Raw genomic sequence first — 250,656 nt, forward strand, 5'->3', positions numbered from 1 at the left:
GTCATTGACCACAGTCAGACCATCAATCAGTACACGCAGCTCGACGCGCACCCCCTCCCCCGCATATCTGACATGGTCAATCAGATTGCACAGTATCGAGTCTTTTCCATAGTAGACTAGAAGTCCGCCTACCACCAGCTCCCCATCCGCCCGGAGGACTGCCAATACACTGCGTTCGAAGCAGATGGCCGCCTCTATCACTTCCTCAGGGTTCCCTTCGGCCTCACCAAATGGGTCTCGGTCTTCCAGTGAGAGATGGACCGAATGGTTGACCGGTACGGACTACGAGCCACTTTCCCGTACCTAGATAACATCACCATCTGCGGCCACAATCAGCAGGACTGAGGCAATCGCGGAGTAGGGTCAAGGCCCCCGACAGACTTAATTTGTAATGTTTCCACGACCCCCGCCGGACTGTTTTTGAACAGGGGGTGAATGTGGTGAACACCACTAGAGGTATATTATATGTATTACGGCACTGCCTGTATATTACAGGTACAATGGCAAATCCCTGCCTGCTGGCTCCGCCCAGCAGGCGGCGTATAAAAGTGTGTGCTCTCCTGCGCTGCAGCCATTCTGGTTCCAGCTACAGGAGGCACAACATCTTGTTCCACCATTCACGTCTCATGGTAATTGACGGTACATCAGTTCTCAAGACCGGAACAAAGTCAAACGACTGGGAAAAAGTCAACCCAAGGCAGAGGTGGACTGCTATTGTTGCGATGGGGACCATCCCAGGAACCTTTCATGTTCGGGAGTTTGTGTGTTTCCGATGCAACCAAAGGGGACACATTCAAGCACATTGGCCCACTAGGCAAAGCTTGCCAATGCAAAAATAAATAACAGCAGCAGCAATCCACAATGCCACTGAACACAGTGGAAAAGAGCTCTGAAGAAAGCATGCAGTGCATCAGTTGACTGCAGTCCAATTGAATAAGATGGCCCCGATTGAAATAGTCTTAAGGGTAAACGGAAAACCCCTTAAAATGGAAGTTGACACCAGAGCTTCAGTGACCATGGTGGGAGAGCAGACTTTCCAACATCTTTGTGTGAGAACTCAACCGTTAAGCTTGGAGAGTACCGTAGCCAAGCTTTCCACGTACACCAGGAAAACTTTGAAGATCCTTGGAACCACCAAAACACCAGTGGCGTACAAAGGGTCGGAGGCCAATCTGTCCTTAGTTGTCATGATGGGAAGAGATTGGTTCCAGAAGATTAGGCTCAGTTGGCTGGAAATTAGCAAAATATTCAATGATATCCTCCAAGATGTCTTAAAGAGATGTGAAGATATGTTTCACAAGGAACTAGGTTGGATTGAAGGCATCAAAGCCCCAAATCTATGTCAATCCGGATTCAGTGCCCATGTTCTTCAGTGCCATACACACTGCATCAGAAGCTTGAAGCAGAGCTAAAGAGAGCTAGGCTGAATCAAACCAGTTCAATTTGCTGAGTGGGTGGCACCACTAGTTCCCGTTCTCAAACCAGATCATTCAATAAGAATTTGTGGGACTATAAACTAACTATAAATCTGGCTGCCCAAGTTGATAGGTACTTGATTCCCTGGATTGAGGACCTCTATGCTAAGCTGTTTGGGGGCATTACCTATTCGAAATTGGACCTTAGTCACGTCTACTTTGCAACTAGAATTGGAAGGAGAATCTTAGAAGTTTGCCACAATAAATACCCACAAAGGACTCTTTCAGTAGACAAGACTAACGTTTGGCATCACTTCAGCCTGCACTATTTTCTAGTGTACCCTGGAAAGTCTCCTTCAGGAAATTCCCACAGTGATGGGCTACCATGATGATGTGATAGTCACCAGCACTACCCCAGAAGAACACATGTTTAGCCTGAAGGAAGTATTAAAGAGGTCTCTGGACTCTGAGGTCTGTCTCAAACACAAAAAATGTACTTTGTATGCCTCCAAAGTGAAGTGCCTAGGATATTGCGTTGATGCTACAGGGTTGCATGCCCTGGAAGTAAAAATCAAGGCTATATGCGAAGTCCCTGCACACAAAGATATCAGAGAACTCAAATCCTTCCTCGGTATAGTAAATTATTATGGAAGGTTCATTTCGAATTAGCCACAACATTGCCACCATTACACAGCTACTAAAGAAGCATCAACGATGGCAATGGAGGGAGCCCCCAAGAGGAAGCGTTCTGAATTATCAAGCAAATATTACAGTCTTCAAACCTCTTGGTGCATTTTAACCCTGGAAAGCTAATCGTGCTCACATGTGATGAGTTCTCTTATGGTATTGGGGTAATTTTATCCAACAAAATAGGAGATAGTTCTGTGCTCCCTATCACCTTTGCTTCAAGGTCACTTTCAGAATTAAAGTGGAGCTATGCCCAGATTGAGAAGGAGGGATTAGCAGTTACATACAGTATGAAGAAATTCCACCAATATGTATATGGATGGCAGTTTGACAGAGTGACCGACAATAAGACGTTTAGTGGAAGACAAGCCCATACTGCCCATAGCCTTGGTGAGGTTGCAATTTTGGGCCTTGCTGTCGGTAGCACATGTGGTTAGCACTGTGGCTTCACAGCTCCAGCGTCCCTGGTTCGATTCCACGCTGGGTCACTGTCTGTGCGGAGTCTGCACGCTCTCCCTGTGTCTGCTTGGGTTTCCTCCGGGTGCTCCGGTTTCCTCCCACAGTCCAAAGATGTGCAGGTTAGGTGGATTTGCCATGCTTAGTGTCCAAAAAGGTTAGGAGGGGTTATTGGATTATGGGAATAGAGTGGAAGTGCGGGCTTAAGTGGGTCGGTACAGACTCGAAGGGGGCCAAATGGCCTCCTTCTGCACTATATGTTCTATGTATCTATGTATCTATGTAATTATGCTTTCCAGCACTGGCCCGACACGTAAGTTGCCAATGTGGATGCAGTAAATTGCCTGCCCCTGCCAAACAGCATGTTGCCACTACCAGTACCCCAGGAGATCATACTGGCTTTGAAATTCTTAGGCAATCTGTCAGTGTCCGTTGGACACATCAGTGATTGGACTAAGAGAGGCCACCATATTATCAAAGGTGACAGGAATCATACAGACTGGGTGACGCATTGAGAACTCTGAGTAACTAAGGCCCTACTTCATCCATCAGGACGAGTTGACCTGTGAGGGTGACGTGATTCTGTGCGGATCATGAGTAGTTATTCCAACTCCAGCCAAGGGACCCCCTTCTACAAGAGTGTGGCAAACAAAATGAAGATGCTGGCACACAGCTATGTTTGGTGGCCAGGCATAGATAAAGCCATTGAAGAATGGGTGCAATAGTGCCACTGTTGCCAAATGCAGCATTTCTTGCCGCCGTCCACCACTCTTCCCTATTGGGTATGGCAGAGCCCGTGGTCCAGGGTCCACGTTGACTACGAGGGTTCTTTTATGGGCAAGATGTTTTTAGTCCTCATGCATGCCCACTCTAAGTGGCTATCAATACAAGAGATGGGAATCACTACCTTGGCAGCCATGGGGGGTGCCTTGCGCCAAGTGTTTGCCATTCATGGGCTTCCTGAATTTATTGTGTCTGACATTGGCATTCCTTTTACTGCCAATGATTTCCAGATTTTTTACAAGCAAATGGCAAATGACACACAAGTACAGCCCCATACCCCCCCCCCCCCCCCCCCCCCCCCCCCCCCCCCCCCCCCCCCCCCAAGCGTCTAATGGATTAGCTGAGAGGGTCATTCCGACCTTTAAGGATGCAATGAGAAAGCAATCCCTTAAACCACTTCACCAGCGGTTGACTGATTTTTTGTTGTTGTACCACTCAACCCCCCACTCCACCACAGGGCTCACACCCGCTGAGCTGCTCATGGGCCGTTGGTTGAGAACTCTGTTGGAACTTGTGTTTCAAAATTAGGCAGGGAGACTGGAGGCACGTCACACCTCCCAAAAGAGTCAGCGATCAGAATAGAGGGGTGACAAGTCGTTCCGGGTAGGAGACCCAGTTTTTAGTCATCAGTTTCACTTCAATTCCACCTTGGTTAGCGGGACAGATTGTGGTCCAGTCAGGGCCGCTGTCATATATGGTCAGTGCCCTAGAAGTACAGTGCAGAAGGAGGCCATTCGGCCAATCGAGTCTGCACTGGTTCTTGGAAAGAGCACCCTACCCAAGCCCATACCTCCACCCTATCCCCATAACCCAGTAACCCCACCCAATACTAAGGGCAATTTTGGACACTAAGGGCAATTTATCATGGCCAATCCACCTAACCTGCACATCTTTGGACTGTGGGAGGAAACGGGAGCACCCGGAGGAAACCCACGCACACACGGGGAGAACGTGCAGATTCCACACAGACAGTGACCCAAGCCGGGAATTGAACCTGGGACCCTGGAGCTGTGAAGCAATTGTGCTATCCACAATGCTACCGTGCTGCCCAAATCGAAGACCACTTGACACATCGACGACTTGAGGAACTGGGGGTGGCGTCCTCCAGTTTGGAGTCAACATGTCCCACCAGTATCGTGAACACTCCTGTAAATCTATCTGGCCAAGGGGAGCCAGAGCTCCTGAATGTACTCAACCAGCTGCAACCATCGAGGCTGTTGAGGCCAATTTGCCTATCGCTGAGGTGGTGTTTCCTGAGGTGACACCAACTGTTGACAGTTGAATTACCCAGATGCTTTCTGAGTCTGTGGCAGGGATGTGGAGGTCCGGGAGGTCTGGGAGGTCCCAGAGGTCTCAGCACAAATTGACTTTTAGATGGACTCTCTTTCCCTTGCTGTCTCTTATAACATTTGTAACTTATGTATATAGTTGATGCGACCATCAATTCACACGAGACAGAGAGTTGAAGTGAACAGTGACTTTAATCAACTAGAACTGTGCCTGCCTGCGACTGTTCTGCACTGAGAGCCGTCTACAGGGCAGCTGCTCTTTATAACTCCCCTCAAGGGGGCGGGGCCAGAGGCGGAGCCCACAAGGGCACCAACATGATACAATCAGTGTAGTACAGTACAATGGTCCATAGGTGGAGCCCACATGGGCAACAGCGTGGTACAATGTAGCAGAGTGGTGAATGGTTACTATAATACGTTCACCACAATAGTTTTTGGGGGCAGTTGTAATAAGGAGGGATCAATGCGGTGGCGTGGCCCCTTTAAATGAGCTGGCTGCACAGATCATGTGACCAGCTCATGGCAAATCCGGTGGGAGCGCCTGAACTCCAGCCGTTAAGGGCTTGCGTGGGGCCCTGCGAGCAGGACCCAAAGCCAAAGTGTTAAGCCTGTTACATTGTGTTCTGTGCCTGTTACCTAACTGACTTTGCCTTTCACCAATAAATCCCTTTGTTATGCCTCCAGTGTATGGCCTGAGCCACGACTCAGGCATTACTATATATATTCAATAATTTATTATAAATTGTGCAGAATCATTGAATTTACAGTGCAGAAGGAGGCCATTCCACCCATCGAGTCTGCACCGGCTCTTGGAAAGAACACTAAGCCCACACCTCCACCTATCCCCGTAACCCAGCCTTACCTTTTATTTGGACACTAAAGACAATTTAGTATGTCCAATCTACCTAACCTGCACATCTTTGGACTGTGGGAGGAACTGTAGGGGCTTTTCACAATAACTTAATTGAAGCCTACTTGTGACAGTAAGCAATTATTATTAGTATTATTATTGAAACCGGAGCACCCAGAGGAAACCCACGCAGACATGGGGAGAACATGCAGTGAGCTATGCCAGGAATCGAACCTGGGACCCTAGAGCTGTGAAGCAACAGTGCTAACCATTGTGCTACCATGCCGCCCATGTGGTTGCCTATTCTTCCTTTACTCTCGGTTCCCGTGCCAGAGGATTGGTGGATAGCTAATGTTATTCCTATATTTAAAAAGTGTGACAGAACATATCCAGGGAATCATAGAGCACCTTAACATTGGTGGCAGGAAAAATAATGGAATCCCAACCAAAGGAGAGAATAGAAGAACATCTAGAAACTATAAATCTCATAAATGAATTTTGTCTTGCATGGATTCCAAAACGGAAAATCATGCTTGGCTGACATGAAATAATTTTTTGAGGAGATAATTTATGGAGCAGATGTTAGTATGACAGTGAATGTGTTTAATCTGGATTTTGAAAGGCCTTTGATAAGGTGCCTCTTCATAGACTAAGGAAGAAAAGGTAAAAGAAAAGAGGTGAGGTCCTAAAAGCAGTATATAGGGAGTTAGGAAGTAAGTTGAAAAGCAGGATCCCAGAGGTTTACAACCAGTGTAAATTGCTAGTCATAGTAAAAATAGCAGGATGTATCAGTGAATACATGGCTGAAGAGATGGTGTGAATGGGAGGGTTTCAGATTTATGGGACACTAGGACCAGTTCTGGGGAAGGTGGGACCTGTACAAACTGAATGGGTTACAGCTGGGCAGAACCAGGACTGATGTTGTAGGGGAAGTATTTGCTAGAGTGGTTGAGGAGGGTTTAAACTAAAATGGCTGGGAAATGGGAACCTATAGTAAAGGAAGAATTGGTAACCACCAGTCAGTATACATAATGAATTATAACAGTTTATTGACACAGAGGGTGGGATTCTCCGTTGCCTGATGCTAATATCGTAATCGGCGATTGGGGCGGAGAATCCACTCCGATGCTCAAACCAGGGCCAGCGCCGTCAGCCATGCTCCGCCCCCTCTGGAATGGCATTGTCACGTCACAGGCCGCATGCCGTTGTAACAGCGTTAGTGCATCATTGGCAGGCCCTCCCGCGATGCTCCGCCCCAATGGGCCGAGTTCCCAACCGTGTGGAACACATGTGGCCTCAGCTGTGGCGGCTACAGACTGTGTCCAACGGCGCCACACTCAGCCAGGATCCGTGCCGCTGGCTGGGAGGGGGTGGCTTCCGCGAGGGCTGGAGGGACTGGTGGGGGGTGGCCCGTGGGGTCGCGGATGGTGGGTTGGATCCACGCACAGCCGACGTCATGTTGTATAAAGAAGATGTTAACACTGCAGGCTACTATCACGTGATCAGTCTTTTAATGTGCCCCTATTCCACTATAAGGCTGCTAGTAAGGAAACACAAGAACTACCATGAATACACGTTTCCCACCCCCTTATGTCACAGACATAAGAAACAATGGAACACCAACAATAAATTTGCAACGTGAACAATCAATCAACAAGTCAGCATGTCAGACACTTCGAAGGTGGTTGTTCTCTGTGTGGATGTCAGCGAACCTCAGCGTTCGCCTCTCTGTGCTTGCTGCAACCTCTGGTGTATTTGGATTGGTTTGGACGTCATCCATGATCAGCTTAACAGGATGTTGACCTGGTATATGGTTCTCAGCTGATGTATTGTTTTCTCCAATTGGTTCGATCAGTGTCAAGTTCTTGGGAAGGTCCAAGTCGTCAATTGGCACAGCCTGATTTGAACTGTCAGTTCTGTCTCTGGCAGACTGGTTCTGGTCATCAAAAGTTGATCCACATGTAACCTCCATAGTATATTGTCTCGTGTTTGTGCGGTGTCGGGGACTGGTCCTGTTTGTGCTAAAATAGTGGCAGCTGTACACTTTTGACTTGTGGTATAATTGCTTGCCAGACAGAACCTCTTCACACTGGTGCAAAACACAACGTTTCGCCTTGTTCTCCTCCCATATGACCTAATCCTGCAGCTTTTTCTCGACAATTTATTTTGCCTTTGGTTGTTTCAGCAGATCGAATGTTGTACTTAGTTGACCTTTAACCGTTAGCAATGCTGGAGAAACTTTGATTGTTGTTGCTCAGTCGTCTTGTACATGAGCAGGAATTGGCTCAAATGTTTCAACAATGAACCTTGTTCTCTAGTTAGCTCCAACAAATGTTCCATCATCTACACAAAACGATCTGCCAGCCCATTTGTAGTCTGGTGATGAGGAACAGATCAGATGTGTTGAATTCCATTCTCCTTCAAGCAGTGTATGAGCTCTTGCAAAACAATCTGCAGCCCATTATCGCTCACGGGTTGTTCAGAGTAAGCAAATCTGCTGAAGATTTCACCCAAACTCACACTTGTTTTTTTCCACTGACGTTTATTTCATGATGGCAACAGGCCATCTCGAATGAGCATCGACTAAGGTGAGAAACGTACGCTCTTCAAACGGCCCAGCATGAATGAAATGGAAATGAAATGAAATGAAAATTGCTTATTGTCACGAGTAGGCTTCAATGAAGTTACTGTGAAAAGCCCCTAGTCGCCACATTCCGGCGCCTGTCCGGGGAGGCTGGTACAGGAATTGAACCGTGCTGCTGGCCTGCTTTAAAGCCAGTGATTTAGCTGAGTGAGCTAAACCAGCCCCTGATTATAGAAACATAGAAAATAGGAGGATGAGGCCCTTTGGCCTTTCGAGACTCCTCTACCATTCAGTGTGATCATGGCTCATCGTCCAACTCAATAGGCTAATTCCCCCCTTCGCCCCAAGTGCTATATTTAACTGCTTCTTGAAAACATACAATGATTTGGCCTCAGCTACTTTCTGAGCTACAGGCTCACAGGCTCACCACTCTCTGGGTGAAGACATTTCTCCTAATCTCTATCCTAAATGGGCTACCCCATATTCTCAGACAGTGACTCATCATTGGGTACATTCTTCTTGCATCTACCCTATCTAGACCTGCTAGAATTTTATAGGTTTCTATGAGATCCCCTCATTCTTCTGAACTCCAGTGAATATAATCCTAACCAACTCAATCTCTCCTCCTACATTCGTCTTGCCATCCCAAGCATCAGTCTGGTGAACCTTCGCTGAACTCCCTCTAGAGCAAGAACATCCTTCCTCTGAGAAGGAGACCAAAACTGCACACAATATTCCAGGTGTGGTCTCACCAAGGCCCTGTATAATTTCAGCAAGACATCCCTGCTCCTGTACTTGAATCCTCTCACTATAAAGGCCAACATAGAAGGCCAAATGGCCTTCTTTACTGCCTGCTGTACCTGCATGTTTACCTTCAGAGACTAGTGTATGAGGACACCCAGGTCCCGTTGCACGTTCCCCTCTCCTAATTTATGGCCATTCATATAATAGTTTGCCTTCTCGTTTTTGCTGCCAAAGTGGATAACTTCACATTTATCTAAATTATTCTGCATCTGCCATTAATTTGCCTACTCACTCCCTTTGTCCAAATCACACTGAAGGATCTCTGCATCCTCCTCACAGCTCACCCTCACACCTAACTTGGTGTCATCTGCAAATTTGGAGATATTACATTTTGTTCCCACATCTAAATACTTAATATATACTGTGACTAGCTGGGGTCCCAGCATTGATCCTTCTGCTACCCCACTCGTCACTGCCTGCCAATTTGAATAAGACCCGTTAATTCCTATTCTGTTTCCAGTCTGCTAACCAGTTTTCTATCCATCTCAATACACTACCCCTAATCCCATGCACTTTAATTTTACATACGAGACTTTGTGAAAATCCTTCCGAAACTCCACAGAAACCAACTCCACTGGCTCCCCCCTTTAACTCTACTAGTTACGTCCTCAAAGAGTTCCAGTAGATTTGTCAAACATGATTTCTCCTTCATGAATCCATGCTGACTCTGTCTGATCCTGCCACTGTTTTCTAAGTGCTCTGCTAGAAAATCTTTGAGAATGGATTCTAGAATTTTCCCCTTGTGTACATTGATAACCCTATCAGTGCTGTTTCCTGCTCTGCCCAGAAATGGAAAATGTCATCAACTTTGCTTCCAACATTCACTTCCCTCACCTTCACATGGTCTATCTCTGACTCTTCGCTTCCTTTCCCCGACCTCACTTGCTCCATTCAAAAAGGATAGGGTATCAACTAATATTCACTATCAGCCCCCTGACTTCCACAGCAACCTCTCTGCACTTCCTTACACCCCACTTCCTATAAGAACTCAATTACATTGTCCCGATTTCTCCATCTCCTTCCCATCCATTCTGATGAGGCATTTTTCTATACTAACGTTTCCAATATGTCTTCCTTTTTCCCGAACTGTGGATTTCGCCCTCTCACACCTCCACTGCCCCACCACTCCAGAACCATCAGTTCAACCTCCACGGACTTCTACTCTCACCCATTCCCCTCCATCCCGGAACTATGACAGAGTTTTCCTAGTCCTCACCTTCCAACCCACCAACCTCCATTTTCAATGGATCATCCTCCACTATTCCTGTCATTTCTGCCACCACCAGTGTGGTGACACCATAAAAAACATTTTCTCCTCTCTCCCATTTTTCGGTATTCTGCAGGGAATGTTCTCTCTCCGACACCCTGCTCCATTCCTTGGTCATTCCCAAAACCCCCTCTCGTAACACAATGCTTTCTATGCAAGCACAGGAGATGCAACACCTGCTCTTTTAACCCCTCCCTTCTCTTGTCCAAGGCTCCAAACAGTTTTCCATATGAAAAAATGATTTACTTGCACTTCTTTCAGTTTTTATCGTATTTGTTGCTCACAATGAAGTCTCTTCTACGTTTGAGAGATTAGACACAGTCTGGGTGATATAGTGGTCCACATCCATTGAGTCTGCAAGCATGACTTTGAGTTTCTGGGCACCTGTCATTTTAATTCTCTATTCCGCTCCCCCCTGACTATTCTGTCCTCAGCCTCTGACACTGTTCCAATGAAGTTCAATATAAGCTCACGAAACAGAACATCGGGCACAATTCTCCCAATGGGAGACTAGGGGCAAAATTCTCCGCTCCCGCAGAAAATCGGGAAGGCCGTCGTGAACTCGGCCGAGTTTCACGACGACCTCGGAGGCCGCCCCCTCACCTTATTCACCCTCACCCGGGGGGCTAGGAGCGGCGCTCCGTAACTCTCGGCCGCCGGGCGGCGCGCCGAGAGTGACGCGACGGTGGTGCCTATGTGACGTCAGCCGTGCATGCGCAGGTTGGTCGGTTCCAACCCGCGCATGCGCGGCTGACGTCACGACAGCTGACGGCTCAAACCCGCGCATGCGCGGTTGCCGTCTTCCCCTCCGCTGTGGTGGGCACCGATCGCGGGCCAGTCCCCTCCCGAGCACGGCCGTGGTGCTCACTCCCCTCTCCGCCCCCCACAAGCTTCAATCCAGCTTTTGGCGCCATGTTCACGACGGCAGCGACCAGGTGTGGTTGCCGCCATCGTGAACCGGTCGTGAACGCCAGGCCGCTAGGCCCATCCGGGCCAGAGAATCACCGGTCGCCGTAATAAACGGCGAGCAGCGAGATTCTTCCGAGCGGGGGGTGGGAGAATCGCAGGGGGTGCCAGGGGGGGCGTGTCGTGAGTCGCCCGGCCCTCCCGCGATTCTCCCACCCGGCGTGGGGACCGGACAATTTCGCCCAAAGTGCCGACGCCGGGGTGAAAATCGGAGTGTTTCACTCCAGCATCGGAGGCTGCTCCTCGCCCCCTATTCTCCCACCCCCAGGGGTCTAGGAGCGACGCGCGTCAATTACGCGCACCGGGCCTTGACGCCCGCGTCAAAGTGGCGCCGCGTAAATGTCGCGGCCGGCGGCGCTTAAATCACGTCACCCGCACATGCGCGGTTGCCGTCCTCCCCGCAGGTGCCCCGCATGACATGTCGGAATGATCTTGCGGGGCAGCGGAGGGAAAAGAGTGCGTCTTTTAGAGACGCCGGCTCGACGATCGGTGGGCACTGATCGCAGCCAGACCCCTCCTGAGCACCCCCCTGGTGTTCGATCCTCCCCCCTCCCCCCCCCACAGGCCCCACACGCAGTGTTCGTGCACTGTTCACGCCGGCAGCAACCAGGTGTGGTTGGCGCCGGCGTGAACCGGTCGGATTGGGCAGGCTGCTCAGCCCACCCGGACCGGAGAATCGCCGCTCGACCGTTAGAAACGGTCAGAATAAGTCGTACCCGGGCCCGGTTCGCGCCGTCGTGAAACGCAACAGCGTTTACGATGGCGCGAACACTTGGGCTCCATTTGGGAGAATCACCCCCCAGATCTCTAGCAACCGCTTGGTTTTATTCCTTTATTTCTTAATCTTTACTTAGGGATGGTTAATGAATTAATATCCCTGTTCTTTCAGGTCTAGCTTCTCATATCCATTGCAGAATGAGTACTACTGTAATATGTGGACATATATTTTAAAGGCCTTGGGCAGGATTCTCTGTTAGCCGATGCCGAAACCGGGAAATGCGATTGGGCGGAAAATAGCTTTCAACGCCAAAATTGCAGCAGGCGCTGATTTCTGTCACCTCAAAAATGGTGTCAATATGTTTCACTCCGCACGTGCAGTAGGCATTGTTTGCATATGATAATTGTTTTTTTAGAAACACCATCAGTCTTGAAAATCAGATATTTAGGCTGCGATTCTCCGTAGCGGGTCCGACCAGGTACTCTCCGGGGCCTCCGCGGTTTTCCACCTCCAATGGGCCCATTCCCGACGGCTTGGTTCACTTGTGCTTTTAAAAGTCATTTAACCAGCATGGCAGCTACTGAGGGAGAGAGAGGGGGTACGGAAGGTGTCCAACATCGCCATAGTTTGCTGACAGATGTGCCGCTGGCTGGGCGGCTTCGTCAGGGCTGGGGGGAGTGGTGGGGGGGGTGGCCAGGAGGTGGGCTGTGGGGTCAGGGTGGATGGGCCCAGAACACCATTGCCGCAGCCGGCAAGGCAGCCATGTAGCTGCACATACCGCTAGCAGCCCACTTTGAACCTGGTGCCACGGGCTGTATAGGTATCCTCCCAGGGCACCCCCCTGGGTGCCCTCTGGCCCCAGGTGACCCATCAAATGTATGAGCATGCTCCAGAACAACCAGTGTCATCTTGTTGGCTGGGATGAGTGTGTGTGAGGATTGTAATGTGTATGTGCGGCTGCAGCTTGTCAGCCTCCCGAGTGTCAATCACAGACTCAGCGAATCCCACAACTTTTTTCATTGCAATCGATTGTGTTCCACGCAGCACCGGTGCTAACCCCTCAACAGTAGTGGAATCAGACCAGGTGTGACCCTGGTTTTTCTGTTGTAAAAGTCCACGGATTCTCCGTTTGCGTCAACACTTAGTCTCAGAAACGGAGAATCTCTGATCAAAAATGTCTCTGCTAAAAACACAAATTGAGTGAAATTGCCCCATTAAATTACACGCACACTTTTCTTCATTATCAAAGTTATTGGTGGTGCAACATTGAAGTTAACATTGATATTCAGTTATATATTAAAAGCATTGTCACCCTCTCGTCATTATACCGAGATTACCATACTTGCTGCATCTCATGGCACATTGTCAATAATCAGATCGACAGTTAATTATAGATGATTACCATTTGGTTGACTAATCGATGCAGGAAGACTGTACAGTTCCCCCAGTGTGACACCTAATTATTTCTTAAATTATTCCATGGATTAAGCACGCCCACACACAATTCCAGATGTTTGCCACAGTTCTACAGCTGCCTCAATGTAAAATAAAAGAATATTGTACATTTTACTGATCATGAAAGACTAAAGATTGCTATGACTTTTGAAATGCTTGTATGAAAGATGGTTATAATATTTTAGGTTAGGTGGGGTTATAGGGTTAAGGGCATAGGGCGGGGTAGTGAGCCTGGATAGGGTGCTCTTTCAGAGGGTCGGAGTAGACTCGATGGGCCAAAGAGCCTCCTTCTGCACGGTAGAGATTCTATCATTTGTAATGCTATTTACCTATCACTTCATAAATTTACTTAGGATGAAAATAATTGTTTATTCTTGTCTCCATCTTCGCCAAAACCATTTACATGGATATTTACATCTGTATGTTTATTGTTGGTCTTCCTGCAACAAGGTTGTCTTTCATCTGTTGATATGGCAAGCATGTTCCTGGAGCAGGTCGCTAGACTGTCGCCAGAGGCTTATAGTTTGAGGGGCACCACTCCACATCAAGCATGGCTGACAACGACTCTCTCCCACTCTTAACACATGCCATTGGCATGTTGGAAATATTTTGCAGGTTGATACTCAACCAGTTGGCCATGTTATTGGCGCAGCTTCCTCAGCCATTACGTCCTGGGGTAGAATTCGAAACCGGAACTTCTAGCTCAGAGACAGGAATGCTATCCCCTTCACCAAAAGACCTCCTGCATCGGTATATAAAAATTCCAAAATGCAATTTTTGCATTTTAGTCATCATATTTTGTAAAGAAAATCACCAAACGGAACTGAACATTCATTTGAAAAGAATACCAGGAAAAGAACTCTTGTCATATCTGCTATTATTTAAGATACCTGGTTCTTCTCAAATGTACAAACAGCTGCCTGCCAAAGGAAATTCTAACAGCAAAGGTAAATGAAGTCTAATTACACCTCACATTTGAAATAAGGTGCACCTTCTCACACACGATGAACATGCAGCAGAGCGAAGAGTTTTAATTATATAAATGGACTATAAATGATCAAGATTTACAAATATTTGTTGAAGGAGAAATGCAGTTAATGGAAGTTCTACTGATGACTTCATGTAACATTGGAAATGTTTGCTTAATTCTTTATTCATGTGCCAACAATCTACTAATAATACTGGACAGCTGTTGAAGTTTTTTACTTTTTATCTTCACAGACCTTCTGTGTGCTAGCCACAAGATTCAATGCCCAGTACTTGTTTCGCTTCAGCTGCCAGAAGTCTCTCTTTTTGCTTGCACATAATCATCCAGTGAGAAAGGTGGCAGTTCGTGCAATGACGCATCAATATCCTTTGACACTAAAGTTGTTTGTTCATACTATTTTGACATTGACATTCTGTATTTTATAAGGTTTTGATGTGGAGATGCCGGCGTTGGACTGGGGTGGGCACAGTAAGAAGTCTTACAACAAGAAGTATTTCAAACAAACCTGTTGGACTTTAACCTGGTGTTGTAAGGCTTCTTTTTAAAAATAAATTTAGAGTACCCAATTATTTTTTCCAATTAAGGGGCAATTTAGCATGGCCAATCCACCTAACCTGCACATCTTTGGGTTGTGGGGGCGAAACCCACGCAAACACGGGGATAATGTGCAAACTCCACACAGACAGTGACCCAGGGCCGGGATTCGAACCCGGGTCCTCAGCGCCATAGGCAGCAATGCTAACCACTGTGCCACCGTGCTGCCCTTTGTAAGACTTCTTAACAGGTTTTATAATTTCAAAATGAACACATAAAGGCTGCCTCTGTTCAATGAAGCATCATTAATGCAAAGGCCTTCTGTAGCATCTCCACGCTAATCAGGCACAAAGGTGTATCCAGCATCAGATATGGCAGGTGGAGTATCGCATTCCAGAATTACATCATATTGATAAAGGCAGAAAAATAGACATCTGGATGTTGCACCTGAAAGAGCCATTAAATCTTTGCATGTGCAATTTTCAGACACCCTTGGCAAAATTCAATGCTTGAATTTAGAGGTCACCACCAAAAGTTTTCGAAGATGTATTTACCTGAGAGCTTGGCAATGGAGGAATGTTCCTCTCTGCTTCACTCCCGTGCTGAAAACTGGTACCACTCATTGTCCTCTTCCTTCACAATTGCTTCCACCTTTTCTCATCACCAGAATCCCAGCCCCATCCCCAACCATTGACCGCTTTCAACCCTCGCCCAGGACCAACTGAGATAGAAATCCACTTCACCAGTGAGCTTTCTGGTGATGCCCAGCAGTCCAGCAGGTGTCTGGCCTCATATAAACGAGGCCCAAGGCCTGATGACCAGTCCACCACATGCTTAGCCATCCCCATGCTGGAAACGATGAAGGCGCCCAGTTTGTGCTAGTCTGTCAGCGTGAATAATTCCTAAGCGTTTTCCTTCCGAGAGAACACACGTGTTGTTGAAGAACTGGTTCTTCAAGAGTGCCAAGGGACTCCACTGGTGTGGGAAAAAGCAACTTTATATTGCACTTTATGTTGCATTCCCCAGCAGCTAGATCAGAAGAAAAACTTCATGTTATGAATTTCTACATGGGTAGTTTTAAAAATGTGATTCAGCACCTTCCTTCATGTTGCTGTATTTTTTCAAATGATAAGGTATGTACTTGCAGGCAAACAGACACAAATGGGCGGAGCGCCTACTTCTGCTCCTGCGCCTGATGGTCTGTACAGTACAGATAATCTGTCTTAACCAGTGGTCAGAAAATATCACTGTTCTCCATCTTAAACAACGTTGTTTATACTCAAGCTGCCATTCAGTACAGCACTGCCTTTTGAAATGTCATTGGAAACAGAAATGTTACTTTCTTTACTTTGCCACATTGGAGAAGCAGTTGACAATTGTTGGTGCTTCTTTAACAATACCATATGAAACATTGTTGTTATAATACTATCTATCAATATTCTGTATTGAAGTAGTTAAAAACACTTTAGACTATGTGTTCTGACATCATTAGATAACACAGGAACATCCATTTATGATGATTAGACATTTTCCCTGGAAAATTAAGTGACATACTTACCAATTGGTTAATTGTCCTTTGACGCGAAATTGTTGTCAAGATTTTTAAATTGTTTTTAACTGTATAAGTTTTTTGAATGAACTCTGATCACTTTTCCTTAATATGTAATTACATCTTTTAATTTAATAATCATTGGAACAATCTTTGTCAATATGTTATTGCTGGCAATGAATAAGAATATTGCCATTGTGGAGTGAGTATGTGTAGAATGTAGCGTGTCTTGTATTTCCCTCTATATGATCCTATATGTTATGTATCTTGGTGGTAATTTATTTTTAACATCTATTCTTCATGTGATGTTGCATTAGATAGGATTGCAGGTCATGCAATCAGAATATTACAGCCCTATCACGGATCTCTGCTCTTATAAAAACAGATTACAGACTGGAGCAGCAGTGGCCAGAATGGAGGCACCACGGTAACCCTGCTGCACAGACGAGGGGTACAAAGCGTAGCAAAGCAATAGTGGTAGAGGATTCAATAGTCAGGGGCACAGATAGGTGCTTCTGTGACCGCGAAACGGACGCCAAGATGGTAGTTTGCCTCCCTGGTGCCAGGGTCCTGGATATCTCTGAGCGGGTACAAAGCATCCTAAAATGGGAGGGAAATCAGTCAGAGGTCATTGTCCACATTGGCAGGAATGACATAGATAGAAAGAGTAGCGAGCTCCTGCAGCAGCAGTTTAGGGAGTTAGGCAGGAGATTAAAAAGCAAGATCTCTAGGGTAGTAATCTCAGGATTACACCCCATGCCATGGGGTCTAGGACAACTCATCGCCGCCGACTCATCGCCAGCCCAACTCATCGCCAGCCAACTCATCGCCAGCCCAACTCATCGCCAGCCCAATAAAAACAGTACCGTCAACAGACTTCTTAACAGCGCTCTGGAGTGAATGGAATCTATTTAAACAATTTAAACCTATAGAAAACAAAGGACATTTTAACATATTTTTCAGTAAATTGACTCTATTTAAAAAGTGCCCAATATAAAAACGATTGTATTTAACCAGAGACGGACAGAAAAATGCATCTAAACTGCATTTTACCACTGATCGGCTGAGACAGACACTCCAATACAAATCAGATACAATGAGAAATTTCTGGTTTGAGAGGTAGAATTTAATAAAGATTTCTGTCACACTGCAAGGTTTGGCGAAATACTCACGGTGCTTTGTAGAAAAAAGCTTGACCTTACTTATGTCCATTACACAACATAATTATATGTATATTCGCACCTGCCACATATAATTTTGTGCTTTTTGTCTGAATAGCTGAAATTGACAAACACCAGGGTTATGGAACATGCGAGCGACAAATGTGAATTTGATTAGGTTCAGATTTGGTCAGTTGACTGTTTACTGTATATTTTTCAGTAAATTGACTCTATTTAAAAAGTGCCCAATATAAAAACGATTGTATTTAACCAGAGACGGACGGAAAACACAATACAAAAAACAGTAACTTACAATTAACAGCGTCTATTTCAATAGAGCCCTACAGTAAACAGTCAACTGACCAAATCTGAACCTAATCAATTTCACATTTGTCGCTCGCATGTTCCATAACCCTGGTGGACTGAAAAATATGTTAAAATGTCCTTTGTTTTCTATAGGTTTAAATTGTTTAAATAGATTCCATTCACTCCAGAGAGCTGTTAAGAAGTCTGTTGGTTTAAATAGATTCCATTCACTCCAAAGCGCTGTTAAGAAGTCTGTTGACTGTACTGTTTTTATTGGGCTGGGGATGAGTTGGGCTGGCGATGAGTTGGGCTGGCGATGAGTTGGCGGCGATGAGTTGGGCTGGCGATGAGTCGGCGGCGATGAGTCGGCGGCGATGAGTTGTCCCATTCCCATGCCATGTGCTAGTGAGGCTAGGAACAGGGAGATAGTGCAGCCGAACACGTGGCGAAAGAACTGGTGCAGGAGGGATGGCTTCAGTTTTTGGGATCATTGGGATCTCTTCCAGGGAAAGTGGGGTCTGTACAAGAAGGATGGGTTAAACCTGAACTGGAGGGGAACCAGTGTCCTGGCTGTGAGGTTTGTGAGTATGATTCAGGTGGGTTTAAACTAATGTGGCAGGGGTGGTGGGAATCAGAACAGTCAGCCAGCAAGTGTAGAGACTGGGGTTGGGCATGGTACCAGGGCCAGGCTGGCTAAGAGGGAGGACAGATTGGGAGAGGTCAAACTCAGTGGGCCTGGAGGTCTGGAGTGCATCTGCTTCATTGCACGGAGTATAACAGGTAAGACCGATAAACTTAGACCCTTTATTCATGTGCGGAACTTAGATGTGGTTGCGGAACGAAGATTTGGTTAAAAAAGGGACAGGACTAGCATCAAATATTCTGGGATATAGCTGTTTTAGGTAAGACAGAGAGGAAGGTAAAAGAGGTGGGGGTGTTGCAATACTGGTTAGAGAACATATTACGGCTGTACAGCGGGAGGAATCAAGTAATGAGGCACTGTGGGTAGAACTCAGAAACAGGAAGGGGACAGTCACTATGATCAGGATGTACTACAGGCCTCCCAACAGCCCACAGGAAGTTTAAGAACAAATATGTAAGCAACTTCTGGATAGATGTAGAAACAATAGAGTTGTTGTAGTTTAATTGTCCTCATATTGACTGGAAATCCCTTGGTTCTGAATGGTGAGGAATTTGTTAAGTGTGTCCAGGAAGGTATTTTGGAACAATATGTGGATAGTCTGACTAGAGAGGGGACTATACCGGACCTAGTACTAGGGAACGAGACCAGCCAGGTCATCAAAGTTGCAGTGGGGAAACATGTGGCGAACAGTGACCACAATTCCATAAGCTTTCGGATACTCATGGAAAAGGACGAATGTTGTCCTCGGGATAAGATGCGAAATTGGGGAAAGGCTAACTACAACCCAATTAGGCAGGATTTGGAGGCTGCTGTTTGGGAGAGGCTATTTGAGGACAAGTCCACATTTGGCATGTGGGAGTCTTTGAAGGAAGGGTTGACGGGACAGGCATGCGCTGACAAAAGAGAAAGGCAGGATTCAGGAACCCGTAGATGGCCAGGGGAATTGCGAGTTTAGTCAAAAAGAAAAAGGATGCATATATGAGGTCTAGGCAACTAAAAACAGATGAAGAACTTGAAGAATACAGAAAAAGTAGAAAAGAACTCAAACAGGATGTTAGGAGGGTAAAAAGGGTCACAAAATGCCCTTGGCAGACAGGATTAAGGAGAATCCCAATCCCGATAACATACATTTTATATGTATATTAGGAACATTAGAGTAGCTAGAGAAAGAGTTGGTCCACTCAAGGACAAAGGAGGGAAATTATGTGTAGAACCAAAGGAAGTAGGTGAGGTCCTTAATGATACTTTGCATCGGTATTCACAAAAGAGAGGGACACGGTGATTAGTGGTTGCTCAGAGGGATATGTAAACACTTTAGAACAAGTCATTATTATGAGGGAGGAGGTGTTATGTCTATTAAAAAGCATTAAGGTAAACAAATCCCAAGGGCCAGATGGCATCTATCCCAGACTATTGAGGGAGACAAGAGATGAGATATTGGGCCTCTAACAGAAATCTTTATTTCCTCACTGGCCACAGGTGAGGTCCCAGAAGATTGGAGCTTAGCCAATGTTGTCCCGTTATTTACGAAGTGTTGCAAGGATAACCCAGATAATTATAGGCCAATGAGCTTAATGTCAGTGATGGTGAAATTATTGGAAAAGATTCTCAGTGATAGGATCTATGAACATTTGGCAATGAGTGATCTTATTAGCGACTGACAGCATGGTTTCGCACGAGGGAGGTCATGTCTCACTAATTTAATTGAACTTTCTGAGGAGGTGACAAAAATAATTGACGAAGGAAGGGCTGTGGATGTTGTCCACATTGACTTCTGTAAAGCATTTGACAAGGTCCCACATGGGGTCAGGGGTGAACGAGCTAGATGGATACAGAACTGGCTGGGTCACAGAAGACAGAGGGTAGCAGTGGAAGGTTGTTTTTCGAAATGGAGATCTATAACCAGTGGTGCTCCGCAGGGATCAGTACTGGGACCTCGGCTGTTTGTAATATATATGAATGACTTGGAAGAAAACATAGCTGGTCTGATTAGCAAGTTTGCGGATGATACTAAGATTGCTGGATTTGCGGATGGTGATGAAGATTGTCAGAGAATACAGCAGGATATAGATAGGCTGCAAAATTAGGCGGACAAATGGCAGATGGAATTTAATCTGGACAAGTGCTGGTGGGAGCTAGAAAATAAATGGCAGAACCATCAGGAGTATAGACACACAGAGAGATCTGGGCATGCAGGTCCACAGATCTTTAAAAGTGGCAGCACAGGTGGAAATGGTGGTAAAGAAAGCATATCGCATGCTTGCCTTCATTGGATGGGCATCGAGTGTAAATATCGCAAATCATGTTACAGTTATATATAACATTTGTTGGGCCACATTTGGAATACTGTGTCCAATTCTGATCACCACACTACCAGAAGGACATGGAAGCTTTGGAGAGAGTAAGAAAAGGTTTACCAGGATGCTGCCTGGTATGGAGGGTATTAGCTATAAGGAGAGATTGAATAAACTGGGATTGTTCTCCCTAGAAATACGGAGGCTCGGGGCGACATTACAGAAGTTTATAAAATTATTAGGGGTACAGATAGGGTGCACAGTTGGAGGTTTTTTCCCAGGGCAGAAATGACAATTACAAGGGGGCACAACTTCAAGCTGAGGGTGGAAAGGTTCAGTGCAGATCTGCGGGGGAGGTTTTTTACACAGAGGGTGGTGGTGGCCTGGAATGCACTGCCAAGTGAGATGGTTGAGGCAGATATGTTAGCGACCTTTAAGACTTACCTAGATAGACACACGAACAGAAGGGATATGGAAGGATACCGGCAGTTGATCTAGATAGGACATGTGATGAGTGCAGGCTTGGGGGCTGAAGGGCCTATTCCTGTGCTGTATTGTTCTTTGAAATATATGTCCCAGTGTCCGATAATTGTCAGAAGCCCCTTCTGGTTTATGGCATCATCTGAATCACTTTGCTTGTTTGGGAAGATATTTTAAAATGTTTTCTCTCACTCTCCCTCTCCAGCTGTCCATCTATATTTAGTATTATTGTGAACATTTTCCTTTTTCATAAAGTGAAGCAGGAAAACAAAACAAGCAGAGATAGAGAAGTTAACTGCTTCCAGCAGGGAGACACACTTGGTCAGGAGAATGGGCCAAAGACAAGGCTAGAAAACTGCAGCACTGATTAACCATCTTGTGTTTCCTTGATATCTGTCTCTCTGCTGGAACCACAGCACCCATGAATTTACAATATTTAAAAAAAAGAAAGAGGTGAAACCAGGAGGGGAATAATCAGGAGAGAGAAGCAGCAGAGAGACTTATATTGAGACGGAACAAGGCATATGGGAGAATTAGAAAAGCACAAAGCATAGCAAAGAAATACTACCTAAAGAAATGTTATCTAAATCCCTATATATCCTCACTTATGTCAGTGGTCGATTTGGTCACTCAACTAATAGTTAAACATTTATACATTCCAGTCACTTATAACAATCAGAAATCAGGGGCTGTATTCTCCAATAATTGGGGTTATGTCCCCACTCCAACGTCAAAATCCTACCTGGAGGGGGCTAGCAGGGCCCCGGAATACTCCCCGCAGCTCTGGCTGCTGATACGGAGACCTGCACTTCCGGTCGGGAGTCCACGCATTCGCATGGCAGCGGCCTTCAGCAACATGGCGAACTCACACTGCGGACCAGACCGAAAATACAGCCCCCCCCCCCGGAGATCGCACGCGCCCACGGTTCGGTGGCCCCTGATCGCTAGGCTGGCCGTCTCCTCCCCCTCTCCCCTGGTGAAGGATCCCCCGTCCCCCACCAGGGTGGCTGCGAACTGACTCCGCAGCCGTCACTGGCCATTCCCAACAGGCGAAACATGGTTAGAACCACGCCAATGGGAACCCAGCCAGTTTTCGTCGGTGAATTGGGGGAAGGCCTCTGTCAATGGCCCCCTACCCGCACCGTGTAGACCGCGTGCATGCGATTCACGGCGATTCTCCGGATCCCGGAGAATCGCGGGAGCAGCATCGCGCCGGTTTTCGGCGTCAATGCCCATTCTCTGTCCCCGCGTCGATTGCAATTTTGGTGCGGAGGCTCGGAGAATCCAGCCCCAGAACTCTGGTAATTTGTTTTCCTGTATCTACTTCAAGGTTGCTCAGACTACTGGTGCAGCATCAAAACTGGACTTCTATAATCTGAGTGGTTTAGCTCCACATTAGAGGATACAATCACCTTTGGTAATGGTATTTAGTAATGGCTTTGGTAGTAATACAGAAAGTTTTCTTTTTGAGAAAGATATGAGTTACTTGAGGAGAGGCATAGAAGGTTTTTGTGCTTAAACAAAATAAGCAGCAGAGTTATAGATCAGATTTGTCTGAGCGAAATGTTGCAGTTTTGTCAAATAGCAGTTTCCTAACTAAATTCAAATTATCTTCATTTCCAGCCCCTCCTTTTATGTCACATTTCCATCCACAAGAGAGTACATTTTCCGCTATACATTTGTGTTATGATAATAGCTATAATCGGAGTCTTAAGTCTCTGTTATGCATTTACTTTCCTTTCTGTTGTTCTTTTCAACAACCGCTCAGCGCTGACTGCTTCCCACAACACACAGCTGAAGTTAATTGCAACCAGAGCTTTAAAGAAAATAGTAACTAGGTTTTACTTAAATGAGTAAATTATGTCGGAAGAAATAACTTGTGTTTATATTGTCTTAATGCTTTATTTATCTGTTTAGTCTCATCTTTACAGGAATATATACATTGGAAGTAATTATTAAGGTACTGTCTCGAGGCTTCGCATTGCACACATTTTCATACCTCCGCAACCCTTGGAACTGGTTGGACTTTACAGTAGTTTTGTTGGCGTAAGTTAGACTTTGTTATTGTTCTAAAGATAATGAGTATATTTTCTTTCTCCAAGTGCATTTCAAAGTTGTTTTGTAACTGCAACTTTTAGTTGCAAGTTTCATTATAAGCAATTGTCCGAGGCGGATTCCTGAGGGCTTGGTTTTTGGCAAGGATGTTTTGCTTCAGTGACATTTAATAGGCTGTACACCATTAACTGCAGAATTATTGACAAACAGAATTAACTTAAAAAGTATGTAAAAGAATAAAATAGTTTAAAGAATAAAAAGGTAATACTCCAACTTCTTGCAGTGGCATTCCCAGAAAAAGAATGAATAGCAGATTAGTTGTCGCCATATAGTCAGGATATCAGCAGCATGACACTTCTCTTAAATTCAATTTATTTACATTTTTGATGAATTTTATTATATTTTTCCTCCATGAACCCACTGATGGAAAACAGTCTCAAACATTTCTGTTGAAAATAATAGAGTCCATGTTTTTGGACGGGTCTGAGCTAAACGTGCTTGTATCTGACAGCGAATTTTAAGAGCAAATTGCTCCTGCAGCTCTGCCAATACAGACTTTTGGCTGCTGGAAGTTGTGTGAGATTCATGTGAAGTGAATCACAATATAGTTTCTCTTCCTCCTAGCTGAAAGGGATGTGAGTAACAGCAAGATTTCTAAATCATATAATGCTAAGGAAAGGTTTAAGTGCAGTGTCTTTTTAAATGTATTTCCACCATTATATAGTCTGCTTTCAAATTACATAGAGCAGTGATTTTCAAACTTTTTTTCCTGGGACCCACTTCCACCAATCAGCCAGCTGGCCTTTATGACCCATGCCGGAAGACCTTGGCAACACACCATTTTTGCTCATCTTTGATGCGACAGGTGAGCCTGCTTGGTCCTTATAATCTCACTCCAATCAGGTTCACAGGAGGAGAGAGCAATGAGCATGTCAGGTGCAGAGTTCAGCCGGTTCCTTTGTGCTGTCTTCATCTTTGTGAGGACAGGAAATCCAACCTTGCACATGTAGGTCGTGGTGAAGGGCAATAGCAATGCAATGCTTATCTTTCTCAGCACTAGCACTCCTCGAAGACGCTACTCCAGAATGCTGACAGCCTAGTGGACTTGTGGTGTGTTTTTAACATGCTGTCACAGGTGAGGTGCAGAACTTTAGTCTCTTCATTTGGAGTCAGCTGTAAGTTAGTAATTGACCCTGGGGTCTCAAACTCAAAGGATTTTTCACCCACCTCTTCTCTTTCAAAATCTGAACCTTCTCTTGAAAGTAGAGATAAAAACTGTTGATCAAAGCAGCTGGATGTGACTGAATAAGGCTTGCCAGGCTATTCACAGTTTCCTTACTAACGCTGTTTTCTTTGATGTGTTGTAGCAGTGTGGGGAACATGTAATAGTTTTGACTTTGTACTCACAGTTGTCAAACTTTCAATGACTTTTAGAAAGCAACTATTTCTGCACCGTGCCGAAAGCATTCATCATCCTTCCCTTGCAATTTGAGATTCAGTTTGTTTAGAATTGAAAAGATGTCTGCAAGGTAAGACATAGTTAGCATCCAGCTCTCATTTGACAGTACTTCCCTGCATGGCACATCAGGAGCTTTACAACCTGATTTACATTGGCACAATTAAGAAAGCCATACCTCATGAAATCATCTTTATACTGTTTTGTTCCTGATTTCAATTTCTTCTTAGTAGGCTGTTCACCAGAGGCCCTGGTGCTCTGTATACAGCTCACACTAACACTGCTTTGTCCTGTTGTGGATTCTCCTGAGGAGCTCATAGGTAGCATTATTCTGTCCTGCTCTGGACTCTCTTCAGCATCTTTCTCCAGCAGATTCAATTGTGAGATCCTTGTCTGTTGGTGTCTCCAGCCCTCTCCATTATAACAAAACAGTCCACCTTCAGTTCTTTACAGCCCTGCTGCATTGCTTGCTTGCAACTAAATAATGGAGGGATTACTCCTCCATGATTTTGCACCAAAAGCAGGGATGTACAGGGCGAGTGGAGTCAGTGGGTGCCGGGCGTGTGATTTGTTCTCTGCCGCTGCTTTTGATGGGAAGACTATTTCGAATGCATTTAAAAGCGATTGTGGCCGGCATTCTCAACTTGAAAGCTGGTCACAGCTGACATTCTTAAAAGTCAATCACGGCCATTGGGCGGTTCCCCCATGATCAGGAAGGCCGCGGACCTCCCGGCACCCGCCCGCAACCCACCTGTAGGTCGTGACCCGCAGTTTGAAAAACCCTGGCATAGAGAACTGGCAGATTAGGTCTCCCTCCCTGCATGTCACCAAGAGACAACATGATCCTCAGAGAATGGAAGCGGGAACAACAAAGTTGTAGAGCCTGGGAGACTACATAATTAGTCAAGTACTGTACAGATCAGGGGCGAAATTCTCCGACCCCACGCAGGGTCGGAGAATCGGCCGGCGGCGGCGTTATTCCCGCTCCCGCTGGGTTTTTAATTCTCCGAGCGGCCAAAAACCGGCGTTGTGCAAATCCCGCCGGCAGCCTCTGAAAACAGCTGGCACCGGCGGGATGTCATTGATTTTTTACTTTCAACAAATCTCTGGCCCGGATGGGCCGAAGTCCCGCCGATGTGGCCACGGGTCACGTCGGCGAAAAACGCAGTAGCTTTAAAACGGCGTCAATCATTGATTTTAAAAAAAAATAAATTTAGATTACCCAATTATTTTTTCCAATTAAGGGGCAATTTAGCGTGGCCAATCCACCTACTCTGCACATTTTCGGGTTGTGGGGGTGAAACCCACGCAGACACGGGGAGAATGTGCAAACTCCACACGGACAGTGACCCAGAGCCGGGATTGAACCTGGGACCTCGGCGCTGTGAGGCGGTTGTGCTAACCACTAGGCCACCGTGCTGCCCAGGCGTCAACCATTGATGATGGTTGACGCCGTTCAGTTACCAATATCGAGTGCGGGGGGAGGAGGAGAGTACCGGCGTTTGTGGGGTGGTTGGGGGGGGAGAGAGAGAGTCCGGGCGTTGAGGGGGGGGGGGGTAGGGGTGGTGGGGGGGGGTGGTAGGGGTGGTAGGGGTGGTAGGGGTGGTAGGGGGGGTAGGGGTGGTAAGGGGGGTAGGGGTGGTTTGAGGGGGTGGTAGGGGTGGTAGGGGAGGGGGGTAGGGGTGGTAGGGGGGAGTAGGGGTGGGAGGGGGGGTAGGGGTGGTGGGGGGGGTAGGGGTGGTGGGGGGGTTAGGGTGTGGGGGGGGTTAGGGGTGGTGGGGGGGTAGGGGTGGTGGGGGGGGGGTAGGGGTGGTGGGGGGTAGGATTGGCGGTGGGGGGGTAGGGGTGGCGGTGGGGGGGTAGGGGTGGTGGTGGAGGGTAGGGGTGGTGGGGGGTAGGGGTGGTGGTGGGGGGGGGTGGTGGTGAGGGGGGGTAGGGGGGTGGTGGTGAGGGGGGTAGGGGTGGTAGTGAGGGGGGTAGGGGTGGTGGTGAGGGGGATAGGGGTGGTGGTGAGGGGGGTAGGGGTGATGGTGAGGGGTAGGGGTGGTGGGGAGGGGGGGTAGGGGTGGTGGGGGTGGGTGGGTAGGGGTGGTGGGGGTGGGTAGGGGTAGGGGTGGTGGGGGTGGGTAGGGGTGGGGTGGGTAGGGGTGGGGGGGGTAGGGTGGGGGGGTAGGGATGGGGTGGGGGGGGTTGGGGGGCAGCGGCGCCCCCCCTCTGCCCCCACCCCACCACCCCTACCCCCCTCCCCACCACCCCTACCCCCCTCCAACGCCCCTACCCTCCTCACCACCCCTACCCCCCTCACCACCCCTACCCCCCTCACCACCACCCCTACCCCCCTCACTACCACCCCTACCCCCCTCACCACCACCCCTACCCCCCTCCAACACCACCCCCCCCTCTCTCTCAACGCCGGTACCCCCCCCCCTCTCCCTCTCAACCCCGGTACACACACACACACACCCCCCTCTCAACGCCGGTACCCACACCCCCCTCCCCCTCCCTCTGAAGGCCGGTACCCCCCTCCCCCTCCCTCTGAAGGCCGGTACCCACACCCCCCTCCCCCTCTTGCGCCACTTCTGCAGCGCATTAAAATGACGCGTATTGCGTCGGTCCGATGCTGGCCCCTCCGGGAACGGAGATTAGCGGCCTAAAAGAAGGTCCCGACGCCGGAGTCATCCGCACCGCTTTTGGCCGCCGGAAATGGGCGTCACGCAGGTCTTCGGAGAATTCCGCCCCAGGTTTCCAAAGACCATTCAGTATCAACTCAACTCCCCGACCAAGCATGGAACCTATTGTTTTCAATGCTTAGGACTGTATTTATCATTGGAACATATAAGGGCAGCATGTGGAGCAGTAATTAGCACTGGGACTGTGGCGCTGAGGACCCGGGTTCGAATCCCAGCCCTCGGTCACTGTCCGTGTGGAGTTTGCACATTCTCCCCATGTCTGCGTGGGTTTCACCCCCACAACCCAAAGATGTGCAGATTAGGTGGATTGGCCACACTAAACTGTCTCTTAATTGGAGAAAAAATAATTGGGTACTCTAAATTTATTTATTTTTAAATTAACCAAAATCCTTCACCAATTTTCCTACAGTCTCTATCGTTCTGTATCTTCCTGTTTCAAATGTCCAGCTATTATTTTCTTCATAGAGAATATGTTCATAATAGCCCAACAACAACAAAGAGGCATTAAATGAAGCTCAGAAGGAGAAAACATATGCATAAATTAGATATAATTATCCCATGAATAGGGTTGTAAATGTCTTTAATAATCTGTTCAATGGGCTGATAAGATCAGTAATTTTGAGCAAGAGTTGGACAGGCATTTGATGTGTTCTTGTTTGAATGCAAATGTCAGCCACATGGATCAAAATAATATTTTTCAATCCTGTATCCGATTTTCCAATGTTTTTGGTCACTGAGAGTAAGTCCAGAGTCTCAAGAACTGCAGGAAACATTTCCTCTTACATCTAGGAGTGCAGGAAATGTTAGATGCAGACCCAAATAATATGGAATCCGCAGAAAGACTGTAAAAAGTTATTGATTATTAGAGCAAAAGTTATTAGCTACAGTAGTAGGTATTTAATTTATTCTTTAACAGGAGTGAGCTTCTCTCGCTAGACCAGCATTTATAGCCCATTCCTAACTACCCTTGAGAAGATAGTGTTGGGCTGTTTTCTTTCCACTGTGCTGTTTGGGAGGGAGTTCCAGGGTTTTGACCCAGAAACGGTGAAGGAAATACAATATAGTTCCATGTCAGAATGATGCATGGCTTGGAAGGGAACTTGCCAGTGGTGGTGTTCCCTTGCATCTGCTACCCTTGTCCTTTAGGAGCAGCACGGTGGCACAGTGGTTAGCACTCTTACCTCACAGCTCCAGAGTCCCGGGATCAATTCCGGTCTCGGGTGACTGTCTGTGTGGAGTTTGTACTTTCTTCCCGTGTCTGTGGGGTTTCCTCCGGGGTTTCCTCCCACAGTCCAAAGATGTGCAGGTTAGGTAGATTGGCCACGATAAATTGCCCCTTAATTGGAAAAAATAATAATTGGGTACTCTAAATTTATTTTTTAAAACGTTAGGCACAATATTACAGTTTACAAGTTGTTCTTTTCAGTGTCACACCCTCTCCTCTGCCCTTGCTCTCCCCACTCCCCCTCTACCTCCCTTCTTTTGCTGTTTCAGGGTCCTTTCCTCAGTCTTTTACTTTGTTGTGGGTAGTTGTTTAGTGTTTATATGTGGGCAGTGCCCTCCTCCTCCCTTCCCCCTCCCTCCCTATCACTTGGCTTCCCCTCCCTTCTTCTCCCCTCTTTCCTCCCGTTGTCGGCCTGCTTTTGAGGGTTCTCTTTCATGAGGCCTTGTGTTGGGCCCCCAGGTCTCTGTTTCGGCCACTTTCTGGCCTCCCCCTGTTATTTCATCTGGTATCCCCTCACCCCCCCCCCCCCCCCCACCCCCCCCCCCCCCCCCCCCCCCCCCGGCCGCCTTTTTCTCCCCTCCCATTTGCGTCTATTCCCTGTGGTCCCGTCGGCTCCCGTGCAAGAGTGTCCAAGAGTGAGTGGCTTTGCTTGTCAGCCTCAGAAATCAGCAGGCCCATAACTTCCTAAAATGTGCAGCTAATGTGAAACTTCATGTCAGTAAAGGTTTGAACTCAGAAACCAGCCCCATTATGTTTATCAATGTGTTTTTATTCGTTCATGAGATGTTTGCATTGCTGCTGTGCCAGCATTTATTGCCCATCCCCAATTGTCCTTGAGGGGGCAGTTAAGAGTCAACCAGATTGCTGTGAGTCTGGAATCACGAGTGGGTAAGGACGGCAGATTTCCTTCCCTAAAGGACATGAGTGAATCAGGTGTGTTTTTACGACAATCGACAATGGTTTCATGGTCAACATTAGACTTTTCATTCCAGATGTTTATTGAATTCAAATTTCACCATCTGCAGTGGCAGGATTCAAAACCAATTCCCCAGAGCATCACCCTGGGATTCTGGTTTACTGGCCCAGTGACAATACCACTATGCCACCGCCTCCCCATGTCTCATTACATTCTTTCTTTATTTTCAGTTATTTGACGTTGGCCTTTCCAACAATTCCTGGACTGTCAGCATTGAGGGCTTTCCGAGCACTTAAGATGATTGCAATTTTACCAGGTGAGAACATTTGAGCCATTTTGAATTGCAGAACAGAACATTCATTCTATAATGTACTTATGCCTGGTAAAAGTAATCCAGAGCGGTACAGTGGCACAGTGATTAGCAGTGCTGTCTCACAGCACTAGGGGCCCGGGTTCAATTCCAACCTTGGGTGACGTGTCTGTATGGAGTTGGTATATTCCCCCCTTGTCTGTGTGGGTTTCCTCCCTGTGCTCTGGTTTCCTCTCACAGTTGAAAGATGTGCAGTTTAGGTGAATTGGCCATGTTAAATTGCCCCTTAGTATCCAGGGATGTGTAGTTTAGGTTATGGGGTTACCGGGATTGGGTGGGATGGACAGGGGAGGGGACTTAGGTAGAGTGCTCATTTGAAGGGCCGGTGCAGACCCGATGGGCCAAATGGCCTCCTTCTGCAGTGTAGGGATTCTATAATTGCGTCTTTCATTTCTTTTGGACATGTAACTTCACTATTCCATTATCATAAAGGATAAAACCATCAGTCCTGAAGTTCCTGGAATTCCACTCTTCATGTATAATTCCAGCAGCACAAAACGTTCACCTGCCCTTGTTGAAGACGCATCCCAAATCTTGGGATTTGCATCAATCTTATGGCTTGGGTAGGCCACTGGCACAAGCATGGACACCTCACTTTTGGGAGGTAAAGTGGTTCAGTGATGAAGCCAATGGGCCAAGCATGGCCTCATCTGTACCTCCCACTTCCACCCACCAATTGTTTTGAATTTGACCACTTCTGTAGATCAAGAATTGGTCAAAACCTGCATGCATATATTTACTTGCCTGATTTTTAAATTCATGATCACAGTTTTGTTCCCATTTTGAGTCTAATGCAAATGCCAACAAGCCATTGGAGGAGGCTGTTGTAATTATGCTGTGCCAAGCTTGGCAAATGTGTTCTTCAACCCACCCAATCATTTGACTTTATACCAGCCCCGTCTAAGATGCTGCAAGGTTCAGTGGGGCTAAGAAACAAAGGAAACTTTTGAACATTCAGCTCATTGTAAGTGTGAAGTGTACCTGCCAGGAACCTCCACACTTGACTCCACTAAAGATTTCATGGTCAGGGTGAGATCTTTGCAAGACACCAAAAGGAGTTCACCTTGGCAACCTGCCATATTAGTGAGCAAGAATATCTAGAATTGAGTGGCTTGCTAGGGAGCGCAAGAACTTGATCCATCATTGGTCTCTGCTTCCACCATTCTGTAGCCTGATACGATGTACAAATGTAAACCTTATTCCTTCAGGGCTGGGGGCTAGCAACTTTGGAATTGTGGCATTTCAAATCCCTGTTTACCATAGAATTTACAGTGCAGAAGGAGGCCATTTGGCCCATCGAGTCTGCACCGGCTCTTGGAAAGAGCACCCTACTCAAGCCCACACCCCACCCTATCCCCATAACCCAGTAACCCCACCCAAAACTAAAGGCAATTTGGACACTAAGGGCAATTTATCATGACCAATCCACCTAACCTGCACATCTTTGGACTGTGGGAGGAAACCGGAACACCCGGAGGAAACCCACGCACACACGGGGAGGATGTGCGGACTCCGCACAGACAGTGACCCAAGCCGGAATTGAACCTAGGACCCTGGAGCTGTGAAGCAATTGTGCTATCCACAATGCTACCGTGGTGCCTCTGCCTTTTTTGTGCCATTGGCCTTGTGAGATATGGGGTGAGGCTTTGCTCTTTCCAAGCCCGAATCAAAATGCCATGACAGGCACCAACTCAATGTATCAAAGACTTAGCCAAAATTCAAGTCATTTCGGTAAACTATCACCAAAGTCGCCACAAGAGCGCATCAATCACAAGGCGTAGTTATTTGGGGACATGGCTTCTTAAAGAACAGATTTTATTCTCATTGGTTGGCTTATGAAGATAGTTTATGAAGAACTAATAACATATAAGAATAATATTGGTTATTAACAATACAATAATAATTGAATGTAGTTAACAGCTAATAGCCACCAGGAATGCCTACACAACCCTAAATCTGAAAAAAAAGCCACATTTTTAATCCAACTGTGATATCATTTTCTGAATGTTTCATTCAAATCAAAACTTAACTGTTTCTGCAGGGCTAAAGACTATCATTGGTGCTATATTCAAGTCGGCCAGGCTGCTAATGGAGGTCCTCCTTCTCATGATGTTTGTTCTCCTAATAATTGCCTTGTTTGGTCTTCAAATTTTCAAAGGTGTTCTGACACATAAGTGTATAAAAAATCTGGCACCTGGGATTAACATTTCTCATAAAGAATGGGGAAATTATATCCAAAACAAATGTAAGTGTTTGTAGAAGCCAGGTAACCTGGCTTCTACAGTGTTGGAGTATACTTATATAAATGCCATATTAGTCATGATAGATTACTGCTATCTGAATATCTTGGTGATATATCCTTTCGAAGTTTAAAATTATATCTGTCTTTTAATTAACGCTAAAACTATATGGGTATGTACATGGTTCGTATTCACTCTCCAGAAGCATCCATTATTTATAATGAAAACAAACTATTGTGGAAATATTCAGGAAGTCAGGTGAGAGAAAAACAAAGTTAATGTGAGAGATCTTCCGGCTGTTTGCACCGGCAAGATCTTCTGCTCCCGCCAACAGCGCACCCCTACTGTGCGTTTCCCGGCAGCATGGGGTGAATTCAATGGAAGACCCATTGACAGTAGCAAGAACAGAATGTCCCGCCATCAGCCAACAGCGGGCCACCTCCCGCCACTGAGAAACACCCCTGTGGGGGAGGCCAGAGAATAGAACATAGAACAGTACAGCACAGAACAGGCCCTTCGGCCCTCGATGTTGTGCCGAACAATGATCACCCTACTCAAACCCACGTATCCACCCTATACCAGTAACCCAACAACCCCACCCCCCCTTAACCTTACTTTTTAGGACACTATGGGCAATTTATCATGGCCAATCCACCTAACCCGCACATCTTTGGACTGTGGGAGGAAACCGGAGCACCCGGAGGAAACCCACACACACACGGGGAGGATGTGCAGACTCCGCACAGACAGTGACCCAGCCGGGAACCGAACCTGGGACCCTGGAGCAGTGAAGCATTTATGCTAACCACCACGCTACTGTGCTGCCCCGTGAATCTCACCCAATATTTCAGGTCCATTACGTCTTGAGCTCACATTGTTATAGCATGCATTATTTGTATTGCACATGTGTAGGACATCACCTCTGAGACTTTGTGGCTGGACAGAGTAGTTGGTTTGGCCTAGAGTTGAAGTAGCAATGAATTGGTGTGAACACACCGCGTCACATCAATGCCCCCCCCCCCCCCCCACCCCCACCACCACCACCCTCTGTCAGCACCGCCAGCATGCAGCAATACCACAACAAGCATAAGAGGACAACAGTTTGTCCTTTTTGTTTGTTGTGTGGCATAACATTGCAGCATTGCTTTCAAACTTCATTACTCACTGACCAGCGCCAAGTATCCAAGCTTCCTATTCTGCACTACTAGCAGCCATTGCCCTTCACATGTAGTGATTTTCTAAAACTCACTCAGGGATGTGGACTTTTCCAGCTGGGCCAGAATTTATAAGCCATCCCTAATTTCTCTTGAGAAGGCGGTGGTGGGCTGCCTTCTTGAGCTTCTGCAGTCCATTTAGGGTAGGTGCACTCACAATGGTTTTAGGAAAGGAGTTCCGGGATTTTGACCTAGCAACAGTGAAGGGATGGTGATATATTTCCAAGTCAGGATAGTGACGGGAAATTCAAGTGGTTGTTTTCCCATGCATCTGATTGTTAGAAAACTATTTATTTTCTCAACTGCCAACTACCTGTTTACACTCCTCTCCCCTGCTCTACCCACAAGTAGTTATTGTTTTTCTTGTAAGGGTCACACAGCCATTTCCAACTCCACCTTTCCCCATTCATAAAGGTATTGATTCCTTGCCAAGTTACAGTTTAATGAGGATTCTTCAGTGCCACATGCAAATAACCATTTTCCCATTGACAATGGATTTTGACATTTCATTCAACCATCCGTATCCAAGTTCTACCCATGCATAGTTTCAATGGAGATCATTCAGTCATGATGAAGAGCTGGAAACCTGGAAGCTGTTGGGATTCTCTTTTCAATGGAGATCATTCAGTAATGATGAAGAGCTGGAAACCTGGAAGCTGTTGGGATTCTCTTTTCAATGGAGATCATTCAGTAATGATGAAGAGCTGGAAACCTGGAAGCTGTTGGGATTCTCTTTTCAATGGAGATCATTCAGTAATGATGAAGAGCTGGAAACCTGGAAGCCGTTGGGATTCTCTTTTCCCGCTGTGAGCGCGTCCTCGCCCACAAGTTTCCTGCGGCATGGGGGGGTGGCTTCAATGGGAAATTCCATCGACAAGCAGTGGGAAGAGTAAAAGTCGCCACCAGCAAATGGCGTGCCGCTGAGAAACATGCAGTTGGGGGACTGTAGAATCCAGAGCCAGATGGTTGAGGCTAGCTGTCACTCCCTGGCCAAACTCATTTAGTGCACTGAACCAGATCTGTGTGGCTGAGTTGTTCATTGAATACACCAAATGAGCCATTGGGATATCCTAAAAATAGGAACCACCGGTTGATACGGCAGCGCCAGGGCAGCACGGTAGCACAAGTGGATAGCACTGTGGCTTCACAGTGCCACGGTCCCAGGTTCAATTCCCTGCTGGGTCACTGTCTGTGCGGAGTCTGCACGTTCTCCCCGTGTCTGCGTGTGTTTCCTCCGGTTTCCTCCCACAGTCCAAAGACATTAAGGTTAGGTGGATTAGCCATGATAAATTGCCCTTAATGACCAAAAAAGGTTTGGTGGGGTTATTGGGTTACTTGGATAGGGTGGAAGTGAGGGCTTAAGTGGGTCAGTGCAGACTCGATGGGCTGAATGGCCTCCTTCTGCACTGTATGTTCTACGTTCTATGTTCTATGATACTGCGCGAAACTTCAGAGTCATAAACACAGCTCAGTCCATCACACAAACCTGCCTCCCATCCATTGACTCCATCTACACCTCCCGCTGCCTCGGGAAAGCGGGCAGCATAATCAAAGACCCCTCCCACCCGGCTTACTCACTCTTCCAACTTCTTCCATCAGGCAGGAGATACAAAAGTCTGAGAACACGCATGAACAGACTCACAAACAGCTTCTTTCCCGCAGTTACCAGATTCCTAAATGACCCTCATGTGGACTGACCTCATTAACACTCCACCCCTGTATGCTTCACCCGATGCCGGTGTTATGTAGTTACATTGTGTACCTTGTATTGCCCTATTATGTATTTTCTTTTATTTCCTTTTCTTTTCATGTACTTCATGATCTGTTGAGCTGCTGCAATAAACAAAATCCAATCCAGTTGTAGTGGTCCTCTAATGTCAAGTTCAATTAATACAGCACAAGGATTCTTCTTGCCCCTTTGGCTCAAATACATAATAACTTTTAACATATATGGCAAATATTTGGATAATGATAGATATTTGTGTCGGCAAAAAAGAAAAAACTTGGTCCACGAAACAAAATGTTGCCCATAACAAACTTCATAATTATCCATTTCCCTCCATGTTCCCATTGTAAATAGAATCCTATATATTTTTGCAGCTCACTGGCTTGTGATTGAAGATGTTGACACAATGGTTTGTGGAAACGGAACAGGCACCGGGTAAGCACATCTTGACCATTACATCAACTTTGCTAATGTTAAGCACTGAAGTGAAGTTATTGCTGAAGCATCGGCCCCACCCCATCAATCCCTGTCAACCAGAAAAGGCTGAACTAGACCATTGTGCCATATTTGACCATAATCACATATCCATGCCCCATCATGAAAATCGCATAACATTGCACAAATCCATCCCTACCTCAGCTCATCCCTGAAGGCAACAGGACAGGTAGTAAAGTGGCTAAGAAGGTATACGAGATAGTCCTCTATTTGTCGAGGCATGGGAAATAAGAGAAGGGAGGCTATGCTATAACTGTTTAAAATACTAGTGAGGCTGGAGTAGTGCCTACATGACTAGTCACTGAAATATGTAAAGATTGTGATCACAGAGGCAGTACAGAGGAAACTTATGAGTATGTTGCAAACTCAGAGTGGGGGGGGGGGCTGCAGAGGGCGGGGTTGGTATAGATTTAAAGTGATTGATATTGAAGGATTAACCCGGCTCTGGGTCACTGTCCGTGTGGAGTTTGCACATTCTCCCCGTGTTTGCATGGGTTTCACCCCCACACCCAAAGATGTGCAAGTAGGTGGATTGGCCACGCTAAATTGCCCCTTAATTGGAAAAAATGAATTGGGTACTCTAAATTTATAAAAACAAAGATATTGAAGGATTAGAAGGGCGTTGAGGCGAATCTCTGCGGGTTTGGAACACACTGCCTGAAAGAGTGATACAGTCAGAAACTCTCATCGTGTTTAAAAAATACTTGGCTATGCATATAATATGCCATAATATACAAAGTGATTGAAGTGCTAAAAAGTGGGATGAGGCCAGATAACTATATTTTGGTCAGCTGAGGCATGATGGGCTGAACAGCCTGCTTCTGTGTTGTAAATGTTCTATATTTGTGAAATGAGATGCCTGGTGATGGAAAATTAGAATTGAGCCAACCTTCCATAGCAGACTCTGTGATGTGATACCTGACAAAACAGTTCCACAGTACTCCAGCCATTTGTTGATAATTTCTCTCGATGAACTACAATTTTTTTCATTCACCCTCAGAGAATACAAATAAATCATACCAGAAATAGTATAGTCGTGACTGGCGAGGGCATACAATGATGGTGCTTTGAATGTCAGGAGGAGATGTTTAGATTGTTCTTCTTGGAGATGGTTGTTGCCTGACACTTACATGGAACGAATGTCACTTGCCACTTATCAGTCCGAGCCTAAATGCCGTTCAGGTCTTGCTGCATGTGGGCACAAACTGCTTCACTATCCGAGGAGTTGCGAATGGAACTGAACACTGCAATGGACTAATTGGATAGGCCTCCTTCCTTACTGTATCATTCTATCTGAGTGTGTAGTGTAGGAGATGCCATCTTTCTGAATGAGGTGCACCATATGCTTAAACTCTTACTTGTTGGGATGGAAGTTGAACTGATGCACCAACATAAGACTCTTGTTAATATTAACCTGAATTGCTGTTGGCTGGATGGTGGCTTTACAATAGTTTTTCCAGCTTAATTAAAAATATCACAATGGCAACCACCTATTTTATTAATTGTTAACTCATTAGACACAAATGTAACATTAAAGTGAATGTACTTATTACCACTTTACAGGAGATGTCCCACAAACTTCACATGTCTCCCTGGCATAGGATTCAATCCAAACAATGGATATACAAATTTTGATAATATTGGATGGGCATTAATTACAGCCTTTCAACTCATCACACTTGACTACTGGGAAAACACATATAACTTGGTATGTGTTCCAATGAGAAATCTACCGCAATGTATATATAAAACAGATCAGTTGTATTTAATCAGTTGCAATAAATTGTATATATTTTCTCCCACTACCCCTTGCAGTGTTGTATCCGTTTGCCTCACAATCCCTGAATCGTGAGAACTCACTTAACAGGTGGAATATAAGTAATTAGATGAACAATAAATGTAAATTTGATATATTGTTTTATATTCAAGCAAGTTTGATTTGCTATTAAGTTAAATATTTAACTTGCTTTTGATCTTTTATCCTTGCTGATTCATTCACTCATTAACTTTGGTTGTCATTTGCTGCTATCGGATACTTGGCATCAGAGAATGCAGCAGTGACACCCTTTAGAGTTTAACAGACACAAAAAAGTTGGGCCTCCTTCTAACTGTAATCCATCTGAGCATCCCCATTAAGTGATGGTAAAAAGACTTATTTCCCGGCAGTAGATTGGATGTTATCTCAGACAAACAGTCTGAGTGCAAACAGGGAAGCTGCAGCCTACTGCCCTGTTTGAACTGATGCTTCAGCTGCCATCTCAAACTGGATTAAGGTTGGATGACTGAGACACCTACTAATTTCAGAAAGAAGGCCCCTTTAATATGTAAACCAGGATCCTTGTTAGGACAGAACTGAGTGAAGTGTGTGCTAAGTACACTCTGCCCTTTTGCAGTTGGCATTTCAGCCAAAGAAGAGCCCGGAGGTTAAGTTTTTATTTTGGGGCAGCACGTGGCGAAGTGGTCAGCACTGCTGCCTCATGGTGCTAAGGTCCCAGGTTCAATCCTGACTCTGGGTGACTATCTGTGTGGAGTTTGCACATTCTCCCCGTATCTGCGTGGGTCTCACTCCCACAACCCAAAGATGTGCAGGGTAGGTGGATTGGCCAAGCTAAATTGCCCCTTAATTGGAAAAAAATGAATTAGGTACTCTACATTTTGGGGAGAAAATAGTTTTTATTTCTGTGGAGCTTATGGGCTAGACAGAAATCACCCGGGTAACTGCGGCACTAGGTTCCCCCTTTAGTCCCTGTCAAAGGATGTTTTATCCATTGCTCCCCCAATCCCAATCCCAACCCCGCCACCCGCAATAGGGGCACAGGGGCTGTTTAGCACACTGGGCTAACTCGCTGGCTTTGAATGCAGACCAAGCAGGCCAGCAGCACGGTTCGATTCCTGTAGCAGCCTCCCCGAACAGGCGCCGGAATGTGGCGACTAGGGGCTTTTCACAGTAACTTCATTGAAGTCTACTCGTGACAATAAGCAATTTTCATTTCATTTCATTTTCAATATCGTCTTTGGGTCCAGGCCAGCTTCAGGCCTCACAACATTGTGTAGGCCTCTGCACCCATTTTTCTACACACTGCCTGCATGGATTATGGTAATGATGCTCACCACGTATAATTGATTAGAGCACCTAATTGGGCTATTGGGCAGCCAGTTGGCTCACTAGGTCGACCGGCCATCAAGATCTAAAATTTAGCCCAATCTGAAAAAAAAATCACATTTTGCCTCAGGTTGAACCAGAAGAACCTTTGAAGCCCACTGCTAGTTCAGCAAGCAAGAAACTGGCATTAGGAATATGCTCAGCCCAGCTGAAGGGTTGCTATCAAAACTCTGGTGGCACTGACACACCAGGCAAGTACACAACAGGACATAATAACACACTGCCACTCTGGAATCAATCTCCAGGGTTATCCACACTCCATGCCACACAAGAAAATGCATTTACTACCACAATATACACTATACGTCACTCACTCTAGTCATTAATGTAACCTACTCCAGTACTTTGATCAATGAACAACTGCAATTCCAAAAAACTTGTTTGTTGTAAATATTTACTTAGACTCCACATTACAGGAGCCATCATGCAACAGTCATGAAAATCCCAAGTAATAATTGCTAAACAATTGTACAGCGGTGGTGGTGGTGTAAACGTCTATGCTCAAGTTTCATTCATGCCACCTATCTTTTGTCCATTTTTTATGTTGACATTGAAGATTTCACTTTCCTCCAACTCATTTCAGGTACTGCGTGCGAGTGGAGCCTTTTACATTATATTCTTTATAGTTGTCGTCATGTTTGGTGCTCACTACATCGTAAATCTGGTGCTGGCAGTGGTGGCAGCTTCCTACGAAAAGGAAGCCAAAAGGAAGCAAGAAGCAAAAGAAGAAGAGGAACGGATTATGGAGCTGAGGCGACAGAATGCACTTCTGGTACGTCTCGGAACAGATGAGAAATTAAACAATATTTAAACTTTAACGTAGTAAAATGTCTGAGGCACTCGACAGATTACTTCGAATTAGTTTCCCTGGTATTCTAAATGGGGGGAGGGGGCGCCCTGGGACTGGGTACCACTGCTCTGACACCACTACTATTCTGGCAAAGTTTCACCTTTAGGCTTCATCACCTACATGACTACGAAATGGTGACAGTGCAGTGATGAGACCCTAATTCCAGACCATGAGCCCCAAAGATTAGGAGACCACCACCTTGTAGCCCTCATCAGAGACCCACAAAGGCGGATTAGCGGGGGCCACATGGAAGGATGAAGGATAAAGCCTAACTCTTTTGGGGGAAACTTTAGAGCTATTACTACCACTTTCTCGGATGAAATACCACCTTCCACATGGCCATCCCTGGAAGCAGCAGGGGACGCAAGGGTTTAGACTCAGGCCCTTCCCAGCAATTTCTATTTGCTTGCAGTGAGTCAGAAGGGGTGGTGGTCAGTAGAATTCCTAGTGGCTATAGGACAGTAAGGCAATGGTAGACCCAATTTTTCCACCTTTTTTGCTGCTGTCCCAATTGGTTATCAATAAAGTAGTAAACTGTACATAGTCTCTGCTGGCCCCAAGGCAGTGCGGTCTTGAGTCAAATTCAGTTGTTTAGGGAAAACAGTGATCTTAGAATATTTTCTTCTCAGAAGGAGAAATTAAAAATTAATACGCACTCTTATGCACTGAATGATTAGTATTCCAATTACTATAAATTGTGTCCACAAGATGGCAGCAGATGAGCAATTTTTTTTAGTTCATTAATCATAGAATCTACAGTGCAGAAGGAGGCCATTCGGCCCATCGAGTCTGCACCGGCTCTTGGAAAGAGCACCCCATCCAAGGTCAACACCTCCAACCTATCCCCATAACCCAGCAACCCCACCCAACACGAAGGGCAATTTTGGACACTAATGGCAATTTATCATTGCCAATCCACCTAACCTGCACATCGTTGGACTGTGGGAGGAAACCGGAGCACCCGGAGGAAACCCACGCACACACGGGGAGGATGTGCAGACTCCGCACAGACAGTGACCCAAGCCGGAATCGAACCTGGGACCCTGGAGCTGTGAAGCAATTGCATTCATATAGCACCTGAAGGCTCTACTCAGGAGTGATTATCAAATAAAATTTTGACATTGTGGCAATGCCTCTGCCAATCAGAGTCCATTTGCCAATCAATTTGCATCTTCTTCTCATACAGTATAAATTGTTGTTTTCCTCTCATATTGGTATTCTTGTGAAGTGTCATGAAGAGTGCAAGGTGAAATGCTTTGACATGTCTCTTTTTTCACCAATTATAGAATGGTTACAGCACAGAAGATGACCATTCAGCCCATCGTGTCTCTGCTGGACCTCTAAGGGAGCAATTCACCCTCTGCCAATCATCAACTGCATGGCCACAAAATGGTGGCAGTGCAGCAATGAGACCCTAACTGCCCTTTTTCCCCATAGACCTGCACGTATTTCCTTTTCAGATAAAGACACAATTCCCCTTTGAAGACCTCAAATCACCCTCCCTCCACTACACTCTCAGGCAGTGCATTCCAGATCCTAATCGCTCCCTGTGTGGAAAGGATTTTCCTCAGGTCTCCATTCTTTCTTTTGCCAATTCCCTCAAATCCGTGCCCTCTGGCTTTTAAACCTTACATTGATGGAAAGAGTTTCTGTTACACTCCTTATGATTTTGAATAACTCCATCAAATCTCCTCTCAGCCTTCTCTTATTCAACCTTTTCATCAATCTTCCCACATAGCTGAAGTTCCTCATCCCTGGAACCACTCTTATGAATTTTTACTGCACCTTCTCTAATGCCTTCATATCCTTTCTAAAGTGTAGTGCCCAAAACTACATCTTATACAATTTTAACAAAGTTTCCTTGCTTTTGTACTCTATGCCCTTATTGATAAAGTCTAGGATTCTGTATGCTTTATCTAACATGCTCTCAACCTATCCTATCACCTGTAACGATTTGTGAACATTCACGCCCAGCCCTTCTGCTCCTGCACCCCCTTTCAAATTGTATCCCTTATTTTGTATTGTCTCCCTGCATTCTTCCGAATAAAATGAATCACCTCACATGTTCTGCAGTAAATTTCATCTGTCACTTGGCCACTCGTTCACCAACCTGTCTATGTCCTTTTGAATTTCTAAAATATCCTCCTCAGAGAATCATAGAATGCTTACAGTGCAGAAGGAGGCTATTCAGGCCATTGAGGTCTGCACCGACTCTTTGAATGGGCACTCTATCCGTGTCCACTCCCCTATCCACCCTGCCCTATCCAGTAACCCATAACCTAACCTGCACACCCCTGGATACTAAGGGGTGATTTAGCACGGCCAATCCACCTAACCTGCACATCTTTGGACTGTGGGAGAAAACAGGAGCACCCGGAGGAAACCCACGCAGACACGGGGAGAACGTGCAAACTCTGCACATACAGTCATCCGAGGCTGGAATTGAACCGGGGTCCCTGGCGCTGTGAGGCAGTAGTGCTAACCACTGTGCATCATGCCGCCCCTCTCCTTCCTGTCACTCAGGCAATTTCATTTTGATGTTGCTACTGTCCCTTTTATACCATAAGCTATAATTTTGCTGACAGGTCTGTTGTGTGGCACTGTGTCAAATGTCTTTTGGAAGTCCATGTACACCACAACAACAGCATTACCTCTCTGCTGTCTCTTCAAAAAACTCCAGTTCACAATATTTCTAAGTTGCGTATCGTCTTCAAATTTTGAAATTACGCCATGTACACTAATGTCTAGCCAATAGATATACATGAGGAAGAGCAGGGGTCCTCACACCACTCCATGTGAACTCCACTAAACTTTCCTCCAGTCTGAAAAACAACCATTCACTCAGCCAATTTCATATCCACGCTGGACTGTAATCCAGTTCTGCTGAGCACTTCAAACTGTAGTTTAAGGGTGTGGGACATAAAGGATCAATATGGGACTGAGTATAATACTGCCTACACAGTGTTAGGGAACACATGATCAGCATCAAGGTGTTGGTTTAGTGTTGGACAGAGCCCTGTGTTGAAGCAAACTTGACTGGACCTATGCAGATAGATTAATTGGTTAATAAATATTTACTGTTGAATTACCTAAGATTCTGAAGATCTTAATAAGACCAACTAAATTATGCACAACACCTGCCCTCATTATACCTAACTGGCTGAGAGAATACTTATAAAAGGATTATCTTGGTAGGACTTGGTGTGACAACGGGAGAACTGTTGAATTTCCTTGATTGGCATCTTTAAGAGGTTATAATAAGTTGTTCTTTCTGTGATTTTTTTGCGTGAATGTCTCAATGTTTATTTGCCTTATATCAACATAAGTGAAGTGTTTGAAGCATTTGCTGTTGATAATTGAATGGTCTTGTCGATTGGCATTTGTTGAGGGCTGTTGGAACAGCACTTATTTTCAAAAGATGATTTGTGAATGAGTGTTTTTTCCCCCCAGCTGTTCCATAGATGACAGTGTTACCATATGGCCCATTGGTTCTGTACATAGTATATACTGGGTGAATGGGCATGACTTGCCATGAGCTGCCATGAGGGTTATAAAAAGCCATTGGAAGGGTAACAAAGGGACTGTGTGGGGAAGAATGAGATAGGGTGTAAGGGACAAGCACTAGATGGCCTGAGAGCCTTTCCTATAATTGGACAAAGCTCCATAGAACTGAGGTAAGCCTTCTAACCATCCAACAGTGACTCCTGTGCTCTGTTTCCTGGGATAGTATTCCTGACTATATCCTGCATTCCCATAGCTAGCCCCTCACCGCCCCTCAACCCTGCTCCTGGAATTTGCCGACTTAAGCTACCCACCTCCATAGTGAAAATCCGGCAAAGGTATTTCTGGCTGAGAATTTCTCAAATTGAGGAGATGATGAGATGGAAGCCAATGGAGGTTAGCAAACGCAAGGTTGGTGGCTGAACAGGACTTGGTGTAAGTAGGAATATGGGCCAGCAGTGCTTTACTTAATCTCAAGATCTCAAATTTACAGCGGTGCAAGATGGGAGGCTGGTCAGCTAAGCACTGGAATAGACAGATCTGGAGCTAAAGGAAGCAAGGGTTAGGGGTTCCAGCCAGAGGCAGATTTTCAGTGAAACACACTGCACTGCAGCATAGAGAGGCCCCATATGGAGAGGTGCCTTGTGGTGGGCCAACCATGGGAACACCAATCAGAACCCTGGTAGCTTTAAATTTTCTGATAGGCTCAGAATTAGCCTATCAGCAGGAAATACAGAAAAATATTGGGCTCTGATTGGGGGACTCCCCTTTAGAGTGGAAAAACAGCTTGCCAAACGTTGAGAGTTGGTGGAGACTTAGAGAAATTCAGACATGGATCTCCCGAATTGGCGCGAAGTTTCTGAACTTTAATTGAGTAAAGGTGCAAAGCACCATCCAGATTTCTAGCATTCGGTCTGGTTGTAGCCTGAGGCAAAAAAAATGTAGTCGCCGACATAACATGGGGGTGCAAGCCTGTACAGCCGTCAACAAGACCATGACACCCAAGGCATCAAGGGGAGCAGTGGAGTTACTCTCTACCTTCAGGCCAGGGCTGAGAAGGGAGGGTGGGCAGACAATCAACCAGAAAGAATAGAGGCCACCAGGCCAGATAGCCAGCAACAGCAGCCAAGCAGCCAGACAGGACCACACACACAGTCACCGAGGCTCGAGGTCCAGCCCATCTGAACAAGAGCCAAAGGTGAGCAACACAGCAGTTGTGCTGTGTGAAAATGGTCAGGCAGGCACGGCATCGTGTCTCAGGCGGCAGAAATGCAGCGACTCAACCAGAGGCCAGCAAGGCAGGGCTGAGAGTGATAGGGCTGGACACAGCAAGCAGACCAGGCAGCGAGAGAGAGCAGAGGGCAGGCCAGATAGACAGCAGCAGCAACCAGGCAACCAGCTAGGAGCATACATGGTCATTAAGGGTTGCGTCCGGCCACCTGAGCGAGAGATGAGCAGACCCGCAGTCGGGAGGTGCGAAGAGATTAGGCCAGCACTGGCATCGTGTCTCGGGAATTGGGATGCAGCGGCCAATCATTGGGGACTGGGGCTCCATGTCATTGGGAACAAGCTGTCACATTACCAGGGGGCAGGGCTAGATGTGGGGCCCCCTCAAAGTGGGAGAGCGTGGGGCCCCAAAAGTGTAAGTCCGCCTCTGGTTCCAGAGCCAATAAACTGAGACAGGGGCTAAAATGGATTATGTTATGGAGGTGGGAGTAAGCAGTCTTGATCCTCATGCTCCAATATCCAAGGACCTCAACCAATGTTTGTAAATCAATCTCCCTGATAATACCATTTGTGTAGCACCCCATTTTTCTGTGTGATCTGCGGGTGTTACATGAATGGTTTTTCGAGCCTTGTCCATCACAGCTCTGCCTTTCTGTCCATCACACTTCAAATGTCACAGTTTATATAACATGTTTCAAAAAAAATTATTTTTTAAAAAGGAGCTACCCGTGCTACACAGGAAGCATTGAAGTCAGGAAATATGCTGTGCCACACTGTTACCCACTTCCCGTGCAGCCCATGGGGTGGTCTGGTGAATCCTCCACATCATTGCTATTATGATGGCGCTTTCAGAGACCAGTTAAGGAGAGGAGCCAGGGAGGGGGCATCAGGCACACTGTTGCGGGCAATCCATGAGCTACTCAAACTCCAGCCCCCTTCAGAAGTCATCCCTTCACTACTGTGGCTTCACAATTCTCACTTTCCCATCTACCTGTGAGTCAAAGCATCTACTGGGCCAAAACCCTGCAATAAAAACCAGCAACAGAAACCTCTCTATAATATCTTTGTCCAACAAGATATCCAATTATTCAGCCAACATGAACTATTCATCATTGTGCATTCTCTTAGTGCCTGTCTTGTGGTTGACTTTGCCTATCCCAGCGCTCCCGCCGCCTGCAGCATGTCTGGTGGAAGGCTGCTGACTTTCATTGAGAGAGTGAGCTGACGGCCTTACAGGATGATCCCAAGCAACTTGAGGCCTTGAGGGCCCAGCCTTAGATACCTCATCATGGGCCGTCTGGCTGAGTGGCATCAGCAGAGGTACTGGTGAAGCAACAGTGGTCAGAGCAACAATGCTGTCCTCCTGAGAGAGGGCAGCAGGCTGGTGCTGAAGAACAGTTTTCTGAACAACAGTGACAGCCTGCGTACTCTTTGAACACTGGGATCCACAGCTATAGTAGCAGCAGTCTGAGCCTGAATGGCTCGATCTCATGACCTTGGGTGAGCTTCCACTGCAGCTGCCAGGTGCTAGGTTGCCAGGTACGGTTCTCATGGTGAGGAGCGGGGGATGAAGAGGTGATGGTTTATATCCCCAAGTTCTGCTACATGTTCCTAGCTTACATAATGAAATGCTGAGAGCATTTAAAAATAGACGTTTAACAAACCATGAGTTACACATTTTGATGCTGATCATGCACCATGTTGTTACTAGTATTGGTTAACAGTAAGTGTATTTCTGTCTTTTTAAAAAATAACCATGTTTACTAAATTATTTTCCAGCGTGCAAAAGATAATAATCTTAATCCAAAAGAAAGGTTTCGTCAATGTGGAAGGAAGCTGACTCGGGGTTTCTCTATGGATTCTGTAATATCATGGGCAAACGACATTTCACAGCTCAGTGAGTTGACGCTGGAATATCTGTGAATCAATTGTTCTAATTAGTACTGGCATTTGTAACATTTGTTCTATCAAACGCACATGTACTTCCGCCCTTTTCACATAAGCCTATAATCCTTAACTTTGGTCTCTCTTTTGAAAATACTTGTTTGGGATAAATAACGTTGGAAGCTTCTGAATTTTAACTGAGGGCTTTATTATTGATCACACAATTGGAGAAAACATTCCACGCCAAGACAAGTTGGAATATAGAAACATATTTCAGCTTGAAAATATATTTCATCTAGTAGAGTGCAAAACAGACAGTAGAAGTATTGCCACTAGTTTTGGCAAAAGCTACTTACTTTGTCAGCATTTCACTCTGAAATCAAGCTTTTAAAATATTTTTTAGTCCTCAGGTTAGAATTACAGCAAGCTGTTACATATTTTCCACAAACTTTAAGGGCAACAATGAAATTAACTTGCTTTCAAATTGAGATAATGGTTGTCAATGGTCAAGGTATTTGACTAGCAATGGTTTTTCATAGAATTTACAGTGCAGAAGGAGGCCATTCAGCCCATCGAGTCTGCACCGGCTCTTGAAATGAGCACCCTACCCAAGCCCATACCTCTACCCTATCCCCATAACCCAGTAACCCCACCTAACACTAAGGGCAATTTGGACCCTGAGGGCAATTTAGCCTGGCCAATTCACCTAACCTGCACATCTTTGGACTGCGGGAGGAAACCGGAGCACCCGGAGGAAACCCATGCACACACGGGGAGAATGTGCAGACTCCACACAGACAGTGACCCAAGCCGGGATTCGAACCTGGGACCCTGGAGCTGTGAAGCATTTGTGCTAAACACTATGCTACCGTGCTGCCCTATGGTTTGCACCATAGGTTAGTGGAATTCCTAGTGTAGGATTGCACTGATGTCATCAAGCTGTTCGTGCAACAAATTATGCTAAAGGATTCTCACAGACAACCTACCAGGAAGTGAAAAACACTAAATCAAAGTACTTTTTTTAAAAAGTGAGTGTGGCTCCAACAATGCTCCAGAACTTGATACCATTCAGGACAAAGAAATCCACTTGATTGGCACCCTATCCACCAGCATAAACAGTCACTCCCTCCATCGCCGACACATAGTGACAGCACTGTGTACCATAGAAGAGATGCATTGCAACAACTCACCAAGCATCCTTTGGCAGCAACTTCCAAACTCGCAACCTCTACCTGCACGACAGACAAGTGTAGCAGATCTTTGAGAACACCACCATTTGTAACTTCCCATCCAAATCACACATCATCTATGTCCCCAGAGCATTAGTCTGGGCCTGTGGATTACCAAGCCAGTGACATTACCATTACACTGCCTGTCCTGCTTTATCACTTCTTGGATACTAGCAGGCCTGCTGAATATTACTCACATTTTTCTTTGGTTTCAGAATTCCAGCATTCACAGTACTTTGCTTTTGTTTATTTAATAATATTGATCTGAGTACTAGGCCAGTGCTATTGTTTTCACTTTTGAATTTTTCATGTTTTTCCTGCAGGGGAAGATGAAGAAACTGATAATCAAAAGAAGTCAAAATGTTATACATTCAAAAAAAGATTGAAGCGAAAGTTTTGTTCTTGGACCTGTTGTCCAACATTTTTAAGACTACAGGAATATTTAGTGATACTTGTTTCACACCCAATTTTTGAAGGGGTGATTACTATCTGCATCCTAATAAATACTCTTCTGCTATCAATAGACTACCATCAAGCACCTTACTCTCATGCCCTAGAAAGTGGGAACACTGTAAGTACTGTACAAGATAAGCACATAATAAACACAAGGTATGTGATTTATCCATTATATTCGATGTAATAAAACTTGAGAGCCACAACAATCCACGGCAATTCTGGGATGTTTCTGTTTTTGCACTAGTCTGCCAGAATGGACAAAAACCTGCCGAGGACGCAGATATGCAATGAGCTATTGGAAGTGAAGTCTCTGCCCATTCCAAATATAGCATCATCATGTGGGTGTCAGGACTTCCTGCTTCGGGGTTTCCTGAATCCTGCATGCAGTGTGTGAGTGGCGATACACCTGGTCAAACCCATCGTACCTAATCTAGGAGCAGAAAACCTTGAACTCTACCACTGAAACTCCAACGAATTAAAAGGGATAGAACTTTTTTAAGTGCAGATCTTGCATCAAGATGAGTCGAGTCATACATCTCCAACCCAAACCATTTTCAGCTCAAATTCTAGTGTCAAATATAGCTGAATTTTTACATTAAAACAGGTGTGACATCACAAGCTGGATTCTCTGATTTGGAGACTATGGCGTGGGAACAGTGGTGTTTTACGCCAGGAAAACTGGGGCAAAACGCCCACCGATTCCCCGTTTTGCTTGGGGCTAGCAGGAAGGCAGTGTAGAGCACCCGGCTCGAGCTGCCGATATGGCCCGGAGAATTGCCTGGTCCGTGGCCACACGTGCACGCAGTGGCTGCGCCGTGCTTCATGGTGAATGCCGCACGCGGACCCGGCCCGTGAAATAGTCTCCCCCTTCGGCCAGCTCTCACACCCCGGACCATCCCACCACAGTGCCCCCAGCCCCAAATAATGTCCCCCTTACCTGTGGATGGGCCCTCCCCCGACTGTGGCGGCGCTGGACTGAGTCCGCATTCGCCACACCGAGTTCCCGACGGCTGAGACTACACGAGACCCACGCCATCGGGAACTCGGTCGGGGGGGGGGGGGGGGCGTAGCATCGGGGGATGGGCCTCAGGCAATGGCCTGATACCATGATACATGGAGAGGGCGGCGCATCGCGGAAGCGGCACCGCCCCCGATTCTATCGGGAATTTGGATTCTACTGCCTGTCGCAGAACGTGATTTCGGCGTCGGCAACTGGAGAATTCAGCTCCACATTTCTGCTAATAGACAGAAAAAATAAAATTCTAAATTCATTCATGGCCTGTATTTCGTTGAGATAGGCAACCACTTCATGCTGCATAAGACTTTATCTGCATCCTTCGCTTAAAAGTCTTTCGAGAGTTTCTGAAAGTACAAGCTGTAAATGGCACGGTGAGGGTAATGGACAAACACTATCTCCTTTATAAATAAGATTTAAAAATTTTAAAAGAAACAGAGGAACGAGGGTGGATTAGTCAAATTAAGTTCAGAAGGAGAAATAAAAAGAGAAAAAGAGAGATTGGATTAAGAAAGGGAGAGAAAGTAGAGACTGAAGGGGAAAGTAAGAAAATATTTTATATTTGGCATTGTTAAAATCTCCAAAATCAATCTAGCACCTGAAGGAATGAGTCTCCCCAGTTAAAATTGTTCAGTTTCTACACTAGAGATTGATTGGCACTGCATTAATCTGTGAGAATTTGTTGATGTGCTTAGCAGGAAATGTCATGGAAGGGTGCATTCACTGACGAAAGCACCCTGTTCAGGTCATTAGACTTCTTGTGGCACCACTGCCTGCTTCTTGAGTCCAGTCACTGAAAATTGATTTCCCTGATAATCTGCTCCCAATTCCTTCTGAAGAAAGTCCTTAAAGGTTTTCTGTCCTTTACAAAACCATAGTGTCTCTCCTCCTGTCTATCAATTTGCGAAGGGCCCCAGCACTGATTCCATATGGTTGACAACCCTCTCTCTGTCCTGGTGTTCCATTTGTCTTCTTCAGAATTGCAGCAGTAGCAGTCAGGAGAAGCCTTTTGATGATTTGGTGCACCTTCCATTTAAGATGGACGAACTGTCTTAAAGAATGAGAGCATGGTGATTGCACCATGTGCTATTTGGAAGCCAGCAGCATGGGCCCCGCTCGGACCAACACTGCAGTTGAATAAATGTGGAATATTTACAGCGTGCACCAAATCTACCTTCTGTCTAACTCCACCACAATGGGTGCAGAAAGGTCACAAAGCACAAAACCCTGGTCAAAATACAGCGAGGATCAATTTCTAGCCCACAGCCCACATTTTTTATTACATTTAGATATTTATATCTACAACAGGATATTATAATTGAATAATTTAGTAGAACATTTCACTGTTAAACTATTGAGATTTGGAAAAATAGTAAAGAGCATAAGAATTTGTGAAAACAATTGGATGCAAATACCTTACCAAACCTTCACTAAAATAGGGGACAGAAATTTTGAATGAACATACATCAGACACAGCATTTATTCTGCTTTTTGTTGATTAAAGTATGATTAAAAGTTTGACCCTCCATTGCATCTCTTATTTTTAGATTTGTTACTCACTGTCAATAATTGTTTCTCATTTAATACAGGTTTTATCAATTATTTTTATAATAGAAGCTATTTTGAAGGTGACTGCACTAAATCCTATGCCCTATGTGAGAAATGGATGGAATGCATTTGATTTTATTATTGTTCTGCTGACTTGCTTAGAATGGGTGCTTTCCACAATAAATATTCCTACACTTAAACTCTCCATGATACGATCACTGAGAATGGCAAGTACTTTTTATTTGTCTCTATGAAAACTTCATTAATTTGTTCTGCTACAATTGCTACTGTATTGAAAATGCTTTAACAATGCTCTGTGAATACACTTAAAATATATATTTCTATTTTATCTGTTTTGTTAGGTAACTATTGTTAGTTTCATGGTATATATATCATGCAATTATATTGATAAGCCAAATTCAAACTAAGGCCAGAATTTTCCGGCCGTTGGGATTCTCTTTTCCCACTGGAAACCCCACCCCCTCCCTGTGGGTTTCCCGCCAGTGTGGGTGGCTTCAATGGGAAATCTCAGTGACAAGTGGCGGGAAGAGAGAACCCCGCCACCAGCAAACGGCGCACTGCCGAGAAACACACAGTTGGGGTACCGGAGAATCCCACCCTAGATCTTGTTGTCAAAACCTTACACAGGAGAATCTCCTCTTCCCACCTGCCCTGAACTCACTGTTTTTTTACTTTGGTCACATTAGTTGTCAAACCTCACCAAATGCCCATTATTCAGGGTAAACAGCAAAAACAGCTAAACCTGGCACCTGGTTCATCCCAATAACTGCCGGTGGCCTTCGTAATTAACTGCATTGAAATCCAACTGACATGGGGATGGATCTTTTGTGAGTTGTTTAGGAGTCCAGACACACTGAATATAGTTCACGGTAAGAGGATGGGCTCAGACATACTCTACTATGCAGGACCCAACTGAGGGACTCCAGATTCGAAAGGGCTCTTCTGATCCCATTCCCTTAATGCCAACGACATTTCAGTTGTAGTTGGAGGCATTGCCGCCACAAGTCCAGAGGCGAATTGCTGAATTGGGAATGAAACATAGAATAGATGGAATAAGCAAAATACTGCAGATGAATGTCTGGATCCTCTGCTGATTTGTGGCTGTTCTGGGCTACCTCTGAAATTATAGTCATGGAGCACCATGAGCATTGTGTGGGTGCATGAGGGAAACAATTAAAAGTAATCAATACATTCAAGTATCCAAGAGATTTTTAGTCAATAATTTTTCAGAAATTAGATTATTTTTCCAGACAATTTTTACTTGGCCAAATCAATATTAATAGGCATTAATAGTCACAAATATGGAGGTTGATAAATTTTACTGTCCTCTTAATACCACCACCATTTCTAAAGGGGCCTATCACTTGGCATCCAAAGTGTCCACCTGTTTCAGGTGGTTGACCCTTTTATTATGGAAATTGGGGTTACATGGACTGGAGACAGGTGGATGGAATGAGTGCTGTTTATGATCTGACTAGTTTGTCTGGCAAGCAACCAAAGACCAAGAATAGTGGGCTGAATTCTCCGCACCCCGAATCCGGAATCGCGGCTGGCACCGGGGCGGAGAATCCATTTTGCTGCATGGAATCAGGACTGGCGGCGGTTCCCCGATTCTGCAGGCACCGAAAAGCCGCCGCGCCGTCCAGCACCTACCTAGGGCCATTGCTGGAGGCCCGCTCCGCCCCCCCCCCCCCCCCCCGACCGGCCTAAGTCCCGACAGCATGGATCTAATGTGGTCCAGCCAGTCAGGAAACTGGCATGGTGGCTGCGGACTCAGTCTGTGGTCGCCCTGGTCGGGGGTGGGCCGATCGGAGGGCAGAGGGGCCTTATATCCGGCCGGGGAATTTTTGGGTGGGCGGTCCAGCTTGGGGGCACAGCCAACCGGGGGCTCTATTTTGAGGGTCCAGCTCCGCGGTCTGAGTCCGCCATGGAGCACGGCGCAGCCTCCGATCTGGAAGTGCGGGGGCCCCTATCTGCAGCAAAAGCTGCGAGATTTACGCCGGGTCCCTGCAAGCCCCCTGCAGGGTTAGGAATATGTGGCCCTTTCACGGCAATTTTTCTGGCGTGAAAGTCCATGGGCGTTTTTTTCCGACCCGCCGCCGGGTCGGAGAATCGTTGGGGGGGGCGCATGAATCCCGCCCCCGCCGGCTGCCGAATTCTCCGGCGCTGAGGATTTAACGGGGGCGGGAATCGCGCCACGCTGGTCGGCTGCCGCTGGCAGCGGACCCCCCGGCGATTCTCCGGCCCGCGATGGGCCGAGTGGCTGCCCGGTTTCATCCGGTCCCGCTGGCATATGTTACGACAGGTACTTACCGGTGGGACCTGACTCTGAGATCAGCCTCCGGGGTCCTCGGGGGGGAGTGGGGGGGATCTGGCTCCGGGGGGTGCCCCCATGGTGGCCTGGCCCGCGATCGGGGCCTACTGATCCGCGGGCGGGCCTGTGCCTTGGGTGCACTATTCCTTCGCACCAGTCGCTGTAACAGTCCGCGATGGCCAGCGCAGAGACGAACATCCCCCTGCTCATTCGCTGGGATGACGCCAGCAGACACTGGCGCACCTGCACATGCGCCAACTCGCGCTGGCCGGCAGAGGCCCTTCGGTGCTGGTTGGTGTGGCGCCAAGCCCCTTCCGCGCCGGCCAGCGCGGCGCAATCCACTCTGCTGCCGGCCTAGCCCCTGAAGGTGCGGAGTGGCCTGCCCCGCCGGTTCGCGGAGAATCCCACCCCACAGTTTTGACGCAGGCTTGGGGACATAGTCCCAAAAATAGAGAGTCCAGCCCAGTGTGTTTTAAATTATTTTAACCTGGTGTATGTAATTTAGTTGTAAGATGGTTACCATATAAAGTAGTATACCTATCACAGGAGTTGCACACAAAACCAACATTTCAGCAAACTGGACACACAAGATGGCGATTTAGAATGAATTAGAAGAGTCAATTATGAATGGGAGATTATGGGAAAACATACTCACACATCCCCAAACATTCTAGCGTTTTGGCATCAGGTGCATACATTTGCCTGTTTTTTCCTTTCATTTGCTGATGAACCTGCTCTACTACCCATTGTGTTCTGCTTTTTACGTCAACTTCCTATCTCTTTTTTTTAATAAATATTTTTATTCTCCTTTTTCACATTTTCATCATATTTACATCAACAAATAATTAACAATAACAATAAATACAATGGCAATCCCCGAGCCAACAATCTCCTCATCCCACTCACCCTCAAACAGCTCCCAACATTTTAAATACAAAACACCAGTGAAAAAGAATCATCCTTAATTTATACGTTCCAAACCCACCCCCCCCAATGTTCGATGTCATCCAATTTGTGAAAATGCATGATGAACAAGGCCCATGAGTTGTTGCACCCTTCCATCCTCCCCCTCAACTAGACCCCCAACTCGCCATCTCCCTCCTTGCTCGTCATCTCCCTCCCATTCACTGACCCTACCACTCGTCATCTCCCTCCCACTCACTGACCCTCCCACTCACTGACCCTCCCACTCACTGACCCTCCCACTCACTGACCCTCCCACACTATCTCCTTCCCACTCGCTGACCCTCCAGCTCACTGACCCTCTGCCCGCTGCTTCTTTCCTCAACCTGCCCACTTGGAGCCACTGTCACTCCTTCGCTAGATTCCTGCCTCCTCCTGCCCCTTTTGCAAGCCCTAACTCATGGTGAGGGTGAAGGGAATAGAAAGCGAGTGGGGGGGGGGGGTCAGTGAGCAGGAGGGCAGCGGTGAGTGATGGGGGCAGTGAGCAGGAGGGTAGGGTCAAGGACGGATGAGGTCAACGAGTGGGGGGGATGAGCTAAACGAGCAGGAGGCTATTGGCAACCAGTAAGTGGGTGAGGGAGGGGAACAGGGAGCGGGAAGGTTGGTGAACAATGGGGTTGGGATTGGGAAGCATAATGGAACATAATAGCTTCTTTTAATTTCCATTACAAACATTCATTGATTTATTTAAGACAGATAATCTGTTCTGATTTTATTAATATTGCTGGGAATAGGTTTTTAATCACCAAAAACTGAGTGTTCAATTCTCCATGTGAGTAACCGTGTGCACTTCTCAATTTCTTCGGGCCTGATTTTCCAGCCCATTCCGTCGGCAAGATCTTCCAGTATCACTGAAGTCAACGGAGTTTTGAATGGCTTGTTGCGTCCACCACGGGGGAAGCCGCTACAGCGGGACTGAAAAATCCCATCCTTAGAAAACAACTTTTGATTGCCTGTGCACCTTAGAAAATGAGGGCGCAACATCAGAACCATTTGCGTATTGCCCTCTGTAATTGTTTCTCCGGTACCCAAATGTATATCTACCTCCCCAGTCCACCCCCCCCCCCCCCCCCCCCCAAACAAACAGATGCCTACTTATGTGTTGTAAATAATATTGCCAATTGTACAGAGTTGCTGCTGTTGAGCTGGTGCATAATACCTTACTAGTTATTTTATTTTGTTTTTTATTTCTTTTTTATTATTATCTTTTTTTTTATATGTTTGTGTGTGCCCTTCTCTTCTACATATGTCTATATACCTTATTCTGTGTACATAACGGTAAATATACTTTCTTCAAAAACCCAATAAAAAACATTTATAAAAAAAAAAGAAAATGAAGGTCATTTAGGGCAGCATGGTGATGCAGTGGTTAGCACTGCAGTTTCACGGTGCCGAGGACTCGGGTTCGATCCCGGCCCCGGGTCGCTGTTTGTGTGAAGTTTGCATATTCTCCCTGTGTCTGCATGGGTTTCACCTCCACAACCCTAAGATGCATAGGGTAGGTGGATTGGCCATGCTAAATTGCCCCTTAATTGGGAAAAAATAATTGGGTACTCTAAATTTAAAAAAACGAAATTAAAGGAAATTTAAAGAGAACCCCACCAGTGCATTGGTTCAATCTCACAATCCTGACCAGTAATTGACAAAAATATTGTAAAGGCTATCATTCATTGTCAAAAGTGAATAAATGAACTACTGTATAACAACCAACGGTCATTAGACAAGGGTGCAGAGTATGAGGAAAAGTCGAGAAGCTATGCTCAGTGTGTATCGAACCATGATTACCTCACACCTGATGAACTGTGCACAGTTACTAATGTGTTTATTTTATAATTTTTTGTGTGTTTTACATACCAAGCTACCTATTTGCAGGAATAAATCTCAATAAGTATATTCAAAATTGTACTTGTGGCCTGATCAAAATTTTCCAAAAATCCCAATTGGAAATGTTTCCAGTGAATACCACTGGAGTAAAAGTTTTGAATTGGGGGAAGGATTAACTGTCACATAGAAAGGCATGGACTAGTCAGGGACAGTCAGCATGGATTTGTGAATGGAAGGTCTTGACTCACAAATATGATTAAATTCTTTGAGGAAGTGACAAGAAGAGTTGATGAGTAGATGTTATATATATGGATTTTAGCAAGGCGTTTGACAAGGTCTCACATGACAGATTGGTCAAAAATGTAAAAGTCCATGGGTTACAGGATAATGTTGAAACTGGATAAAAAGTTGGTTTAGTAACAGGAAACAAAGAATAATGGTCGATGTGTGCCCTTGCGAATGGAAAATTGTTTCAAGTGATGTTCCACAGGGCTCAGTGTTAGGACCCTTACTGTTTGTTATATATTAATGATTTGGACATGGACATGGGATGCACTATTGCGAAATTTGCCAATGACACAAGTGTTGAATAGTTTTAATCTCTAAAATGATGTAGATGGGTTGATGGAGTGGGGGGTAAAGTGGCAGATGGAAATTAATACAGGGAAGTGTGAGGTCATCCATTTAATGAGGTCAAACAGTTACAGGGAGTATACAATACATGGGAATATCTAATAGGGGTAGATGAAGAGAGAGAATCTTGGTGTACAAGTACACAGGTCCCTAAAGGCAGCAGTTCAAGTAGACAAGGTTGTAAAGAAAGCACATGAAATACTCTCCTGCATTGGCAGATTTGTAGAATATAAAAGTAAGGAGAGAAATGCTGAAATTGTCCAAAATACTGGTGAGGCCACAACTGGAGTATTGTGTGCAGGTCTGGTCACCACATTACGGGAAGGATGCAATTGGTCTGGAGAGAGTGCAGAGGCGGTGACCAGAATGTTACCAGGCCTAGAAAAGTGTAACTAAGAGGAGAGATTGGATAGGGTTGGGGTTATTTTCCTTCAAACAAAGAAGACTGAGGGTCACTTAATTGAGGTGTAAAAAGTTATGAGGGAAAGAGATAGAGTGGACAGTGTGTTGTTCCTCGTGTCTTAATAAAGCTCGCAGTCTCAAGTGTGGAGAAGATGCTTTATTGTGGGTTCGTTCAGTTTCCAGAGCTCGACCTAGAACTACCTTCCAGTGCTAACTACCAGCTCTGCTTGCTGTGTCCTGCTTACCAGCCCCCCTGCTGTGAAGAGTGTCCTCACTTCCTGTCCTGATGTATTTATATGGCTCTCCCGTGCTCCCTCTAGTGGTCGCTCAGTTGTGTTGCATCTGGTTAACTTGTGATCACCACATCCCCCTTTTTCTCTTAACATATTTCTGAACATCGTTAAAGAAAATTGTATATCCTGTCCCAGTGTATTTATAGCTCTCCCGCTCGTGTTTGCTCTGTTGTTTTTGTATCTGGTCAATCTACGATCACCACATCCCCCTCTTTCTCATTACATAGTTTCTGTACATCATTAAGGAAAATTATACAAAACAGTAACTTATGATATGCGTATCTATACAAGTGATGATGCTATTGCCTTAGTTAACAAAGCCAATGTATTTATATGTCCAAACTTAATAAACACATTTATGAGTCCAAACTTGATGAATTTGTTCAGAGCTTTTTTTTTTTTCTTTTTGTTGTTGATGACGTGGTGATATTGATATTGCAAGTCCGCTGTGAATGTTGTTGGTGTTCCTTGTTATCTTAAGTACCCAATGCGTCATCCCGAGGTGTTTGCATGGTCACATCACTGATGTTGACTGGCATGGACTTTTTTTTGTGCTTGTGGTGTTGATTTATTGTCTCATCCGCCTTGGATGCTGGTGTGCTTGCTTGTTCTGGAGCAGACGTGAGTTTGTGCGATTCGTTGTCATCCCATGACATGTTTGTAGTCTTGTTATCGTTTTGCAGTGTGCTGTGGCATCGTCCATCATGTGCCAAGTAGTGCCATTGTGTACAAGTCGTTGTTTCATTGCTGTTGTTTCTGTCGTTCCTGTTTTTGTTGTTTCCGTTGCCGTACTTGTCGCTGTTTTTGTCGTTTCCGTCTTTGTTGTTGTCGCTATCTTTGCTCCTGACTTTGTTGTGTTTGTTGCCATTCTTGTTGTTTCTGCCTCTGTCGTTGTCGCTATCTTTGTGCCTGACGTTGTTGTTTGTCTTGTTGCGCGTCATGTTGCTTTTATTCTTGCTGTTGTCGTTCTCGTTTCTGCTGTGCTTCTTGCTATTGTTGTTTGTCTTGTCGCGCTTCATGTTGCTTTTCTTCTTGCTGTTGTCGTTCTCGTTTCTGCTGTGCTTCTTGCTATTGTTGTTGGTCTTGTCGCGCTTCATGTTGTTTTTGTTCTTGCTGTGTTTCTTTTGACTTTTGTTTTTCTTGTTATACTCTACGAGTGTCCCGAGTGGATAATTTGAGTCATTGAGCATTCCGTCTCGCGAGTGGTGCGAATGATCTGATGTTGCATCGGTGCAGGTGACATCAATCAGTTGTGGAAAATTGGATTCCGCATCTTTGCTTTCTTGGTGCTCGTCTTCTCGCGAGTGGTGCGAATGATCTGATGTTGCATCGGTGCAGGTGACATCAATCAGTTGTGGAGAATTGGATTCCGCATCTTTGCTTTCTTGGTGCTCGTCTTCCGGAGTCAAAGTCTTCTTGATTACATTTGACGCGGTGTCTGTGGACTCTCGGCGCTCCTCTTCTGGAGTCCAAATCTGCATGATTTCAGTTGACGTGGTTTCTCTAGACTCTTGGTGCTCCGCTTCTGGAGTTAAAATCTTCATGATTTCTTTTTGTTTGATGTCTCTGGACTCCAGGTGCTCCTCTTCTGGAGTCAGAATCTGCATGGTTTCTTTCGGCATTGTCTCTGTGGACTCCAGGTGCTCCTCTTCTGGAGTCAAAATCTGCATGTTTTCTTTTGGCGTTGTCTCTCTGGACTGTTGGGTGGCCCGACTCTGTGCTTCTGTACAGACAAGCTGAGAACTGTCAGTCTCACTGTGATCCTGTACGTCAAGTGCAAGCACCTTGTCACTGTTTTCGCTCTGTGCTTCGGTACAGACAAGCTGAGAACTGTCAGTCTCACTGTGATCCTGTACGTAGAGTGCGAGCACCTTGTCACTGTTTTCGCTCTGTGCTTCGGTACAGACAAGCTGAGAACTGTCAGTCTCACTGTGATCCTGTACGTTGAGTGTGATCACCTTGTCACTGTCTTCGCATGCAGTGGGCAGAGGTGCATTGTCTTCTTCTTGTTCCTGTGAGCGTGTTGGACTTTCATAGTCCGCTCTTTCGTCTTGTTCCTGTGAGCTTGGTAGACTTTCATAGTCTGCTTGCGGTTGCTCAGGTACAGCGGGTTTACCTTCATGGTCTTGTTCATGCTTGGTGTCCGCCCGGGAGTGTTTGCTTGCATCCCTGTTGGCGTCTTTCATCACCCGCACTGTGGAGCCTGTCATCGCTCGCTCCGTGGAGTCTTCCTGTGCTCTCTGTGTGGCGTCGTCTTCGTCTTGGGTATTGCTGTCATCCAATGTATCGACGAGCTGCCATGGCACCATGGTGTTGGATTCATCCACCATGAGTAGAGTCGTGTTGAGCTTTGCAACGGTGTCGCTGATGCTGTGATCAGCATGTCCAAATAACTCCTCCATGTCTGAGTAGTATTCTTTGAAACCCATTTCATCTTCGTTGGCTTCTTCTACCACGAGTTGATTCGTGTTGAACTTTGCGACCGTGTCGCTGATGCTGTGATAAGCATATCCGACTGACTCAGCTGTGTCTGAGTAGTATTCTCCGAAAACCAAATCATCCTGGTTGGATTCTTCTACCATGAGTTGATTCGTGTTGAACTTTGCGACCGTGTCGCTGATGCTGTGATAAGCATATCCGACTGACTCAGCCATGTCTGAGAGGTAATCGTCGAAAAACAAATCATCTTTTGTTGTTTCGGAATTCTTTTTGTGCGCTTCACTGTGTGTGGTGAAGGCAGCTTTTTCCAAGGTTTTGTGCAAGTTGTTTTTCACTGTTGGTTTAAGTTCAGGCGTTTTTCTGTGTTCTGAGGCAAGAAAATTTGGTTTTAACCACTTTAAGTGTCTTGTTTTCAATTTTCGGGCATTTCCCTTTTAAGTGGGCGTGGTCAGGATTCTCAGACGTCATGACGTCACGCGTAGGAACGACTTGCACATGCGCAAATCGGCTTTCTTTCCTTGTGCGGTTCGGTGTCCATTGCGCATGCGCGGCTTGCGCATGCGCATGACGGTCCGCGACGAAGACTTTTTTTGACTGCGCATGCGCGGCTTGCGCATGCGCATAACGATCGGCGCCGCGATCTTTTGTAAACTGCGCATGCGCGACTTCCGGTTCCGGCGCATGCGCAGACGCGATTTGTAGTTCTTTGCTTACCAGAGACTGCAAAATGTGCTCCGACGCCATTTTATCGATGATTTCAGCGTTTTTTCTTTCTAAAAGTTGTAAGTTACCTTTTCTTTCCGATCTGGACTGGATTTCAGCGTTTTGGCTTTGTGAAAAATTCATGTTATTTCTTCTTTTTGATCTGTACTGTGCATTCGCGATTTCCTGATCTTTTTGTGATTTTTTAAGTCTTGCATCACTCAGTCCTCTGTGCAGGTTGGACTGTGAGCATGCCTTGCTGTTCAAATTTCTCACAGTACTCTTCAAATTTGTTTAGTAACGTTTGTAAGCTGTTCCTGTCTTCACCTTTTGAGTGTTTAAATCCATTATACACTTTCCTATTGACAGGCCCTTCGATGAGAATTGCTATTTTAATTTTGTCTGAGGCTTCTGCAACATCATTAGCTATGAGATAAAAATCGAACATTTGTTTAAAACCTTTTCCAGACATTTCTTACATTACCAGTCGTGTCCAGCTGAGGTGGGTATCCATGCCACATCCTCGAATTAGCGATGTCTTCCCCAGTCAAATGTCCAGTAGGAGATTTCCATGCCATTTTGTGCTTTCTGTATCTGCAGCTGAGTTGTCCTGTCGTAAGCGTCTGAAATCACTCCTAGGTACCATGTGTTGTTCCTCGTGTCTTAATAAAGCTCGCAGTCTCAAGTGTGGAGAAGATGCTTTATTGTGGGTTCGTTCAGTTTCCAGAGCTCGACCTAGAACTACCTTCCAGTGCTAACTACCAGCTCTGCTTGCTGTGTCCTGCTTACCAGCCCCCCTGCTGTGAAGAGTGTCCTCACTTCCTGTCCTGATCTATTTATATGGCTCTCCCGTGCTCCCTCTAGTGGTCGCTCAGTTGTGTTGCATCTGGTTAACTTGTGATCACCACAGACAGGATAAAATTGTTTCCCATGATGGAGAATTATAGAACCAGGAGACAGAGATTCAAGGTAAGTGTAGAGGGGACATGACAAAGAACTTTTTTACACATAGGGTCGAGGGTGTCTGAATTCACTGCCTGAGTTGGTGGTCAAGACAGAGACCCTAAACCCTTTTAAAAAGTACCTGGATCTGCAACTTAAGCGCTGTAAGCTACAGGGCTATGGATGGGGTGCTGGAAAGTAGGATTAAACACATAGATGTCCTTGGGCTGGCTTGGACAAGGTGAACCAAATGGCCTCCTTCTGTGCTGTCACTTTTCTATGGTTCCACATAGTGTTCCTTAAATTAGCTGAAAATTACCTTGATAACAGACCAAATATCACCAGCAGCAGCCCTCTGTGCCAACTGCATTTGATCTACAACAGCAAATCAAATGGTGGCTACTGGGTGACAAGTGTTTTCCACACGTCGTGATTCATGATTCTACTCCAGAACACCCACACACGCACAGGAGACAGACCATGAAAGCCACGCTGACACAAGGAACATTACTGAGCACACCATGGAGTCTTCCGGCAACTCGGATGCTGCCAAGATTGTTTCGGGGGTATCCAGCAGTACTCATTCAAGGTTTCACAACCTATGGTGTTATATTGCATGCTGCATAACCCATAACTCTGCAAATTCTTCCTTTTCTTAGAACAGTCCAGTGGCGTGCAGAGGTCTGGTGATGCCCGGGGCAAATCTTGATTGTATGCCCCAAAGACTCAAGTATAAGGCCTAATATACTGAGAAATATTATGAGAAAGGAAAACATTTTGAATATACAAACACAGATGAAACATGAAATAAACGCTGTATTCGATTTTAATATAAATCAATCAAATTTATTAAGTTATTTTCCCCAAATGATACCTCCTGTCACAAAACACCTGAACTACTTCATTTTTTACATCAGCTGTGAGAAATTCTTTTTCAATGCTTATTAAAGCCAGGTTGGTCAGTCGCTCCTGTGACATAGAAGACCTCAGATATGTTTTTATTAATTTCAGTTTTGAAATTGACCTTTCACAGCTTGCGACTGAAAATGCGATTGTAAGCAGTAATCTGTATGAAGCACACAGCGTCGGAAAGACATCCCTCCCATACTGCAGTAAAGACTCCAGAGCATCTTTAGGATCAGGGGGAACTCTATTCCCTCCAGCTCGAAGGAGCATCACAAAATCAATAATTTTGTCATATAACTGAATTGCAACCACATCATTGTCATAATAATTTGCAAAGTCTGAACATTCCTTTTTTAATTTCTCTCTTTCTTGTTCATCTTCAATCACTACTGAATTCAAGTTCAGAAGAAAAGAAAATCGGTCACTGAGTCTTTGAAGACGGACACTGCGGTCTTCAATTTCAGTTTTTAATTTGTTCACAATCTCTACCATTACTCTATTCATTTCTTCTTGTGCCGTCAGTCCACTATCTCTTGCTGACTCTCCAGGCATTATTCTTCTTCTCCTTGTTCGTGCAATTGGTATTCCCCAATTTTCACAATATTCATTGGCTAAATCTATTGCATTGTGGATAATTTCGTCATTCTTCAAATTCAAGATATGAATAAGTCCTCTCAGATCACAAGAAGCTTCATGGAACCCCATTTTCGGATCCTGCAAACGTTTTGAGACTTTCTCCACTGATGATAAAACTGAGTACCAAAAATTTAATAAAGCTATAAACGGGAACTGTTGAATAGAGTTCAGTAGCGATCCTGCATCAGATTTAGTTTCCCTTGAAAATTCTCCTTCCAGCAGGTGTTGAAGGCTTGCAATAACGTTGTCACACTCTTCGTGGATTACTTGCACAGCATCATGGCTGGAACTCCATCTTGTGTCACACTGTCTTTTCACAGTCCGAGTGACAAATGATTTTAACACTTCCCAACGAGAAGTAGATGAAGAAAAAAAAGTAAAGAGTTTTTCTAGAATGCCAAAAAATGTAACAACAACAGGTTGCACCTCACTTGCATGGACACAGGCCAAATTGAGGCTGTGGTCTCGCAGTTCACAAACACAGCTTTTGGGTTAACTTCAAGAATTCTTTGTTGAACACCTCCTCTCACTCCAGCCATAACTGCTGCGTTATCATATGCTTGACCACGACAGTCATTCATGGAAATGTTGTCTTCTTCCAATTTTTCCTGAATTTTATTTATCAGGCTGACTGCATCTTTCTTGTTGACTTGAAAAAATCCCAGAAATGTCTCCTTTATTTCTACTTTTCTGTTTTCATCAATATGAACGTAACGCAGAATTTCAGAAACCTGATCTTCATGGGCAATATCTGGAGTTGAATCCAGAATTATGCTAAAATATTTTGTGTCCTTAATTTCGGAAATTATATTTTTCTTGACAGTTTCACCAAGAAGATTGATTATTTCGTTTTGAATTCTGTTGGACAAGTAGGTGACGCTTTTTGGTTTCTCTTTCCCTCTCTGCAAGTGTTTTGCTAAGATGTCATCATATTTGGCCAAAAGTCTGATTGTTGCTAGAAAGTTTCCTGTATTTTCACTGACTGTCTCCCCTGGCTCTGATAACCCAGATATTCCTTCTCCTCGATGTCCACGATAGGCCAGATTCTGTTTTGCCAGAAAGGATATAACCTCGACAATCCGTTCAGTTATAGCTTTCCATCTTTTCTTTTCAGCAGACATTTGCTGTTGAAGTTCAGCATCTATCGTAGTTGAATGATGGAGTCGAACTACGAGGTTCAGGTATTCCCTCATGTGAGCTCTATGAGAAGGGCTTTTCTCATGGTCAGGTATTGTTGGATTTAATTTTCTCCAAGTGGAGAAACCGTCTTCCTTTCCAAAGTTTGACACAGACGACAAATGCTCCTTTGAAAACAAAAAGCAAACAAAACAGTAGCATGCTTTCCGATATGGAGAGTATAACAACCATTTTCTCTCCACAATTTCTCCGTTTGTGGAAACTTCATCAAACCACTGTTTGGAAAATGATCTCCCATCCTTCTCAGCAAATGGACCACTTTTATTCTGATATCTTTCAGGGCCATGTTGTAATATTGTCATCTTGAAATGATCTGGAATCGGTTTCTTCAAACAGCCAAAATCGCTTCTTTGCAAAAATATGCTAAAATCTTCTTTATTTTCTTCACATGGATCATCATCCTGACAATGAGACTGAGGAGAGAGAGTATTATGTTCTGACCGAGCTGAATCCGTATCAGAAAAATCCTTCTCTGCGCCACATCATCTTTTACTTCTCCAGGTTCTCCTACTTCTTCTTTACTTCTTTTTATCCATGCATCTAATGCCCCTCTTTGATGGGACTCTTCTTCGACTCTGGCCCTCTTTTTTTTCCTGTTCTGTGCTCCACTCGGTTGTACACGAAATACTCGTAACATTTCATTTTCTATCTCAAAAACCGTAAGACACATGAGAAAATGGGAAGAAAATGCAAACAATCGGTCAGTTGCAGACGGATAAACCATATTTCACTTCTTTGTTCCTTCGTATCAAATTATTTCACACTGATTCTCCACTGATAATTTTGTGCAATTTATATCATAGACTTGCAAATTAGTGGTATCTGTATTCGAATATTAGCATGTTAAGGAATAAATGTCTCCTATTCCGAGATTAAATGCCATAGCAGTCCTCTGATCATCCAGGCTTCACTCTTACTACATCCCACGTAAATATTTCATTAAATATCACCAAAAAACCTATAAAAAACGTAGTTGCACCCGTTCTAGAGCTATTCACTGACCTGAGTAGGTAAAATAACTAATCTAGATGCACAAAAAGCTGAAGAAAAGACGAGTTATGACTCGAGGAAACGCAGGAACGAACAGCCATATCTGCTTGTTGCTTTTGATGGTTGCACCACGTACATCATGCGCATGCGTGTGGGGGGATGGGGAGAAGCACCATTTTCTCTAGACAGAAAGGGTACACCATGTTAAAGGAATAAAGGGCTAACAACTGCCTCTGCAGTGTGGTGAGCCTCCAAAAATTGATTTATCACCGCTGAAATTTTAAAATTACTATCTTATTTCCTTCTCTGGGGCAGCACGGTGGCCTAGTGGTTAGCACAACCGCCTCACGGAACTGAGGTCCCAGGTTCGATCCCGGCTCTGGGTCACTGTCCGTGTGGAGTTTGCACATTCTCCCCGTGTCTGCGTGGGTTTCGCCCCCACAACCCAAAAAATGTGCAGAGTAGGAGGATTGGCCACACTAAATTGCCCCTTAATTGAAAAAAATAATTGGGTAATCTAAATTTAAAAAAAAAAATTTTTTTTTTAAAATGTATTTCCTTCTCTGATTGGATGCCCCCATCCAATGGATGCCCGGGGCCAATGCACCGTCCGTTTCCCCCCCCCCCCCCCCCCCCCCCCCCCTCTGCACGCCACTGGAACAGTCTAATTCCCTTTTGAGAGTTTCAATTGAACCTGTCTCCTAGGCAGAGCATTCCAGACCTGAACCAATCACTTTGTGAGAAAGTTCTTCATGTCGCTTTTGCTTCTTTTGCCAATTACTTTAAATCTATGGCTTCTCATTCTCGATCACATTGTTCTTTCCCACAGAAATGAAAGCCAATTCAAAATGTACATTTCAATCAAAATTTATAAATTAATTTGCGACATAATGCAGACACAAATAAACTAATCATCCTTGCTATATTCCCTTCCATGTGCCTTTGCCTCTCATTGCTACAAGATGCTACCCCAGTGGCTGCAGCATGGTTGGTGAAAGGCCGTTGAGCGTCAGCTAAGAAGACTGCAGGGTGACCCCAAGCAACTCTAGTTTAGAAATGCTAAATTGACACAGCACCATTACAGCTTGGGCTGCAGCAGTCTTGGCTGGCAAGCACCAGCAAGGGCACAGGTGGACTGACAAAAGTGGGAGCACACATTTTGTCCTCCTGAGAAAAGACAACAGGTGTTACTCCATGGAGTCACTGCTATTTCCCTCAACAATCCTAGTAATCTGTTGGAGGCCATGTTGTTGGAGTCCTATGATACCTTGGAAGCATCTTTTACCACATGTATCCACAGCCATGATGGCAGTAATCTGACCATTCATTACAGAAGCCTGCATTGCCACTACAGCACTCAAACATTTACTGGATACTGCTGGTGCTGCAATAGAGTTTGAGACATTTGCTATCAGCTACTGCAGTCTTTTGTGTCCAACAGTTGTGCTGATGAATATGACCCATTTTAGGTTGGAAAATGCCAAGTTGGTGCCAACTCCTCCAATGCTCATTGACATTGAGGGCATTGTTTCCAGCAAAGTTCCCAGTGCATTGAGCATTTAGGTGTGTAAACCCCCAGCCTTCTTATGTAGCCTGCCTCATCAAAGTCCTCATTTTTGTTTCAGCAGAACTAATGTGCAACATCGAGCTCCGATGAGCTGGCATCTGCACTATCAAAGAACAAAGAAAAAAGAAAAGTACAGCACAGGAACAGGCCCTTAGGCCCTCCAAGCCTGTGCCAGTCACAATGCCCTAACTTAAAATAAAAATCTTCTCCCGTTACTCAGTCCGTATGCCTCTATTTCGTCCCTATTCATGTACCCATCCAGATGCCTCTTAAATGTTGCTAATGTGCCTGCTTCCACCACATTCTCTGGCAGCGTGTTCCAGGCACCCACCACTCTGCACGGTAGCACAGTGCGCAGCACAAATGCTTCAGAGCTCCAGGGTCCCAAGTTCGATTCCCGGCTTGGGTCACTGTCTGTGCTGAGGCTGCACATTCTCCCCGTGTCTACGTGGGTTTCCTCTGGGTGCTCCGGTTTCCTCCCACAGTCCAAAGATGTGCAGGTAGCTGGATTGGCCATGTTAAATTGCCGTTAGTGTCCAAAAAAGGTTAGGTGGGGTTACTGGGTTATGGGGATAAGGTGGAGCTGTGAGCTTAATAAGGGTGCCCTTTTCAAGGGCCAGTGCAAACTCGATGGGCCGAATGGCCTCTTTCAGCACTGTAAATTCTATGAATCTATGATTCTATGCATGAAAAACTTACCTGCACAACTCCTTTAAACTTCCCCCCTCTCACCTTGAACCTGTGTCCCCTTGTAATTGACACTTCCATCCTTGGAAAAAGCCTCTGACTTAAAGGGGCCATGCTATCACAGTTAGCTTCTGAATGGGAATGTCACTTATGTTGCATTTTGAAAGCTTAACATTGAAATGCAAGATGCATGACATGCCTTCAGCAAGTTTTCGGTTCACCCCATCGTTCATTGCAAACTATTAAAATCCTGAAGGGTACTTATTGAAACAGAATCAGATGAATTAAAATAAATTCTAATGTTATCAAATGGTTTTATTCTTGTTAGACTGTGAACCAACTCAAAATCTTAACTGTTCAAAATTTTGTTGCTTTCTTTTAATAACAGCTCAGAGTCTTCAAACTAGCAAAGAATTGGAAAACACTGAACACGTTGATCAACATAATCTTCAAATCATTGAAAGAGATGGGAAATCTGACACTTATAGTCATCATAGTGATTTATATATTCACTGTAATAGGAATGCAGCTTGTCGGGCATGATTATGAAAATAAAGTAAGTATATCACAAAGGTTTACTTCTTTTGGTTGGTTGTTAAACTAGGTGAATGTTCTGATTCGAACAATAACTATATCAATTCCATTATTATAGACTACAAATTACCCAAGCTTTAATTAAAACTTGATCCTAATAATTTAAAGTTTTGATGTGTACAGTTCTAGAGGTGTTCCATGTGACACAGAGAGCTGGCCTTGTAAAGCATCCTCAAGTGAACACAGCCAATCCTACACACATACATTCAATCAGGGCTAGTTAACAAGTTGCAGGAGCAATATTTTTTTAAAATATTTTTATTCTCCATTTTCACATTTTCTTCAGAATTTGCACCCCACCTACAAACAGTAAACGGTAACGAATACAATGTCAATCCCCTTATCAACACCAACAACCCCATCCTCCCACCACTTCCCAAACAACGGCCCACCTGACAATAAAAGCATCAAGTAAAACAAACCATCCCAAAGTGGGAAAAAAAACTAGAAAAAAAAGGAATCAGGAATCGCCTATTGTCATCATTGACATAGACAGTCCACCCCCCAACCTCCCCCCCTAATATTCAGTGCCATCCAATCCCAAAAATAGTACCATGAATGACACCCATGAATTGTTGACATCCTCCCCCCCACTTCCTCTTGTAAACGCTTCCCCCCAACCTCGGTTCCTTCCCCCAACTTTTCACCCCGGCTAGACTCACCGGAACCTGTTCTACCAGGCTCCGATGGCCGCAGCCCCTCCCCCCACCTCATTCCTGTTCACTGGCCGGCTTAAACCGGCCAGCGTGGAAGCCCCCACCCGAGTCTCCTTCCCCCTTGCCCGGTCCCAGGAAAACCATGAAATACCCTTTAGGACACAACCTCCGCATACAGGAGCAATACTTGATGAAGCGCAGAGCATGATTACACAGGATTACAGGATATATAGCATAAAACAGGATATTCAGCCCAACCAGTCCAGTGTGTTCTTTTTATAAATTTAGAGTACCCAATGATTATTTTCCAATTAAGGGGCAATTTAGCATGGCCAATCCACCTAACCTGTACATCTTTGGGTGTGAGGGTGAGAACCACGCAAACATGGGGAGAATGTGCAAACTCCACACGGATAGTGGCCCGGGGCCGGGATCAAACCCGGGTCCTCAGCTCATGAGGCAGCAGTACTAACCATTGTACCACCGCGCCACCTAGCAGTCCAATACTTAAGCTTCACTCAAACCTCCTTAGTCCTTTCTCTTTGCGATCTATCCTGGGTAACCCTCTACTCCAGGGGTGTCAAATCAAATACACCGTGGGCCAAAATTTAAAAATCGGGACAGGTCGAGGGCCGGACTGGTTCAATGTTTTTTTGCAAAACTTATTGAAATGAACTTATTGAACCTGGAACTAATAAAGCTTAGGTTATTGCCTATAAAAACAACATTAAATATTAAATAAATAAAAAATTTAGTTGCATTTATTTCTTATTCCTTTATCTGGAGCTTTTCCAGAGTAATTTCTAATGAAAACATTTTTCCACAGGCCAACACTTTGTGATTCACACTATACCTGAATAAACTCAGCATCAGCCATATCATACGCCATAGGCGCTTCAATTGCTGGGGCCAGCTTTAATAGTAATTAGATATTATTAGGGCAGCACGGTGGCCTACTGGTTAGCACAACCGCCTCACGGCGCTGAGGTCCCAGGTTCGATCCCGGCTCTGGGTCACTGTCCGTGTGGAGTTTGCACGTTCTCCCCGTGTCTGCGTGGGTTTCGCCCCCACAACCCAAAAATGTGCAGAGTAGGTGGATTGGCCACGCTAAATTGCCCCTTAATTGGAAAAAATAATTGGCTAACCTAAATTTTTTTTTAAAAGTATTTAGATATTATCTCGCGGGCCAAAGATAATTCCACAGCGGGCCGGATTTGGCCCGCGGGCATTGAGTTTGACATATATGCTCTACTCCCTTCTTTCTTTTAGCCCGAGGTTTCCCTAAAATGCATCTCTATACTATTCACTTCAAGCAATCCTTGTGGTAGGAAATTCTACATTCTTACCAATCTTTGGGTGAGGAGGTTTCTTCTGAATTCCCATACTTTGTGAGTGTTTCATATTTTTTAGTTATGCTCATCCCCTCAAGAGAAAACATTCTCTCTGTATCCACTCTTCAAAACCTTTTATAGGAAATGGATCGGGAAAAAATTTAAATGAGTTAACATCTCCCGCAAAATAGAGGATGGAGGAGTGTTACATAAATGTGCTTTATGCTTATCCATTTATTACCAAGACTTATTTTTAAGCGTTTGATAACAGAATAAAATATTGATATTTTCTATTTTGTATAATCTCTGGAAAACACACAGCTAGTTTGTAACAGAATGGGCGTGATCTACCGGCTGCATTGTGCCGGAAGGTGGCACGGCCGGTAGATTCCTCTTTTGGGATCTACCCTACTCACTGCGCCTTGCGAGATCAAAGCGATCTTGCGAGACATCACGATCTGAACCCTGCCCATTCTGGGTGGCATCACTGTTTTGCAATTCTGCAAATTAGAGCGAGACAGCTAGTCTCACTTTAATATGCACCCCCTGATCTACCCGAGGGCTTGGGATCTAACCCTTTTTGCCTCGGGGACCTCGTGCGAGAGTCGTTCAGTGCTGGGCTCCATAAATGGGGACCAGACGGAACAGCAATTGTGAGGGTGTCCAGAGGATTGGAGACCCCCAGGTGCCAGCCTGGCACTGCCAAGATACCCAGGCAGCACTGCCAGCTGACAGGGTGAATGCCAGGGTACCAGTCTGGAATTTTTCCCATGGCGGGGATTGGTCCCTGGGGGTGCCCTGCATGTGTGAGGTGAGACATGGGCCCCCTCTGAGGTCTCCCTTACAGGCAAGTTGGGGCTTTGGGGGGGGTTCTGGGGTTGTATCGGGGGAGGGGTGCATCGAGAGATCAAGACACGATTTTAAAATGTTCTGGCAAGCAGAACTCCTCAGTGCAGGAAAAGGGACTAAGAGCAGCCTCGGCAGGGAGTTCCCCGCTGAGGCCCCCAATTGAAATGGAGTCCTGATAGATAATGTGGTCTTTCTCGGCGCTATGAGCGCCGGGAAACACCTTGACTAAACACTCTTGTCACGGGACTCTGTTCCAATTTGGTTAGATTGAGCCCAGTATGTTGAAGACACAAAATTAAAGTAACAAATTTTTCTCACTCACGGAATGAGTTTCCCACTATTCTGCACTCTGTGGTAATCATCTGCTTTGCTTTACATCATCCAATGTTTTTCATCTGATGTTATGTTATACTATAGGAGGCATTTGAAGGCAACAGAATACCAAGATGGAATTTCAGAGGCTTTTACAATTCCTTTATAATGGTGTTTCGAATTTTGTGTGGGGAATGGATAGAACCATTGTATGACTGTATGCGCTGCTCAAAGATGTACTTTTGTCTCCCACTGTTTCTGCTAACGTATATAGCTGGAAACTTTCTGGTAAGAATACATAAGGTGTACCTTCAGATTATGTTGAACCAATTGTTTCTTAGTATAATATTCTTAAAGCATTAATATTTCAAATGAAATAGGAAAACATGCTAAAATATCTTTTCAATATATTAAACCAACTGCAGCAACTATAAATTAGATATTTAAAAGCGTTAATTTATGATATGGTGCTGTGTGAGATGTGGCATGAATGACATTCATACCATTTTTCAGCATACAATCTAACCTGTAGTCAGTAGTGATTGTATTCAAAATGTATATTTTGCTTTACATAGGTTTTAAATAAAGAATGCATATTTTAATCTATTCTAACCTTGTCTGAGAAAATTTTGCAACCAACATAGCAGCTGTACTTTGTTGTGGCTCTTGAATTGCGGAGGGTTTGTCCACTGCGACAACTTGTATTTATTTAGAGCCTTTAATGAAAGAAAATGTCCCAAGGTGCTCACGGAATTGTTATAAAGCAATATCTGACCTCAAATTACATAAATAGATATTAGAACAGATGGCCAAAAGCATTGCCAAAGAGGTAGTTACTAAGGAGTATCTTAAAGGAAGAAAGAAAGGTAGAGGGATTTAGGGCAGGAATTCCAGAGTTTAGGGCCTGTGTACCTGAAGGCACAGCACCCACTGGCAAAGCAATTCAAATCAGGAATGCTCAAGATGCCAGAATTAGACCAGTGCAGATATCTTGGACGATTGTGAGGCTGGAAGGATTACTGATAGGGAGAAATTAAGGATTTGAAAACAAGAATGAGATTTTTAAAATTAAGGTGTTGCGTGACCAGTCAGCGAGCATATAAATGATAACATTCTATTAGCTTCAGGAGGTGCACAGATGTAACTTTGGATAAATTGGGTCCATCCATTGGGCAATCCAGCTGAGGTTGAACACAATATTTAGGATATTGTCATTAATCTGTTTATTTTCTATAACTGTGTGTGTGTGTTGGGGGTGGGGGTGGGGGGTGAAGCAGGAACAAAGAGTGGATTAAATCAAAACCATCTTTTTAGCAGTTGTTCTTTTAAAACTGTATCTTGCCTGAATCGTTATGAAGGTGCAATCGTAAATTTTATTTTTGTCATCATACCTACTAATAATAATTTTAAATTCTTCAATACTGTTCTGCAGGTGTTGAACTTGTTCCTGGCCCTTCTTCTCAATTTCTTTTCTGGAGATACACTAACTGCAAATGCAAAGGAAGAAAAGAAAGTTCCATATAAAGATTATATTAAGAACCTCCTAGCTTTGTTGAAATGTCGAAAACCAAACAGATCTTCTTCGGGTAAAATACAACCAGATGAGCAAACAGATATCTCAGAAGCAGACAATGCTTATCCATCTAATGAAGTTCCTTTGTCAGACTGCAATACCAGACAACAGATGAGTAAGTGTCTGAAGGCTTTCTATATCAGCATTTAAGCCCCTTTAATCAAATTATTTGGTGTAGAGGAACATAAGAATATAAGAACTAGGAGCAAGAGTAGGCCATCTGGCCCCTCGAGCCTGCTTCGCCATTCAATGAGATCATGGCTGATCTTTTGTGGACTCAGCTCCACTTTCCGACCTGAACACCATAACCCTTAATCCCTTTTTTCTTCAAAAAACTATCTATCTTTACCTTAAAAACATTTAATGAAGGAGCCTCAACTGCTTCACTGGGCAAGGAATTCCATAGATTCACAACCCTTTGGGTGAAGAAGTTCCTCCTAAACTCAGTCCTAAATCTACTTCCCCTTATTTTGAGACTATGCCCCCTAGTTCTGCTTTCACCCGCCAGTGGAAACAACCTGCCCGCATCTATCCTATCTATTCCCTTCATAATTTTAAATGTTTCGATAAGATCCCTCCTCATCCTTCTAAATTCCAATGAGTACAGTCCCAGTCTACTCAACCTCTCCTCGTAATCCAATCCCTTCAGCTCTGGGATTAACCTCGTGAATCTCCTCTGCACACCCTCCAGTGCCAGTACGTCCTTTCTCAAGTAAGGAGACCAAAACTGAACACAATACTCCAGGTGTGGCCTCACTAACACCTTATACAATTGCAGCATAACCTCCCTAGTCTTAGACTCTATCCCTCTAGCAATGAAGGACAAAATTCCATTTGCCTTCTTAATCACCTGTTGCACCTGTAAACCAACTTTCTGTGATTCATGCACTAGCACACCCAGGTCTCTCTGCACAGCAGCATGCTTTAATATTTTATAGTTTAAATAATAATCCCGTTTGCTGTTATTCCTACCAAAATGGATAACCTCACATTTGTCAACATTGTATTCCATTTGCCAGACCCTAGCCCATTCACTTAACCTATCCAAATCCCTCTGCAGACTTCCAGTATCCTCTGCACTTTTCGCTTTACCACTCATCTTAGTGTCATCTGCAAACTTGGACAAATTGCCCTTGGTCCCCAACTCCAAATCATCTATGTAGATTGTGAACAATTGTGGGCCCCCAACACGGATCCCTGAGGGACACCACTAGCTACTGATTGCCAACCAGAGAAACACCCATTAATCCCCACTCTTTGCTTTCTATTATATATATATATAAAAATATAGTTGTAATCTTCATACAATTGGTTAGAAATTACTTTTGGTGATATTAGTGAACAAGGTTCTGATTTGTATACATTCCTATTTCACTAATTCAACAGAAATATTTACCAATACTTCAGTTGAAATAGCAGAGGAATTTCTGAGAACTGGAACCAATATATTCAACCATAATGATTTTTGGTCTAAAGGTTTTATCTAATATGTACACATTTCATATTTTTCCTAATATATTCTATTATATTCCGAGTAGGAATTGAGGACTATATCATAGTGATATAGGAAAAAATTAACCGTTTGTAATTCATGAAAGCATAGAATGACAGAGCACAAAGGTAGGCCATTCAGCCCTTCATGCTAATGCTGGCTCTTTGACAGAATTATTCAATTTGTCCCAAATCCTGTTCTCTCTCCCCTTATCCCTGTAATTTTTCCCGTCAAGTATTAATACAATTCCCTGTTGAAAGTTCTGCCACAATCTGCTTTCACCACACTTTCAGGGAGTACATTGAAGATTATAGCAACTCACTGTGTAAGAAAGAATGTTCCGATATATTGCCTCTGGTTGTTTTGTCAATCACCTTCATTTGTATTTTCTGGTTGTCATCCTGTCTGGTTCCGAAAATGCACATCCTTTCTCCATTATGGTGTTGCCCTGTATAATCTTAAACTGGCTGTTATAACTCCAAGAGTGCAACCCTACACATATCAAAGATAGCATCTGCTATTTTCCATTTAAAGTTAAAGTTTAAAATGAATATTAGCATTTAGAATATCCATTAGAATAATGTCAAAAATACATTACCAAAGTTACCTGTAAAGATACACTATTACCAGTCAAAAAATTATGACTTGTGAAGGACAATTAGAAATTAACGATTTCCTGTAACATATATGAATTTTTCAATGTAAAGTCTCATTGCAATTCAACCTTGAGGCTGCAAATGTGTTTTTTGAACAAAGTGCCATTAATATGTAAATGCCATTATTATAATTACATTATAACTCCATTCAGACTGGCTAGTTATGGATTAATGGTAGTAACTAGATGGTTTGCTGATGACTGGATGGAATACTGGGTACAATTAATGAAGCTGGGCTTAGAAATAAAACCAACAATTTGACATAGAAATTACACCACCATGCATGAGGTCAATTGTTAAAAATTAATATCAAACATATCAACTGGAATAATGTAACAAAGCATGAATATTTGTATGTGCTTCGAACATGAAATTATTTTCAGGAATTTTCTAACACAAAGGCCTCCATCTTAAACCAGCTTCTGCCTCCTTATTGGCCCCTTACAATGGGAAGGACATAGTCGGTCTTTAAAATATTGGAATCAAACCAACTAAGGCCAATCTATCACATTCCCAGTTAACCCAGAATTGCATGAGGTCCCATTGAAAGCTGGCAAAGAATGGCTAAACATTCTTTTAGTCACTCCATGATAACACCATTGACACATTTCAACCTCAACATGGGGACTCCCACATTGTCAACTGCACAACTCCATTCCCAGGAGCCCTGGATATGTTTTAGAACCTTGCTTGATTTTAAGCCAGGAGGGACAGGAGTACACTCCCTTAGTCAGCCTGTAACATTCTTGCCTCCCCAACCGCATTATCCCTTTCTCTCCCCGACTGCTCCAAACTCAGATTGCAGCTCTGCTTTCCATCACCCATCCTGATCACGGTCTTAATCCTTTTGCCCCACCTCCTACCAGCTCGGCAGTCGATCTTGTGACATTATCATAACTATCAGCATTTCAAGGGTTAATGTAGTGTTGAGGTTAGCTGCTAGAGAGAGCTACAGATCCAACTATATAAGGCTAGACCTTAGGGGAGGAGTATATGCAGGAGATACCGTATATACTCGCGTATCCTTCGATCTCGCGTATCATGCGACCCCTAAATTTTCGTCCCCAAAACATGATTTTATGGTATATCTCATGTATCATACGAGTGACTTTTTTGGAAATTAATTTTGGAAACTAAAACTTCCAAATGGTATCATTGTGTGTGGTTTCTGCAGAGTTGATTCTGCTGTGAAAGCTGTTCGCGATTCCAACAGCTTTCCAGCTGGCTTTACTCGCGTTGTTCAGCCACTTGCCGTTTCCATTCATAAAAACATGAATGGAAACGTCAAGTGGCTGAACATCTTCCCATCAGAATGCTGTGGTCAAAATCTGAAGAGTAGTATTCTGATGGGAAGATGTTTTCATGTTTTTATAAATGGAAACGGCAAGTGGCTGAACGACGCTAGTAAAGCCAGCCGGAAAGCTGTTCGAATCGCGAACAACTTTCACAGCAGAATCCACTCTTCCCATCTTCCCATCAGAATACTACTCTTCAGATTTTGACCACAGCATTCTGATGGGAAGATGTTCAGCCATTTGACGTTTCCATTCATGTTTTTATGAATGGAAATGGCAAGTGGCTGAACGACGCTAGTAAAGCCAGCTGGATGCTATGTGACTTATCTTGGCCAGCATTTCACACCCGCGATTTTTGTACCTCGCGTATCATGCCACCCCCGAAATTTAGGCTTCAAATTAGGTGCTCAAAAGTCGCATGTTACGCGAGTATATACGGTAGCTAGTAAAGGTCATAAGAGCAGATAGTGTGAGTAAGGTTAGATTATAGTTTATACCAGTAGTGAGAATAGCAGTAAATAAGTGTAGTTAAATGCTATTGATCATTATTGAGTGAATAAAAGTTAAAAGCTATTCTGTGGTCTTTGTGAACACAACGCAACACAAAGAAGACTGCAAATCTGGCCAGTGGATGTCTGCACAGAATTATTTAAATGAAGCTGTGCTGTTGAGATCAACAGGGCTTCTACTCTCATAACCTTGTCTGGTTCTTTACCCACTGTGAACTTCCACACACCTTTCCACCTCCCGCACTCCCACCTCCCCCCCATTAATATGGAGACTCTAATCTCCTTTACTTTGTCAAGAATTCATCCCTCTTAAATCAGTATACAGTACAGCAAATCTGAATCTATTTTTAATGAAATGGAACAAAAGGCTTCACTCAGCATTCAGTTTGCCAGCTGTATATAGGCCTGTTCCTTTGTTGGTATTGGTGCCCTATAAATAATAATGCAATAATGCTATTTTAAAGTGAAAGAGTTTGCCACTGATAAAATATTCATTGAGTGGAAATTATTGAGGCAGTTGATTTTAAAAATTTGACAAATTTCAAATCTGATAACACTCCACAGCAAGCACGCTGTCTTTCTGTTTGAAACTATCTACTCTTTCTTGCAGATGTGCAAAATGAAATAAAATCAAGCACTGTTGAGCCAGGAGCATTTCCTACATTCTCCCGTAGCGGTTCACTTCCTCCAGTAGGTGAAAATGAAGTGCCTACGGTCAGCGCAATGTGTGATCCGGCTAGTGGTGGACGGAAGTATGAAAATGGATCAGCTGTCTTGATGGTAACACATAAATGCAACTCTACACGTTATGTGGAATTAGTATGTAGTCTTATAGTCACCCGAAATTCCACTGTGGCTGTTGCTGCAGTGGTAGAACAGAATTAGTGTGGCTTTTGCGATAAGCCACACAAATTGCGAGGGTGGTGTCAATTTCATGGTCAGAGGACATTTCACCGTTTCCTAAGCCAATCCATATTTATAAGCAATCAATTATTAATGGGTTGCATAACTAAGATTTATCTATGAACTTGGTCAACTAAAGCATATTGCTTATTCCACTTCTCGATTTAAACATTGTTGTTCTATGAATTATCTATTTTTATTCATTCTCGGGATGTGAACCTCACTGGGATTTATTGCACACCCCTAGTTGTCCTGAGAAAAAGTTGTGGTGAACATTTTTCTTGAACTATTGCACTCTTTGTAGTGATTTGATACAGTTAAGCTGGATCACCTTAGAGAGCAGTTAAGAATCAACCACATTTGTGTGGGACTGGAGTTGCATACAACCCAAGTAGGGTAAGGGTGGCAACTTTACTTCTCAAAACTGAATTTTAATTCTTTGACTACTGTGATGGAGTTCTGCTCATGTTCTCTGGAACACTAGTCCAAGTCTCTGGATTATTCAATCCAGTAACATAATCATTATTCTACCAAATCCCTTCTTCATATTGCTTTATGAAGTATATTATACTTTTTGGTGTAAAATAAAGCACATTTGTTGGTCACAAGAAAGGCTTTATGACTGCATTTCATACGGAAAAGAAGCAAATTTAGTTCACAACAGTGAAGAATTTAGTGCAATTTTTTAGATTTGCCCAATGGGTGCACAGCCAATGCACAATGCTGGTTTTGCAATCAGTTGCATCACTGCAAAACAAATTCAACACACATTATTAGGAGTCAGACTGAACACAGTGGGACACAGACTTGTAATTTATGCTGCAGGCATACCCAATATTACATCACAAGAACAATTATCGGCAATACCGATTTAGAAATTACAGACGAGGGTGGAATGCTGAAGGCAAAATGATTATTTTCTGGAGGAAGTGTCCAATTGATATGTTGTGAAAGGATGTTCAAAAATGGAAGGGAGCCAAAGAGGAGAGACGGAGATAGGGTTTGGAGATGTTTACTGTATTGCATCCCCCTGTATCCCCATAGGGATAGGAATTCAGGGCAGGGCAGCATTGCTAAGAAAAATGGAATTGCCAGCTGTAAACCAGATTTCAGTTCGGTCCAGGATGTCGTACATTCCTTGAAGATGAAATCATGGATGATGGAGCCTTTGTTTGCAAGGATTGTTTTATAAGGAAGAGTAAGAGGGGAGCAGTACACTTACTTGTGGTGCAAGGCAAGCCTTGATCCTTCCCAGTGAGCATGTGCCAACTAGCTTCCTCTACACTGTGCAACAAGTTTACCAAAGTTACTAATCTTTTTAAATGCTGTGGTATCACTTGTTTCACAATAAGGAACAACAAACAATCACGTTTTAATTGCCAGAAGTTACAAAGTCTGCAGTAACATTGCCAAGCAACAATGAATGATATACTAATATTATTTGGTCTGTACATGATCAGATCTCAAGTTTCAGCGGAAATACAGTAAAAGCAAAATATAATGGAGGCTGGAAATTGGAAATAAATCAAAAAATATTTGTCAAGTCAGGCTGCATCTGTGGAGAAAGAAACAATTGTTAATGACCCCAATATTTACAGTGGTGGAATTTCCAAGCTGTGGAGGAGGATTTATGGCCTCCAAACTTACTTTCTTTAAAACAGGTCTCCTGCACAGAAGCCAGCCTGATTGGTAGGCCGAGCTCCCTGTCAGGCAGGGAATCCTCCAAAAGAAACACTGCAGCCCAGGAAGATGTCGTTTTCTGCTTCTCAGGATAGACATCATTCGGGTTTGCAGGGGGACGGGGGGGGGGGGGGGGGGGGTGTGTGTGTGTGTGTGTGTGGAAACGACACGGTTTGGAGTATCAGCAATGATCACAGGGATCAGACAGAAATTGAAATCAGATATAGGGCACCTGGTGGGGTCAATGTTTTCAGGAGGGGGGATCACGATCACGATAGGGTCAATACTAAGAGGACAAGGGTCACTGAGAGAAGACGATTCATTGTGGATCGGACAGGGGTCACTGCAGGAGAGACTGCAGGCAGGTTAACAAGTGAGTTCCAGTCGATTGAGGGTGAGCTTAGGGATGGAAGGGTGATCTCAGTGGGGATGGAAGGTAGATCAGGCTGGTTGCTGGATCTTGACAACCGTGGAAGAGGCAAATCGACCCGCGCCAAGTTTTTGTTATAGACCAGGGACTTTCTGGAGGGCAGACCTCTTCCCAGGTCCTGACATCAACTGAGTTTCTGGAGGGAACATGAATCTCACCCACCCTGTGTTCCTGGAGGCTCAGACAGAGGAGAACAAATACAATGGAAGGATGGAATTGGCTATTGAGGCACCTCTGGCAGAAGGCCATTAAGGGGACCAGCTGGACCGGGTGCTGAGGATGGTTAGGCAGGAGAAAACCAAGGGCAGACAAAGATCATTGCCATGTCCACAAGTCTGCAGGTCTCACCTCATCATTCTCCAGAGGTCCATAGAGACATTGCCGACCCCAGAACTCAAGAGGGAAGCCATTACCTGTGGCTTTGAACGTAATCATGCAATTAAACCTTTTCAGCATTTCCTTCTTGGACTTAACAGGGGACATGGGCAGCATCCCATAGGCAACCACACATCACTGCATCAAAAGATGATGAATCAAAGTGGTGAGAATGGACCCAGAAAGTCAGGTGGAAAGATTGTGGGATTCCCACAACAGCAGGGTGTTATTGAGTATGCCCACGTAGTAATCAGGGGCTGGGTCCTCCATCCCGCCATGCCACATTTCTGTTTCACCCCGCCGGCAGGATGCTCCATTTCGCAGGCTGGTTTCCCATTGTGGGGCAACCCCACGCAGTCGGGAACCCCCTCGGGCTGCCGGCAAAAAGGAGCATCCCGCCGGCTGAGAATCCAGCCCCAGAGCTCCCTGGGACCAGCCTACCTCATTTATCAACAGCAAAAGGGTTTCTCTCCATTAAAGTGCAATTGATCTGCAACCATTGGAGATGTACCCTCCAAGTGTGTGCTCTGAACCCAGGGAGCACTCATTATGCAGACGTTAGGCACCACTTCTAGGCGCCACAGCTCCTAGAGATGCACACATACCTGGAGAGGTTATCCGTTTAAAACCTGGCAGGTGGCAGCCGTGAAACACCCTTGAGATCCAGCTGAGAAATGCTACAATGAATCTCATGGATCAATAAGAGCCACTGTTGAGCAGACCATCAACTTGTTAGAAACGAGGTAGAAATCTACAATATACGCCTCAGAGAGTCTCCAGGATTATAGTCATCTGCTGTGCATTACACAACTTTTCACTGCAGAGGGGCAACTCTTTGCCAACAACACACCTGGAGGAGCCCCACTACACATCTGAAGAGGAGGAAGGATTAGAGCAGGCAGATTAGTACGTAGAGTCTCCTGCACCAGATGAGAGGGAAATGGAAAGTCACACAAGGGAGACCTTTGAGACCCTCATTCACACCAGATTCAGGCACACACAAATTTTTTGACAAGCCCTATGCTCTAGACCTGACACCCAGGAGCTGTGCATTTCTACCCAAGAGCATGTCATCAGTGTCTGCCGACAGGCCGCTCTGTGAGTATCAATGAAAGGTCACTATGCCACCTTCATCCATTGTTACTTACGGTACAGGCACTTATACTGCTGACTAGGTCATAGTAATAAGACAGGCCAACACATAAGAATGAAGTAAACATGACTATTTAATCAAAAATTAACATATGCCATCACAAAAAGTCTGAACACGTGTCACCCTAGTGCGCCTACCTGCTCTTTCTCTTACCGTTTCAATCACTACAATGTGATGCAACCCCAACATCTGCATCTCAACGGAGTCAAGATGCTGAGTTCAAAACCCCAGTGCCTCAGATGACCTTGGCAGCTATCCCCTGGCTTCCCCAGGAATGGAGGGTCTCGGTCTGCTGAGGGTCTCATGCAGCAGTGCAGGTGCATCGCCTGTGGCCATGGCTACTGAGGTGTTGGGTCACTGGCAGAGGGGCTGAGGAGCGGTGACCTGTCCTTGTAGCAACCAGAGAGAAACGTCCATGAAAGATAACTGGAGCTCTTCCTTCATCTCAGCCTGCAATGGCACCTCCCCAACTATCTGAGGAGTAGGGGCATCTAGAGGGAGGTCTAGGCACCTCATCCCCCCTCTTGCCTGACCAATGCTGTTAGAGCCCAGAGTTAGCATGATGGCTTGCATGTCTGAGTGCACATCCGACAGCTACTGGCTGGTCAGCTGAATCTGGCTCTCCGTAATGGTTGCCAATGTCTCCCTGGGAGAATCAAGCACATACCCACCCAAAACATAGCAGCGCTCTTGCCCTGAGATTCCTTCATCTGTGTATGTCTACACAATGCTTCTGGTGGCTCCACCAGATGTTCCCCTAAATGTCAGTGCAACTCCAGAAAGTTTCATGTGGCCATGACCACAGATTTGTCATCTGTTCTAGTGGAGGTTACAGGGAAAAGATGTGACAATACATTGTTGATATGTTGATGCTCTCCTCCTCAGAGGTGGACTGCATGGTCATAGATGATGTATCTGCCTCGGTTTCCTCTCACAGCCCAAAGACATGCAGGTTAGATGGATTGGCCATGGTAAAATTTCCTGTTAGTGTATAGGTTAGGTGGAGTTACAGGGATAGGGCAGGGGAGTGCGCCTAGGTAGGGTGCTATCTCAGCGAGTTGGTGCAGACTTGATGGGCCAAATAGCCTCCTTCTGCACTGTAAGAATTCTACGATTCTATGGTTCAATGATGGAGCAGGCTGTCCCTCCAGAATGTGAGCACAGAAAGAATGATTCACAAACCCTCTAACCATCCCTGTGTGACATAATTCTCTTTTCTGCCCAGCAGTGGTCAACACCAAGCTCAAGTCTCTTCTTTCTGCAGTGCTGTTTCACCATTCACAATTGTCTGGCTGTTCTGCTGTCCAGCCAATTCTGTCACCTCTTCTGCTGTACTTGTAAGCATCCTAATAACGGACATTCTGCCTGCAGACAGAAAGAGAGAATGAGTGTCCACTGTTCGACAACTAATCCCTTTATCAGCATGCTCCAGTATCATGGGGCTTTCTGAGTAACCCACCCACATTTGCACTTTAAAACTTGTACAATCATGATATATTGTATGCATCTAGTCCACATGTATCCAAGCCACATGGTGAATTTGACGCTGTGTCTTTTGCCAACCACATGCCCCTCACTGGAATGGATTTCTTGTTGTCCCCATTCTCATGGTTCTATTACACTCACCCTGGCAGTGTGGAAGAGGTCATGGACCTACTTTCTACATTACACCCAGGTGTGACTGTGGGCCCACAGCTGCTACCCTGCACTAAAATCTCCATCCAGGCATCCTTGCTCAGGCGGCAGGTCTCTTTATTGCGTTGCTTGCGAAGAGCAGCTGCCCTCATTCCCAGCCAGCCTGCAAAGGGATGCGAATCGCTGAACCGTGACACCACCCTTTCTGTGCTCAAACGAAAACAGAAAATACTGGACAATCTCAGCAGGTCTGGCAGCATCTGTGGAGAGAGAATGGAGCTAACTGTTGGGAGTCTGGATGAGTCTTTCAGAGGAAGGTGGCTCTTTGTATGTTCTGAGAGGTCACCTGTTCTGTGCCAGGTGACCTCTCCTCTCTCAAGGCCGATCACAAGTCAGGACAAACCAGGCTGAGTCTACATTTGGCTTCTGAAACACTGCAGCTGCCGCCTTGGACTGTCACTGTTAGGTGTGTAGGGCAGCCGTTTAAAAGTGGCGCCAACACCTCCAGGCCTGCCAGCTGACGGCAGGAATTTCCCGTTTGTAATTTTGCCAGAAACTCATCCTTCAACACAGTGAGTGCAGAGCCTTTCGCATCCTATTCTGTAGTTGTGTATATCTGGAAGAGTTAACTTGTGATGTTCATCTTTTTTGCATCATATGCTCTTTTCGATGAAGTTGCCGATCATAACTCTTTATCCTACATTATTAATTAGCTCGAGACGGTGGAGGAAGTGCAGCAGGAAACAGAGGGTGAACTGCATCGACCAGCTGCGGACGTGAGTGACCCAGAAATAGTAGCAAAGCAGTCAAATGACAAGCATGTTAGCGAAGAGAATAAAGCAGAGGAGGAAAAACGTGCGAGCTCAGTTGAAGGTGAAACCGCGGAGGATGAGGAAAACAAAACAGAAATCAAAATAATGCAACCCTGCTTGCCGACCATGTGCACAGAAAGGTGCACTTGTTGTCACCAACTTAAAACTACATTCGTGGCAGAACTCTTCCTGGCACTCAGGAAGCTGATGTTCAAAGTGGTGAATAATCGTGTGTTTGATGGGAGTGTACTCTTTGTCATACTTTTGAGTACAATAACACTGGTAAGTACTAATAGATTTAAATACAATCTATTGCTGTACTCAACCTCGACACTTACAGACTGGAGGTCACAAAACCAAACACGTATAATGCCCTTGTTTAGATCTGGTGCTGCTTTATATTTGATTTTTTTTCTGTAACCAGGGCTGTTTTTATCTGTCACCAAATCCAATGGTTCCTCAAAACCATGATGGCCGGGATGTATAAATAAAACAGAAATCCTGGCACCTTATTTAATTTCAACCCAAGTTAATTATAAGATGTGACTCTTGGAGTCACAGTTCATGTTCTGAGATGATTCCACGTATGCCAAGACTTTTTAGATATTTAGCTTCTATGGCATTTAGGTTTTTTGTGGAATTATGTAACACCCAAGAAAAACAGACAATTCATTCGGAAGTAATTCCTGAAGTCTGTTGGGAACTTAATGTTCTCCTTTGATCATAGAGTGGTAACAACAAAGAAGAAGGATATTCAGCCTGTTGTGTTGGTGCTGACCCTCTGCAGGAGCAATTCATCTAGTGCTACTACCCTACCTTTCAGCCATACCCTGCACATTTTTCCTTTTCAAGTAACAATCCAGTCCCCTCTTGAATGTCTTGATTGAACCTGCCTCTACCACACACACTCAGGCAGTGCACTCCAGATCCTAACTACTCACTGTGGAAAAAGCATTTCCGCATGCCATTTCTTCCTTTGCCTTTAATCCATGCCCTTTGCTTCTTGTCCTTTCTCCAATGGAAAACGTTTCTCCCTGTCTGCTCCGTCCAGACCCCTAATGAATTTGGAGAACTCTATCAAATTTCCTCTCAACTTTTGATTCTCCAAGTAGAACAATCCCAGCTTCTCCAATCAATCTCATCCATGAACCATGCATGTGAATCTTTTCTGCACCTTCTTTAATGCCCTCACATTCGTCCTGATGCCCAGAACTGGACAGGATACTCCAGTTGAGGGAAACCAGTGTTTTGTTTTTGTAGGTTTAACATAAATTCTTTACTTCTGTAATCTGTGCTCAGGTAAGTCCAGAATGGTGTATCCTTTCTTAACTCTGCAAGATGCACTGCAGGAACTCGCCACAGTTCCTTAGGCAGCACCTTCCAAACCCACGACCACTACCATTTAGATGGACAAGAGCAGCAGATAACTGGGAACCTCACCACCAGGATATTCCCCTCCAAGTCATTTACCACCCGACTTGGAAATATATCGCCGTTCCTTCACTGTCGCTGGGGCAACATCCTGGAACTCCCTCCCTCACAGCACTGTGAGTCACTTACACCTGCGGAACTGCAGCGCTTCAAGAAGGCAACTCAACACCACCTTCTGAAGAGCAGCTAGGGATGGGCAATAAATGCTGGTCTAACCAGCGACGGCCACAGACCGTAAATGAATTTTTAAAACTTCTATCAGCCTGCCCTGCCACTTTCAATGATTTAAGCACATATACACCAGGTTTCTCTGCTCCTGCACCCCTTTAGAATTAAACCCATTATTTTGAATTGTCTCTTTGCACTCTTTGGGTTAAAACAAATCACCTCCCATTTCTCTGATTAAATTTCATCTGCCACTTATCTGCACATGCCACCAATCCACCTATGTCCTTTTTGAAGTTCTGTACTGCCATCCTTAAGGTTCACAAGTTTCCTGTCGTCTGCAAATTTTGAAATTGTGCTCTGTACACCAAAAGCCAAACCCTGGCGAACTCCACTTCAATCCGAAAAGCAACTTCTACACCACTACTCTTTATGCCCATTCATGGAGTGTGGGCATCGGCATCATATATTACCCATTCCTAATTGTCTTGAATTGAGGACATTTGTGGATCTGGAGTCACATGGAGGACAAACCAGGTAAGGGCAGCAGATTTCATACCCTGAATCAGGTGTTTTAAAAAAAAATGATCAACAATTGCCTCATGATCCTCATTAGGCTTTTAATTCCAGATTGTTATTGAATTCAAATTTCACCATCTGCTGTGGTGGCATTACTCTGGGACTCTTGAATACTAGTCCAGTGGCAATACCATTACAATACTACCTCTCCACCAATTTTATATTACATATTCATGTTTCTACTGCTCCTTTTATTCCTAACTTTGCTCACAAGTCTTTTGTGTAACCTTATGTAATGCCTTTTGAAATCCCACATACACCATATCAACAGCATTGCCCTCATCAACCCTCACTGCTCCCTCATCAAAAACTCAAGTAAATTAGTTAAACACGAGGGTGACAGAAATTTGGAATTCTCTCCCCACAAGGCTATGAATGCTGGAATAATTGAAACTTTTGAGACCAAAATCAATTGATATTTGTGAGCTGAGGACGATGAAGCTACGACAAATAAATGGAATTAAGATACAGATCAGCTATGACCTAACTGATTGGCGGAGCTGCCTTGAAGGGCGACATGGCTTGCTTCTGTTCCTATATAAAGTCAGATAAGTTATTTATATATGAAAAAAAGTAAAATTACGTGAATATATCATAAGAAAACCCCATTCTAAAGACAGTGATAGAGCTATTTCAGGCACTCAACATTTGTTTAATTCTTTAATGAGTATCCTTCTTCCCTGAAAAGCCCATTTCAAAACATATAGTTTAACTCAATTAAGATGGAAACCTAGAAGTCCCCTGTTCCAAATGTTTGCTTTATTGCTTGCTGACTGAATTGTGATAATACAATCAGATATGGCTGCCACTTTCAAAGCATCAGTTTTGTGCCACAAAGATTACAAGCAGATTCTCGAATGTCTGTACAGATGTGTATATAAACATGTAAATGTATGGTGGCTCTTTCTTTGCACTAGAGTGCTGAATTTGGGTGCATTAGAGTGCTATAGTGAGAGTTTGGTGACTGAGGGATATTAAGGGTTAATTTCTATCTAAAGTCTAATCTTTTGTTTAGTAAATTAACTTAAAAGTTGCTGTTTGGGCTGGACCTTTTATATGGTCTCACTACTCTAATTTATATTTTTGTGTATGTGTTTTGTTATTTTATTTTTTTTTGTTTGTGTTTTTTTTTTGTGAATCTGTGACCTACACGTTTATCTACACGTGCAGGATTAGGCCAGCATCCGCCACTGACACTGGCGTGATGCTGGGTGTGAAAACCAAGTAAAAGAACATAAAGGAACTGATGGGTAAAACAAAAGAGGGGAATGCCCCAAAACAACGAGTGGAGCACAGCCCAAAAGGAACGAGAAAGGAAACAAAAACTTATCACAAACCCGTCAAATTAAAGTGTGAAAATCGGGGTTGATAAGGCAATCCAACCCCTGCAGTGCCCACCGAGCATGGAAGGCCTCGAGTGTGCCCGTAGGCACCGCATACTCCCTCTTCAGGGACACACGGCCGCGAACGAGGCCGCGGACGATGGGTAGACAGTCAGGCTAGACGACCCCCTCGGTCGCCCGCTGCCTGGACCTATAAATGGCAAGTTTGGCCAGGCCCAGGAGCAGGTTCACGATGAGGTCCTCCGCCTTCCCCGCCCCCCTCCGCACCAGATGTCCGTAGATCAGGAGCATGGGGCTGAAGTGCAAAGAAAACATCAACAACAACGTTGACAAGAAACCAAAAAGGAGGTGCAGCCTAGGACAGACAACATAAACATGCTCCATGGTCTCCACCAGGCCGCAAAAGTGGCAGGTCTCTGGCAGAGCCGTGAAGTGATTTAAACGATGGTTGCACGGCACTGCCATGCGCAGCACCCTTCACCCCAGGTCCCCTAGTTTGATGGGGAGGACACCTCCGTAGAGGGACCTCCATTGGGGCCCTCTGCCGCCGGACGGCAAGGAGATGTGTCCGAGTGGCGGGCGAGGGCAAGGAGGTGGAAAGTGTGCAACAGCAGGCCGTACAGGAAACCCCTCCGGGCAGTGCGAAAGGGCACAAAGGGTATTTCCACAAGGCGGCTGGGGCTGTGGGGCACCAGCACCTGGGAATGGTTCCGGGGTTTGGGACCAATGTGGAATTCCGTCCGAGCAGGGGTCCGCTCAGACGGGATGCCACTGCACAACCGCGCCGTCTCAAGTCCAAGTGTGCCCACTGGGCCGGGCAGGACCGTTTTGAGGCCTTGGATAGCATTGGCCGCGCACCGGACAGACACCGCTCCGTGCCTGGCAAGCTGGTAGGGTGTCATCCAGCCCACCCCTCCGCCACCCAGCACGTCCCGATCCTGGTCACCCCGGCATCCACAGCCCTCTGCTCCGCCAGCCACCTGAATGGATATTGGTGGGGGTACGGATTCCTGAGCAGAGGCCCCCTTACGACAGCCATCACTCCTGACGGGGGAGAGCTGCGGCGCCTGGCGACCGTGTTCCAGACTTTGAGAAGGTCCTGGTACAGGAAGCGAAGCAGGGTTCTCTGGATGCATGTGACAAAGTCAGGGGGAGGGGTCAAAGTGACCAGCCGATACCACAGCATAGAGGCGATCAGCTGGTTTATGACGAGAACTCGACCCCTGTAGGTCAGCACTCGGAGCCGTCCTGTCCAGCGTCCCAGGCTAGTGGTGACCTTGGTCTCCAGCTCCTGCCAGTTCGTCGGCCAGGCTTCCTCTGCCGGGCAAAGATGGACTCCCAAGTATAGGATGTTGGTCGGGCTCCAGCTAAAGGGCCTGAGCTCCTCTGGGAGGGGGTCCATCTGCCACGGACCGACCAGGAGTCCGGAACATTTAGCCCAGTTGATCCCAGCAGAGGATGCGGCGGAGTACACAGCCCGGCACTCTCGCATTCTCCGCAGGTCACCGGGGTCAGTGAACATGAGGAGCACGTCATCAGCGTAAGCCGAGAGGACCACCTCCATGTCCGGCTCGCGCAGCACCACCCCCGACAACGTCCTCCGCAGGAGGCGCAGCAAAGGCTCCACGCATACAGAATAAAGTTGGCCGGACAAGGGGCAGCCCTGAGGCACCCCTCTCCCAAAGCGAAGGGGCGCCGTCAGGGACCCGTTAACCTTAATCAGACTCCGCTCCGAACGCAGTGTACTTTCGGTCACTCGTGCGGATGGGGAGCTGGTGATAGGCGGACTTAAGGTTCACCGTGGAAAAGACTTTGTACTGTGCGATCCTGTTAACCAGGTCGGAGATATGGAGGAGAGGAAACGCGTCCAGCTGCGTAAACCTGTTGATGGTCTGACTGTAGTCAATGACACTTTAAGTCTCGTTGAGGCACGGACCCTCTCATCCGGTTTTTCTCCCCAGTCGTAACCACCAGCACCTGTGCTCGCCAGGGACTGTTGCTAGCCGCTATGACCCCTTCCTTCAGAAGCCTTTGGACCTCGGACCTGATGAAGGTCCAGTCCTGGGCACTGTATCGTCTGCTCCTGGTGGCGACTGGTTTGCAATCCGGGGTGAGGTTTGCAAACAAGGAAGGGGGGTCGACCTTGAGGGACGCGAGGCTGCAGACGTAAGGGGTGAAATAGGGCCGCCGAATTTGAAGGTTAAGCTCTGCAGGTTGCACTGAAAATCCAGTCCTAGAAGTGCCGGTGCGTAGAGGCGGGGAAGGACGAGGGGTTTATAGTTTTTTAAAACCCTCCCCTGGACCATGAGGTCCGCCATGCAGCACCCGGTGGATTACTGGGTGAACGGGGAGCGCGCAGCGTCTTACCGTGTCGGGGTGGACAAAACTCTCTATGCTCCCAGAGTCCAGCAGGCAGCTCGTCTCATGACCATTGAGGAGGATCTGTGTGGTCGCCGTGGAAAGCGTGCGGGGCCGTGATTGATCCAGCGTCACTGCGGCGAGTCGTGGCAGGAACTCAGAGTCGTCATCCATCATGGAGTATTCACTTGCGGGGTCCTCCAGGCCAATCCAAGATGGCGGCGCCCGTTGGCCGCACGTGGTGGGGGGTGAACAAGATGGCAGTGCCCGGGGCTCGCACGTGGAGTCGGGGGCCCAAAATGGCGGCGCCCGTGGATCACTCGTGGCAGTGGGGGGGTGGAGGCAGCGAGGTCCGCGGGCCGCACAGGGCCCTAGTGGAACGCGGGGGGGGGACCCGCGGTCGCTGTTCAGAACGGCAGCGACTGATTTTGACTGGCAGACAGCTGCATAGTGGCCCTTCTTGCCGCAGCTTTTTACAAGTTGCTGTGCGGGCCAGGCAGCGCGGGCGGGGGTGCTTGGCCTGACCACAAAAGTAGCAGCGGGGGCCCGTGGGCTTATCGGGGTGCCCCATGGTGCAGGTCTGGGGGGGTCAGAATCGGCAGGGACGAGGGGGGTTGCGTGCCACACTGCCCAAGGGGCCGCCGCGCGGCCGGGGGCATACGCGCGGGCATTGCGGTCAGCGACCTCCAAGGAGGATGAGAGGGTCCGTGCCTCAACGAGACTTAAAGTGTCCTTTTCCAGAAGCCTCTGGTGTATTTGGGATGATTGCATGCCCGCCGCGAAGGCGTCCCTGATCAAGAGTTCGGTGTGCTCCGCTGCAGTGACCTGCGGGCAGGCGCAATTTCTCCCCAGAACAACGAGGGCCCGATAGAATTTGCCGAGGGACTCACCGGGGAACTGTTGCCTCGTAGCCAGGAGGTGCCGCGCATAGACCTGATTCACTGGCCTGATGAAATGTCCCTTCGGCAGATCCATAGCGGCGTCATAGTCCAGTTCATCCTCTATCAGAGAGTAGAAGGCGGTGCCCAAGCACGAGTGGAGAATGTGGAGTTTCTGTTCCCTTGTCGGGCGGTTTTCTGCTGTGGTGAGGTAGCTGTTAAAACACGCCAGCCAATGTTTAAACGTTGCTGATGCGTTTGCAGTATGCGGGCTGATGCGGAGGCAGTCTGGCTTGATCCGTAGCTCCATTTCAAAATTCTAGTGTATTAAATTGATGCACCATCAATTGGACTCGAGTCGTGAAGTAGTTCCAAACAACAGGCTTTAATACACTAGATGTGTGCCCGGCAGTAGACGTACAGAGAAAGGCCGACTGCCAGCCAGTACAGGTTCTTATACCCCGCCTCGTAGGCGGAGCTACCAACCTCTCAGCCAATCGGCGGGTAGTCACATGACTAGCCTCAGCCAATTGTCAGAGAGGCACGTGACTTGCCTGAGCCAATGGGCAGCGAGTCTTCTGCACCAATGGCAGCATGGTTCTAAGGTACCGTAATCTCCCTAGTCATACTACCACAGGCAGGAAATGAAGAACCTAGATTGGGGGCAGATGTTTGAGGGTAAATCAACATCTGACATGTGGGAGGCTTTCAAATGTCAGTTGAAAGGAATTCAGGACCGGCATGTTCCTGTGCGGAAGAAGGATAAATACGGCAAATTTCGGGAACCTTGGATAACGAGAGATCTTGTAGGTCTCGTCAAAAAGGAAAAGGAGGTATTTGTCAGGGCTAGAAGGCTGGGAACAGACGAAGCCTGTGTGGAATATAAGGAAAGTAGGAAAGAACTTAAGCAAGGAGTCAGGAGGGCTACAAGGGGTCACGAAAAGTCATTGGCAAATAGGGTTAAGGAAAATCCCAAGGCTTTTTACACGTACATAAAAAGCAAGAGGGTAGCCAGGGAAAGGGTTGGCCCACTGAAGGATAGGTAAGGGAATCTATGTGTGGAGCCAGAGGAAATGGGCGAGGTACTAAATGAATACTTTGCATCAGTATTCACCAAAAAGAAGGAATTGGTGGATGTTGAGTCTGGAGAAGGGTGTGTAGATAGCCTGGGTCACATTGAGATCCAAAAAGACGAAGTGTTAGGCGTCTTGAAAAAGATTAAGGTAGATAAGTCCCCAGGGCCGGATGGGATCTACCCCAGAATACTGAAGGATACGGACCCAGGAAGTGTAGAAGATTTTAGACGGGCAGCAAGGTCGGCACGGGCTTCCTGTGCTGTACTTTTCTTTGTTCTTTGTTCTTTATTGGGAGTTTTCTATTGACCCCCAAATACCAGCAGAGAGATGGAGGAACAGATTGGGCGGCAGAACTTGGAAAGGTGCAGAAGTAACAGAGTTGTTGTCATGGGTGACTTCAGTTGCCCTAAAATTGACTGGAACCTCCTTGGTTCCTGTCAGGTATGGACAGGAAGGATTCCTGACTCAATATGTAGATAGGCCGACTAGGGGGGAGACCATATTGGATTTGGTGCTTGGCAACGAACCAGGCCAGGTGTCAGATGTCTCGGTGGGTGTGCATTGCGGTGACAGTGACCACAACACCTTGACCTTTGCATTGTTCATGGAGAGGGATAGGAACAGACAGTATGTGTTGGTATTTAATTTGGGGAGGGGAAATTATACTGCTATTAGACAGGATCTGAAGAGCATAAATTGGGAACAGTTGCTCTTGGGGAAATGCACAACAGTAATGTGGGGTTGCTGTGAGTGCTGGATAGTTTTGTCCCACTGAGACGAGGAAGGAATGGTAAGGTGAAGGAGCCTTGGATGACAAGAGAAATGGAGCTTCTAGTCAAGAGGAAGAAATAAGCTTATGTAAGGTTGAGGAAGCAAGGGTCAGACTCGGCTCTCGAGGGTTACAAGGTAGCCAGGAAGGAACTCAAAAATGGACTTAGGAAAACTATAAGGGAGCATGAAAAAGCCCTGGCGGGAAGGATTAGGAAAACCCCAAGGCATTCTACACTTTTGTAGTAAATAAGAGGATGATAAGAGTAAGAGTAGGGCCAATCAGGGATAGTGGAGGGAACTTGTGCCGAGAGTCTGAGGAGATGGGGAGGGGTTAAATGAATACTTTACTTCAGTATTCACTAGAGAGAGGGACCTTGTTGCTCATGAGAACAGCGTGAACCAGGTTAATAGACTCAAACAGGTTGATATTAAGAAGGAGGGTGTGCTGGAAATTTTGAAAAGCATCAGGATAGATAAGTCCCCTGGGCCTGATGGGATATACCCAAGGTTACTACGGGAAGCGAGGGATGAGATTGCTGCGCCTTTGACGATGATCCTCACTCTCCACTGGAGTAGTACCAGATGATTGGAAGGAGGCGAATGTTGTTCCCCTGTTCAAGAAAGGTAATAGGGAAATCCCTGGGAATTACAGACCAGTCAGTCTTACGTCTGTGGTGAGCAAAATATTGGAAAGGATTCTGAGAGATAGGATTTATGATTATTTAGAAAAACATAGTTTGATTAAAGATAGTCAGCATGGCTTTGTGAGGGGCAGGTCATGCCTCACAAGCCTCATTGAATTCTTTGAGTGTGTGACGAGACACATTGATGAAGGTCGAGCAGTGGATGTGGTGGCTCTGGATTTCAGTAAGGCATTTGATGAGGTTCCCCATGGTAAGCTCATTCACAAAGTGAGGGGGCATGTGATACAGGGAAATATGGCTGTCTGGATACAGAATTGGTTGGCTGAAAGAAGACAGCAAGTGGTAGTGGACGGAAAGTATTCCGCCTGCAGGTCAGTGACCTGTGGTGTCCCGCAGGGATCTGTTCTGGGACCTCTGCTCTTTGTGGTTTTTATAAATTACTTGGATGAGGAAGTGAAAGGGTGGATTCGTAAGTTTGCCAATGACACAAAGATTGATGGAGTTGTAGATAGTGTCGAGGACTGTTGCAGGTTACAAGACATTGACAGGATGTAGAGCTGGGCTGAGAAGTGGCAGATGGAGTTCAACCTAGATAAATGTGAAGTGATTAATTTTGGAAGGTCGAATTTGAATGCTGAATACAGGGTTAAAGGCAGGATTCTTGGAAGTGTGGAGGAACAGAGGGATCTTGGGGTCCACGTAAATAGATTCTCAAAGTTGCCACCCAGGTTCAAAGGGTTGTTAAGAAGGCGTATGGTGTGTTAGCTTTTATTAACAGGGGGATTGTGTTTAAGAGCCGCGAGGTTTTGCTGCAGCTTTATAAAACCCTGATTCGACCACACTTGGAATATTGTATCCAGTTCTGGTCGCCTCATTATAGGAAGGATGTGGATGCTTTGGAGAGGGTACAGAGGAGATTTACCAGGATGCTGCCTGGACTGGAGGGCATGTCTTATGAAGCAAAGTTGAGGGAGCTAGGGCTTGTCTCACTGGAGTGAAGAAGGAAGAGAGGTGACTTTATAGAGGTGTACAAGGTGAGGAGAGGCATGGATAAAGTGGATCGCCAGAGACCTTTCCCCAGGGCGGAAATGGCTGTTACGAGGGGACATAATTTTAAGGTAATTGGAGGAAGACATAGGGAAGATGTCAGAGGTAGGTTCTTTACACAGGGAGTGGTGGGTGCGTGGAATGCACTGCCAGCGGAAGTGGTGGAGTGACAGTCATTAGGAACATTTTTTTTTTTTTACTCGTAAAACAAAAGCTTTAATAAACAGAGAACTTCGCCAGCCGGGGAGATGAGTGCTCACTGAGCGCTGCCCACAGGACGTCATCTTATATTCGGCCCCTGGGAGGTGGAGTCCCCCGGGGTTCCAAACCCGGTCTTTTTTTTTAACAAACAGTTTTATTGAGGTAGTTTTCGGCATTGTAAACAGTTACAGACATCAACAAAAAAGAAAGCAAAAAAGGCAAAAATGTGCAAACAACCACGTACTTTCAATATTTCAATCGTACCATACTGCACAAGCCCGTTCCTCTCCCATCGGCACTACCCGCCAATTTATCCCTCCTACTCTACTCTACTCTAACCTCCCCCCCCACCCCCTGCTGACGCTCACTCTCTCGCAAAGAAGTCAATGAATGGTTGCCACCTTCGGGCGAACCCCTGTACAGATCCCCTCAAGGCGAACTTAATTTTTTCCATACCCAGAAAACTCGACATGTCTGCAAGCCACCACTCAGTCTTCGGGGGCTTTGAGTCCCTCCACGCCAATAGTATTCGTCGCCGGGCTATCAGGGAAGCAAAGGCCAAAACATCTGCCTCTTTCTCATCCTGGACTCCCGGGTCCTCCAAAACCCCAAAAATTGCCACCCCTGGACCCATCGCCCCCCCTTGTTCTTAGCACCCGGGACATGATCCCCGCGAATCCCTCCCAGTACCCCCTAAGCATCGGGCATGTCCAAAACATGTGTACGTGGTTCGCTGGTCCTCCTCCGTATCTAGTGCATTTGTCCTCTACCCCAAAGAATTTGCTCATCCGGGCCACCGTCATGTGGGCCCGGTGAACGACCTTAAACTGAATCAGGCCGAGCCTGGCACATGCTGCGGTCGAATTCACACTACTCAGGGCTTCTGCCCACAGCCCGTCCTCCATCTCCCCATCCAGCTCCTCCTCCCATTTGAGTTTCAGTTCCTCCGTCTGGGACCCTTCCCCCTTCATGAACACCTTATAAATATCAGAGACTCTACCCTCCCCTCCTTCCCCCCCTAGAGACTATTCTGTCTTGGACCCCCATTGGCGGGAGGCATGGGAAGGATGGGACCTGTCTACGGACAAAGTCCCGCAACTGTAGGTACCTGAAATAATTTCCCCTTACCAGACCAAATTTCTCCTCCAAGCTCCTCAGACTCGCAAAGCTCCCCTCCAGGAACATATCACCCAACCTCCCCACCCCCACTCGCCGCCATGCTCGAACCCCCCATCCATACTTCCGGGGGCAAACCGATGGTTGTCGCAGATTGGTGCCCAGACAGACGCCCCCACCTCCCCTACATGCCTCCTCCACTTGCCCCATATCCGCAGGGTCGCCGCCACTACCGGACTGGTGGAGTACCTGGCCGGCGGCAGCAGTAGAGGAGCTGTGACCAGGGCTGCCAAGCTGGTGCCCCTGCACGAGGCCGCCTCCACCCGCTCCCAGATAGACCCCGTACCCACCATCCACTTCCTTATCATGGCGATGTTAGCTGCCCAGTAATAGTTAATCAGACTCGGCAATGCCAGCCCTTCCTCGCTGCGGCTCCTCTCAAGCATCGCCTTCTTCACCCGCGGGGATTTTCCCACCCAGACAAAGCTCATGATCATCTTGTTAACCCTTTTGAAGAAGGACTGTGGGATAAAGATCGGGAGGCACTGAAAAATGAACAGGAATCTTGGGAGGATTGTCATCTTTACAGTCTGCACCCTCCCTGCCAGCGACAGCGGGAGTGCATCCCATCTCCGAAACTCTCCCTTCATTTGTTCCACCACCCTGGCCAAATTTAACTTGTGCAGCCTGCCCCAGTCTCGTGCCACCTGGATCCCCAAGTACCGGAAATTTTCCTCAACTAGCCTAAACGGTAGCCCTCTCAATCTGTTCTCCTGGCCCCTTGCCTGCACCACAAACATTTCACTCTTGGCCGTATTTAATTTGTACCCTGAGAACTGGCCGAACTTCCTCAATGTTTCCAGTATACTTTCCATCCCGGCCAGTGGGTCCGACACGTACAGGAGCAGGTCGTCCGCATAGAGAGAGACCCTATGTTCCACCCCGCCCCTAACCGTCCCCTTCCATCCCTTTGCGGCTCTCAGCGCAATCGCCAGCGGCTCTATGGCCAGCGCAAACAGCAGCGGGGAGAGCGGACAGCCCTGTCTGGTCCCGCGGTATAGTCTAAAATACTCTGACACTTCTCTGTTTGTCCTGACGCTGGCCTTTGGGGCCTGATACAATAGCCTGATCCAATTCACCAGTCCCTCCCCGAACCCAAACCGTCCGAGCACCTCCCATAGATAGCCCCACTCCACCCGGTCGAAGGCCTTCTCGGCATCCATCGCCACCACTACCTCCACCTCCCTGCCCGCCGGAGGCACCATTATCACATTGAGTAATCTTCTCAAGTTGGCCGACAGCTGCCTGCCTTTCACGAACCCAGTTTGGTCATCCCCAATCATCTCCTGTACGCAGTCCTCAATTGTAATCGCCAGGACCTTTGCCAGGAGCTTGGCATCTACATTGATCAGGGAGATTGGCCTGTATGACCCACACGCTTCCGGGTCCTTACCCCGCTTCAATATCAGTGATATGGTGGAATGCGACATTGTCGGTGGCAGGGTCCCTCTGTCCCTGGCCTCATTACAAACCCTCGCCAAGACCGGACCCACTAACTCAGAGAACTTCTTGTAAAACTCTACTGCGTATCCATCCGGCCCCAGGGCTTTCCCCGACTGCATGGCCTTTAGGCCCCCCAATACCTCCTCCACTCTAATCGGGGCTCCCGACCCATCCACTCGCCCCCCACCTACTGTTGGGAATGTTAACGCATCCAGAAACCTTTTCATCTCCTCCGGCTCTTCCGGGGGCTCTGAAGTGTACAGCTTGCTATAGAAGTCCTGGAATACCTTATTCAATCCTGCCGGGTCCTCCACTTTGCTCCCCTCCCCATCCATCACTCTACTTATTTCCCTGGCCGCCTCCCTCTTCTTGAGTTGCCGCGCTAACAATCTGCTGGCCTTTTCCCCATGCTCGTACACCACGCCCCTCGCCTTCCTAAGCTGTTCCACGGCCCGACTCGTGGATAGCGCCCCCAGTTCCGCCTGTAGTCTCTGCCTCTCCCTGAGTAGATCCTCCCCCGGGGACTCTGTGTGTTCCTCGTCTATCCGACAAATTTCCATAACCAATCTGTCCATCTCTGCCCTGTCCGCCTTGGCCCTGTGTGCCCCAATTGAGATCAACTCTCCCCATACTACTGCTTTTGGCGCCTCCCACAGGGTCGCTGCTGAGACCTCCCCCGTATCATTCACCTGCAAGTAGTTTTGCATACACCTCCGAAGCCTCTTACAGATCCCCTCCTCCGACAACAGTCCCACGTCTAGCCTCCATTGTGGGCGTTGGTGATTCGCCCCTCCGACCTGCAGGGCTACCCAGTGCGGGGCATGGTCCGAGATAGTGATTGCCGAATATTCCGTGTTCTTTACCTCCCCTACACAGTCCCTGCTTAGGACAAAGAAGTCTATCCTAGAATATACTTTATGGACGTGCGAGTAAAACGAGTAGCCCCTTCCCGTCGGCTGTCTGGCTCTCCAGGGGTCCACTGCCACCATTTGCTCCATGAACCCTTTCAGCTCCCTTGCCATTGCTGGGAGTCTACCCGTTCTGGGACATGACCGATCCGGCCCCAGGTCAAGGAACATGTTAAAGTCCCCCCCCCATTATTAGTCTATGAGAGTCCAGGTCCGGGATCTTCCCCAGCACTCTTTTAATAAAGTCCACGTTGTCCCAGTTCAGGGCATATATATTCACCAGCACCACTCTTCTCCCCTCCAGTCTGCCCCTTACCATCAGGTATCTGCCCCCCCCCCCCCCTGTCTGCGGCTATGCCCTCCGCCTCAAATTGCACCCGCTTGTTGATCATGATTGCCACCCCCCTGGACTTCGAGTCCAAGTCCGAGTGGAAGACCTGGCTAATCCAGCCCTTCCTTAACCTAGTCTGGTCAGACACTTTCAGATGTGTCTCCTGCAACATAATAACGTCCGCCTTCAGAGCCCGCAAGTGCGTGAACACCTGTGCCCTCTTAACCGGCCCATTCAGTCCCCTGACATTCCAGATGATCAGCCTGGTTGGGGGGCACACACACACACACACACCCCCACGCCGGTCAGCCATAGCCTTTCTCGGGCCGGCCCCCAGCCCATGCGTCGCGCCATTCTTGGCCCGCCTCTTGGCTGCCTCCACCCTCGACCTCCTTCCCACTGCCTACTTCAGATCCCTCCCACGTCAGCAGAACAACCCCAGGTAACCCCACCCCCGCCACCCATTGGCTGTATTCTGTCATTATGAACATTTAAGCGACTTTTGGACAGGCACATGGACAGCAGCAAATTGAAGGGGTGTCGATTAGGTTGATCTTAGATTAAGATAAATGGTCGGCACAACATCATGGGCCGAAGGGCCTGTACTGTGCTGTACCGTTCTATGTTCTTCTGCAGTCTCTGTTTTTGAATACTGAAGGAAGACAACAAGCTGCAGCTGTTTGGTAGCTGACAGCTACCCTGGCAATCACTGTTGTCAGCTAACAAACATGAACTGCCTTTGCATAATACCCCAATTGTTCTGGTATTTGGAAATTGGATTACATCTGAGACCAACTGTGGTTTGACCTCCATTTCATAACATAGATCAGGCAAATTAAATGGATTTTAACTAGAGCTGCATTAATAATACATTTTGCGCTGGTGTAAATTCAAATGCACAATGGAAACTACATTGATTCATTGCTCAATTAGTGCATTAAGCCTATTATACACAGGTCCATTTATGCAAAATCAAAGGCTAAATTTGAAAACATTGCATGTTTCTAATCAATCCATGACATTGCTGAAAGATCTCTTTATGCACTTTCTTAAAATCCTATAAACATACTTTGAATATGTTTCTAATCCTTTCAATATAACATGATCTCCTAATTAAGTACTGAGTCATTTTCTGTGTTCGAGTTTTCAACAGTTCCCCATTCCCATCTACTAAATTGTGAAATTCAAAGGTTAGTGAAAGCCTGATTGAAAATATCAGTCCTCACGGGAATGCATTTTCTCCAATTGTATCTCCTTCTTAGTTTTTCTGATGTCTTCAGTCTGCGTATATTCCTCAGCGTTGTGGCCCTCCAATGAGAGATACAGAATTCTAAAATGTTAGACATTGTAAGACACTAACGTGAGCCACGATTTGTGACATCATCCTTTGAAATTGGCTTCCAGTCCTCGTGTCCCTCCCTCCTGCAGCAGCCAGTGCTGCTCTGCCTGGCCTCCTGACTCCCTTTTCTCTTACAGACAAATGACGACCCCGAGCAGCATCCCTCAGACCAAACACTCTTGTTCTTCTGGTGATTTCTGTAAGATCCCCAATAAGATAGAGCAGCACAGCACTCTATTTACATGAAGCCCTGAGAGAATTTCACAGACATTGTTGAAGAGTGTTGAAGAGTGACAAAAGTGTCCCAGGAAGTCTCTCAAGACATTTCCAAAGTCTTCTTCAAACGCAGTCTGTCTCCTGTAGCATGTGGACAGTGAAAGCTGAGTTTGGCTTTAAGTGACACTGAAAAGTCCCAGTAACAACTACTTTATCCCTGTTCAGCAGATTGCTGTTGGGAGAAGTTGTCGGGCAATAAAATGACTTGCAATCTTCTAAATGAGTGCTAGTAGACGATTTTACACTCAATCATGGCCTTAACAATCCTCAGAGCGGACATTCTGAGCACACACTTCAACTTTTTTACCAAGGCAGAGTAAAGGCAGGCGAAATCCATTTTAGCTACCTCGAGGTTCTTTGGCACATAAAGCATTGTACGTATGTGAAAACTGTACCTCCATGTGTTAATATATCCTCCTAAAAGATGTACCAAAAGGAAACATTCAAAGATGCTAACTTCCTCTATATTGAAAGAATTGTACTACTAAAATCTGCCTTGTGTCTTTGGAACATTTTCTCTTTTTTTCTTCACAGACTTTAGATGATAAATACTTGCAAAATGATGCAAAGGTCCAGCTGGCACTGCAGTACCTGGATTACTTTTACGCCTTCTTTTTCAATTTTGAAATGATTGTCAAGGTGCTGGGCCTCGGTCTTACAGATTATTTTACAAATGTCTGGACGTTACTGGATTTCTTTCTTGTTGTGGTAAGTTTTTGTTTATTAATTCCGTATGAAGTTCTTTCTGGGAATCTCCTTTAATCTTAAACTTGTTTCGATTACATTGCATTTTGTTCGGAAAAATGCAATTTAATTCTGTTCTCAGGCTTGCATAAATGAGATAGCATCTGTACATCATTTCACAACATGTAGCATGATTGTTTGTTCAGAAGACATTAGAGTTCAAAGGACAATGTGTTTTTTGTAACAAATGAAAGCTGTATGGGAATTGCCTGAAGTAACATCTCCACACAAAACACCTGATACACATCTGTGGATTGGCTGCATAGTTACAACGATGAATTATCACATTGCAGACAGATGTCTTACAGAGAGTAAACAGAACTGTAAAGACCAGACAAATAATTCTGATTAGAAACATCCTTCAGAAGATCTTGTTTTTCTTCACTTCACTTTATTTATTTGTAATTTTCCGCTTATTACAACTATCTCCTTGCCTTTTCAAAAGTTCCCCAGCGCAATGCATTGTTTCCTGAACAGTTTCTGCCCTCTTGAAGACAGAGGGAAACTGAACAAGGTAACTTGCGTACCAATTTTCTCTCTGTTCCTGAAGAGGCTTCTGGTTTGTGATCAGAAACTCGCTGCATTGAAGTCACAACACTAAACTTGAAGACCCTGCACTTCATGGCACATAGTCTAAAATAATTAGCCCACGGTGCCACAGTTTCCAGCAAAACCTTTCCATTTTTTATAAATCTGTCTGTGAAAATAAATCATTAAATTACATAAATTTCATAATATTGTGGGAATGCTACGATTAGCATCAGCACTCCAAGAAGTGCTCCAAGAGGAGGAAACAAATCAGCTGGAGTTCCTACGCCTCACCACTATCTCGTGACCCCGACTGGAATGTGCATGTTTATGAGTGTCAGGAGAGGACAGAATCGGGTTCAGCTGTGACATCACCTGTTGAAATAGCCTGTTAACAGGTTCTATCAGCGCTCACATATGAAGATTGGCCACTTTGCAATGCTGTCAGCTTCAAAAGTAAGGGAACAATACTTATAATCTGTCATCATTTGTATTATCACATTGTGCTGCATGTTGTTGTGCCACTGTCTTCCAGAGTTACATTTCAGTATAAAAAGGATCGCCATTGCATTACAAAATACAACTCAACACCAAAACATTTCATAAGTGTAGAAGGAGGCCATTTGACCCATTGAGTCTGCACTGGTCCTTGGAAAGAGCACCCGACCCAAACCCACCCTATCCCCACAACCCAGTAACACTACCTAACCTTTTGAACGCTAAGAGGCAATTTAGCATTGCCGATCCACCTAACCTGCACTTCTTTGAACAGTGGGAGGAAACCAGAGCACCCGGAGGAAACCCACGCCGACACAGGAAGAACATACAAGACTCCACACTGACAGTCACCCGAAGCCAGAATTGAACCTGGGAGGCAGAATTGGAGCTGTGAGGCAGCAGTGCTAATCACTGTGCTGCCCAGCAACACAAAAATACTTAAACAGAGTTAAAGATGGGAAAACACCCGACTGAATTTTAAACAATTTCTCTTCTTCTTTAATTATCTCCATTCATAAATGAAGAGGACAAGCAACCCTGTCTCAGATATTTGTTGTGTTCTTCAGTCATTTATTGGGTCAGGTGTGACAGCACCTCACCTTGGCTCATTCTTCCTGTGGATGCGGAGCTTCTTCACTCTTCACAGTTTCTGATAGCTGGGGGAGGCGGAGGGGGGGGGGGGGGGGGGGGGGGGGGGGGGGGGGGCGACTGTGTGGAGAAAACATTCATTTTTTGCAGTAGGCTGTGGGGTTGAAGTCACAATCATATTAGCAATGATCTTGTTGAATGGCGGAACAGGCTCGAGAGGGGCCGAGTGGCCTACTCCTGCTCCTAATTTGTATTTTCGTAATAAGAGCATCTTACAGAATCAAAATAGTCTATAAATCAACAGATGACAACATTGTACAAAACAGAAATTGGAGATATTTCAAAGTTAGAGGTATTACAAAGCAATCTCACCTGGAGCTACTCGGAGCTCCACCGATGGTAGTGGCATAAGGGCATGAGTTAAACTCCATTGGTCAGCTCTACTTATACCCAGCTACCTCTCCATAAGAAAGAGTGCTCCTGGTTAAATTCCAGAAAGTTTTAAAAATTAAATTAGGTTGAAAAATAGTAGAAAATATTTTGGTATGTTTTACCTGTGTTTAAAGAATCATGCAAAATTAATATCAACTATGACTTATTAATTTTTTTTTCTTACAGATAGGGTGGCTCAGTATGTTGGGCAATAGCATTCAAGCCTTCAAATCACTGCGATCACTCAGAACACTGCGTGCATTGAGGCCTCTGCGAGCCATCTCTCGTTGGGAAGGAATGAGGGTTGGTAGTGTCTAATTTTATTTTAGTTATCCTTGTTTCAAATAAGTTTACCATATAATTTATGTAATGAAATTCAGTGGGCACAATTATTTAACATACTGGGGTACAAATTCATCCTGTTCAGTGTCGCATTGGTCACCTATTATACACCACACAATAGTCAGGTATTGCACTAAAGAATCAACATCAATTATGTCAGCAAGTCTCGGAGTGGGGCTTGAATCAATGTCTTTCTGATATAAAACCAGAATTTCTAAGATTGAGCCCGGGCCAATTGCTCTCGTGATGAATTTTAGTGGAAGGGCATATTGTTCACCAACCCCCATCCCGCCTCCGGTTAGAAAAGTTAGTTGTGAGCTAACCAAATTTAACAAGGTGAGTGGGATTTCTGCTGCAAAGGGACAAGAAGTCCGGCTGTCAAGAGCTGCCAGCAATCAGATTGCTAGCAGTCCCAGCGGTGCCAGAACTCAGTGAAGACATCTCCACGAAGAAGACAGCATGGGTCCTGGAATGAAGTGAGTTTGAGCGTTTTGGGGGAGAGGTGTTGGGCACCCGAGGAAGAGGTTGGAGGTGGATTTGTGGGGGGTTCAGGTCTTGCAGACCAGTGGGGAGCGGCAGGAGGTAAGCACAAAGTGAGTGTACTATCTTGATGGGATGTCCCTGAATCACACGGGGCAGCCCCCCTCAAAGAATGTACCCTCTCTTCCCGCTTTTTCATCTGGTGTGGTGAAAAGTAGACTCCCCCACTCTTACCCGCCTGCCCACACCAACTGCATTATGGCAAAAGCAGTGTAATATTCCCATCAATTTGCTTGTTAACAAACTCTTTCTAAAAATGGTGGGTGAGCACTTGCCCGACCACAGTTATAGGAACCTGGCATGTTGACGTTGGATTTGTGACCCAACGCCATCACATAGATTTTACACATGCACTGAACAGCAGTTTTATGTCATAAGAACGTTATCTCTGACATTAGTTTCAACTCCTCTTGCCCTCCTACAATAGAGCAAATACAAGTACACAATATTTAAACTGCAGCACAACTAGCGATTTCTATCAGTTTAGTACCTCCATGCTTTGGTGCTGTGTATTATGGTTAATTAAACTCGGAACATATAAGTGCCTCTAAATGCTTCTATCATTAATTCCTACAAAAATGACACGTGTTTTGGATCCAACCAGTTGTCCTCTTACCCTTCCCTCAGGAATGCACAGCTCCAGCTGCAAGTGTGCCGTGTGCTGACCTGTAGACTTTGGGTGGGATCTTTCAGTCCTGGCCACTGTCAGGATCTTCCAGACCCGCCGAAATCAACAGACTTTGGCTCGCCATATTTTCTGACCCTGGCCCAACTGCCATGGGGCCGGAAAATTTCAGCAATTACCTTTGGCATTATCTTTATTTTTGAACCATTCTTCTAATGATCATCACTACTCCGCGTCTATTCCTGCCTCCTTGAGTTGAAGCAAGTCTTGGATTGCATTGCATTGGATTGGATTGGATTGGATTTGTTTATTGTCACGTGTACCGAGGTACAGTGAAAAGTATTTTTCTGCAAGCAGCTCAACAGATCATTCAGTATATGGGAAGAAAAGGGAATTAAACAAAATTCAAGAAAATACATAATAGGGCAACACAAGATATACAATGTAACTACATAAGCATTGGCATCGGATGAAGCATACAGGGTGTAGTGTTAATGAGGTCAGTCAATAAGAGGGTAATTTAGGGGTCTGGTGACAGTGGGGAAGAAGCTGTTTTTGAGTCTGTTCGTGCGTGTTCTCAGACTTCTGTATCTCCTGCCCGATGGAAGAAGTTGGAAAAGTGAATAAGCCGGGTGGGAGGGATCCTTGATTATGCTGCCCGCTTTCCCCAGGCAGCGGGAGGTGTAGATAGAGTCCATGGATGGGAGGCACGTTCGTGTGATGGACTGGGCAGTATTCACGACTCTCTGAAGTTCCTTGCGGTCCTGGGCCAAGCAGTTGCCATACCAGGCTGTGATGCAGCCCGATAGGATGCTTTCTACGGTGCATCTGTAAAAGTTGGTAAGGGTTAATGTGGACATGCCGAATTTCCTTAGTTTCCTAAGGAAGTATAGGCGCTGTTGTGCTTTCTTGGTGATAGCGTCGCCGTGAGTGGACCAGGATAGATTTTTGGTGATGTGCACCCCTAGGGATTTGAAACTGCTAACGATCTCCACCTCGGCCCCGTTGATGCTGACAGAGGTGTGTATATTACTTTGCTTCCTGAAGTCAATGACCAGCTCTTTAGTTTTGCTGGTATCGAGGGAGAGATTGTTGTCGTTACACTACTCCACCAGGTTCTCTATCTCCCTCCTGTATTCTGACTCGTCGTTATTCTAGATCCGGCCCACTATGGTTGTATCGTCAGCAAACTTATAGATGGAGTTGGAACCAAGTTTTGCCATGCAGTCATGTGTGTACAGGGAGTAGAGTAGGGGGTTAAGTACGCAGCCTTGCGGGGCACCGGTATTGAGGACTATTGTGGAGGAGGTGTTGGTGTTCATTCTTACTGATTGTGGTCTGTTGGTCAGAAAATCGAGGATCCAGTTGCAGAGTGGAGAGCCAAGTCCTAGGTTTTGGAGCTTTGATATGAGCTTGGCTGGGATTATGGTGTTGAAGGCGGAGCTGTAGTCAATAAATAGGAGTCTGATGTAGGAGTCCTTGTTTTCGAGATGCTCTAGGGATGAGTGTAGGGCCAGGGAAATGGCGTCTGATGTGGACAGGTTGCGACGGTATGCGAATTGAAGTGGGTCAAGGTGTTCCGGGAGTATGGAGGTGATACGCTTCATGATCAGCCTCTCGAAGCACTTCATTACAACTGTTGTCAGGGCCACCGGGCGGTAGTCATTGAGGCACGTTGCCTGGTTCTTCTTTGGTACCGGTATGATGGTGGTCTTCTTGAAGCAGGTGGGGACCTCGGAGTGGAGTAGGGACAGGTTAAAGATGTCTGTGAATATCTCTGTCAGCTGGTCTGCGCAGGCTCCGAGTGCACGACCAGGGATCCCGTCCGGGCCCGTTGCCTTCCGCGGGTTCATTTTCAGGAAGGCCGATCTGACTTCGGAAGCTGTGATGGGGGGTATGGGTGAATTATGGGCTGCTGGGGCACTCGACAGCGGATTGTTGGTTATCTGCTCGAACCGAGCATAGAATGCATTAAGTTCATTGGGGAGGGGTGGGCTGCTGCCAGAGATACTGCTCGGCTTCACTTTGTAGCCCGTTATGTTGTTTAGTCCTTGCCACAACCGCCGAGAGTCTGTCTGTGACTAGCTTAGTTTGATATTCTCTCTTGGCATCTCGGATGCCATACTGTAAAATAAGCAAGATACCCACTTTCCCAGAAATGCCCTCTCTCCTGCTAACTTATTCGCCCCCCCCCGAGGACCGCACCAGCCAGCCTACCAGCCAGGTCCCGCCGTATGGGACCATGTCCATTTCACACAGGCGGGACTGGCCTGAAACCGACAGCCGCTCGGCCCATCGGGGCCCAGAGAATTGCCGGGGGTGCCGCTGCAATCTGCAGAACGCGTCCCACAGGGCATGTGTTGGGCACTCAGTGTATGGTTCAGATAATGGAATTGAAAGCCATATCTCTACATTTTCCAGTGATTCATAGATTGGCAGTACTGTAAACAGTATAGATGGAAACATACAATTACAAAGTGATATTAACAAATTAAGTGAATGGGCAAAACTTTGACGAATAGGTTTCAATTTAGGCAAATGTGACATCATCCAGCTTGAACCCAAAAAGGTTAGCCAAAATTCTTTCCACTTAATACCTCGCGAAGACAGAATCTGCGAATAGTGGGCCTGCCTGAAGGAGTGGAAGGTGTGAGTGCCACGAAGTACGTCTCGAGGATGCTGGCGGGACTGGTGGCAGAAAGGGTGCGAGATAAGGCACCTGAAGTGGACCGAGCGCATAGAATCACAGAAAAATTCAGTGCAGAAAAGGCCCTAGGTGTCTGAGGCAAAAGTCTAGAGCTGGGGAGCCGCCATGGGAGGTGATCGTGACACTCCATAAATTTGTGGAGAAAGAGAAAATTCTGCAGTGGGCCAGGGAAAAGCGTAGCTGCGACCGGGAGGGAAATAACCTCCAGATTTATCAGGACATCGGAGCCGAGTTGGCAAAACGGCGGACAGATTTCAACAAGGCCAAGGCGGTGCTGTACCGGCGGCAGATCAGGTTTGGGGTGCTCTATCCGGCGAAATTATGGGTGACGTTCGGAGGCCGGGAGTATTATTTTGAGACCCCAGAAGCGGCCGAAGACTTCATTAAGGAGCATAAACCCGGGGAGAACTGAGTGGACAATGCTTGGGAACAGGGTGCTGGCACTATGTAATGGTCGGGAGCATATTTGAAGTGGGTGTAGGGATTGGGGGATATTCACCTTTTTTGTGTGGGGGGGGGGGGGGGGTGGGGGGGTGGGGGGTGGTTTCTGTTCAATGTTGAGATTGTAAGTAGTTGTAGATGTGAAAAGTTTATGTGGGGATGGATGTTCCCATCCCCCCTCCTGTTGTATGGGACTGTTTGTGTTTAACATCTGTTTGTTTGCTTTTGGAGAAGGCTACCTGGAGTTCAGGAGAAGTCCTTGTTTGGGTGGGGGAGGGTAAGGCCAGCAGGTGGCCATCTTCTTTGAACTGAGGAGCGGGGGGGAGAGGGACGCGGAGGTCATTAGGATGTGCCTTTGGGCAGGGGCAGTCGCGCTAGCAGGGTATGCTGGTGAACGGAAGTGAGGTGGTGGGGGAGAAGGCCATGAGGGGTGGCCGGGGGAGGGGGGAAAGGGGATGTGGGGGGGGGGGGGGGGAGAAGGGGAAAAGCGGGGGAGGGTTGTTTCTGCGACGCGGCAGGGGGTGAGAGATGACCTGGTCAAGGACGAAGAAAGGGGTCATTTGGGATGGGCTAGGTACAGGGTGGAATTAAAGGGGCAGGAGTTAAGTGGGGAAGATGACGGACGGTAGAGGGGATTGGAGGCGCAAGCCTCCGGTAAGGTTGGTAACGTGGAACGTCCGGGGACTGAATGGGCCGGTTAAAAGGTTGCGGGTGTTCGCGCACCTCAGGAGATTGAAAGCGGGGGTTGTCTTTTTGCAGGAGACACACCTCCTTGTGAAGCATCAGGTTAGGTTAAGGAAGGGGTGGGACGGGCAGGTTTTTCACTCTGGGTTTGATTTGAAATCGAGGGGTGTGGCGATTTTAATCAGCAAAAAAATGGGATTTGTGAATGCGAAGGAGGTGAGGGATCCTGGTGGGAGATATGTGATTGTGAGTGGGGTATTGGAAGGAGCACTGGTAGTGTTGGTAAATGTGTATGCCCCAAATTGGGATGATGTGGGTTTTATGAGGGGGGTTGCTGGCAGCAATCCCAGATTTGGCCACATACCAGTTGATCATGGGAGGAGAATTTAACTGTGTCCTGGAGCCGAGGGTGGATAAATCGAGCCCCAGGTCGATGGGTAGGGTACAAATGGCAAGGGAGCTGGGGGGGGGGGGTTATGGAGAGGATGGGTATGGTGGATCCATGGCGCTTTCAGAACCCGGGGAAGGGAGTATTCCTTCTTTTCAAACGTCTATAAGGTGTTTTCGAGAATTGATTACTGAGTCGGGAGATTTTGGGTGGGGTGGAGGGGGCAGAGTATGCGGGGATAGTTATCTCTGACCATGCACCCCACTGGCTGGATATTCGGTTCAGTAAGGGACGAGAGCAGAGGCCGGGGTGGGGGTTTGACTTGGGGTTGTTGGCGGTTGGAAGTTTTTGTGATAAGGTGCGGTTGGGGATTAGAGATTATGTGGAGTTGAATCAGAATGGGGAGGTGTCGGCGGGCATTTTTTGGGAAGCACTGAAGGCAGTGGTCCGGGGAGAAATTATCTCATTTACGGTTCGTGCGAATAAGGAAAGGAGGGCGGAACATGACCGTCTAGTGAGTGAGATAGTGGAGGTGGACAGGGAATATTCGAGGGTGCCCACCATGGAGGGATTGGCGAGGAGGAAAACGTTGCAGGGGTAATTTGACAGGCTGACAACGGGGAGGTCAGTAGGGCAACTGCGTAGGGCAAGAGGGGTGCAATATGAGTATGGGGAAAAGGTGAGCCGCATGCTGTCGCACCAGCTGCAGAGACAGGCTGCGTCCAGGGAAATATTGACTGGGGCTGGGGATGTGGTGTCAGAGCCAGGGAAGATAAATGAGGCATTAAGAGAGTATTACCAGGAACTTCATGAGGCAGACCCAGGAGGAGATGGAGGGGGACATGGGGTGGTTTCTGGACGAGCTGCAATTTCCCTGGTGGAAGAAGCAAAGAGGCAGACGTTGGAGGAGCCCCTGGGGCTGAGGGAGGTGCTGGATAGTATCAGGGGTATGAAGTCGGGGAAGGCCCTTGGGCTGGATGGGTACCCGGCAGAATTTTATAAGGAATTTGCTGCGGATCTGGCACCACATCTGTTGGGGGCGTTTAATGAAGCACTGGAGAAGGGGGAGTTGCCGGAGACGATGAAGCAGGCAGTAATCACACTAATCCCCCAAAAAGAGAAGGATCTGGTGGAATGTGTGTCGTATAGGCCCATATCACTATTGAACACGGATGTGAAAGTATTGGCTAAGTTGTTGGCGGGGAGGATGGAGGATTGTGTCCCGGGGGTGGTTGCAGAAGATCAAACAGGCTTCGCAAAGGGCAGGCAGCTCGCGATTAAATAAGACGGCAGTTTAATGTGGTGATGAATCCGTTGAGAGCTCTGATACCGGAGGTGGTGGTGTCCATGGATACGGAGAAGGCATTTGATCAGGTGGAGTGGCGGTACTTGTTCGAAATGTTTGGGAAGGTTTGGGCCGAGGTTTGTGGCCTGGGTACGGTTGCTCTATGTGGCGCCAAGAGCGAGCGTGAAGACGAATGATATGAGCTCACAAAGCTTTGACTTACACAGGGATACGAGGCAGGGGTGCCCGCCGTCGCCGCTGCTGCTTGCACTGGCCATAGGGCCATTGGCGATAGCTCTCGGGGGGTCGGCAGAGTGGCAGGGGATAATGAGGGGACAGAGGGAACATCAGGTGTCGCTCTATGCCGATGACCTCTTGCTGTATATTTCGGATCCGTTGGAGAGTATGGGAAGGATTATGGGCCTGTTGGGGAGGTTAGAGGGTTCTAGGGATACAAGCTGAATTTAGGGAAGAGCGAGGTGAATGAGCTGGCACAGCGGGCTAATTTAGGGGTAGCGGGAGATAGTGCGGTGGTGGTGGGAAGGACATGGGGTAGAGATGGTTAGGATGGAGGAGGAATCTTGTAAGGGGTCCAGTTTGAGGGCTGTCGTGACTTCAGCATTGCCAATGGCTCCGAGTAGGTATTCAGGGATCCTAGTGGTGCAGTCCACGGTGAAGATATGGAATCAGCTGAGGAGGCATTTTAGGGTGGAAGGGATGTCGGTGCTAACGCCGCTGTGTGAGAATCATGGGTTTGAGCCGGGGGGGGGGGGGGGGGGGGGGGGGGTGATGGATAGTGTATACAGGAGGTGGAGGGAAGTGGGGCTGTTCAAGGTGAGGGGTTTGTATTTGGAGGGTAGGAGCTAAGGGAGAGGGTAGAGCTGCCGAGCCGGAGTGAGTTCAGGTATCTACAGGTTAGGGAGTTTGCATGAAAGGTCTGGAAGGGGTTCCCTAGATTGCCGGGATACACCCTGCTGGAGCGACTGCTGCTTCCGGATGTGGAAGGGGAGGGAATAATTGGGGATATATATGTGGCTGGGGGAACTGGGAGGCGAGCGGGTGGTGAAGATCCAGGAGAAATGGGAAGCGGAGTTGGGAATGGAGATCAACTGGGGAGTATGGAGTGAGGCACTGTGAAGGGTAAACGGGACCTCCTCTTGTGCAAGGATGAGCCTGATACAGTTTAAGGTGGTGCACAGGGTGCATATGACTCGGGCGCAAATTAGTGGGGTTTTTCAGGGGTATCAGATGAGTGTGAGAGGTGTGGGCGGGGGCCAGCGAATCATGCGCAAATGTTTTGGGGTTGTGAAAAACTGGGAAGGTTCTGGGCGGGAACGTTCGCGGTCTTAGCCAGGATAGTGGAGGTTAGTGGCGATATTTGGGGTTTCAGAGAAGCCTGAGCTCATGGAGAGGAGGAAGGCCGATGTCTTGGCCTTCGCCTCTCTGATTGCACGGTGACGAATTTTGCTGCAGTGGCGGTTGGCATCGCCACTGGGGGTAGCAGCATGGTTGGGTGACCTGTCTGACTTCCTGCGGTTAGAGAAGATAAAGTATGAGTTAATGGGCTCAGCAGGGGAGTTCGAGAAAATGTGGGGGATGTTTGTGACCGTGTTTGAGGAGCTGTTCGTCGCAGGGCGGTGTGGGGGTGGGTGATGGGGAGGGGGTGGGGGGGTGAAAAAGGAGAAAAATATGTACAAACTGTATAGTTGATTGTTGGGAAGAATGTTTTCCAGGGTGTTTATTTGCTGTAACCTACTTTGATACAAGTTTGAATAAAATACGTTTAAACAAAAAAAAAGAATTTTTTCCACTTTTAAAACTGTTTGAGCATTGATACCATTTCCGGTTCCCATGCCTGCTCATGTCATCAGTGCTCCATGTGGCATGGTTAACAGCAACCTGATGTGGCAGGCTGGCCAATCAGGATGTAGAGGTGGCTGGCAGCTGTCGCGCTGGCTGTCGTGTGAGTGCAGCTATGGCTGGGGCTCAATAGAGAGTACTGCTACCAGAGGGAGGTGAAGAAAAAAAGGGGATGCAATGGATCCCTTAAGCCACCGGACACTCAGTGAGAGCAGATGCGTGATATTCTGCTGCAGTGGCTGACCTCGGAATACTCTCAAACACAGGCATCCTGTTTTCTATTGTTTTGTTCGTGCGAAGGTCTGGAAGACCGTCCTACTGACCCTCCGGTCCAGGAAGCTCCCGACCTCCCATTGGCAGGAGGTCCTCCCTGACGCGCTCCATGCTATTAGGTCCCTCCTATGTACGGCCACCAACCAGACCCCTCACCAGCGGCTCTTTGTTTTTTTAAGATGATTAAATTGATGAGACCATCAATTCACACGACACGTGGTTAGAAGTACACAGTGGTTTTAATCGTCTTACAACAGAGCCTGCCTGTGACGGGATGAACTCGAGATGAACTGGCAGCAGGCTCACAGCACTGATCTTTATACTTCCGCCTGGGAGAGGAGCCATGGGCTGAGCCATGGGCGGAGCCAAGGGTGGAGCCCAGTACAAACTCCTCATCGCTCCCTATGGGCAGGGCCACGCGATTACACATATTCTGGTACAGAGTACAGGCTCAATACATGTGGTACAATACAGTGTGAATTACTGAGGTTTATAATTCACCGCAGTTCGTTTACAGGATGTGGGTGTCTCTGGCTGGGCCAGCATTTGTTTCCCATTCCTAATTGCCTTTGAACTGAGTGGCTTGGTTGGCCACTTCGGAGGGCAGTTAAGAGTCAACCACTTTGAGGATACTTACAATGGTTTCGAGCAGGATGGTATCAACAATATGGGATTTCGGTAATGTGGAGAGATTGGAGAAATTGCAGTTGTTCTCCTCAGCAAAGATAGAAGTGTTAAATATCATGAAGTATTTTGATAGAACAACTAAGGTGATACATTTTCCAGTGACTGAATAGTCAGTGATTGGATTGAACAGGTTTAAGGCGATCAGCAAAAGAGCTGGAGGTGAAATGCAGAGGTTTTTTTACACTGTAAATGGTGATCTGGAATGCATAATGAAGGAATACATGGTGTGAATTTGCTGAGTTGAACGTGCCCCAATTGTTTACCCTGATTTTAGCTGATTAATTCCCATTTTTACATTCTGCAATTGCTAATGAGATTGACAGGGAATCTGAGAGAAGTTGATAAAATGGATGCACAAGTGCTTGTAATTTCAAGTGCAACTTCCTGATTACACCGCCTGCCACGACAGGCCATTCAACCCCAGAACACATGCTGATGTAAGTGGAAGCGATTACTGACATTCAATGAAAGTTTTGATGGAAATATTGATATTTTCTTTTCCGTTATCCCAATTGAGCTGATGTACTTTAGAGTGACTGTTCACAACCTGACTTTTCAGTGCTGTTCAGTAGTTTCGACATTCTCGTTTACCATGCCATGATAATCACAAAAACTGTTTTGGGTTGCTTAATATTCCTGATTCTCTCTGTCTCCCAGTTATTTTAAATGGAATGGCTGAAATTGATCATTCACGCTGGGATAAGGATTTTGTCACTTTTCTATTTGTAGCAAAATAATAAATGCATTCTTTACACATGTGTTCGCAATTTTGCAATAAATAGCAAAGGGAGAAATCTTCTTCCCATATGTAAAATCATGATCAAATGTCAGCATGCTATCATTCCACAGCACAGAGCAATAGTGTTGAAACACACTGTTCCACCACAACATCCTCAGTTTTAAAGATGTTTTTCATTTGTTTGACCACAGATTAGTATTTTTGACTTATTATAGTACATGTTCATAACTGGAAATGAAAGATATTGGTGTCAATGACCTAATCGTGCAGAAGGCTTTTGTGTACAAGATTAAGGCAATTGAGAAGAAAATATTAATTGGAGCGCCATCATCAGTGAAGATGAAATCGACCCTTCCACTGCTCAGATTAAAGCATAACAGAGCATTTGCATGGAAAAAGGTCCATGAGATCAACTAAGCTGTCTTAATAAAAAAAAGAGAGGAACTCTTAAGCTTGGTGTCAGTCTTCGTTGAGTAGTACCACACATTCATTAGAATCAGAAGATAGAACTTCAAATCCCACTCCAAAGGGTCAAGCACAAAATCCAGTCTGATACTCGAGTGCAAAATTGAGGGAGTGCTGCACTGTCAGAGGGGTGAGGATGAGTGTTAAAGCAAAGCGCCATCTGCCCTCTTATGGAGGCCAGACACACCAATGGTCTTCAGGGAGCACTTCTACAACTACCTCAGCCATGGGCAATTTGAGATGATTGTATATGCCAAGAAGATGGTGACTGACTGTTCTACCTCCTCTAACCGGACCTATATCTGCAGAGCAGGGTGGCCATCCAGTTCACAATGATCACAGTTTCTAAGCCTCAAGTTCTGTCTAGTGTGGAGCTGCAACAGCATTAACATCTCAACATGCATCACTGCACCACAGAGATTACTGAGACTCTACTCAAGTTTTCTCTAACTAGATCCCTTGTCATTATTTCAAAGAAGAGCACAAGTGTTTGCCTTCGTGCCATTATTCAACACTCAACCAACATTACTAAAATGGATTTTCTGGTAAGTATCATATTGTTTTTGGGAGCATGCTGTGCACATATTGGCTGTTGTTTTTCCTACATTTCAGCAGTGACAATACTTCATAAGTATTCAATTCATTGCAACACACATAGGGACACCGTGAGATGATGAATGGTGCTATAAAAATATAAGTACAGGTTCTATTTCTTTTATACTGTGCTTCTTGTAACAATATGGATATTGTATGGGAAATAAAGGATTAACAATTTCATGTAAATACTTGTTACCACCAGATGGTGATCAACAGCAGTCACATATATATCTCGTGACGACGCTTGATTCCAGGAGAAGGTGTTTAGGTGTGAAAGTGTGTAGTAGTGTATTTGAGAGTCCTGTAGTTAGAGTTATAGCATTGTTTATTTTAGCAACCTTGTATTTAGGAATACCTTCAAAACAAGTTTCAGTAGTGTTAATAAATCAGCGTTGTTAATTTACTTAGCTTGATGTTCTTTGTTAAACACTACGAATTCAAGACATCCAGACAAAGAAAACAGAGAATATCGCATGGTACCAGGCTTAGTTCCTAAGGTAGTATAGGAAGGTTCAGAGAGAAAAGGAAAAATCTCCATGAAAAAAAATGCGAAGACGGAAAAACAAAATCTCGACCAGACTCCGTTCGCAACGCCAGTAGTGTCGAAGAAACTGTCCAGTCAAAGCTTCATGGAGGATTTGCAGACTCCAAAACAATTCAGGACATTGGGTAAAGTAGATGTAACCAGTTTAAACAATATATCTCAGCCGTAGACCTCGAAGCGGCCAGTGATCTGCGAAAGATAGCGCTGTACCTAACAATGGCTTGATTGCAGGCGTCGGAAATATTTAACTCATTCCATTTTGAGAATGAGGGTGACAAAATGAAATATAACAAAATTATCAAAATGTTTGATAGGCATTGCGAACTTGAGATCAATGAAACTTTTGAACGATATATATTTCTGAACAGAGTCCAGAAAGCAGGTGAAACACTTCACTGTTTCATTACAGATCTCAGGCTCAAGGCGCAGACCTGTCATTTTTCAATATTATTACACTCCCTTCTGCGTGATCAGATTGTATTTTTTTATAAATTTAGGGTACCCAATAATTTTTCCAATTAAGGGGCAATTTAGCGTGGCCAATCCACCTAGCCTGCACATCTTTGGGGTGTGGGGGCAAAACCCACGGCAACACAGGGAGTATGCGCAAGTGGGTTAGCCCTGCTGCCTCACGGCGCCAAGGTCCCAGTTTCGATCCCGGCTCTGGGTCACACGGACGGTGACCCAGAGCCGGGATCGAAACTGGGACCTTGGCGCCGTGAGGCAGCAGGGCTAACCCACTGCGCCACCATGCTGATCAGATTGTATTTGGTGTAAAAAATTAAAAGCTGTGTGAAAGATTGCTCAGACAACAGAAGTTAACTATTAAGAAGATGCTATTAGTATGTGTTGTGCAAGCGAACCTCCTGAAAATCAACATTCCAAAATGTTGATCCTTGAAAGTGGCGCGAAAACGAACAATGTGGCTGATGCGATTGAGGCTGTGGTGCACTTGTAAAAACAGCACGCTCCAGACGGTGGCCATTTGGCGCATGATGCAATGAATATCATGACATGCAAATGTTGTAGCCATGCTCACCAAATGAGAAAATGCCCAGCCTTCGGTAAAACCTGTACGAAGTGTCACAGACGTAACCATTTTGCCTCGCAGTGTCGAATGGGAATAATTTTGCATCAATACAAAAGTAGGAGTACAGTTACTAAAGGCAGAGCTGTACAAAAAATAAATTTAAACAAATCTAAAAATTAAGCAACTAAAACTGACACATTCCAAGACGAATACGACTTAGAAGACTTTGTCGGCATTGTTGAAAAAATACAAAGAAATTCCACAGGCAATGCAACTGGACAATTTAAAATCAATCGCAATTGTTCGCAATCAAGTTGACTGGCCAATTCTGTTAAAGGTTAATGGAACCGCCATTCACATCAAACTTGATACTGGTGCCTCGTGCTAATTTGATCAATCAATTGGACTTAGCCAAATTGAAAATAAAGCCTCAAATAGATGATATATACACGTAGAAGATAGGAGCAAGAGGAGGCCTTTTAGCCCTTCGAGCCTGTTCCACCATTCATCAGAATCATGGCTCATCATCCAACTCAATAGCCTAATCCTGCTTTCTCCCCATTGCCTTTGATCCCATTCTCCCCAAGTGCCATATCTAGCCACCCCTTGAATATATTTAACATTTTAGCAACAACTACTTTCTGTGGTAATGAATTCCACGGGCTCACCACTCTTTGGATGAAGAAATGGCTCCTTATCTCTGTCCAAAATGGTTTACCCTGAATCCTCAGACTGTGACCCTTGGTTTTGGACCCATTATTGGTAACATCTTCCCTGCATCTACCCTGTCTGGTCCTGTTAGAATTTTATAAGTCTCTATGAGATCCCGATCCCCCCCCCCCCCCCCCTCATTCTTCTGAACTCCAGCGAGAAAAATCCAAACCTAGTCAATCTCTCCTCATATGACGGTACCATCATCCCTGGAATCAATCTGGTAAACCTTCGCTGCACTCCCTCGAGAGCAAAAATATCCTTCCTCAGAGAAGGAAACCAAAACTGCACACAAAATTCTAGGTGTGGCCTCACCAAGGCCCTGTATAATGCAGCAACACATCCCTGCTTCTATACTCGAAACCTCTTGCAATGAAGGCCAACATACCATTAGCCTTCTTTACCACCTCTGCACCTGCATGCTTACCTTCAGCGACTGGTGCACAAGGACACCCAGATCCCACTGCACACTCCCCTCTCTCAATTTACAACCATTCAGATAGTAATCTGCCTTCCTGTTTTTGCTTCCAAAGTGAATAACCTCAGACGTATCCAAATTATACTGCATCTGCCATTGATTTGCCCACTCACCCAACCTGTCCAGATCATGCTGTAGGATCCCTGCATCCTCGTCACGGTTCACCCTCCCACCCAACTTGATATCAGATGATGTTACATTTTGGATGTTACATTTTGTTCCCTCGTCCAAGTCATTAATTTAGATTGTGAATAGCTGGGGTCTCAACACCGATCCCTGTGGTACCCCACTAGTTACTGCCTGCCAATTCCTACTCTTTGTTTCCTCTCTGCCAACCTGTTTTCTATCCACCTCAATACACTTGCCCCAATCCTAAACACTTTAATTTTGCACAATAATCTCTTATGTGGGACTTTGTCAAACACCTTCTAAAAGTCCAAATACACCAAATCGACTGGCTCCACCTTGTCAACTGCACTAGTTACATCTTCAAAGAATTCCAACAGATTTGTCCAGCATGATTTTCCCTTCATAAATCCATGCTGACTCTGACAGATCCTGCCACTGCTTTCTAAATGTTCCGCTATAAAGTCCTCGATAATGGATTCAAGCATTTTCCCCACTACCGATGTTAGGCTTACTGGTCTAAAATTCCCTGCTTTCTCTCTACCTCCCTTTTTAAATATTCGAAGGATATGAGCTACCCTCCAACCTGCAGGAACTGTTCCAAAGTCTATAGAATCCCGGAAGATGACCACCAATGCATCCAATATTTCCAGAGCAGAGCCACCTCCTTAAGCACTCTGGGATGCAGATTATCAGGCCCTAGGGATTTATCCGCCTTCAATCCCATCAATTTTCCCAGCACCATTTCTCTACTAATGTTGATCGCCCTCAGTTTTTCTCTCTCACTAAACCTTTCATTCTCCAGCACTTCTGGGATCTGATTTGTATCCTCTTTTGTGAAGACAGAACCAAAGTATGTATTCAATTGCTCAGCCATTTCTTTGTCCCTTATTATGCATTCCCCTGTTTCTGTCTGTAGGGAGCCTACATTTCTCTTGACCAATCTCTTTCTCTTCACATATCTATAGAAACTCTTAGTGTCAGTCTTTATGTTCCCTGCAAGCATACTTTCGTACTGTACTATCCCCTTCTTAATCAATCCCTTTGTCCTTCTTTGCTGAATTTTGAACTGCTCCCAATCCTCAGACCTGTTATTTTTCTTGGCCAATCTGTATTTTTCTTGGCCGATCTGAATGCTTCTTCCTTGTATCGGATACTATTTCTAATTTCCTTGTAAGCCATGGATTGGCCCTTTTCCCCCCCTTTGCTTTTGTGCCAGACAGGAATGAACAGTTGCTGCAGTTCCCCATGCATTCCTTGAATGTTTGCCATTGCCTATCCACTGTCAACTCACCCTTCATATCTTCATAGTTTCCTTTATTAAGATTCAGCATCCTAGTCTCCAAATCAACTACTTCACTCTCCATCTTGATAAAAAATTCTATCATGTTATGGTGGCTCATTCCAGTAATCCTCTAGCTTTGGACAGGACCAGAAAATATGAACGTGATTCCCCCCCCCCCCCCCCCCCCCCCCCCCCCCCCGCCCGCAACACTCACGCACATCTTCTACTCCTTCAAAGAATCGGCTCATCCTCGCCCGTCGTGACGTGTGCTCTGTATACCACCTTCAGCTGTATCAGCCCCAACCTCGCGCACGAGGTGGAGGCATTCACTCTCTGGAGCACCTCATATCAGAACCATTCCTCCATAGCCACTCCCAACTCTTCCTCCCACTTTGCTTTGATCCCTTCCAGTGGTGCCTTCTCCTCTTCCAAAATAGCTCCATAAACCGCCGACACTACCCCCTTCTCCAGTCCCCCTGTTGTCAGCAGTTCCTCCAGCAATGTGGAGGCCGGTTCCACCGGGAAGCTCTGTATCTCTTTTCTAGCAAAATCGCAAACCTGCATGTATCTAAACACCCCCCCCCCCCAACTCCTTGGTTCAAATCTGTGGTTCCCCTGAATCGGCATTTCCCTTGACCCTGCCCCCAACCCAAAGTGTTGGCGAAACTACCTCCAAATTTTCAATGAAGCTATTATTACCGGACTCCTTGAGTATTTCCCCGGAGCTATCGGGTGTGGCGCTGTTGCTAGTGCTTTCTGTCCCGACCCCTACACAAACTCTCCTCCACTCTGACCCACTGGGAATCAACTCCTCTGACCCAGCTCCACACCTTCTCCACATTCGCCACCCAGTAGTAATACATCAGGTTCGGGAGACCCAAACCCCCTGGCTGCCTTCCCCTGGTAGCAGCACCTTTCTTAGTCTGGCCACCTTCCCTTCCCATTTGAACGAGGTAATCCTTCCCTCAATCTCTCTGAAAAAAGCTTTTTTCAGGAAAATCGGTAGGCACTTGAAAATAAACAGAAATCGTTGCAACATGTTCATTTTAACCGCCTGTACCCGACCCGCCAGTGACAGAGGGTGACCATCCCACCTTGCCAGATCAGCTTTCACTCTCCCCACCAAACTAGAAATGTTGTACCTGCGGAGTACCCTCCCCCACTCCTGGACAACCTGCACCCCCAGATATCTAAAGTGAGTCCCTGTCCTACGGAATGGCAGCGCCCCCCCCCACCCCCACCGCTGCCCCCACCCCCGGCCGAGACACCCCAAAATACTCACTCTTGTCTAGATTCAGCTTAAACCCTGAGAAAGACCCAAATACTCGAAGCAGCTCCAATATTCCCCCTATCGACACACTCGGTTCCGACACGTATAATAGCAAGCCGTCGGCATATAAGGACACCCTATGTTCTATCCCCCCCCACCGCACTATTCCATTCCATGCTACCGAACTTCTTAATGTGAAGGCCAACAGCTCAATCGAGAGTGCAAACAGCAGGGAGAACAAGGACATCCCTGCCTCGTCCCACGATGGAGAGAAAAGTATCTAGAGCTGATGTTGTTTGTGCGGACACTCGCCCTCGGCTCCTTATATAGTAGCTTTACCCAGTTACAAATCTTGGTCCAATCCCAAACCGCTCCAGAACTGTCATCAAGTACCCCCATTCTATCCGGTCAAACGCCTTCTCCAATGCCACAACCACCTCTGTTTCCTTGCCTCGGCGGGTGCCATAACGCGTTCAATAGCGTCCGAATGTTCGAAAAGAGCTGCCTCTCTATCACGAACACCGGCTGATCCTCGCCTATCACCTTCGGGAGGCACTCCACCAGCCTACCCGCCAGTACTTTCGCCGGACTTCAGCCTTCTTCCTACATTCTAGGTGGGAGCCATCCGGCGTGGGACATTCCACCTGCACTGGCTTTGGGCCTGCCGCCTCGGCCTCCGTTTGGCTCCGCCGCCGCTGCTCTGGCCTTCGAGCATGCTGGGCCCGACGCCTCAGCCCCGCCGCTCGACACCCGCACGGGGTTCTTCGCCGGTTTTCAAGCCAGCCCCGCTAGCTGCCCGTGACGGCCCCAAAGGCCGTCGATAGTCGGGGGGGGAGATCGAAAAATCGGGGAAATCCCCGAAAACGCTGCAAATTGTGGCCACCGGCAGGAGCTCTTCTCGATGTGGCTGCCCTGCTCGCATACGTCACCAGAAGTCACTAATCATCTGAAGTTGTTGACTATTTTGGTGTTGCTTCATGCTCTCGCCCGGACCTGGAAAAATTAATCAACTTCGCTTCCAGTTTCCACCCCTCCATCACTTTCACCTGGTCCATCTCCACTTCCCTGACACTTCCCTTCCCTTCCTTCAACTTTCTGTCTCCATGTCCAGCAATAGACTATGTACTAATATCCACTACAAGCCCACTGACTCCCACAGCTATCTGGACTACAGCTCTTCACACCCTATACCCTGTAAGGACTCCATCCCTTTCTCTCAACTCCTTTGCCTCCGTCGTCTTTGTTCCGATGATTCCACTTTCCAAAATGGTGCTTCGAAAATCTGTTCTTTTTTCCTCAACCGTGATTTCCCACCTACAGTTGTGGACAGGGCCCTCAACAGTGTGCGGTCCATCTCCCACGCCACTACCCTTGCCCCCTCCACTCCCTCCCAGAACAAGGATAGAACCCCCCTCATTCTCACATTTCATCCCACCAAGCCTCCGTCTGCAAAGCATAATCCTCCGCCATTTTTGCCAACTCCAGCGTGATGCCACCACCAAACACATCTTCCCTTCACTCCCTCTGTCAGCATTCTGCAGAGACCATTCCCTCAGAGATAATCTAGTTCACTCCTCCACCATACCCAGTACCTCTCCCATCACTCATGGAACCTTCCCATGCAATCGCAGACAGTATAACACCTGCCCCTTTACCTCTTCCATGCTTTACATGCCAGGCCCAAAATTCTCATTCCAGGTTAAGCAGCGTTTTACTTGCACCTCTTCCAATTTGGTCTACTGCATTTGCTGCTCCCAATGTGGTCTCCTCTGTATCGGAGAGACCAAACACAGACTGGGTGATCACTTTACTCTCTCTGGGGACTGCCATTATCACTCTTTCCCCTTGGTTTCTGTGGCTATTCGCACCCAATTTCCCTGGGTTTCTGTGGCTACGACTCATCTTTCATTCTCACTCCACAGTATAAATAAATGTAAAAAATGAAAATCACTTATTGTCACGAGTAGGCTTCAATGAAGTTGCTGTGAAAAGCCCCTAGTCGCCACATTCCGGCGCCTGTTCGGGGAGGCTGGTACGGGAATCGAACCGTGCTGCTGGCCTGCTTGGTCTGCTTTAAAAGCCAGCGATTTAGCCCAGTGTGCTAAACCACTAAACCACTTTCTGTCTTTTAGCTTTGACAAAGGGTCATCTGGACTCGAAACGGTAGCTCTTTTCTCTCCCTACAGATGGTGCCAGATCTGCTGAGATTTTCCAGCATTTTCTCTTTGGTTTTTCTCTTTTGTCCTGTTTGAATTTTGCCCCCTGGTTTCTCCACCTGTCACTTTTCTTATTCACTTTTCTACCTTTTATATTTGTCCTTGCTCCCTCTTTCTCTGACTCCTTACATAGGTTCCTATCCACCTGGCAAATTAGTTTAAACCCTCCTCAACTGCTCTAGCAAATACCCCCCCCCCCAGGACATCAGACCCAGTCCTCCCAGGTGTAACCCGTCCAGTTTGTACAGGTCCCACCTCCCCCAGAACCGGTCCCAATGCCCCAGAAATCTGAAACCCTCCCCCTGACAACATCCCCTCAGCCACGTATTCATCCATTATATCTTGTCATTTCTAATCTGACTTGCACGTGGCACCGGTAGTAATCCTGAGATCACTACCTTTGAGGACCGATTTCTTAACTTCCTTCCTAGCTCCCTGTATTCTGATTTTAGGACCTCATCCCTTTTTTTACCTATGTTGTTTATACCGATGTGTACCACGACCATTGACTGTCCACCCTCCCCCTCCAGAATGTCCTGTACCCATTCCGAGACATCCTTGGCCCTAGCACCAGGGAGGCAACATACCTTCCTGGAGTCTTGTTTGCGGCCACAGAAACGCCTGTCTATTCCCCTTACAATTAAGTCCCCTATAATTATTGCACTGGCACACTGATTACTCCTCCCCTCTACAGCAGAACCAACCGTGGTGCCACGAGTTTGGCTTTTGCTTTTTTTCCCTGAAAGGCCATTCCCCTCAACAGTATCCAAAACAGTTATCTGATCTGCATGAGAATGGCCACTGGAGATTCCTGCACTAACTGCCTAGCTCTCTTCCTCTGTCTGGTGGTCACCCATTCCCTTCCTGCCTGTGGGGTCTCAGCCTGCGGTGTGACCACCTCTCTATTCGTGCTACCCATGATGCGCGCTGACTTGCGGATGCTCCAGAGTGTGTCCAGCCACCGCTGCAGTTCTGAAGTTCGAGCCTTCAGGAGCTGTAACTGGAGACACTTCCTGCACACATGCTGACCCTGGGGATTGGAACTGTCCCCATCCTGCCACATGGAGCAAGAGGAGCAAACCACGGTTAGGTGCTGTCCTGCCATGTCTTATCCCTTTAAATTAAACTTTTGAAATTAAACTTTTGAAAGATATTTTGTGTCAGATTATATCCAAAGTCTCCTATACCATTTATTTAGCTTTTTAAAAAAAAACGGAGTATTTATCCCTCCTCATCTGAAATCAAGTTAAAAATAGTAATTTAAATCAAATTGAAAATAGCAATTTAAATCAGTAATTCAGATTTTCAAATTTAACCCATTCTCTCTTCCAACCAATCGGATCACGGTCTCCTGTGCGTCACTTTACCTTTTTTTTTCCAAATTCTGAAACAAACAAAGGGCCTCTCACTCTGCTCCTCTCCACTCCCGGAAGGTAAGTGAAGGCCCCAAGCCTCACGCTGTGTTTATCCTCTCCCAGTAGAGGTGTCCCTGACAGGAGGGAAGTATAACTGGGCCAGAAACAAAAAGCAGTAAGGGGGAAAATGTAAGGCAGGGAATCCATAGTCAAAAGTCAAAACGGGCCACAGTACAGGATACTGTGACTGAGGAGAGTGTGAGAAGGGAGGTGGTCAATGCAGGATTGAGGGTGTTGTACCTAAATGCACGAAGTATACGGAACAAGGTAAATGAGCGTGTTGCGCACATTGAAATTGGCCGGTACGATGTTGTGGGCATCACAGAGACGTGGCTGCAAGGGGATCAGGGCTAGGATCTAAATATCCAAGGATATATGTGCTATCGAAAGGACAGGCAGATGGGCAAAGAAGGCGGGGTTGCATTGTTAGTAAAGAATGAAGTTAAATCCATGGCAAGGAGCGATATAGGATCAGAAGGCACAGAATCTCTGTGGGTAGAGTTGAGGAATCGCAAAGGTAAAATGGGAGTTATGTACAGGCCCCCTAGCAGTAGTCAGGATGTGGGGCAGAAAATAAATCAGGAGATAGAAAAGGCATATAAAAAAGGCAATATTACAATAATCATGGGGGACTTCAATATGCAGGTGGACTGGGAAAATCAGGTTGGTAGTGGATCCCAAGCAAGGAATTTGTGGAATGTCTAAGAGATATTTTTTTCGAGCAGCTTGTGACAGAGCTGACTAGGGAACAGTCAATTCTGGATTTGGTGAAGTGCAATGAGGCAGACTTGATTAGGGAACTGAAGGTGAAGGAACCCTTACGGAGCAGTGACCACAATATGATAGAATTTACTCTGCAGTTTGAGAGGGAGAAGCTGCAATCAGATGTAACGGTATTACAAATACATAACGGTACCTACAAAGACATGAGGGAGGAGCTGGCCAGAGTTGATTGGAAATTGAGCTCAGAAGGGAATAAAATGCAACAGCAATGGCAGGAGTTTTGGGGGGTTATTAGGGAAGCACAACAGAAATTCATCCCAAGGAGGAGGAAACATGCTAAGGGGAGAACAAGGCATCCATGGCTGATGAGGGATGTCAAGGACAGCATAAAAGCTAAAGAAAAGGCATACAAAGTGGCGAGGATTAGTGGGAAGCTAGAGTATTGGGAAGCCTTTAAAGGCAAGCAGAGGACAACTAAAAAAGCAATGGGGGGGAAGATGAAGTATGAGTGCAAGCTAGCTAGTAATATAAAGGACGAGAGGACGGCCTTTGGCGCCCCGCCAGCCGGCGCGAATGGCTGGCCGAAAGGCCTTCGCCAGCCGGCGTGAGTCCGCGCAAGTGCCAGAGCATCAGCGGCCGCTACGTCATCCCAGCGCATGCGCGGTAGAGGGGTCTCTTCCGCCTCCGCCATGGTGGAGGCCGTGGCGGCGGCGGAAAAAGAAAAAGAGTGCTCCCATGGCACAGGCCCGCCCGCCGATCGGTGGGCACCGATCACGGGCCAGGCCACCTTGGGGGCACCCCCCGGGGTCCGATCGCCCCGCGCACCCCCCCCCCCCAGGACCCCAGGGCCCGCTCGTGCCGCCTGCTCCCGCCGGCACCAGAGGTGGCTTAAACCACGCCGGCGGGAGAGGCCTGACAGCGGCGGGACTTCCACCCATTGCGGGCCGGAGAATCACCACGGAGGGCCTGCCGACCGGCGCGGGGGGTCGCCGACCGGCGCGACACGATTCATGCCCCTGCCGATTCCCGGGTGGCAGAGAATTCTGGCCACGGCGGGGGCGGGATTTACGAAGGCCCCGGGCGATTCCCCGACCCTGCGGGAGGTCGGAGAATTCCGCCCCTGTAGAGGGACAGTAGTATTTTGGAAGCAGAAGGATTTGGACAAGCTAGGAGAGTGGGCAAATGAAATACAATGTGGAAATGTTTGATGTTATGCACTTTGGAAGGAGGAATTTAGGCATAGACTATTTTCTAAATGGGGAAATGCTTTGGAAATCAGAAGCACAAAGGTACTTTGGAGCCCTTGTTCACGATTCTCTTCAGGTTAATGTGCAGGTTCAGTCGGCAGTTAAGAAGGCAAATGCAATGTTAGCATTCATGTCAAGAGGACTAAAATACAAGACCAGGTATGGAGGGCATTAGCTATGAGGAGAGGTTGAATAAACTCGGTTTGTTCTCACTGGAATGAAGGAGGTTGAGGGACGACCTGATTGAGGTCTATAAAATTACGAGGGGCATAGACAGAGTGGATAGTCAAGACTTTTTCCCAGGGTAGAGGTGTCAATTACTAGGGGGCATAGGTTTAAGGTGCGAGGGGCAAGGTTTAGAGGAGAGTTACGAGGCAGGTTTTTTACACAGAGGGTAGTGGGTGCCTGGAACTCGCTGCCAGAGGAGGTGGTGGAAGCACGATAGTAGCGTTTCAAGGGCATCGACAAATACATGAGTAGGATGGGAATAGAGGGGTACGGACCCCGGAGGATTTTAGTTTAGACGGGCAGCATGGTCGGCGCAGGCTTGGAGGGCTGAAGGGCCTGTTCCCTGTGCTGTACTTCTCTTTGTTCTTTGTTCCTTTTTGCAGTATATTCAATCTGTCATCATGGCACATCTGAATTAAATTTGCATACTCCTGTATTCTCTTGTAAAGCATTACTTGCTGCATTCTTGTTGCCATTTCTGTGTCAGTAAGCACCACTGTATTTTGCTTCAACTTAAGTTATCCCTGGTGGGCAAACTCTACTTTGGAAAAATATTTATGCCTTACTTTGTAATTCTCTTTAAACTATGGACATTTCGGGCAGCATGGTGGCACAGTGGTTAGCACTGCTTCCTCACAGTGCCTGGAACCCGGGTTCGATTCTGACCTTGCGTCAGTGTGGAATCTGCATATTCTCCCCTTATCTGCATGGGCTTCTGGGTGCTCCGGTTTCCTCCCACCGTCTGAAGATTTGCAGGTTAGCTGGACAGGCCATGCTAAATTGCCCCTTAATGTCCAAAAGGTTAGGTGTGGTTACAGGGATGGGGTGGGGGATTGGGCCTCGGTAGGGTGTTCTTTCAGAGGGTCGGTGCAGACTCAATGGGCCGAATGGCCTCCTTCTGCACCATATGATTTTTTTCAGGCCTCCTGCCATATTTCCAAATGAAGGCTGTGGATGGGACTCTCAGTTTAAATTGCAGCAGTATAGTAGGCGATGGACCAAGTGCTGGTAAATGGGATGAGTAAAGTTTGGCATTTAATGGTCAGCATAGACATGGTGGCCTGTTTCTGTGCTGTATGACTCGATCTATGGATTCCTGCAACAATCTTAGCACAGACAGAACCGATCTCCTACACTGTACAAACCCAAGAAGGCATGCAGATCAACTATCGCCAGAGGCAGAACCAACAAGAGTCCAAATTCAGCTGTCCCAAGAGATGACCTAAACCTCCCCATGAACCTTACACTAACCTAGCCAATTGGGGAAAATAGCGCCTCAATTGCAAATCAACCTTGAATCAACCTCTGATCACTACATCCACTCTAGTCAAGATAACCGCTGAACACGATCAGACTAAGCCAAAGACACCAGAGATTGCAGCATATACTTAAAAGCAGATGTCTGAGGTCTGCCGACAACCACACTGAGAATGACGACCCCCAGAACGCCTGACGTATTGGTTGTTGTTGCTGACTGACTGTTCATGTTGCTAATGTTATGCTGTTTATTGTGTCAGGGACCTTTGATTAAAGGGAGAGGAAACGTTGTGCATTCGTAGTGTTTTTTAGTATTTCCTCACATGCAGCCTTGTAGTTGAATAGGGCTACTTTAAGAGAACAATTACATAATATCATCTATTGGCCATTTGTGAGGGCCGACAGGCAATCAAACATTGCAGCCTGCAATGTTAACATTTTCTGAATAAGCTCAATATTTTGATTAAAAGCCTGAATACTCAATTCTGGATCCAACATTGCTTAGATACCGCTTAGAAACATAATGCACTGCAAAATCTTGTCAATGGATATACTCAAAGTTGGAAATACATGATTTATGTGAATCATTTAAGGAATTAACGAAGAATGAAGTCCAATGTAGACCTGTAATAGGCATCAAAGAATGTATTCAAAAATTGGGGTAGGATTTTCCCGCTGGATTTTGGACCCCAGGGCTGTTAGGACTAAATGAGAGTCCTAAGCCTGCTCTTGTCAAGTATGGGGGCCAGCTCAGAGCTTTTCCAGGAGGCAAACTGCTAATTGGTCACCTCCACACTCGCGGTGGGTTTATAATGCTGCACGCACAATCAGATTACTGGCAGCTCTGGATCTTTTGGCAGTTCCACCAAGAAAGCATTTTAGATCTTGTGGGGGGGATTGGAGGCACTCTCAGAGCTAAAATAATGTATGATGATTGCAGAAGGACCAAGCCAGTCAGCCTTGCCTGCACTTGGGCTACAAGTCAGCCCTTCCTATAAGTAGCTTTACCTTTAGGGCGTGGAGCCTTTAACTCCAAGGGAACCCCAGCCGGTTGCATGGAGGTTGCCTCCAAAGACTGATTGCCTCCAATTGGGGCCTCAAGCATGCAAATTGGCTGCCCCCTCCATGAAGTGGGCAGCTGGTCCATTCCCAAGCCACCTGGAAACATCCCTGGCAGCAAGAATGTGTCAGCGAGCCATCCCAATGCGACACGCCTATTTTTCTGCCCCTGACTCCAAGCCAGCCACAATGGGGCCAGGTAAATGCAGTCCTTGGTTTTAACATGTGGGTGAGTTAGTCTCACCACACCTGACCCTTAGGAGCATGCTCTACTCCCAATTTCATCTAAATATCTATCAAGCCTATAAACCAATAGGGAAAACAAGAATGGAAGATAAGCAACTTCTTGCTCCTAAACACATTATTCATGATAAATTACTTTGGATGCTGGAATCTGAAACCAAAATGAAAATGCTGGAAAATCTCAGCAGGTCTGGCAGCATCTGTAGGGAGAGAAAAAGTTAATGTTTTGAGTCCAATGACTCTTTGTCAAAGCTAACAGACAGAGAAAGTGGGAAATATTTATACTGTGAGTGAGAATGAAAGATGAGTCATAGCCACAGAAACCCAGCGAAACCGGCTGCTAATGGCCACAGAAACCAAGGGGAAAGAGTGCTTATGGCAGTCCCCAGAGAGGATAAAAGATGTGAAAGACCAAACAGCAGAGAAACTGACATCCGAGTATAAACTCTGACAGATGTAGATGTGGGGGGAGGGGAAGGGGGAAGCAAAGTGGAGAAAGGGGAAGGAAAGGGGGATAAGATGGTGGTCGGGGGAGGGGGGGGTGTTCCATATATATTAAGAAACGCGAGAAAGAAAGAAATGGTAAAAGACAGTTAAAATGAAATGGGATGAAAACAAATGGGTCGAGGTGGGGTAGAGCTAATCATCCAAAGTTGTTGAATTCAATGCTGAGACCGAAGGATGAGATGTTATTCCTCCAGTTTGCGTTGCGCTTCACTGGAACATTGCAGCAGGCCAAGGACAGACATGTGGGCATGGGAGCAGGGTCTTGTGTTAAAATGGCAAGCAACGGGAAGGTCAGGGTCCTGAATGCGCACAGACCGGAGATACTCAGTAAAGCGATCACCCAGTCTGCGTTTGGTCTCTCCGATATAGAGGAGACCACATTGGGAGCAGCGAATGTAATAGACCAAATTGGAAGAGATGCAAGCGAAACACTGCTTAACCTGGAATGAGTGTTTTGGGTCTGGGATGTTAAGCATGGAGGAGGTAAAGGGGCAGGTGTTACACCTTCTGTGTTTGCATGAGAAGGTGCCTTGGGTGATGGGAGAGGTACTGGGTATGATGGGGGAGTGGACTAGATTGTCTCGGAGGGAATAGTCTCTGCGGAATGCTGACAGAGGGAGTGAGGGGAGATGTGTTTGGTGGTGGCATCACGCTGGAGTTGGCGAAAATGGTGAAGGATTATGCTTTGCATACAGAGGCTGGTGGGATGAAATGTGAGAACGAGGGGGACTCTATCCTTGTTCTGGGAGGGAGGGGAGGGGCGAGGATTGTGGCATGGGAAATGGACCGCACACTGTTGAGGGCCCTGTCAACAACTGTAGGTGGGAAATCATGGTTGAGGAAGAAGGAACACATTTTTGAAGCACCATTTTGGAAAGTGGCATCATTGGAACAAATGTGACGGAGGCGAAGGAGTTGAGACAAAGGTATGGAGTCCTTACAGGGTGTGGGGTGCGAAGAGCTGTAGTCCAGATAGTTGTGGGAGTCAGTGGGCTTGTAGTGGATAATAGTAGATAGTCTATTGCCGGAAATGGAGACAGAAAGATCAAGGAAGGGAAGGGAAGTGTCAGGAATGTGTCTGAGATGGACTAGGTGAAAGTGATGGAGGGGTGGAAACTGGAAGCGAAGCTGATTAATTTTTCCAGGACTGGACGAAAGCATGAAGCGGCACCAAAATAGTCAGCAGTGTATCGGTAAAGGAGTTGTGGGAGGGGACCCGGGTAAGCCTGGAACAAGGAATGTTCCACATATCTCATAAAAAGGCAAGCATAGCTAGGACCCATGCGGGTACCCATTGCTACACCTTGATTTGGAGAAAATGGGATGAGTTAAAGGAGAAGTTGTTGAGAGATAGAACGAGTTCAGCCAGGCGAAGGAGAGTGGTGGTGGCTGGGAATTGTCCAGGCCTCTTTTCGAGAAAGAGGAGAATAGCTCTCAGGCCATTCTGGTGTGAGATGGAGGTGTAGAGAGATTGCACATTCATGGTGAATAGGAGGCGGTAAGGGCCCGCGAACTGGAAGCTGTCAATATGACGCAGTGCATCAGAGGAATGCCGGATGTTGGTGGGGAGGTAATGGACCAGAGGAGGGAGGTTGGAGTCAAGATAAGAGGAAATAGGTTTGGCGGGGCAGGAGCATGCTGACACAATGGGCCTTGCCGGGACAGTCCTTTTTGTGGATTTGGGAAGTAGGTAAAAGCGGGCTGTCCGAGGTTGGGAGACTATGAGGTTGGAGGCCGTAGGGGAAAGGCATCCGGAGGAAATGAGGGCGCTAACGGTGTTGGAGATAATGGCTTGATGTTCAGTGGTCTGCTCAAGGTCCAAGGGGAGGTAAGAGGAAGTATCTGAGAGTTGGTGCTCGGCCTCTGCGAGGTAGAGGTCAGTGCACCAGACGACAACAGCACCCCCTTTGTCGGCAGGTTTGCCGGGGTTAGACCTGACGGAGTGAAAAGCAGAAAATTCGGAAGGAGAGAGGTTGGAATGGGTGAGGGGGGCAGAAAAATAAAGATGGCCAATGTCCCGTTGACAGTTCTCAATGAAAAGATCGAGGGCAGGTAATGGTCCTGGCGGGGGGGTCCACTTGGAGGCAGAATGTTGCAGGCACTTGAAAGGATCAGTGGAACGGGGGGAGGATTCTTGCCCAAAGAAATGGGCATGGAGACGAAGGCGACAAAAGAAGAGTTCAACATCATGTTGAGCCCGGAATTCGTTGAGGTGGGGGCGTAAGGGTACAAAGCTGAGTCCTTTGCTGAGAACAGCACGCTCAGCCTCAGAGAGGGGAAGGTTGGAGGGCATGGTGAACACGCGGCAAGGACTGGGGCTAGAAGAAATGGGGTATGAGGGATTGGGACTGGTGGAGGGCCCAGGATGGGCAGTGGTGTTGATATTGGGAGAAATGGGGTATGAGGGATTGGGACTGGTGGAGGGCCCAGGATGGGCAGTGGTGTTGATACTGCGAGAAATGGGGTACGAGAGATTGGGACTGGTGGAGGGCCTAGGATGGGCAGTGGTGTTGATACTGCGAGAAATGGGGTATGAGGGATTGGGACTGGTGGAGGGCCCAGGATGGGCAGTGGTGTTGATACTGCGAGAAATGGGGTATGAGGGATTGGGACTGGTGGAGGGCCCAGGATGGGCAGTGGTGTTGATACTGGGACACATTATTCATGATTTTTAATCAAAGGAGAACTGAATGTTATAAAAGTTGATAGAAAAATATGTTCATCATCTCCAAGGTTCAAGATTCAAGCTCAGCTTTGGGAATAAGCATTAAAGAATATTCAAAGTCCAGATGTTTTTGTAGCAGATGTTCTGCCATGTATATTCCTAAGAAAACAATTTTAAAAATTTAATTTACAGGGAAATAAAGCCAGCTCTGGGACATGATGTAATTTTCTCTTTGTTGGCTGTGCAAAAGCTGTTCCAAATTTGACAACTGATTTGTGCATGTTTGGCTCTGAGGGAGATCGGCAGGAGTTTATAACACTCCTGTGGGCTCTTAAGAATGGAAATTAAATTATTTCCACACTAACTTTATCACATTGCATTAATAACATAACTAACCCAAAAATATGGGATAAATCAGGAAATTTTAGGAGTACAAAAGAAAAATATTACAGGAGAGAATTTGCTTTGTTTACTGTATCTAGCAAAATTATAGCACTTTGTCAGTTTCAAAACTGTACGCGGGATTCTCTGTTACGCCAGCCGGTCAATGGGGTTTCCCATTGTGGGGCAGCCCCACGCCGTTGGGAAACCCCCAGCCGACGGTATAACGGAGAATCCCGCCAGCAGAGAATCCCGGTCCCAAACTGATAAGAAATGGTATTGCACCTTATTATGGGCTTTATCTGACACTTGACCTTAGCCAAAAAGCTGAGAAGCATTTGAAATGGTTATACTTGCCAATTCAATGGTATTTAATTGTTTGCACTGTGATCATAAAAGATCAATCAGACATATTTTCTTGAGTTAACCAAAGATGTTGACTTAATTAAAACCAATACAAGTATAAGAACAAAATAGGTACTGACTTTCTCACACACAAATGCAAATTACAGAGTAAGGAAAGATAGGTTTGTCAAATTAGACTAAGTGGGGGGAAAAATGTAAAAGAGCATGCAGTTCATAGTTTGATGATTTAGCTGGTGTCAGGCCAATTTTGATGGTCTTGATATTTCCGATCCAAAGATGTAGGTGATCAAGTTTGTTGTTTTTTTATGAGACACAGCCATGGAATTGAGTTTTTTCTTTAAAATTTCTGTCTGCTGCACATGGAGAGGGAAGCAACAATAGAAGGCAGGACCCAAAATTTACAAGTTGGTTCTGCAGAGAGAGCATGTGCTCAAAACACACAATGGATATTGGCTTGTCATGTGACCATTGTCTCCAGCTGCCAGTAATTGAAATACAGTCATATATCCCAATCGTAACTTGAATGCAACTGTCCGAAGGGTGTCAGCCACCCAGTGTCGGGTACGGAGGATGCACATGAGGCTCTCTGCAGTGGGGTGCAGGGCTCACTTGTGCCTGACACTGTGTCATCCCTCACCCTCTCTGGGGGACTCCCGGAATCTGGCACATCATAATTGAAGGTTCTTTTGTTTTTCTGCCGCGTAGATAGTTCAGGCAGTGTCCTCTTGGGCCCCCCCCCCCCCCCTCCACCAACACCCCGACTCTCTCCCTCCCCAACACCCTCCTTTCCCCTCTCTCCCCACCAACCCCCTTCCTTGTCCTTCTGTTGGTACAGAGGCAAGGGTATCTGGTCTCTCCTGCGCAAAGTTTAGTGATTGTACCATTTGTATTTTATAGAAATGTGTTGTGAACTGTTTTAATAATCAGAGTATCCACCCCCACTCCCTGTACGTTGATACTGAGGGGAGGGTACCCTGTTTCTCCAACACAAAATTAGTGTTGTACTGTTTGAACTTGTATATATTTTTTTACTGTTTTATGGCTCATTGATTAGTTCATGTCTGGCAAGGTATCTTCAACCAGGGCCTCATTTGCCAAACAATTAGTCTTTTGTGGTCCATCTCCAACAGTTGAATGACTCTGATGGTTGTCATAGATGCTTCGTGAATCGGACAAGAGATGTAGGGTCTCTCACACTCAGGGCCCATTGGGCGGAATTCTCCACTCCCCACGTGGCGTGGGAGAATCGTTGGAGGGCCTCCCGACATTTTTCATGCCCCCCTGACGCCCCCAGCGATCCCCCCCCCCCCCCCCCCACCCCCGCCTCCCCCCGGCTCGGAAGAATCGCCGCTCGCCGTTTTTCACGGCGAACGGCGATTCTCCGAGCCCGATGGGCCGAGCGGCCGACCCTTCACGCCCGTTTCAACACGGCAGCAACCACACCTGGTCGCTGCATTCGTGAAACGGGTGCCAGATGCCCTTTTGGGGCATCTAGGGGCCCGATTGGGACGGGAGCACCACGACTGTGCTCGGCAGGGGACAGGCCAGCGATCGGTGCCCACCGATCGTCGGGCCAGCGTCCAAAACAGACGCACTCTTTCCCCTCCGCCGCCCGGCAAGATCAAGCCGCCATGTCTTGCCGGGCGGCTGAGGAGAAAGACGGCCACCGCGCATGTGCGGTTCGCGCTGTCTGCACGATGGTCATCCGCGCATGTGCGGGTTGGAACCGGCAACCCGCGCATGCGCGGATGACCTCACAAATGCGCTGTTTTGTGCGTCATTTCTGGCGCGACGAGGTCGCGGCCAGGAAAGACGGAGGCCTGCTCCTAGCCCCCCGGGTGGGGGTGAATTAGGTGCGGGGAGCGGGCCCCGAGGCCGTCGTGAACCTCGGCCGATTTCACGACGGCCATCCCGATTTTTATCGGGAGCGGAGAATACCGCCCATTGTCTTTGGTGGAATTTGCAGACTTGCCGTCTTCATTCCAATGGGGTTGGAATATGGAATGAATAGTAATAATCAGATTGGCCACAATTCACTTTCAGCTTTATTCCTTTTTACTTATTTTTGATCAGCCTGATATCGGACATGTATGTAAACCCATTGCAATGCTTAAAAGCTTCCTAACTAAGTTACTGTGAATCTACTAGTAGAGTTTCTTTTTGCACAGTGTCAAGTCAAAGTTGCCCATATAAGTACATCATACATAATGTAAACCCAAAGCTGTAAACACAGACTAGCGAGAGCCTCAATTTTGTGTAGGATCATTGCTGGAATTTGATCAGCTGACTGGGTATTGCTTACCAGCACAGAGCAGTGGTATGTTCTGGCAAACCTGTGCAGCAGCAGTGAATTTTAAATCGACCACCCAATTGCACTGTGGAAGCATATGTTAATGACTTGGTTGACTCTCTATGATGTGACTCTTAGGCCTCCCAATATCCTCTGATATAAAACTGCATGTGTGGCAGGTGAGGATCGCTATTTCTGCATTTGATAATTTAAGCCCTTGATGCCAGCTCTCACCCACCAGTCATCATGAGGGCTAAGTATCAAGGTCAACATTTCACCAAGGAGAATAGTAAGTGCTACTGCACAGGTTTGCCAGAGGTTGGTTTGGTAATCTGGTGCTTGAGCAAACAGATCAGCAGCATTCTAAGCTGATATTGACGATTCATTCATTGGACCTGGAGAAAGACAGGTATTACTGGGAGCTTCGATTCATCGTATAAAATCTACGTAACCCTGAATTCAATGTACTGCTGAAGAATGTTGACTGAGCCCGAAAAGAGGTAGAATATACCGCTGCTCTGTGCTGGTAAGCATTACAGTCAACTGATTAAATTCTCGCAATACCCCTACAGTAAGCAACAATATAAATCAAGTTACAGAAAAACAAATTGATTCAGAACCTGGCTTTAATAGTTTAAGCTGAATCAAATATTAGTCTGAAATCCTTTTGAGGCAAAAGGATTTGGTGGAGGTGGCCGGAATTTGGGGCATAAATGACACCACATTCGGAAATGCAAGCTAAATTCCAGTGGACCTGGGTGTATGCATACAAGTCGCAAGATATTGAAGGTGAAAGCAGCTCCTCCAGCCGTGAAATGAAATGAAAATTGCTTATTGTCACGAGTAGGCGTCAATGAAGTTACTGTGAAAAGCCCCTAGTCGCCACATTCCGGCACCTGCTCGGGGGGGGGCTGGTACGGGAATCGAACCGTGCTGCTGGCCTGCCTTGGTCTGCTTTCAAAACCAGCGATTTAGCCCTGTGCTAAACCAGCCCCTAAAACTCCACACGGAGAGTGACCTAGAGCCGGGATCGAATCTGGGACCTCGGCGCCGTGAGGCAGCAGGGCTAACCCACTGCGCCACCGTGCTACCCTTCACACTATTCACCATTCACACCAAAATTACATTGGACCTAAGTCTGTGGAAAAGGGCTATAAGTTATCTGCACAACTTGTCCAATTGGTAGTACTATGGTGTGTCGACCCATCCCCGATATTGGGATTGATTTGGGAATTGAACTTTTGTTTTAATTTATAGTACTCAATTTTTTTTCACAATTAAGGGGCAATTTAGCGTGGCCAATCCACCTACCTTGCGCATCTTTGTGTTGTGGGGGTGAGACCAAAGCAGACACAGGGTGAATGTGCAAACTCCGCATGGACAGTGACACAGGGCCGGGATTGAACCCAGGTCCGCAGCGCCATGACGCAGCAGTGCTAACCATTGCGCCACCATGCCGCCCAAGGCATTGAATGTCACTGTGACTCTTGCCGTTATTGCCAGCTGATTCAGGATTCTTCAGTACTTCATTATAAGTACAGCAAGAAGTCTTACAACACCAGGTTAAAGTCCAACATGTTTGTTTCAAACACTAGCTTTCGGAGCACTGCTCCTTCCTTAGATGAATTCACCTGAGGAAGGAGCAGTGCTCTGAAAGCTACTGTTTGAAACAAACATGTTGGACTTTAACCTGGTGTTGTAAGACTTCTTACTGTGCTCACCCCTGTCCAAAGCCGGCATCTCCACATCATCATTATAAGTATGATGCCCATTCAACATTCTTCCAGAGTAGGTGGCTCACTCAGCAAAGAACTGAGTCGACAGCCTCTGCAACCAGAGACTACGGGCGCGATTCTCCCAAACCGGGAGAAATCGTAAGGCTGGCGTCAAATCCGGGCGGGTTTGACGCCAGCCCCCCCCCTTCCCGACCGGGAACCGATTCTGGTCCCCGGTCGGGGCTAGCAGCCCGACGCCGTAAGCTCCGGCATCACGGGCTTAACGAATTTCGTTAAGCCCGCTTGCCCGAGTTAGCGCCGGCTGACGCGTCATATGACGTCAGCCGCGCATGCGCGGATTGGAAGACTCCAACCCGCGCATGCACGGATGACGTCATCGCGTATTTGCGCGAAACCCACGCATGCGCGGGCCGGGATGCCCCTCAGCCGCCCCGCGAATGGATACTGCGGGGCGGCGGAAGGACAAATACTGCCGTGCCAATCGGTGCCATGGTTATAAAATGCGAGTGTTTACGGTCGTTTTTACGAACGGCCAGACCAGGTGTGTTTGCCGTTCGTAAAAACAGCCATAAAGGGCTGGGAACTCGGCCCATCTATCAGCTGTGAATCGCTGCCGGCCGTACTACACTTTGCAGAGTCTCGGTTTTCTCTGTCAGAACCTACTTTCACCTGTCTCCATTAGAAAATTTACGTGTTGCGTCTCAGCCAGTGAAAAAAAAGTTAGAGACATCTACATCATCGCTAAGTGTATTTCTCAGGTTGTTGAGCAGGAGTGAAAGGGTGAATGGTGCACTGAGCAGGGATGAGGCTATGTGGGCAGAGGTTGAGCGGCAGAGGATCTGTGGCTGCTCCTTTGCTCAGGAGATTTTAAAAAAAGCTTCTGGCTCCACTACACATCAGCCTCACTGTCCAGAAAACATCTGTGCTACAATGTCCATGAGGGAACAATAGTGCTGTAAATGTTCCCTGCAGATTTTAACTCCAGTTCTGCCCAGTTACTGCTGGGTCAAAAGGAATTTAAATGGACCTTGATATCCATTTACGATAGCTTAATAAATGTAGACAGCTACCTTTCATTTACTTATGTCAAATTATATATCAAACATTTTGTGGAAATGGTCACATTATAAATCTTTTTTTAATACGGCGTACTAATTCTATGACACATATTTGAACTACAATGATACACATGTAGCACTGTTTAGTAAAAAGCTTGAATCACATTGGCCCATATCTTCTGAGCTCCAGGGCAGTGTATTTGGGGGTTACCCCTGAATCATGCTGGGGAACCACCCCCCACTCACATGTTCTAAGATGAGTTAAAGGAGAAGTTGTTGAGAGATAGAACGAGTTCAGCCAGACGGAGGAGAGTGGTGGTGGGTGGGAATTGTCCGGCCCTCTTTTCGAGAAAGAAGCAACGAGCTCTCAGGCCATCCTGATGTGGGATGGAGGTGTAGAGACCCACGTGCAATGCATGGCAGTTGCCCAGAACGTTCAAACTTTCTATGGGCCATTATCCTGCACTGGGAACCATCAGAAAATGAGATTTAAATCACAAACATTGGATGGTTTTGACTGTCTTGCAGCAATAGGTACCCAAACAATTTTGAAGAATTAAAACCACTTCTAGTTTCTGGGTAATTATAGTACTGACCTTCCCCCAAACCCCAATGATATACCTGACCCCCCCCCCACCCACTCTCCTCCCAGTCCCCCATGGGACCACACAGCGCTGGCCCCCACAGGACCCCTCGATGACCCTGACCCCATTAGCCGCCCAGTCCCCTGAACCTCACGAGAATCCCCCGCCCAAATACATTCCCCGCACCCCCCAAACTGCAACCTCCCCTTGACTGAAAACCCCCAACTGTACGTCCTGAGACCACCCATCCCCTGCAGACCAACAGACCATCCTTCCCCAATCCTGCCCACTTACCTTCTACCTCTACAGTTACAACTAGTGCTGTAAAAAAAAAGGGCCGTGATTACTTAGCTTCGACTGAGCTGCCCTTAACTGTGGGCCTCGGGACCCCGCTGCGGTGAGGTGATCTCGCCCAGTCTGAGTCGGAAAGTTGGATGGAATGGGAGCGACTGGATTTCAAGGTAAGTAATTATGAGCGGAATAGCATTCTGACTCAATTGCCAGTCCACCAGAAGTTACAGCCAATTATCATTATTATTCCAATTAGGGAAATTAGGAATGCGCAACAAATGCTCGCCTAATCAACAACACCAACACCCTGTGAATCAAGAAATAAATCCTTGTTAATTTTATACAGTGACGATTTACTGTCAAACTAATTTCTTTTTGTTCAGTTTGCAGAATATACAATTTACTGTTTCTATTTTGTCTTGCAGCTTGTTGTTAACGCTTTGGTTGCTTCAATACCATCGATTTCTAATGTCATGTTCGTATGTCTTGTATTCTGGCTGATATTTGGCATTGTTGGTGTTCAGATCTTTGGTGGAACCTTCTTTCAGTGTGTGGATGAAAATAATGTTCGTCTTCCCCTGAATATTGTAAATAATCGATCCGAATGTGATGCATATCAAGATATTGGGTACAAGTGGGTCAACCCCAAGATTAACTTTGATAACGTACTAGCAGCTTACATGGCTCTCCTGCAAGTGGTAAGTAAGCAAAAATACATTTGCTGAGGACCTTCAATCTATGCCTTAAGATGTTCTGTATTTAACCATAATTTAGAAAAGCTTGTGAGAGAAATGTATAACAACTGTAAATTAAAAACGAGGTTGGGGAACTTGTGAACTTTTTCATATGACAACCCAAAGTACAGTATGGAAACTATGCAAAAATTTTGATTCTGACATTAGTGCTTACAATTGTAGAATGACAATTTTTTAAATGTTTTTTATTTTTCTAATTAACCGGCAATTTACTGTGGTCAATCCACCTACCCTGCACATCTTTTGTGTTGTGGGGGCAAGACCCACACAGACACAGGGAGAATGTGCAAACTCCAGACGGACAGTGACCTGGGGTCAGGGTCAAACCCAGGTCCTCAGCGCCGTGAGGCAGCAGTGCCAACCACTGCGCCACCATGTTGCCCTATAGAATGGCAAAATTTAACAAAAATCATCAAGCATATTCAAATCATAGAATCCCCACAGTGCAGAAAAAGGCCATCTGGCCCACCAAGTCTGCATCGACCCTCCGAAAGGGCACCTACCTAGGCCCACTCCCTGCCCTTTCCTCATAACCTCACCTAATCTTTGGACACTAAGGCAATTTAGCATGGCCAATCGACCTAACCACATCTTTGGACTGTGGGAGGAAACTGGAACCACCCAGAGGAAATCCACACAGGCACAGGCAGGATGTGCAAACTCCACATAGTCACCCAAGGTCGGAATCAAACAGGGTCCCTGACTCCGTGAGGCAGCAGTGCTCACCACGTGGCACCCGTATTACACCTGGGTGTTACTAAAATTGTTAATTTCATCGAGCCTTATTTTCAATTAGCTTTAAATCTGGTGCAAAATAAAAATATGTACTCTGCCCAAAGGCATGTCATTCTTTTGGCTCCTTGTCTGCTGGTGCTTCATCCTGAATTGTTTCTCATTACAATTTTTGTCTGTAGTGGTTTGCCATTGCCCTCCATTTATGGGTAGGAGAAGAAAGCATGCAGTTGCCATTATTCTGAACCACCCGCTGGCCATTCAGCCAACTGAGCTAACCAGTCCTCATCCTCATGTTCTGAGTCCGTAAAGAGCCTTTCACAGCTTCAAAAAATCCAAAGCATTTTTCAGCTGTTGAGCAACCCATTTTAAGTCAGGTCAATGTTGTTTAAAATTCTGGGTTCATTCTCCTGCAGCAGGTGTTAATGCGGTAACTACCTCCTCAAGGTGTTCCCAAACTATTTGCCAAAGAAAAAATGAATTTATATCTTTTTTTTATTCATGAGCTCACTGGGCTAAATCGCTGGCTTTTCAAGCAGACCAAGCAGGCCAGCAGCACGGTTCGATTCCCGTACCAGCCTCGCCGGACAGGCGCCGGAATGTGGCGACTAGGGGCTTTTCACAGTAACTTCATTGAAGCCTACTCGTGACAATAAGCCATTTTCATTTTTTCATTTCATTAAGTCATCCCAAAATACTTATAACCAATGAATCCCTGTCGTTTTGTAGGCAAACATGGCAGAGTAAGGCCCCACAAAAAAGCAAATGACCAGTTAATCCCTTTGCTGGTATGAGTTGAGGGTTAAATGTTTGCCACAAATCCAGGAGACATTTTTACTCATCAAGACGCCTTGGCGGGATTCTGTGATTGTGAGGCTAAGTGTTGACACCGTCGGAAACGCCGTCGCGCTTCTCAACAGTGTCAACATGGCCTCAGGATCAGCAATTCTGGCCCTCAACAGGGGGCCAGCATGGCACTGGAGCGGTTCACGCCGCTCCAGCTGCTGATCCCAGCGTCAACTGGGCGCCGCGGGGTCCGCGCATGCACAGTGACACCCACGCCAACGCGCACATGCGCAGTGACTCCCTTCAACTTGCCAGCCCCGACGCAACATGGAGCAGGGCTACAGGGGCCGGCGCGGAAGAAAGGAGGCCCCCAGCCAGAGAGGCCGGTCCACCAATCGGTGGGCTCCTATCGCGGGCCAGGCCACATTTGAGACCGCACCCCAGAGTTGGACCCCCCTCCAACAAATTGCCCCCCCCGTCCCTTCTACGCAGAGATCCCACCAGCTGAGAGCAGGTGTGGACGGCGCCGGTGGGACTCGGCTATTTTACGACGGCCGCTCAGCCCATCCCGAGCCGAGAATCGGCCGGGGGGGGGGCCGCATAGAGCGGCCCCTGACTGGCCCCGCGTAGAGCGGCCCCCGACTGGTGCCGAGCAAACCACGCCGGCGCCAGTGGCACCGATTCTCCGCTCTGCAGAGAATGGTGTGTTGGTGTTGGGGTGGCATGGCGTGATTCGTGCCGGTCGCAGGAATTCTCCGGCCCGGCCCCGGGCTGAGAGAATCCCACCCCCAATTCCTCAGTGTGGGAGTCATAAATTTGTGAAATCGACATAAGTGCTCTTGAATGGCAATAAGTTTATTTAAGTGTCATGATCTGAAGTTTTTTTAATGCCCCCACTCCTTAAACATGAAAATTTACTGATGCCATTAGCGAGAGTTTAAAAAAAAATTTTTTTGGAATACTTTGTTTGACAGCTCATCTGGTGTAGGTTAGAAAAAAGTATGATCTGGTCATTGAGTTCGCCTAAGATCCGCTTCTGGAATCGGTGGGCTGGACTCCATCCTATTCCCACCTGCCTGGATCAAAAATAGGGTCAAATGGGGAAATTTCTCAACACAAGCTATTTGCCTCGGTAGCAAAAATCTGGCATCAGTAATAGTAGACAGTAAACTCCAAATAAGTGGACCATTAGAATGTCGTTTTAAGATTCACTTTCTTTTGAAATATCAATTCCCCATTAATCAATCAATTATTCTGTTCTTTAAATGCTGACTCATTCCAAGAGAAATTACTTTTATTAATCATTGACTTTGTTTTTCTTTGCTGAGAGGGTTTTTAATCCACTTAATCCTCTCATCACTGTTGTTATGAATCCTGGTGATGTTAACTACGAGGGTATGCCAAAATCTAGAAGGAGTCCAAAGATGTGCAGTTTAGGTGGATTAGCCATGCTAAAATTTCCCCTTTGTGTCCAAAGTTGTGCAGGTTAGGTGGGTTTACAGGGATAGGGCAGGGGAGTGAGCCAAGTTAGGGTGCTCCTTCAGAGGGTTGGTGTAGGCTCGATGGGCCAAATGGCCTCCTTCTGCACCGTAGAGATTCTGTCTTCTATGTCTATGTATCTTGGAAGACCGGTTCTTAATGGTGTATATTTTCAATTTGGTGTAATGTGAAAAAAGATATGCAAACTAAGGATAAGTCACTGTTTTGTGATCAATTAATAAAGAATATTTATTAACTTTAAATAAAAACAAGACAAGAAGGACTATAATACACTGCAACAGTACACTTAACTACACTGATGGGAATACACACACAGTAATACATGAAGTTACCCCTCTGTTCCCAAATACCCAAGTTTCCTGGACTCTCACACACACCTTGTTCCCAAACAACATCCAATATTATATAACTCTATGAGCTAAATCCAGCAGATATTTGTTATTTGTCCTCATTTGGGAAAACTGTCTTCAGTTTTAGCAAAGGCATAACCTTTTCGGTTCAGGTTTTTGATTTTAATCAGCTGCCCTTTTCGCAATAACTTGTTTTCCGAGGAGAGTGTGTTTCGCATCTGGGTGTGACTGTGATGGTAGTTGCCTCTACTGTGTCCTTTTCTCCAGTTATTGTGCTATGGATATATTTTTCTTTCCCTTTGATGTTACCTACCCTCCCTGTGGACCTGGCTTTTAGCATATAAGGACCAATTTCCTTTTTGCTCCACTTTGAAGGTACCTCTTCTCCCCATTCTTTTTCCCTCGTCTCATTGGTAAACCCTTGTTTTTTTTTCATTGGTGTGCTCATTCACATATCAAAACCCCCTTCAGACAACTGCCTTTATCAATTCCCCTTTTTATTTTATCCCAATTTTATTTTTTAATCTTAATTTTCCCCAATTCTTAAAACTGTACTCTGTTTCCTTCGAGATTACTGGTGTTGTTGCACTCTTCTGCCTTCTCCAAGCTATTGGTAAATAAAATAAGGGCTTGCACTCCCATATAAATCACGTCCCCATGGGCACAAATTGGATTATATGAAGAAAGTATCTCAAAATAAGGGTAAACAATGTCATTGTTGGGAAATTTGATTGTTTTACTTTTGTTGCTTCATTTCAAAGTCCAAACACTCCTAGGTGCAGCCGTTGATCACCAAGCTTTGGACTGTTCAGTCTGGGTTTGAGTGGTTCGTCTGAAAATTTGCAAAATGTAAACTGGACACATACTTGAAATTTGTGGGATTTGCTACATTTTACATTACCCTGGGAAGCCTCTTTGAAGCCGAGTTGTTATATTCTGTCAAAGTCTATCTTTGGACGAGGCGATAGGCCCTAACCCTAGACTGAAAACAAGCAATCCAAGTGACAAAGAAAACGAAAGGATGGAGAATTTAATCATTTTCTTTAACTGCTTGATTCCTAAAGGGGTACTTTTGGAATGTTAGCTTTCCTTATTGCCTTTTAACTGTGCAGATGTTATTAAAGCATACTTTACACAGGAGCAGGCAGTACACATTACTTATCCACAGCTTGCAGCAGGACAACATCTAATACCTAACCTGGGTAGCTTAAGCAGCTGATCAGAATGTCATAGTCAGAGAAAAATAAAACATTTTACAAATGCAGAGTCATTTCAAAAGACTGGGACTTGGGTGCCAAGAGGAATTACAAAACCAAACTGCTACAGATGCTGAAAATCTGAAATAAAAACCAAATGTACTGGAAATACTCAGAAGGCCAGGTAACATTTTTACAGCAAGAAATGGAGTTCATGTTTCAAGTCAATGATCTGTAAAATTACTTTGATAATGAAGAGTTTGCACTTTCTCCCCTTGTCTGCGTGGGTTTCCTCCGGGTGCTCCTGTTTCCTCCCACAGTCCAAAGATGTGCAGGTTAAGTGGATTTGGCCATGCTAAATTGCCCCTTAGTGTTCAAAAAGTTAGATAGAGTTACTGGGTTATGGGATAGGGTGGAGGTGTGGGCTTAAGTAGAGTGCTTGTTCCAAGGGCCAAAAATGCAGAAAAGATGGGCTTCTGCACTAGGGATTCTATGAAATTCAGTTCCATGTTAAAAATTAGTTTCAGTTATAATATTAACATGCTGAACAAGATCTATGTTAACCACATAATTTTGTATCTTTTTTTATGTTACAGGCTACATTTGAGGGTTGGTTAGAAATTATGGCAAATGCTGCTGATACTCGTGGGGTAGGTTATTTTTGTGTTTGTGTCCTTTATTATTATGGTTATTTTCATTCCTTGGCATCATTATTGGGTTTGATGATATTAAGTGCCGTTTGCCATTCATCCAGCCAAATGCTTAACCTAAATGGATTCCATTATTTTAGATTTGCGTCTTGCTTATCATTTGGATTTACTCTTCCAGCTTGGTGTCATCTGACAGCCTTGTTTCCATCCCCAAGTTCCCAATTATTTATATACACTGTATGAACAGCAAAAGGTCCAACAATAATCCTTGTGATAAATTAAAGTAAAAAACTGCAGATGCTGGAAATTTGAAATAAAAGCAGAAAATGCTGGGAAAACTGCAGAGTGTGGAGAGAGAAAAACAAAGTTAATGTATCGAGTCTAATATGACTCTTCTCCGGAACTGACCCTTAATCCACATGATACTGGCTATGTCAACCAGTTTTCAGTCTAGTTCAGAAACTTGCATCCTATTCCTATTTTGAGGACTAATTGCTTATGTGGCACAGTTCCATAGAGAGGCTCCCCTTTGTGATGAAAATCCCGAAGATGACCAAAAATCCTAAATCCCACCCCCAAACACGCCATTTCCTATTTTCACAGGGTGTGTCCTCGTGGCCACAATAAACAATATGGCAAAAGACTGCAAGCAACGCAGCGGGCATGGGTTGCTTATATCCCATAGTAACAAGGGTCTCTGAGGCAAAGAGGAATTTGATAGTCTCAAGAAAAAGACACAAAATTGTTATAATAATTTGTACTTCAAAGTGTCTTGCATTACAGAAAATAAAGTTGTTCCACTAAAGTGAAATTAGAGGGCAGACGAAGCAAAGGCAAGCATCAAATTGAATCAAAATATGGAATCATTTAAAAAGACAAAGTTAAGGGTACTCTATCTGAATGCATGCAGCATTCATAACAAGGTGGATGACTTGAAAGGAAAAATAGAAGTGAATGGTTATGATTTGGTTGTGATTACCAAAAGATGGCTGCGAGGTGACCTAGGCTGAGAACTGAATATTCAATGATATTCAGCATTTAAGAAGGATAGCCAAAAAGGAAAAGGAAGTGGGGTAACACTTATTACAGAACAAAATCAGTACACTAGTGAGAGAGGATATTTAATCGAAAGATCAAGATGTCACATCAGTTTGGGTGGAGCTAAGAAAAAGCAGCAAGCAGCAAACATTCGTGGAAGTTGTTTATAGGCCACCAAACAGTAGTAAGAATGTTGGACATGATATAAATTAGGAAATTAGAGGTGCTTCTAACAAGTTTAATACACTAATGAAGGGTGACTTCAATCTACATATAGAGCAGATAAATCTGTTTAGTACTGTAGTAATGCTATGGAGGATGAATTCCTGAAATGTGTACGAGATGGGTTACTGGTGCAGCATATTGAACTAGGGATCGGGCTATTTTAAATTTAGTATAATAAGGGCTAATTAAAACCTCATTGCAAAGAACCATTTGGAAATAGCGACCATTATAGGAAAGAATTTTACATTAAGCTCAAAAGTGATACAATTAATTCCTAAACTAGGGTCTTTAATCTGAACAAAGGAAACTGAAAATAAAAATGGCAAGTTGAGTATGGTGAATTGGGAAAGTGCATTAAAAAGATTTGAAAGTGGACAGACAATGGCTAGTGTTTATAGAATTATTACATGGTCTGCGACAAATGTACATTCCTCTAAGACACAAACACCCAACAGGAAATGTGATGTGCCTATCAAAATGAGTTCAAAATTGCATTAAATTAAAGGAAGAGGCTTATAAGGTTGTCAGAAAAAATAATACAGCAAAGGAGAACCAAGAATCTGATAAAGAAAGGTAAAAGAGAATATGAATGCAAGTGAGTGAGCAACGTATAGGCAGATTGTGAAATCTTCTTTCGTTATGCGAAAAGGAAAAAATTAGCGACGGCAAATTAAATTGCAGACAGAAACATGAGAAATTATAATGGAGATTAGGGAAATGGCACAGAAACTAAACAACTAATTTGTGTTGTCTTCATCAAAATACAACGGGCAGGATTCTCCATCCCGCCAGCCCCGTTTTCCGGCATGGCTCACCCCCGCCAGCAGCGGGAGTCTCTGTTCCCGCAACCGGCCAATGAGGCTTCCCATTGTGGCCACCCCATGCCATTGGGAAACCTGTGGGAGTGGGTTCGCTGCCGGCGTAGCAGAGGATTGTGCCAATGGAGAATCCCACAGAATAAGTCTCTCAGAAATAATAGGGAACCAATGGACTTGTGAAAATGAGGAACTGAAAGAATTAGTATTAATCGAAATGTAGGATGTGAAAAATTAGGGTTGAAGGCTGATAAATCCCCCCGAGCAAAGGAGTTACACACCAGAGTGTTAAAGGAGTTGCTGTTAAGATAGTGGATGCATTGATTATGTTTCAAAATTCTGTAGATTCTGAAAAGGTTCCTGAAGATGGGAAAGTTAGAAATGTAACCCCAATATTTAAGAAAGGAGGGAGAGGGAAAACAGAAAGCTACACACCTGTTAGAATCTATTATAAAGGATGTGATAACTAGACACTGAGAAAATAATGATATGATTGGGGAGAATCAACATGGATTTATGAAAGGGAAGTCATGTTTAACCAACCTTTTGGTTTTTTTTGAGGATGTTACTTGTAGCATAGATAAAGGAGAATCAGTGGATGGGGTGTATTTTAATCTTTCAGAAGGCCTTTGATAAGGTTCCACACAGGAGCCTAATAAATAAAACTAGAACACATGGGGTTGAGGGTAATATACCAGTTTGGATTGAGAATTGGTTAACAGGCAGAAAACAGAATAGGGATAAACAGGTTATTCTCAGGATGGCAGGCTGCAACTACTGGATACCGCAAGGATCAGTACTGGGGCCACAACTGTTCATAATCTGTATTAAATGAATTGGATGTTGGGAATAATTAAGTTTTTTATTTCTGAAGAGGAACTATTAGCACTGGGCATTTGGTATCGAATCGCATGCAGTGCCTTTCAGTTCACTGTTGGGACACATCTGTGGACACTGACATTGCTGGAACCTTCAACAATGCTGCCCTCTCTCTTCTGCAAAGCAGTGGCAGGCCCCATTGTGGAGTCAGGTACCTTTGATGTTCATGATCTTCAGGCAACTCCCATCTTCTGGTAAAGCTAGGCAACACGAATTGGACACTGAACTGCCCGCATGCCCAATTTATTTTTCTTTCATGGGATGTGGGCATCGCTGGCTAAGCCAGCATTATTACAGAATCATGGAATCCCTACAGTGCAGAAGGAAGTAATTCGGCCCATCGAGTCTATACCAGCCCTTGGAAAGAGCACCCTACCCAAGCCCACAGCTCCACCCTATCCCTAAAACCCAGAAACCCCCACCCAAGCTTTTTTGGACACCAAGGGACAATTTAGCATGGCCAATACACCTAACCTGCACATCTTTGGACTGTGCGAGGAAACCGGAGGAAACCCCCACAGACACGGGGCGAAAGTGCAAACTCCACACAGGCAGTCCGCCAAGGCTCGAATTGAACCTGGGACCCTGGAGCTGTGAGGCAGCAGTGCTAACCACTGTGCCACTGTGTCGTCCCTTATTGCCCTTGAGAATGTGGTGGTGAGCCGCCATCTTGAATCGCTGCATTAAATGAGGTTTAGGGAGGGAATTCGATGATTTGGACCCAGCAGACAGTGAAATAACGGCAATATATTTCCAAGTCAGGGTGGTATGTGGCTTGGAGGGGAACGTCCAGGTGATGGTGTTTCCTTGTCCTTCTAGGTGGTAGAGGTCGCAGGTTTTGAGCCTTGGTGATTTAGAGCCTTGGTGATTTGCTGGAATCCATCTTTTAGTTAGTTCACACTTTTGCCACTAATAATAATAACCTTATTTGTCACAAGTATGAAGATACTGCGAAAAGCCCCTGGTCACCACATTCCAGCATGCATCAGTTTTGGAGGTAGTGGCAGTTAGAGGTGTTGGATGGGGTGCCAAACAAGCGGGCTGCTTTGTCCTGGATAGTGTTGAGCTTCTTGAGTGTTGTTGGAACTGCAGTCATCCAGGCAAATGGGAGAATGTTCCATCACACTTGTACCTTGTAGTTGGTGGACAGGCTGTAGGGAGTCAGGATGTGATTCACTTGCCACAAAATTCCCTGCCTCTAACCTGCTCTTTGAATCACGATATTTATATGGCCAGTCCAATTCAGTCTCTGGTCAACACCCAGGATGTTGATAATGGTTATGCCAGTGAATGTCTCTTTTTGGAGATGGTCATTGTCTGGCACTTCCATGGCGTGAATGTTACTTGCCACTTGTCAGCCCAATTGTCCAGGTCTTGCTGCATATTACCTCAATATCTTAGGAATCGCAAATAGTGCTGAACATTGTGCATCATCAGTGAACACCCCTACTTCTGACCTTGGTATGAAAGGAAGGTAATTGATGATAGCTGAAGATGTTTGGGCAAAGGACATTGCCCTGAGGAACTCCTGGAATAAAGTCCTGGAACTGAAATGATTGACCTCCAACCACTACAACCATCTTCCTTTGTGCTAGGCATGACTCCAACCAGCAGAAATATTTCCCGCTGATTCTCATTGACTCCAGTTTTGCTCAGGCTCCTTGATGCCACACACAGTCAAATGATACCTTGATGTCAAAGGCTATCACTTCTCACCTCATGAGTTCAGCTCTTTTGTCCGTATTTGAACTACAATTGTATTGAGTTGAGTGATCCTGGTGGAACCCAAACTGAGCATCAATGAGCAGGTTGGTTTTGAGAAAGAGCTGCTTGATAATGCTGTCAATTACACATATTGTTTTACTGATGATCAAGAGTAGACCAATGGGACAGTAATTGGCCGGGTTGGACTTTTCCTGCTTGTGTGGACAGGCCCTAGCTGGGCAATTTTCCAGTTTGTTGGGTGGATGCGAGTGTTGTAGCTGTACTGGAAAAGTGTGGCTAATGGTGCAGATAATTCTGGAGCATGAGTCTTCAATACTATTGCTGGAGTGTTGTCAGGGCCCATACATAGGGTGCGATTCTCCGCTCCCCACGCCGGGTGGGAGAATCGAGAGGGCCGGAAGACTCACGGCACGCCCCCCTGGTGCCCCCCGCGATTCTCCCACCCCTTGCTCGGAAGAATCACCGGCCCAGATGGGCCGAGTGGCCTGCCGTTCCCGACCGGTTCACGACGGCGGCAACCACACCTGGTCACTGCCGTCGTGAACATGGCGCCAAACTGCCGTTTGAAGCTTGTGGGGGACGGAGAGGGGAGTGAGCACCACGGCCGTGCTCGGGAGGGGACTGGCCCGCGATCGGTGCCCATCGATCATCGGGCCGGCATCTCAAAGCGACGTACTCTTTCCCCTCCGCCGCCCCGCAAGATCAAGCCGCCATGTCTTGCGGGGCAGCGGAGGGGAAGACGGCAACCGCGCATGCGCAGGTTGGAGCCGTCGTGACATCAGCTGCGCATGCGCGGGTTGGAGCCGGCCAACCTGCGCATGCGCGGCTGACGTCACATAGGCGCCGTCGTCGCGTCATTCTCGGCGCGCCGCCTTGACGCAAGCGTCAAGGCCCAGCAGCCAAGAGTTATGGAGCGCCGCTCCTAGACCCCAGGGTGGGGGTGAATAAGATGACAGGAGCGGCCTCCGAGGCCGTCGTGAAACTCAGTCGAGTTCACGACTGCCTTCACGATTTTTCGCGTGAGCGGAGAATTTCGCCCATAGCCTTTGCAGTATTCAGTGCCTTCAGTCATTCTTGAGATTATGAGGAGGGAATTGAATTGGTTGAAGACTAGCATCTGCGATGCTAGAGACTTCTGGAAGAGGCCAAGAGGGATCCTCCACTCATCACTTCTGCTGAAGATTGTTACAAATGCTTCAGCCATATATTTTGCTCTGATGTGGTTGGTTTCCCCCTCATTGAGGATAGGGATATCTGTGGAGCCTCCTCCGACAGTAAGTTGTTCATGACTGGATGGGGCAAGCTTAGATTTAATTTGTTGGTTGTGGGATCACTTAGTTCTATCTATAGCATACTGCTTCCTCTGTTTGGCGTGCAAGTAGTTTTGTGTTGTAGCTTCATCAGATTGACACCTCATATTTAGGTATGCCTGGTGGTGCTGCTGGCATGCCCCCCCCCCCCCCCCCCCTGCACTCTTCAGTCAGTAGTGGTGCTACTGAACCACTCCTTGAAGTCCCCCATTAGAGTATATTCTGTGCCTTGCCACCCTCAGCTGAGATGGTGTGGCAAGGTGAGGGTGAGGCTGAGAGAGTGTGGAATGTGTTAATTAGAAGAAAGTTTCCTCGCCCATGTTTGACCTGATATCATAAGACTTCATGGGGTTAAGATCAATGTTGAGGAGTCCCAGGGAAACTCTCTCTCAACTGTATACCACTGTGCCACCTCTGGTGGGTCCATCCTACCAGTGGGACAGGACATACCCAGGGATGGTGATCGTGGTGCCTGGAACATTGTCTGTAAGGTATGATACTGTGAGTATGACAATGTCAGACTGTTGCTTGACTAGTCTCTGAGGTTTCATTACATTTTGTGGAACTCATAGTGATTTGTCACCGCTGAATGACTTACTAGGACATTTCAGAGGGCAATTAAGAATCAGCCATATTGCTGTTGGTCTGTAGTACATGTAGGCCAGACCATATAAGGACGGCAGATTCCCTTTCCTAAAGAACATTAGTGAAACAGATGGGTTTTTACAATAATCAATTCATGGTCACTATTACCGAGACTGGCTTCTTAATTCCCGATATCCTGAATTTAAATTCCACCAGCTGCTGTGGTGAGATTCCAACCCAGAGCATTAGCCTGAGCCCTCTACTGCACTGACATTGCCACCATGCTACCGCCTTCCCCATCTTGAAGATTGTGCCACCTGATCAACACAGATGCAGTGCAGGTTTGGACACAGAAATTAATCCAGCATCAAATTCCCAACCTCAGATTAGAAACTTATCCTCCGGGATCTCCCAAGGTGTCTCTGCGATGCTATTTATCTTTGAAAGTTATTCTTATTTTATTCCTAATGTGCCAATTATGAGACAGCGGACAAAATGTTTTTTAACATTAGAATTATGTGGAGTTTGCATTGAAAGATACAATTTCATTACAATCTGGTCATGTAGCTGAAACTGATGAGTAGCAATCTCTACATCAAACAATTCATGATTGCCAATAATTGGGGATATCAACAGCTTGCCATTTAGAAGAAATTAATTGCAAATTGGAAGGATTTTTTAAAACTTACAATGTAAATTTTGACAATTTCACTTGGCGATAAATACTAACATTTGTAATGTCTTCTGCAGATTGACCTTCAGCCAGAAATGGGTGCAAATCCATACAGCCTCTTCTACTTTGTAGCTTTTATTGTCATTGGAACATTTTTCACTCTAAATCTCTTCATTGGTATAATTATTGATAATTTTAACACCATGCATAAAAGGGTGAGTATTGTAAAATATTGTAAAAGAGGAAATCTTCCTTTTTCTTTTCTATTTGTTCTGAAGATTGATAATTGTTTTATCTGTGGATGAAACAATCCACTCATTATGATATCTGTAAACCATCAACATGAGTAATGGTGCGGTTGAAAGTTTCTCTTCCTTCACCTCCCCATCCTGTTTGATTGCAGTAAGTGTCACTAAAAACCTCCAATCAGCTTCGGAGAGTTGCCATCAATCATTTGGGGTTTTTTGTGTCTATTTTTAGTCCCTTTTCAAATTGTGTGTGTGTGTGGGGGGGACGGGGGGGACTTTAAGTGACATCAACGTAAAGCTGTGAGCTGATTGGCTGGTTGGGAATCTGTTAAATTTGAAAAAAAAATAATATTGCAAAAAAATTCTAATTGATCAACTAGACAGTGGAGGAACTAAACCTGAGTGCAGAGATCAGTATTTAGCATTTAATTTTACAGTAAAAATCATTTAGCGTCAGGGCCATATGGTTAATTGTAACTCAACCTAACAATAATTCAAGTGTTTATTTTAAATTAATTAATTAGTGCTTAAATGTCACTCAGCGGGGTGCAGTGCTCCAACTGTGAGATGTGGCAGATCTGTGACGCTTCCAGCGTTCCGGTCGACTACATCTGCAGCAAGTGTAAGCTATGGCAGCTCCTCACAGACCACGTGATTTGGTCGGAGCAGCAAGTGGATGCACTTAGGAGCATGCAGTTGGCAGAAAGCGTCATAGATATGAGTTATAGAGATGTGGTCACACCCAAGGTGCAGGCAGAGAGATGGGTGACCACCAGAAGGGGCAGGCAGTCAGTGCAGGAATCCCCTTTGGTTGTCCCCCCTCTCGAACAGGTGTACCGCTTTGGATACTGTTGGGGGGAATAGCCTATCAGGGGAAAATAGCAGCAGACCACGGCTGGCTCTGATGTTCAGCAGGGAGGGTCAAAGCGCAGAAGAGCAATAGTCATAGGGGACTCTATAGTCAAGGGCACAGATAGGCGCTTCTGTGGACGTGAAAGAGACTCCAGGATGGTATGTTGCCTCCCTGGTGCCAGGGTCCAAGATGTCTCCGAATGGGTAGCGGGCATCCTGAAGGGGGAGGACAAACAGGCAGAGGTCAGTGTACATATTGGTACTAACGGCATAGGCAGGAAGGGGCATAAGGTCCTGAAGCAGGAGTTCAGGGAGCTAGGCAGAAGGTTAAAAGGCAGGACCTCTAGGGTTGTAATCTCAGGATTACTACCTGTGCCATGTGCCAGTGAGGCTAGAAATAGGAAGTTAAAGCAGCTAAACACGTGGCTAAACAGCTGGTGTAGGAGGGGGGGTTTCAGTTATCTGGACCACTGGGAGTTCTTCCGGGGCAGGTGTGACCTGCATAAGAAGGACGGGTTGCATCTAAACTTGAGGGGTATAAATATCCTGGCCGCGAGGTTTGCCAGTCTCATTTGCAGAAGATGTATGATTCGCAATTCCAGGCCAGAAATGTGGAGCTCTGCCGTTGTGTGGAAACAAAAAAGAGTGGAGTGGCAATCCAATGGTGATTCAGCCCAATGAGTTGACCTTAATTTGTATTATTTCCATAGAGCTCCTGTTGGATTATAGAGCAACATGAGGCAGCAGTGTTACATCTAGTTACCTGTTGTTTTCAGGCAGAAACTATTATATTTATATAGGATTCGTCCATATTTTAAAGTTGCCTATGAACAAGTGGGACCCGCTGTTTTTTAGACTTGCCCGTGGCCATTTTATTTCCCTGACCTATTGCAATGGAAAGTGCTGTAAATTAGAGATGTAAATGGTGCAACACTTTATTTAGGGCATCTGGAACATATGTAGACAGGGCAAGTAACAGTGTGTTTCTTTAACCAACCAGATGATTTTTAATGAGCAACACAGATTCTGAACCAAGAAGTGTTAGTGAGAATATTGGATTCAATGCCATCAAAACTATGGAAAGAGAAACCAAGAGAGGGGAAAAAAGATTGGATTAAAAGAAAAGAAAAAGAGATAGGAAGAAAATGTAAAAAAACATATAAAATCTTAGACAACAATTAAACTGAAGGGATAAGTCTTCACAGTTCTCAATGTCAGCAAGGTTGTTCGGCATTAATTAAGACTTACCATGCCATTTTTAAAAAAAGAGTAATTAATAATAATAATCTTTATTGTCACAAGTATGCTTACATTGACACTACAATGAAGTTACTGTGAAAAGCCCCTAGTCACCACATTCCAGCACCTGTTCGAGTACACGGAGGGAGAATTCAGAATATCTAATTCACCGAATAGCACGTCTTTCAGGCATTGTGGGGGGTAACCGGAGCACGCGGAGGAAACCCACCCAAACACAGGGAGAGCGTGCAGACTCCACACAGACAGTGACCCAAGCCAGGAATCGAAGTTGGGACCCTGGAGCTGTGAAGTAACAGTGCTATCCATTGTGCTATCGTGCTGCTCAATATAAACATACAAGCATACACACAAACAATACAAACAGATTAGGAGTCGGCCACATGGCCCCTCAAGCCTCTTCTGCTATTCAATAAGATCATGTCTGGTCTGATTGTAACTCAACTCCACATTACCCCTGATTCATGCACTAGGGCACCCAGATTCCTCTGCACCTCAGAGGTCTGCAATCTCTCATAATTTAGATGGAAAGCTTTTTTATTCTTCCTGCCAAAATAGACAATTTCACAATTGTCCATATTACACTCCATTTGCCAGATTTTTGTCCACTCACTTAACCGATCTATGTCCCTTTGTAGTCTCCTTCCATCCCCTTCACAATTTACTCTCTTATCTATCTTTGCGTCAGTAACAAATTTAGCAACCATACCATGGAATCTTCATCCAAATCATTTAAAGAAAAAATAAAAATTTGGACTCCGGCATTGATCCCTGTGGCAGATCACTCATCACATCCTGTCAACCAGCAAAAGCCCCATTTATTCCAAATCTCTTGTTTCCTGTTAGCTAGACTATCTTCAATCCATGCCAAAATGTTACCCACTACACCATGAGCTTTTATTTTCCACAGTAACTTTTGATGTGGCACCTTATCAAATGCTTTCTGGAATCAAGTACAGTACATCCACTGGCTTCCCTTTATGAAATGAATGAAAATTGCTTATTGTTACAAGTAGGCTTCAAATGAAGTTACTATGACACTGCTTCAAAGAACTCCATTAAATTGGTTAAACATGGGGTGGGATTCGCTAATACTGGGGCTATGCCCCCACGCCGGCGTGAAAACCGGCATCAACGACCCCGAAAAGTGAGGAATTTTCCCCTTTCTAGGGGGCTAGGTTGCCGTCGGAGAGGTCCCCGCAGCTGCAGACGGCGCAGAACAGCCCGCGCGAGTCCGCGCAGGTGCGGAATGGGGGGCATAGATAAGGATTTCACAGAATGTTTTTGAGATAGTTTCTTTGAACAACACATTCTGGAGCCAGCCAGAAGGCAGGGTACACGAGAACTGATATTGCGCAATGTGCGGGGGTTCACTTCTCCGCGCCGGCCCCCGATAATATGGCGGAACCCTACAGGGGTCCGGTGCGGAATAAAGTAGGCCCCCACGGAATCAGTCCGCCCGCCGATCGGTAGGCCCCGATCGTGGGCCAGGCCACCGAGAGGGCCCCCCCCTCCCCCCCGGGTCAGATACCCCCGCCAACTCTCCAGGACGGCCCCCGCACACTCACCTTCCAGGTCCCGCCATGTGGGAGGTGAGTAATCCACGCCGGCGGCACTCTGCCAAACACAACGGCCCCAGGCTGGTGTGGCGGCGATCCCGCTGGTGCCCGAAAAACAGCGCAGGAGAATGGGGAAGCCGGCGGCGGGGCGCGATTCTTGCGTCCCCCCGCGGGGATTCTCCGACTCGGATCCCGGCCATGATTTCCCTTTCACAAAACCATGTTTACTCTGCCTGATTACAGGGAATTTTTCCAAGTGCCCTGCAGTAAGATTTTTAATAATGGCTTCGAACATTTTGTGTATGACAGATTTTAGGCTAGCTGGCCTGTAATAATCTTTATTAGTGTTACAAGTAGGCTTACATTTACCCTGCAAAGAAGTTCCTGCGAAAATCCTGTAGTTTCCTGCTTTCTGTCTCCTTCCCTTTTTGAATGGTGGAGTTACATTTGCTGTCTTCTAATTTAATGGACCTTCCCCGAATTTTGGAAAATTAAAACCAATGCATCAACTTTCTCATTAGCCACTTCTTTCAAGACCTTAAGGTGAAGTTCATCTGGACCCGAGGATTTGTCAGCCCACAGACCCAACAATTTGCTCAAAATCCTTACTTCCCCGGTGATTGTAATTTTATGAGTTCCTCCCTCCGTTTCATTTCCTGATTTACAGCTTTTTCTGAAATGTTACTTTTGTCCTCTGCAGTGAAGACTGATACAAAACACCTGTTTAATTAATCTGCCATAGCCCGGCTTTCCATTATAAATTCCCCAGATGCACTTTCTATAGGGTCAATGCTCACTTTGTTAACTTTTATTTAAATATCTATAGAAACTCTTACTAACCATCTTTATATTATGAGCTAGCTTTCTCTCATACTTTAGTTTTCCTTCCTTATCAATCTTTTTGTCATTCTTTGATGTCCGTTTTATTGTTTCCACTTTTCTGCCACTCATTTTTACACAAGCATATGCTGTTTTTTAACAGTTTAATACTGTCTTTAGCTTTTTTAGTTAACCACAGATGAAGAGCCCGCCCCATGTAATTTTTCTTTCTTATTTAAACGTGTTGATTCTTTGTATTCTGAAATATGCCTTTAAATGTCTGCCTTTGGACCTCTATCTATCTATCCCTTAAGTGCATTTGCCTGTTCACTTTCAAGCTCTCTTAATTACCCACTATTAAGTTTAGAAACAACGGACAGGTTTCTCCAACCCGTCGCCGGGTCGGAGAATCCCCGGGGGGTGGCACGAATCCCGTCCTGACACCAGCCACCGTATACTCCGCCGCCGTTTTTCGGGCGGCGACAGGATTCACGCCATGTGGTTGGGGGCCGTTGGCAGCGCCCCTGAAAGTTGCTACCCAGGTTGATAGGGGTTAAGTAGGCGTAAGGTGTGTTAGCTTTTATTGGTAGAGGGATTGAGTTTTGGAGCCATGAGGTCATGTTGCAGTTGTACAAAACTCTGGTGCGGCCGCATTTGGAGTATTGCGTGCAGTTCTGGTCGCCGCATTATAGGAAGGATGTGGAAGCATTGGAAAGGGTGCAGAGGAGATTTACCAGGATGTTGCCTGGTATGGAGGGAAGATCTTATGAGGAAAGGTTGAGGGACTTAAGGCTATTGTCGTTAGAGAGAAGAAGGTTAAGAGGTGACTTAATTGAGGCATACAAGATGATCAGAGGATTAGACAGGGTGGACAGTGAGAGCCTTTTTCCTCGGATGGTGATAGGCAGCATGAGGGGACATAGCTTTAAATTGAGGGGAGATAGATATAGGACAGATGTCAGAGGTAGGTTCTTTACTCAGAGAGTAGTAAGGGCGTGGAATGCCGTACCTGCAACAGTCGTGGACTCACCAACATTAAGGGCATTTAAATGGTCATTGGAAAAACATATGGATGATAAGGGAATAGCGTAGGTGGGCTTTAGAGTGGTTTCACAGGTCAGCACTACATCGAGGGCCGAAGGGCCTGTACTGCGCTGTAATGTTCTATGTTCTATGTAGCTTGGTCTCTGTAATGGCTGTCAGATCGCACTTATTAATTTCTATTTATGCTGTTGGTTCATCTGTTTCGTTTCAAATCCTATGTGCATTTAGATATAGAGCCTTTAGTTTTGTCCTTGGGTTATTTTTGTTGTATCTAGCCTTACCTGCTGATTTACTCTTAGACTTGTATTCTCTGTCCCTTTCTGTCACGGTCTGTTTTTCATTTCCTATGTTAGGACATATCTCTCTGGTCCAAACTCTTTGGTATACCACATATTCCCAAATGTTATCCCTTGCCCCCACTATTTATTTTAAGACTCTCTCTACTTCCCTAGGTATGTGGCTCACTAGAATCTCAGCCCCAGCATGTTCAGGCATACACCGTCCCGATGGTACATCCTACATTCCCCAGTATTTGTGCCAGTGCCCACAAACCAGAACTCATCACCCACACCAGTCTTTGAGCCACACATTCATTTCTCTAGTCTTTTTTGTCCTACGCCAATTTTCAAGTGGCTCAGGTAATAATCCAGAAACTACAGAAAGAAAAATGAAGAGAGTACTGCATTGCTGTAGTGTTTCCACCCTTCCCTCCTCCTCAAACCAAAGAGAACGGCTGCTACATAACTTTTTGTGGCTTAGAAACAGCAGAGACTCAGCAGTATGCATCATCTTGAGCAGTACAGATGGCAGGGTCTCTGGGGAAACTTGTGATGTGTGTGGCATGCAAAATGTGGGAGGTTTTGAATCCACAAGACATCTGAGACAGCCATGTCTCCAAGAAGTGCCAGAGGGTAGCAGTCCTTAAACAACATGTGGTTGATTTGGATCAGCAACTCTTGTCACTGCGCACCATAGAAGAGGGAGAGAGGTTTCTGGAACAGTCACACCAGAGGGTGGTCACTCCACATCAAGCAAGGAGGAATGTAGGATTGGCGAGAGAGTGAGTGATTATTCGTTGAAAGGAAAAGAGACAGCAGGTCCAGGAAACCCAGGACTCCATGGAGCTGTCCAACAGGCATGAAATTATAGATGCTCATGAAGTGAGCAACACGACTGAATCAGGCGTAGATGACTCAAAGGAAACCATAGTAATGGTGCCTGAGGCTATTTTGGGTAAAGAGAGGGAGGCTGGTAGGCAGATTAGAAAGGTGGTAGCAGCGGGTGACTCAATCATTGAGCGATGGACACTTTAATTTGCAGCTGACATCGTGAGTCCCGTATGGTCTGTTGTCTCCGGGGGCCAGGGTTCGGGACACATTGGATCGGCGAGACAAACGTCTGGAAAGGGAGGGTGAACAACTAAAGGTTTTTGTTCATGTGGGAACTAACAACATAGAAGGGGGCAGTTTTGTGTCTTGCAGGACCAGTTTCAGGAGTTAGGGAGTGGTTGAAATGTAGGCTCTCCAGGGTAGTAATCTCAGAAAAACTACCTGTGCCATTTAGGCAAAGGCAGATCAAGGTGGTAAATGCATGGCTTGATGGATGGTGTAGAAGTGAAGGGTTTAGATTTTTGGGTCATTGGGATCAGTTTTGGGAAAGGAGAAAGCTGTTCAGAAGAGATGGGCTTCATCTGAGCTGAAATGGAAGCAATCTCCTAGCGGAGAAAGTCAATAGTGTAGTGGGTATGGATTTAAACTTGTAAGGCAGGGGTTGGGTTGACTAATGGGCTTAGTTTGAGAAGTACTAGTGAGGGCAAAAGTGAAAAGATGGGGAATAGGGAAGAGGAAGTGAGAGACGGCTTGAGTGTTGACAGTGAACAAAGAAATGGTTGCTTCCCAAAGGGCTGGGTTAAACTGTATGTATGTGAATGCACGGAGTATCGTGGACAAAATTGGGAAACTGGAAAGAAATTTCTCTAGGGATACATGACATAGTAGCATTGACAGAAACATGGCTCAAGGCAGAACAGGACTAGACACTTAACATCCCGCAGTTTGGAGTCATATCTGGTCCAAAGTAAGATGGTTGTGGTGGTTGGAGGTCAGTCATCTCAACACCAGGACATCACTGTAGGAGATCCTCAGGGTAGTGCCCTAGGCTCAGCCAACTTCAGCTGCTCATCAATGACCTCTCTTGAATCATAAGATCAGAAGTGGGGATGTTTGCGTATGACTGCACAATGGTCAGCATCATCCGTGACTCCTCAGATAATGAAGCAATTCATGTCCAAATGCAGCAAGACTTGGTCAATATCCAGGCATGGGCTGACAAGTGGCAAGTTACATTCTTGGCTACACAAGTGCCAGGCAATGACCATCTCCTATAAGAGAGAATCTAAGCACTGCCCCTTGGCATTTAATGGCATTACCATCACTGAATCCTCCACAATCAACATCCTCGGGTTTACCAATGATCAGAAACTGAATAATGTGGCTACCAGGGCAGGTCAAAGATTAGGAATCCTACACCTCCTGACCAACCCCCCCAAACCCCAAAGACTGTCCACCATCTACAAGGCACAAGTCAAGAGTGTAATGGAATATTCTCCACTTGCCTGGATGGGTACAGCTTCAATAACACTCAAGAAGCTCGACACCATCCAGAACAAATTAGCCCATTTGACTGCTTCCCCTTCCACAAACATTCAAACCCTCCATCACCGATGAACAGTGGCAGCTGTATGTACAATCTACAAGATGTACTGCAGTAACTCACCAAGGTTCCTTAGACAGTCTGTTCCAAACCCATGACCACAACCATCTAGAAGAACAAGAGCAGCAGATACCTGGGAACCCGACCACCTGGAGGTTCCCCTCCAAGTCACTCACCACCCTGCCTTGGAAATAGGTCGTCGTCCTTCACTGTTGCTGGGGCAACATCCTGGAACTCCCTCCCAAAAGCACAGTGGATATACCTACATCTCAAGGACTGCAGCGGTTCAAGAAGACAATTCTCTACCACCTTCTGTAAGCCATCTAGGGGTGGGCAAAAAATGCTGGCCTAATCAGCGACGCGCACATCCCGTAAATTATTATTTTTCAAAATCTGGGTTGTAACATTTTTAGTAGGAACAGGGTGGGTAAAAAGGGAGGAGGTGTAGCAGTCTTGGTCAAAGATAGTATCATGGCTCTTGAATAAGATGCAGTTCCTGAATTAGAATCTGTATGGTTGAAGGTGAGAAACAGGAAGGGAGCAGTGACCTTGTTTGGTATTTATTATGGACCTCCAAATAGTGGGGAGGAAGTAAAAGAGAACAATTTCAGGCAGATTATGGAAACCTGCAGGACAAGTAGGGTTGTGATAATTGGGGATTTCAATTACTCTAAGGTAGACTGGGAAAAGGATAGAGTGCAGGATATGGAAGCGGAGAAATTCCTGCAGTGTGTGCAGGAGAACTTTCTGGAAAATACATTTCCAGTCCTTCCAGGGAGCAAGCTGTGCTGGATCTGGCCCTGGGAAATGAGGCACCAGGTGGAGAATGTGGGAGAGCCATTGGGAAGTAGCGATCAAAATATAATATAATTCAATATTAAGTTGGAAAAGGATAAAAATCAGTCACAGATTAAGATCCCAGACCGGAAAAGGGCAACTTTTAGGGGTCTAAAAGTTGAACTGGAGCAGGTTGATCAGAAATGCATTTTGGTGGATAAAACAGTGGTAAAAAATGGGACACTTTCAAAGGAGAGATGAATAGGGTGCAAGCTAGGTACACACCATGAGAAACAGGGTATCCAAAGCTAGTGTACCCTGATGATTAGGATATTAATGATGAAACAAAGAAGAAAAAAGAGCCATATGATGCATGCTGGAATAATAATAGCAATAGAAATCAGGAAGAGTATCTCGGAGATGAGGGTGCTGAATCTTAATAAAGGGAACTATGAGGATATGAGGCATGAGTTGGCCTTGATAGATTTTTGAGAGTTACTTCAAGGGATGACGATGGATAGACAATTGGAGGACTTAGATCAGCTGTTCATTCCTGTCTGGCACAAAAGCAAAGGGGGTAAGAGGGCCAATCCATGGCTTACAAAGGAAATTAGAAATAGTATCCAAGACAAGGAAGAAGCATTCTGATTGGCGAAGAAAAATAATAGGCCTGAGGATTGGTAGCAGTTGAGAATTCAGCAAAGAAGGATGAAGGGATGATTAAGAAGGGGAAAGTACAGTATGAAAGAAAGCTTGCGGGGAACATAAAGACTGACACTAAGAGTGTATACAGATATGTGAAGAGAAAGAGATTGGTAAAGAGAAATGTAGGCCCACTACAGACAGAAACAGGCGAATGCATAATAAGGGACAAAGAAATGGCTGAGCAATTGAATACATACTTTGGTTCTGTCTTCACAAATGAGGACACAAATCAGATCCCAGAACTGTTGGAGAATGAAAGGTTTAGTGAGAGGGAAGAAGTGAGGGAGATCAACATAAGTAGAGAAATGGTGCTGGTAAAACTGACGGGATTGAAGACGGATAAACCCCCTGGGCCAGACAATCTGCATTCCAGAGTGCTTAAGGAGGTGGCTCTGGAAATAGTGGATGCATTGGTGGTCATCTTCCAGGATTCTGTAGACTCTGGAACCGTCCCTGCAGATTGCAAGGTAGGTCACGTCACTCCGATATTCAAAAATGGCAGTAGAGGGAAAGCAGGGGAATTATAAACCAGTAAGCCTAACATTGGTAGTGGGGAAAATGCTTGAATCCATTATCAAGGACTTTATAGCGGAACATTTAGAAAGCAGTGGCAGGATCAGTCCGAATCAGCATGGATTTATGAAGGGAAAATCATGCTTGACAAATCTATTGGAATTCTTTGAAGAGGTAACCAGTACAGTTGACAAAGGGGAGCCAGTCGATGTGGTATATTTGGACTTTCAGAAGACGTTCGACAAAGTCATGCATAAGAGATTATTGTACAAAATTAAAGTGCATGGGGTTGGGGGAAATGTGTTGAGGTGGATAGAAAACTGGTTGGCAGAGAGGAAACAAAGAGTAGGGATTAATGGGTCCTTTTCAAATTGGCAGGCAGTAACCAGTGGGGTACCACAGGGATCAGTGCTGGGACCCCAGCTATTCACAATATATATTAATGATTTGGATGAGGGAACAAAATATAACATCTCAAAGTTTGCAGATGATACCAAATTAGGTGGGAGGGTGAATTGTGACGAGGATGCAGGGATCCTACAGCATGATCTGGACAGGTTGGACGAGTGGGCAAATCAATGGCAGAAGCAGTATAATTTGGATAAGTGTGAGGTTATTCATTTTGGAAGCAAAAACAGGAAGGCAGATTACTACTGGAATGGTTGTAAATTGGGAGAGGGAAGTGTGCAGCGGGGAACATAAAGACAAGGTGTCCTTGTGCACCAGTTGCTGAAGGTAAGCATGCAGGTACATCAGGCGGTAAAGAAGGCTAATGGTATGTTGGCCTTCATTGCGAGAGGTTTCGAGTATAGGATGGATGTGTTTCTGCAATTATACAGGCCCTTGGTGAGGTCATACCTGAAATATTGTGTGCAGTTTTTGTCTCCTTCTCTGAGGAATTATGGGCGAAATTCTCCGACCCCCACGACGGGTGGGAGAATAGCGGGAGGGCCTTCCCGACATTTTTGCCGCCCTCCCGCTATTCTCCCCCCCCCCCCCCCCCCCCCCCGCCGAACTCCCGACCCGAATCGCTGCCGCCGTTTTTTTACGGCCGGCAGCGATTCTCAGCTGTTGGATGGGCCGAAGTCCCAGCCCTTTCCGCCGTTTTTACGAACGGCAAACACACCTGGTCTTGCCGTTCGTAAAAACGGCGTCACAAACTCGCTTTTTATAACCATGGCACCGATTGGCACGGCAGTACCACGGCCGTGCCAAGGGTGCCATGGGCCCGCGATCGGTGGGCACTGATTGCGGGCAGCGGGCCCGATGCCCGCGCACTACTTGTCCTTCCGCCGCCCCGCAGTATCCATTCGCGGGGCGGCTGAGGGGCAACCCGGCCCGCGCATGCGCGGGTTTCGCGCAAAAACGCGATGACGTCACCCGCGCATGCGCGGGTTGGAGTCTTCCAAACTGCGCATGCGCGGCTGACGTCATATGACGCGTCAGCCGGCGCTAACTCCAGCAAGCGGGCTTAACGATTTTCGTTAAGCCCGTCTTGCCGGAATCTACGGCGTCGGGCTGCTAGCCCCGACCGGGGACCAGAATCGGTCCCCGGTCGGGAAGGGGCGCGCTGCCGTAAAACCCGCCCGGGTTTTACGGCAGCTTTACGATTTCTCCCGTTTTGGGAGAATCTCGCCCTATGTTCTTGCTCTTGAGGGAGTGCAGCAAAGGTTTACCAGACTGATTCCAGGGATGGCACTGCTGTCATATGAAGAAAGATTGACTAGGTTGGGATTGTTCTCGCTGGAGTTCAGAAGAATATGGGGGGGATTTCATAGAGACTCATAAAATTTTAACGGGACTAGACAGGATAGATGCAGGGAAGATGTTATGAATGATGGGTGTGTCCAGAATCGGGGGTCACAGTCTGAGGATTCAGGGTAAACCATTTCAGACAGATATAAGGAGACATTTCTTCACACAATGAATGGTGAGCTGTGGAATGCATTACCACAGGAAGTAGTTGATGCTTAAACTTTGAATATATTCAAGAGGAGGCTGGACATTGCACTTGGGGAGAATTGGATCAAAGGCGATGTGGAGAAAGCAGGATTCGGCTATTGAGTTGGATAATCAGCCATGATCGTGATGATTGGCGGAGCAGGCTTGAAGGGCATAAAGGCCTCCCCCTGCTCCTATCTTCTATGTATGTATATATGGCACTGGTACTAAATAAGTACTTTGCTTCTGCCTTTGCCAAATTAGAAGATGGTGACAATGTTGAAAATGTGGGTGTTGAGAACTGAGCTGTATAATGATCGATAAAGAAACGTGATTGCTGAGAGAAATAAGGGAGCATATTGTGGAGCCATTGAGAGAAATTTTCCAGGCCTCTCTAAACACAGTTATAGGCCCTGGGAACGGGAGGATTGCAAATTTGATGCCGTTGTTTAAGAAAGGGGCGAAGGATAACCCAGGAAACTACAGACCTTTCAGCTTGAAATCAATAGTGGGAAAATTGATGGAGGCCATAATACAGGATGAGATAAATATACACTGAGAGAAAATAAGTTAATACTAGACAGTCAACATGGCTTTGTCACGGGCAGGTCATGTCTGACAAATTTAATTGAGTTCTTGGACGAGGTGACACAGGCAGTGGATGAAAATAGTGCCGTGGATGTTGTATTTTTGGACTTTCAGAAAGCATTTGATACGGTGCCACATGGCAGGTTGGTGAGCAAGTTTAAAATGTTTGGGATTGATGAGCCCTTGACAGCATCGATTAGAAGTTGGCTAAGAGATAGGAAACAGAGGGTAAGTATAGATGAGTATTTCTCAGACTGGAGACGAGTTGAAAGTGGTGTTCCCGATGGCTCAGTGTTGGGACCTTGCTTTTTCTGATTTATATGAATGATATAGAAGTGGGTGTTGAGAGAAAACTCTAAATTTGCAGATGATACTAAGCTAGGGAGAATAGTAAATTGTGAGGATGACGCTGAGTAATTTCAGAGGGACATTGACAAGTTGGCCAAATGGGCAGACACCTGGCAGATGAACGTCAATGCAGCGAAATGTGAGATAATGAATTTAGGTAGAAGAAACATGGGGAGACAATATACACTTAATAGTACAACTTTGAGGGGCGTACAGGAGCTGAGGGACCTCAGGGTTCAAGTGCATAATTTTCTGAAGGTGGCTAGGCAAGTTGAAATAGTGTTAAAAAGGCTTATAGCACCCTTGGTTTTGGGAGGCGTTGGCGTAGTGGTATTGTCACTGGACTAGTAAATCAGAAACCCAGGGTAATGCTCTGCAGACCTGGGTTCAAATCCCGCCACTGCAGATGGTGAAATTTGAATTCAATAAAAATCTGCAATTAAAAGATGACCATGAGATCATTGCCAACAAAAACCCATCTGGTTCACAGTGCCCTTTAGGGAAGGAAATCTACCATCCTTACCTGGTCTGGCCTACATGTGACTCCAGACCCACAACAATGTGGTTGACTCTGAACTGTCCCCTCAAGGGCAACTAAGGGTGGGCAATAAATGTTGGACCAGCCTGTGACACCCAAGTTCCGTGAACAAATAAAATAAAAAAATAAATCAATAGGGGCCTGGAGTATTAAAGCAAATAAGTGATGCTACACTTCTACATATCATTGGTCAGACCACATTTAGAGTATTGTGTTCAGTTCTGGACACCTTATTTAAGGAAGAATGGTAAAGCTCTGGTGAGAGTGCAGAAGAGATTTACTGGGATGATACCAGGAATGAGAAATTTTACATACAAGGAAAAATTGGAGAAATTGGTCTTGTTCCCCTCGGAGCAGAGAAGATTAAGAGGTGACCTTATTGAGGTGTTCAAAATTATGAACAATTTTGACAGGAATATTCTGTTTCCACTGGTTGGTATGTCAGTGGCTAGGGGGGTTCACAATTTCAAGATGGTCAGCGAGAGAGCTAGGAGTGAGATGAGGAGAAACTTCTTTCCTCAGAGAGTTATTGGGATTTGGAATGCACTGCCTGGGAGAATGGTGGAGGCAGATTCCATAGGAGGTTTCAAAAGAGAGCTGGATACATATTTGAAAGTGATTAATTTAGACGGCTACTGCGATAGGGCTGGAGAATGGGGCTAGCTGGGTATCTCCTTTGGGAGCCAATGTGGACATGATGGGCTGAATGGCCTCCTGTGCTGTAAATAACAAAAGAAAAAGATTAAATTAAAAGAGAGGTTGTTTCCTAATTTTGGTGCCTAGCTCCTCATATTGACTATGCAGAATCTCCTTCCTTATCTTGCCTATCCCGTTGGTACCTAAATGGACTACGACTACTGGGTCCTCGCCCTCTCATTGTGAGTTCCTCTCCTGCCCTGAACAGATATCCCAAATCCTGGCACTGGTGGACAGCACAGCTGTCCTTGCTAAAGAGAACAGTGTCAACCCCTCACTATCCTGTCCCTAATTACCACTAAACATTCCTATGTGCTCCCTGCCACTTGGATGGTTTCCTGTACCACCGTGCCATGGTCAGTCAGCTCATTCACCCTGCAGCCCTACTCAACTAAACAAGCTGACACTCTATTGTAGAGGCTGACACTTCTGCATTCCTGCCCTCTCGGTCAGCTGCAGCCATACCCTCCTGTCCCTGACCACTTTCCAAACCAAAAGATCCTGGGCTGGATTCTCCACAGACACGCGGCAAAATCGTGATTTTGGCACGGGGGCGGAGAATCCATTTTTAGGCGGGGATAGTGGCCGGCGCCGCTCCCACGATTTTCCGGTCCCCGGAGAATTGCTCGCACACGGATTACGCAGTGTGTCAATGGCCCCCATTGACAGAGGCCCCTCCCCCCAGCGATTCTCTGGGCAAAACTGACCAAGTTCCCTATGGCGTGGTTCTACCCACGTATTGTCTGTCGGGAACCTCAGGTGGCGGCTGCAGACTCAGTCCACGGCCACCCTACTGAGGGGCGGGGGTGATTGAGCAGTGGGGGGGGGCCTCATTGGCGGCCGGGACGGCAATGACATGCGGGGGCCGTTTCCTCAGCCAGATCTACGAGCAGCTTCCCAGGGCCCTGCTAGCCCCCTGCAGGTAGGAGAACCGCTTTTGACTATTTGAAGGAAAATCAAGAGTGAAACGCCAGTGTTTTTATGCTGGTGTGCGGGACATAGCCCCATTTTTGGAGAATCCAACCCCCTATCCTAGGAGGTGGGACCGCTTCCTGAAATAAAGCATCCATGAAACTCTCTCCAGTGTCTGTAGCTCAGCCTCCAGTTCAATGACTCTGAACCAAAGTTACTGCAGGCATGTTTGCTCTGGATTGCAATGTTGTCCAAGAGCTCCCACATGATACAACCTTGGCACACCACCTGCTCTGCCATGCTTAAGGTGTTTTCAATAATTACTTAATTAAATGATTCACTTCTTTATGGTTCATTTTATATATTTTATTAACTTTACCACCAAGTTTTAAGCTTTAAAAGTATTTTGATTAAGTTTTGGTCATTTTACATCAAAAATACGGGAATTACAAAAGATCCAAACAACAGCATTAAGCTAAAAAGAAACAAAAACAATAATCTAGTGAACCAAACCCCACTCCAATCATGCCCCCCCCCCTCCCTCCCCCCCAAACTAACAGTGATCAATTCCTTTAAAAACATTATGAATGGTTGCCATCTCCAGTAGAACCCTTCAATTGACCATCTCATTGCGTATTTTACCTTCTCGAGGTGCAAAACCTCCACTAGGTCACCCAGCCATGTTGAGGCACTAGATGGTGTCACCAGCCTCCAACTCATTGCCTCCAAGCAATCAGCAAGGCGAAAGCCAGGATATCTGCCCCTGCTCCCGTCTGCAGCTCCGGCCAGTCTGATACCCCAAATATAGCCACTAAAGGACAGAGCTCCAGCTCAATGTTCAGAGTTGCCAATATAGTGCTGAAACATAAAGACCTAAAAACCCAGAAGCTTGGGACAGGACCAGAACAATTGTGTGTGATTAACGGGCCCTCTCAAACAGTGCTCGCACCAATTTTCAACCCCGACAAAGAAGCAACTCATTCTGGCTTCAATGAGGTGAACCCTAAACAGTACCATGAGCTGGATCAGGCTCAGCCTCGCACAGGACGACGTGGCATTCACCCTGCAAAGGGCCTCACTCTACACATCCTCCTCCAAAATAGGCCCCAGCTCCTCCTCCCATTTGACCTACACACCTTTCACCGAGACCAGATCCTTCCCCCAAAATCCACTCATTTATGTCGGATGTACTACCCTTTTCCCACCCCACACAGGATAAAAACCTCTCCAGCAAGATTGATTGCAGCGCCACCAGGAATGTCGGGAACGTCCATCGGATTTTGTACCTGGAGGTACCTGAACCAATCTGAGCCCGATTTTCTCTCTCAACCCCTCCAGGCTGGCAAACTGCACCTCCAGGAATAAGTCACTCCCTCTCTCCAGCCCTTTCCCCTTTCACTCCCGAAATGAGGCATTCAACTTCGCTGGCTCGAACAAGTGGTTCAGACAAATGGGTGTCAACCTTGACACTGACCCCAACTTGTAGTGCTGACTGAGTTGCCGCCATGTTTTCAAAGTGGAGTCAACCACCGGATTTGACAAATGCTTTGCCAGATCAAATGGCAGAGACGCCATCACCAGTGACCCCAAACTGGACCCTGAATTCATGGTGTTGGTATGAATGCTGGCAGAAGGAATATAAAACAACCGCAGCCACGACACACACCCAGGGCCCAACCCGAACTTCTCCAAAACGTACATCCACTCTACTTTATCAAAGCCTTTTTTTGCATCCAGCAACACGATTATCTCGGGTCCGGCCCAACTGCTGGGGTGAGAAACACATTAAGCAATCGCCTAACATTGGAGCACAACTTCCGCTCCTTTACAAATCTCATTTGGCCCTCCCCAACTACCTCAAGGAATCAGGGCTCCAATCTCAACGCCAGGATCTTGGCCAAAAGCTTCGCATCTGCATTGAGCAATGAAATTAGGTGATACGACCGGCACTCTGTGGGGTCATTATCTTTTTTCAGGAGAAGGGAGATGGATGCCTACCCAAGCGTCTCAGGGAGAGAATCCTGACCCAGAGTATCATAACACGTCCACTGCCCCTGGCTCCTTCACGTGCAGGAAGTGTATCCAGCTGCAGCTCATGTTAGACCACTTGACGGCTCTGGAGCTGCGGATGGACTCACTTTGGAGCATCCGCGATGCTGAGGAAATCGTGGATAGCACGTTTAGCGAGTTGGTCACACCGCAGGTGAAAATTACTGAGGGAGATAGAAAATGGGTGACCAAAAGACAGAGAAGAGTAGGAAGGCTGTGCAGGTGTCCGCCGCGGTCATCTTCCTGAAAAATAGATATACCGTTTGGATAATGTTGAGGGAGATAGCTCACCAGGGGAAAACAACAGCAGCCAGGTTCATGGCACTGTGGCTGGCTCTGCTGCACAGCAGGGCAGGAAAAAGAATGGCAGGGCTATAGTGTCAGGGGACTCGATCATCAGGGGAATAGACAGACGGTTCTGCGGACACCATCAAGAATCCAAAATGGTATGTTGCCTCCCTGGTGCAAGGGTCAAGGATGTCTCAGAGCGGCTGCAGGACATTCTGGGGAGGGGTCGGGTGAACAGCCAGCTGTCGTGGTGCATATGGACACCAACGATATAGGTAAAAAACAGGATGAGGTCCTCCAAGCTGAATTCAGGGAGTTAGGTGTTAAACTAAAAAGTGGGACCTCAAAGGTAGTAATCTCAGGATTGCTACCAGTGCCATGTGCTAGTCAGAGTAGGAATGTCAGGATAGATAGGATGAATGCGTGGCTCGAGAAATGGTGCAAGAGGGAGGGATTCAAATTCCTGGGGCATTGGAACCGGTTCTGGGGGAGGTGGGACTAGTACAAACCGGACGGTCTGCACCTGGGCAGGACTGGAACTGATGTCTTAGGAGGGATGTTTGCTCATGCTGTTGGGGAGGATTTAAATTAATGTGGCAGGGGGTGGGAACTGATGCAGGAAGTAGGAGGGAAGTAAAACAGGGAAAGAAACAAAAGGCAGTAAGGGGGAAAGTGTAAGGCAGAGAAGCAATAGTCAAAAATCAAAAAGGGCCACAGTAAAAGGTACAGTGACTGAGGAGAGCTCAGTGAATAGGCCCAGTTATACTAAAAGGAATAAAACGGGAAGTAAAAACATAAATGGAAAGTGAAACAGCAGGTTGTTACATGAAGATATGGGTTCAACGATAAGGAAAATTAGGAAGGACAGAGTGGATGGTAAGGAAGGTGGTGTAGCTCTGTTATTTAAGGATGACATCCGGGCAGTCGTGAGGGATGGCATCGATGCTATGGAGGATAAGGTTGAATCCATTTTGTTGCAAATCAGGAATAGTAAGACGAAAAATTCACTGATAGGAGTAGTCTATAGGCCACCAAATAGTAACATTACGGTGGGGCAGGCAATAAACAAATAAATAACTGATGCATGTAGAAATGGTACAGCAGTTATCATGGGGGATTTTAATCTACACATCGATTGGTTTAAGCAGGCTGGTCAAGGCAGCCTTGAAGAGGAGTTTATAGAATGTATCCGCGACAGTTTCCTAGAATGGTATGTAATGGAACCTACGAGGGAACAAGCGGTCCTAGATCTGGTCCTCTGTATTGAGACAGGATTGATTAATGATCTCATAGTTAGGGATCCTCTCGGAAGGAGCGATCACAAAATGGTGTAATTTAAAATACAGATGGAGGGTGAGAAGGTCAAATCAAACACTAGTGTTTTGTGCTTAAACAAAGGAGATTACAATGGGATGAGAGAAGAGCTAGCTAAGGTAGACTGAGAGCAAAGATTTTATGGTGAAACAGTTGAAGAACAGTGGGGAACCTTCCAAGCGATGTTTCACAGTGCTCAGCAAAGATTTATACCAACGAAAAGGAAGGATGGTAGAAAGAGGGAAAATCAACCTTGGATATCTAAGGGAGAGTATCAAATTGAAGGAAAAAGCATACAAAGTGGCAAAGATTAGTGGGAGACGAGAGGATTGGGAAATCTTCAGTGGGCAACAGAAAGCTACTAAAAAAGCGATATAGAAGAGTAAGATAGATGATGAGAGTAAACTTGCTCAGAATATAAAAACAGATAGTAAAAGTTTCTACAAATACATAAAACAAAAAAGAGTGGCTAAGGTAGATATTGGTCCTTTAGAGGATGAGAAAGGAGATTTAATAAAGGGAGATGAGGAAATGGCTGAGGAACTGAACATGTTTTTTGGGTCGGTCTTCACAGTGGAAGACACAAATAACATGCCAGTGACTGATAGAAATGAGGCTATGACAGGTGAGGATCTTGAGATGATTGTTATCACTAAGGAGGTAGTGATGGGCAAGCTAATGGGGCTAAAGCTAGACAAGTCTCCTGGCCCTGATGGAATGCATCCCAGCGTGCTAAAAGAGATGGCTAGGGAAATTGCAAATGCACTAGTGATAATTTACCAAAATTCACTAGACTCTGGGGTGGTCCCGGCGGATTGGAAATTAGCAAACGTGACACCACTGTTTAAAAAAGGAGGTAGGCAGAAAGCGGGTAATTATAGGCCAGTGAGCTTAACTTCGGCAGTAGGGAAGATGTTGGAATCTATCATCAAAGAAGAATTAGCGAGGCATCTGGATGAAAATTGTCCCATTGGGCAGACGCAGCATGGGTTCATAAAGGGCAGATCGTGCCTAACTAATTTAGTGGAATTTTTTGAGGATATTGCCAGAGCGGTAGATAATGGGGAGCCAATGGATGTGGTATATCTGGATTTCCAGAAAACCTTTGACAAGGTGCCACACAAAAGGTTGCTGCATAAGATAAAGTTGCATGGCATTAAGGGTAAAGTAGTAGCATGGATAGAGGATTGTTAATTAATAGAAAGCAAAGAGTGGGGATTAATGGGTGCTTCTCTGGTTGGCAATCAGTAGCTAGTGGTGTCCCTCAGGGATCCATGTGGGCCTGGCGTCATCCAGGCTAGCGATTCCTTGGCCCACAGGGGGCCAGAATGCCGCTGGAGTGCTCCGTGCAGCACCTGCGCCGAAATGCGGTCCTGCACTGCCGGAGCCACACAGCGGGCCGGTGTGGAAGAAGGTAGGCTAACCCAGATCGCGTGCACCCGCTGATCGGTGGCCAGAGCCAGAAGCCCCCCCCACCCCACCCCCACCCCCACCAGGACGGCCACCACGGCCGTTAGCCCGAGTTCTGCCAGGTGAAACCATGTTAGAACCACGCCAGCGGGAACTCGGCAAGTCGACCGCAGAGAATCGCCATGGGGGCCTATTTCAACGCCCCCCCCCCCCCCCCCCCCCCCCCCGACTGGTGCCGCATCGATCGCACGTGCGCGACTCGCAGCGATTCTCCGGTCAATGGAGAATCTCCCGGATTGGAGAATCCCGGCCCCTGTCTCCAACCGCCCACATCTAAAACTTAAACCTTCTCTATCTTCAAAGGCCCCCATTGCTAAGCAACACCGCATGCCTCTGTTGGCCGTTGATTTATTTAATTTCTCTAATAAATTTAGAGTACCCAAATCATTTTTTTCAATTAAGGGGCAATTTAGCGTGGCCAATCCAGCCTACCTTCTTCCGCGCCGGCCTGCTGTGTGGCTCCGGCAGTGCAGGACCGCATTTCGGCGCTGGTGCTGCACGGAGCACTCCAGCGCCGTTCTGGCCCCCTGTGGGCCAAGGAATCGCTAGCCTGGATGACGCCGGCGTGAAACACTCCGGTGTTTACGCCGGCGTCAATACTTAGCCGCCGTATTGTATAATTCCGGCCAGGATCTCAGGGAGTGAACATCTCTCAACTCTGCCATCTTTGGGTTGTGGGGACGAATCCCACGCAGACACGGGGAGAATGTGCAAACTCCACACGGACAGTGACCCAGAGCCATGATCGAACCTGGGACATCAGCGACGTGAGGCAGCAGTACTAACCACTGCATCACCGTGCTGCCCTAGTTGGCCTATTTATTTACACTTCATGCCGCAGCCCTTTCTAAGCACAATGGAAACACAGTTGGAACTTACCCACCCCCACACATACAAACACCTTTACCCAGCATGAATCCAGCTATAGATTTTACTCTTCCTGGCACAGAAATGTTAAATTAAAACCACTTGAAACTATATCTTGGACCGGATACTCAGTCGCCCGATTCCGAAATCAAAAATGGCGATCGGGCGAAGAATTGTTTCTGACGCCAGAATCAGGGCAGGCACAGGTCGCAATGCTCCGCCCCCTCCAAATCGGTATCATCGGGACACTCGCCGCGCGCAGTCACAACTCTATTGGTGTGTTCTTAGCCGGACCACCCGTGATGCTCCACGTCTAATGGTCGAGATCCCAGCGGCGCAGGCCATGTCTTGTCCCAGCGGTCGGGAGCTGGGTGTGCCGGCCACGGGGAGAGTGAGAAGGCATGCGGACGGTGTCCATCGCCGCCACACTCGGCAGGGATCCATGCCACTGACTGACGGGCTTCTGCCAGGGCTGGGGGAGTGGTGGGGGGTGGCCAGGAGGTGGGCTGTGGGTCGGGGTGGGTTGTTACGTGGTCCAGCACAGTGGGTGCCATCTTTTCTGGTGGGTGTGTTGGGGGTGTAGGCGTACTTGCAGCTGTAGCTTGTCAGCCCTGCGTATATGCAGTATGGGACCTGACGATTCTCCGAGCATTTTCCACGCGTTCCACAGGTGTTTCACATGGCGCTGGTGCTAGCCCCTCACCGGTACAGGAATCGGTGAGGGTTTTACGCTGACCTTCCTGTCGTGAAACGCCATGGATCCTCCGTTTCCGGCGGCACTTAACCTCAGGAACGGAGAATCCAGCCCCTTATCTCTAATATTTACCAATACAAATATAAATCCCTTAAACCTTATTTTCCTAACAAAACAAACACCTCCTATCCCCTTCACCAAACTCCCCTACTTACCAAACTCCTAGCTTGCACTCAATTCCTTGCTGAAGTCAGTGAAATGGACAAGCCCCAACTTTGTGTAGCAAGTTAGTCCATAACTGTCATGCAATCATGGGACCTTCACACCATTTAATGCATTTGGAGGATGAAGCAGACAGTGGGAGGTGTCCATTTTGTGCAGAGAATGGTGGAACATCACGAACGGCAACTTCCAGGTTTTGTTTTTGGCTGCACATTTCTCTCCTGAAGTCGCTGTCCAATTTGCAGATAACAGCAAGTTGGATTAGTCGCACTGTTATTTTTACTGTAGATTTTGGCCCTAATGTCTTTCTTTAAACTGTTTATTCTATTTGTAATCAGAAGTAGCACAAAGTTGTATACTGGACAACTGTGAATACATAATTGTTTCTGAAAAAGTAGCTGTTTTTGAAAGCTACTAATTCAGAGTCTCAGTACAAGGGTAAAATATGTTTTATAATGGACCGGACTTTCAATCCTAAATCAGAACCAGTGATCATGAATTTGCAAAGGAAAGAGTTGCTAATGAAACTTGATTTCCCTGAGGATGCTACAGATAAAGTAAAGGATAAAATGATCTGTAATTGTTTGGACTTAGAAGGTTTTCAATGAAGTTTCACATCAAAGACTGCTAATTAAATTATAGACCACAGGAATCCAGGCTAAAATATGGAACAAGATAAGTTGGTTAAATGCTAGGAACTAACAAGGACACATGAGATGTTTATTGTCAGACTGGAGAAGTGCCGAGTGGAACCTTGCACGGGTTAGTGCTTGGACCCTTGCAACAACATCAATTTGCATTTATATAGTGCCTTTAACATAGTAAAACCTCCCAAGGTAATTCACAGAAGCAATTCTCAAACAAAATTTGACACCGAGCCACATAAGGAAATATCAGGACAGTTTTTGGAATGGATTTGTTTTATTGTCACATGTACCAAGGTACAGTGAAAAGTATTGTTTATCGTACAGCCCATTCAGATCATTCCGTACACAAAATAAAAACATAGGACATACATAAGTACACAATGTAAATACATAGACACAGGCATCGGGTGAAGCATACAGAGTGTAGTACTACTCAGTAGAGGAGGTGTGTGAAGAGATCTGATCAGTCCATAAGACAGTCATTCAGGAGTCTAGTAATGGTGGGGAAGAAGCTGTTTTTAAAACTGTTGGTGCATATTCTCAGACTTTTGTATCTCCTGCCTGATGGAAGAAGTTGGAAGAGTGAATAACCCGGTCAGAGGGGTGTTTGATTATGTTGCTTACTTTCCCAGGCAGCGGGAAGTGTAGACAGAGTCAATAGATAAGAGGCAGGTTTGCGTGATGGACTGGGCTGTGTTCATGACTCTCTGTAATTTCTTACGGTCTTCAGCCTAGTAGTTGCCATACCAGGTTGTGATGCAGTCAGATATGATGCTTTCTATGGTGCATCTGTAAAAATTGCTCAGAGTCAATGTGTACATGCCGAATTCCCTTAGTTTCCTGAGGAAGTATAGGCGCTGTTGTGCTTCTAATAGGAGGGCCACACATTGTGAGGATTTATCAAGATGTTGGAACCGTGTTGGCCAAGAGGTGTGCAGCATTCAACAAGGCCAGGGCTGCGTTGTATCAGAACAACAGTCAATTTGGCATGGCTTACCCAGCGTGCCTCAGAGTGACTTATGAATCGAAAGATTACTACTTTGAAACTCCAGAGAAGACTGAGGTGTTTGTGCAGAAACATAGACTGGGATCGAGATATTGGTTGGGAGATGTCCATCTGGGGATGGGAATGTGAACTTTGGGGCATAGATGGGGGTTTATTGGGCATTTTGGAGCTTTGTACTGGATTTTTACTGTGGTTTTTGTGGGATGGGTGTTATTGTTGTTCATGTATCTTTCTTTTTTCTGGAACAATTAAAGTTGAATTTGGGTGGGGTCTGGTTGGAATGATGGGTTTTTGTTGTTATGCTTTTTACCCTGTGTGGGACCATCTTGCTAGCTGAATAGTTAGTTAGCGGGAGTGGATGGATGGAGCTATCTGCTCCTCATTCTGTGGGGGGGAAGGGGTTTAACATGAGCTGAGGTGATTTTGTTTTGATTGGGGTTTGGGAGAGAGGGTGGGAGTCTTTGTTTGTCTTGTTTACTGTATTATTAGGCTGTGGTATTTGGGAGGGGAGGGATAGTTCTATGAAGATGGTTGTAAACTTTTCTTTCTTCTGTCTTGTTGGGGGATTTGGCAGCTATCTTGGGTATGCTTGGTGTTGGCTCTCTTTGAGTAGTTGCTGGGCTGTCTCACAGGATGTGAATGACTGACTCTGGGTCAGGAGGGATCCCTAGTCGGCTGGTCACTTGGAATGTGAGGGGGTTAAATGGCCCGTTAAACAAATCTCGGGAGTTTGCACACCTTAGGGGTTTCAAGGCTGATGTGGTGCTGTTGCAGACGGTTCATTTGCCGATTAAAGATCAGATGAGGTTATGGAAGGGCTGGGTGGGGTAAATATTTCATTCGGGATTTGTCAGTGGGGCCCCGGGGAATCACGTGTTTGATTAATAAGATAATATCTCTTTTGACAGCTAAGATTCTGATAGATCCAAAAGGGAGGTATGTAATGGTTAGTTGGCCATTGGTGGGTACCCCGGTGGTCTTGGTCAATATACATGCACCAAACTGAGATGATACAGCTTTTCTCAACAAGTTGCTGGATTCTGTTCCCAATCTGGACTCACAGCAGCTAATTCTGGTGTGGTGAATGTATATTGCTTAATTCACACTATATAGCATTGTGTCCTTGTGGGCTCTGTGAGCATTTGTGCGGCTCTGCCCACAGGGGGAGATGAGGAGCTTGTAGAGGGCTCCACCCATGGCCTTTCCCACTACCGGAAGTATAAAGTGATGCAGCCTTGTGAGTCTGCCCTCAGTTCTTCTGGTCGCAGGCAGGCTCAGTTGTAAGCCTATTAAAGCCACAGTTTACTTCCTCTCGTGTCTCGAGTGAATTGATGGTCACATCAATTTAATAGACTTAAGAAAACCACTATGGAATCAGCCCTCAAACCTGATCGACTAGAACTCGACCCGCAGGCTGCAGAAGCGAAGGAAATCTTTCCACACTGGCTTCGGTGCTTCAAGGCCTACCTGGCTGCGTCAACTACCTCCGCTACTACTGATGAGCAGAAACTCAGTCTGCTGCACGCTCGGGTGAGCCATCGCATCTCTACGCAACTCAACAGTACCGACTCGTACACCGAGGCCCTCGCTATGCTCGACCGACTATACGTGCGGCCTGTAAACGAAATCTACGCGCGGCATATTTTCACTACCCACCACCAGCTCCCCGCAGAGTCGCTAGAGGACTACCTGCGCGATCTAAAAGCCCTTGCACGGGAATGTAACTTTCAGGCTGTAACTGCCTCCCAGCATATGGAACTCACTGTCCGTGATGTGTACGTCGCAAGGGTCCAGTCTAACTATGTGCGCCAGCGCCTCCTCGAAAAGGGGGCCCAGAACTTGGAGGATACGGTAGCGCTAGCAACCTCAATGGAGGTCGCGTTTCAAAGTCTGAACTCATTCCCTGCAGACTACGCGACCCCATCGTGGACCCCTGACCAGCGACTGCCCCAGGCCTGCGCCGCGTGGCCACCCACCCACTATGGAGCGCCAGCGTGCGATTTTTGCGGTCAGCCCCAACACCCACGGCAAAACTGCCCGGCCCGCAATGCGACCTGCAGCAGCTGCGGTCGAAAAGGACATTATGCTAAGGTATGCCTGTCTAAATCGAAACCCTCCCCAACTCGCAGGCCCGAAGACCCCATAATGTTGCAGCATGTCTGCCGACTCTGCCTCCGCCCGACATGTGCGACTCATGGGGTCCGCCACCTTGGCAATCCTCCCCCACGCGGCCGGCCATATGCGTGTCATGGGGGCCGCCATCTTGGGCGCCATGTTCCTCGCCGCCCGCCACGTGTGATCCACAGGGGTGGCCATCTTGGACGCCATCTTCTTCATCGCCCGCCATGTCCGATCAACGGGGGCCGCCATCTTGGCCATCACCTGATGTTCATCTCGACGACTACGACCTCCGCGGACAGTCATCACGGGGCCGCTCCAGCACTGCTGATCGAGCCACCGACTGCCCGCAACACAACGCAGTCACTTTGGCCCAGTCGCGGCCAAAGCACCTCAGGAGCTCGATGATGTCCGTTCAGGTCAACGGATACAAGACACCATGCCTCTTCGACTCTGGGAGCACCGAGAGCTTCATGCATCCAGACCTGTTCGACCTGGTAAGATGCTGTTCGCTCCCTATCTTCCCTGCACGGCAAACTATCTCCCTCGCCTAGGGTTCGCACTCGGTTCAAATACAAGGGCGCGCCGTTGTGACCCTAACAATACAGGGCGCCAGCTACTCTAATTTCCAGCTGTACGTACTCTCCGACCTCTGCACCCCCTCCTACTCGGGCTTGATTTTCAGTGCAATCTTAGAAGCCTCACACTCAGCTTCGGCGGACTCCTACCTCCTCTAACGATATGCAGCTTAGCAACTCTAAAAATCGACCCCCCTCCACTCATTCGCTAATCTCACTGCTAACTGCAAACCCATAGCCACTCGCAGCAGGCGGTATAGCCTGCAGGACAGGGTATTCATTAGAGCCAAAGTCCAGCGGCTCCTACGTGAGGGAGTCATAGAGGCCAGTAACAGCCCCTGGAAAGCTCAGCTGGTGGTCGTCAAGACCGGGGAAAAGTTCCGGATGGTGGTTGATTATAGCCAAACCATTAACCGGTTCACGCACCTCGATGCGTAACCCCTCCCCAGAACTGGCAGACATGGTCAACCAGATCGCCCAGTACCGCATATTCTCCACGGTGGATCTGAAGTCTGCATACCACCAGCTCTCAATCCATCCGGAGGACCACCACTACATGGCTTTCGAGGTAGATGGCCGCCTCTTCAATTTCCTCCGGGTTCCCTTTGGCATCACGAATGGGGTTTTGGGGTTCCAACAAGCGATGGACCGAATGGTGGACCAGTACGAGCTGCGGGCCACGTTTCCGTACCTGGATAACGTCACCATGTGCGGCCATGACCAGCAGGACCATGATGCCAACCTCCACCGATTTCTCCAAACCACCCAGAAACTCAACCTCACATACAATAAGGAGAAATGCGTTTTCCGCGCAACCAGACTAGCCATCCTTGGCTATGTCTTGGAAAACGGAGTCCTGGGCCCCGACCCGGACCGTATGTGCCCCCTCTTACAACTCCCTCTCCCTCATTGTCCCAGGGCCCTCAAGAGGTGTCTGGGATTCTTCTCCTATTACGCCCAGTAGGTCCCCCAGTATGCAGACAAAGCCCGCCCACTATTTAAGGCCACACTCTTCCCACTGTCAGCAGAGGCCCGCCAGGCCTTCAACTGCATCAAGGAGGACATCGCCAAAGCGGCCATGCGGGCGGTGGATGAATCCGTCCCCTTTCAGGTGGAGAGCGGCGCCTCAGAGGTCGCTCTCGTCGCCACTCTGAATCAGGCAGGTAGGCCAGTAGCCTTCTTCTCCCGAACCCTCTCCGCCTCGGAACTTCGACACTCCTCAGTCGAAAAAGAAGCTCATGCCATTGTGGAAGCCCTACGGCACAGGAGGCACTACCTCGCTGGTAGGAGGTTTACCCTCATCACCGACCAGAGATCGGTTGCCTTCATGTTCGACATCTCGCAACGGGGCAAAATAAAAAACGATAAAATCTTGAGGTGGAGGATCGAACTCTCCACCTATAATTGTGACATTATATATCGGCAGGGGAAGCTCAACGAGCCCCCAGATGCCCAGTCCCACGGCACATGCGCCAGCGCGCAAGACATCCGATTACAGGCTATCCTGTACCAGCCTCCCCTGGACAGACGCCGGAATGTGGTGATTAGGGGCTTTGGGGCTGTTTAGCTCACAGGGCTAATCGCTAGCATTGAAAGCAGACCAAGATAAGCCAGCAGCACGGTTCGATTCCCGTAACAGCCTCCCCGAGCAGGCGCCTGAATGTGGCGACTAGGGGCTTTTCACAGTAACTTAATTTGAAGCCTACTCGTGACAATAAGCAATTTTCATTTCATTTTCATTTCATCCACAATGATCTCTGCCACCCGGGGGTCACCCGGCTCGCCCACTACATCAAAGCCCGAAATCTGCCTTTCTCCACCGAGGAGGTAAAAGCCATCACCAGGGATTGCCCGAGCTGCACGGAGTGCAAACCGCACTTCTATAGACAGACAAGGCCCACTTGGTAGAGGCTTCCCGGCCCTTTGAACGCCTGAGCATCAATTTCAAAGGGCCACTGCTCTCGACCAATCGAAATGTGTACTTCCTCAACGTCATAGACGAATTTTCAAGTTTTCCGTTTGCTATCCCATGCCCCGATATGACCTCCCATACAGTCATCAGAGCCCTGCACTGTGTCTTCATCCTGTTCGGCTTCCCCAGCTACGTACACAGCGACAGGGGTTCGTCCTTCATGAGCGACGAGCTGCATCAGTACCTGCTCGATAAGGGCATCACCTCGAGCAGGACTACCAGCTATAACCCCAGGGGGAACGGGCAGGTGGAGAGGGAGAACGCGACGGTCTAGAAGACTGTCCTACTGACCCTACTGTCCAGGAATCTCCCGACCTCCCACTGGCAGGAGGTCCTCCCCGGGGCACTCCATGCAATTAGGTCCCTCCTGTGCACTGCCACTAACCAGACCCCTCACGAGCGATTATTTGCTTTCCCTAGGGGCACCACCACGGGGGCTTCGCTCCCATCTTGGTTGAGGACACCGGGCTCGGTTCTCCTCCGGAAGCACGTCCGGACACATAAAACGGACCCACTAGTAGAAAGGGTACTACTGCTACACTCAAACCCACACTACGCCTTTATAGAACACCCCGACGGCCGTCAGGACAGCGTTTCCCTCTGGGACCTGGCGCCTGCAGGATCCACCACCACCACCACCACCGAGGTACCCTTCACACTACACCCCACCCGTCCCCCCACGCCCTGCACCCCCATGCCTACAGGTTTCCTGCGCCCCCCCCCTTCGCCCATCTCACCGGTCAGGAACGAAGCTCTGAACGAACCACCCCCGGAGTCCACCCTCAGATCCACACTGCCCGTCATCACTCAGCCATCCGAAGAGGCTGCAACCCCAGTGCTCCGCCGATCCCAACAGATGACTCAACCACCGGACTGCCTCAATCTGTAGACCCGTCACCCCCTGCAGGATTTGATTTTTTTCACAGGGGGTGAATGTGATGCCGTTGCGCGGCTCTGCCGACATAGGGAGATGAGGAGCTTGTACAGGGCTCCACCCTTGGCTCCGCCCATGTCCCCTCCCACTACCGGAAGTATAATGTGCTGCAGCCTTGTGAATCTGCCCTCAGTTCTTCTGGTCGCAGGCAGGCTCAGTTGTAAGTCTATTAAAGCCACAGTTTACTTCCTCTCGTGTCTCGATTGAATTGATCATCACATCACCTGGGAGGGGACTTTAACTGTGTACTGGACCCTCGGCTGCACAAATCGAGGCCTATGTCTTTGAGTCCTTCTGGGGTGGCAAGAGCATTTTTGGCCTTTATGAAGCGGATGTGGGGGGCAGACCTCTGGAGATTTTTACATCGAAATGAGAAGGATTATTCTTTTTTCTCTCAGGTATCGACTTCTTAGTGGTGGGTCGGTCTCTGCTTCTAAGGGTGGGGGTGGGGGGAGGGTTATTTGGCAATAGTGATTTTGACTCTTGCTCCGCATTTTGTGGATTTAGTGATGGGTTCAGGCCCCGCTCATTGCTCCCACTGGAGGTTGGAGACGACGATATTGGCAGATAAGGGATTCTGCCATTGGGGAGTACATTAATTTAGCAGGCAAGACCAAGGAACTGATGATCGACTTCAAGAAGCATAGCACGACATACACTCCCGTCTGCATCATGGCTCCGAAGTGGAGATGGTTGATAACTTTAGGTTCCTGGGGGTCACCATCACCAACAGTCTGTCCTGGTCCCCTCACGTTGATGCAACAGTCAAGAAAGCCCAACAACGTCTCTACTTCCTACGGAAGCTAAAACAATTTGGCATTTCTGCATCGACTCTCACAATATTCTGCAGATGTGCGATAGAGAGCATCCTATCCGGCTGCATCACAGCCTGGTATAGCAACTGCTCGATCCAAGATCGCAAGAAACTGCAGAGTGTGGTGAACTCAGCCCAACGCATCACACAAGCTTGCCACCCTCACATTGATTCTGTATACACCTCCCGCTGCCTCAGGAAGGCGGACGGCATTATCAGAGACCCCTCCCACCCAGACATTGCCGTCTTCCAGACCCTTCCATCAGACAGAAGGTACAGAAGTCTGAAGACTCGCACATCCAGGCATAGGAACAGTTTCTTCCCCACAGCTACAAGGCTCCTCAACGACTCCCCCTCGGACTGATCTGTTCCCTGTAAGAACACTATTCACGTTGCCCTATGCTGCTCTTGCTCATGTATTTGCTTTGTTTGGCCCCTTGTTCCGCACTGTAACCAATCACTGTTTGTTGATGTACCATTTGTCAATGTTCTCTGTTGATTATTCTTTTGTCTACTATGTACGTACTATGTACGTTCCCTCGGCTGCAGAAAAATACTTTCACGTACTTCAGTACATGTGACAATAAATCAAATCAATCAATCAGGAGAGAGGATATTTTGTCTTCCACATTATGGGAGGCTTTGAAGGCAGTCATTAGAGGGAGATCATCTCTTTCGGACACATAAAGAGAAGAGTGAAATGGTGGAGAGGCAGATGTTGATGGATGCCATCCAGGACAGCACGGTAGCACAAGTGGATAGCACTGTGGCTTCACAGCACCAGGGTCCCAGGTTCAATTCTCGGCTTGGGTCACTGTCCGTGCAGAATCTGCACGTTCTCCCCATGTCTGTGTGGGTTTCCTCCGGGTGCTCCGGTTTTTCCCACAGTTCAAAGACATGCAGGTTAGGTCGATCGATTGGTCATGCTAAATTGCCCTTAGTTTCCAAAAAGATTAGGAGGGGTTATTGGGTTACGGGGATCAGCTTAAGTAGGTTGGTGCAGACTCGATGGGCCAAATGGCCTCCTTCTGCACTGTATGTTCTATGGAGGTGGATCGCCAATACTCGCTTGCCCCGCTGCCAGAGTTGTTGGCAAGCAGAAAGAAATTGTAGTTAGAATTTGGGGCTTTTGACGGACAGGGTGGTGCATCAGCTGCAATGCTCGAGGGTATTTTTTATGAACATTGGGAGAAAGCCAGTCGGCTGTTAGCGCAACAGCTGAGGCACCAGGTGAAATAATGCCGGTAAAGGTCGCATTGTTATAGATGTTAATGACTCCAAAAGAGAAACTGCTGGAAAATCTCAGCAGGTCCTGGCAGCATCTGTAGGGAGAGAAAAGAGCTAATGTTTCGAGTCCAGGTGACCCTTTGTCAAAGCTAAAAGGCATCGAAAGTGGGGATTATTTATACTGTGGGGTGAGGGAATGAAAGATGAGTCATAGCCACAGAAACCAAGGGAAAAGATTGCTAAAAGCCACAGAAACCAAGGGAAAAGAGTGGTAATGGCAGTCTCATTGAAAAATGGCCTCCTACTGATAGAGATTCTGAGATTCTGACAATCATTCCCAACTGGGTTTACCAGAATCTGCAAAAATGATTGGTGGCATCTTGTGATCAAACCTGCAATGCTAGTTCCTCATCACTTTTACCTCATGCACCACTATGTGATGTGCAGACATTCCTATTTGGAGGTATGCTGGCAGTTATCATTGGAAAGAGGAGACCCTACCAATGTCTCTCAATCTGGGGCTTACTGTCACTCAGGCAACCTGACCTGACTGACATCCTCTGTTTGCTCCCTTTTCCTCTGAACATTCCCAACTCAAATAATTCTCTGTGGTAAAAAATCTGGTGCCAGTCAGCAAAGTCAAAGTAAGATATTTATTTTTCGGTAACTGCACCTGACCCAGTGGCTCATGGAAGCCAAAGTGCCAGCTTGAAAGACCCAATGTACCTAACTTTCAAAGTACATAAGCCTTTTAAGTGCACTTCTACCTCAGCTCTTGCTGAGGCCTTGTCTTCTGCCAGATTTTGTTAATGTATTGGAGATCTGGCATGCCCCTGAAAATGGCAGAACCCTTCCCCAACCCCACCTGTATTACACTCATGAAAATCAAGAAGGCCCTTCAATTTGGAGGAATTAATTGCCACCAAATTTCTGCACATCCACTGTCTCAGCACCTTCCAAAATCAGGTGAATGATAACTTGTGTGTTTCCTCCCCAACAATCTTATCAGGCGTTGTGATACATGCTATTTCCACCATGTTTGTGTCATTTTAGACTGACCCAAATAAACAAACAAAATCACGCACATACACAAAACTCATAGTCAATTCTATCATCTTTCTCCCCCTTTGAATTCAAATGTGAACTTCCGAGCTACAGTGATTAAAATTTATGTGGTATTTAGCTGAAACAGCTCGTCTGCCTACTTTCAATGTTATTTGTTTATTTATGTTGATGCTGGGAATTGGTTTAATGGTGGATTGTCATATATGATTCAGTAATTGAAAACAGGCATATATTTATTTGTCAATGATATTCTCATTGGGAGTACTGATAAATCAAAGCAAACAGAAAATAAATTGTACGTCTCACAAATAGCAGGCAATACTTTGTAAAAATGCCGTAATCACAGCTGAAATCTGTGGTGCGATAAGTCAAGATTTTGTCTTAGTTTATGCATTTCTGAATTTCCCTTTGCTTTTGTTGCAGTCACGAAAAGAAGGAGCTTTAGTTACAGTTCTAACTGAAGATCAAAGAAGATTTTATGGCACACTTAAGCGACTATTTAAGACAAAGCCAGTCAAGAAAATTCCAACTCCCAAGGTATGCTTCGATAACAAGAGCATGCTTTATAAAAATATGCACAAAATGCATTTATTTTAGCAAACATGACTGTTATCTAGCCGTTAAGCATTAATAAAATTCTGTAATTTTGTAGATATAACAAATTCGTTTTAGTAGATTTATCTACCATATTCATCAAGTTGTTGGAGGTTTCAATCTGGTTCCTTGCTTTATTAATTCTTCTGTGTATCTGGGTTAGATTTTGACCCTAAGTTAATTTGGGTGTCAGACTGGGGAGCAACAGTGAAAGGGGCCAATCTCAGGAGGCGTTAACAGCAGCAGTGGCCTAGGTTGATTTTGTGGAGGAGATCAGAGGAACACCGCAGCTACTTCCAGCCCCACAAAAATATACACAAATGTACCTCTTCTTTACTCTTCAGCCGGGGTGCAAGCTGATATTGTGCAATGTGTAGGTCACATATGGTCCATTCAATGATTTATGTCCCTGCATTGTCTCTCTAAAATGGCAAATGGAGTCCCATGTGCGTTGGAGGACCATAGTTTGAATTTGAAGTGGGCCAACTGTGGTAGTGCTCCATATGTCCAACTGTTGGTCTTGGGAAAATTGTAGCCAGCACAGCAATAGCAACAGAGTAGTAACTCCTTCTCACTGTAATTTTGTTACATTACCATCTCATTTCTGCTTAGAGTAAAGGCTCTTAATTTCCAGCCCCTTAATCACATTCTAATGAATGGAAATCAGTTGCTTGCATGTGTGGGAAGCCCGCTATGATCAGCAGGGCAGGACCGGAGACCGGGGATAGGTCTGCCGCCTGGCGCCCCAATCACAATTTTGGCTCAACACAGGATCCCCCACCTGATCGAAATACCTGATCTTAGTGGTGGGGAACGGAGAATCTCACTGTTCAATTGCTGTGTTATTGGTAGACTGTGCAAACATTTATATTTATACTTTAATTTATGAATATTATCAACCCAAGGTACTGAATAAGAGTAACTGAGAGCTGCTATGTTAAAGAGATATTTACAGAGAAAATGGCTCCCTTTTCATTTACTCAGCAAAAGCTCCAGTAGGAATAACACAACCATATAAAGCCGTAAAATAATAATGGAGTAGCTTGCATGTATAGTAAGTGTAAACTTTATTGATTAATAATTTGACGGGTCCTTGTGTGATGAGGCCCATAGAATATATCCATTATTCTATATTCATTGAGGCCATGAGGTTGACCATGCATATGCATAGAAAATGAACAACCTGGAACTTCCTCACATGGACATTTATGCAAATAAATTCCACTAGGTACATATTTATATAAAAAGAAGTGAACTCGAAAGCCCAAAGACTGGCATTGTAGCATTAATGTAGAGTTGTGTGCATCAATGACCTCTGGTACTAACTCTACTTGCCCAGAAAAAATGCAAGGGTATGCTGGTTCGTAGGAAGCATCCAGGGCACTCCACAGAAACAGTGGCCCAGAGTCTGTTGCCAACGTAATGGTGATTTTAATGGTGCCCTCAGTTATTTATCTGTGAATCATCCAGCAACATGGAAGAGATACCAGGTGAATTGCAAGTCACAGAATCGCATAGTGCAGAGGAGGCCCTTCAGCCCATCGTGTCTGCGCCCGACACGTGAAAAACATCTGACCTACCTACCTAATCATTTACCAGCACTGGCCCCCAGCCTTGCCACTGGACAAAATGCACCACTGTCATTATCCTTACAAAAACAACAGCTCACTCTCATTCTGCACTCAAAATGTTGCAAATGGCTGCATTTGCACAGGGAAATAAAAAATAAGTTCACCACAGAGAGTTAGGGCTGGTACTTAACAGCATAAGGACCGTTTACTGAGATTTATGTCCCTGCAATGTCTCTCCATCCTACAACAGTTTAAATTGTGGAGTCCCATTCCCACAGGTACTAAATTGTTCCTAGAGATTTATTTTCTTGCTCTCTTCTCTCTCAATCAATATTTCTTTCCCTTTACAGCAGAATCAAAATATTGCAAATGTTGGAAATCTGAAATTCTGGTGAACGGTCACTCAACCTGAAATGTCACTTTCTCTCCACAGATGCTGACTGACCTGCTGAGTTTGTCCAATGTTTTATTTCCCTTTCTTCATTTCATTTTCTGCACCTGATTAGATTCTAAATCCTTTGCTGTCATTCCTCTGTTTTTTTTTCTATCCTTAAACCTAATTTGTTAAGGAAATAAACTGTTGGTTCCATCAGTTGCCAGGAATTCAGATGCCCCATTAGTCTCACACGTCCAGCAATTTTAGCTCAAAAGTGTTTCAACCTGAAGGATAAGAAATAAAATCTAACAGTTACAACACAAAGTAGGATGCTCCACTCCAACAAATTCTGGGCCATTATTTCTGCAGCTCAATCCTGATCATTAGGGGTCTCGGCCATTGCTCCAGCTTCCTACGTTCTACCACCAGCACTTTTGCCAAGCATTCTGTTCCAATACACACAATCTAAAACAACTTGTAAATCATTTGTATATTTGCATCTTTTCCTCATAATTATTTTTAGGCCTGCTGCATACAATCAGAAAGAAAGCATACTATTGGTTCAAAATAACCTGTTTTTTAATTCATTCATGGGATTTGGGTGTCCCTGGCTACGGCGGCATTTAATTCTCATCCTTAAATGCCCTTGAGAAGGTGGTGGTGAGCTGCCTTCTTAACCCACTGAGGTCCATGTTGTGTAGGTGCACCCACAGTTCTATTTGAGAGGGAACTCCAGGATTTTGACCCAGCAGCAATGAAGGAACAGCGATACATTTTCATTTCAGAATGGTGAGTGGCTTGGAGGGAAACTTCCAGATGGTGGTTATTCTATGGGTTTGCTGCCCTTAAACTCTAGATGGCAGTGGTCATAGTTTGTAGGGTGTTGTCTCAGGGGACTGGGTGATTTTCTGCAGTGCATCTTGTCGGTGATACACACTGCTGCTACTGTGTGTCAGTGTGGGAGGAGTGAATCTGCATGGACTGGCACCCGCTCTTACATTTGCTCACAAGAAGAAGTAAATTGGAGATTGCAGCTCCAGAGCAGCAGACAATTCAGGACAAAAAATAAAGCATGATTTGTGGTTCAACTTCAAATTAAGCAATACCTGGTTGCACTTGAGATGTTTTTTTATAAATCTGTCAAGTTTTTCAAAAAACGTAATTGAAAAAAAGAAGGCTCCCATCCAGCATGGAAACAGGCAAATAACGTCAATATCAAGATTGGGCAATGAGCACACTCCATGGGGATCTCCCAGGCTGACATCACCAGAGTGAGCCAATTATACTTCCTTAACAACTAAATGTTTCTTGAGTGTTACGGAACAGAATTCCAAATACATTTTTCAAAAATAACCACCTGGAAAATATCAACTAAAATGTCAAATTCAAAGCATGTACTTGTACAACCAAAACAAAATCAAAATACAGTGGTTGCTGGAAATCTGAAATAAAGACAGAAAATGCTGGAAACACTCAACAGGTCATGCAAAAGGAAGCAGAGTTTATGGGCTGGATTTTCATGGTGTTGGGGGGACTATGTGCAGGAGTCAAAATGGCGTCTGGTACTTAATTCTAGGATTCTCGAACCCATTCCCAGGTTTTGGGAGGACCTGTTTTTTTAATAAACGTTTTAGTGAGATATTTCCGGTATAGTGACAACAACAAAAGAAACAATATACATGAAACTATAAACATAGTGCAAAAGCCATTTACCTCTCGTACAGGTCCCACCCTTATTGACCCCGTACTCTAATCTAAACTACACCACCACCACCCCCCCCCCCCCCCCCCCTCCCACCCCGGTCTGCAGACGATTAATTTCCCGCAAAGAAGTCGACGAACGGTTGCCACCTCCGGGCGAACCCTAACAGTGACCCATTGATGGAACCAACAATTCACCAGACACATGCTTTCCGATATGAACAGTGGTTTTATTCTACTTACTACAGAGCCAGCCTGTTACCCGTTGATGAACTCTCGGTGAACTGCAGGCTGACTCTGGACAAGGGTATTTATACAGCAGCACAAGGGGGAGGAGTCGTGGGCGGAGCCCTGTACAAACTCCTGAGCATTCCCAGAGCTACTCCCGCTAGTCGGATAATGCTACTGCGCTTACAAAGATACATGTGAATTACCAAGTTACATTCACCACATTCACCCCCTGCAAAAAATCAAGTCCGGCGGGGGTGGTGGTATACAAAGTCAGTCTGTCCGGTGGTCGAATTGTCCGCTGTGATTTGCGGAGCACCGGGGTTGCAGCCTCTTGCGGTGGCTGGATGGGTGTTGTGTGCTGGGGTACAATGGCGGACTCCAGGGAGGGTTGTATCCGAGCTTCATACTCTCCTGGTTCGACCGGGGACTGGGGGTGCTGGGGGCTGGCCGGCGCGGGTGCGCGGAACTGGTGGAGCGAGCTCGTGGGCTTGGGAGGACGAGAGAGCGGCAGCATGGGGTGTAGCATGAGGGGTCCTTCTGTGGGGGTAGAGGGGGCGCTGGATCCGGCGGGTGCCAGATCCCGGAGGGATACAGTGTCCTGACGGCCGTCAGGGAACTCGATGAATGCGTGCTGGGGGTTGGAGTGGAGCAGGCGCACCTTCTGAACAAGGGGGTCGGTTTTGTGCCCCCTGACGTGTTTCCTCAGAAGTACGGGGCCTGGTGTCCTCAGCCATGCCGGAAGTGAGACCCCCGTGGTAGTGCCCCTGGAAAAAATGAAGAGCCTCTCGTGAGTGATCTGATTGGTCGCTGTGCACAAAAGGGACCTAATAAAGTGGAGCGCGTCTGGGAGGACTTCCTGCCACTGGGAGACTTGGAGCTTTCTAGACCGGAGGGTCAGCAGGACGGTCTTCCAGACCGTCGCATTCTCCCTCTCCACCTGCCCGTTCCCCCTGGGGTTGTAGCTGGTAGTCCTGCTCGAGGCAATGCCCTTGTCGAGCAGGTACTGACGCAGCTCGTCGCTCATGAAGGACGAACCCCGGTCGCTGTGTACGTAGCTGGGGAAACCAAACAGGGTGAAGATGCTATGCAGGGCCCTAATGACTGTGTGGGAGGTCATGCCGGGGCACGGGATAGCAAATGGGAAACGGGAAAACTCATCTACGATGTTTAGAAAGTAAACGTTCTTGTTAGTTGAGGGGAGTGGCCCTTTGAAATCAATCGCGAGGCGTTCAAAGGACCTAGAAGCCTTGACCAGGTGGGCCCTGTCTGGTCTATAGAAGTGCGGTTTGCACTCCGCACAGATCGGGCAGTCCCTGGTGACCGCTTTTACCTCCTCGTTGGAGAAAGGCAGGTTTCGGGCTCTGATGTAGTGGGCGAGCCGGGTGACCCCTGGGTGGCAGAGGTCACTGTGGATGACTTTCAATCGGTCAATCCACGCGCTGGCGCATGTCCCGCGGGATAGGGCATCCGGAGGCTCGTTGAGCTTCCCGGGTCAATACTTAATATCGTAATTGTAGGTGGAGAGTTCGATCCTCCACCTCAGAATTTTGTCATTTTTAATTTTGCCCCTTTGCGAGTTGTCAAACATGAAGGCAACCGATCTTTGGTCGGTGATGAGGATGAACTTCCAACCTGCGAGGTAGTGCCTCCAGTGACGAATAGCCTCCACAATGGCTTGTGCTTCTTTCTCGACTGAGGAGTGTCGGAGTTCTGAAGCGGAGAGGGTACGAGAGAAAAATGCGACTGGTCTCCCTGCCTGGTTTAGTGTGACTGCTAGAGCTACCTCTGAGGCATCGCTCTCAACCTGGAATGGAGTGGATTCATCCACCGCCCGCATGACCGCTTAGGCGATGTCCTCCTTTATGCAATCGAAGGCCTGGCGTGCCTCTGCTGACAGGTGAAATCGTGTGGCCCTAAAGAGTGGGCGGGCTTTGTCCGCATATTGAGGGACCCACTGGGCGTAGTAGGAGAAGAAGCCCAAGCACCGTTTGAGGGTCTTGGGGCAATGGGGAGGGGGAGTTCTAAGAGGGGGCGCATACGGTCCGGGTCTGGGCCCAGGATTCCGTTTTCAACGACATAGCCGAGGATGGCTGGTCTGGTTGTGCGGAAAACGCATTTCTCTTTGTTATACGTGAGATTCAGTTTCTGTGCCATCTGGAGAAAACGGTGGAGATTGGCGTCGTGGTCCTGCTGGTCATAGCCGCAGATGGTGACATTGTCCAAGTACGGAAACGTGGCCCGCAGCCCGTACTGGTCCACCATTCGGTCCATTGCTCGTTGGAACACCGAGACCCCATTAGTGACGCCGAAAGGGACCCGGAGGAAATGGAAGAGGCGGCCATCGGCCTCGAATGCCGTGTAGTGGCGGTCCTCCGGGCGGATCGGGAGCTGGTGGTGTGCAGACTTCAGATCCACCGTGGAAAAGAGCCGGTACTGGGCGATCTGGTTTACCATGTCTGCAATCCTGCGGAGGGGATACGCGTCGAGGAGCGTAAATCTATTTATGGTCTGACTATAGTCGACAACCATGCGGAATTTTTCCCCGATCTTAACGACCACCACCTGAGCTCTCCAGGGACTCTTGCTGGCCTCTATAATCCCCTCACTGAGAAGCCTTCGGACCTCTGTTCTGATAAATACCCTATCCTGCAGGCTGTATCGCCTGCTACGAGTGGCTACGGGTTTACAGTCCTTTGTGAGATTGGCGAAGAGTGGGGGGGGGGGGGGGATTCGCAGCGTAGCGAGGCTGCAGATAGTGAGTGGGGGCAGGGGCCCGCCAAAGCTGAGGGTGAGGCTCTTAAGGTTACATTGAAAGTCTAGGCCTAATAAGAGTGGCGCGCAGAGGTCGGGCAAAACGTAGAGTTGGAATTTTGAGTAGCTAGCACCTCGGATTGTGAGTGTCGCGGCGGTGCGCCCCTGGATCTGGACCGAATGGGAGCCTGAAGCGAGCGAGATAGTTTGCCGCATGGGGAAAATGGGCAGCGAACAGCGTCTTACCAGGTCTGGATGTATGAAGTTCTCAGTGCTCCCGGAGTCGAAGAGGCACGGCGTTTTGTACCCGTTGATTTTACCTCTGCCATTAAATTTCGCAGATACTTCGGGCGTGATTGGTCCAGAGTGACTGCGCTGAGTTGCGGGTAGTCGGCGGCTCGATCAGCTGTGCTGGAGTGGCCCCGTGATGACTGCCCTCTGAGTTCATAGTCGTACTCTTCCGATGAGTTGTCCGAGCGTGGAGCTGCAGGCCGAGCCCGTGGATCGCACGTGGCGGGCGGCGAGGAAGATGGCGTCCAGAATGGCGGCCCACATGAGTCGCACGTGGCCAGCCGCGTGGTGGAGTTTTGCCAAGATGGCGGCCCCCATGGATCACACGTGGCGGGAGTGGGCGGAGTCGGGGCATAGGCCGCAGCGTTTCGGACCCCGCGGGCCTTCGGGTGTGGGGAGCGATTACTTTGTGCCACTGGGGAGTTGGAAGCTGGGGAACTTTTTGCGAGGCACACTCTTGCGTAGTGGCCTTTCCGCCCGCAGCTGCTGCAGGTCGCGTTGCGGGCCGGGCAGTGCTGCCGCGGGTGCTGGTTCTGGCTGCAGAAATGGCAGGCTGGAGCAGCATAGTGGCTGGCTGGGGCAGCATGGTAGCAGGGCGGCCTCGTCGCACAGCCCTGGGGGAGTCGCTGGTCGGGGGCCCATGATTGGGTCGCGGGGTCCGCGGGGAACGAGTTAAGGCTGCGGAAGGAGACCTCCATCGTGGTAGCAGCTTCCACAGTTGTTTCTAAGTCTTGGGCCCCCTTTTCCAGCAGTCGTTTGCGCACATAATTAGATTTGAGGCCCACTACAAAAACATCGCGTACAGCAAGTTCTCTGTGTTCAGCCGCGGTAACCGCTTGATAGTGACAGTCATTTGACAAATTATTGAGTTCCCTTAAAAATTCGGCGAGTGATTCTGTATACCGCTGGCGGCGAGTCGTGAACACATGGCGCGCGTAAACTTTGTTAATGGGCCTTACATATATCTTATCGAGTACCGCTAGCGCTGCAGTATATGAACCGGCCGCGTTTAGTTGCGTAGAGATTCTGTGGCCCACCCTCACGTGCAGTAGACTTAACTTCTGTTCCTCTGTCGTTTCGGCTGTGCTCGCTTCTGCCAGGTAGGCCCTAAAGCACCGCAGCCAGTGGGAGAAGATTTATTTTGCCTTTGCATCTTGTGGGTCGAGTTCCAGGCGTCCAGGCTTGAGGGCTGATTCCATGATCGATCTTGACTGTTCTTAAGTAGAATAAATTGATGGAACCATCAATTCACCAGACACGTGCTTTCCGATATGAACAGTGGTTTTATTCTACTTACTACAGAGCCAACCTGTTACCGGTTGATGAACTCTCGGTGAACTGCAGGCTGACTCTGGACAAGGGTATTTATACAGCAGCACAAGGGGGAGGAGTCGTGGGCGGAGCCAAGGGTGGAGCCCTGTACAAACTCCTGAGCATTCCCAGAGCTACTCCCCCTAGTGGTCTGATAATGCTACTGCGCTTACAAAGATACAGTGTGAATTACCAAGTTACATTCACCGCACCCTCTCAACTTGATTTTCTCCAAACAGAGAAAGCTAGCCATGTCCGATAGCCAGGTCTCCAACTTCGGAGGCTTTGAGTCCCTCTATGTTAATAGTATCTGTATTCCGGGCGACAAGGAAATGAAAAATGAAATGAAAATTGCTTATTGTCACGAGTAGGCTTCAATTAAGTTACTGTGAAAAGCCCCTAGTCGCCACATTCCGGTGCCTGTTCGGGGAGGCTGGTATGGGAATTGAACCGTGCTGCTAGCCTGCCTTGGTCTGCTTTCAAAGTCAGCGATTTAGCCCAGTGTGCTAAACCTGGAGGGAAGCAAGGGCCAAAACGTCTGTCTCTTTGTCCTCCTGGATTCCCGGGTGTTCTGACACCCCGAAAATCCCCACCTCTGGACTCAGCACCACCCTTGTCTTTAACACCATTGGTATGATGTCCGCAAACCCCAGCCAAAATCCCCTAAGCTTTGGACATGTCCAAAACATGTGGACATGGTTCACCGTTCTGCCCGCACATTTTGCGCATCTTTCCTCCACCCCAAAGAATCTGCTCATCCGGGCCACTGTCATGTGAGCCCGGTGAACGACCTTGAATTGTATCGGGCTGAGCCTGGCACATGTTGCGAATGCATTGACTCTACTCAACGCGTCCGCCCATAGACCATCCTCTATCTCTCCTCCCAGCTCCTCCTCCCACTTGCGCTTCAGCTCCTCGGTCTGCATCTCCTCCAACCCCATAAGCTCCTTATAAATGTCCGAGATGCTCCCTTCTCCTACCCACCCTCTGGAAACTACCCTGTCCTGAATTCCCCCTTAACAGTAGGAGCGGGAAGGTTGACACCTGTTTACGTAGGAAGTCCCGCACCTGCAGATACCTGAATTTGTTTCCCCTCGCCAACCCAAACTTCTCCTCCAGCGCCCTCATACTCGGAAAGCTCCCCTCTATGAACATATCTCCCATCCTCTCAATCCCCGCACTCCACCATAACCGGAACCCCCCTTCCATACTCCCCGGGGCAAACCGGTGATTATCACAAATTGGGGCCCAGACAGATGCTCCCACTATTCCCACATGCCGCCTCTACTGGCCCCAAACACTCAGGTCCACCACCACCACTGGACTGGTGGAGTACCGTGCCGGCAGGAATGGCAAAGGCGCTGTTACCAACGCCCTCAAACTGGTGCCATTATATGAAGCCACCTCCATACGCACCCACGCCGACCCCTCCTCCACCATCCACTTCCTGATCATTGATCATAGCTATATTAGCACCCCAGTAATAGTTGCTCAAATTTGGCAGCGCCAGACCACCCTCTTCCCGACTCCGCTCAAGCATTACCTTTCTTACTCACAGGGCTTGCCCGCCCAGACGAAGCTCGTGATCACTCTGTTGACCCGCTTAAAAAAGGACCGCGGAATAAAGATGAGGAGACACTGAAATTCAAATAGGAATCTCGGGAGGACCGTCATCTTCACCGTTTGCACCCTCCCAGCCAGACAACGAAGCGCGTCCCATCTCCGAAAATCGTCCTTCATTTGGTCCATGAGCCGGGCCAGATTCAATTTATGCAGCCGATCCCATTCCCGTGCCACTTGGATGCCTAGGTACCTAAAGCTTCCCTTTTCTAACCTAAAAGGCAGCTCTCCCAGATGCCTCTCCTGTCCCCTCGCCTGGACCACAAACATCTCACTCTTTCCCATATTAAGCTTTGAGATACCCTCAATCACGACACCGTTTCCTGAGGGCGGAGCCAGAGGCGGAGTCCCCCAGGGTTCCAAACCCGGTCTTAAAGGGCCAATGCATTAAAGGTAAGGTACCGTTATAGCAGCTACTGATAACATTCATCACAAGCTTATACCCCAAAAACCGGACAAATACTCCTAGAGTCACCAAGATTTCATGCATCCCCTCTTGGATCCGAAACGTACAGAAGCAGGTCATCCGCACAGAGCGAAACCCTGTGCTCCACATTTCCCCCCCCCCCCCCCCCCCCCCCCCCCACCCCACCCCAGACCAGTCCTCTCCAGCCCCTTGAAGCTCTCAGAGCAATTGCCAACGGCTCTATAGCTAGCGCAAACAACATTGGGGAGAGGGAGCATCCCTCTCTCATCCTCCGGTGCAGTCTAAAATAGTCTGATGTTGTCCTATTTGTCTGTACACTTGCTACAGGAGCCTGATACAGCAACCTGACCCAGTCAATAAAGCCCCGCCCGAATCCGAACTGTCCCAGTATCTCCCACAGATAGTCCCATTCTAGCTGATCAAAAGCCTTTTCTGCATCCATTGCGATCACATCATGATCACATTTAACAGCCTTCTTACATTGGCCACCAACTGCCTGCCCTTAACAAACCCCGTTTGGTCCTCCCCAATAACGTCCGGCACACAATCCTCGATCCTGGAGGACAAGGTTTTGGCCAGCAACTTGGCATCTACATTCAACAGGGAGATCAGCTTATATGACCCACACATCTCCGGGTTCTTGTCCCGCTTAAGAATCAGCGAAATCGTTGCCTGTGACATCGTCGGGGATAGCACCCCTCTTTCCCTTGCCTCATTGAACATCCTCAACAACACCAGCCCCAATATCCCCGAGAACTTTTTATAAACCTCCACTGGGTACCCGTCCGGACCTGGGGCCTTACCCTCCTGCATAGCCTTCAAACCCTCCACTATCTCTTCAGCCCAATTGGGGCCCCCAGCTCTTCTACCCGCTCCCCGTCCACCTTTTGGAAATTCAGCCCCCCCAAGAAGTGCCTCATCCCCTATAAGACCATAAGACCATAAGACATAGGAGTGGAAATAAGGCCATTCGGCCCATCGAGTCCACTCCACCATTCAATCATGGTTGATTTCAACTCCATTTACCCGCTCTCTCCCCATAGCCCTTAATTCCTCGAGAAATCAAGAATTTATCAATTTCTGTCTTAAAGACACTCAATGTCCCGGCCTCCACCGCCCTCTGTGGCAATGAATTCCACAGACTTACCACTCTCTGGCTGAAGAAATTTCTCCTCATCTCTGTTCTAAAGTGACTCCCTTTTATTCTAAGGCTGTGCCCCCGCGTCCTAGTCTCCCCTGCTAATGGAAACAACTTCCCTACGTCCATCCTATCCAAGCCATTCATTATCTTGTACGTTTCTATTAGATCTCCCCTCAACCTCCTAAACTCCAATGAATATAATCCCACGATCCTCAGACGTTCATCGTATGTTAGGCCTACCATTCCTGGGATCATCCGTGTGAATCTCCGCTGGACCCGCTCCAGTGCCAGTATGTCCTTCCTGAGGTGTGGGGCCCAAAATTGCTCACAGTATTCTAAATGGGGCCTAACTAGTGCTTTATAAAGCCTCAGAAGTACATCCCTGCTTTTATATTCCAAGCCTCTTGAGATAAATGACAACATTACATTTGCTTTCTTAATTACGGACTCAACCTGCAAGTTTACCTTTAGAGAATCCTGGACTAGGACTCCCAAGTCCCTTTGCACTTTAGCATTATGAATTTTGTCACCGTTTAGAAAATAGTCCATGCCTCTATTCTTTTTTCCAAAGTGCAAGACCTCGCACTTGCCCACGTTGAATTTCATCAGCCACTTCTTGGACCATTCTCCTAAACTGTCTAAATCTTTCTGCAGCCTCCCCACCTCCTCAATACTACCTGCCCCTCCACCTATCTTTGTATCATCGGCAAACTTGGCCAGAATGCCCCCAGTCCCGTCATCTAGATCGTTAATATATAAAGAGAACAGCTGTGGCCCCAACACTGAACCCTGCGGGACACCACTTGTCACCGGTTGCCATTCCGAAAAAGAACCTTTTATCCCAACTCTCTGCCTTCTGTCTGACAGCCAATCGTCAATCCATGTTAGTACCTTGCCTCGAATACCATGGGCCCTTATTTTACTCAGCAGTCTCCCGTGAGGCACCTTGTCAAAGGCCTTTTGGAAGTCAAGATAGATAACATCCATTGGCTCTCCTTGGTCTAACCTATTTGTTATCTCTTCAAAGAACTCTAACAGGTTTGTCAGGCACGACCTCCCCTTACTAAATCCATGCTGACTCCGGCCTCATAGGAGGTTCCGACCTGTACAGCCTGCTGTAGAAATCCCTAAACGCCTTATTTACCCCGACTGAATCACCAACCAGGTTCCCCTCACCGTCCTTTACTTTCCCTATCTCCCGAGCTGCCTCCCTCTTCCTAAGCTGCTGTGCAAGCATTCTGCTGGCCTTCTCTCCATGTTCATAAATCGCCCCCCTCGCTTTTCTCAGCTGCTCCGTCGCCCTCCCTGTGGTCAGCAAGCTAAACTCACCTGTAACCTCCGCCGTTCCCTTAAAAGCCCTGCCTCTGGAGTCTCCGCAAATCTCCTATCGATCTGTAGTATCTCCTTTACCAGTTGGTCCGTCTCTGCCCTGTCCACCTTCTCCCTATGGGACCGGATCGAGATCAGCTCCCCCCTGACCTTCAGTGCTTCCCACACCACCATTGCTGAAATTTCCCCCGTATCATTGACCTGCAGGTAGCTCTGAATACATTTCCTCAGCCGCTCACACACCCTTTCATCCGCCAAAAGTCCCACATCCAACCTCCAGTGCAGGCGCTGGTTACTGTCCTTACTAACCTGCAGGTCAACCCAGTGCGGAGCATGGTCTGAGATTGTAATCGCCGAGTACCCCGTGTCCACCACCCCAGCCAGCAAGGCCCTGCTCAAAATAAAGAAATCGATCCGGGAGTACACTTTATGCACCTGAGAGTAGAAGGATATCTCCTTCACCCTCGGCTGCCCAAATCCCCATGGATCCACACACACACAGCCCCCCCCCCCCCCCCCCCCCCCACCCGATCAGCTCCATGAACTCTCTTAGTTCCTTTGCCATTGCTGGCACCCTGCCCGTTTTCGAGCTTGACCGGTCCAAGCCAGGGTCCACAATTGTGTTGAAGTCCCCTCCAATGACCAACCTGTGCGAGTCCAGCATCCTCTTTATAAACGCCACATCATCGCAATTTGGCACATATACATTTACTAATACCATCTGCACCGCCTCTAGCTTCCCACTGACCATATTGTACCGACTTCCCACATCCAAAACTATTCTACCCGCCTCAAACACCACCCGCTTATTGATCATGATCGCGACCCCTCTAGTCTTTGAATCTAATCCCGAGTGAAAGACCTGACTGACCCAGCCTTTCCTCAATCTAAACTGGTTCGTAACTCTAAGGTGCGTCTCCTGCAACATTATTATGTCCACCTTCAATCCTCTAAGATGCGTGAACACAGGTGCCCATTTGACCGGCCCATTTAACCCTCGAACATTCCAGGTGATCAGCCTAGTTGGGGGGCTCAGTGCCCCCGCCCCGCCCTCACCCGATCAGCCATCCCCTTTTTAGGCCCGCCTCCAGCCCGTGCTCCGCACCTCCACCGGTCCATCCCTCACCCCCAACCTCCTCTCTGACCCTCAGCCCAAGTCCCTCCCTCGTCAGCAGAACATTCAACTCCCACCCCTAGTAACAACACCCTGTAACCCTACCCCTTTACTAAACCAAACATATGCACACCCCCCACTGCACTTCGAGAGCTAGCTCGTCCAGCTAGCTTGGTGGTCCCCACCCCGGCGCCAGATAGTCCCCCACCCTCCCCCCTGACACTCATACAAACAAACTCCAACATCAAACAATCCCCACACAATTGCCCAACAGAAAAACACCTAAATCTAAATAAGCACCCCTCCATCCCCCAACAGTGCAAATGAAAACCTTAACTCACTCAGCTCTACCGCTGGTTCCAAATCAATGCAAACGGCATCACAAACATCTTCCATGAAACGTAAGACGGGAAACATTTTACAAAAACAGAGAAACTAAAAGAAAAAACAAAAACATGAATGTTGCAGCCAAGTTCAAAAGTTCTCAATCCATCACCAGCCCTTTCTATTTCGCAAAGTCCATCGTGTCCTCAGGCGACTCGAAGTAGAAGTGCTGATCCTCATGCGTGACTCAGAGGCGGGCTGGGTATAACAGACTAAACTTCACCCTGATCGACCTGATCTGGTTGAAGCCTGCTCTCCTCCTGGCCACCTCCACACTCAGGTCCTGGTAAACCCACAGGATGCTATTGTCCCATTTACAGCTCCGTGTCTGCTTCGCCCACTGTACAATGCGCTCCTTATCTGAGAACCTGTGGAATCTCACCGCCATTGCCCTCGGTGGGGGGGGGGGGGGGGGGCTTGCTTGCGAGTGCTCTGTGAGCCCTATCCACCTCCAAGGGCCTGGAGAATGCCCCATCCCCCAGCAGCTTCACAAACATGTCTGCGATGTATGCCCCAGCGTCCGTTCCTTCGGATCCCTCCAGCAGCCCGACGATTCTTAGGTTCTGCCGGTGGGACCTATTTTCTAGATCCTCGACCTTCTCCATGAGCTTCTTCTGCTGGTCCCTCAGCATCCCCTTCTCCAGCTCCTCCGCAGTCTGATATTCGTCCTGGCTGGGAGCACGGTAGCACAAGTGGATAGCACTGTGGCTTCATAGCGCCAGGGTCCCAGGTTCGATTCCCCACTGGGAACTGTCTGTGTGGAGTCTGCACGGTCTCCCCGTGTCTGCGTGGGTTTCCTCCGGGTGCTCCGGTTTCCTCCCACAGTCCAAAGACGTGCAGGTTAGGTGGATTGGCCATGCTAAATTGCCCTTAGTGACAAAAAGGTTAGGAGAGGCTATTAGGTTGCGAGGATAGGGTGGAAGTGAGGGCTTAAATGGGTTGGTGCAGACTCAATGGGCCGAATGGCCTCCTTCTGGGGTCACGATTTCAAGGTGAGAGGGGGAAAGTTTAAGAGAGATGTTCGTGGAAAGTTTTTTACGCAGAGGGTGGTGGGTGCCTGGAATGTTTTGCCAGCGGAGGTGGTAGAGGCGGGCACGATAGCATCATTTAAGATGCATCTGGACAGATATATGAACGGGTGGGGAACAGAGAGAAGTAGACCTTGGAAAATAGGCAACAGGTTTAGATAAAGGATCTGGATTGGCGCAGGCTGGGAGGGCCGAAGGGCCTGTTCCTGTGCTGTAATTTTCTTTGTTCTTTTGTTCTTTGCTCAGCCGGCACCTTCTGGATCGCCCGATCCTGGGCTTCCAATCTATGCTCCAACCGCTCAATCGACTCTTTTATCGGGTCCAAGCAGTCCCATTTCTGCGTAGCAAAGCCTTCCTGAATGAATTGCATCAGCTGCTCCATAGACTGCTGGGTCGACAAGCGAGAGGTCTGAACCTCTGCCATGCTGTCTTCTGTTGCAGTTACAGCCCAAGCCTTCTCTATCTTTTTGTTTCTGCCCTTACGAACACTTCTCGTCCTCAACATGCACCGAAGTGGGAATTCAGTAAATAATTGCCACTAACATCCGTTTTACAATTCAAGTCCGGTAGAAAAACGGGGGAAAGGAACAAAAGTCCAACCAGAGCGGGAGTCACCAAATGTGCAACTTACTGCTTCATAGCTGCCATCGGAAGTCTTGGGAGGAGGTTTTAAGGGTGCAAGTTGGTTCAGACCAAGAGGTCACAATAGGCAGGTCCTACTCCTTCACAATTTTTATGGCCTTAGGCCAGCTTTTCAACGACTTGTGGTTACAACACCTTTGAGGTGACCTGAAACACAAGTCGGCACGAAGGAAACTTTTGAAATTTCGAGTCCACATCTCAACCCCAGGTATAATCCCTGTCCACTCCTAATGGTCGCTCATGTCCCCATGCCAAGCTGTGGTACTTCTATGTCCATTCATGCATTGTACACTACATAGAACTAGTGAACCCTTTCCTAACACAAGGATGTGTTTAAAAAAGCAGCATGAGAAAAGTAATTCATTATTAACTTTCTAGTTCTTTAGAAAAATCTCTTTTGTACTACATGCCAATAAAGTGTAAATTATCCAGATCCTTTAAAGTATCATTCACAGAAACTGCAATCATTTGTAAGCTCATTACCTTTACATAGAACATACAGTGCAGAAGGAGGCCATTCAGCCCATTGAGTCTGCACCGACCCACTTAAGCCCTCACTTCCACCCTACCCCCGTAACCCCTCCTAACCTTTTTTGGTCACTAAGGGCAAGTTATCATGGCCAGTCCACCTAACCTGCACGTCTTTGGACTGTGGGAGGAAACCGGAGCACCCGGAGGAAACCCACGCAGACACGGGGAGAACATGCAGACCCCGCACAGACAGTGACCCAGCAGGGAATCGAACCTGGGACCCTGGCGCTGTGAAGCCACAGTGCTAATCACTTGTGCTACCGTGCTGCCCTAAATCAATATTGTATAATTGGCAGCATAAATCAGAAAGCCACAGATATCAATCTTTCTTGGACTGTTGGAGCACCTAATCCCCAGGGGAAAAAATGATTAACAGTTCTGGCTCTCTGATTTATGCTGTCAATAACACAATATTTATTTGCTTGCACTTTCTGCTATTGATACTTTAAAAGGTCTGGATGATTGGCATGTTTATTGACCCATAGGAGAAAGGATATTTTTTTTAAAGAATTTTTTAAAAAATTGAAAGTTATCAATGAATGACTTTTGTAAAGCTTTTTAAAACTACTCACCTCAAGTGAAAATCCTGCCCAATGTTTCAATTAACCTTTTATGAGTTTTTTCATGCCCGTTCACCAGTTGGGGTCTTTGCAAAATCACTCAGGTCAGTCACTAAATGAACCAACAAGTATGTGGAATGTGTGGAAAGCAAAGTGGAGAAGAGCAAGCATGGGCTGGTAACAGCCAGGTAGTTAAGAAGTAAATTCTTACATTGAAGTAAGAGAAAACTAAGAGCTTACCTGTTTTTCTGTCACCTCCAGTGCTTCCTGAAAGAATAGATCTGAAAGTTAAGTGGAGTATTTGTGCTGTAAAGTGAGCCTAGTTTCTGCCAGATTAGGCAGTAGGGTACTAAAGGAGATGTTGCAGTACAGAAGGAGGCCATTCGGACCGAGGTTGATTCTCTGCAAGGGCAGTTTAGCTGGTCCCACTGCACAGCCCTTTCCCCATTGTCCGACCATTTTTCTCTTCCAATGCTTATCAAGTTCCCTCTTGAAAGCCACTTTTGAATCTATCTCCACCACAGTCTCAGGCAGTGCTTTCCAGATGTTAAACAATCATTGCATAAAATACATTTTACTCATGTTGTCATTAGTTCTTTTGCCAATCATCTTAAAATGGTGCTCTCTATTTCTTGACACTTCTGCCACAGCATCAGCCTATCGACTCTGTTTAGGTCAAAACTTCCCAAACTGTAGGTCACTGCCCCCAGTCAGGTCATGAGATGAGGTTTTATGGTCAGGAACTCCGAGGTAGCATTGGCAACTATGGAGTCCAGGCTGAATTCCGACACCTGAGAAGCTGAAATCCTTGGGCGGGATTCTCCGACACCCCCGCTGGGTCGGAGAATCGCCGGGGGGCGGCGTGAATCCTGTCTTCTCCGGCGCCGGAGATTTGGCGGGGGAGGGAATCGCGCTGTGCTGGTCGGCAGGCTGCCCTCCAGCGATTCTCCGGCCCACAATGGGCCTAAGTCGTCCCCCCCCGTTCTATGCAGGTCCCGCCGGCGTAAATTGGAGTTGGTCCCTTGCCGGCAGGACCTGGGGCGTAGGCGGGCTCCGGGGTCCTCGGAGGGGGGGGGGGGGGGGCACGCCGTGGGGGGGGGCGCCAGGGGGGTCCCCATGGAGGCCTGGCCCGCGATCAGGGCCCACCAATCGGCGGGCGGGCCTGTGCCATGGGGGCCTCTATTCCTACGTGCCAGCCGTGTCAGCCCCCGTGATGGCCGACGCAAAGGTGAACCCCCCCCCCCGCGCATCCGCGGGGATGACGTCAGCAGACGCTGAAGCTCCCGCGCCTGCGTGGACCCACGCTGGCCGGCGGAGTCCCTTCGGCCCCGGCTGGCACGGCGCCAAAGGCCTTCCACGCCGGCTGGCGGGACACAAACCACTCCGGCGCCAGCCTAGCCCCTGAAGGTGCGGAGGATGCCGCACCTTTGGGTCGGCCCAACGCTGGAGTGGTTCCTGCCACTCCACTGCGCCATTTCTGCACGTCCCGCCGATTCCCGGAGAATCCCGCCCCTTATGCTTTTGGTGGGTGTGGCTTTATGAACTTCTCTTTGAGGCCCAATTTCTGCTGCAAAACATTCCTGTGACTAGATTGGTGTTTGTTTCTTTTTTGACAAAGCCCTGCCTTTTCATCAGCTTCCATCAATAGGGAGATGGGGGCGTGGGTGAAGGAGGGGGAGACAGCGTGGTGAAGGAGGGGGAGATGGAGGGGCGTAGGGGGAGACGATGGCAAGAGAGAAGGTGGGTGAAGGAAGGAGATAGAGCACACTCAACTCCTTTCACTCCCCTACCCTTACTGAACAACTCTTAAACCCTGACCTGCAAGCTCTGCACCCTGGGGTCACACAAAGCCTGAGACATTAAAATGGAGTCGCACGTGGATAATGTTTGAGAAGCACTGGTTTAGATCCCTCATGAATTTGAACGCTTCGATCAAATCTTCTCTCAACCTTCTCCTCTGAAGAGAGCACTTCAGCTTCTCCAATCTACCCATGTAAGTGAAGCTCCTCATTCCTAGAAACATTCTCATAAATCTTTTCTGCACTGTCTCAAACGCCGTCACATTTTCATTAAAGTACGATGCCCTCAATTAAGCACAATATTCTAGCTGAGACTGCACCAGTGTTTTACAAAAGTTCATCAGTAGCTCCTTACTTCTGGGTTCTCTGCCTCTATAAAACCAAGGATCTTGCGTGCCCGTGTAACCACTTTCTCTGATCAGCATCATCATCGGGCCTCATGGCTATTTTAGGTGGGCCCTGGGGGCATTCTCAGGTCACTGGCTGCCATTCTGATACCCAGCAGACTTCCAGGATTGGGGAACTAGGTTTAAGAGACTGTGGCCTGAAATTGGACCCCAATTTCTGTTTTTCCCCAAGTCAAGACGCAATAACCAATTTCTGTCCATAATCTGTACATTAGGTAAGGTTTATTGAACCGGCTTTTATATAAAGGGGCGCAGAAGCTTATGGTCACTCTCCACCACAAAATACATGGAAAGACAGAATGGTTGAACTTTTTTGCATCCATCTGCTAGAGCTGTGAATTCTCTCCACTTTGACTATCCCTGCATTGAGTTGGTATAAATGCTCATGGGGCGACGGTTTGGGGGTTCGTCTGAATTGGAAATAAAAATGGTAATGGTTATTGGTTTGGTGACAATTTCATACTTCAGCACCAGATTGCCATCAAAAGCTGTGCAATACCTGAAAGTATCCTTCATGTTCTTCAATTGAGTGTCATTAGTTGCCTTCTTAATGAAGATATATTTGCAGTTTTGTGACATCTGAAGTGTTAGGCAGGAACTCACTGAAGTATTTCCCTATGCAATACATACCATTGTAGATCTTGCTGCTTGATTTTCTCATATATTTGATTGCTTCCATTTCTTTTCAATCCCTTTGTTGTTAATATATGTTCATTGTGTCTGGCTTATATTACTTTAGACATGCACTAGTTCATATTTAGCTTGAGGACTTTTTCCATCTTAGTCATGTTTCTGTTCACCCTTTCCCTAAACCAAGATATCATCTGTTAGAACATCCACTCCTTTGGTGTCATGCTGCACCTGTGTCAAGATGTGTTAAATAACTTCCATGGTTGAAATGATCCCAACGGGCATTTCTCCCCAAAGGATTAACAAGTATAACTCTGACGTGTCTTCATCTAATTGTACTTGCCCATTGCAAAAAGTTACAGCAAGCATGCAAAATAATGTTAGCTTTGATAACTGTGACACTATTTCATCAATGTTTTGCACTGGATAATGCTTCCTTTTCCTTGAAGCTCAGGATATTTCTGACTCATCAGCAATCTAACTAAACTACCATCACCATATAACTGTCTCATATCTTTCACTTTCTTTCTTATTTAAGTTTCTCTGTTACAGCTGGCACACAATGTATTTTATCACAAATGTTTGGTTGAGCATCAGTGACCAACTGTCATTCAACATCTCCTTTGTCTCAGATCATCGCCTGTTTGACATCATTGCTTGTTTCATTCTTACTCTCATACTCTCATGGATTTCTTTTGGTTCTTTGCTTTATTCATAAGGATATTTTCCTTTGCCTTTCATAATTTAGCAAAATTATTTAAACCTTATCACAACATAGAGTCATTGGTCGTAGGCTGGACATTGTCCACTTGATGCAATTTCTACAATTCCACAATCTTTCTTTGACCAGCTAATTCTGATTTGTTTCATTGTTTGAAGAGTCATCTCTATTCCACTCGTATTACTTATAATGTTGCTGGTATTGAATAATTATTCCAGTTGTCTCTTACTGGCTTCTGCTGCACTGCAAAAATCTGCTCCCTGCAGATCTGAACTCTTCCTCCTTGATTATCTGGCTCTGACTCAATCAACGTTTGCTTGAGATAATCGTGCACTTTGCTTTCCTGCCATACAGAACAAGCCTTTAAATGTATCAGCATACTTCTCTGTCATTTTTATGCACTTATTGACTGCAGTATTCTTTTGATCTGTCCTATTGTTGGCATGTGCATGGGCTGGCTGTACTCACTGTTCCATAATTGAAATTCTAGACTTTTATATTTGTCTTTATCTTTCGTACACCACATTACATTTTCCTATTGACTTGACACTGAGGCCAAACTATTTCACACCGACTTTGCAATGGATTTGTACCTTGCTTCTTGTAATCTGACAAAAGTCAGGCATTACATTAGATTGATGTATCTAATTTGAAACAAACAGTCGTTGTTTATGCTGCCCATTTATTATCAGCACCTGTCAGAGATTATTGCCTGTTTGACATTTCATCTGTCTGGCATTATCGATGAACTAATATGATCACCAGGCTGATACTATCGGCAGGCTGATATGATTGCCAGTCCTATATCATTACTTGTCTGATGTTATTGCCTTCTGACATCACCAGTGGGATGCCAGAGCTCCAGGAGAATCCAGGTGGCAGAGGTGAGTGCAGTGGCCATCACTAAAAATAATAATAGGAGAAGGTTCTGGGGAAACTGAAAGGTCTGAAGGTGGATAAGTCTCCTGGACTGGATGGACTACACCCCAGGGTTCTAAAAATGATAGCTAAGGGGATTGTGGAGGCATTGGTGGTGATCTTTCGGGAATCACAGGAGGCAGGAAGGGACCCAGAGGACTGGAAAGTGGCTAATGTAACACCACTGTTTAAGAAGGGAGGAAGGCAGAAGACGGGAAATTATAGGCTGGTTAGCCTGCCTTCGGTCATTGCTAAGATTTCAGAGTGCGTTATTAAAGATGACATCATGGAGTACTTGGAAGTGCATGATAAATTAGGATTGAATCAGCACCTCTTTGTCAAAGGGAGGTCATGTCTGACAAATCTATTAGAGTTCTTTGAGGAGGTAACAAGGAAGTTAGACAAAGGAGAACCAGTGGACGCGATTTATTTAGATTTCCAGAAGGCCTTTGACAAGGTGCCGCATAGGAGAGTGTGAAATAAGATCCTGGCCTGGATAGAGGTTTGGATGACTGGCAGAAGGCAGAGAGTGGGGATAAAGGGGTCTTTTTCAGGATGGCAGCCGGTGACCAGTGGTGTGCCTCAGGGGTCGGTGTTGGGACCACAAGTCTTCAAAATATACATTAATGATTTGGAAGAAGGAACTGAAGGCACTGTTGTTAAGTTTGCAGATGATACAAAGATCTGTAGGGGGACAGGTAGTATTGAGGAAGCAAGGGACCTGCAGAAGGATTTGGACAGGCTAGGAGAGTGGGCAATGAAGTGGCAGATGAAATACAATGTGGAAAAGATTGCAAATAATCTTTTCATCAGAAGTTCATCTCATTATGCACTTTGGAAGGAGGAATGGAGACATAGACTACTTTCTAAATGGGGAAATGCTTCGGAAATCAGAAGCACAAAGCTACTTGGGAGTCCTTGTTCACGATTCTCTTAAGGTTAACGTGCAGGTTCAGTCGGCAGTTGAGAAGGCAAATGCAACGTTAGCATTCATGTCGAGGGCTAGAATACAAGACCAGGGGCGGGATTCTCCCCTACCCGGCGGGGCGGGGTGTCCCGGCGGGATGGAATGGCGTGAACCACTCCGGCGTCGGGCCGCCCCAAAGTTACGTAAGTCCCCGCATCTTTAGGGGCCAAGCCCTAACCTTGAGGGGCTAGGCCCGCGCCGGAGTGGTTGGCGCCCCGCCGGCCGACAGGAATGACCTTTGGCGCCACACCAGCCGGGGCCGAAGGGACTTCGTCGGCCAGCGGAAGTCCGCGCATATGCCGGAGCGTCAGCGGCTGCTGATGTCATCCCCGTGTATGCGCAGGGGAGGGGGTCACTTCCACCTCTGCCATCGTGAAGACTATGGTGAAGGCGGAAGTAACAGAGTGCCCCCACGGCACAGGCCCGCCGCCGATCAGTGGGCCCCGATCGCGGGCCAGGTCACCGTGGGGGCACCCCCCCGGGGCCAGATCACCCCGCGCCCCCCCCCCAGGACCCCGGAACCCGCCCGCGCCGCCTGGTCCCGCCGGTGAGGTAGGTGGTTTGATTCCCATCGGCAGGACCGGCATTACAGCGGCGGGACTTCGGCCCATCGCGGGCCGGAAAATCGCCGGGGGGGGGTGGGGGTCCCGCCAGCAGGCGTGCGCGATTCCCGTCCCTGCTGAATCTCTGGTGCCGGAGACTTCGGGAGATGGCGGGGGCGGGATTCACGCCGTCCCCCGGCGATTCTCCGACCCGGCGGGGGGTCAGAGAATTCTGCCCCAGGGATGTACTTCTGAGGCAGTATATGGCTCTGGTTATTTGGAGTATTGTGAGCAGTTTTGGGCCCAGTATCCAAGGAAGGATGCGCTGGCCTTGGAAAGGGTCCAGAGGAGGTTCACAAGAATGATCTGTGGAATGAACAGCTTGTCGTATAAGGAACGGTTGAGGACTCTGGGTCTGTAGTCGTTGGAGTTTAGAAGGATGAGGGAGATCTTATTGAAATTTACAGGCTACTGAGAGACCTGGATAGAGTGGACGTGGACAGGATGTGAAATGACAATGAAATGAAAATCGCTTATTGTCACAAGAAGGCTTCAAATGAAGTTACTGTGAAAAGCCCCTAGTCACCACATTCCGGCGCCTGTTTGGGGAGTCTGGTACGGGAATTGAACCGTGCTGCTGGCCTGCTTTAAAAGCCAGCAATTTAGCCCAGTGTGCTAAACCATCCCCACTTGCTGGAAAAACCAGAAGCAGAGGACACAATCTCAGACTAAAGAGATGACCCTTTAAAACAGAAATGAGGAGGAATTTCTTCAGCCAGAGGGTGGTGAATCTGTGGAACTCTTTGCCGCAGAAGGCTGTGGAGGCCAAATCACTGAGTGTCTTTAAGGTCGAGATAGATAGGTTCTTGATTAATAAGGGGATCAGGGCTTTTGGGGAGAAGGCAGGAGAATGGGGATGAGAAAAATATCAGCCATGAACAGCACGGTAGCATAGTGGTTAGCACAGTTGCTTCACAGCACCAGGGTCCCAGGTTCGATTCCTGGCTTGGGTCACTATCTGTGCGGAGTCTGCACGTTCTTCCCGTGTCTGTGTGTGTTTCCTCTGGGTGCTTCGGTTTCCTCCCACAGTCCAAAGATGTGCTGGTTAGGTGGATTGGCCATGCTGAATTGCCCTGAGTGATCAAAAAAACGTTAAGTGGGGTCACTGGGTTACGCGGATAGGGTGGAGGTATGAGCTTGGGTGGGGTGCTCTTTCCAAGGGCCAGTGCAGACTCGATGGGCTGAATGGCCTCCTTCGGCACCATAAATTCTATGATTCTATGATTTGATGATTGAATGGTGGAGCAGACTCGATGGGCCGAATGGCCTAATTCTGCTTCTATGTCTTATGGTCTTAATTCTTGTCTGACATCATTGCATGTCTGTCATCACCACTTGTTTGATGTCTCATCTGTTTGACATCATTATTGATTTGACATTATTGCCAATTTCATTTTCACTCTCAGAATGCTTTCCAAAGTATTTTGTTTTTGGTTCTTTGCTTAACATATAAGGATAATTCATTTTGCCTTATTATATTTTATCACATCGCATGAACATTTGGCTGTTGGCTTGATGTTGCCTCCTTAATGTAATTTATCTTCATTTTACAATTGAAAATAATTTTTCGTAGTGATACCTGATTTCTTCCACTATTCAAAGAGATATGTCTTATCTCTGTTCCACTCAAATTAGTTGTAATGTTGCAAGAATTGCATAAGTTTTCTTGCTGTCTTTTATTGCCTTCTGCTGAACTACACATATCTGCTTCCTGCAGATCTGAATTATTTTTCCGTAGTAATCTGGCTCTGACTCAATCAAGTTTTATCCCAACTAAGATTCGCTCTCTATTGGCACTGTTTACAGGGATCTTTATTCACATGACTTGGCACTAAACCCATTGCATATCTGCCAGTTCTTTCTCAACCTGATAGTAAACATATAGCTTTCATGTACAATATTCTTCTCTATGTAAAACATTTCTCGTTAATGCCTTTAGATTCCAGTTCTTCTCTCTCTCGCTGTATAGAAATATATTACACAGATCCATTGCTTCTTCATTTATCAAATGCAGTAAAGTGCTTTGTTTGTATCCAAGACTCAGTTGTTGTAAACAAAGTAGAGCACTTTCTTTATTTCCACAGCAATAATTGCCTTAATGGTCAAATGGTCTGTGGGCTTCTAACCTACCATGTGCCCAGTTTTATTTTTTGCAATCGTTAGACTTAATTCCAGATTTTTAAAAAATGTAATTTATTCGAACCCAGATTGCCAGAGCATTACCCTGGGTCTCTGGATTACTATTCCAGCAACAATATCACTATGTCACTGCCTCCCCAGAATTTTGGATGGTGTCGAGCTTCTTGTGTGTTGCTAGAGCTGTACTCATCCAGGTAATGGGAGAGCATTCCATCACACTCCTCATTTGTGCCTTCTCGATGCTGGATAGGCTTTGGGGAGTCAGTAGATGAGTTAGGGCAGCACGGTAGCATTGTGAATAGCACAATTGCTTCACAGCTCCAGGGTCCCAGGTTCGATTCCGGCTTGGGTCGCTGTCTGTGCGGAGTCTGCACATCCTCCCCGTGTGTGCGTGGGTTTCCTCCGGGTGCTCCGGTTTCCTCCCACAGTCCAAAGATGTGCAGGTTAGGTGGATTGGTCATGCTAAATTGCCCTTAGTGTTGGGTGGGGTTACTGGGTTATGGGGATAGATTGGAGGTATTGACCTTGGGTAGGGTGCTCTTTCCAAGAGCCAGTGCAGACTCGATGGGCCGAATGGCCTCCTTCTGCACTGTAAATTCTATGACAAACCCTCTGGAAAAAGAGGTGATTATTACAGATAGGGGCCAACAAAGACATGGAACTAAGTTTAAAATACTGTCTGAACTGCTTCCAGATTCTCAGAGTGGACACCACCATCGGATTCGAGGAGATTTTTACCGGAGAGAACGGTTACTAATGCATCAAGGCTAGAACCCTTTCAGGGACACGCCTCTATTTTCCCCATTATAGAACCCAGATTACTAAACCACTCCAGCAGCCCCTCAATATTGGCTTCCCAATAATAAAATAATAAATTGGGTAAAGGCAAACCTCCTGATTGGCCATCTCTCTGAAGTAACGTCTTACGGATATTTGGGGTCTTACCCACACAAATAAAAAAGAATATGAATTTATTAAACTTGACAAAGAAGGACTTGGGGAGAAAAATAAAGAGACATTGAAAAAGAGATTTAAAAATCTCGGAAGCACATTCATCTTGATAGTCTGGGCCCTGCCCGCCAAGGACAGGGAGAGATTATCCTATTTCTGTAAGTCAGACTTAGCCCCATTAACCAGAGTAGTATAGTTTCATTTATGGAGCGACGCACAATCGTGGGCCACCCATATTCCCAAACAACGAAGCTAGATCTGGCAAAACAAAATTGCAACATTTCCAGATGGTTTCCCCTCCCATGTTGGTTACCCGGAAAGTATTTGCTCTTATCCAAATTCACCTAATACCCAGAGAAGGAGTCAAAGCTTCCAAGCAGCTTCACTATCTCATCCATGGTGGGTAATGGGTTCATAATATAAAAAAGCAGGTCATCCGCATACAAGGACACCCCGGGCTCCACATCACCCCCGATGTATCCTCTTATTCTTACTGGAAGATCTGAGCGCTATGGCAATCGGCTCTAAGAGCAGTGACATTGGACAACCCTACATCGTGCCCCTATTCAACAAAAAAAACGCAAATTCACAGCATTTATGTGAACACAAGCAGTAGGGGTCCTATGCAATAAACAAATCGAGAATATGAGTCCAAATCCAAACCTCCACAGCCTTTCAAAAAGATATCCCCACTTCACCCTATCAAACGCTATTTCAGCATCCAGGGAAACAATCACCTCCGGGTTCAGATACCAAAGAGGGGAAGAGAACAACACTTAATAACCAACGTATTTTGGCCGACAATTGCTGAACCTTGCCGAAGCCTGTCTGGTCAGTGGTCCAACCGCTGTGCCACCACTTTTGCAAGTAACTTTGCATCTGCATTTAAAAGCCAAATAGGTCGGTACAATCCTTGTCTTGTACTGACTTTGTCTTTCTTAAGGATATGGGAAATAGCAAGTATAATGGGCAATGAACCCCGGGACATCAAACCATAGAATTTACAGTGCAAATGGAGGTAATTCGGTCCATCGAGTCTCCACCGACCCATGGAAAGAGCACCCTACTTAAGCCCACACATCCACCTTATCCCCATAACTCAACCTAACCTTTTGGACACAAAGGAGCAATTTAGAATAGCCAATCCACGTAACTTGAATTGTGGGAAGAAACCAGTGCATCCGGAAGAAACCCATGCAGACACGGGGAAGAAGTGCAAACTCCACACAGTCACCTGAAGCTAGAATTGAACCTGGGTCCCTGGAGCTGTGAGGCAGCAATGCTAAACATTGCGCCACTGCGCTGCCTCACAAAATACAGATTTACATTCTGAAACCTGAGAGGGTCTCAAAACCTCAATCCAGTCATTCTCTGACACCTCATGCTCTGTATCCTATATCATCTCTGCCCCCTTTCATGCATCTGGAGACTTTTAAATTTTTATTCTTTTCCAATTAAGGGCCAATTTGTCGTGGCCAATCTACCTACCCTGCACATCTTTTGGGTTGTGGGGGTGAGACCCACGCAGACAAGGGGAGAATGTGCAAAGTCCACATGGTCAGTGACCCGGGGCCGGGATCGAACCCAGGACCCTGGCACCATGAGCCAGGGGTGCTAATCACTGTGCCACCATGCTCCCCTCTCGTTAAACATATCTAAAATTAGAGGTCTAACTGTTCTGCAAATGTCTTATAAAACTCAATGGGGAAACGATCGGGGCCAGGAGCTTTATCCGCCTGCATCAATCCAATACATTTCCTCATTTTCTCTGGGGCCTCAGCTCTTCCACTTCTCCCCCTCCACCCATTTGGATGGATACCCATCCCAAAAATCCATGTGAAATTCATTGAAGATTTCTTTGGAATTTCAGGCCAATATCATGGTCTTTATGTAGAACAGCATTTTACTAATACCGTAATTTGACTGAAAATAGTGTTCAAATGGCTACAGTCATTAAATAATTAAGAATCTTGATGCTATTTCAAAAAATTAAGAATCTAGATGCTATTTCAAACAATCTTTGAATACCGCATTAGTTCTTACAGATTAAAATATTTGTTGCAATTCTAATTGTGCATATCAATTGTATGAAAAATAAAAATGACAGTCTAATTCAGGTTTTCAATTACAAAATAAAAGTACTTACTGGGGATGCTGGAAATCTGAAATAAGACAGTAAATACAGAATATTTCCAGCATTTTCTGTTTTTAATCCCTGATTTTCAATATATGGATGACGTTAAGGAAGTCACAGAAGGTTAACCTAACCAAACTAATAGCTTAGTTTCTATCCCACGTTCTTTCTGTAGACAAACAGAATTAGGGCACATAGGAGTATATTTCAAAGATTTTTTGTGTTGTATCCATACCGTCTGGTAATAATCAAATGTTGAGTTGTTTTCAGTTTAAATTACCCTTGATTGGTCTATAACTGACTTTTTCTAAACTTGCCTAATATTCTTTATTTCCATGCATGAATATATTATGATTTGATTATTATTTATCTGGATTTATAAGTTCTTCTAAGGCTTGCTTAGGTCTTGGTAGGAGGTCCATTTGATCTTCTCTTTTCCATTTATAAAACAAGTACTACAGCATAATCTGCATTAATTTAAATCACTTTTAGCTGGATATCAATATCAACTATATAGCAGCATTATAAAATCATCCAAATTGAATTTAGCCAAATTGTGGGAAACCACATACAGTTGTGTAATTACATGCAGTGAACTTAACTTTATAATTTCCATTCTCTTTGGACCCCACCACAAACTCTGTACTCTTAACCATTGATTTTGTCTCCTTTACAGCCACTGTTTCAGACTTGAAACAGACTGTTACCAAACTCTGCCTCCTTTTTGATCCTGAGTCGAGCTTCAAACTCCACTGATTCTCTTTATCACAAAGACTGCGTATTTCCACCTCATTTGCATAACCCACCTTCATAACTGAAATTGCCCAATTTTTACTGAAAGTGTCATCTATGCCTTTTCCATCCAGGCTCAGCTATTCCAAAACTGTCTTGACTGGACTCACATCCTTCAGAATCAAAACCCTAGTTCAGCTAGACATGTATGTCTATATCAAATCCTGTTACAAATCTTATTGCCCTTCACCCATGTCTTTGTTGGTTGGCATTGTCTACCAGTGCATCCAATTTAAAATTATCATCTTCATGTTTAACTTCTATCAGTCAATTTGTGAAGGAAGGGTCCAGAAATCAATCTTTACTCAGTTTGGATTTATTCACAAAGTGAAACATTACAAAGGTATAGCTCCTCACCCTACTCTCTAGCCCAGAATCAATACGTGTCTCTTTGTATCTATTCAGATAATGAATACCCTCCACCTGTTGATCCTACCCAGATTTTCTACAATTAACAGATTCACTTCTATTTTTAAAAGAAAACTGAACAGTAAATGCATCAAAGATAAAAGAAAATATATATTTTTACAATTTTATATATTAAATATGGTATTGCAGGATGCCTCTCTTCTAGGACCCCAATAATCTCTTGGCATATGCACCTCTTTTTCTGAAACAATCAGATAATAGATTTCTTGTATCAACCCATTTACTCTTGGAGATTTTCTTCCTCTCTAACATTGTTTCATGCAAACAAGGTCAATCCTTAACTTTGTTTCACTTACAATTTTTGTAGTGTATACCTTATCCTACAAGGAATGGTTATCTAGATAATATTCAATGGGAAAACTATTTTCAGTACAACCCTTCCCTAAACTATTTGGCAATTAGAATCCCATATTCACCACTTCGACAAAAGCCAGTGTTTCTGCAGCTAAAGTACTTTAACCAATTATTTATATTTTCTTAGATTCCCAAGCAAAAGGGAACATTTTCCTGTTTTCACCCACAAACATATTATGAAACCAGCTGCACTTGAATACCTATCAGAAAAATTGGCATGAGAGGCATCATTGAAAGTAACTAATTTCATGTTCATGGATATTTAAATATGCATTTCAGCATATTTTTTTGTTTATTTTTTATTTGCCCTTAAATTATCCTAACTTTAAAGTGCTTCAAAGCAGTACGTGTTTCCAAAGCATCAAAATTATCATTCAGTGTTGTCTGAATACATAACCAATTCAACTGCTGAATCAAACTTTATAACACTTCTGTTTCTTCTTTAGATGGCACATCATCTTTCTTTGATGACCTAGCATGATTAACTGGGAAAGGTGCAACATTCTCTAAATAAGATTGATGATTCAAAGTTACTCCAGACCCATTCTGCTTAATGTTTAAAGCAATCTATTTAAAAGCCCCTAAAGCCTGACCTGCAATCTTAAATTCAACTTCAATGTTATTAGTAAAACATTTTTCAAATTCCACTGTACCACCCCAGAAGAAATAATGAATCATGTAGATGCCTGAAAGTTTCCCTTTTTGATATCAATGAACCATTGGGAAATCTGATTCTAGTTGAACACAGCCGACTTTCAACAAGACAGACCTCACTGAACAACACCACAAACTTTAGGCATCATTCAGATCATAAACACATTTGTTTAATTTCAATAGTTTTCTTTCTGCATTCCTTGTCACTTTAAATGGTTTCAGAAACCCTTCTCTCTGAAAATTTTCACCCTACAGAAATGTGACTTTTATGTCAATTGGTCCACACTCCCATGAATAAGCTAAAGAAGTTTTTAAAAACCTTTTGGGATTACTTATCCATTGTGGGAGACTCCACTCTAACATATCTACTCTTCATAATCCCGAACAACAAAGGGCAGCACAGTAGCACAGTGGGTAGCACAGCTGCTTCACAGCTCCAGGTTCGATTCCCGCTTGGGTTGCTGTCTGTGTGGGTTTGCACGTTCTCCCTGTGTCTGCGTGGGCTTCCTCCGGGTGCTCCAGTTTCCTCCCACAAGTCCTGAAAGACATGCTGTCAGGCAGTTAGATAATTTGAACATTCTGAATTCTCCCTCTGTGTACCCAAACAGGTGCCGGAATGTGGCGACTACGCGCTTTTCACAGTAACTTTATTGCAGTGCTGATGTAAGCCTACTTGAGACAATAAACATTATATATATAATGTATTCTGCTCCTCAGGACTTTCATTGCAAACATACCTTCTATTAACTGTTCAGATTCTGAGAGTTTGTAATCAATCCCAATTAACTATGAGGAATTAAAATTAATAGTTTAATTATGATGTTGCATAATCACAGTCTTACTATAATTTTTATGATGGTAATCTTTATAATAATCTTTATTGTCACAAGTTGGCTTACTTTAATGCTGCAGTGAAGTTACTGTGAAAATCCCCCAGTTGCCACATTCCAGCGCCTGTTCGGGTACACTGAGGGAGAATTCAGAATGTCCAGTTCACCTAATAGGCACGTCTTTCGGGACTTGTGGGAGGGAACCAGAGCACCCGGAAGAAACACGTGCAGTCACGAGGAGAACATGTAGACCAGGGGTGTGCAAACTTTTCTGTGCAAGGGCCACATTCAGAAATTCACAATTTTAAAGGGCCGCATAGTATATTATGTAAAATAATTAATATTTAAAATAGCCAAAATAAAAGGTTTTTAAAGAAAAAAAAAGCAATTAATTTTTATTAATTAATATTTTAAAGTAGAAACTTTACATGAAACACATTTATTTGAAAAACAAAGTAACTCAGTTTAAAGCAAAAAAAGCAATTAATTTTTATTAATTAATATTTTAAAGTAGAAACTTCACATGAAACACATGTTGTGCCGAGCAATGATCACCCTACTCAAGTCAACGTATCCACCCTATACCAGTAACCCAACAGCCCCCCCCCCCCATTAACCTTAATTTTTTTAATGACTTGATCTTGGTGGGCCGCATAAAGACGGCCCGCGGGCCGTAGTTTGCCCACCCCTGATGTAGACAGTGACGCAAGCTGTGAATCGAACCTGGTACCCTGGCACTGTGAACCAACAGTGCTAACCACTGTGCTACCGTGACGCCTTATTATCTTATCAGGACTTTTCCATTTCTTATGGCCTTCCCTTTTGTAATATACCACAACCCCAGAATTAAAGTCTATATTAGGCGAACCTCCAAGGTCCCCAAATTTTCAGCCTTGATGAAAGCTATTCTCTTGCATGTGAATTATACAAATCTCATAGAAGGATGTTCTCATAGAATCCCTACAGTGCAGAAGGAGGCCATTTGGCCCATTAAATTTGCACCAACCCTTCGAAAGATCATGCTCCCCATGTTATAGAATCCCTACAGTGCAGAAAGCGACCATTCGGCCCGTCGAGTCTGCACCAACCCTTTGTAAGACCACCCTACCTAGGCCCAATCCCCCACCCTATTCCGACAACCTCATCCTAAGAGGCAATTTAGCATGGCCAATCCACCTAATCTGCACATCTTTGGCCTGTGGGAAGAAACCGGAAAACACCCAGAGGAAACCCACACAGACACAGGCATAGCTTACAAACTCCGCACAGACAGTGGCCCAAGGCCAGAATTGAACCCTGGTCCCTGGCACTGTGAGACTGCAATGTTTTTTTTTAATTTTAGATTACCCAATTATTTTTTCCAATTAAGGGGCAATTTAGCATGACCAATCCACCTACTCTGCACATTTTTGGGTTGTGGGGGCGAAACCCACGCAGACACGGGGAGAATGTGCAAACTCCACACGGACAGTGAAGTGAGACTGCAATGTTAACCACTGTGCCATCGTTCCTCCCAAATTATTGACCCCGCAAGGGCAGTGAGTCTATTGGAGACAGTAATTTGAAGTTTATTCTGATGTACCAGGTGGGATACAACTAGCCTTGTTGTATGGATGGATTTGTATGGAAAAGGTCCTTTCAGATGGGGTTTATAAGGCCTAGATTCATCTCCATAGTGATCATTGCTTCCTCAAGGAGGGGCAGCTTGTAACCTCAATTGCTCATCCCATGGTCCCATTGGAGGTCACGATCCACAGTTTGGAACCCGCCTGCTCTAGATAGTACGTGCTGCAACCATTAAGAAGACTGCATTGTCCTAATTGATGGCAAGTTTCTCGTGTATTATCGCAGCTGCCCGTATCAAGGTGAATAAGTATTTCACCACACTCTTGCTGAGATGGCATATCCATTTAAACAACTAACAAATTAATAATTATTCATCGTGAATTAATTTGTATATGCAGGCTCGTATAGGTAATCCATCTACGTTTAACTGTTGGCCAGGACACTAGAACGCTCTACATTTCTGATTACAATAGAATGTAGAAAGATCTGTAGTTTCTTGTCTCATCAGTGCAGCACTGAAATTATACATTCAAATCCCATATTAGCATTTGAATCAACAGCACAGAATTGGCACAATGTAGAAGAAGGCACTTTGGCCCATGTTATCTGCACTGGGTCTCCGAATGAAAACTCATCTTGATCCATTTTCCTGCTTTCTCCCTGTAACCCTGCACATTCTTCAATTTTAGGTAACAGTAGAACACCCTTCTGCATGATTCAATTGAATTTGCTTCCACCATATCCTCAGGCAGTGCATTCCAGACCCTAACCACTGCTTTGTGAAAAGGTTTTTCCTTGCACACTATTGCTTCTTTTACTCATCGCTTTGAATTTGTACCCTCTGGCTCTCAATCCTTTCATGAATGGAAACAGTTTCTCCCTATCTATTCTGTTCAGACCCTTCGTGATTTTGAATACCTCATTAAAATCTCCTCTTGGCCTTCTTCCTCTAAGGAAAACAGTCCTAACGTCTTCAACCTATCCTCATAACTGAAGTTCCTCATTGTAGGAACCATTCTCATTAATCTTTTCTGCACTCTCTCCAATGCCTTTATAACCCTTTCTAAAGTGCAGTGCCCAAAACTGGATGCAATATTCAAGCTTAATACAGTGCTGCACAACAGCATAGGCCTAACTAATCACTTATACAAGTTCAACATAACCTCCTTGTTCTTATGTCCCTATTAATATAACCCAGGATACTGTATGCTTTACTGTACATGCTCTCAACCTGTCCTACCACCTTTATTGACTTATGCACAAAAACATCCAGGTCCCTCTGCTCCTGCACCCTATTTAGAGTTGTACCCTTTACTTTATATTGTCTCTCAAAGTTATTTCCACCAAAATGAATCACTTCACATTTCTCTGCATTGAACTTCATCTGCTACTTGGCGATTCATTATGCCAACTTGCCTATGTCCTTTTGAAATTCTTCACTATTCTCCTCACAGCTCAAAGTGCCTGAGTTTTGAATCATCTGCACACTTTGAAATTAATTAGGTCATTAATATGTATCAGGAAAAGCAAGGATCCCGACACTGATGCCGAAGGAACTCCACTACAAACGTTCCAGCCCAAAAAACATCCATTAACCACTGCTCTCTGTTCCTGCCACTTAGCCAATTCCGTAACCATATTGCTACTGTCCATTTTATTCCATGAGCTATAGATTTCCTCAATGCTGTTGTGCAGCACTGTATTAAGCGCCTTTGGAAATCCATGTACACCACATCATCCTTCTGACAGGGACAAGAATGCTAAAACTGAGCAAAGCCTAACATTTGTACAATGGATGTCAATCATATTAATATAGGCAAATGCGTAGACAGTATTACGTGTGTTTGTATGTCATAATTAGTTATCACCAAAGATACATTTTACATTCTCATTTTGTTATATTTGAGAGGGGCAGTTAGTTCGATTGGCTAGATGGCGAGTGCATAGTTCAAAATAATGGCAACAGTGCGGGTTCATTTGCCATTTCGGCAGAGGTAGATTTGGGGACCTGCCTCCTCACCCTGCCCCTGAGAATGGAAGGCAATGGCAAACCACCACTGACAGAAACTGCCAAGAAAATTGCTCAGGATGAAGCATCGACAGACAAGGGCCTGTTTTTGAGCTGAGCACTCATGAATGAATGAATAAATTAAGATATATTTGCCTGCACAATACAGAATGAAAGCATTACCAGGTGGAAAAAAACTCCCCCAAAATGTCAAAGTTAATTTGTGGCAGGTTTTCCAGGAAATTTCCTGTTGGCTCTACCAGCGAGTTCCCCACCGCTATTCAATGACACTTAGTCCCTTTTTAGGGACCTGGGGAGTTTCTCACTGGTTTAGCCCACACTTAGAATTTTTTTAGCACTGGGGAGCTGAACGCAGAGATCGGACCGCCATTTTGAATGGGTCCCCCGATCTCTAAGGGAGCTTGTGGGTCCCCCCCTCCCCACATCCATGGGTCATGTCACTGCCTCACACATGGACACTACCCCACAACCCACAAATAAGGGAACCCCGCTTTGGGTTCCCCCTCTTCAGGCCCCCAAGGCACTTACAGCACCCCCTTCCTTCTGGGACCCCACCCAACCCCCCAGAGGGGCGTAGTTACCTGTCCTGCAATCCCCCACTCTTCAAATCCCCCTCCACCTTAATTTCATGGGCATGGCCCTCCTTGTCCCTGACTCTTGGCAGTACTGCCGTGGCACTCTTGCACTGCCATCTTGGCACCCAGGAAGTGCTCCTGCTGGCTTGGCGGTGCCATCCGGGCACCTTGACAGTGCCAGGGTGGCAGTGCCATGATGCCAGATGGGCAGAGCCAAGGTACCCGCATTCCAGGAGGGGGGCCAGAGAGCCACCCTGCACTTACCCTGACCATCCTGGAGTGTCCGGTGGCCCGGGAGACGCTCCGGGTGCCGTTCCGCCTGGTCCACCTTTGTGTGGACCAGCACTGATCAGCGCCCGGCTGCAGCCTCCCTGGCAAGGCCGAAGAATTGAGGGAGGCTGCTGGATCCCACGCAGTTAGGTCGTAATTAGATTTACGACCTACTTCTGCGAGCATTATTCGGTCCCGCCCATTTGAAGCGGGGTTTCGACTCCGACGTCTCATGGGGCTTGAGGAGAACCCCGGGAGGTATGGAGCTGGAGGCCTTTCCCGGCATTCTCCAGCCGTGTTGCGCTCAAGCGAGAGTCCAACGCAGCCGAAGATTCGCGCCCAACACCTTTTTCTTGCTTTGCCAGTCTTCATATTGTAAATTTTTCTATGTTCTTGATCTTGTGTCAGTTTAATTTTAATTAGATTGCAATTATTGCAGACAAAAGTTGTTTTGAATACATAGCAGAGATTCATGTTATATATTGCTTATTTGTGTTCATTTCTCTTCCCTAGAATAAGATACTCTACAGCTTCTACAGGCTAGTGAGCCACAAATCGTTTGAACCAATAACCATTGCTTTAATAACAATGAATGTGATGGTGATGGCTTGTGATCATTATGGACAGACGAAAATGTTCGCCTTAGTTTTAAATTGGTTCAACCTAATATTTGCAGCAATATTTACAGTTGAAGCAATTTTAAAATTATTAGGCCAACGCCAATACTATTTCACTCAAGCCTGGAATATCTTTGATTTTCTAGTTGTCGCTCTTTCCCTGATAGGTAAGTCCCATTTTACTGTTGTTCTTTCTGATTTGATGAAAATGATTTTTAGAGGAAAGTTGTTTCAGGGAAGAAAAAGCAACTTTGTGGGGGAAAACTCAAGTACAGTACTAGATGAATGAAGCAAGGAGAACCTTAGAGTAGATTCATGAAGATCTAAGTAAGGTGGATCTTCATCCCCTCCACACCAAATAACATTTAACGTAGTTTATTCATGATTAACTTTTTAAATGATCAAAGCTTGAATTTATCTTAACAAAGTAGAGTGGTCAAGACGGGGTATTGAGTACAAGAGTCGGCAGGTCATGTTGTATAGGACTTTGGTTAGGCCACATTTGGAATACTGTGTGCAGTTCTGGTCGCCACATTACCAGAAGGATGTGGATGCTTTAGAGAGGGTGCAGAGGAGGTACACCAGGATGTTGCCTGGTTTGGAGGGTGCTAGCTCTGAAGAAAGGTTGAGTAGATTAGAATTGTTTTCGTTGGAAAGACGGAGGTTGAGGGGGGAGCTGATTGAGGTCTACAAAATTATGAGAGGTATGGACAGGGTGGATAGCAACAAGCTTTTTCCAAGAGTGGGGGTGTCAATTACAAGGGGTCACGATTTCAAGGTGAGAGGGGGAAAATTTAAGGGAGATATGCGTGGAAAGTTTTTTACGCAAAGGGTGGTGGGTGCCTGGAACGCTTTGCCAGCGGAGGTGGTAGAGGCGGGCACAATAGCATCATTTAAGATGCATCTAGACAGATATATGAACGGGCGGGGAACAGAGGGAAGTAGACCTTGGAAAATAGGGGACAGGTTTAGATAAAGGATCTGGATCGGCGCAGGCTGGGTGGGCCGAAGGGCCTGTTCCTGTGCTGTAATTTTCTTTATTCTTTGTTCTTTGTTCAGTAGAAAAAACTATTTAATCTTGTTATTTGTTTGCTAGATTCATTTTGTAAAATGTTAGTTTAACAATAAAACTGGAAGAGCTTACTTTGCAACATTGCATTGAGTACCCCCCCCCCCCCCCCCCCCCTTTACAGGCATTGAGCATTATGTAATGATATCTTTCATTTATTTTAGTTATAGCTGATATTATTTTATCACTGGTGGAGCTGCCTGTAAATAATATCTCTTGTTTATTGCCATATTGTTTTTACTCAGCCCACATACTAAAATGCACAAGTAGCTAGCTACAGATGTTTCCTTGAAATAGCAATACTTTTGTTTTGCATGATAAGTAAAAGCATTATTAATGTTAGAAATCAAAGGCAACTTCATTTGGAGAAAGGTTACATAAATATAATATTAAACAATTAAAACATAAATGTGCACCTCTATAAAGGTCATATTGTAGGATTAATTTTCTAATCACGTTATCAGCAGGAATTTTGCCTATTGAGAGCACATTTGCAAAATTTAGTCACATTACAAGTCTGATTTTCAGCCCATCAGTTTAAATAGCAAATTCATGTGCAATACTGCCTATAATTCCCATTGACACTTCTGGATGGCAGGGCTCTTTATTGCAAGCATGGAATTGAAAACGTACTCCTTGTACCTCTCATATAACATTGATAAATGGGCAGCATGGTGGTGCAGTGGTTAGCACTGCAGTCTCACAGCGCCGAGGTCCCAGGTTCGATCCCGTCTCTGGGTCACTGTCCGTGTGAAGTTTGCACAGTCTCCCCGTGTTTGCGTGGGCTTCGTCCCCACAACACAAAGATGTGCAGGGTAGGTGGACTGGACAAGCTAAATTGCCCCTTAATTGGAAATGAATTTGTACTCTAAATTTGTTTTTAAAACAACATTGAGCAATGGATTTTTCCCTGAAGGTTGATAATTTTGTGAATTACAATCACTTAACATTTCTGTACCTTTCAACTGAAACTGTCCAAATATATTATAACCAGTAGTGGCCTACAGTTGGATCAGATCTGATTGAGTTTAATCCACTAACATTTGCGCTAATGATTCCCACTCACGAAAGGCTGCTTAATAACAATAATAAATTGCAGATCTGATAAACTTTTGAATATTGTACCAAAGTCAAACCACATTGCATCCATGCCTCAACTTCATTCCATCATTTCTGTTCATTATTATAGCACTCACTAACAACTCTTGGAGAATAACAAACAAAGTTTATCAGCTTAAAATGAACATAATCCCTTAGTCATGCTATTCAATACAGACAGGTAAGATCCTAATAAATCAATCCCCAAGTTAAGGATGATGAAGATCCGTTTAATCACCTTTCATACGGTACTTGCCCTAGACTTCCATGGGGAATGAGGAGGGACTTGCTGCTTCCTGGTGCCAGCCTGACTCAGGATGCTAATTTTATTCATTTGTGGTTGCCCATCGTGTCCCTGGTATTTTGATGCATCAAATTATTGATGTCTGTCTATAAAACGTAGAGCACAGCAGACATCGGCTGGCACACTGCTACCAAGAGTAACCTGAAAGTCAACGCACCTGATTTCTTGCAGTCACTTTGGAGAATTTAGGGGCATAATTATCCCATTTTACTTTCTTTGCAGAGCTTTGTTACTTTACCATAATTTACTTGGACCAGATCTTTAATTTATTGCCTGTTTCTGAATTGAACTTTACTTCATTTCTAAATACTCAGCCTGGCTTCAGTGCATAGTGTGGCACTCCTCTGGGAATTTCACTTGCCCTTGGAGAGCTGGAAGATAAAAGTGTCATGTCAGGAAGAGTGAGGTGGATTTGTGTCTACCCAAGTAGTCACATGTCACACATCCTTGCGCACTTACTCTGACATTTATACTTCACCAGAGAGGCAATCACAGGACGCTGCTGTATTTTCGATGACGGTTGTGATGCCACACATGGTCATAAAAATCACAGTTGGCTTGAATCTTTATACTACTTTCTCTTTTCAGAGTACCCCTGGTTGGCATATCCAAGGTCAGCTATTATTCTACAGCAATCTGTGTGTAGCACCTATTTTCAAGGCTACTGTGAGGTCGTCAAAGCCCCACACCAAATTCCTGACTAAACCATTGAATACCACAGAGAATTCACTGTGAGTTGACTTACGGAATTTGGAGCCAAAGATCTTTGGAGCATCATATGGAGTTATTGAGAGAGCCCCTTGGTACATTTAAGTCCTTTGTTAAGGGAATGTCACTGTAGGTTCCATTGAGAAGCCATATACCTCAGGTGGAGTTGATGTTCTTTATTAAAGCCAAACGTCACTGTGAGGATACAATTAGTGGGTTCATACTTGGCAAGCCATTTGCACGTGCTAAAAGGACATAAGAAATTACTGGTGCTCAGCATCTTGCTGTTCCCCCTCTATCATGCTGGATCTTTCACCCAGTGCTGCCTGTTCTAACTCTACTCCATTCCCCAAAGCAGATATTCCAGGGTTGTTACTTGCAGCACGTAAAGTGGGTCCCTCAGTATGGTGGTTAGAGGATGGATCCTCTCACTCTGGCCCATTTTCTGCTGTTCCTCAGACAGCCTTACAGAAACAGCATCAATGTACAATGGCTGCAATACAATCCTTTGAGTACATTTCAGTAGCCAACAATGCGATTCAGCAGTGCTAGTGGCTGAATGCATAAATGAGGAATAATTCCCAACAGGAAGAAAAAGATGCAAAAATACATACTGACTTACAGTGTCAAGATAACTATGCTAACTACTTTAATACTCAAAATTAATTATTTTTATACCACTGCCCCTCCTAGTTTGGTATCATCTGCAAGTTTAATCAGTTCACACTAAGTGTAAAAACTCAAGTTATTGATGGAAATTAAAAATGCTATTGATCCCAGCAATGGCCTTTGCCACACTGTAGTCAGTATTGATCTTCACCCAATGTGACCCTGCTAACCAATAACCATTGTTTTCTACCCCATGTTTCAAAGAGGAATAGGGAAGTTCTCCCTGGTGTCTTGATCAATATTTATCCTTCAAGTAGCATCTCAAAAACAGTTTGTCTGCTCTCCTGCTATTGTCACTGGGTCAAAATCCCGGAACTCCCTTCCCAACAGCACTATGGGTGTTCCTGCAACTCTTGGACTGCAGCGGTTCAGTAAGGCAGCTCATCATCAAATTTTCAAGAGCAATAAGGATTTTATTTTAAGAAATTTAGAGTATCCAATTATTTTTCATTTCCAATTAAGGGGCAATTTAGCGTGGCCAATCCACCTAACCTGCACGTCTTTGGGTTGTGAGGGTGAAACCCACGCAGACATGTGGAGAATGTGCAAACTCCACACAGACAGTGACCCAGGGCCGGGATTGAACCCAGGTCCTCAGCACCCGAGGCAGCAGTGCTAACCACTGCGCCGCCGTGCTGCCCTTAGAGCAATTAGGATGGGCAATAAATGCTGGTCTTGCCACCTATTCCCACATCTCATGAACAAATAAATTAGCTGCAATGTTTCTTTTTATACAACAGTAACTACACGTCAAAAGTATTTAATTGACTTGTAACATGTTGGGGCATCTAAAACAAAAATGGTATTATATAAATGCAAATCATTCTTTGAATTCCCACAACTTTGATCTTAATTAGTAATGTTTCATAAGTACTTTCAATAACTACTTTCTGAAGTCTGGGTGCACAGTACTATCTTTGTTTGGACTGTCACTTCCCAAAAGAATCAGGGCATTCGGTCAGCCAATTTTTCCCACCTAAAGCCATGGTACTGTTTACTAGGTCATTATAGTCCAGAAAATTCGCAGGTATCCTCCTCCAAATTGGTTCCATTATTTTACATGGAAATAAAGTAAGACCAGTGGATATGTAGTTGCTTGTGCCTGATTTGTCATCACATTAACCTATTTATAGTGTACCCAAATATCATTTGATTTCTCATCTCAGTTATAATGGCTGTTTTTTAAAAATAAATTTAGAGTACCCAATTATTTTTGTTCTCCAATTAAGGGGCAATTTAGTGTGGCCAATAAACCTACCCTGCACATCTTTGGGTTGTGGGGTAAGACCCATGCAGACACGGGGAGAATGTGACCCTCTATAGACTGAATTGGTTAATGCTACACCCCTGTATGCTTCACCCGATGCCGGTGTCTAGGTATTTACCTTGTGTACCTTGTGTTGCCCTATTATGTATTTTCTTTTTATTTTATTTTCATATACTTTTTTTTAATTTAGAGTACCCAATTCATTTTTTCCAATTTAAGGGGTAATTTAGTATGGCCCATCCATCTAGCCTGCACATCTTTTAGGTTGTGGTGGCGAAACCCATGCAGACACAGGGAGAATGTGCAAACTCCACACGGACAGTGACCCAGAGCCGGGATCGAACCTGGGATCTCGGTGCAGTGAGGCTGCAGAGCTAACCACTGCGCCACCTAGTCATAATGGCTGTTAATGCCTCACCAATATTCTTACCAGCCACGTTCAACAATCGTGGATAAATGACATCTATTGTTTTGAGCTCTCTCAGTATGTGGATCACCTCCATGTCATTGATATTGAGGTCGTAAACTATAACTTTTGGGCAGCACAGTAGCATAGTGGTTAGCACAATTGCTTCACAGCTCCAGGGTCCCAGGTTCGATTCCCGGCTTGGGTCACTGTCTGTGTGGAGTCCGCACGTTCTCCCTGTGTGTGCGTGGGTTCCCTCCGGGTGCTCCGGTTTCCTCCCACAGTCCAAAGATGTGCAGGTAAGGTGGATTGGCCATGCTAAATTGCCCTTAGTGTCCAAAATTGCTCTTAGTGTTGGGTGGGGTTACTGGGTTATGGGGATAGGGTGGAGGTGTGGGCTTGGGTAGGGTGCTCTTTCCAAGAGCCGGTGCAGACTCGATGGGCCGACTGGCCTCCTGCACTGTAAATTCTGTGAAAAAATAATTCTATGAAAAAACTTGCTACTCCTTTCCTGTTACAATTTTTAATGTGGCTGTTTTGTGAATCAAATTTTGAGTACTCTCAATCAACCAATAACAATCCATTTCTGCCTTTGGCCAATCCTCCATACAATCTACAAAATATTTCCACAGCATTTTCTTAAATTGCCAGCAGAATGGCAGACTGCAGTTCGTAACATAGCCTCACAGAAGTAAACCCGTTCAATTTTAATTTTTAAAATTTATATAAGTTTCCTCATGTCAAAAGTATCAAACATATTTTATCATAAACAAATCTGAAGCAATAATGGAACTGTCTGCCCTTTTAAGACATGTAGGAAGTTTGATTTGATGCTTTAATAAATAAGATTCTTGGTTATATATGTGTAACGAAATTGACTGTGAATATGTTTGTCTTTCATCAGATATTATCTGGGGGGGTTGTGTAATGTCAATTTTGATTAATATGTGTGATTTCTAAAAAGATAAATCTATATTTGCAATAACAGATGGATATGATCACTATGTAGTGTGCATATAATTAACTTTAGTCTTTGCACTGGCCCTCATTATTACTCTCTACAAAGAAAAAGTTAAGGGAAGAAAGTAGTTGTTATAAAAATAAAATATTGTGGATCTTGGAAATCTGAAATAAAAACGAAAAGTGCTGGAAAAAAAACTCAGCAGGTTTGCTCAGCATCTGTGGAGAGAGAAACAAAGAGTTAACGTTTCCAGTCCAATATGACCCTTCATCGGAACAGTTCACCACTCAGTAGTTATTACTCTTCTGTGGAATTTGAAGTTACCTCCCGTGTGAATTCTGTTTAAAAGACATTATTCCACATCGTGGCATTATGTTTTGAATTATATCCAATATCAATAGGAGTACAAATGCGTGAGAACATGGCACAATTCGATGTAGTGTTTAGATATTGGTAAATAAGTTTAGTATGATATATTATGTTGGAATGGAGAAGGGCCAATTTCAAATGCAGAATCAGAACCTGCAAGCAATATTAAAGTTAATGAAATAGTGGGATGAATAGTCAGGTGAAGAACGTTGGGCGGCAGATAATGAAACGACATTTTGCAGCAAGCATGCATGTCCAGTGTGGCTAACGATTATTTAACATATGGCACCGTTAATGAAAACAAAACAGTTGCAAACGCTCAGCAGGTCTTGCTGCAGCTGTGGAGAGAGTGAAGCCGTGTTAACGTTTCAGGCCGGTGACCTTTCATAAGAACAGTAGAAAGGATGTAAGTGTCACACCTGAAATGTTAACCCGGTTCCTCTGTCCACAGATGCTGCTGATACACTGAGCGTTTTCTATTTCCATTTTAAATGTCCAATATGGCAAGTATTTTGCTTTTCTCTTTTAAAAAAAAAACTTTTCCAACTGCACTCAGCAACAAGAACCTGTAAATATGTATTTTTCTTTGTTTTAGTTCCACTGATCAATGTTCAATATTTCAAATTTAACAGGCCCAAGCTAAGGACAAGCAACGTGTATGCGGTACACTATGCATGTGCGGCGAAATTCTTTTAAATGTAATTTGGGGTTGCTTTGTTTTGATGGAGTCAGCTCTAACCTAATGCAGATTGGGAATTCAATTGCATCTTTAAGATACTTTGGTGTTTAACCACCCTGTCTTTTGTGCTGGTAACTATGCTGTGGTCATCCCTTCAGGAATTTTGTTGGACTCATCCGCATCCAAAAAGCAAGGCGTCTCACCAACTATTTTAAGAGTATTCCGAATTGTAAGGCTTGCACGATTGTTGAGGTTGGTGAGGTCTTTGAAAGGAATTCGCAAGCTGCTGTTCACATTGGTGATATCTATCCCGGCTCTCTTCAATATTGGACTGCTCCTGGGCCTCGTCATGTTCATTTATTCCATATTGGGGATGAGTTTGTTCCAAGACCTTCCCAGGGAATCGCCAATAAACGACATGGTGAATTTCGAAACTTTTGGAAACAGTATGATGCTTCTGTTTAGACTGACGACTGCTGCCGCTTGGAATGAGATTCTTCACGTTATGATTAATTCTCCAGTGCAGCGTCAGTTTGTATCATTCACCTATATGACATCGTACATCGTAGTCGCCTATATCGTGATCATCAATATGTACGTAGCTGTCATTTTGGAAAACTTCCATGAGGCCCAAGAGCAAGAGCTCGCTGGCGTGACTGACGAAGACGTGGACATGTTTTATGAGGTGTGGAGTAATTATGACGTGAAGGCAACACAATTCATCACCTATGATCAGCTATCTGATTTCCTCAATGAACTGAAATCTCCTCTGCGAATACCACAGCCTAACGCGGTGAAAGTTGCGGCCCTCAACCTCCCACTCACCAATGGCAACATGCTGCATTGCCTGGACGTCTTGGAAGCTCTCAGTGCTGTTATCGTTGGGAAAGTAGCCGCGTCAGAACCCCTCACAAAGCTGAGTGCGGAAGTGTTTAAAATGTCGATGAAGGTATTCCCCATTCGTAGCACTATGGAAACGATCACAACTACGTTAATGATCCGAAAGGAGTTCAAGGCTGCCTTGACCATCCAGAAAGCGTTTCGAAAGTGGAAAGTCCGTCGATACCATACAACAGCCAAAAAGAAACTTGAAAGATCTTACAGCTCCTTAAGGAAATCACTACGAAGTCTACGATCCAGCAGACCAAACTCACCTTTGACATGATCTTCACCTCATACTGACTGGTGGAGTGAAGAAGCCTTCACATTATATGGGTATATTTGGTGATTTAGAAAATAACCTTTCACAGGGTTACATTGGTCACCGTTAAGTTTGTTAATCCAACATTGTTACATTCTATTGGTGACATTGTGATGCATGAATTTGACTTTATAACTTAATTATTCTGTTTATTTTGGGAAAGTTCATCTGTGACAATGGAACTGGCGCTGGCAGTATCAACCGAATGAAGTTCGCTCACTGCTGTGACATGGGCAAGAATGTTTTTTGGGAGAAGGCAATTGGTTACGATCAACAAATATTAACATATTATCAATAAAAATGTCAAATGGATGTCCGCGCCAGAACCGAAGTATGTGATTGTAGTGCACTCAACACTAATATGGTATATTGCGTTTGGCACGGCGCAAACAGGCGACTTGCGTTTCAACGTGACAGATCTACACGTCAATGAAGCATTTATTCGGTGACCTTTCACAGTAATAATGTTAGGATCGCTTCACAATCCAAAATAGCCTTTGTGTAGCTAGAATGCTTGACCGTTGACAATGATTTTGAATGGTAAAGCATTGATCGCAGTTCAAGTGCCTTGTGTTGTACCTCCTGTACCATTTATTCACTTAACCTCATTTCCCCACTTGGCATTTCACAGATGGTCCGAACTTGAACCTCAAGTTCGGATTTTTAGTTTACACAAGATTTGTGTCCCAACAGTCATTTCTGTAATGTTGAGATGATTTCTGATAGTTTTTTTTTGTATGCTGAAAAGAGAGGCATGCTGCTGACGTTTTTCATCTTGCACTCATCAGGACAAATTTTAGATCAGTGCAAAAATGTATACTTCAGGAGAAAGGGGTCCTGATTGGTTGGCAACTCAACTCTGATTGGTGGAGGCATTGCCACGGAGAAAGCAACAGGGAACTCTCGGCTTCTCAAAGCAATTCAGAAAAGGTGCAGACCATGAACGTATTCATTTTGTTTGCACAGAAATATGTCCCCTTTGTGCGAATGTATGTTGCTTCTAGCAAGCATAAATGAGCCACGTTATGAGCTCAACTGATTGCCGTCAACGTGTTGGTGTAGTTATTAGCGCATTCGGGAGCCAATGCTTCCCAATTACACAATCACATCTAACAGGTAGGTGTTTTGCTTTGTGTTTTGAAAGCACAGTTGACTGTGGTCTGTACTCTGCCTTTGAACAACCAAACGGCTTGATTCAATCAGCCAATCATTGGAACATATGGCGTACATATTTGGCATCACACTGACACTGAAAATCAAACACAACGTTCAATTGTGTGATTCTGCAATTGGACAGCACTTGCTGAATAATCTTGACTGTGTTAATTGCTATAGTAGCTAATTTAAGGCAATCCGTTGAGCCCGTAATGTAGCCATAATTTATGCTTGCTAGAGTCGTCATATATTCATAGACAGGAACGTACTGACTGCAAACAAAGGAATATGTTCCAGCCTTACACATTCTTGAATTACGTGGGAGCTTGGGGAGCCAAGAGTTCCCAGTTGCTTTCACCATGGCAAACAGCTTTCCAATCAGAATCAACTTTTCAAACAATCTGCACCCTTTTCCCTGTAGTATAAATTATTGTGATGATCTGGAATTTGGCATTCTTGTGTTTACCCGATGAGTACAAGTTGAAAAATTTAAACAAAATGTCTCTCTTTTCAGGTTCTGTACTACCAAACTATTTTCGGAGTAATATTGAATGAGTAACTGCGTGGTAAACAATTAGGTCCGTGACAGGTTCTGTAGCTGTAGTATTATGCATATATATATATATTTGTAATCCCTTTGTATTTATTTGAATAAAGCAAGGTGAAGCGTTAGATTTTTCTTCCATCTCACCCCCATCAAAAATACTAAAACGCCAACCCTTCAATGATAATAAAAACATGCAAAATCACTGGTTTGAAAAAGATCAGGTTTTGTTTTATAATGTGGAATTACGTGTAATTTACAGGTTGTATTCCGAGATTCGACCACTTTTTTCATGAAAAGGGAAAGAGGCTGTGCTTTGCCTAAAGTATATCGAAGGGTCAGTGTTGCTTATTATCAAGATTATTATATGTCGATTTATTTTATCATTCATCAGAATTTCTTGATGTTTCCAGTGATTGCGTTCCATGAAACAAACTGTCAATCTAGGCCAAGCCGGTGGCCTTGGCTATGTGTCATTACACTAAGGTCTATCAACAAAAGCATTAAGTTGATCATCTGTGTTGAAATCTCTAATGAGCCTGCTGCGGGTTGCTTTTCTTCAGTCTGATTGGTCTATTGAATCAGCGGTGTGTTGCTTTCTTGCAATTTGCTGAATCCACTGATGGAGCCTTGGCTCTGTGATCTAATTGGATCGTTCGCTTGCACCTTCGCTGAAGTCCTAATGGTTGTTTTAAATGTACCATATTAAAAAGCATGATTTTTAAAGACGGGGGGGGGGGCAAGAAAAGTATTAAGGGTAAATAAATAGAGCAACTTCCCAGGAGCGTTATCAAGCAAATGTTGACATCTTTAGTTTTGTGGCATTGTCAGCACATGGGCATGGCAGTGGAAATGCAGCAGAATGGGAGCTCAAATGGCGAGGAAGACATTTCTCGGATCATAATTGTAAAAAACCGAAAGCTGTTTGGAAACTATATCCAGTTTTCTGTTTGAGCGAAATAACGGCCAATCAGTTCCTCCAGGACGTATCTTTCGCCGGCATTTTATACCAAATCACATTTATGCCCCAGGGGATGCAGTTATTATATTTCAACTGGCGGACTTAGAAGCTGTGGCATTAAAGTCAATTTACTTAGAAGTAGATTTGGTGATTGTATTTATTTACATATTAAAGTCGGCATTGTTACATAGTTAATTTAATAAATAGAACAATACAGGCACTAAATAAAGTTACTTGGATGTTGTTGTTGCTTGGATGTTAATATATCTTAAATATGAAATGTTTTACATCAGTAAATTTCTGTTAGGTTTCTGGTCATTTTACTACCCTATTTATTGGAAATTGGTATATTAAAGAGTCGGGAAAACTGAAAACTAATGAAACTAGCCTTACCTTCCCGGATCCTATGCATTCTAATTTCATTAATGCATGTAATGTAATCAATTCCAACTTAGATCTGAATTTGTATTTGTAAAATACTTGCTGAGCCTAACGCTATCAATTGTGTTTCTCTGTTTTCTGTTTTAAAAAGAAGAATCCTTAATAAGATTTTTGAAAACACGTCGCAGGAAATGTAACGTGATCTTCTCGATGCTCGCTGAAGCACCAAAACTTTTATATGACCTGTGGACATTCAACCATATATTTTCAATAACTAAAATAAAGTTTTATGCACATACATATTGACTCTTATATGGGATGCTTCCTAGTCTCGAAGTCAATAAATTTGGATATTGGACCAAAGATTCAGTAGTTTCCCCACATCTGCTGATTTATTCGGCATCCGAGTGAGAATTTGCGCCACGAAATTGCATCTTCATGTCGAAGTTGAAATGAATGATTTGTGCTTTCCAGTTGCAGGGTCATTTTTCGACTGGTGGCAATGTATTCATATCAGACAAGTGTAACTTTTAGTTAAGTACTTATTCATTCTGCTAATCAGTCAAATCCTATTGTTTGCTACCCTGTTCCACTTCTGTGGACATGTTCATTTGATACATTCTCTCTTTGCGATCACAGAACGATCCAGGTGCGCAAACAAAATCAGTCATTTCATGCCAGTCAATATGTAAAACGAAAAGGTTCCGATGCCACGACCTATCCGATGCACACACACATACACACAAGAATCGTTCTTTTTACAGATGCGGACTGACCTGTGTTTCTCCCACATTTCCTGTATTTATAAACCGTCCCTGGTGTTTGCATTTTGTTTTCTTTTGATTTAATATTGTGTAAGAAATGTTTCATTGTGAATATAGATGAACAAAGATCGGCCTGCATGCTTTGCGAAGCCACGGGGATGTTATCAGGTAATGTTGGCTTTATCTTCCCTGCTGTTCGTGCACAAACTGACGCGCTTTGCGTTACCTACCAGAAAGACACACAACACCGTTGCTTCCAACTCAATTTTAAATGCTTTCCAGTGATTAAATGCCAAAACTTCTAAATGTTGATGGGGTATTTATTTCTATGCGTTATATAGGCGGTGAAATAACACCGCCCGGCCGACGTAAGCCTAATTTGTTTTACGTTGACGATGAATAAGAATATTTGGATAAAATATGTGGATTGTGTTCAGATCTTAGAATGAACGAAACTGTGTTACATATGGATATGAAATAATGTTATTAGCATTGTTTAGGCGTATACTGCTTGATTGTATTAGAGGATCTAAGTTAGATTTATATTTAGCAACTTGGATGTTTAATGCATTGATAAATAGTATCGTTCTCGTCTCAAAATAAATTTGAATTGTACAAGAAACAAAGTTCATTCGGAATGCGGAATGATTTATTACCCAAAGATACAAGTCACCAAATGTAGAGTTGTGAATACCTCGGAATTGTTTTTAAATATTGCACTGGAACTATGTATTTATCAAGATATCTTTAGCGTTAAAGTAATGGATTGCCTTAAAGCTTTTGACTGCCATATTAAAATATCGCTAGTCATATTAAATGATCACAGTTGACTGAAATTCTTGAGTGAGTGCATCATGAAAGCCATTGACATTCAGAAAGGTTACGACAAGTACCTGTCGGGTTTGGAAGTAGCTTGTGAGCCACATCAAAAAGGTGAATGAGCACATACAGTTTTCGTCCTGCAGAGGTCTCACTTTAGTTTTTCACCAGACCTGTGCAGGAACTACATTTTGGTATCCCCTCTCCTTCCAAGTTTCCGCTTCGGCGTTTATCTTTCCCTCTCGGTACTGTACCTCCTGATGTCACCGGGCTTTGCTATTTTCCCATTTCTCTTCTTCCCTTTCGTGTCGCGTGCTTCCATGATCTTCATGCATGTTGCCGTTGTTTATAACGATTTGTGTTGTGGGGTGCCCCTCGTTCTATCTATTCCTCACACAACCCCCAGTTGGTCTCCAATTGTTTCCTCTTTACTTCCATGCTCTGATTATGCATTGAAAACCCTCACATTTACCTTTCTGTGGGATTTAAATTTGCTTTAATATTGCCGATGCAGCAATCGGTGTTACTCCGTAGTCAGTGCTGTCTGGGTGAGATTGTCTAGTTCGTCTGAATTATGGAATGTCTGTCTTCAATAAATGTTTTCTGTTCGATTAACACAATTGAACAGCTAATCGCAATACTGATCCATATTTAAAACAAACAAGAAAGCGAGTATAACAGATACGTGCAGTTCGTGATGGAGGGGGAGCTGCTTCCGCAACAAATACTTCAATGGATATGTGGACGACATTGTCAAGAAGCTCAAGGTGCAGTGGCAGTTTAAATCGCTTCTTATTGGTACTTGCGACGGGTTTATTAAAAAAAACTAAATATAAATATCACTTATTCCCCGTGTCTACCAAACGTCTCTGTTCATTTCCCTGAAGTTTGATTTAGGAATCACGGGTTGGTCCAGATTTTAAATACATCTTCGTTGTTTTCCAGTCTCTTCTCACACCCGCTGCCAGAAGTGACTTAAGAAATAAATAAAACTTTATTTCAATGTTCCCAACTCCACCAACAAAACACATAAACTAGATTTGGCGAGAAGGCAAAGCGTTTTGATCTCTTTGACCAGACAAAATAGGACTCGCTGAATGATGTAAACGTGAGCTGCAGTTACCTTCTTCGAATCGTTAGGGGGCCGCATTAGGTTTTATTAAAAATCACAATTGCTGTGTTGTGGAATAACAACCAGGATGGATATAGAAATCACAGTTTCGCGGCATTGAAAACGAAAATAATTTGAAGTTAATTTTCCTACTGGGTAATGACCTGGCTTTTATTGAATGTCTATTTTGAACGCCAAATAGTGTGAAACACTACGGCCAGTCTGAAGCACCCAAACAACTGTCTCTTCTAATATTAGAGCGATTGCATTTCTGGCGATTATTACAAAGAGACCTTAAGAGCCTATTGTAATAAGTCTTTATTAAAGGATTACCGCTGTATCCCGCAGCTGGTGGAAAATGTCTGTTATCGCGGAGTTATTTCCAGTGCACCTCTCGAAACTAAAAAAAAAGTTGCCTGATTATCCCTGGGCATTTAAGGCTGATGAAGTCGGACCGTGCGTTTTATCTTTTCTCGGAGGGAGGATTCGGACAAAACGTGATAGCGCCAAATCGACAGTAAAACAAGGAAGCGTATTTCCCTGTGATAGGCGGCGACAGATCGCCTACGTAATTACTCCCCCTGCCAGAAGTGACTTCATTGAGCAAAACTAAAACTCGACTTTCGATGTCACAATCTCTGAAATGGAGAATAGGAGAGCGCCCGCGGCATTTCATGGACATGCGGAGTCTGATCCCGTAATAGACGAGTAACTTTGCCAGATTGGGGTATTAATTCGAAATGTGTTTCTAATACCTATTGACTGAATGCACACACGGTGCCAGTGTCCTTGGTTTTCATTTTGTCTATGCGCTCTATTATTTACCACAATGATGTATTTCCCCGAAATAGTCGGATGGCAAGACAATAATACAAACGGATAATTCAAACTTTGTTTTGCACACCCGTCTGTCTGTCAGCGGCGCGGAGACTTCCCACCCCCATGTGTTTTTTTAAAACCTGAGTTTAAGGAGATCGGTTATGACAATAAGATATTTTCCGTATAGTCTACCCTCCTGGCTGTAGACATACGAGGAAATATCCCCATTGACAGGTACAGGTTATGGGGAGGGTAGGTGCGGGGAGCTGTTGCTTTACCGGCGAAATCGGATCAGTGAAGCTGGGTCCATTTATTTTGCCAATCCTTTGTATTCCCTGCCCTAGATGGGACTGTTTATATTCGTCCACGGATGATTTCTGGCTTTTACAGTATTTTGGGGTTATAAATTGCTTACAGGTTCAGCAGTTGTATGTATAGAACAAAGATGGCCCAATAAGTTAGGAGAAAAACAAACAACAACCTTCAGATGACCAAGAATGGTAGTAAGGATATTTTCGTCCAGCCCAAACCCCGCGCGCATTGTTTCTGTGTAAATTTGTGCAATCTCGTCGATTGCAAAGAAATTGACACTGCGACCTGTAAGTCAGGCTTCGGTGTTTTATAGAAATGTTTTTTTGTGTATGCGATAAGGACTGAAATTGCCGCTGAAAAGTTTAGAGGAGGCGGCGAAATGTCACCTGATTAAGTTTCCGTCCACCTTAACTTTTTTTGATCATTTCCTCCTCCCCCATCCTGCCAAACACATCACCATTGCCATCAGAAGACCGCCCACCAAACAAACCAGCCAAGACCCCTTTGAGCCAAAATATTTAAGAGTGAGTGCATTCACAGATTGACGTTCATTCAACACAGCGATCGGACTGGTGCTCTCAGATCAGTACTTAGACCAGCGGTGAAACTGAGTGCGACAATGCTAAGGATGCTTAATAGCAGAGCTGCGTCTGTGACTCTCTCACTTTTTATTTTCCTCACTATTGGAGATCAACGAGTGCAGGGTAAGTTTAACAAAATACAGACTGTTGCCTTCTCTCTACACATTGGTGGATGTGGCTCTTAATTCCATGTTTTCTTCGGTCCTGTTATTTCCTTGGGAGGCGATACTAGGGGAAAAGCCTTAAAGCTGATTGGGAAAAGCACAGCGCTTTCCTGCCGTTTGCTTTTGAGCAAAAGTTTTCAGGTCAAAATCCGATGCGTGTGGCAAGTTACATTGCGCACACGTGTTCCTGTACTTTATTCACATTTAGTAGAAGGCTGTGGTGCAGGGTGAAGTACAGGGAGCAATTCGCATTACCTGTTAGCAATTCATGAACTAGTTAGAAAACAAATGACCCGTGCTTTGATCCTGGGAATCTAGGTATTGTAGATATCTCTAGAATCAAAGAAAAGTTACATCTACACGTTGCGCCTCATTGATGTTGCATATGAATCGACATGTAATGCCGGATCCGAGCTGTTAGAGGTGGGACACATCGCCAAGCCACACGAAGCGGGATTTAGAGGCTGATATAATTACTTGCTCCAGTGGAAATGATTGCCACGTGTTTTCCAATTAGCCTGTTCTATATTGCTCACTTTAAAAAAAGGGTCTTCAGTGTAACTGAGCGCTCGATATATATAGATTTGTATCAGGCGGTATCAACTAAGAGTCTAGACTCTCCAGAAGAGGCAGCAGAGTTCAGGCATTTCTGGAACGAGTTAGTACGACAAAAAATAGCCTATCTTTCTATTCCTGAGTGACTGTGAATAGATATAAAAATCAACGGGAAACGTTTTGCAGAGAGAGAATCGACGCTGTAGTTTGCGATACTAAATACAGACGCTGGTCAAGCTGTCAATAGATGTGTCGCGGAGGTCTAAGACGAGTAACTCGCCATACATTTATGTATTTATTGCGGATTTTGCACTCTGCTGTTTCGCTGTAAGGGTGAGTTCTGGCTGGCTGTGTGGGTTTTTTTGTTCCATTGCACGCGTTTACAATACTTCAGCTTGCGCTGTCTTGGGGCAGAGCCAAATAACTTTCGCAAGCGCGATAAATCTTTATTCAAAATAACCGCACCCGGTTATGGGATAGCAATGTACATTTCGGGCGAGCTGGTTGCTGTCCACGACGGCGAAGAATGTCTTGTGTGGGGGGTGGGGGGGGGGGGGGGGGGGGGTCCATTATTTCAGCTTCGCCGGGTCACACAGACTGAGACAGAACACTTGAAGTAAACACTCTCTTGTTAACGTCAATACAAAGTTCACGTGTTGTGTCTGGATCCGTGAAACTGACACTGATATGACTGTGTGTGTTACAGCTGGGAACTGCTGGCTGCAGCAAGCCAAGAACGGCAAATGCCAGGTCCTGTACATGACCGGGGTCAGCCGGGAGGAATGCTGCAAAAGTGGCAGGTTGGGCACAGCGTGGACGGAAGATGATGTGCCATCCAGTACCCTTTTCCGATGGATCATCTTTAACGGCGGAGCCCCTGGTTGCACGCCTTGTAAAGGTACCGATTCCGCCCAGTCCCTTTGAAATCGCCCTGACTTCGCTAACCGCGCTCTCAGTCTCGCCTCGTCAAAATATTAACTGGCGTGAATAACTTCAGAGAATCGCTTGAATGTCACGGCGTTACTGAGCGGCTTTATGGAGATGGCGTCTGAGTCTGCGCGGGTTTACCAAGCCCCGGGGGGGGGGGGGGGGGGGGGGGAGTCATGAAGATACAAAACATCTGTCATATAATGATTGTGTAGTCAATTCAAGTAATAATTTACCTTTTGAGTTCCGAATGCATAATTGGTGCATGGAAGCAGCTTCCAGAAAATTGTATGTGTGTTTCTTTCTTATATCAGAAACCTGCGATAACGTTGATTGTGGGCCAGGTAAAAGGTGCAAAATGAACAAGAGGAATAAACCTCGATGTGTCTGTGCCCCAGACTGCTCCAACGTCACTTGGAAGGGTACCGTGTGCGGGACTGACGGAAAAACATACAAAGACGAATGTGTGCTCCTGAAGGCGAGATGCAAAGGGCATCCCGAACTGGAGGTCCAATACCAAGGCAAATGCAGAAGTATGTGTGCAACAAGTATATGCTCAATAGCAAGAACCTTCAGAGGAAGTGAAGGCGTCCACTTGCATTCCATTCTCCCTCAGCGCCAAGCAACAAATTGCCCAATTCAACCGCAGCAGTGTCTGCTTTTGAATAATACATCCCTTACTTAAAATTAAATTGTGTTAAGGATGATTTTCCTCTACATTGTAAACTTTAAATTAAATTGTGTTAAGTATTTATCTGTAATTGGAAAACATAGGGATTTGACTATTTTGCCAGGCTATCTATATAATTCAAGTTCTTGCCTATCAAAGATATATTACTTATTTATAATCGACCTGTATTTGCTGTTAACACAAGCTCGGGCCTCACAAAGTTCAGTCGATTTGCATGTGAACGTTTGCTTTTAACAGGTGCTCGTTTCACATTTTTACTGGTGTCTTTATTTTACAGAAACGTGCAGGGATGTCTTGTGTCCAGGCAGCTCGGTGTGTGTGGTGGATCAGACGAACAGCGCCTACTGTGTTATGTGTAACCCGAGGATTTGCCCTGAACCTTCGAGCCCCGAGCAGTATCTGTGTGGCAATGATGGGATCACGTACGCCAGCGCCTGCCATATCAGGCGGGCCACCTGCCTGATGGGCAGATCCATTGGAGTGGCATACGAAGGGAAATGTATAAGTACGTACTCGAGACCTCACAAAGTGTAAACTGCATAACATTAGGCAGCCATGAAGCCAGAGCAAGTACAATGTGGGAGGAGTTTCCTTGTTGTCAGTATAATTAGGGTGTAATGGGTAAATGTCCGCATCAGGCCGAACAAAGCACTTTTGGGATTCAAATTTGTGGCTAAAAAGCACATTGATAGCGTTTAAATACCAAATAGAGAAAGGATCATCCTTATTAATCAGCGCAATTTGTTCATCGTATCTGTTCGGCTTAATCTGAGTATGAAACTGTCAAGCATATAACGTTTTTTTATTTCCAAGCTTATTTTTATCTTATGGGTTTGCAAATCGGCGCTGAACTGTAACTGAAATTATAACGGCAAGAAACTCAAGGATGTTGAACTTTAATTTCCCACCCGTGTTTAAAAATACATTAGCACTGAGTGAGGCATGATTCCTCCCATCCTATTGTCCTGGGGAGAAAAGAAAAGTCGAACGATTTGATCTTTCCGATTGAGGTTTTCAGAGGTTAAAGTGTTTATTGCTATATGCTATATATGGAGAGTAGATTCAGCCTTTTCCTAATGCTTCCACACCCAGCTGTAAGATTAGAAATTCAGCCCCAGTTGGTTCGAATCAGAGCAAAGCCACAGCTCCTATGTTAAATTGTTAAATTTGTTAAATTGTTAAAAATGTTAAATTGGATTATATATTGATGGCAATTCGACTCATTGATGTTCAATTTGAAACACATTTCTAGAAGATTATTTTAAAATGTTGACTGAAGTTACATGTAATGAAGTGAAAGTTCAGATGTTTAAAAGATAATGCAGAACACCAGCACGAATGATGGACCTCTTTGGGTGTGTTTTCTGTACTTAACTTTTTAAGAACCACACAAATTACAAAGGCAAACATATTAAACGTCATTTATCAAGGCCCCTATGACAAAACCTTTAGCCATGTGAGGGATGTCAGTAACTAAAATGGTTTTGAATTCTGACCTACAAACTATCACTATTAATGAGCTTTAGTTTACCTCAGAAATGAGCTGAATATCAGCTCGAAATCAGTATTGTTGAAGACTGAAGGGACAATTCTCTTTACAAATGTGTTTTGGGTTCTCCTTTTTTCAGAAGCCAAATCCTGTGATGACATACAGTGTAGTTCTGGAAAGAAGTGTCTCTGGGATAACCGGCTCGGCAGGGGTCGGTGTGCCGTTTGCAATGTGTGTCAGGGTGGACGCTCGGACGAGCCAGTCTGCGCCACTGATAACACCACCTACCCCAATGAGTGTGCAATGAAAAGTTCAGCCTGTTCCTCTGGCACCCTCCTGGAGATCAAACATACAGGATCGTGCAATTGTAAGTAACCTTTAGCCCAAAAATAAGATTCACTGTTTTGCCATATTTCGCTATAAAGATTTAACTTTATTAACTCGTTATACATTTGGCTGTACTAAATAAAAATCTTGCCACCTATACCTATCAATTTGATAATTTGCAGATCTTTCATGCTGCTCTTGGTGCAGTGGAGAAAGATGTGCTAGGCATAGCCAGATAGTACATTGGTTACTGATAAACACATTTAAGATCTTGTCACACATTGCTAACAGGATAAATCTAGCCCTCTTCCTACTGATGTCACTAAAAAAACTTTTCATTGAAACGGTTTGGGAACTTTGCCATGAGATATGTGGTGGCAGCAGTATAGGTACTGTAGTTTCACAGTGGAGCAGATAAACCATATTGGCACATTCTGGTAATCTTAGCCTCCCCATTCCTGTGGGTTTATTGCCCCAAATTACCGATACCTCCCCGCTCCAATATAGGCATGCTGATCAAATGCTGCTAATATTGGTGTAGCAAAACAATTCTATTTTATACACACTTTTTTTAAACTTTCCATCTGGAAGCACATTGTGCCTATTTCCTGAGGTAGTATGTCGTATTGAGAATCCATAGATAGTGGTGTGAAAGTGAATGGCATAACTAGTCTTCAGAGTGTAATTGTCATAATTTCATTTAAAATTAGGACAGGCTTTTTTTTAAAAACAAGTTATAGTTGTATATTAGATTCAATTCTAAATAAATGTTAAAGTTAACAAATGGTGAAAGTTATCTTGAACAACAATACAGTGGGCGCTGAAGTGAATGCTATTCACATTGAGAGGAAGAAGAAATTGTGAGGGATTATAATGCCATAATAGTGATAGATTGGAACATCTAATCCTTTTTGAAGCTGATACCATCTTATCAGTAGCGATTGTCCAAAGTTGTTTTGGATTTTAAAACCATTAAAATAGTCCATAGGTTTAATTCAGTAGCACTGAGCAATGCAATGGATGAATACAACATAAATATTAGAACACAAGAACACTTTTATGTGATTCCAGGAATCTGCCATAAAGCCTGATCATTGATTCTTCAGAATGTAAAATTACTTGATGATAACAATTGTCACAAACTTCATTCTTATGCCATATAAAAGACTATTGTGGCTCTCCAGAGAGATTGAAAACATGCACTGAGGTTCTGCGCTGTTGTGATCCTTATTTATACAACAGCTACCGTATATTCTCCCATAGCCATAACTGAAGAAGATGAAGATGAAGAAGATGAACAAGAAAATAACACCTTTCCTAAATCTACATTTCCGATTTGGTAATTTCCTTCACCTGTTGGAAGAGGAAGGAGTCACTGTACTTATTTGTAAATAAGTGTACGCTTATTTATTTAAAAGAAGTATACATAGTTGAGTTTAGTAGATTTTTATTTATACTGTCATGTTTTATAATTTATGCATAAAATTGGTTAACTATACCTGTTTTGGAAATATATTCATCAAGAGAGCAGTGTTATCGTTAATTTATTGTGATGTATGATGCTTGTAAAGTACACATTTTCCTGCAACCTGTAAATGCATTATGGTAGCTGTAAATGTGGCTGGTCATTTTCTGTTGGTACTACAAATTTTTAGTTATATTATCTGCATGTTTTACCTTGTATATTTATTTATTGGAATATGTTACACATTGATGTAAATAAAGCTTCAGATATTGTTTGCAGCGTGCCATATAACTGACCAAATGTGCTGCGTTTGGAACTTGTCAACTTGAAATGCTCTGCAGCTGCGTGGCTGTCAGATCATTTTCTGGCCGTGTATCATCTGATTGACTTTAGTGGCTTGTTTCTCTAAAGGCTTTAACACAATGCGAACAGTTCAGGATTCTCATTTTGCTTAAAATATTATGTTGCAGATGCAATTTTGTATTTTCGAACATGACAGATTTAAATTCATCTAAATATATAGTTTTGTACTTTTTCTATCATGTAAATGTGCAATGTATATAAAAGGTAATAACATGGATTTGTAAATAGATAATGAATAAATAAGAAAAAAGAGCCATGAGAATGTTCATTTTATGCTGTCTCCCTGTCTGAATTATCCCATTAAAAGAAGTTTTCACTTGAAAAAAAATTAATACTCATTTCTTCATATTAAAAACATTCTTCTTTACTATTATTCATGAAATGAGATACAAGTAGGAAACATGAACTGTGCATGCTACTCTCTGAAATGTAGAGCAAATGTTTACATTTATATCCTATTCATATATTTGGGGAACCTTAAGATTTTGCAAAATTCCAGTTCTCCTCTTTTCCAGAGCAACTTCTCCCAGAAAATGTACCCACTGGATATACAGCGTACATTTAAAAAATTCATTCACGGGATGTTTAGTATCGCTGGCTAAGCATCAATTGACCATTCCTAATTGCCCTTGAGAAAGTTGGTGGTGAGCTGTGTTCTTGAACTATTGCAGTCCATGTGGTGTAAGCACACCCACAGCGCTAATAGAGATGGAGTCCCAGGCCTTTGATTCAGTGACAGTGAAGAAACAGCTATATTTCAAGTCAGAATGGCGAGTGGCTTTGAGCAGAACTCACAGCTGGTGATGTTCCCATGTGTTTGCTGCTCTTGTCCTTCTAGATGGTAGTGGTCATGGGTTGGAAGGTGCTGTCTAAGGAGCATTAGTGAGATCTTTCGGTACATCTTGTACATGTTACACACTGTTGCCACTGTGCAAAGGTGGTGGAGTTGTGGATGAAGTGAATGTTTGTGGATGGGCTATCAAGCGGGCTGTTTTGTCCTGGATGGTGTCGAGCTTCTTGAGTGTTGTTGGAGCATTTCTTATCCAGACAGGTTTATCAAAAGCATAACCAAGCCACATGCTTATGATCTACAAAAACCTTTGCAATTGGAGCATTCAGATCCAATTTACACTTATATCTCAAATATATGGAATCCCTACAGTGCAGAATGAGGCCATTCTGCGCATCGAGTCTGCACCGGCCCTTTGAAAGAGCACCCTACTTAAACCCACAACTCCACCCTATCCCCGTAATCCAGGAACCCCACCCAGCCTTTTTGACACTGAGGGGCAATTTATCGTGGCCAATCCACCTAACCAGCACATCTTTGGGAGGAAACTGGAGCACTCGGAGGAAATCCACGCAGAGACGGGGAGAAGGTGCAAACTCCACACAGACAGTCATCCGAGCCTGGAATTGACCCCGGGACTGTGGAGCTGTGAGGCAGCAGTACTAACTAACCAGTGTGCTACCGTGCTGCCCAGTTTATAATCACACCTCATAGAATCCCTACAGTGCTGAAGAGGACCATTCTTTGGACTGTGGGAGGAAACCAGAGCACCAGGAGGAACCCTTTAGCTTTAGCATTACTTTAGCTTTATAGTAGTAAGAAAAAAATATTAACATGGCAAAAGAACAAACAAGAATCATTGAAAAGCAATAAATATTCTGATTTATTCTGTAATACCTTTCTTCAGTTCTCAAGAGACCAATGTACTAATAGTCCTGCATAGATTTCTCTGCGAATCCAGCACAGATACAGGCCATTTGTTATGCGTCACATTAGTCTCCTTCCACCTTTCTTCATCTAACCTTAAAAACTAACCTCCTATTTCTTTCTATATCAAGTATTTATTTAGCTTCCTCTCAAATGCATACTTGCATATGTTTGTCTGTACCTAATTCAATTTTTTTTAAAGTTACTTGGTTACCCCACATATAATGTTTGCTGTTTCTCTGTCTGTATTATCCCATTACAAGTTTCCCTGTCTGTATTATCCCATTACAAGTAGTAAAATCTTCACATGAAAAAAGGAAATACTTATTTCTGCAATGTTAAAATGGTGCTTATTTAATATTATTTGTGAAATGGGATACAAGTAGGAAACATGTGTGTGCTACTCTCTGAAATGTGGAGCAAGCGTTTACATTTCTATCCTATTCATATATTTGGGGAATCTCAAGATATAACAAAATCCCAGTTCTCCTCTTTTTCGGAGCCATTTCTCCTAGAAAATGTACCCACTGGATGTACATTGCACATTTAAAAAGTTCAGTCAGGGATGTTTAATATCGCTGGCCATGCCAGTATTTTATTGTCCATCCGTCATTGCCCTTGAGAAGATGGTGGTGAGCTGCATTCTTGAACTACTGCAGTCCACGTGGTGTAAGCACACCCACAGTGCTGTAGAGATGGAGTTCCGAAATATTGATCCAGCAACAGGAAACATGAACTGTGTATGCTACTCTCTGAAATGTGGAGCAAGTGTTTATATTTATATCCTATATATATTTGGGAAGCTCAAGATTTGCAAAATTTCAGTTCTCCTCTTTTTCGGAACCACTTCTCTCAGAACATGTAAATTATTGCCATTTTGTGAGATAAAAATAATATATTAACCTCAATAGAACTAAGATATTATGATAGTTCATACAAATGAGGTAATTACATGGGAAAGAAAATAATTTTTATCTTAATATAATTACAGCACATTTTACAATATATTTAATTTTTCCTACCAAAGAGATTTTAAAGCTGAATCTATTCTTAAACTATGTTAATGTGGCAGAATATCTAGGCCCACATTAAAACAATATTGGACTAACAACTGAGAAGAAAATACACGTACCAACATTTGCATACATTCAGAGTGAATATGATTCCAAGCTCTGAAAAAAGTCTGAAATAAAGTACACTGACAACATTCAGCCCTATCTCATTATCACCTTTCTCGACTCCACCATTGCCTCCAAGATCTCAGACTGCTTGTCAGTGTTGACATCCAGTACTGGATGAGCAGAAATGTCCTCCAATTAACTATTGGGAAGACCAAAGCCATCATCTTTGATGCCTGCTGCAAACTGTGTGTCTTAGCTAAAACATTCATCCCTCTCTCTCTAGCAGCTGTCTGAGCTGAACCATATAGTTTGCAACCTTGGTGTCTTTTTGACCCCAAAAATTAGTTGTTACCAAGATGACCTATTTCCATCCTCTGATGTCACCTGACTCCACTCTGCTTCAGATCTTCTGCTGTTGAAACCTCATTTATGCCTTGTGACTTGACTATTCTAATGCAGTTCTGCCAATGTCCCATGTTCTATTTAACTTGAGGTTGCCCAAAACTCTGCCGCCCATGTCCTTACTTGTGCACCCATTGTGCAGTGGCTGAATGACAGTGGCTCTTGGTTCAGTAATGCCTTGATTTTAATATTCTCATCCTTCTTTTCTAATCCCTTTCATGACCTTTACCTCATCCACTACCTCTATAATCTCCTCAAGCCCTGAAAACCCTCTAAAGCCTCTTTCCTCCTCAATTTATGCATCCCTGATTTGAATTGCTCACCACTGTCCACAGCTGCCAAGACCCTAAGCTCTGGAATTCCCTTCCTAAGCCTCTCCACCTCTTTATCCTTATTTCATCATTTAAGATGTTCCTTAAAACCTGCCTTTTTGACAACACCTTAGATTTTTTGATTTAATATCGCCTTATGTGACTCAGTGTGAAATTTTGTCTTCTAACACTCCTGCGAAACCCTTTGTGGATTTTTAGTATGTAAAAGCTGTTATAGAAATTCAAGTTGCTGTTGGGTAGAGTGGCAGGGAGATTTAGAGAGGGAATCCCAGAGTTAAAGGCCAAGGCAGCTGAAAGCAGATCTGCCAGTGATGGTGCAATTAAAATTGGGGATGCGCAAGATTCCCGATTTGGTTGTAAGCTCTGTGCAGGGTCACATGTGACATTACAAAAAGTTTGCTTCTATCTTAGACAGTTGCCAGAAAGAGGACAAATACACTACTGTAGATTACATGTGACATCATTTATGATAAATTGAAGTATTTGTTGTTATATAAGGACAGGAACATTTTATTGTATCCTTCGCGGCCGGAGAACCGCCGCGAGGGGCCCGGGGGGGGGGGGGGGGGGGGGGGGTCGGAGAATTCTGTCCCCGATATCTCTTCCCATTTTCCACTCAACAATCCAGACTTCAAATATGGCTGTGCACCTTCTTTATTACCAGTCCATGCTGGGTTATCTCATCTCAGATACAACATCAGTTGAGGGTTTAGCGACCATTGGCCTTGATGGTTTGAAGTCAGACATGGGAATGCCGGGGGAAGTGGAACAAGTGATCGAGGGCAACTGTGCATAAACCACACTGAAGAATGTCATACAAATGAGGCACCAAGTGGAAGAAACATTCAGCTGACTGCATTTATCAATATCCCTCATATTTGAAAGCTTATCTACATTATAATAGCGATATTATAATATTGGGGGCAGCACGGTAGCATGGTGGTTAGCATAAATGCTTCACAGCTCCAGGGTCCCAGGTTCGATTCCCGGCTGGGTCACTGTCTGTGTGGAGTCTGCACGTCCTCCCCCTGTGTGCGTGGGTTTCCTCCGGGTGCTCCGGTTTCCTCCCACAGTCCAAAGATGTGCGGGTTAGGTGGATTGGCCATGCTAAATTGCCCATAGTGTCCTAATAAAAGTAAGGTGGGGGGGGGGTTGTTGGGTTACGGGTATAGGGTGGATACGTGGGTTTGAGTAGGGTGATCATGGCTCGGCACAACATTGAGGGCCGAAGGGCCTGTTCTGTGCTGTACTATTCTATGTTCTATGTTCTATGAAGTCGAGCACAATATTTAACGCTGTAAGGTCTAATTGTTCTGTATAGGTACATGCATAAATCAAATTAAAGTTCCTCCAAAGTTTTTAAAATAATTATTTTTCAGTTGTAATATAATTTGATACTTACACAAAGTATACACTAATGGGCTAGACTTTCAATATATTAATGGTATGCTGTAAAGTTATAATAATACTGTCTCTAGGGGCATCATCTTAAATATTGGAAAAGTGAAATGAAATAATTTTAGAGAAAAAGCTGTTCGGCGTAGCGGTGTACTCCTGCCACTAAATAAGAAAGTTAAGGGTTCAAGTCCCACTCCGGAGCATTATGCAGAAAATCCTGAGCTGCAGTCTTTCCAATGAGATGTTAAACTGAAGGTCCATCTGCTCTCTCTCAGGTGGATACAATGATTCCATGGAACTCTTTCAAGGAAAAGTGTTTTCCATACATGAAGAAGAATGGGATAACTAAGGAGTGAGTGGGGACTATTCGAGATCAAAAAGGAAACCGGTGTCTAGAGGTATAAACAATAGCATGATTCTTAATAAACCCTTTGCATCTGGCTTCAAAAAATATATTTCAGTTAGGGAGAGTGTGAAATATTGAATAGATTGAACATAATAAGGAAGGGATTTCCAGTGGCGATTATGTGGTGAGCAGTCACACATGTGGTGGCTCCCACCAGGATACTTCGATTTGGCTCTTTTCGCCCAGTTTATGGGTGACGTTTGTGGGGAATTTGATTAGACTGATGGGATAAGGTCCCCACATAAAAGTAATGCCCAACAAGTATAAAACAAGGCAGCAGTTGGACAAAGAATCGTCATCGGATTCAGAAGCTCCTCGAACCTCGTTAGTGGAGAAAATGGAGGAGTCTCCTTCTGCGACTTTGGCCTCACTGTGGACAGACGGGATGCTGGCAAGATGAATTTAAAAAGCAGTGGCAGGTGGTCTCCAAGAAGGCGATGGAAGGGACTCCAGTCCCCGTCCATGTGGCCGTGGAGAAGATGGATGGGAAGGTGGAGGAGCAAGGCACGGTGATACAAAGGGTGGATATGGCACTCTCGGACCAGAGTGACCAGATTGTTTCCTGGAGGCAGAGATGGCATTGATTGCTGAAGGGCATAAAGCCCTTGAAGGTCAAGGTGGACAATCTGGAAAACCGCTCCAGACAGCATAATTTAAGAATCGTTGGGCTGCCGGTGGGTCTGGAGGGCCCAAATCCTATGGACTATAGGTCCAAGATGTTTGGGAAGATGGTGGAGGAGGGGGAAATTGTCATCCCCTCTTGAATTGTACAGGGATCATCTGTCTCTAAAGCAGAAGTCCCGATCTGGGGAACTACCAAGGGTGATCATCGTCAGGTTTCACAGGTACCAAGATAAGGTCCTGAGGTGGGCAAAGGATCATCGATGTGAGTGCCACACCGTCAGGATAATAATAATCTTTATTAGTGTCACAAGTAGGCTTACATTAACACTGCAATGAAGTTACTGTGAAAATCCCCTAGTCGACACACTCCGGCGCCTTTTGGATACACTGGGGGAAAATTCAGGATATCCAATTCACCTAACAGCACGTCTTTCAGGACTTGTGGGAGGAAACCGGAGCACCCAAAGGAAACCCACGCAGACACAGGGAGAACGTGCAGACCCCACGCACACAGTGACCCAAGCCATGAATCGAACCCGGGTCCCTGCCACTGTGAAGAAACAGTGCTAACCACTGTGCTGCCATGCCAGATATGTCAAGACATGGGAGTGGAGCTGGCTAGAAGGCACGTAGTGTTGAATAAGGCCAAAGCCGCATTGTAGAAAAGTAAGGTGCGATTTGGTCTGAAGTGCCCAGCCCAACTTCAATTGACTATTAAAGAGAGCCTATTACTTTGATGTGCCGGAAGAAGCTGAGGAGTTCGTAAAGAAACATGGACTGGAGGCGAACTAATAGGTAAATTGCTAGGGGCATTTGTATCTGTATTTATTGTGGGATGCATTGTACTTGAGGGGACGTGGTTATGGGGAATTGTTGGGATGGGGTTTCTGGGCGAGTTCATAGTTTGTATTGTTGGGGTTCTTTATGGGATGGGTGTTGGTTTTCTTTTTCCCTCTCTGTGGGCAGGGAGCTGGTTGTTGGTATGATTATTTTTATGGTTTTACTCTGTGGTGGGGGTCACCCTACTAGCTGTAAAGTTAGTTGACGGGAACGGAGGAGTGGGGGTGTCTGCAGCTCATGTCTTTAGGATTTTTCTTTTAGGCAATGAGTTTAAGATTTTGGTTCTTGTTTGTTTGGGGTTAGGGATGGAGGGAATGTAGGACAGGGGCCTTTGTTCCTCTGTTGGCTGTTTCTTTGTTTATAGGTGTGTGATATGGTTGCAAGGCGGGGTGTGGAGGAGGGGTAGACTGCTAATGGTGTTGAATTCTTTGTCTTGTTCTGGTCTTTTGACGGGTTTGCCGGCCATCATGGGTGGGCCTGGTATTGGCAGTTGGATTACCCCACATAGTTGGTATGGCTGACTCTGGGGTGAAGGGGGGGTAGAAGGCCTCCTGACTGGTTCATAACTTGGACTGTAAGTGGCCTAAACGACACAGTAAAAAGGTCACGGCTGTCTGAGAAGTTTGCAGGCTGATGTGGTTATTTTACAGGAAATCCATTTGCGGATCAAGGACCAAACAAGGTTACAGAAGGGCTGGGTAGGGCAGGTATACCATTCAGGTTTCGAAGATAAGGCTGGGGGGCTGCAGTGTTGATCAACAAGAGGGTACCTTTTCAACTGCTAAAATATTGGCAACCACAGGCAGGAAGTATGTCATTGTCAGTAGGTCGTTGGCGGACACGCCAGTGGTACTGGTCAATGTATGCACTTCAATTGTGTTTTGGATCCTAGGTTGGATAGATAGAGATAGATAGAGAAATACAGCACAGAACAGGCCCTTCGGCCCACGATGTTTCACCTGAGCAGAAAAGTGGCAAATGGAACTCAATGGAATACAAAGAAGTACAGGTTGCGGCAAACAAGGCAAAGAGAATACACAATAAGTGGTAGAACATTTAGACGTGTAGAAGTACAGAGTGATCAATTTTGGTAGGAAGAACATGGAGGGGTAATGGTAACATTCCAAAGGGGGTTCAAAGCAGAGGTACCTGTGCGCAAATGTGTACATATGTGCAAACATCATTGAAGGTGGCAGGGCAGGTTGAGAAACCAATAATAAAGCATATGGGAACTTGGCTTTATAAATAGGAATATAGAGTACAAAAGTAAGGAAGGTATGATAGATCTGTACAAAACACTGGCTCGGCCTCAACTGAAGT

At 45.8% G+C, this 250,656-nt stretch overlaps 2 protein-coding genes across 5 annotated transcripts; both read left to right on the top strand.

Annotated features, from left to right (window-relative positions):
- The first annotated feature begins 18,636 nt into the window (after positions 1–18,636).
- LOC119963623 (sodium channel protein type 2 subunit alpha-like) lies at positions 18,637–229,380 on the top strand. The gene is made up of 23 exons (XM_038792953.1): positions 18,637–18,713; positions 23,146–23,274; positions 29,801–29,886; positions 31,982–32,185; positions 35,495–35,555; positions 37,179–37,323; positions 39,362–39,550; positions 46,136–46,253; positions 47,793–48,040; positions 50,530–50,715; positions 67,393–67,560; positions 70,855–71,034; positions 72,179–72,434; positions 76,882–77,051; positions 83,161–83,541; positions 99,760–99,933; positions 102,202–102,318; positions 137,784–138,056; positions 143,274–143,327; positions 150,655–150,792; positions 183,775–183,888; positions 220,234–220,504; positions 228,026–229,380. Exons 1-23 carry the CDS (start codon positions 18,637–18,639, stop codon positions 229,030–229,032), a joined length of 4,746 nt encoding a protein of 1,581 aa, XP_038648881.1. The 3' UTR covers positions 229,033–229,380.
- Positions 229,381–236,366: 6,986 nt separating this feature from the next.
- Positions 236,367–242,753, top strand: LOC119962794 (follistatin-A-like). Of its 4 annotated transcripts, none has more exons than XM_038790886.1 (6): positions 236,367–236,638; positions 237,941–238,132; positions 238,476–238,694; positions 239,130–239,357; positions 240,481–240,708; positions 241,911–242,753. In XM_038790886.1, the coding sequence occupies exons 1-6, from the start codon at positions 236,554–236,556 to the stop codon at positions 242,009–242,011; spliced, it is 1,053 nt and encodes a 350-aa protein (XP_038646814.1). In that variant the 5' UTR covers positions 236,367–236,553; the 3' UTR covers positions 242,012–242,753. The 4 variants fall into 4 exon arrangements, with proteins under 4 accessions (XP_038646814.1, XP_038646816.1, XP_038646815.1 ...); XM_038790888.1 differs by having other exon boundaries at positions 236,369–236,638; positions 241,740–242,753; XM_038790887.1 differs by having other exon boundaries at positions 236,370–236,638; positions 241,932–242,753.
- Positions 242,754–250,656: the final 7,903 nt, after the last annotated feature.

This window comes from Scyliorhinus canicula, chromosome 3 (genome assembly GCF_902713615.1).
Source record: "Scyliorhinus canicula chromosome 3, sScyCan1.1, whole genome shotgun sequence".
Classification (NCBI taxonomy): domain Eukaryota; kingdom Metazoa; phylum Chordata; class Chondrichthyes; order Carcharhiniformes; family Scyliorhinidae; genus Scyliorhinus; species Scyliorhinus canicula.

Bases quoted from the DNA above. Each gene is read 5' to 3' on its own strand.
- LOC119962794 (XM_038790886.1), top strand. From the start codon at position 236,554: ATGCTAAGGATGCTTAATAGCAGAGCTGCGTCTGTGACTCTCTCACTT. The intron at 239,358-240,480 runs GTACGTACTCGA...TCCTTTTTTCAG, and splicing joins ATACGAAGGGAAATGTATAA to AAGCCAAATCCTGTGATGAC. The intron at 240,709-241,910 runs GTAAGTAACCTT...TTTATACAACAG, and splicing joins ACATACAGGATCGTGCAATT to CTACCGTATATTCTCCCATA.
- LOC119963623 (XM_038792953.1), top strand. From the start codon at position 18,637: ATGTGGTTGCGGAACGAAGATTTGGTTAAAAAAGGGACAGGACTAGCA. The intron at 32,186-35,494 runs GTAAGTGTTTGT...ATATTTTTGCAG, and splicing joins AAATTATATCCAAAACAAAT to CTCACTGGCTTGTGATTGAA. The intron at 50,716-67,392 runs GCAAGTACTTTT...TTTTAATAACAG, and splicing joins TGATACGATCACTGAGAATG to CTCAGAGTCTTCAAACTAGC.